The sequence below is a fragment of the Lonchura striata genome, chromosome 2, assembly GCF_050655825.1.
Source record: "Lonchura striata isolate lonStrDom1 chromosome 2, ASM5065582v1, whole genome shotgun sequence".
NCBI lineage: Eukaryota > Metazoa > Chordata > Aves > Passeriformes > Estrildidae > Lonchura > Lonchura striata.
This window is the reverse complement of record NC_140704.1, coordinates 119,102,129-119,390,486: the sequence shown is the minus strand read 5'-3', so window position 1 is coordinate 119,390,486 and position 288,358 is coordinate 119,102,129. Positions and strand designations below refer to the sequence as shown.

General features: G+C 39.3%; 2 protein-coding genes across 3 annotated transcripts; both read right to left on the bottom strand.

Annotated features, from left to right (window-relative positions):
* Positions 1 to 63,096: 63,096 nt before the first annotated feature.
* On the bottom strand, positions 63,097 to 66,571 carry FAM110B (family with sequence similarity 110 member B). Its single transcript, XM_021555671.4, has one exon. It carries the CDS (start codon positions 66,569 to 66,571, stop codon positions 65,459 to 65,461), a length of 1,113 nt encoding a protein of 370 aa, XP_021411346.1. The 3' UTR covers positions 63,097 to 65,458.
* Positions 63,097 to 175,166, bottom strand: LOC146768397 (uncharacterized). Of its 2 annotated transcripts, XM_085572117.1 has the most exons (5): positions 174,656 to 175,166; positions 144,723 to 144,851; positions 89,755 to 89,847; positions 81,243 to 81,309; positions 63,097 to 66,877 (listed from the first exon to the last, which is right to left on the bottom strand). In XM_085572117.1, the coding sequence occupies exons 1-5, from the start codon at positions 175,149 to 175,151 to the stop codon at positions 66,691 to 66,693; spliced, it is 972 nt and encodes a 323-aa protein (XP_085428243.1). In that variant the 5' UTR covers positions 175,152 to 175,166; the 3' UTR covers positions 63,097 to 66,690. The 2 variants fall into 2 exon arrangements, with proteins under 2 accessions (XP_085428243.1, XP_021411347.2); XM_021555672.4 differs by lacking the exon at positions 89,755 to 89,847.
* Positions 175,167 to 288,358: the final 113,192 nt, after the last annotated feature.

Genomic DNA, 288,358 nt, shown 5'->3' with positions numbered 1-288,358 from the left:
ATGCTTTCCCTCCATTCATTTATGGGGCCTTTTCATTTCCTAGTACTTCCATGCTGTCAGCTTTATTGTTGATAGTTGTTTATACTATGATATGTATTATTCTGTGAATGCATTAAATATTATTCAAATAATTTTTTTTCTGAAGAACACCAAGGCTTGTATGTCTAGTGATTTTTGATGTTATAAGTCATATAACACCAGCTTGCAGAGCTCTTTATTTTTCCTCTGCCTCTTTATTTTACTTTCACCACCTCCCACTGGAGTTGGCCAAGGATTGCAATGTTATTGTAAACCTACAAAATATGTGAGAATTGAATCACAAGAATCATTTCAGCCTGGAAAGGAAGTCCCAATTTTATATCACCTTTTCTTCCAAATATCCCATCAATAGTTTTGGGATATAATGTGTGTTCATAGGGTGTCCTAAAAGTTCCTTGGAAGGACTGGTCACACTGAGTGAACAGTGGGGTAAGTTCACTCAGAGAAGCATTTCTATCAGACAGTTACAGAGCGAGGAGGCTATGCCTGGTGTGTCACCCCACAGCAGACACAAACTCAGATGGCCAGTCCCAACACAGCTCATCCCATAGGAAATCTCCCTATACAGCTTCATAGACTTCCACACCTCCTCCTACTCCAGGCTCCCAGTCATGTGTCCTACATGCTCCATAGGTATTTCAGAGAAGTAATGATCTCTTTTTGTCACCTCTCTTGCTTCATTGCAGATCTCACTGACTTTAGAGTTATTATCCCACCTCCAGCTCCAAAGCTGAGTGTCCTGTCCCAGATGGCAGGGAAGGAGGCCACCAGTCTCACTGTGGAGGATAGTGTGTTAGTAGCAGTGCTATGGCTCCACTCATCAGGAGAGGTTGCAGCAACCTGGAGGCTGCACACAAATATGGAGTCTAGGCATGCCTTCAGAATCCTAGCAGATTTCACAGATTCCCTTCCAGGTCCTTGATGAGGTTTTTGGAAGGAAGTTGAGGACAGAGGATGTTGTGTCAAGGCATTGCTGAGGTTGCTCTGGTGTCTGAAAAAACACGTAATTGGCAAAATGTCACAATCCATCTGTGGTGATGCATAACATTTCTTTTGTGCCTCCTCAGACAGTTCACAGCATCATGGCAGAGTACTCAAAGGAAGTGTTTGGCATTACTTGCAGTGCTGATAGCACTTAGATTGGGCAGTGGCATTTTCAAGTATTCCAATGAAACTAAAAATATCACAGCTGGCAGAATTTCCAGCATCAGTTGCTAAAACTACTGTGATAAACTAAGTTTTCACTTCTCCTTACTGCATTGAATAAATTGAACTCCCTTCAGCTTGCTACATGCTGAATATTCAAGACCAGACTCCAAATGCTGTGTTTCTGTCAGAGCAGCACTGACATTAAAAAATCTCCTTGCTAATTTATGAAGTAGCTTCACCTTTCTGTCCTCAGCGATGAATTCTCTGTCTCCAAATACTGCAATTGTGCAGTACCACATGAACTACCAGTAGTCTTTCACTCTTGAAGTAGCTTTATCTCACTGCTAGAGGTTGTGTATCATTAAATTACACTTTGGCATTCTTTTGTGTGTGAGGACCTATGGACATGCATTATTAAAAAAAAAAGCTTTTCCAAGACTTAGCTAAGTTTACCTGACTGCTTGCTCTTCTGGAAAGGAGAGAGGACTTGCATAGTAACCATGACTCAAAGCAAGCATTCTCAGTGATGTTGTTTGAAGCATTGCATTCAGCAGGCAAAACTAATGCAAAACTTAGGTCAACATGAAGTTGCAGAGCATTCCTGCCGCACAGCTTCCGGAGTTTCTCTGTTGCCAAGGTCTTCAACATGTTTTCCACTTGGTAAATGTTTGGCTGGTTTTTTTGAGATTTGGGGGAAAGGGGTTAGCTCTTTTTAAGAGGTACTTGCACTGCTTAAGCAGTGTTTAAATTCTCTGAAAGTAGGTAGTGCTGTGATGAAGGCAATGGGAACATATTCTGATATCATGTGAGGAAGTTCAGTTTCAGGTCACATGAATCCTTTTCTGAGTGTGATCTATAATATTTCCTGTGGAGTTATTCCTGCCTAGCAGAAGGACTCCATTAGGACATGTGCTATTACAAGCTCCTTTTTACCTTCACTGTAATCTCAGAGGGACACTCTTTTATATTCTCTCAGACTTCCTTAGGAACTAATTTATCTTTGCATAGCTTGTCCTGCTCTTTGGAAGGCAGAGGCTCTCATAATTAAAAATCTGGCAAAGAACTGATCTGGGGAAAGATATATGTCTCTAGAATTCAATTTTTTTAAAAGTGTATAGAATTTTTTTTATCCCTCTCTTTTTAGAGGCATTTATCACGGTGAATAATTAATATGATCTAGGAGCACATGGCAACTTTTATATGAAGTCTCCTATTCCAGGTGGAGATAAGCGTTCTGGTGACAGAAGAAGGAATGAAGCATTGAAAAGCTTAATTTGGGACAGATAAAGCTGTACAGGTCAGAAAAGATGCCACATGGAGTAAAAGGAGTTTTGGGGAAGGAAGTAGCCACTGAAAACAATGAATAGTTTCCTTTTTGAGGATCTTTCACTAAGGAGAAAAAATTGCAAACAAACTTCTGAGTGAGATTTGGGCAGTCCTCAGGTCAGGACCTAGAAGTTCAGAGCTATATGTTAGTGTAGGCAGAAAGCAGTTATCTATCTGTACAGCACAGCTAGCTCTCTGAGCTGGATACTTCAGGTACAGCCAGGCATCCTAGAAGTGCTTGAGTTTTATTCCTTTCCTCATGCAGGAACATCATTTTGACAATGGAACTTAGAAATTGAACCATAAAATGTATTTGTTGAAATGCAGAAATGAGTTTTCCTCAAATTATTTAAATTGCAAATGGGCATGAAGGGAAACTGATTTTCTACATGACTGAATATCTAGTTTCAGGAGACTAAAGATGAGGCTTTTGCAGGCTAATGGGATCCTGACAGAAGCCTGTAGTTCATGAACACTGTGGTGAACCTTATGGTTCATACGGCCTTGTTGTCTATGAATCAGCACATTACAATCTGCTAGGCTTTTTTGTTTGGTAGATTTTCAAAGTCATGGCAACAATGATGCAATTTTACATCTAATACAGCTTCCTAATAAAAAGAGCAAAGAACTTGTCTCCTCTACCAGGGGTTTACACAAAGACGAAACATGCCAACAAAGTAGATAAGCAGATGCTTTCACTGAAGTCCCAAGGCTATGGAAGGATTATCTCTTTCTACCTGAGTCAAACACACTGCAGTGAAATAGGGGTTTTTTGCATAAAAAATGAAGTGTAAACTAAAGGTTTCTCTCATGTTTAAAGAGCCAGAGAGCAAAGCTAACTCTGCTCCATTCACTGAACAAGTGTTCCTTAAGGATGTATTCTTACAGTACTAAACTAAAATTCTCTGGACCCCTTCCATGGTAGTGGTGACAGCTGGAACCAAATATCCCATGTAATACTCAGCTATCTGGGAAACTAGGAGAGCTGTGTGTTGGGAGTAGTCCTTGCCTTATACTATCTCCCATACAATGCCTGGGAACTATTAGAAAAAGTGCAAATCAGTCAATGCCAAATACATTCCAGAGACACTTCTAGTGTTTAAGAGTAAATATTATTTCAGTTCCTGTGCCTGTGGACACTCCTTAATGTCATTTCACTTTCTAGAAGAGACGTCAATTATGAGTTCATTTTTAATGATCTAGAAATTTATTATTTTAAGGGAGGCTGGTGTTACACACAACATCTACAGTGAAATTTAGAACAGCTTTTTTTTCCTAACCATTTAATACTGTCTCCAATGTCCAGCTCTTAGACTGAACTTTTTTGAAAGTGTAAACAGATGTAGAAACAGAGGTGAATGCTTTTGCTAGCAAACAGGCTACCACTTCTGCAATGCCAGACAGTTTGTGAAAGGAATTTTATACTGCTCATGATTAAATGGATGGATATGCACACTGGGATAGCTTCCTTTTCATAACAAACCTAATCCATGGATCACTTTCAGATGATTGTGTTTGTTTTTTCCGTACTGTTTTGGCTTCCATGAAGACCTGCTTTAGAAAAGAACTAGGATTAAGTACAATTAAGAACTGAGCTAACATTTCCTAGTAATAGGTATAGGGAAAACAGGTGAACTTTGAGAAGAGCTTAAGATGCATGGTAGTGAAATACATGCTTTATCCATTAGATTCACAGCCTTCCCATAGGAATGTATATATGTTAAAGTTGCCTCAGCAGATCTGTTATTCCTTGCTAGCAGCAACATCATGCTGTGAATTACAAATAAAAGCATACATGGCTCACATAGGGCTGTTGAACACAAAACATCAATCTGTCTCTGGACACACCTAGAAGAAGAACTGTTCTATTATTTTCATTAAGTCCATTATACCAGCCAGGGAATTTTTTGGAAATAATAAGACTACAACTAAAATTATTAAATTTGGTTTGATTCACCTCACCCAGTACCTGCCACCTTATCTTATGGTGGAATTTGATAAAGATCAGGACTGTTCCTTTTAATTAAAATAAACAGATCCATGTAACTAGAGGAACTGCATTTCTCGTAGTTCTAAAGAGCTACCAATTCTGCTAGACTAGGACCTCTCTATGGAAATCAGATAAATTTGGATGAATTCAGGTAACTCCAAATGCTCCAAGTCCAACATATATACCAGGCTGGTTCCAGGCTGGTAGCCAAATATCATTTTAGTATGGTGCAAAAAAGTACCATTTTATTATGAGATCAGACAAAAGAGTGGCCCACAAACCTCCAATCCTCTGAGGCACGTGGCAAATATCTAAAGCATTAATGAAAGTACTACAAGGGGAGAAAGTCTTTGTCAGATGACTTAATGTCATTAGGTTGCAGTCTGACGTTGAGAAACCTCTGCTCTAATCTTTCTAAGCAGTAAATGAGAACTTCCTGATCCCTCCATGTTTTCCTGGGTCAAAAAAGGGACAACTGTCACAGTTTTTGACACCCATGCATATAGGTGCATGTAATACAATGATAGCTTTATCCACAGAGAGTTAACAGGTGGGGTCCAAATATTGCAGTAGAATAAATCTCATTGGTAAATTGTGAGCATGTGTGCAATTGTGGGCAGGATTGAAGCCAAAGTTAGGAAAAAACCACAATTTCAGTGTTCTTGCTGTGTCTGCATACAATGTAATGACAAAAGTAATTTAGACCATGGAAGTTAAGGGGTTTTATTGACAAGGTAGATCATGTTGTACTGTTCCCATGTGGTCCTATAGCCACACCATCAGCCAGCTAATCCAGCTAGCAGCAAGTGTAACTCAGACACATTTAATGAGATATGTTTAATAAGTACATTCACAATCAAGTTCAACACACAGGATTTTTTGTTTTCCCCAGGCTTCTGACAAAGCCTGTGACCAGCTGTGAAAGTTAATTGTATGTTATGCTGTAACTGTCTGGGGCTGGCAGAGAACCTTTATCCTATGGTATATTTTTATCCCTTGGCAGCAACACAGAAGGAAGGAAGGTTGAATTTCATTTTCCCCTGGTTTGATGTATAACTAGTATGGCAATGTGTTAGGACATGTTTTTATGTAGCAGTGAGTGCTAGATGTGCTCTTTTAAAATTTTGTCTTTTTGCTTCCACAAAGTGGAATGCAGACTCACAAGGGCTCATTTTCATTTAGTACAGGTAAATCCTGCCATAGTTCTTGCCTAGTTTGCCACTGCAGTAAAAAATGAAGACAATTTTCTGTATTCTTTTATATCCTTAGAAGACTTTGATTTTCTCATCAAGAACATCACTTAGTGCTTTTTCTGCTTTGCCTTCTCACACCTTATAATTCCTTTATTAATAATACTTTACCATTCCTTTATTCATACCACTGTGATACCTGTCTTCTCCAGTTGTGTGGCTGGTAGTATTTGTGCTCTAAGCTATCTTGTCTGGCTTTTACTGATTGAGTTATTTGAAGTCATAACAGCCATTTTGTTCCAACAGTGATTATTAAAATAAAACTACTTGTATCGTCAGATGATTTTCAAAGCCTCCTTTTCTTCAGCTTTGTGAGTAGTCTCTGCTGCATCTTCCTGAAAACTACACAATCACATCAAACCCAGAGAGCAGTTAAATTTATTTTTTCATGGGGTTTATATTGAGAATGTGCTTGGGCATTCCTTATCTTATGGTGGGTTATAGGTTTGTTGCTTTGCTCCTGCAAACTCATAGATTGGATGTCTTGCCAGAATGAGTGGCAGTGAATGGAGTGGATGGAAAGGGCATATAGCAGGATTAATTTCCTTGTGTTTCAGAAGGATCTTTTCTTTTCTTTCATCAAATCAGCATTTTATGAGCAAACAGGAGGACAACATAATCTTCTTTTCCTCCTTCCCTACATTCCTAATAGATCAAACTTTTTGTGAATGAAAGAAAATTAAATGCTTGCAAGATAGTAATTACAAGTGTGTGATTTGAAAATTAAACAGTAATTGAATTGCATACCCTTATGTGAAGAATTTTAAGATATTTTCTTCTGAATGTCTCTATTTTAACCTGCCCCCTATAGATTATTTAGGTATCATCTGCGGGGCTTACAAAAAGTATGTTCAATGTTATTAAAGGCAAAATAAAATCAGCCCTCCCAAATTCACAATTGCATGATTTATAATACAATAGAATCATAGATTTGTTTAGGTTGAAAAAGACCTTTAAGATAATTGAGTGCACTATTAATATATTATGGACAAGGCCACCACTTAACTGTCCTTCATACCACATCAACACAAATTTTAAATATTCCCAGGGACTGTAACTCCACCACTTCCCTGTGAAGCATGTTCCATTGTGTGACCACCCCTTTGGGTAAAGAAGCTTTTTCTTAATATTCAATCTAAACCTTCCCTTGCACAACTTGAGACCATTTTCTGTTGCTTTATCATTACCTGGGAGAAGAGGCTGACCCCCACCTGGCTACAACCTCCTCTCAGGAAGTTGTAGAGGGTGATAATATACCCCTTGAGTCTCCTTTTCTCCAGGCTAAACAACCCCCAGCTTCCTCAGCTGCTCCTCATAAGATCTATGCTCCAGACCCTTCACCAGCTTTGTTGCCCTTCTCTGGACACATTTTTGTTAGTCTTAAAAGAAAAAAATCCCAGCAGGCTTTCTGGTTGCATTTTGAACCTAAACTGAACAGTCACCAGTTTGATCTAAAGTGCATCCTCTTAGATTGATTTATGGTTTGTTTGTCTGGCTTTAGCTCTTTTTCTGCTTGGCCTCTTCAAACCTGTTTATGCTCTGCTCTTGCTCTTGCTCTTGCTCTTGCTCTGGGCAGCACTAGAGCTGAGCTCAGGAGTTCCATGCAAAGAATATCACTCCTTGGTGTAGCCTGGTTTCCAAACATGTTTAATTAAGCTGGTGAGGCTTTAGGAATAAAAAAGAGAAGGCACCTGGGAGAAGCAGGAACTCTGCCTGGAAGTAGTGACAGAAGTTTATAGGGTGTAGGACTTCAGTTGAAATTGGCCCCTTCAGCATGAAAATAGGTGCATTGGGCTGGCATCACCAGCACTGTGGGCACCTTGGTACCCCTCTGCAGTCCAAGTCCTGCAGGTAGTGCTACTGTGCTCTCAGGTGTAAACCTGCTGTGGCATGGGACCTGCTTGGTAGGCAAATGACTTGCTGCTGATAAGGAGGTGCTCTGTGGCTGCTGGCTCCTAGACTGGGAAAGTAATTCATCTTCAGCTGCAGGTGAGGATAATAAAAATCAGGCCTCATAAGGGTGATAAATTACTCATTTAAAAGTTACACTGATAGTCTAATCCTAATAAACTTTATCAATTCTCATCCAACTGTGATGTTGCTACTTTCCTATAGGAGGCTGACAGAAAGATAACACTGCACTTGGGGAAGTCATCCTCTCACAGTAATTAAAATATAACACTTCACCACAGATACCTTTTAGTGTTTTCAAATAAAAAATGTTATTGGATTGTGCATTTCCTGTGACTGGTTTAACTTTTGCCAGTTGGCATTCCCTCAATTCTTCTCTGAGCACATCCCCAGCTGCATCCTGGCATGTATGTTCTTAAGATATTTTCCCTTTTCTGTGTGTTCCTTTTTTCCTGTTCTAAATATTTGCAGTTGATAATTTCCAAGATTCCCTCCCAGAACCCTCTTGTTGATCAGTTTCTGCTGTCCCTTCCTGACAATGTCTCCTTCAGCCCATGTTCTGCATTACGTATCTCTGCTCTGTGGAAGTGCAAATTCTTCTTCAGCATTGTAGAAGATACCTTGAAAGGATCATTATCTCCCCTGGATAAGGATCAAGCACTTTACAGAGCTGCTGATCCTTGATGTCTACCTGGAAGCTTTGACCAACATAAGGCATGCTCAAATTCTTGTAGATAAGAGCTTTTGCAAAATCACATCTGCACTGGCTGTGGACACAACCTTGATCTGGGTTCAACCTGCACACTTGATTGCCTCAGCTTCTTACTTATAAAGTAAAAATCCAATGCTTATCAGGTAGTTTGGAGCAAATGTGCTCAAAATTAAGAGCTGGCATAAAATGTTAAGTAATTTATATGGTCATGGAGTATTTAATCTTCAATCTAAGCAGAAAATGAAAAAAAGAGCCTTCTTAGAAATTCTGCTGCTTAAATATTGTGTAATATATAGGTACAATCAAGAAATTACAGAAATTTTAACATAATAGCATGACTGTAGTTAACACAAAAAGGATAAACTAGAAAGTGCTGGTAAAAATGGAATTATCAAGGAGAAAAGAATCATCCATCTCATTTCCTTACGAGGTCTTCCAAATAGAATCCTACATAACCTTTACTCAGCAGGTACGTAACCTGCAAAATGTACTTGTACATTCAGAGACCACAATACTGTACAAATATTATAAATGAGCAAAAGTTACAGCATATACCATACAAAAATGCATTTCCTACATTTATTTCCTATTACTAAACTTTATCAAAAAATTGCAAGTTCCAGAATGAAAGGTCAAATACTATAAAATAAAGATTAAATAATCCAAAAGATTTCTCTCTAGAGTTACAGCTTCAGAGTGGGTTTCTTAAAAATTCCATAAATGGAAATATTTTTATTTTGCTGCTCTGCTTCCTGTATTAAATGAGGGAAGGAGTCACCATAACAACTGTTCTAACACCAAGAAAAGCAGCATTTTCTTAGAACAGTACATCTATCATATAAATAGATCTATAAATATATATTTAGGGTGTATTGTCTAAGACTGACAGTAATTACATCACTGTTGACACAATTAAATGAAGAAGCACACCAACATCCTGTGTCCTAGCCCCCACATGTCCATATTTTGTCCTTTCTCTTTTCCTCTCCTTATGTGCATTTAACCAGGTATATTCAGCAATATTTTTACATGGCGCAACATAGTTCTATTTTTTCCTAGTGCAAAATTTATAAAAGTATATTATGTGGCACTGACAAAGTTTAGCAGAGAGCAGGATGAGTTTCTTTTGTTCCAAATGGACCTGGACTGCTTGGGCTGTTTTCCTACCTGGAGAAGCTGTCCTACTGATCATGGCATTGGAGGTAAATGAGTAGTCCTAGAGGATGTCCAGGCCTGGAGCTTTGATGTAATGTTAATGTTTAATATCACTACTGAGCTTCCTGTGTTAAAAATATCTTTACCTTGTTATCAACATCGGTTCTTTCTTCCCATTATAAAGAAAACAACATTTGATACAAATGAGAAAGCAATCAAATCACAGTTGGAGTATTCCCTAGTTCGTTCTAAAGTTTAAGTGTAGCTCGATAAAATAATTACAACACAGCAGTGTTGGTAAACAAAACTAATTTACATATAATATCTCACTCCATGCATCCAAAGAGCTCTCTTTAATCCCAGGTGGCATTTTCAGTCACAAGATTATGCTTGTAATAGCAATAGACCTTTTTATCCCTCAAGTCTTCCGTTTAGCCTCTGGAGGCAGATAATATCTCATAGCTTGTCAGTGTGACAAGGAAAATGCTCTAATCAAACACTCCTGTGGACCATTATAACACATAATAACAGAAGCTTTTGATGGCTTTATCAGACATGCATTGGAAGGTTCCCTTTCAAAAGACAAACAAATTATTTTGTTTTAATGCAAGGCTTTTGGATATACATATATTAAATAGGATAGAAACTGAGAGACAAAATGGAGGGACAAAACTATTATGTCTCCAGTGACACAGAATAATGTGGTTTATAATATATTAAATGCTCTCAACTGATTCCCAGGGTTTTCATCATGATTTCCAGGGTCTGCCCTGGGAGCTGGTAGTGTGCAAAAATCTGCAAATTGTATTATAACCTTTGAAGTTTAAAAGCTGTCCAGAGCTGCCCCACTTGAGAGGTGATTTTGTCACGACTTGAAAGAATGAAATCCAGCCAGCGTGGAGGAAGCTGGTGTGCCAGAGCCCTGCAAGGAAAGCCTGAGGGACCACATGGAGCAGTCTGGGTCACTTTCAAGCCATCCCATAGAAGAAATAGCTATGGAGGGTGTTAGATTGTCTAGCTGAGCTGTCTCTACCTGGAGAGGGGTCTGGTGAATTCCTGCAGTCTCTGAGAATCTGTCATGAACATGAGCAAATTTGCATGTGTACATTTCTATATGCTGCAATTTTGCTTACAGGTGAAAGAAGCAGAAGGTGGACTGTGCTGTGTACATTGCTGGGGTGTGGAAGAGCACAAGTAATTATGCAAAGGAGTGAAATTTTGTCAGGTTGAACCATGATGTAATGAGCACTGTGTTGCTAAGCCTTTGGAAGACCCTGTCCTTACTATTTTAATGAACTTAAAATATGTGTGTCTTTTCAATTTCTTTACTGTTCCTCAAGCAGCTTGTCTGTATTTTCCTATACAAGAAAATGGTGCTGTTGTTCTTTAACCTTACGATATAATAATATCTTTTAGGATGATCAATACACTCTTGTTTTTTTAGTACCACTTTGGTTTCTCAGAGAGTAGTTGAGGTTAGATGGGACCTCTGGAGACTGTAAAATTCAAACCATTTGCTTAAACATGATCAGCTAGAGCAAGTGCCCAAGGTGGTTTTGGTTTGTCCTTTGGATATTTCCAAGGATAGAGGCTTCAAAACCTCTCCCTAGAAGAGTTTGGCTATAAGCATCCAATTCATTTCAGCTTGTCTTCTTGAACTAAAGTGCAGCTTTTCCTACACTGCCAAGTGATGATTTTTTTTAATCTGCTCATAAAATATTACAGACAAAAATTGTTTCCAACTCCACAGCACATGGTTGGTTTATTAAGAGTCAGAGACAACCACTTGCCAGAGACTGGGTAGTGGTGTTCTTGTTACAGTCCAGAGCACCAGAAAATTTTCTAGCCAACTTTCCCAGAGCACAACTACAATGCAGGTGTGTCTGCAAGGAAGCTAAGGAGCAATACTGTGAAATGCTGGCCTGTGTTAAAGTATCTTATTCCGAGAATTTTTACCTGAGAATTCCTCTTCTAAATATGTCACAAGAGACCAGGTTAATGTTGCACAATGGGTGCACCTGCTTTGAAATCTTACAGGAAATGTGCAAATGCTACTTCATTTATATGATGCAAGCTAACCATGCAGAGAGTTTTAATAAATCCCTTTAAGGCAAGATAGATAACTTTTTCAGAAAATCATTTAACACAAGTCTTCATAAATAATATATTCACATTATACACTATCTCAAAGACTGTATGCCATCTGAGCAGATATCAAAATTCCAGGACTGAGCCTACCAGCTGGTGCAGCTGTGGAGGCAATGGCAAGCTTGATGTCACAGCAAAGTGCCAGGCACTGCACTTAGTTAGAATGCCCAGCAGGTGGATTAATTCACAATTAAGCAACCGTCTCTTGGGAATATATTCACCTTTTCCTCAGAGCTGAGGTAACCCCAGAAAGAAAAGTGATGACGTCAACAAGTACAAATGCAATCTTGAACAACTTAATTCAATAGGGAAGGTGTTACTCATTCCATTCACATAAGGCAATATTCACACTGTAATGAAAGCAGTAATAATAAGCCATTGTATTCAACAGGACAAGCTAGTCAAGAAAATACTCTCTCTGTATCACATTTTGACACTTTTGGAACCATAAATTGGTTATGATTAACTCTAGAAGTGTTGCCTTGTCTCTTGCAAAACAGATGAGTGGATTTAGGAATTCATCCAGCAAAAAGGCAGCCAAGGGCTTTGCTACTGCCAACAAATACTCCACAATTTCCTCCACATCACTCTCACACTTGACCTCACCTCTGAACTGCAACAATGTCTCGTGCTCCCCACCCCCGCCTCTCTGTTGTTTTGGAGTTTTTACTTGCCAGATACTCTCTAGGTTTATTAGAATTTGTTTTCTTGTGTCTGAAATATTAACAAGTGTTGTCCAGGGATGACAGTAAAACCAGCAGACCGATTGCTGTGGCAGTGCTGAAGAGAGCTGTGCCTCCTGGCACAGCAGGCAGCAGTGGGCTTGCAGAGGCAGGCTCTGGCAAGACCTGCTCCATGCACTGTTCTGCCTGCAGCTCGGTGCTGTGGTTGGGATAAAACCCACAGCAGGGTCTACTGAAACCAAACAATGCCTCAGGGAAGTTAAAAGCAGAGAGAATTGACTAGTTAGCTTTTTATTCTGTATTTTTTTAATGATTAAAAGTTTAAGGCTAATACTACAACCAAAATAGAGAAACACAATACTCTGACTTCTTTAATCATCACTCTGGCAGAACATGAAGACAAAAACTCAGAGTTTGACTTATTGTCACATATTTCTCTCTTTAAATAAAGATTCATTTCTAAACCCTGTATCAGCTTTGAGCACAGTCAGTGATGCTTTTGGAAGGATCCCTTCTCCAGTAATACCATTTCTTCAGCACTTGTGGCTTAAGTCTTCTGCCACCACTGATGCTCATCTTCAGTATTTTTCCATTATTTTATTTACCATTATCACAAATAAATATGCTTCAACATGTTTTTGTTCCCTGCCCATGAATTATTCTAACATAAAATAACAATTCTAAATCTTAATATTTCCTATCCCACTGCACAAGAAATCAAAATTATTCACCTCTCCTAATGTGACCTATGCCAAGGCAATAAAAGTTTTGAAGATCTCTGATTTTCCCCAACTGTGACTGCACTGCTTCAATTCTGTCAATAACACTATCTTCCCCAAGGTAGAGTCTTTGATAGACAATCTGATTTTTTCATGGTGTCCTGTGATTAATCATCTTCCTGCTCATGCCAACATGGTCTCCCAGAACATTTTCACAATGAGCTTCTAACATCTCAAGTTGGGGGCTAATTTTAAAATTAAAAAAGAGATTATTCTTTTAAAAATAACTCACATGTAGGAAACCCTAATATAATAGATTTGATAGACACACATATATAGAGATGGAAAGGAGAATTATGTTAACAGCACTCACTTTTGTAGATTTTGTCAGCATCCATGTTTTCCAGGGAAATGCTACTGGTTTAAGTGTAGGAATTCATAATTTTCTCAAATTTCCGTGATAAATATGACTGTTGACACTTTAAGCATATATATTACCAAACTCAAAAGAGCTATTTTTGTCTTGAAACAAACCATGCAACAAGTAAAATTTTATGACTTCTAGTCATTTATTTATTTTTCACCTTCTCCTTCAGGGACAACAAATACAGCCTTATTACCAAGAGGAGCAGCCTTTCCTTGGTGTGACAGATAAAGAATTTAGTCATTTGCCTTAGGCTTTGTCAAATATTCTTTTCTGCTGTGTTGACAAATAAGTGATTAGGTCCTCAGACCATTAATTTTATTTTCCTTATTTGTTTGGATTGCTAAGGAATGACAATAGAAATAACTTGTTTTTAAACTAATACACCAACTTAAGCAAATTAACTACTCTTGTGTAGTCACTGGGAGAGGAGCTGCTTCCAGAATGCCTGCATGTCAACAGAAGAGAAGGGGACAGAAATGAAGGTAACAGAGCCTGGTAATTTTCTCATTGAAAAGGTCATAATTCACTCACTACAGAGAATTATTTGCACTTCTCAAAGCTGAAATGGGCACCAGCTCCTTTAATCAGTGCTTTGTGGGCAGCAGCACGTACACCACATACACAGGGACTGGCCTGTGAGGCTGGATCTTGCCTCAGCTCTGTCTCCCAGGCTTTGCTATCCAACAGTATACACAGGTAAAATTGGTGAAACATCTCTGGAATAATGATACACAAGTGATGTATTTTGATTCCCAAGAGATGTGTATGAGCTACCCCACTGGCCTGCTGAGGAGGCTGGCACTGAATCAGACCCCATGGCCAATTGTGCTGCTCCCTCCTTTTCCTCCTTCCCCTCTCCTCCTGTTGTGCTTGGAGGAAAGGTGGAGTTTGCCATCTTCTTGGGTGTTTGAATGTCCTACACCTGTATATGAAACTTGTGCTTAATACAGCAGAAGTGCAGAAATATGGAGCTCCATCTTCAGTCTGAGTTGAGTTTCCTGTGAGAAAGAGCCTTTCACTTGACTGTTTCTGTGGTTATTTGGGATGAAAGTGTTCATTGGGAGGGAGAGCTGCTTCAAAAGGCACAGTTACTCCTTTGGGAGCACTGCTATCTGAAATAGCCTCTAAAGAGAACAACAGATCCTATTCAGGCAGGCTCTGGGCTCAGGGTCAAACATAAACCATACCTTTAGACCAAATGAGAACACTGAGTTGGAACATGGCCAGTTCCAAGAAAAAAATCAGCCACAAATCTAGACCTGAACATCATAGCTCAGAGCCTGTTTGAACACATGCTTCAGTCCCAGTTCTTTGTTTCATTCTGAGCAGGCAGGATATAAGCAAGGTTGCTGCTGAGCACACTGAGTCATGTTTTGGTAGAATGAAGGTGGCAGCAGTGGGGACACTTCATGCACAGGGCCCTGTTAATTTGTACACATACACAAATGTAGGGATACCACTTTTAGGATGGGGAGCCCTTGACCCACAGATTGCTGGAGGCAAAGCTGAAGGAATGCCATGGAGCTTTTGCTGTCTTTGCTTTGGTCCTGTTCCCTCCCAACCCATCTGCTATAAGTTGCTTCTGGAAATTAGAGAGTAAGCCAGCTGAAACTTTTGGCTCCTTTGGTATGGTCAGTCTTAAATGCTGAAACACAAAGGCATCATTTAATACATAAATGCTAAAGATCAGAACTGGCATTACGAAGAAGATAAGCCAGAGCCAACTGCACAGGTTGAGAAATACCCTATTGCATTACTTTTATGGGGACTTGGGGGATTCTGAGTCTCAGAAGTTGCTCCTCTGCTACCCTTTCTTGATGGCCTCCTTCCCACCAATTCTCAGTGAGAATTGGGAGTGAGCTGGTTATCTCTGACTGCACCAAGGCATGGTGGGAGCCCTGGCTGACCAGTATAAGTCAAAAAAGGACTGGCAGGCTCAGCTTGGTACAGTCTCCTGCCCCCAGAGTGATCTCACAGGCAGAACTGAGGAGCACTGCTCCCAGAAAAGTAAGATGAGATGCATTTTCACACAATCTGATTTTCCCAAGGAGCTACAACCTCTGTCTCCTCAGCAATGTGAATTAGTGCAGTAAGAGGGGTGGTGCAGGTGAACAAACACATTTAAAGTGTGCTTGAAATTCTTCAGAAGACAGTAATAGCTCTTTCTTTTTCATTTTAGAAAGACAAGATAGCATTTAGAAGCTGATAGGTCTCAGAACAACAAACTGGATGGGATGGACATTCTTTACCAAAAGTGTTGTAAGTTAAGCTAGTCCTTATTCATCCTAGTGGAAGATTTTAACTAAGGTGGAAGCTTTGGGGCTAACCTCAATACCCAGATCCAATTTGTTAAGCAGTGATAGTGATGCCTCATTCCAAATGCAGTTTTAGATCTACAGATGAATAGCATTATGAAAGAGGATGGTGCTGCACAGACACTATATTAATTACTACATACTCGTGACTATGTCTACCATTTGTGGAACTGCCTCAGGGAATGAAGAATGAGACAAGGCTTGTAGCACAGCAAAACCGAAAAACAAAGTTCCAGGAGAGTCATCTCAGCAAACCCTTTTCTGAGATTACAGCTGAAATAACAGCAACAATTGGCAAACAGGCATTAATCAAGCCAGCAGATTTCCCTTAGTGAGAGTAATTAGCTCCTCTGCCAGCTCCCAGTCTGCTCTGGAGGGTTGATTGGCTGGTAGAAAATTTTCATGGCAGACATATGAATGTACACACCCGTACACAGATCCTGACCAGATTATAAATTAGATTCACTGTGGAAGCTTCCATGCACAAATGCTATTTTGAGAAAGAGAAGTGCTCTGTACAAAGCCACTTAGTGTAATATCTTCGTTCTGTGGATGGCAATGGGACATTTTCTATTTATTTTTATGAAGCTAGGATTTTACTGTCGGTTTTACTCACATGTATTCTCTCTCCACAAGCATAATCTTCAGGGGTTTTGAACATCTGTCAGACTGAAGTGGCAGAAGGAGATGGGCTGGTTTCTGTGCAGTGAACATATTTTGGAATCCAATAATGGATTCAGCTAAAGCACTAATTACTGTGACAGCAGATATACTTGGGTAACAACTGAAAGAAAGGCTAACTCTAATTTTTGAGTCTAATCTGGCACCCACCTGTAACACAAAGGAAAACTCATAGGAGTACATTTCCTCCAAAAAGGAAGTTACTCATAGTTACCCTTACTTCAGTAATCCCTTAGTTTATTCCATCCTAAAGCATGCTCCTATGCTAAACTGCAACTGAAGAGTCAGTCTAGGACTAAATAATCATGGAAACATAAAAAGTAAGAGAATAAAAAAGATAATGAAAATACAAATATTTACCTTCTGTGGGGTACATTCACAAAGAATAATGCTTCTGAAAAGCAAGTAACAATTCTGAGTTCTCAAGCAAGTTGATGGATGACCAGTCATATTTCCAGATGTCTTATGCTGAGTGGTCAGGAAAGCTGCATCTGGGATCTGAAAAGTGAGGACTTCAAAATTGTTAGTCACCCAACAGAAACATTGGCTGATATTCTTGCATTTGGTAACATTCCTAATTTTCAAACCTTCAGCTGGGTTTATTTTTTAAACAGTTTCTTTTCAGTTCAAGTGTTCCACTTCTAATTTCTTGATCTTCTGCTCTTTAAGCTTCCTTCATTAAATAAAAAGATAAATAGCAGACTTGAGGGAGCTCATTTCATGTGCAAGAAAACACAGGCTTTTTTCAGCAACTTCTGCATGTTTCTCTCTTCATTTTGCTACTGCTGTTTGCTGTCATGAGCAATCGATACAGCTGGAGGAGGCATGTTTGGTGCAATCTCTGAAATTATAAATCTCTGTGATTGCACAATTTCTGAGATTGTGTGAGATCACAAAGGCAGGACTGTGGGCGGAGAAATCCGGGGAGCAGAAGGGGTTGGTCTGCCGGAAGGGATTATGGGAGGGGGGAGGACAGGGATCATGGGAAGAAGGAGCACGAGTGGCGGGAAAAGCCACGCGGTCACCTCCATCTTGTGTCCTGGGGAAGGGGGAAGAAGGGGAGCCATTTTGTGGGGTTCGGGGATGGTGGATGGGGGATGAGGGATCTTCGGGGGTCTGGGATAACTGAAAACGAACGGAGTCTCTACGGGACGGGGCTGTACAGCGCGGGGAAGAAGGGGAACGGGTAGAAGCAGAGACAGTGCCTGCACCGCCCTGTGGGGTGTCTAGGGTATTCTCAGAGGGGCCAGAATCTGCCTGCGGGCAATGCCGGGATGCCTGTCTGATAATACCCGACTTCGGGAGAGAGGGAGAGTTTTGCCGCAGTTTTCCCGCAGCGCCCGCCGCAGCCGCAGCCTCGGGAGCAGCGACAGCAGCTGCCCCACGCCCCGCTGCAGCGGCGTGCGCTGCATCGTACTGCAGCGACCGGGCTGAGGGACAGGGAAGCGGAGTAGGGTTATATGAACTACCCGCCGAACTGGGGATCGGTTTGTTTGCGGCTGGCTGTGGCAGACTTTCGTAGCGATATTTAATTATATCGCGAATTTGGAGAGCCAAATGGGTGAATATGGAGAGAGAGAGATCCGACTGTTGCAGGATCTCCCCCGCTACCTGTTCCCAAAAAGGGGCTTGGTATAATTTAGCTGGCGAAATGTCAGGGAAAGTCTGCGATAACCACTGAACAAACTTCTTAACTTCAGATTTTTTAACTTTAATTCCCCCCACTAAAAGGATACCCACAACTTGGGAATAAATGCTCTTCTGCGGCACGGACAGCTTTGCACCCATGCTGTTAGATGTTAAATCATGCCTCAGCGCCTACGATTGGGAAAACACGAACGAAAAACAAAAGACCACACTTCCGGCTTTGCCACAGTCCTTAAGCTTCCCGCCCGGGAAGGGAAGCACCAAAACCAGGAATTTTTTCCCCGAACCCCGGGGAAAAAGAAACCCACCAAAAAGGGATCCTTTCCCTAAACCCTAGGGGAAAGGAACCAACCAAAAAAGGACCGGGAAAGCCCCAGGGGCCCCTATACTCACAAACCACAGGGGTCCGAGAGGGAAGGGTGGAAAAGAAAAACCAATCGTAGAACTCCTCCGCGAGAGGATCGACTCCGGAGGTGCGTTCCAGAGCTGCCGATCCTGTCCCCGAGAGCGCCACCCACTAGAACGTGGGTCTGCTCTCACCGGGGAAGCTGACGGCCAGGAGGATGATTCTTCGGGTCCGCACGACCCTAAAATCCTCAAACGAGGGGTCCAACGCAGCAAAAACGGGGCCGCTCGTTGGGCGCCAGCTGCTGCACTCCCGCCCTGGTTCCCTTTTCTCTCAGCCCCGGCTAGCTCTTGTGGGGCGAGGGCGGGCGATGGAGGCACCCTCCGCCGCTCCCAGCTGGGGTTTGGAGAGTGCCTTTGTGGGTTCCGGGCAGCGCTGGCAAGCCTCGCGGTGGTAAATGAAGAGCGGATCCTGCTGGGGGCTAAGTCCGAGTTTATTGTAGCCCAACGGGGCCAAATATCCTAGAACGGTGCCAGCCAACAGGAACAAGCACAAGGTGCTTGCACTGGCTTATAAACTGTAAGGGAGGGGTATCCAACGACCAATGGGGATAGGGATAGGGGGTGGCTCCGGGATGGGGGGATATGGTGGGGTCCAATGGGGGAAGGATATGGGGGGAGCCCCAGGTCCTCGCCCAATCACCCGGTGCCCTGAGTAGAAGCTTCTGGATGGATGGGAAGGGGCACTGAGCGATAGACAAGGCACCCGGGGGGGGGTAAAATGCCTCTTTCAGGGTGATGGATAGATACTGGGAAGGCGGGAAGGGAGGACAAGGCGGGAAAACTGGGGATAAACCAAGTTGCACACGGGGGTACAAAGGAATAAACCAATACATAATACAGGGATAATAAAACATACAAATAATGCAACTCCACACAGGACATAACTGAATGGAGGTGCCTCTTATTGTAGAGAGGCAATAATATGCAAAATTGATATTTCCCAGATATTCCTTTCATGTATCAAATAATTTATTATTAAATTACTCAAATCCAAGGCCATACAACCTTCTACCTCTCTTGTAGTCAGCAGTTTATATATATATGTGAGTCAGACAGTAGAGCTGAAGTCAAAGGTCTGAGTCTTGCAAAACAAAGCTATTCAAGGATGTTAAATCTTCATAAGACTGAAACATGACTGGAAAACCAAATGGATAATAGACTCTGTGTTAACCAGTCATTTCTGCAGGAAGGATTTGTAACTCATCAAAGTAAAGGAAATCATCTGCATTAGTGTTTTATACAAACTATTAGGCATGTCTGAGTTTCCAATTAAGTAGACTAGAAGAATCAAGCACTGATTTAATTAGAATCTTTCATTTGTTTTTTACCTTAAGGGTATATATATAATTTGTAGGCTTTTTATTTACAGTCAAAAATAAAATAATAAAACTACTTCTAGCTACTTCCTTGTGAAAAGCAAATATTGCATAGCAAGCCCTGCCTTCTTCAATATTTATACAGATTGGTAAGGCAGGGATTTACGTGTTCTTGTCTAACACTGCAGATGTGTATACACAACATGCATATACATTTTTGTTCTGGTTTGAAAGCAAAACCAGTGAGAGACTCCAAGTCACATACAATTTATTAGGAAAAGAGAAAAAGAAAACACAGTACATGCAATAATACCAAAGAAAAACTACTGACAGAATCAGAATACAACCTGACACCCTGTTGATCAGGGTGTGGGTAGCAATCCAAATTGGAATGGCTGCAGTCCTCCTGGAGTGGCAGATGTGGTTCTGTTGGGGCAGTGATCCTGTAGAAGGGTGTAGGCTTCCTCTGAAGGTCCAGTGGAAAAACCCAGCTGTTCCTCTCAGGAATCCAGCAGAAAAGACTGAGTCTGGTGTCCCAAAAACTCAGATTATATCCAGGTAGGACTGCTTGGCTCCTCCTTCTGGGCAGAGTATCTCACAATGGGATGCTGTAACTTTTACCAGTCATGCAGTGACATTCAATAGGCCATTAACAGCAGATGTCTCCTGGGGGAGGCGGGGGTGGGAGGATTGGTTTGTGGAAGAGATAAAGAAAACTGCCCAATTAACAGAATATAACTGCCACACCTCCAACAGATGGCAAATAGAATACGTCTTGCCTTGCAATCTAGGACAATTTTCTATCCTAGAAAAGTATGAAGAGAAGGAAGGCTTTCTGGGATATGTCAGAATTACTAGGAGGACCAATTGATCCAGAATTTGATACAATCATTTGTGGCACAATGTTGTGCCATGAGAGATGCCAAATCCAGCCTTGCATAAACCTGTTGCATTACCAGCCATGTTTAAGGGCATTGTGTCAAATGTAAAGATGTAGGACCAGTTTCTGCAGGGCTCATCTGGCTATTTGGTTGCTCTAGACTGAACTTAAAGAGACATTTGTTCAGTTTAGAGCTCTCCATTTCTGACTTCTTGAATACAGTTCACTTTCTGTACAGTGGTACAATATAAACAGAGGGATGACATCTTGCTTTTTCTCTATATATGTCTCCTACAGCATCAAGATTGGGACATCTACTGAGAATGGTCAATGTGTGCATGAGCTTTTTTTCACCAGAAGAACTCCAAATTCTGCTTTACTACTTCCATTAGCTATTGGTAAAAATTGCTGTTACTGTCCCATCTATTTGCAAAGTGGGAAAAAATTACATACTTGAAAATATAAAAAATTAGGAGCCTTTCTGTTCATCCTAGATATTGTGTCAGTTTAGAACCCCAGTTTACAAATCATCTGTATGCTAGCTGTAGTCTTTGTGTTTCTTTCTGGGTGTATAAGATAAGAGCTTAGCTTGTTTGTGTATAAATGTGTCCACATGGAACAGACACTTAAAATCAGAGAGGAAAAATCATGGAAACAGTGAATACACTAACATTTAAATTTCTCATGTGAAAACAAGCAGCGTTTTTTATATTACTTTATTAGGAAGTAATAAAGTAATACAACTGGAAAACTCCAGGGCTTTTCTAATAACTTTGCTGGCTATAACACTGCTGATAACAAGACACATCTATTGATTATGCTGTTTTGAGTGCTCTCTCCTTTCACCTCTTGCTCCCCACCACACTCTCATTTTGGTATCTGTAATTAACTGTGGCCCTCAATAATAACCACCATCTCCCAGGCCTGTCTTCTTCCCAGGGTTTCAGGAGCAGTATCCATTTCAGGGCCTCAAATCAAGTAATGAAGGAAACTTGTCCTGTTCATATAAAAAGTACAGATAATTGCTAGGTGCAAGGAAAGGAAGAGAAAGATCAGAAAAAAATGAAAAGACAAACACTCCAAAAATAAAAGAATAGCCTGTGTCTAGCACCTCAGTGAGGAGACCTGGGAGCATAGAAGGAGGTTTTTGGGTCAGTGATATCCAGGTAGCAGCGACACCCTTCCTATCCAATAAACCACCTCATCTATCACTGAATAAGACGTGATGTTAATTTCCAGTGAGTAATAAGAACAACTCCTACATGTGCACACCCCTGCACAGGCACACGTGAACAGCAGGAGCATCTCTTCCCCATAAGTCCCTGGAGGTGCTTCTTTTTAAAGAGCCACACCATGGGACACGTGGCAGTCCCCGCTGCTGCTGCTGCCAATGCCCCATAGGACACAGTGCCTAAAGGCTCAGCTCCTGGTCACACAGAGGCCTCTTAAAGATCCACAGAGAGAAGAGGAAATGAGGAGGAGTGATAAAGCACAAAACCCATCCTAAATGCATACATGAAGTTACGGGTTCCTGCTGCACCACCGTACCTTCATGCAAATCCTTCCTGGCCCAAGCTTTGGGAAGTCCCACAGAGGCTGAGGGAGTGCTGTAGCTCCACAAATCCTGCCATGCCAAATGCATGGGGGAGGACCTTTGGCAGCAAATCCTTTATCCGTGGTGGCTGCTGCTTGTCCCTGCAGCTGAGCCCGTCTGCTGGCACTGCTGGCACAGCTCGCCCGGGGTGGGACCCAGCACAGCAGGGCAGAGGCCAAGTGAGGCAGAGCTGCTCGGGGAGCTCAGCCTTTGGCAGAGATATCTGGCACAGTTTCCTGCAGTATGGGATATCTGTGGCATCAGGGGACCTGCCCGTGCTGCAGGGAAGCTAAACTCACCTGGCTTTTGAGGCCACACCAGTCTTCAGAGCTGACAGGATTAAAAATCCATAGGGTTTAGTGCAATAAGTTTGGCTGCTGCCAAGCATAAATGGGAAAAATCTCATAAACTTCTGGTATTTATTGATGAACAGTTTTCATCTTCCCATTTTAACTGGACAGTGCTCCCTTGGGAGTCATGGCAGATAGACAGATAGAGGTCTCCATGGCAGTCTGGGCTCTGTTATAGCTGCAGATGACTGAGTGCAATCAGACACATGCTCTGCCCTACTTGTGCAGCAAAATCAGTCAGGTTGGGATGTAATCTTAAGGCTGACTACACTGTTTTGATCCAACTTCCCTAAATCAGTGCCATGCAAAGGAAAGTAATGACAGTTACAGAGAAGTGGAACCATATTTCCTTTGAGAGTTCCCTCCTTTCACTAAGAAGTATGTCAATCTAATGTTACCATTAGGTCCTGTGACTGGTCGAAATGTTAGTGCTCTCTGGTATCTTTCTATGCTTCAGGAGAAAGCTGCTTATAGAAGTGACAGTGATTCCTGTATGTGAGACAAATGCTGATGTCTTGCTAGAGAGGTTTGCATTTTTCAATCAGAAAAAAAAAATTAAAGGAAACTGTGTATTTAAAGGGCATTAGCATTAGTGTTGCCTCTCAAGACTGACAAAAAACCCCCTGAAAATACGAAGGACAACACAAGGCAAACATCTGTTCAAATAAAGGGAGTTAGAGAGCTGCTTATTGTTGCTCTGAAGTAATATTCCACCCATGAAAATTAACCACTCTCTGTTTCCCCACATTTTATACCATACTCAGTTCTTAAGATTATGTTTACCGGAAAGTTTTGATTGTGTAATTTCTTTCAATGCAAGCTAATTTATAGTTCCATGTAACTTAGTCACATTTTCTTTAGCCCTTTATTAACAATACAAGTTTGGACCATCCTTCAAAGAAATAACATGCTCCTTAACACAAAGTGACATAGGAAAGCAGGCTAGGGTTCAGACAATCCCAGACCTGCTCCAAAAAACGATGAGATTTTTAACAACAGATCTGTCACACCCCACTGGATATAATGGGCCCTCATCATGGCACGACAGGTGATTATGTTCTGGAAATGTTCCAGTGCCAGCTGTGTTGCTGCATGTTATTTGTAACCTCTGTAATTGCCACTTTTCAAAACCATTTTTATTTGGAAAGCCAGTATAGAGGACAAAAAAAACCCCTAAAAACAACCTACCACCATTTGTTCAGAGAAGAAAAAATCAGCATATCAAAGCCTGAATAGTAGTGGCCTGTTTTTTGAATTGCTGGCTTAGACACCCTTCTTCTAACTAACCCCCAAACCTTAATGTAATCATTGTTCCATGTTTTCCCCCTTCCTCATAGTCCAGTTACTGTTCCTGCTTACAAATGACTGGATCAACAAGCATCTGCTTAATGCCTGCGAGGGCAATTCCTTCTGAAATATTAAAAGGCTGAGATGCTGAGCCTATTCATGAGGGCTACTTGAGCAGTAAGAAGGGAGTCTTCTGTGTGTCTGGGGTTAAACCAAGGAGGGGTAAGAGAAATTAGCCATATAAATTTTCTCCCAGCTAAGCTTCATGTGTTTTTTCAATTGCACTTGCTTTTCAAGATCCTGGCACCATCAGGTTGTGCCTAGAATGAGCCTGAGCAACCACATGAGTCCATTACCACCAGCTCTGGACCCTGCTGCTCCTCCAGTTAGGTCACTATTGCCACACCTAGTCACCATTCATTCAAAATCACCTGTGGAGAGAGAACAATAATTTCCTTTACTCTGTACAGAGCAGAGCAAACTTTTGACCTCTGCATAAATTCTAATTTTTTTCACACTGTTCCTCTTGCTTGCCTTGAAACTTAAGGCAAATTCCTTAAGTCCTTGAATCTCTTTCCTTAGGTCACATCTGAATATAGATTTAGAAATTAGTGGGAGAGGTTTACTCTGCCCCCCAAGTTACAAAAATTGCCTGCCTGTTATGCAAGTGATGGATTACTAAAGCAGTAATGTGGGTAGTTATATTCCTGGTGGAATAAATAATCTAGGCATGAATCACCTTTTCTCCATTGCTGTATATTCAGATCAGATACTTTTATATCCATGAGTTCTCAAACCATCTGAGGAAAAAAGTATATAAAAAGAAGTCACATGAGAAAGGAAGGAAGTTTAAAGAGCTTTCCTAGGATTTTTAGTTGCCAGGGTAACCATTTTATTCTGTAATCAATATGTTTGGCATGTTTCTATTGCTTTGTGACTGCTCCCACAGACAACATTGAAAGGTGTTTGGGGAAAACACTGGAAGGGAAGACAACTACTAACTTTGGGGAAAAAATTATTTGGATATGACAAAAGGAAATAACTTATCCTCCAAATATTCTAAAACTATATCTGATTTTCTTGAGAAATAGTGGAGTAATTTTGTTCAATAGCTTTGCAGGACTTCAGAGGATCCTTTGGAGTATATAAGTTTCAGCTCCATGCCTACCAAGTTGCACAAAAACTACATTATAAGCTTTTTCCCCATGTTGAATGTGCTGCATTGTGCACAATATTCTGTGTCAATCAGTGAAGACTTTCCTTTTGAGTGAGCACCTTCTAAGTTTAAAAAACACAGAGCAAGCCCACCACCAAGCTGCTTTAGAAAAATAACTAACCAATTACCTATTTAAATTTATTATTGATAAGACAACACCAATATTAGCCACTGAACAACACCAATATGAGCCAATGAACATTCTCAAGGATTTTAGGAGTATCCTTATTTTTGCAGTGTTTTCTAACTGATGATTTCATAGCATTTTTGTAAATACAGGTAAACATTGTTCTTAATACATACTGGCAAAAAGCATTCAAACTATTTCCTCAACACTCTCACAGCAAAGCAGGGCATGCCTTGTTGCTACAATTATGGCTTGTTCCTTTGCAGTCATTTCCATCCTTCATGTGTCTCCAGCTGCACGGAGCAGAAGCTTATGACCCAATCCCTCTTACTCATCTCCTCCTGCCCTCTTTCTTCTCTTTCTTGGAGTGGCGCATCACAAGGCCTGCATCAGACATCTGTGATGAAGCTGACCTAGGTTAAGGAGGTTGCATGACCTAAAGCCCTGTATTTCAAAAGGAAGACAGCAAGGGAACTTTAATACATTTGCTGTTTGTCAGAACCTCCTCCTACCCCCGTGTTCTGAACCCATGAGACATCAAAATGTTAAAGTAACTATTTATTCTGTTCAGGCTATTTTTTATTCCAGTCTTTTTCAAACAGAGAATATTCAAAAACTTCACAGATCAAGATAAAATTAGAAACTGCTTTAAAGAACTTGCTGCAGAGATGACAAGATTGCAAGAGAGGAGACATAAGGAGATATGTCAGAACAGAAAAGGAAGAAGATTTGATTAAAATGAATGTCTGTATGGATGGGCATTTCCAATGGGTGCAAGGCAAAGAGAAAGGAGGGAAATGGAAAAAAAATAATGATATGAGCTATTAATTTTATTTACTGGCATTTACTTAGATCATAAAGCATCATTCCATTTGTTTCTGGGCGTTGTTGTGCAGATTTCATGGTGTCTGCAGATGCCCCATGTGAAAATTGCTCAGTTCAATCAGTTCTTACTGAACCAATCCAAATTTTGTTCCTCTGAAAAAATATCAGAGGTCTTGGTGGTGACTTCAGTGAAATGTGGCAGATACTTCTGTCATTGACCAGGCCTCTGTTAACTGGTGCTGTGATAAAGGATGTTCCCCCTCCTGGGAAGTGCTGCAAGGCAATTATTATATATTCAAGACAAGATTTTGCTTCATCTGTGGCACTTGTCCCTTCATCTGACTCTAAATAATAACTAGTACTGTTTTTGCTTTCTATTATAATTAAGGATTTGTTTTGTGGCCATACCAGTGGGACCAGGAGCTCAAGTACCATTCCCTGAGGAAAAATAAGCCTGTGGAGTACAAGCCTGCCATGCCAATGTCTGTTGCTTCTGACAAAGGAAAGGGAAACATTATTTTTTGCAAAACAAACTGCAAAGGCTTCCCATCTCTGATCATGTTCACTGTGAGCCACAGATGATGGTCTCAGTCAGCTCCCTCCAGGCAGGTCAACACTGCAGCTCCTGCATCTGCCCTGAGCCCAGCATGCATCCAGCTACATGAAGTAATGGGTAACAGCATGGCTTTTGCAGGGTCTATTGCAAAATGCACCACTTCAGACTGCATTGAGACATTTGGCAATTCATCTGTGCTGACCCCTTGGCTGTGATGCCTGGAACATCAGTGGTACAGAGCTGGGTGTTTCAGGGATGTGCTGGATGCCCTTATGGTGTTTTCAGATACCATCAGTGTTAGCCTTCAAGCCCTTACCAATTTTTATTTTTCCTTACACCTGTGAAAAGCTCATCCTGCATAAAGAAAAAAAAGGTTAAACCACTTTCTTATCCTCACACTCGCAAACACAAAAACCTCTGGCCCTTTTCCCCATATTTATTTTCAACCAAATGATCCTGAGGTGGAAGCCTCATCTCATATTTTCTTTGCTTCTTCTTCTTTGTGAAAAATCTGTTTACCGGCAGGAAGGAACCAGCAACGTGATGGTTCCAGTTTGTTTTGAGTCTAACTCCTCTTGGCCATTCTTATGGGAAGGATAGTAAAGCGGACAGGGTACATCTTTCCCTGAGAGACACTCCCGATTTCTAATTTCTCTGCTGCACCACATGCTTGTCTAGGCTACATATTAATTATTTAAAAATACATATTAAACTAGACTTAGGGTTGTGAATATATACCAGTGTGTTAAGGTAATAAAACCTTACAGGGATGTTATAATTATCCCATAAAGAAACATTACAATTCCAGTGACTTCAGATGAAACATAAAAGAAATGAAATTAGGTTAGAAACAGGCAAAATGTCGTCATACAACCTTTATGAGTCTCTCTAGTGAGTTCTTGAGAATTAAAAAAAAAAAGAAAAAAATCAGTTTAAAGTAAAATATTTTCATAAGCAAGTAATCATTGCTTTAAGTTCCTATGTCTTATAAGAACACTATACCTAAACCAGACTAGCTGATGATGATGTTTGAAATTTAATTAGTATTGGTGATTGTAATGTCTGGGTCAACTATGCCTTGGTTTACAGTGCTCTTGAGAGACAGATTGCAACACACTGGAGCTCCAGTGAGGACATAAACATGGCTTTTGTTTGGACAGAGCTTTCCCAGTCTTTCTGAGAGCATGGTCTACTCTCTGTTTCTTCTCTTAGAAGAAATTTCATTGTTCACACTTGACACTGTTCTATTTTTTGCAGATGTTTCTTAATTGGTTTCAGTTTAAGTGACACCCATATGAGACCTACAAAAAGAAAAATAAAATGAAATTTGATTAAATGTTATGGAAAAGGGAGCTAAGCATAAAACACAAAGATTTCATGAGTAAAGAAAAAAATAAATAATCCATAGTGGGATATAAGATGACTTGATTATTATGGTGCATCTTCATTTCCATATTGCATCTAAATTCAGTGGTATTGTGATACACTGACTGTACAGCCAGTATTATAACAATATCAAACTCAGACTTCCCAGGTTCCAACCTTTCCAAAGGCAGCTTGAGATGATCTAGTTATCCATGCAACTGGAAAGCAACCTGTCTGCACACAAAAGGTGGAGAAATGTCAACAAATATCTGTGGTGATTGCCACTAAGCAGGAATTACAGGCTGGTTGGATTGCTACAGTCATGCAGAAGAATGATATGTGGGAAAATGAAAGGAGGTGACTTAATCAAAGCATCTTTCTTCTGTGTGTGTGTTTATGTATATAGGCCTGTGTGCCTGAAGTAATGAACATTGTGTTTGCCTGGAGGAGGAGGAATAGGCCAATGCCAAGCTGGTTGTGATGTTGTGTTTATGTATTTTAGGTACCAGGCAGCAATCAGCTCAGGTTTAGCTGAGCTCAGAAAACAGCTCAGTTGTAGCCACAGTTCAGTATCCAAACCTATTTTGTGTTAATTCCCCTCTTGTGTATTGATTGCCATTTGTTCTCACTGTTGCTTTTCCATGTTTATATTCACTCTTTATTATTCCATGTTGCAATACTCTCATTTATTAGTAATGTCAGGATTAGTGTCTCCACAAGACGAGCACCACACTCCTATTCCCATCCTCTGGCAGTGCTGTTCCTCTGGTTCAGCCCCACTGACATAAGTCCATGTGTTGGATATATAATTTTACTTGTTCTTCAATTAATTTTGCTCACAGCTTGAAGCATCCAGTGGATTCCCTGGTTTATGTGATATATTTTATTCCATATATAGTTCTATGTTATCCCATATAATGAAGCAGAAAAAGGCTCATCTCAATTATCCTTCTGGTAACTGAGTTTCTGTGTTGGTTTAACTTCTCATATCCACTTGTTATATGTGTATATGATAATTTGTGCAAATAAAATTGTCATATATTTTATAGTTATGTACTGTTAAGATATACTCTTATAAGAAGTTTTCAAAAACACACAAGCCTGTGACGAGGATTGCAACACAATGTTGAAACCACCTGGACAAAGGAGGGAGGGACGACCGGACATAAATGTGCGATAAATATCTGAAATTGAGATAGCCAGAACCATCAGAGAGATACATCTCAATACCAGGAACATGATAATGGGTGTTCATCACTCTCCAGACATGTATTGTTCAACTTGCCACAGAGAAAAGAACTCCATCTGAATGCATGCAGTCCAAAAAGAAAGAAAAGGGACTCTGCCTCGAGCAAGAAAAATCATATACAAATCGGCCAGACAGGATAGTCGGTGTGAAAGCATAGGAGACCCTCTGCTGCAGTGGTCAAACCTGTGTCCCACCCAATGCTGACACCCGGGCTCGGCACTGACTTTTTTTTTTCTCTTTTTGATAGTGGCTTTTCTTTTTTGATTGTTATTTTTAAATTTATATGTGGTACATTTAATAAATTTTGTTAAATAAATAAATTGGAGCTTCAGTTTATAACAAACTGAAACATGGCAAGGCCATAATGGCTTTTACTTGTGTGCTCCCCATTTATGCTGTAGGTATCTATTTTGCTACAAGATTAGTCTGGGCTGCTGCACTTGAGGCAGTCAGAGCCCTGGCAGGGAGGGAGAGAAGGGAGCAGCAGGGAATGGTTGTGGATCCAGGACTGGGCTACTCAAGGACAGATGCTGCATCAGGGAGACTGCCATGCAGAGGAGCTGGAGGCTGGCTGACCAGGGCAGGAAGAACAGAAATGCAGCCAGACCTCAAAGGTAACGGAAAGAAAGAGGTTTCCCTAAGCATGTAAAGTTTCTTGCAATTAGGAAGTCAGTAAAAGTTTCTGGTCTGTGAGCAAGACTGAAGGAAAGGACCTACTCTGAAGAATAGGGGCTTGGGATGTAGGGAGGATAATATTTATTTAGAAGATGTTGTTTTCTAATCTGTTTCAGATGCAGCTGGTTCAGGTTTCCTTGGCTGCAACAGTGACTAAACTCTAGCCTGTCTTTTAGCAGAATGGATCTGGCAGAGACTAAAACTGTTTTCATGTTCTCAGCAAAGGAGAAGTTGTAAGGAGATCTACCTCATGGCTCTGCCTCACATCTGGTCGTGTCACGTTAATTTGAGTAGAAGTCCGTTTTCACCTTTTCATACCTAATTCAAAGCCCCTCTATTATGCTTTTCTTAAACAGAACAGACAAAATCCAGCCAGGCTTTTAGCACAAAAGCAGCCCTCTTCTCCAGAAGGCTGCTGGGCATCAGTCCTGGCACTGTTTATTTTTTTCTTTCTTGGTGGCTTGTGCATACATCTAAGTACTTAAATCATCCTCAGCTCCCTTCTGAGGACCGTCACAGAGAAAGAGTCACTTCAATAAATCATTCTCTATTTTACAGATGAGGATTCTCTACAAAGGCACACTTTCTATTGCAATTGTGTTAACGATGCTGCCCATGCAGTTTACCTTACATCCATCTTAGTCTGTTAGCAGCATCCATACTGATCCTTCATGATTTTCAGTCACATGTACTACTATTATAGATGCAATCTGTCCCCTTGGATATTTTAATGATCATCTTTTACAGTAGTAGTTGCATTTTTTATAGTACCTTTCCCACCTTCTTGACACATGTAAATGTCAGTGCTGCTTCAGGGATTCAACAGTCTTCTTCTCCTTCTCTTTCTTTGTTTTGATTTTTTGATCCAAGTGTAGTCCAGACTCTTTCTCTTTGTGCTCATAGCCATTGCCTTTAGGACATGACTGTTCTTTGTGCACCTTTAAATAGGAGGTTGTTAGAGCCATCGATCAAAATGCATGGTAAATTAAAAGTATGACTCTCCCTGCTTTTAGATATTATTGTTTGCCACTGCCTACTTTGCCCTCAGCCATCTCCCTGTACCTTTTCATCTCTGCAAGCTTCATTCTGTTCAGGTGGCCCGTCACCTCGAGTTGCTAATGAGCTTGCAGCTCAAACAATGGCACATATGTTGCTAATATAAATGCTAAGCGCTTGCGTTTGCATGCAAAGTATGCTTTGAAAAATGGGCCGATTATCATGAAGAGAATCAGGAATGTGCAGATGGCAACTCCATCCCCACCCTGCTCTCGGCAGTGACCCCTGCTCTGCTGTGCCACGAGAGTCCATTATCCCGGCTCACAATGCTGATACAGCCGGAGTCCCTTCATGCATATGTAGCACCAGAGAATTTTTCCTCCGAGTGTGTCAATATCCCATCTCCTTGATTTCTGTGGTCACTGTGGCTCAGGTAACAGGATTTTTATTTACAGAACATGAATTAAATTTGGCAAGTCCTTGCACAGCATTACAAAGTCATTTGGTTTAAAGCATTTTCTTTATGTTGTTTTTAAAGATTGCCAAGACACTGGGCTTGGTATGAGGCTCCTGCACGTTCATAGCTAGATACAGCACACTAGAGATAATTTTTCATTAATGTCATTATGCATTTCTAAGACATGGCAGTGTGTAATTCCTTCTCCAGCGTAGCTGAAGAGCAGAAGGAATTGTAATATCTAATCAAATTCTCACATAAGAAATGTGAGATTTCCCACCTTTCCATCCCATTCTGCAGATCTTTCACCTGCAGCATTCTTGTCTTTCTGGCTCATGTGCTGCTCTCCCACCACAGGTGTGTAATATCACAGCAGTATATTCAGCCTTTCTGACATAAGTATTGTGGCTACCTGTATCCAGGCAGATGTCTTCCTTTTTTTCTTAAGCTTTTGTGTTATCTAAGGCTCATGTTCCAGTTTTCCACAGAATTCTGACCTCTTGTGTCTGTGAGGATGCTAAGTCTGCCTTCTCTCACTTGATACGTATCTTGCTTGAGACGGTATCTGTACTTTCTCTGCCAAAATTCACTTTTCTTCTCATCTTGACAGATTTACAGACTCAGGCTCTGAACTCCCATTTTCTTTGAAGTCCAGTGTCTTTGGTCAAAGCTGGAAACAGGAGGGATGCACCTTCTGCCTATGGTATTACCACCGTCTCCCATCCAAATCTGGTAGGACCCAGAAACACACCTCTGTTGCACATGAGCTTCCCAGAGCTGCTCTGCCTCCTGATATCACCTTCCCTTGTAAAATTTTTTATTCACACACTTTAGCCGCCCCCCATGGTTATTATTTCTTCTCCTATATTCAGTATGAGAATCTTCTGCACATTCTTCACCATTCAGAACATGAGCTACCAGTGCCAAGTGTTTCCCCTGCATGTTCCCATTGCAAAGACTGGGCTGTCCCTTGCCATGGCTTGGGAGAGTTCTTGGCACCAGCAGAGATTCTCCTGCCATTGGAGAGGGGCAGGAGCTGCTCCAGGGAGCATTAATACTTCACACCACTGGTGAAACCCCATCTCTCTGCTCACACAGGTTCCAGGTGTAATTTTACTCTGCACTGCCTATGCTAGTGGGAATGAGTGTACAAATCAGGAGAGCATGTCCAATTTAATTTAAATTTTATACATATTCCCAGTAATAATGAGATTGCAGGTACAGGCATACTAAACATTATGTTATATGAAAATTATATTTCCATATTTTCCCAGATGAAATATCATACAGATTTAATCTCTTTTTTTCTCCTGGAAAGGTCTGGAGGAGAATAATTTTTTTAATCTACTTTCAATTACTACAATTGCGCAACCATAAAAACCCTACTAAGATAAAAAAACCTCTGGAAACTATTATAGAGCCACAGAAATGAACTCTTAAATTGCTGTGCTACATTTATTACCTAGCTCAGTAGGCTCTCAATGGTTTATTATAATTTTAAACTCAATAAAGAGTGTGTTCCTCAAAGGGCAGAAAAGTCTTCCTACCATTATTTTGTTGTTTATCAAGTTAATGCAAAGTCATTTCATAATGTATTTTAGTTTCTAGAATTTTTCTATTTTAAAGCAATTTCCTGGGAAAATAAATGCTGGTTAAACTGGAAATCTCTACTCTTTGTCAGTATTTATACTATCATGGTTTGGTTGTTTTCTTCCCTAGTGAGGTACTGACCTGTAGAAATACTGTCCAAGTTACAAGTACATTTAATTTAGGTATTCCTATCACCATTTCTGTATACTCTGTTTGTAAGTGACTATTAGAAAAACAATGATTGTTTTGCTGAATGTTTAATTTACTAAAAAAACCCCTGTTTATATTGTACCTCCAAAATTAAGTCTTTTTAATAGAATATTTAATTGGATCTGAAATAAACATTTCTTTCACTCAGGAATAAGGAAAGAGCTCACTTTTTTTCATTTAAATTATTTTTTCTGAACCCAGCCTAATTTAACTTCTATATTGATGACTTCATCCTTTACAGTTTTACTTACAAGTGGTGCCCCAGTGTTAGTAGAAAAAATTTTTGTGGGCACAGTGGTCACAATCTTGCATGAATTGTACAGATGCAATTTAAGGATCCTAGCATGCACCATCTATTTTCATATAATTTGGCACATATACATAAATACAAATAAACAAAATACTAATGCAAGATATGAATACAAAATAAAATAAAATTCCTAAACACTTCTGTGATTATTCCACTGTCACTAAGTAAAGAACAGTTTAGAGTCTGGTAACTGCACTCAGAAATTTCCTACCAAGTTTCTGAATCAAATTAATTTGATGCTAACTGAGATCACTGTTTTGTGAGAAGTATTACTCAGTCAATGGAAAATGGTTTAATCTATCACTGACAGGACATACATGGAAAGATGGGGAGGTTTCATATTTTGGGCAGGTTCAGCATAGTGCTGCACTGACTGTATGGACAGAGCCATCTACTCTTCCACTGGTGGACTTTCTCAGTTTATCATCTCTTCAGAGCAGCAAGAAGTTTTATTGTTTAATATTATTAATTTTTTTGTACTAGTAAATATTTAACCTATTAAATAAACAAGTTTTTTCCACTTTTCTGAAAAAAAATATTTTCCCAAACAAGTTAAAAAAAGAACCACTTAAATCTACTTTCTAAAAAAGACCCTTTAAAACTTTTCTCCCAGATTTGCCCTAAACCAAGATAGATGTCCAGTTTTCTAAGGACTCACCCTGACTTGGAAGGAAAGGCTTGACAGATGGAGAACCTTCCCACCAAAATAATAGACTCACTGTAGACAAAATTTCAGTACACAGTGTTCCATGAATATACCAAAAAATGGTGTGGGTTGATAGGTCAAAACCTCCTTTGAAAAAAGAACTTGCAAGGACAACTGTCCAAATGGCATATTTGCCCTGTTTTCGTCCTCAAAGAGCGCTGTGAGACCAGTAATATCTCCCTTCAGGGAATTCTCCATGGTTCACTCAGTAGGTTAAAAGCTAGACATTCTTCAGAGTGCAAATAACTGTATTCTGGTCCTCACTCAAAAGCCAGTTCAAACCATCATCCCAAGGCCTGAGATGTTCTGCAAGCATGTGTGCTTACACTTCTGTGATTTTGTGGACACATACCCAGGGCCGGCAGTAGGGAGACAAAGATGAGTGTGCTCTCAGGAGCCTCACTCCCTCCTGCAGGATTGCTGATGAGGTCAGAATTGGCACTTGGGAGACAGCCACAATAGTTTCACTGTTACCCTGGGGTGCGAGCTGTGTTTCAGCCCCTTGTTGCCCTTCGGTCTGCAGCCAGTCTTGGTATTGCTGGTGAAGAGTGACTTGCATGTGTGCCTAGAGCCTCACTGCAGCCCCGTGGTGCCTCTGTGATAGCATCAAACAGCCCTGAGTCTCTAACAGGAGCACATCATGCCCTGGTATAAGGTACAGGGGCTCAGAGGGCGAGTGCAGAACCCTCCTGGAGATGGTTCTCCAAAGGCAAATATACAATAATAGAGAATAAACTTTATTCAGTCAGTCAGCACAAATGTGGATTGGCAGGAACTTAACAGCACTTGCTACCTGTGAGCAGCTTTGAAGACCTACAGACTATCAGATGCCTGGCCTACTTGTTGGAAGGTTTGCCATTCAAAAACACAAAGCAACAGACCTCCTTTGTACTGCAAGTTTGCTTTTCTTGCAGTACAACAAGGGAGAAAATATATGTAGAGGGCATGGGAAGAAGAATATGAGAGTGCTTTTAAAGCAAAAATGAGGAAATAGTGGGGAAAACTACAGAGAAGAGTAAGAGCTTCACTCTTCCCTCTGTAGAATAGAAGATTGCAAGAACATACACAGTGAAAAATTATTACCCTGGGACAGCTGACTTTACAAAGTGAATTTCTAAGGATTCTCTACCCTGTAGAGCCAATGCTCTGAAGATGTCAGCCATTACAACTTAATATTTAACATATCTAATGATGGAGGAGCCTCACCCTGTTGTCGCATGGCATCCCTGAAGGGGTAACAATTAGCATTGACTCCATGCTTCTCGGAAGGCTGATCAATCACTTTATTATATTATACTTATTAAGAAACCCATCGCCCTTACAGACAGTCACAATACAGGTGGACCCAATTGGTCCTTGAATCCAAACACCATCACTATTGGACAATTAAGAAATCACTCTTTGGTAAACAAATCTCCATAAAACATTCCACATGTTTACAACAACACGTGCAGCAAGTGAAGCTAAGAATTGTTTATCATTCTTTTCTTTGATCTTCTCACAGCCTTCTCCAGGACAATGCCTGGGAAAGTGGTGTGTTGCTCTCTGTGGCTAGAGAGCTGCTGCCACACAGATGTCCTCTTTTGACCCACTAATAAGTCTCTGAAGTATCATCTTGAGTCATACCTTCAGTGCTTTTTTCACCTGTGCTAAGCAGTTTTTCACACAGTTTCTTGTAGGGCAGTAAAAGAAGGGCTCAGTTGGTTGGTCTGGCTACTTGTGTGCCTCACCAGACTGGGTTCTCTTGGTGTGGACTTTAAATCCTTGTCCAATATAACTTGTAAAGGTGAAAAGTAGCTTGGTACAAAGAAACCAGACAAAGTGCATCCTCTCATAGCCACTCCCCCTGTGCAGCAATGAGCTAGGCAGCAGGAGCAGTGGAATGTCCTCTGTTTGTGCCAAGAAGTGGCTCCCTTAGTTGTAGGAAGCAATTAAAAAATTTTAAAAGGTTGCTTACTTTAGAAAGAATTTGAAGTCATAGGCCCTGAAACTGGAAGTGTCAGGTCTGGTGTTTCCGTCATGCTGGGGGACGATGGAGGTGAGAGGCAGGAGACCTTTTTGGGTGCAACTGCTTTTTCTACAGGAGAAGGTGGTTTTTACCTGTTTCTCTGTAGATAAATAATCTGAACACAAGAGAATGTGATTAATAACTCTAGGTGTATTTTGGCTTTATGTGTTTGTTATGTTAGCGGTACCAAAGAAAGATGTTAAAATAAGCATTTAATTTAAAGGAAGATTTTTTTATAAGGTAGGATGCATGCACTCTTCCTGTTTTGCTGCATACATCTCAGTATTTCACCTGCTCTTTGGCTTCTCCTTGTAATGATGACAGAGCAAATAAATCAAATATCAATGTTTGCTAGTAAGAAAAGTAATTCAGATCCAGAGAAGGCTTGGGGATGTTTCTGCTTTACACCACCTCCAGTGTGTACCTCCTTTCCATCAGGCTTTTCTTTCCCATGTACAGGTTCATTCTCAAAAGCTGAGAAGTGTCATATTTTGCAGACCATGGATGCAATTTCACCAGACAGTATGGAAGCTGAATGGTTTTAGAAAGTCTACATGTCATATAAGGCAAATAACATTGTATTCTTTCAAACCAAAAATGTCAAATACATAAGGTCAGTTCAACCCTAGCAAAACCAATACTACCATGGCCTGTGCATGCATAAAGTGCCCTGCTCATATTCCTCAGGTCTTAGCAGCTAAACCAAGAGGTGAGAAGTGAAGAAAAACAGAGAAGTGGCCCCTGGGGTGCTGTGATAGTGTTCCAGTGGCCTCTTTGAAGGAGACAATACCTTAGCTCACCCTAGGGACACCTAGGTTGTAATCTGTCTGGTTGCACTTCTTTAAACTGGGTGTAACCTTGTTTTCCTGCACAGCTGTAATTTCTTTTCTTGGCCCAAAAAGTTTTCAAGGGGAGATCACCGCTGCTGCTTCACCAATCACAGACTTGGAAATGTCAGAGAGCTGAAATGCTCTGTGGAATGCACTCAAGTTTCCAGAGACCAGTTTCATAACTGAATAAAGATGATATTGTAATAATTAGAAGAACCTGTGATTATATTCACAAGACATTAGCAGATAAGAGATGAGTGTGTGCTGGGATATGATTTCAAGCAAAAACATCTGCTTATTGGCTGTGGAAAGTCTTACTGTTCTTGATGGATTCTCTAGCTTTTCACAGGCTAAAGTTAAAACAGAGAAGAGGGAAAAAGTAACATCAAATGCTATGTTGATGCAAGATGGAAAAAGTTATCAAAAGAAAGAGACACTTGGCCATTTTAATATAAATTTTCCTCTAGGGTGAAGAAATGTGTAGCAAATAGCTAGTGTCATGCTTCAGTATGTTTACTCTGGTGAAATGTCCAGCAGGTCTTCCAAATTTTAGAGCTGGCAAGAAAAAAATCACTGCAATATGCAAAGAGTTTCACAGAGTTATCAAAGGAGCAGCATGCCTGGCCAATAGTTAGAGGCAAGTTTCTTAGAAGAGATTTGTAGAATGCAGAAGGCAAGCTAGGGCATACATGTACATGTGGATGTGTGTGTTTAAGAGCAGGCTGTTATCCTGAGTCTTGACTCTTGCCACTGGCAATGCTGCAGGCTGAGAGCTCTCTCTCATAGATGGTGAGAGTAGCACAGCCTCCCCTACTTTTGTGGGACTTGACATCTTGTTATCCCTTCCACAGAGGATAATGGTAGCACCATCTCCCAGAAATAGCAGGATTAACAGGGTGACTTGCTAAGAAAGAGGGCATTTAGCTCACCTGTGGTGCTCCTGCCCTCAGACAGCTCAGTCTGAAGGCTCAGACATTACAGTGTAAGAAGAGCTTGTCTTTTGCCTCTGTTTAGGATCCATGTATTTATGCAGTCTCTGTGCTCAGCATAGAGATGAATACAAAATGCAGTTAACATATTCCAAAGCTCAGTTATAAAACTGATCTTTCCCCCCTCTGGTGGTGTCACTGATTTCACTTCCTTCCTGTATTTCTTCAGCCATCACTTTCTCTCATCACAGAGATGGCACCTCGGTGTGTGTGGTGAATTAAAGGCTTTTTTCCAGTGTTAATGTGCTGAGATGCTTTTCCTGCTGTGAACACTTGGTGTGTTTCTATATAAGAACCTTGCACAACCTCAGCACTTTTACTAAGCTGCTTGGTGTTATTGATTTCTCCAAGTTCTGCTGTGAGGGGTTTATGGTAAAAAGCAGTGACTCAGCTGATGTGCTCAGTGGAGCTGTTTTACAGGTTCAGACTGCACTGCTGTTGCTGCCGAGTGGTTAAAAAAAATCACAGAAAAGCATTAAAATTTGTTTGAAGTAAAGGGTAGGCAGCAGCAAGGTTTTCTGGCAACTTTGCAGAGATTATTGCAAATACTCTTAATGGCAAGCCTGATTCTGGGGGATAAGCCCATGTACAGCACCAGGAGGGGAGACAGGTATCAAGACTCCAACTTTTCTCTTGGATGGAGCATGATCCACTGAAGCAAAGAACAATCCCACCTGGGGTATTTGGGAGGGGAGGTGCCTGGAAATGCTGGCCCAGCTACTGAAACAGTTAAATGAATATTGGGGCAGGTTTGTGCTCATGATCTCAGCTCTCTATCTGTACCTGCCAACCTGGCTATGACAGTGATTTACTCATGTGACAAAATTCTTAATGTGGTCCCATGGAAACCCACAGATGTGGAGTGTTTGCCATCTCAACACAGAACAAAGCTAAAACCTCTCTGAAGTTCTCACAGACAGGAAATTCAGCACATGTGCAACCTGAGGAAGGAGAGGGAAAAAGTACAGCTGTCCTGGGAGGAAAAGTGCAGGTTGTTTATCTGTTTCTGAAAGATAAATAAGCTGTTCCTGCCTGTGATTTTGCTTATGAGAAGAGCAGGACACCTAAAAGCTTTCAAATCACCATATATTCATGGAAGTGTAGGTCAGAAGGCAGCATATGGAGTTGTCTTGTTCAAACTCCCACTAAAACTATGTTTATCATCAACACTGCATGAACTCATGGCTTTGTCTAACACTTCTAAATTTCAGAAAGCTTGAAGGATGGAGATTCTACAGCCTCAGTGGATATCATGCCTTGGTGCTGTGCTGTCACCTCAGTAAAGAGATCTTGTCTAATGACTGTCCTGAACCACTGAGCACAGAGCTTGTGGATTTTGCCCTTCATCACATGGTCTGCCACTACAAAGGATTTGCAACACTGGCTATATTAAATAACCTATGTCATTTACTATCTTCATTATTGACATAGATAAAGAAATCAAGTGCACCCTCAGCAAACATGTAGATGACACCAAACTGAATGGTGCAGTTCATGCTGCACAAGTGTGGACAAGTTCAAGAAGAGAACCCTCATGAGGTTTAACAAGACAAGGTGCTGGTGCTGCACCTGGCTCAGGGTAACCCCCTGTCCCAGCACAGGCTGGGGATGAGCAGATCAAGAGCAGCTCTGCAAGAAGGATGTGAGGGTGTTGGTGGATGAGAGGCTGGACATGAACCAGCAATGTGCACTCAGCCCAGAGGGCCAAACGTGTCCTGGGCAGCATCCAAAGCAGCCTGGCCAGCTGGGACAGGGGAGGGATTCTGCCCCTCTGCTCCACTCTGGTGAGACCCCACCTACAGCGCTGCATCAGCTCTGGGGTCCCCAGCACAGGAAGGACATGGACCTGTTGGAGCAAGTCCAGAGGAGGACCACCAAGAAGAATAGAGGGATGGAGCACCTCTCTGATGAGGAAGGGCTAAGATAATTGGCATTGCTCAGCCTGGAAAAGGCTTCAGGGTGATCTCATTGTAGCCTTCCAGTACCTGAATGGAACTTACAAGAAATATGGGGAGGGACTATTTACAAGAGCATGTAGTGACAGGACAAGGGGGAATGGCTTCAAACTGAGAGTAGGTTTAGATTAGATACTAAGAAGAAATTCTTTACTGTGAGGATGGCAAGACAGTGCAACAGGTTGCCCAGAGCACCTGTGGTCTCTAGAAGTGATCAAGGCCAGATTAGACTGGGACTAGTGAAAGGTGTCCCTGCCTATGGCAGGGTGGTTGGAACTGGATGATCTTTAAGGTCCCTTGCAACCCAAACCATTGCATGATTCTGTGATTCTGAAAATCTGTAGGCTCCTGTTGGACTCCCCCCAGCCTTCTCTTCACCAGACTAAAGAAGCCCAGCCTTTCATTACAGGATTCATCCTGCTGCACTTTCACTCTCCTGTTAACCTTCCACTGGATATTCTCCAGTTTCTCCAAGAACAAACTTGGAAAGCCTGAGAGCTCCACCAATGGAGCAAAGCCAGGACTTCTGCATTTCTCAGGATATGGAGCTGAAACACTCAGGCTTCCCACCACAGTGCTGAAAGCCCATGTTGTGACACCTCATCTCTCATCTCCAAATGTTTACCTGGGATTCAGGAGTCTGTAGCAGGTAGCCAGATGTACCAAGAGGCATTTAGGCAGTTGAACACAGGAGGCAACCTGGGTACATTGGAACAGAACTTCCTTTTTCACTGAGCGTTATGTTTTGATACCCTGATGTTCTTCAATTCCAGTAAAACTTCTGAAATCATATGGGGTACTTCAGGAGAAGGGTGTTGGCTGGAGAAAGGAACTTTTGAGAGGCTTAACCCATGCACGTGCTCTGAATTACTCAATTGCACTGCCTTGCAAAGCAGATATGGAAAAAAACAGAGAACAGACTGACCTGAATTCAAAGAGCCTGAAAACAAGCACAGTTGTTGAAAGACTGCGACACAGAAACCTTACAGTGGGATCTCTGAAGGAAGGAGCCCTTGGGAAAGAAACGTGGGCATACTGACTTGTTGTCCATAACAATCTCTTGGGTATCACTAGATCCATTACATGTTGTTGATCTCTCAAACTACCAAATATAGGGAAAATATTTTCAGTTGTATTTTGCAATGTCAAGAAAACTCTCTCACCCTTCTGAGTCCTAAGAGAGCTGCTGTGGGGAAACAGCTGAGCTGCTTTCAAAGTCTGTACTATCCCTGGATTTATGCATTCAGTGACCTTGGCAGACGTACAGAAGAAACCCTTTACCATAGCAATGGATTGTTTTTCTTTCCAGCTTAGGCACAAAAAATTTTCTCTCATCAGATACACAGATTTTGAAATTCCACTTTTTTCCTCCCTCTTCAATAAAAGGATTTTTAAGTGCAGAGAAAAAAACACATACTCCAGCTGTATGGTTTCTCTTGCCCTCCTACAGCATCCCAAGATAGTAGATAAAAAGACTCTATTTGAATTCTCTTTTTTGAGTACAGCATTTAAATTGCAGTTGAAGTTACTATCTACATTGGCAATTTTAGCTCTGCCATGAGTGAAACCAATTCTTATTATCTAGACATATGAAGATGTGGTGTGTTTTCCTTTGTCTGAGAATATGCTATGGCTTATGCAAGAATAGTGTTGAGACACAGATGAAGGGAATTTGGAGGATTCCCAACTTCAACAGAGTATTTGCTGTGCTTGATCAAACAGGTTTCCTATCCCACCCCTCTGCCCCCAACCAGGACTGCTGCATTTGGTAATGACTGGGATTCATGTGAGGAAAATGAAAGAACTTATCCATGACTGATATTCCATGACAAAAGGTGGAGAGAAGGCAATTCCCTTCTGACCTTGGAAAAGAACAACTTAAGGAAAGAAGTTACTGTTATGGGGTCCAACAAATGCTGTAGTTAATTGAAAATACTATTCTATTATTGATATTCAACAGATTTTGTTTAATGAAATGTTTGGACATTTACATATTGTTGAAGCTTTTCTTATAAAATACAGATTTTTTCAAAGTTTCTTGACCTTCATTCTAACCCAGGGACTCCCCACATTTCTAATTAGAATTATTCTTTGTTGCTGGGAAGCTGCCTGCAGGATGTAGTCCTACAAGCATAGCAAGAGCCATCTCTAGGTACGAGCTGTTTTCCTAGAAACTTCCTCCCTCGAGTTCTAAAAATCCTTGCAGGCTTAGTTATACAGAGAGAGAGAGAACTGCTCACATTTTCAAAGGAACACTTCTGCGTCTTGCTCTTATCGTGACATTAGTGAAAGCCAGCAGATTACAAAATGTCTGAATTTGGGAAAAGCTGTTATGGTGATTGGCTGTATATATGTATTCCAGAAAATTTGGCTCATTTAATCCCTTAGCCCCACCACTTTTTTTTTTTTTTTTTTTTTTTTTTAATTTAGTCAAGCATTACAGTTAGTAATGAAAATACCTGATTAAGCCTTTAGGTTAGAAATTAGGTGTCTATGCTAAATTGTCTGGTCTGTACTCATAGCCCTGAAAATGATATAATTCCTTTTGTGTAATTCTGAAAATGTGATTACCACAAGTTCATCTGTTGTAAAACAAAGTACTTACCTTACACATTTTAGCAACATCAGTTTTTACTCCTAATCTGCATGCATGGCTCTTTACAGACAGTGGCATCAGCAACCACTCTAAAAAGGTTTGTTCACAGAAACACATGACTGATGCCAAATATTTGCCCAGTTCCAAAAGATTTCCTTATTTACCTTTTTGTGAAATAGTGCTAATGTGATTTTCATTAGCCTCTCTTGAAAAGCTAATCAGCACAATTTACCTGAGCACACATCACACCAAGGGACTTCTCAGTAGATCATTGACAAAAAGAAGTTCCAGTGCTGCCATTATGACAACACACATTTACAGGGAAGGTGTGGTGTAATACACAAACAGGTCAAAGCATTTTGAGTCATGGTACAGCTCTTCTGGCTCAGTTGCTTAGTGGTTTAACTTCAGAAGTTAAAAGTGTAGCAACATGAAGGCAGAATGGAGACAGTGTGTTTCCCCTAGAGATAAGCATCAGTGGTCTCCAGCTGTTGAATGGTGCAGTAGTTCTCATGAGTGCAGCTCACTGTTTTTGTTCCAAGTCTGCCTCCCCCTTTCACCATGACCTGGCTATTGTCATGTGTGGGAGAAGGAAAGCAGGTCGTGCTGCCAGCAGCTTCCATCCTGTCCCTGGACAGGCTCCAGGGGCCTCACACACCACCATGCCAGCTGGGCTGGCCAGGCTCCAGCTGTGGCTGTTTCTCTGCCTTTCTTCACGTCTGGTCTATTCTCACAAGAATTTCTGGCAAGCAAGAGGCACAGAGGGCCTAAATTTGTCACAGAAGTTGTTTGCAGAGAGCAGCTTGGAGATCTACATCTTCCCATGCAACTCAGCTGCTGACAAGAAATACAGACCTCTGAGGAAGACCTGGCTTTAGCCTTTCTCCCTCTTTCTTGTCTGGTATTGCACATTCATTGCTAAAATGCTGTCTGCCCTCCCACATGGTGGGGAAGAGAGCCATAGCAGTCAGTGCCATGCAGGATGTGGGCACAGGTGACACAGCTGGGGAGAGACATCCATGCTCACCCAGACACGCTGCTCGCCGAGGCTGTCAGCAGAGCAGAGAGCTGCTGCTGACTCTTGGAGACATCTACAGAAAGAGAGGAGATTGTCATTTTTAATGATTGGGAGCCTTAGTGGGAGGAGGGGGTCATTCAGCATACACCATCCTTCCCTGGGAAAGTAGTTCACAAGTAAATTTATAATGTAATGGTGCATTTAATGTTTCCTGTCTTGACTGGGCCATAAAGAAGAATAAATAAAAGATAGAAGAAGGTGTGTATTTTGTCTGCCAGGCTTTCACTTTACAAGCCATATACTGGTCTAAGGCAGCCACTATTCAGTTTCAAGTCAGAATTCAATTGATAAGAAACAACCTTTTAAAACCTAGTCTTCTGCAGAAGCAGTTTTTACCTTAGGAAAAATAATCTGTAGTGTCTTTAAGCCATCTGCAGGCAGAGAAGAAAGCAAGATGAAAGATTTCCTCCTGAACTGAGAGCTCTGCTCAGACCTTGCAGTGGGAGTGAGGCCTGTTCTTCTGAGCTTGCAGAGACACACCACAATCCCCCTCCATTTAAAACCCCAACACAATATCTACCCAGTGAAAATCTCTTAGATATTATACAGATGTGACTTTGCTAATCTTCTAAGCACTGATGCAGTTCTCTCATCTTCTGAAACCTCAGCAAATTAGTACTGCCTCAGCCTCTTAAAGGTGAAATATGGTCCTCCCCATTTCAGATATAAAGCAGAGACAGTGAGTGGCTTCACATCCACAGGGAAATAATGTCTGTCACACACCTAGACTTTGAAACCAAACTGAGGGTGTCCTAGGTGAAAGTCTCTCCCCAGAACAAGGTACTGGTGAAACAGTGCCTATGGACACATCCTGGAGCTGGATGCTGTGCTATTTAATGCAGTTCATTGCTCACAGGGATGGCAAGGATTGCTGCAAGAGAGCATAATACTCTCCTGGGGCTCAGAATAACCAGACTAACACCTATTATTTTCTACACTAGAGTTGTTCAAGAGTAAGGAGCCCCAAGGCCAAACCCATTAAAAACTTAGAAAAAGGAAAAGAAAGACCTGGGAAGAGCCATTTGCATTCATACTAAATATCATGAAAGTGTCTCAAATTCCTGGGGTTTATACCTACTGAAGAAATGTTGCAGATCTTACTCCCCTCTCGTCCTTATTAGCAGCCCAATGTAAAAATATAATTGAGAGATTAAAAAGACCTCACCTTACATCTTTTCACTTAGCTGTACTAGACCTTGACCAACTTAAGCTAAGTATCTTATTTAATAAGTATCTTGTTAGCTCCAGCTGATCAGAGGCTCTCTGTGAGCTCAGTGGACTGGCAGAGCAATGCTTTTTCTTAAGAACAAAAGCTTTTCACAGCTGACTGCTGGCTTTTGTGTGAAGCTTTTCAAGCAGGCTTACAGCTGTGCCATGGCACTTCTGCTCTGAGAGACTTATGCTCATTTTACAGCAATTTGGTATGTTTGGTACCTGTGCCCAAGGCTGACCTATCCCTGTTTAAGCACATGCTGGCTTCAACTGGCATGGATGGAGGGCCCATAGGCACTTGGACCATGTGTTTTGTCTGGAAATAAGGCTATTGTCCTCTCCCAGACAACCTTTTGGAAAAGAAGAACTTATCTGTCCTCAGCTCTGCTGTCTTAAGTCCTCGGTGGTTTCCATCCCACTTTCTTCACAATCACTGGTGCAGAGTAAAAGGTGCTTGAAAGAGCAGTAGTTCAGCTTCTCTGCTTTCCAGTCTTTGGAAATCCTACTTTTGTTTTTCTAGGACATAGTTATTCATCAATCTAGCTGTGAAAATATGTGAGGATTAATTTAGATGTGTTCTCTTTCACATACCAAAAGCAAAGTTATGGGGATTATGTTATTTCACAGTTAGTTTCCCAGACAAAATTATGATTGAAATCTTTTGGGTTTATTAGAGTTATGATAATAATGTAGTGTATTTCTTTAAAGAAAGAATTATTTTAAACAAATATCTTTCTGCCAACACTGTAATTTTAGAAATGGTACACTGCTATTAATCTTATCCTCATTCTACCAAGCTTTGGTTAATTCAGACTTCTTTGCTTTAGAAAAAGGTTTTCCTTTGATGAGTCACTATCCCTGGAGGTATTTAGAAGATGTGTAGTTATGGCACTTAGGGACATGATTTAGTGGTGACTTGGAGTGCTGGGTTTATGGTTGGACTCAAGGATTTTAGAGGTCTTTCCAACATGAATGATTGTGTGATTTTATGGGTCTTATGATGCTGCTTCATTTCAGCTGCCACATTGTGTGAGCTGCAGTGACTTGAATATACCAAATTCTCAGAGTTAGCCAGCAGGTTTTCTCAGTGTGTTTCTTCTAGCTCTTTTCCTTTTCAAGACAGCTTAGAAGTCTAATTACAGACAAGGCAGGAGTAAGAAGTGGGTAAAGGGACTGGAAGAGGACAGAGCTGAGTTGGCATTGCTTTGTGGCAGAACTTAGCAGGAGGAGAAGGGCAGAGCACTCCAGTCTCTCCATCCATCTTCCACTTTGCTGCCTTCACAGCAGTTTTGGGAAACTATCCTGGAGGAGGTCAGAAAGTTTCTGCAGTAGGAAGAAATGAAAATATATCTAAATTTTACTTCAGTAAGATGTGCTTTCTTTCTCTTTCTCTCCCTCTTTTTTTTTTCTTAATGTAATCTGTTGCCTAAACAGTTCTGTGCCTTTGTCTCTGATTTCTATTCTGCTCTTACTTGAAGGCAGCAATTTTGCTCAGGAGATTCATAACAATGGAAAATAGAAGACAGAAATCTCATTGATATTTTAGACAACAAAGGAAAAAACTGAACAAAAATGTAATTAAGGTAAAATCATGAAAGCTCTTCATTCTACAAGGTAAAAAAAGTGTCTCTAAATCCCAGTTTAATTTTTCTTGTTGTGTTGACTATCCAGCTCCAATGAACAGACAAAATGTTCTAGTGTGTCTCCCTTTATGTACATATTTTAAATTCTTTTTCCTATACTTATATTACAAAAGGTTGAGAAGCTGGAAGTGGTTATGTGCACAAAGGAGGAGTATTTGGAGTCTGGTGCTTACTAGGTTTTAAATCTGTTTGAAATAATGAATTGCAATCTACTGTAATTAAAAATAAAACATTGAGTGTTATTAACTAGGCAAACCAAGAACAATTTGTAAAGTTTGTATTTTATTTCACTGATGTTTCCCTGCATATAAGAAATCTGTATGCTAACCCTTAAACACGCTATGTCAATCACAAAAAACACTTTTCATTTTCACATGGGAGAACTGAATTTTAAAACTATTATTATATATTATTTGAAGTTCAGAATTATTGTATGAAAAGCTTATGCAAGAATTTTAGCAGCATGCCCCATATTTCTCTCATTGGAGATATTTTGCTATGCATCAGTTCCAGCAGAAAGATTAATATTGGTGGTATCATTGAATTACTTGAATGCACAGAATATACATTGCTTGATAGTTTGGCTCTGAAAAGTCACACCACAGGCTATTATCTTGAGCAATCTGGCACTAAGAAAATTCCTACTTATAGCACAAATTCCATCCAGGAGCAAGTAGTTGAATTTATTACATGTAACTCAGATTCTAATACTTAAAATTAATTGATTCTGCCCCATATATTACTTTGAAGGGCAGCTGATGAAAATTACTTTTGGGCAGAAGGTGCTTGCCTTTGGAGACTTTAATGAACCTAAAGGCTTCTCCAGTTTGGAGAAGCACAATATTGCCCAGAATAGGGGTGTGGTAACAGATGACAACAAAAGCAAAACATCTTTGGTTGCATGGCATCGTGTACAACCTATTTTCTTTCTTTTTTTTTTTTTTTTTCCTATCTCCCTGTTGCAAGGAACCTGCTCACTCTAATATATCACTGAGTTGCATGATGTGCCTTGCAGGATTCAGCAAGGTACAAACCCAGGTAAAATTGCTCTTTCCCCTTTTACTCACACTTAAGGCAGCCAGTTTCGCAGCACACCAAAGCAAATAAAACAGCTCCTAAAAACTCAATAGCTGCTAGGCTTTTGCAAGAAAAAAAGGATTATGAAGGAAAAGTTTCATTCCAGGCTCTGAAGGGGGAGAGACCAAAGAATGGCTGCAGTGTACAATGAGGATTTGCCTTCAGCAGAATTCAGATGCCAGTATTTCATCAGAAGTGCAAACCTTTTCTGCACCTTAAATCAAGCCCAAGCCTAATTGTTAAAGTAGATATTTCTATCAAGACACATGACAGCATGCCCTGCAAAAATAAGGAGGCTCCACAGCCTCCACCTTGCCCAGAGAGCAGCACCAGCTGTACTCTACCTAGTTGCATGCAGAATGATGCCCCTTACTCCCTCCTAAGGAAGGTTTTTAAGGATTTCCTCCCCATGTTTGTTTTAATTCTGTGACATGGATTAGGAGTAAAGCTGAAGCTCTGCAATCCCTTTAGCCCATTACCTCCCAACTTCTCAAGACCCAGTGTGGAACTGTCTGACTGCTACGTTGCAACAACCCAGTGTCAGTAAAAATAGATGGGTTCAGGTTTATGGCTTTAGCTCCATGTCCTCCTAAGTGCAGGGGAGTGTTTGCATGGGTTTGGCATAGCTATCCTTAACCAAACTTCAGTGTTCAACCTGGTTAATCCTCATGATGTCTCTGTGCACACATAATCCAAACAGCCATCTTTCCCAATATTTTACTTGCTTATTTTCTGTTTGTATAACTCCTGTGAGGTTTGCAGGCTGCATCTAGTTCCCTCAGGGAGGTGGCAAAATCACAGTAAATCAGGCTCTTTGCTCTAAAATTTCCCAAAGATCAAAGTTTAGTTATCATTAGAATGTAAATGTCACAATATTATGGAACTGGTACATCAGGAGAGAACATATCTTCCTCTTTGAAAGTGTTTCTATGTGATGTGACATTTTGGTAACATTTGAGGTAGGACTTTTTTTCTTTTTAGTGATCATTTCCTTTTTTTTCTTTTTGCCATTTTAAGTATGCTGCTCCAACATGCTAAAATTACATTTAAAATATAGTGTTTCAAAAATCTTTTTCAAACTGACTCCAACATCTACCTTATTGTTTTATTTAATGTGTTTTTCAGGGCTAGAGAAATGCAAATTAGTTCATAAATATTAAGAAAGCATAGCTCCTAATCTCTTAATAAATATACTCAGATTATTAATACACTACAGCAAGAGATGGGTTTCTGCATGTCTGGGAGCAGGGCACCCACTTGAAACAATATTGATGATGAAAAATTATTGATGAGATGATAACATACTACATCTCACGCTGGAGGTGCTCTGTGCCAGTAAGGATTGAAGCATCTCACAAAAGTAGCCATCAGACTAAAGCCACTAAACTAATGGGACAGAGATTTCCAAAGATGTATTGCATAAAGCAATAATACACATGTATCTGTAAGAACTTTGTAATTATTATATGAGAAAATGTTGATACATCAGGTAATTACTTTATGCCAGCAGCCTGAAAATAATAATCCCCACAGCAGCCAGTTTTAATAATTACTAGTGATGTTAGTCCGTTCAGCCTGAAATCAGTATTTATTACTAATTTATTTTATCTCAGGCCCTGGAGATGCTGATGGACATCTCACCTGCCAGCTCCTTCATGGTGCCAGGAGTCAGCCTCCAAAGCACAGAAACCTCTCCCCTAGCGTGGCCTTCATGTGTGCAGGGAGAGGTGCAAGCAGCTCCTAACTACTTTCTAGTGCATTAAGTTCTAGTTAATAATTGTTAACTAGTGTGTTTGTCCAGTCATATAAATATGAAAGCAGAAATGGAGAAGGTCAGTGCAAGTGGTTTGGTTGAGGGATGATCTTCTTTTTTCCATAAGCATTAAAAACTATCTCTATTTTGAATTATACCTTTTTGAAGATCAAATCTTGCAACTGTTGAATCTTGGCCTGGAACTTTTAGTGGAGTTGTCCCTGAAGAATCCTAATTCAAGACAAAACTCCTGAACACCAATGGCACATTTTGGATTTTAGCTTTACCACTCAGAGACTCCTGCAAGTCAGGAGACATTCTGTAGCTGTTTTAGTACAAAAACCATTATTGGAAGTGGTAATGGCTATTAAAAAGAAATTTATTAGAGAGTGGATCTTGTAAAGAAGAAAACAAGTCCAGACTATATTTATTTGCACATTTTGGCTTGGACATCTTAAGGAATACTTGTACTATTAACTGGCTTAGGTGTTTGATTTGTTTTGGGTTTTTTTTTCATTTTAGTGCAGCCAGAATTACACCCTGTAACAACTCTGATAAGACTTGGAAAGGAAACATATATTCAAAGAGTTTTAACTTGGCTTGCTTTATTTTTCCTTTTTAAAAATAGCATTTTTCAGATTATGCTTATATTTCTAGGGGCTTTTTCTCCTCTCTAGATAAACACTATCAGCTTACACCATCATGTCATTGTTACTGTGCAGCAGGCTACTTAAGTAAATTCTGGTTTTCAGCCTCTGTTTTTACAAACCCATTTGTGTTTTAATATGACTAAATTGGTGTGGAAAGGTAGGAATATTGCCTGTTATTTCAATGCTGAAAATAGATTGTATATGGAAGAACTTAGTGATAAAGAGCTTAATGAACTGTGATTTATATGGATCTATATGATCATGAAATCACCAGAGTTTGCAGCAACCTGATTTGTTTTAATAAGTGTTGTCTGAAAGACTAGTAATTATAGTCATAAACTAATTACTGAACTAAAGCATAGTAAATTTAAAAACAAAAGCAGTCATAAGGTATTTCATTAGGAATCCTACTAAGTTAAAACAAAAGTTACTTCATGTTTATATGACACTGGAACTGCAGTAGCACCTGTGACAGGTGAATTTTCAAGCAGTTTCCCACTCTAAACTCACATTTCCAGAAATATTTATGCTTTGGCTTTACAGTTTAAGCATAGTCCCAAAGCTGTCTTGTTGATTTAAGTGGACGCTGTTAATATTATTTCTGTGCTGTGTGTGGGTAAGAAGCCCTGAGTAGACCCAGAAGTTGGCAGGCTGGGGTGAGGCCACAGTGAAGGACTCTGGAGAGCAAGCTTGTGGATTAATAGAGCAAGAGTCGCCCTTGGCAAAGCCAACAATTGTTGACTGATATATGAACTAGACAAGTGAGAAGCAAAATCATTATTTTCACTACTTCAAGTCAAATACAGTTCAGCAGGAATAAGCCAACATGCACAGGTCAGGCTGAGAGATGATGGGAGCCCCACCCTCGGCTACTGGACACTTGAACATATGTAGCACTGTGTTTTATCTTTCTTCTGCTGAAAATAACTTATTTTTTTAATTAACGTATTTCTAAGGAACCTGAGAGGAAGCTTAAAGTGTGATGGCAAAAGGATATTGAAGACACAGCTGTACTAAAATTTCCACTGTGGTGACACTTCATGGTGCCTGTTGTAGGAATCAGTTGCTAGAGGAGACATAAGTCCTTCTGAAAGCTTGTGCTCCAGGCACCACGACCCTGGGGCTCCATTTCTGAGGGAAGGGAAGAGACAAGGGAGTCACCAGGAGAAAGCAACTGCTCCATGTGGTGAATGGAGACTGATGAACACTGCAGCTATCTCTACATGATCTCTGAAGACAACATTAAGGGTCACATATCTGTATCCTCACAAGCTCCCACAAGTGTGTTCAGTAGGGCTCCTCATTAAAATTTGGCAAGGACTTACAACAATAACTGACTGAAAGATGAAACTATAAAACATTATTAGTAATAGGTCATCAATCTTAAGAATCACAATTGCTTAAGAACTCTGAAGAACCATTTTTTTAACAGATAAAAGGATTAAGGAAACGTGAAAATGAAGCAAAATTGTTTTGGTTATGCCACAGCAAGCAAAGAGCCTGACAAACGCTGCTCTAACACTGTGAGGTGCCTGCCCAGAATGATGCCTGGTGAGCTTAACCATCAGCCAATACAAGGCCACGTGTATTGAAGGGACAGTGCACAGGTGGGTCCTAAGTTAGGTGCAAATAGTCCAGAAAAAGGGGGTCCTAAGAAGGGCTGTTCAATGGAATGTGCTGGTGACCCAGCCCCATTCTCCCACTGGGATCTGGGTTAGCCTTAACACTTAGGGCACTGTGCTGCTTTTCCCCTGTTGTTTTGTGAATTGTTTCTTTAACATGGATCACTGCAGCTGAAGTGGGCTAGGAAAAATGGCATGAGGTGTTGTGCTAGCAGGTCTGGTGACTTTCTGCCTTGTGGATGGCAGGAAGGGGCAAGGTTCTGGTCAGGCAGGGAGGGGTAACTTCAGACATGGCCTGTGAAGCTCAAGCCATCACTCCAACATGTGCAAAGACTGCACAAAGACAAGAGAATATCATTAATGCTATATAATCACTATAGTGATTATATATATATATATAAATATATATATATATATATATATATATATATAATCTCTAACGTTGGTGCATGCAGGGTATCTTGGCTGTGCTAATCACTTCTGCTAGGACACCTTGGAACAGGTAGGATAAAAATTTCTTCATCTGACAGCTGTTTAGTGTAACTAAGAAAAAGTTAAAGGCAGACACACTCACAATGTCTGTGCAGTGAGCAAAGCCATTGTAGTGGGCTCTTCAGCCTTTGCAGCACATGTACAGCACTGCCTTGGGGCTGATCTTTGAAGCTGGACAGAGACTGCAAAGGAAATTACAATTTATCTAAGCAGGGAGTTATTAACCACTGAAATTATTTAGAAAAGGCTGTTGTGGGTTCTCCATCACTGCCTTTAAAATCAAAATAGGATTTCTCAACTGAAATACTGTGTAATTCAGACAGGAAATAATTCATGCCTGGATATAACTTGTATTAGAGAGAAAGGCAAAACAATTAAAGTAATCTCATCTGGCCTAAAAATTGGTGAGTCTGTTTAAAAGGAAGGAAAGAAACCCAAACCAAATGTAACAAAACTGACTCAGAGGGAATTAATTTCTAGAGGGTGCATTTCACAACAGAGCGTCCTTTTCCACTAGCACGAATCCATACCTTGGGTGCTGGTGCTGCACTTATAAAAAAATTGTTTAAGGGGACAAGTTACTTTTTAAATGAAGTCACAGTTTTAATTCTTGGGTGAAATCAGAGCTTCAGTGAGAGAAATAGCAGGAGTTTCATTTCTACAGGAGGTCAGAGTTTTATCTGCTTTTCCCCTCCTTTCACAGCCATAAGCATGTCTCATTCTGAAGGATTTTATAGAAGGATACAGGGGATTTTCTGCTCTGCAAGTTGTGGTATTTCTTTTGGAAATGAAGAAAACCCAGCATACACCGGCTGAGTGGTTGGCTTTGATCTGATGATGTCTTCAAGTCAAGGATTAGACAAACAGAAGAATGTCACTGATATTTTTCAGCTACAGAGGGTTGCATTTATATCAGTGTGGCATCCTTAGAAATAATGACCTGGTGGATTTTATAGTTTATTGTTAGGACGGTCTCAAAATCAAAGTGAAAATGCAAAATATATGCCAAGGATCACTGCCAGCAGCCCAGAAATTTAACTACAAATGAAAACGTATATGTTACATTTTGAGCACATTGAAAGAAAACAGATGAGGTGAAAGTGATAATGGACAAAGTTTTCAAAACAAATCAAAGACAATAATCCTCTTTAGAGAAAGGTTACCAGGAGAGGAGAGGTCAGAAAAATTTGGGTCCCCAATGCAAAGCCTGTTGCATTTTGATACACTGATGTGTTATCTCTGTGCACATACTGAATTGTCAGAAACATTTCACTCAGTGTCCAAGGACCTGAAAGAAGCCTGCTGTTCAAATTCTGACTGGGGCTGACTGCCAAGCTGAAATGCAGCATTTTGTTTCTCACGTTTTCATTCTGAGGTGGCACTTTGTTTGAGAAGGCAGCCAACCCAATCCCACCTCTCAGTGGATGCCAATTTACAGCTGTTTTGCAGTCTGTAACCTAATCTGCATAAAGAAAAATCTGTAGCCTCTGTTTATTTAGTTTTCAGTGGTTTACATGTGACAAATATTTTAGAATATTTGGTATGAGCACAGACCATTTTTGTGAACACTCTTGGAAAGCCTCAGAAAAGGAGGTTTTATTCCTACATTTTCCTACAGAGAACACATCTCTATGTTTTTCAGATTTTTTTTTGAAAGAACTGGAAAAAGGAGGGACTGCAACTGCCATAAATGCCTGCTTCACCTTACAGATTATCCTGAAACAACAGCTGGCAGATGTGCTGACAAAAGTAGTCCTGTCTCAGGAAAGAATTCTCTCCAGAAAAGATTGAGATCTCAAAATTCAATTTTCAAATAATTATAAAAGCTCCCAAAGAGCAGAAGAGATCAGCCTTTGTGGTGCAGAAGTGCAGAGTCACAAAGCAGAGGTGACTTGACCACGGCACATATTGATTTTGATGTCTGTTAATTCTCCAGGCCCCAAAGGTCCACCCAGTTGAGATATGAGTTGCCAGACGTGAGCTGGTACATGATGGGACACCAGCGCTTCGCTGTCCATCACCACTTGTGATGTCAGGTTGTGAAAATACCTTCTCACCGTGCCAAGTGTGTGCTCTTACAGTGCACACTAAACAATTCATGGTGGTGCAAGGGCTGCTCCTGTTTTTGAAGGAGGCCTGACTTTGGGAAGCAGGGCAAAGACAACTTGGTAGAGCAGCTGCCATCTTAGAGCAGCAACTCGGAAAATAAACAAACTAGTTTTAAAGATGGAGCCAACCCCACCTGTGAGCAGCAGCCTCTGAGCAGCGGGCTGAGGACAAGCAGCAGGGCCCTTCCATTGCTTAAAGTCCTCACATCCCTGGCAGCAGAGGTTTACTGCTCTTTCATGGCTCACTTGTCAATCAAATTCTTTGCTAGAAATAATGCAGAACTGTTTCAACCAAATTATTTGGAGTTCCTAAAACTTGAAGGTAGCTTTTTTATTTCCCCTGTTCCACATAAAATTTTCTCAATGTCAGCTCTATTATGCACTTTCAAAAAATAAGCAGGGCTTAAAATGAGTTATTTCTTATGGGAAAATGGTCTGTTGGGAACATATTACACATTCCATTTACTAATCAGAATCTTCTGATAATTTTTACTGTGCATTGCAAATGCAGACAGCCTGCATTACATCTGCAGTGCTCAGCTAGACTGGAACTGCTCCAAACTGCTCCTCAAAAATTTATTTAAAAAAATTTCCATGAACTTACTTCATCCTAGTCACAAATGCATATTTATGCAACAGTGTAACTACATGCATGCAATAGTTTAGCAGAGTTACATGTGTTACATAGTGTTAAAAAATAGACCGTCTCTCAAAGAATGAAGAAACTGTTGCCTAAAGAAATAAATGCTTCAACCTGAGGAAGCTGAAAGACTGAAAACATCAGCAAGGAAGATAAATGGCCTTATCTCACAGTAAAAAACAGCAACAGGAAAACTAAAATTTTAGTGATATGCTTCATGAAACAGTTTCATATGGCTGGTCATAAATAAAGTGGAGACCCAGGTTGTTGTCAGAAAAATTTCAAGGATAAGCCAAACAGCTGCAACCCTGGCTTCTGGTTTCACCACTCGACATCAGAATAATAAGATCCAGGAGAAAGGATGTTCAGCTCCTGAGTAGCTGATGTGGAAACACAGGGCTGGGAAAGAAACAGCAGTGGTGAAACATGGGGCAAACACAGAGACAAGAAGTATTGCTCTGCAGAAGTATAACTTCCTACACCACAGTGGGTTCTTGTGAGCCTGAGTGTGTCATTTCTCCCCACAGCTACTAAATCGCTGTAGAAATGCTGCTTGTTTGCAGCAGCAAAAATGTGGTGGTGTGCAGGACAGGGCTGAAAACAGTTGGAATTTGTTTTCAGCAGAAGCTCTGAGGGTCCCTGGATTTAGCATCGTGTTCAACAAGGCAGGCAATTTCTTTCCAAAACCTTTAAGAGCTGCAGCTCCTGCCTTCACTGTTGCAGTGCCTCCCCCAAAGAGGGTGGTTTCTGAAGGGAACCAACTGAGAAAAATTTCCTGGACTCCTGGACCTTTCCTATTGCTCTCATCTTTGCTGTGTTTCACTGCTGAGAGTACAAAGACCTCCAGTATTCTTATCCTGGCATTCCCCACTTAGAGGAATGAGAGAAGCATTACAAATGAGTCAGTAGGGATGTATTGTGAAAGCAGTAATAAAAACCAAAAAGCCAGCACCGGTGGCCATGGCCAGTCAGATCCTTTGGGAGCCCTGGGCAGTGAAACTGTTCCACATCCCTGCTCTGAAATGCCTGGCATTTAAACCTGGTGACAAGCTCTGCTCCTGCAGACTGTTCATGAGGAAGATCTTATGGTCAGATTGTCACAGTTAATATTATTTTCAGGTCACATTTCTGTTCTCCCTTCTTCTCTCCTGCAGTCCATGTGCTAAAGCAGCCGTCTCTTCCCTTGCTATCCCCTCATACACAACACTACATGATCAGGATACACTAACATCAAGGTTGCACTAAAAATTCATGCTCTCTTTCCTGCTTTCTCATTTAATGGTTTTAAAGACAGCAAGCCTATCCATATTTTTGAAGCCTTACAACTTACTTGTAGCTGGTGGGAAAGACACATGCAATATTCAGCATCAGTCAGGAAAATCTATGTTTTATTTTTATTTATTTATTTATTTTTATTTATTTTTTATGTCTCTATGTTTTATTTTTAATAATATTTTTTCTGAAGAGGCCCGTCTTCATAACCTACTAACAACCCCATATTATTATCTACATGACCTGCTCTCATCTGGCCTTGTAAAAAAAAGGTCTGTGTGTCAATAACTGCCAGGGGTTTGTATTTAACTATTTTAACTTAATATATATAAAAAAAAAAAAAACCAAAAAAACAAGCCACCACTATTCACAAACACATTTAGGCAATGGATTAGATTTACTGCATGTTAATGTGAGCCTATAAATTATTCTTAAAAATATTGTATTAAAACATAATTAATTGCCTAAGCCTGCCTGGTGGCATGGCTTCGTAGAGCTAATCCCTCCTGCCAGTGCACTGAGTCTTCCCCATACCAAGCATGTTGTGCTGCATCACAGAAGGAGGTGATGCAGCTGCAGGACTTCATTGCTCCTGAAGTCACATGAGCTCTGTCCTTCAGTAAGCCCATCAGACCACTGACTTTTGCCCAGTATCTACTGAATGAGTGCTCTGCCAAGATTTCAACCATGGGAAATGACATCTTTTACTCAGCAAAACACAGTCAGGAAACCACTTTCCATAAGTTTTCAACACATTCCACAATTTCATGGCATTACACATCTGTTCACTCAGCAACCCCTGAACACAGCATGACCATGAGCACCAGGTCTGTATGGAACTGGTGTGGGAATGAACCCACGAGAAAAATCTTCAATTTCACTCCACAGCTGCCTTTGGGTATCACATTATCCATGTCTCTGAGCGATGACAGCACATGGATGTCCTGCACATGGTGGGGGAATAGCCAGAACAGGGCCCTGAAGAGCTCTGCTTTCTTGCTCTTGTGTAGCAGAGCTCAAATAGGTTAAATGACAGAAGTAAATGCTTTTCCATGGTGATCTCCAAGGAGCAGGGTCCATCCCAAAAAAATTCATAAATGATCTCTCAAATAAATAACAGCCCATAAAGGTTTTTGATATCACAACTGACTACATAAATGTGGTTCGGAGTAGGGTAAATTTATTTTCAAATACCACTGGTCATACACTGCTCTTGTAAGACCTCATTGGTTGTTAGAGATGAGCAGCAGGGGCACCCCTGAGGCTTGATACGAATATTCATGATGGCTCATTAGTTTGTAGGGTTTCCATAATCTTCTCATTAGCTGTTCAGTAAAATTCAGAAAACAAATATGTGCTACTTATGTGTAGAGACACCCTGTGCTGGGTGGGTAGGTCCCAACCTTCTCCTCACATCAGTACTAGTGCTCTGTGCTTCACTGAACCTCTTTGCCTCATCTCTGCAAGATTTCACTCCTCCCATGGCTCCTACCTGCAGTGTCTGGAGGGATTTCCCCCTTGTTCTTTTTGAGATGACAGAATAATAGGTAAGAAAGTGGTAGAAAATAGTGCACGGTAGTCACAATACAGAGAAAGAAACCCATCCCCAAAGGGGCCAAAATATTAAGTTCTCACAGTGGGTGAAATGCTGTCTGCCCCACTAAATATCAGTAATAAAGTTCCCATTGACTTCAATGGGGCTAGAATTCGGGTATTCATTTCTCCACGGTCTTCCCAGATGAAGTGTCCAGAGATGTTTCAAGGTTTCCTTCTGCTAAAAGTTATAAGGTTTCCTGTGGAGAAAACCCAGAATCATGGAATCACTTGGGTTAGAAGAGACCTTTAAAGGCCATCCAGTCCAATCCCCCTGCAATAAGCAGGGACATCTTCAACTAGACCATACTGCTCACAGCCCAATCCAACCTGACCTTGAATGCCTCCAGAGATGGGGCATCCACCGCCTCTCTGGACAACCTGTTCCAGTATTTTTGCACACTCATAGCAAAAAAATTCTTCCAAATATCTAGTCTGACTCTACTTTCTTTCAGCTTAAACCCATTATACCTTGTCCTATTGCTACTGGCCCTGTGATATATTTTTGCACACACAAACACACACACACACACACACACACACAGTTTATTAGCTTCTTTGGCTCTGTTTGTACAGTGTCTTGGAGAAAAAAACCCCCACCAAATCTGTAATTTCATTACAAAACAAAAAATAAAAACAGCAAAAAAATTGTTTCATGCTGTGGCTCCATGCCTGTTCTCTACTTACTGAATTCAATACCAGAGAATACATATACTGATAAAAAGCTCCTATTTTCACTTGGTCAGTAGGAAAGGAGGATGAACATGCTAGAAACAAAACCAGGGGGTTTGAAACACTTTGACAGCCTTTTTGTTCAGAGTCATTTAACACAAAACAATCACAGAACCTATTAGGTTGGACAAGACCTTTAGGATCACCAAGTGCAACCATTAACTCAGCACTGCCAAGTTCACCACACGAGAACAAAAAACCGTGTCCCCAGACAACACATGTTCACATGTTTTAAATACCTCCAGGGATGGTGACTCTACCATACAATGTTTTTCCCCTTATCCTGTCACTTGTTATTAGGAGAAGATACTGACTCCTACCTGGCTACAACCTCCTTTCAGGTAACCTTAGAGACCCATAAGGTCTCCCCCAAAGCTTCCTTTTCTCCAGGTTAAACAACCCCAGCTCCCTCAGCTGCTCCTCACAAGACTTGTGCTCCAGACCCTTCACCATCTCCATTGCCCTTCTCTAGAAATGCTCCAGCACCTCAGTGTCTGTCTTGTAGAAAATACACCAGGTGGACACAAACCCATGTTTGCAGAAAACATTTTCAGATGGGATGAGTTTTGTGCCAGTTTTGTGTAAGCTGATATGCTGTGAGGTATGCAAAACAATGAAGAAAATCAAGTCTTTGCCAAAACCCAATACTGTAATTTTCATGCAGACACATTAATCTGTACTTCCCAGTCTTATTTGTAGGAGGTTATTAAATAAGACAGTGTTAGTTTTCTGTTGCCCCCTACAATAATTTTTAAATTAAGAACAAAACCCCCACCATCCAAAATGTTAGTAAAATAAGGTTCACATTCAGCTTAGCATCCTGTTATTTAAATCACTCCAAATCACTGTTGGTACGTTTCTAAATGCTGGGTGCTAATAGTAGCAAAGCTTTTACAGTTCAGAATGGCAAGACATACTTCATAAAAAATTAATATACTTGAAAAGCAGGTCATTTATTAAAAGATCTTTTAAAAGCTTCCTTTGTTAAAAAGCAAAACTATCTGCCCACCTCCACATCTTGTCTGAAAGCATTTGCATACACAGCTGTTCTCCAAATTTCAACCATGTTCCTTTTTTGTCTTCATGTGAAACAGTAGCGTGCTTCAGCAAGTGCCTTCTGCTTCCACACACTGATTTATCCTGTCTCCCAGACACTCAGATACCCTTCTCTCATACACAGGACTGAAGTCTCAGACCTTTAGCCCCAGGCCTGCATGATATGGCAGTTTGGGGACTTCAGCTTCTAAACCTTCTCTTACCACAGCTGAAAATTTTCCACAATAGTCACGTTGAGGAGAGACTTTGCCCCTCCTGGATCTTCCACTGTCCTTTTGTTTTACAAGGCCTTTTAATCAGTGCTCTCTGACCAGCTGCCTGGGAACTGCACACACAGCAAAGTGGACTGGATGCCAAAGGTGCAAGACACAGAGGTGTCCTGTTACCAAACCGCAGAAGGCAAAACAATAAATATTTCTTGGACAGTCGGCCCATAGCATTCTGCTCACTGGAAATTGTACCACCTTTGCACACTGTCCTCAAGCCAGCATTTTATACGGAGACAAAGAAATAGCAGGACTATGCATTGAGTAAGATATGACAGAAAAAAAAAATATAGGAGTTGATACTTCTGAGATACGTTTAAGATCCTGTTCTTCATGAGCGTTTTCAATCCCTGCATCTTCCTGGACAAGCACCTCTCACTGTTTCATCTTGCCTACAAATAACATGATACCCCAGAAAATTAAAAATAATGCATTAAAAAGATTACTATCTTTTCAGGACATGGCAGCTCAACTGTAGCCACAGAGTTACTCTCCTGGGAACAGGCTGTCATGAATACAGTGGTTATAAAAGACAGAACAAGTTGTGGGGGGAAAGTTGCTTTGAAAGGAGGTTAAGTGAGGAGAATATGATGACCTTGGTCATAAGTTTCAAAGGAGACATGATGTAAAATTCAGACACCACAAGGGAAGACAGACACAGAAAAGAAGAAAGCTGGGAAAACTCAGAAAGGGCAAGACACCAAGAAGGTGGAGACAACTTGCTGTGCCAAAATCAAGAAACAATAATAGCACAGATACTTAGTACTCTCTTACTCTTGTCATAAGATCATAATGAAAATTACTTTAAATTTAGAAGAATGACATTCAAGAGACTACTTTTTCATCTATAAATGATTATTTTTCTTTTTTTTTTTTTTTAAGTCGCTGATTATTATTAATCAGTTTTGATGGGCAGCCACAAGCAAGTTCCTAAGTAATCAAATGTAGAATATGCTTGAAGGCTGTTCATACCTACCAGGGTAAGACAGATGGTGTAGTGTAGGTATCTCCACTTTAGATTATACTGCAGCCCAAGGGACAACAACTGACTATTTAGCAATAATGTAGTAATTGTAACAAATGGTAGGACTCGCCTATTGATCATCATTTGGGCTTTCAGGGAGAAAAATAAAAGGCATTTGTGGGTTAATACTTCTGACTGAAATGTGCTTATTTAGAGGTTCACTTAATAGATGCCATCATCAGGAGATAAAAGTCCTTACAATGAACAGACAATTTTAATGGCCTTTCCCATTAAGCTATGGATGACATATTTAAAAGGGCAGATTATTGGCATCTTTCTGCTGACAGCAAGGAATGTCAAATGAATTCAAAATATCAGTGAATATTTAAGCCTTGGTAACAAGGATTTTAATATAGAGCTATCTTATAATTCAGGACAAAACACCTTGACCAATTTATTCTCCTCTATAGCACATTTATATCCACATTTATATTGAAATAGGCAATGGACCCTTACTGTTCATGGGAACAAAACTCCAGATGCTCATATATTTTAAGCTTGATGTGTTCAGTTACTGGTGTAGCAGCATTAATCACAGAGAACAAGAGCTTTATGGCCTTGGAAAAATGGAACCTCCCAGATTTGTTAGACTACTTCACTCAATAAAATGTTTCCTAAGAACAAATGAGTTCTGAATATAATGTACTAAACATTATCACCCCATAATCAATAGGTATCAGGAAGACTGTTTTTAAGGTTTAGTTCCCTTCCCGTTCTCCTGCAGACTGCAATTATTCAGCTGTGTACTGCAGAGCTCCATTAAGCACTTTGTTTTTCATTGAATGACTAGAATCAAGTGCGTATGGCCTCCACGGATGGATAAACTGCTGTAAAAAGAGATAAAGTCAGCAATACTGATTGGCTCTGTTGTCTGAGCATGCCTTTTGATTTTTGAATTACTGCCAAAAGCATCATCATTCTGTGTTTCCCCTTCAAAAGCCCTTGGTCACTTAGATAGTGCATACACTCCCAGCACAGAGTTCTTCTTTGCAGAAATAGTATTCATAAAAAAAAAGACAATTTCAGTACTTGTACTTGTTAAATGTAAATTTGTGGCAGAGATCTTTTATCTCTCATCTTTTATGACATTGTTGCTATATAATATAAAGTGATTAAAAGACCAGTTTTACTTTGATGCCCACCTCTTTCACTCAGATAAATGGTTTACCTCTGTGCAAAGCTGTAGGTAGCTTTCAAAGTGTAATTTGTCACACCGTTTTCCTCCCCGTTCCCTCTCTGGCAAGTCAAAGAAAAAGAACCACTATAAACCTCTGTGTGGGTTTTTTTTGTCTGTCTGTGTGTATGTGTATGAGTTCATACCAATCACTGAAGACACACTGCACTTTTCTTCACTGCTGTGGCCAGTACTGTCAGTCCAGGCTTTCACAGGACAGGCTTGCATTTCCTTCCAGAGCTGCAATAGGAGCTGTTGTTTAGCTGAGAGCACCTTGTGCAATTTGTACCTGGATAAATGCCTGCTGGACACAGCAGGAACATGACCAGAACAGGTCCCTGATGAAGCATTTCAGCTGGTTAAAACTCTTTGTGAATTCAGCATTCAGGAATCTCCTAAGGCAGAGACAAGTAATGCACATTTGACATGATAGCATGACCTGTCTGCAAAGGCAGATAATATCTAATATTATATTCTATAGAATGGTTATTCCCATTTGAATACTAAAACAATCAGATACCAATGATTTGGATTTTATGCAAACATACAGGTAATAATAAGACCATTGTCCTGGGCTGACTAATAATTAAATAATATCTGCATAAATGGCAATAAAGTGACAAATAAAGGCAATTGTTACCTGCTTGTTCAAAGCCTCGTGAACATTCTGCAAGATCATAATTACTGCAATCTCACCAGAGCTGCAAGTTCAGCTCACTGTGAAGGTCTAGGCCCTGTAAAACCTTATTCATGCACACACTGCAGGAAGCAGGGACAGTGAAGGCAGATCAGCACCTGTGCTGTTCCAAAGGTGCTGCTTAACATTTTGGGTGAGGAAAGCCCCTCTTACAAATAGCTCACAACCCCTGTTTTGTGAATAAAAAGAAATTAATTTGATTTCTCAACATACCTTGGGAAACAAATTGAGAATACTAGCATATGCTCTAATCAATTTTCTAGTTATAAAGGTTTCTTTATTACTGTTTTTGGCTGACAACACTTGAGATAGCATGTTTATCATCATTCTTAAACACTTAAAACACTTAAGAGAGAGCGATGTGGGTGCATTTTTTATTTTGGTTTTAATTTCTTTATTTCATTGCTGTACAGCTGCATTACACTTGGCTTTAATCCCTCAAGCATTATTTTCCTTGGCAAAACAGTCACTGAACTGAGTAGAACTTACTATTGGAAAAATATGCTTGAAAAACCAGTGTGATGTCAATGCCAACTGAAACCCATGGAGCTTAAAATGTCACAAATGGGCCTGTAGCTGAAATACAGAGCTCCTCTTTTTTTTTTTTTTTTGGCTGAGCTAGGAATGTTGTAAGTCTTGGGTTGTGAAGTCAACTGTAAAAATCACAGAGTAGCCTCCTGAAGCTGAATGTGTGCTGAAACTGAATGTGTGCTTCCCTCCGTCCATAAACAAACATTTACAGAACAATTATATAAAACTAGATGTAGGATAATTCCATAGGAAACAAATGACTGCACGGCTCCACTTCCAGTCTTGCCTGCATTAACAGTAGCTATTTGTTTTAAGTTGGGCTACAGGCTTCTCAGAGAAAAGAGAGAACCCGACTTTGTAAAACACCTTTAATATTCAAATATATAAATAAGCACTACTGAAGAATAATTCAGAAGACTGCGGTGATTCATTACGAACAGATGCTATAAATGGGAACAGTAACATTGCTAGGTAAGGAAGAAGCAAGCTATTTTAGGAGTCTTGAAAATCTCTTCTAGTTCTTCAGACAGATCATGCTGCTATAGTTATTTTATAAAAAATTATATTCTGAAAAGCACTTTAGTAAAAGAAACCTTTTACTGGAACTATTATTTAACCAAGACCTTCTACAGCACTAAAACACACTGCAATTGAGTTCCTGATACAGTTTTAAGAATGGAAGGGGTGAAAATAAGAACAAAAAAAACCCCACCATACCTGCACCAGGAGCTATTTATTAGCATAACACTCTTCCTTTTAAAGATTTTGTAACAACTGAAGTATATACAAAGTCTTACAGCATTTACACAATAAAAAAGTTTCCTATTAGCTGATGTAGTATTAAGGTAGTGCTGCAATTTACTTCAAAGCATGAAAACAATAATAATGAAGCAGACCACTGTACTTTCAACTTCTCCACTACCACACCACCACTGTCAGTTGAAATGACAGTTAGTTAAGCCACTGGGAAGACAGATTGTTGAAAGATTTGTAACAGGTTGATTTGCAGCACTAACCATCTCTTAAGGAGGAAAAAAAAAGAAAATAAAAGCTACATACTGTCATGTTTCTACACTTTTCTAGAGCTGGAACAAACTTTCACAGCCTTAGATATAACATATGCAAGACAACATAATCACATTTTTTCAGATATAGTTCAGCTACTGAGTGTATTTACTTCTGAATAGGAGGCGTTATATTGATATGGCTGTGTGTTTCCATTTTTCTTGATTAACTTTTCAAATAGGTGTACAAAAAAAATTAAGACAGCATGGAGTTTGTAGTCATGATGTGTTTTGACTAATAAAGGCATTCAATATCAGCTATAGGATCTAATTATTCCTGTCAAAAGTTTAAGACCAGGAATCTTTGAGTAAAAATCAAACCTACAAAATCCTGCACCTGCACCATTTTAATCTGTTGACTCCAACATTCTTTAAGCTTTTCCAACTGGTATAATACAAAATCATTAAAATGCTTACACAAACCCAAATGCAAGACTCATTTAGTTTGTGAGAGGTCAAGCAGATTCACTAGACTACTTCTGCTGTAAAAGAGAGGGAGCTTATCTAGGAAAAAGAAACTTTTACTGAACAGTGCCTTACTACAAGTAGGGATATATAGTTTAACAATGATACATAACTTATGAACGCAGCATTCTTTGCCTTTTAGAAAAACTTTCGTGTGCCAATAATGCACTTTCTACAAGAGATAAGGCTGCTTTGCCTATTGTTGTATGCCTAAACCTCATATTTTGGCCAATTCCACTTTTCTTCCCAATAAAGGGATTCCGTTTCAGCTTAGAAACAAGTAACATCAGTTGACAATATCTGTATTAAGACAAAAAGTGACATATATAAAATCCACAAGGAACCACATAAATACCAAAGAAGCCATATAACCTTTCCATGTAAACACTTTGATTATACTGAAGCCCTAATCAGATTCTTGTCTTAAACTTTTGGCAGATAATGTGTATGCTCAGCCAGGCTTTGTAGTTAGTTACTGTTCAAGTGGAAGCCAGGTCAGCTCACATGTTGACAGGCATGCAACTTGGAAACATTGCACAACAAGCAACACAAAGAGATTTGAGAAGGGTACAAGACTTCAAGTAGACTTCACAACCCTTCACAAACTGAATATTCACAGACAAAAATACAGTCCTTGCTTTTTTCTGTGGTGGATTTCTTTCTCACACATGGGACACTTTCTGTGACTCTCTAGCTTGCTTGATGCTATATAACCACTTGATGATTCTGGCATTCCTTTCAATGGCAGAAATGCCATATGGCACACGGTCATTGGCACTGTCATCATTTCTAAGGTCACTGTTGCTGTCCTGAGACTGTTCACAGTCTGAGCTAATCATACTTGCACTGCGAAAGTTGAGGGATATAATATCAGAGTTAGCCCTTGCAAAGTTTTCCATCCCAAGGTTTTCAAGCTCTTCAGGATCCAGTCCACAGTAGTTAAAGAATCGTTCAACATCTGCATCAACGCGAAAGTATCTGTCGCTTAAGTCTGATTTTGATCGCTGTAGGGAGGGTCTTCTACTAACTCCGCATCCAGACTCGACTGCCTCAATCTCTGGGGATTTCAGGGTGGCAATGGCAGCGATTTTGGGCTTTGGAGGCAGAGGTGGGGCTGAACTACTGCAGGGTATTGCTTTTAAGGGCTTTGTACTAGTTACTTTCCTAATGTCTGAAGAGCTGTGAGAGACATGCAAGAAAGTCTCTGCTGACTGATCTAGGAGCCTTCTGCTGACATTGGAGCTGCTCTCCTGTGGGCTGCTCCGGCCCTGTGTGGGGTATACCTTCAGGGATTCAGCGAACGAGTGTCGGTTCAGCTCTGTTGAATCGGCCCTGTGGGGTGGCCAATTGCGGGGACCGTGCTTATGCCCTGAACCTGAGCTGGAGCCTTCAGAGCTGTTGATGATGTTCTTCAAAATCTCAAGTTTCAGATTTTCTCTCTGGACTCCACTCTCAGTTTTTGCATTGTTGCTGAAGACTTTCAAGGTGGGGCTCCCCAGCGCTCGCTTGGCTGCAGGACAGACCGGCGGCTTCGCCAGCACCGCTGGCTTCACAGGCTCCTGCTTGGCATTGATGACCTCCTGGCTCTTGACATATTTCGCCTTGTCGGCTTCGAGCCTCTCCACTGCACTCAGTCTTTTTGGATTAGGCTCCGCCTGCCTGCGAAAATAGTCAGGTCCTTTGTTCAGGATGCGGAGAGGAACGGCAGATGTGAAAGTCACGGCAGGGCTGACCGGCTTCACCATGCTACCTGTCGGTAATGTTTCTGTAGGCATGTTTGGTGGTCTTTCCCCCGCAGCCGTTTTGGATTCTTCTCTGGGATCTCCTAAATGCACGGTGCAGAAACATGTACATTAAGCACAATGAATAGCCGATGTATCCTGGGATCTGAGCGTTAGCAGCAGTGCCTCATCTCACAGCTCATTAAATAGCACTGCGTTTCTCTTTTAAAGGCAGCCTTTGTAGGGCAAGGGCACCCGACACAAGTCCCTATTAGTCTGCTCCGCTGGCTCCTTTCTTCTCGCTGAAAGATGTGGGAGTCTCGCCGTCCCCTCTGCGCTCCACGAGCGAGCGGCAGCGATCTGAAAGGCAGAATAACCAACCACACGTTAGCGGTGGCACCTGACATCAGAGCGACAGCAACAGCCGCCTCCCGGCCTCCTCTGCCACCGCCGCTGGCACAGCAAGGCAGCGCTCACGGTGCCCCTGCCCCGCTCCTGCCCAGCACCCCTCCGCATCTCACAAGACATGTATTGTTTGGTATTTATACTCTGAGCCCGGATATAACAAAATTACATTGGGAAAAAAAAAACATTCCAAAAGATTAAGCCTCATCACAATTCAGCCATACATTTCTAGAGGGAGAAAGGAAACCAGAATGTGACAACTCAGAGACTTGAAGCCACACATCTCCCAGTAAAAAAGCACTTCATATTAACATATTTGGCTTAGTTAAGTAGATTTGTGAACATGTTTTATCTCTAACGCCCAAACATTTTTCTCATTACAGGCAACATACTGTATAAATCTCAGCACTCAAGTGTATTTTCCTTGCTCATTAAATTGTCCAGAAAACAATGGTCAAAAAAGTAGAGAGCAAATGGAGACGTGAAGAGTTTTAAGTGCAATGCACATCTTTCATTGCTAATCTAATATAGAATCAACAAATAAAACCAGGAGATGTCACTAAATCCACCAATTCCAGTTCCTAGTCTGTTTGAACATTAGGATCCATAGCACTGGTGCTCCAGCAATAAAGTAAGGCCCTCCAAGCTCTCACAATCACCTTACAGGCTTAAGAGAAAAACAAAAAATGGCTTTGGTTTTTTATGTAAAATTTTAGGAACATGCAAAACCATGTAACTGGGTTTGAAAAAGAAGAACTGGTCTTCAACATGTAGATATTATAAACTCAGGTTTTCCATGAAGCAGTAAGTACAAATGAAATTTATCTTCATCTAAATAATTTTAAGGTTTTATCACTGAGATTGTCACAACAGTCTAAAATCCAACACCATGGATGATACTACAAGTGCTGAAACAATTTTTCCTAAATGAGGCACTGAAGGGTACTTGCCATGGAATCTACTTTTCAAGTAGTGATTTCGCTAATGGGTCTCATTTGTTTTATTACTGCTCCATTAATCTATGCTGCCCTCTTTAATATCCCATTTCTATTATCACTATGATCTTCAGGGAGAGAAAGAAAAGCAGCTGCTACTTCTTTGCTCAATCCTAAAGAACACAGAGCAGCATCCTTCCCTGGGATGACTTGCTTTCATGTTGCTGTCATCCTATGTGTTCTCATCCATTAATACCCAACTTACTATTACAGGGTTTACATTGTTTTGTCAAAAAAAAAAAACAAACCAACCAACCAAACAAACAAAAAAACCAAAATCAAAACACAAAAAAAAATTCCATCTGAAGTTACATTAACAGTAAAAACAAAAGAATCACTGATGACCAGAAACATGTGATATATATATACATTAAATACTTTCTTACATATTATCCAAGGTCAAAGTGAGCAAATAAAATATACAAATGCTATAATGAGATTATAGGAAAAAGCTGAGCTTTCTCCTGAAGGCTCACTGTCACAAGCATTCTTCAAATACAAACTAACATATTTAGGTGGGTGATAAACCAGACACAGATTCAGTGCAATTGAAAGGGTAGTGAAAAGTTAATTAAGCTTCTCTTTTAATGTTGTTTTATAAATCCTAGTGCTAACTCTTCAGCAGCTTGACTTCCTGAATTTAAACTAAGCCTCACTGAAAGAGAAAAAGCTTTCCTCATTTGAATCAACATATTTACTGGTACTGTTTTTAAATTAAGTATGAAACTTCCAAATGCGCAGAAGGCAATTCCAACTTGCATCTGCACACACGTTTCTCTTGCCTACACACAAAGCAAATCTTTCCACATTGCCAGCTCAGAGCTCGATGGCTAAGTGCCTGTATAAATACCCCACTGATGTGTGTATTTAATACTTCTGTGCAGAAATCAAATCTGTGTGAGAGCAGGGGCTTTCTCAAGAGGAAGAAAATCCCACAAACAACCGAGCTCTTTGCACTTAACACTTTACCCAACCAAGTTAATACTACTTGAGTAAGCAAGACAACTCTCCTGCTTGACAAAAGTCATTAGAGGTGACCGTGGTCCTGCCCCTGAGGACAAGCTGCCAACTCCATTCTCCTCCTGGTGAGTGGCTCCATACACCACCATAGATCAGAGGCCTCCAGCCCAAGGCTGCTGTTGCAAGACTTTTCCCAGCATTTAACAACTTTCTCACTTTGGATAGTTTTCATCAATGTCAGCAAGCATTGCCTTGTAGGCTGAGCATCCACATTGGCTTCAACACCACATTTAAAAAAAAAAAAAAGGAAGAAAAATAAATCCCACCATGCATGTATGTTTATCTGAGAGAACAAGTGTGCCTGTTTGCAAGCACGTATAGAGCCAAGTGCCCTGGAGTCAATGGAAATATGCTGCAACTGGCAATGTGCTTCAGGCATGTCTAGAAATAAAAGCAAGAACCTGGTGAGGAGCCAGGACAGAAATGTCCACCTGAACCAGCACAGGGAGCCTGGGGGGTGACAGCCAAGTGGTTACGTGGCCAGCCATGGAGGCTTTGTACCTGTGGGCTGCGGCTATAAATTAAGGAACATACAGCTATGAAAAGGAATCAACTTTTTGTTCATTGTTTAAAGAACATACAGATAGGAAAAGGGATCAACTATTTATGCATTGTTTAAATTGCTCCATTTCACTGAAGCGCCACATTTGAATATCACCAGAAATCTTATTCAGTATTCTAATCTCAGAGAGATAAAAATTAAAGATTTAACCAGATACAGTTAAAAAAGAAAGTGTGATGAAAGAGAGGAGGATGAATGTAACAGCTAATGAAACTTCTGCCTGTGCTCGTGATTGCTGAAGCCTGATCCTACTGCTAACTGGGAAAATTAGTTCAATTCCTACCAGCCTCTCTTCTGTCCATGGACACCTGAAACACCACAGCGACACTACAGAGCCTTTTTACTTATTCATTTTATTGATAATGATAGAGGCTGAGAGCAGCAGTACACTATAGTCTCAGGAAGACTTAGATTACAGTTGTGAAACTCATCATTGCAGCAACCAGGGCATAGAAATGGCTTTTTACTGACTTAAACTCCAAAGAAACTCACTGCTTAGGCATCTGAATTCCCTGTTGGGAATCTCTGGTACCAGTAACACCCTGCAGAAATTCAAAGGCAAATAACGTTTTCTTCACCCACTCCCAGAAAACGTGTGAAATATACCTAGGAACCCAAGAAATGTTCTTCTCGCTCTGTTTACATCCAGGGGTCTGCTCTATAACTGTAAACCTTCTATGGACTGAACTGTATTTTTCAGGATTTACTCTGGATTTCCATTATTGCTCTTCCTTACAAAACTACTAGACTTAAGAAAGTATTTCAAGAAAAACAAAGTCAAAAAACTTATCCATGCATTCAAACATAGTTCTATTTAATACCATGCATACATTAATAAAACCTTTCTGAAAGGTCTTACTGAGCTCCCCTAATATCCCACAACAATTGCAGACCTGCTGAGTAGAATATAAAATGCACAAAGTTTTGGGTTTTTAAAGCTGCATTTTCAGCCAGACACTTCAATTCAGGATTCCTTTGTGGCAGAAGTAGAGATTCAAAGCATTTAATTCATTCTAGGCATGACAATTTAATCACTCTTGAGTCCATAATATGTTTGTCAGATATTCATATTCAAATAACAAATGCACTATCTGCATGATTTAGGTGAACACAACACAGCCTAGAGCAGCAATAGCTACACAACTAACAATAACTACAAATAAATCTCCTATAAAATATTCTTTCCTTACTTTAAAACCAAGGCAAAGAAGAGATAAACTATGTAGAAACTTTGGAATCCCAGGTCCATATATTATAAATATGCAGTTTCTTGAAATGTATGAGAAATTTATGAACAGACCCCATTGTGGCAAGTATTTATTTCTGGCACTATTATGAACATAATAGCATTGTACAATAATAGAGTTCATTTTTTCCTCTCATACCTAAAACTGCATTCTAAATACAGACTGAATGGTGTCAACTGACAGTAAATAACACACTTCCCTCCTCAGTTCTGCAGTGTCCTGGAGCTCCTACGCATTTGGCCACGTTTCACCCAGTCTTTGTCTAAAAGTATCCACAGGAAGGCATTACATATTTTGGCAGTATTCAAGTTACAGAAAAAGCAGCAAAAAGCCATGTGAAAATGTGGTCCAAATGAAATGAGTGAAATTTATGTCTTTGACTTTGGTGAGGACATTGCTTCACCTGACAAAGTTACAATGATGCTCATTCTCCTTATTCATCCCTCTGGGACAGCAGATGAAGGGATTGCACAGAAGGGAGGATGATGCACAGTACACAAATATAATGAAGGCTGACAGCTTTTAGTCTGCTTTCCTTGATATTTAAAGGCCTGTGTCAATTTTATTCTCCAGGTGATAAAATATAACTATTACTACTTCAAGATGTACCATAAACATGACATAAATTCCAGTATAAGTAATCCAGAAGGCTGCAACAGGACTCAAAGAGATCACAAAACAAAACCTACATAGGAACACAGGACACAGATGTAAAATGTCAGGTTCCTCTAACACCTGGGTGCAATTCAGAGCTGCAGGCCGCATTATGTAAATACTGTTTATTTAAAAAATGAGAGCTTCACTGAGAATGATGGGCTACAGGTCTGTGTGCTAAGTTATACTAATATGTATGCCTAAAACTGACACAAGTTATTCTGTGAATAATTGTCATTGTAAACCTCAAATATATATGTTACTAAGTTTAAAAATACTGGCAAAGCCTAAGCAAACTTGGCTGAAATTGATAAAAGGTCATCCATATCCAGAATGGCAGCAGTATTTCATTTTTTAAAACAATTTTAGATAAAGATGTGTATGCTGTGTAGTCTTGGTCTCATATAATATTAACTGTATGAGGAGATGAAATAGTCTTTCAGATCCACTATGACTCAAAATACTAACGAAAGTGCCTGTTTTCAACCCTGTTCCTTCCTAAAATGTGGTACAGTGAACAGAAAGAGCAACAGGCAGCTGTTAAGTGTACACGTAAACCATCAAAAGGTCATGAATAATGTGAACTTCAGTGACCTAAAACTAAGACTGGCAGAATTATGTAGGCAAGAGAAATTTCCACCAAGTAGGAAGGTAGTAACTTTGGCAAAGGCTGTCACTTTTCACTGCCGATGTGTTATTTCCAACCAAAAAACCCCAAACTACAACTAGCATTGTTTGCAATAGCTTGCATAGCTGAGCATAATATGGGCTGATATATTTATGCTAATTCTGCTTTGCTCTTACATCAGAGGCCTTTAAGACAAAACTCTCTATAAATACAACAGTGTCACCACTGAGCACTCTTTCTATTTCAATGTGCAGTGAAAATGATAAGGCTTAAAGCAGGATGTTGTCATAACCATAGATGCTACCACTAAGTTAAAATAAACTGGTTTAATAAAACTATTTAAGCTAAAATAACTGCTGGAAAATACATGGAGGTATGAACATCTGGAAAGCAGGAAAGCAACCTAGAAGCTATACTTATATAGTAACCCTGTAATGGATGCCTAGATCTCACTGGGAGCTGGATAGAGATACCTCTTTGAAAGAAAAACTTTAGAAAGAATTTTGCTTATTTTTATCCATCACTGTTACATTGTATATCCAGCAGCAGTAATCCACTCTCAGTGATGCTTCTGGGTTAAATATTGTCCTATAGATACCTCACAATTATGAAAATTCTGATTTATTTAAATAGGCTGCATAAATGCACAAGAAAGCCCAGAAATTAAATTCCCCTTTCCTCCATAGAGACAGTAAAACCCAAAATAAAATGTCTTATTACTTAGAGCAATACTACAGGCTGTGTTTGTAAAAAGTGGAAAAAGTGGTAAACAGTTCTGTTTTCTTTGGACTCCTGTGTTGCTTAGACAGCATTGTGCCCTTTGCAATAATTTCATTTGCTCATTTAAACAAAACAAAACAAAATGACAGAGAAGGGCCTAAAAATTATTATAAGGAATATTTTACTAAATTGGTAGTCTTATGTAAGTATTTCTATTTCAGTGTGCATTTTATGAGAATGATGTTCTAAACACTTCACAATGTTTTAGGAAACACCCTTACTGCTTGTTCATCAGCCAGTGTCAATAATCTCAAATCTAAACTGCTTCTATACTTTTAATTCTTATCTCTCCATAACTATCATGTTTTAAATTTGCAGCTTCCTCCTTACAACAAGGCCAAAATTCCCAGTTTATCCAGTGGTCTCCTGAGCCTATGCAGTTTTCCTAGGATCTTTTATGCACTTTTAGAGATCAACACAATCCCCTTCTTCAATATAAGATACTTGTCTCTGGTGTTCAGTTACATTTCAGAGGTTCTTCAAACCCTGATACAGGTGGCTGCTGTACCAAATCCCACCTCCTTGGTTTCTCTTCTCTGGAAAAAGGGATGCTTTTACTTCTCTCCTACTTCTGCAAGATGCAGTAACTCCTGCTCTGCTCTGATGGAAGAAGCAGTGCTATCTACATTTTTCCTTTCTTTTCTACTGATAGGAAAAGCTAGCAACTCATTTTCTAGCTCCTGGTAGAGGTCCTTCACAGCCATGCTTGGATTTTGCATCCTGGTAAACAACCTTTTTCACCTTTCTTTCCTGATAGTAGCGCTTCCAGTGTGTGGGGAAAAGAAAAGTTAATCGGGGGTTCACTGCTGCGAAGTGGGGGAAAACAGACGGAGGCAGATGAACATGATAATTTTAATTATGAAGCTAAGCAAAAAATGTTTTAAATGGAAAACTTTTCATTTTAGTTCCCATCTCAACTCCATGGTAATTCTTAACAAGCCCACTTTCAGAGTGAGACATATTTTAGGCCACCAAAATCTTTATGGCAATAGATTCCATAGAAATCATGCACTTGCAAAAAAGGAAATAAAAATATATCTGCAGAAATGTGGAGATACACCTGCAAAACACCCTCCTTCTAAGTATTACCACAAATACATCACCTCACTAGCAGGACTTTTAGGCTCCATCACCCACGTGTTCCCCCCAAAAACACTGCCAAATCTCAGAAGCACAAGTCTCATCAGTAATCAGGCAGCTGGGAAACAGCTCAGTAACTTCTGCATCACCAAAAAAATTATAGTTATTAACTCACCTACAGAACATACATCTTGATAGCAGTATTTTCAAAATGCCAATTCTGAGCCATTTGTCATGTACCAGGCTGTACCTTGTATTATACAAATGTCTCAAATGTGGGTGTCAGGGGTTCCAGAGTATTTCCAGTAGTGCCAGTGACAGGATAAGGAGCCATGGCCAGAAACAAAACCAGAGGAAGTTCCACCTCAACATGAGGAAGAACTTCCTTACATTGAGGGTGGCAGAGCACTGGAACAGGCTACCCAGGGAGGTTGTGAAGTCTCCTTCTCTGGAGACATTCAAAATCCACCTGGACACCTTCCTGTGTCACCTGCTCTAGGTGACCCTGACTTGGCAGGGGGCTTGGATGAGATGATGTCCAGGGGTTCTATGCCTAATAATTTTGTGATTCAGTATATAGAGACAAATCCTTTTCCAGCACTTTCTTTCAAAAGCTTCCACTTTAAAACAAACAAACAAAAAAGTACTTGGAAGTTTTCTTTAAATAAAGAAAAGAGCAAAAAAAGATCACATAGGGTACTTGACAAGGAAATTGGGTTACTAAGCCTGATTCAGTGCAATTAAATAATTTCTAGCAAGTAGGACATTTCAGTTGAAATAGGAAGACCAATTCAGCTCTTCTTCAGGAGGTCAGAAACTTGCCCCAGTTTGGGGACTGGGGATTTAATCCAATCTCTCATTTCTCAAAAGAGTTCAGAAACCTCTGATTTTATGTACATAAGCACTGATGCCAGCTAGTTCATGTGGGAATGGCAAAAATTTACCCGACTGCCATAAAAGCCTCGAGGCCCTGAAATATCGAGTTGCCATGTTTAGACTCTTGGTTATTGATGAAAGATCTCTGAAACTGTTTACAATGAGAAATACATTAAAGGAACATAGGTATGAACAGATTTTATGTGAGAAATAACCATATACCCACAACGGAAACAGCTTCCCTGCAGTTACTCATCTTGCAAAACTCCAGAAATGTTCAAATACATGAAGACACAAAGTAAAAAATACAGCTCAGAAAAGAAAAACAATTCAAACAATTTATGCAGTGAAAAAACCAGAAACCATAAAGAGCTATTATAAATGGGAAAAGACATCATACTTAAAATTTTCTTTCCTTTAGAGATGTATATAGTAAAAGAATCTTTCAAAAATTCTTATTTTCAAAGTTTCAACACAAAGCCTAATAGCACCTTCCTGAAGTTTCTTACATGTTGTGAAAATATATTTGAAAGAAATAGTGCCTAAGCATACAGAGTATTTATTATAATACTTGTCAAGATTTTAAAAGCAAGAACCCAGAAAGCCACCTAATTATTTATATTTAAATATTTTCTTACTTTAACAGCTCATTACATGGAAAATTCTTTTTAAGAAATTCTGTAAATGAACACAAGCATTTAATCTTTAGAAATAAATATTAAAACAAAGCTAATTAACGTCTGCTACTGATATTAAAAACTTACAAGGCCACCTTTAAGAGGCAATACAGTAGGCACAATTGAAAATTAGTATGGTAAAACAAGTACCATTAGAAAAGTAATGTTCAGCCAGCAGGATAATAGAGCGGCCCAATTCTGACAACTGCAGACTTGAGCTGCTCTTCTGATTAGCTGTGGGGTTTTGTTTGTCAAAACTCTGCATTAAACAGCCTTTTCTGTAACATGAGATACTATTGAAGTAAGGTCAGCATGGCTATTTAAAAATAATGTCTACAAATTAATTGCCCTCAGTTAACAATTTCTAAGTATTACAACTCAACATTAAATATTGTTTTTTTTTCTGAAATAAACACACTATAAAAGTTTTGACTATGTAAAAAAAAAATCAAATCTTTTAAAAATTATATTTGGAAAAAAAAACCAAACCAACAAAAACAAACCATACATGATTTACAGCAGTGTTCAAGGGCACTGCAACCTTCAGAGCAACTCCATGAATAATTTCTTTCATTTTGAATGGGAAAATTATGTTTTTCTCTAGATAAGAAGACATTTTCCCATACTACAGTATAGTTCATTCCTCTTTTCTCCAACCTCATGTCTAAAGATACACCTTGTCAGACGTCAAGAAAGAAAACTGAAGGCATGCATAACATTACATCTTGAAGATGTATCTGTATATTACAGAGTTCTTAAAGAAGATGGTTGAACATACCAGTTTTGGCACTGGAATACAATGCAATTTAGGTCTGCATTGCTGTGATGGTGTTGCAATTAATGATTATATCTGTATAACTCAACACAAGTGCTACACTTGTACATGGTCACACGCCTGTGTGCCTAACCCCTCAGACTTATATGAGTATTGACTACAGATGTTGAGGTGTTTGCTGTTAGAATACACTGAGTACATTTTCTTCTTGGTTGCTACTTATGTGCCATAGATCTTTACAAACTGTTCATAACCTATGTAACTAGAGATGAATATCCAGATGTCAATGAGCATCCAAATTTTTGTTTAATATGCAAATTTGACACTCAAAGTGGGGCTTTGTATTACTTTTTAATTTAATGACTCTTCACTAAAACAATATTCTTGAAAAGCCTCGTTTTAGAAATCAGACTGTCCAGATTCTTTTGAACAGTTTTTCCCTATCTGAAGGTTTTGGTGAAGTTATGATGATAATGCTGGAAATTCTTCCTGACCATTGATTTTAAGAAACCATCAAATCCTCACCATATTACAGAAAACAAAAGTTGTTTTGAGTCATAACCACTGCATTTAATGAAATGGAGAGAGGAAGGCAGTGCAGAGACTTCAAGAAAACAAACAAAACAAACTAACTAAACAAACCCAAAACCTGGAATTGTGAGCATGGGGACAGACAAAAGAAAAGTGAGAAATTATAAGACACAGAGAGGAAGAAGAGAAATGCTATTAACCAGGCAGGAGAGGACAAGGTATTGGGAATAGAGAAAGAGGCTCTGAAGAGTGAGTTAGGAAGCAGGAGTAGATTACAAGGATAGAGAAAGATTATAAGAAAAAGGAAGAGACAGCTCAAGTTCTCTTCCTTATCACCTCTCTCGCAGCTCCTATGTCCTGCAAAAGGAATAGAGCTGGCATAAGGGCACTGTGGAGAAAGGTGAAGCTCTCAGTGAAGCAAAGCTCCTGCTTTACCAGATCATTTTTGCGTTGTAGGAGAGAGCTACATCTTCTCTCTCCTGCAGCCTCTGTGCCTGGGGCACACTGTCTGCTGAGCTTGGAAGGCTGGGGGCAAAGGAGCTGGCACTGGGTGGTTGGCAGGAGCATATCATAGAGCATACCAGGCTCAGAGAACAACACACTTTCAGGATGAAAATGCATAGTGGAGTAAATCCAGCAACCAGAAACACTGACCAGTCAATTGAATGAGTGTGGAGGTTTGCTGAAGACTCCTCAGTAAATTATGTTCTTCTTTTTGGCAATGCTTCAGACCCCTTTCATATGCTGACTGCATGACCAGATACACATTAGGCTTGTTCCTGGGGGAGTCCTGAACTAGGGATGCTCTCTACCACAGGTGTCATAGATTACTTATTGCTTAGCAAATCTGCTTAAACTACTCCATTCCTGCCCTTCCTGAGAGTATCAGACTACCCCAAGATTGCTACATATCCATTCTCCTCTAAGATATGTTATACACAGCCACACTTATAGATCTTCCCTCTTCTGTAAACAAAAGTAAATCTCCAAACTGAAAGTTAAATACAGGATTAATACTGGCTGCTCAGAGTAACATATGAAATTCATCTCAAACCCAGCAAGTGGATAGAGGTATGCCAAACTTGTATCTGCTGCTTTATCTTCATTAAGAGATGCGTATCAGCAAAATTTTAAAGTAGTTGATTGAAACTACTTAACCCTGCACGGCAGGGTTAAGATGCCTAAAGCAGATAAATAATGGGACATGGAAACAAAGGTGCCAAGCCTCAAATGAGGACACATGGTGTCTGTTTTTTCATCTGCTCATGCCTGCTTCATAAAGGTAACTTCTCCTGCCCAGCTGCTCTGGCAGCACACCATCCCCATCACTGCTGGGAAATGGGGTCCCTCCACTGACGGTGTCCCTCAGTCCCAGTTCCAGCCCATCACTGATCTGGACTGGTTTTAAGGCATTCTGTAAAAGTTAATGAAAAGGGAGGGCTGCCTGTGTCACCCCAGCCAGGACAAAATGCTGCTTTCACCATAAATCACAAATCCAATTTTTGCTGTTGACAAAATGAGCAATATATTTCCAACAAAACTACAGAGCTACTGGAGCATCTGTGTGAACACAAAACATTGAATCCCATTTCAAAGATGGCAGAATTAAATCCCATGCAGCACAACATGAGGAAAGTAAAAATATGAAATGTGACTGTAAAATTAGTGTAGGTTAACTTGTGATCACAAAAATTAACAAATATCTTTGAATGTTCCTGGTGTCAGTCCATGTCACAGCTAAAATGGTTTTGCTGCCTTAATTGCATACTATGTATGAAACCCCTTCAAAGATTCTCTCCCAAATTTGCACTAAACCAGGACAAATACATATCTGGAATTTCAAATTCCCAATTCCTCAGATGACAGAAATGGCTTCTGAGATGATTTTCATATTCAGGGAACAGATTTTTACCCTTAAATTAGCTATGTGTACTCTCAGACTTAGCATTTTGCTTTGAAATAAAACAGCAGCGATAACTGTTAATTTAAGACCCCACACAATGCAAATTTATATTTTGGAGCCAAATATGCTGATTGGAAACAGATGAACATTAAATGCCTTTTACTGAGCAGAATTAAAACTAAGCAATAGTGAAGTGTGTTGCTAATTTGACACATGATACATCTGACATTGATTACTGATTTTTTTCTTTGCTACAATGAAATATCAGAAGTGCCTTATTAATCTTTGAAGAATTTTACAACTATTGCTACCAAGTGCCACATGTTCAGCTCCTGTTCCCTCCTGCCTTCATGGATTTCAGTTTACTTGTACTTACCAAGGATGAAGCTACTCTTTCCATTATTCCTGACACCTTTTGTTTTGGAGCTTTAGTGACAAAAATAAAGATTTTAAGCTTTAATGCTCATCTTCTGCTCAGACCTTGAGATCAAGGTCAGAGTGTTGTGGGTAGACTTGTGCATGAGGACTGGAAAAAAGCACCCCAGATTTCAAAATGGGCAGGAAAGAGGATATGGGGAACTACCAGCCAGACAGCCTCACCTTCCTCCCTGGGAGGGTCATTCTGGAGGCCATCTCTATCTCCACATGGATGACAATGTGCTCAGGAGCACCAATTTATTTCCTCACTAGTATCAGTTTAATATCTCACTAAAAGTAAATCATGCTTGACCAACTTGATTGCCTTCTGTGATGAAACAACTACCTGGATGCATGGGGGAGAGCAGTGGATATTGCCTACTTGGACTACAGTAAGGCTTTTAATCCTGTCTCTCACAACATCCTCATAGGCAAACTCAGGAAGTGTGGGCTGGATACCTGGACAGTGAAGTGGATTGAGAAGAAGCTAAACAGCAGATCCCAAGGGTCATAATCAGTGGCACAGGGTCTAGTCAGAGTGCTGTCACCAGTCGTGTCCCCCAAAGTTCTATACTGGGCCCAGAACTGCTTAACTTGTTCATCAGTGACTGGATGAAGGGACAGATGCCTCCTCAGCAAGTTCACTGGTGACACCAAGCTGGGAGCAGTGGTCGATTCCACAGAGGGCTGTGTGGTCCTTCAGAGGGACCTTGACAGTCTGGAGAGATGGGCAGAGAAGAAGCTTCTGAAGTTTAACAAGGGCAAATGCAGGGCCCTGTACCTGGGGGGGAACAACTGCATGCACCAGCACAGGCTGGGCACTGACCTGCTGGAAAGCAGCTCTGCAGAGAAGGACCTGGGGGTCCTGGTGGACAACATCTGTCCATGAGCCAGCAGTGCCCTGGTGGCCAAGAAGACCAGAGGTGTCCTGGGCTGCATTAGGAAGGACATTGCCAGTAGGATGAAGGAGGTGATCCTGCCCCTCTCCTCAGCCCTGGTGAGGCCACATCTGGAGTGCTGTGTCAGTTCTGGGTTCCTCAGCATAAGAGAAACATGGAGCTCCTGGAACAGGTCCAGCAAAGGGCAATAAAGATGATTAAGGGACTGGAGCATCTCTCTTATGAGGAAAGACTGAGAGTTGGGTCTATTCAGCCATGAGAAGAAATGACTGAGAGGGGACCTCATCAATGTCTATCAGTATCTGAAGGGAGGGTGCCAAGATGATAGATCCAGGCTCTTCTCAGAGGTGCCAAGCAAAGGAACAAGAGGCAACAGGCAGAATCTGAGCCACAGAAAGTTCCACCTGAATATGAGGAAGAACTTTATCAGCAAAACTTCTTTACTGAGTACTAGGACAGATTGCCCAGAAAGGATGTAGAGTCTCCCTCACTGGAGATATTCAAGAACTGTCTGGACAAAATTCTTTATCATGTACTTTAGGATGACACTGCTTAAACAGGGAGGTTGGACCAGATGACCCCCTATAGTCCCATCCAACCTCATTCATTCTCTGATTTTGTGTGACTCAGTATTTGGAAAGTAGTAGTAATAACCAAATAAGTAACAGAAAACTCTGAAGTATTGAGGCTACCAGGGCTTGTTTGCAGTGAAGGTCTCTGTTACAAAAAGCTAACACAACCTACTGAATGGAAAAATGGTAACTAAAGTACAGGCAAGAATAAAGGGTGGTAAAAAGCCTGGAACTACTGGAATACTTCCGAAAAAGAGTTAGGTAAGTAACAGAAATAAATAGAAAGCTCTGGAGGACTAAGGCAAGAAGTGTTCACTTGCACTGGAGGTCTCCATTGTAAAAAGCTAAAACAATTTTACTGAATGGAGCAACTATAACCAAAGTACAGACTGGGAATAAAGGGTGAGAAAAAGCCTGGAACTACTGGAGTACTTTTTCTGCAACACATTCTGCAACACATACATGGCTGCATGACTGAGTCCAGCAAGAGAAGAGAAAGCCTTAATCTTTCTGAAATGGCATTCAACTATATACTTGCAACTAATGAATCTGCCAACCCAGTGGACTGGTAAAGGTGCAGGAAGAGAAACTATCACAACATACCTCCCAAGACAGCAGAGGAGGACATAGTAAAATCATTCTGGAATTGCTCTCCTTTTATCAACCTCTAGGAAAGAAATGTGCATTTTAATTCAAAAAGGTACCTGTAAAAGTAGAATGCCAAACTCTTGTCCACACTCCAAACAGGGGAATGTAATGCTCCACAGGATTCTGAAAAAAAAAAAAAAAAAAAAAAAGACAAAAAGAATATATTAAAAAGGCATTAAAAAACCCCAAAACACAGCATAGCAGTAACATTGCAGGTGCATGTATGTCAGTGTTGAAGGTCATGGGAGCAGGACACCAAGGCCAGTCCATGCCAGAAGGGAGGGGAAGAAATACAAGGCAGCCTCAGCAGCAATCAGGACTATTTCACATGAAAGGTGAGATAAATGATGACATCAATGTGGCTGAAGCCTGTGAGCTGTGTAATAATAACAACAACTAATTAAAAGGTCATTAGGGAAGCCTCAGAACACAAGCTTGCACATGACACAGTATCTGACGCGCGTGATGCAATGCATTTGTGCTGGGGATCAATGAATAAAGGCAAACAGGACTCAAATGTCAAAAATGCAATTTTTAATTCACTGATGAAGGACAAAAAAAATTGTGATTTTAAGGTCTTGTTACAGATAAACAAGCCATTTTGTTGTGGTTTTGGCTATTTCTAAATAAAGAAGAGGGAAAATACTGCAAAGAAATATTCACAACTCTGTTTCTATGATAAAAATTTAGTAGGGCATGGAATCAATGTCAGCTACTTTACAAGTAGCTGAGGGAAAAATATCAATATGTAAATGTTAGTGTTATTTTCGGGCATCTGCTAGTTGACTTTGACATGAAAATATGGAATCTACAGTGATGATGTATTTTCCTATACTCAAAGTAAAGGCTAAAGAGCAAAATATTTGTGTGTTCAAAAACCCACCACACCTCCCTTGCTGGGAGGGATGACAGGATATGTTCCAAGCTAACAATAAAAAGCACGAGAAATCTACTCTTTAATTTTTATATGTCTATATGTAAAAATTTTGCTTTTTTTCCCTTAGTCTCTTTCCCTTTTCTAAAATATTTATTTTAGACAATGCTTTTTAAAACCATGGCAGTATTGTATTTAGAAAACACTACTCATATCTAGTCTCAATCAATACATCTTTCATTTCATATATCACACCTTCTCCTTTTTCTCCTTTGGAATTTTAAGCCAGTTATTAAAGTCCATGCAGAAAAAACCTTAAACCTTTATATTTTGTCTAAATATAACCTGCTAAAAATGATTGCAAATATCTTCACAATAAATTGACTGATAGAAAAGCACATAATTTAAAAATTTTGAGATAATTTTCCTGTAATTAAGCATTTACATATGCAAAAGGCAAGGGAAAAATAAGTCAGTGTATTTCTTAGGGAGGAAAACACCTCTGCTGTGGGATGCAGTTTTCTACACGTATTTTTATGTGGGAAAAAAAGGCAGTGATGGAGGAAAGGGAGAAGCAGTTTTCCTCTCTGCTGTGAGGCTGATGACAACCAGCAGAAGGGGAGAAATGCCAGGCTAAGGAAGACCCACTATCATAATGGCTTTTAAGAGAGCTCCAGTACACAGTCACCACATAAGTGCGTGCAAAAGAGTTCTCATCTTCCCGTACCAACAAGAATACACTTTTAGTTTCTAAGTATTTAGACATAATGACTAACATACATGTGGTTTATTCCAATAGTAGTAATTCAGACACATTTATGATATGAATGTCAGTGTGAGCTACATAGTGAAATATGTTCTTTAGTGAACACCAGTGTACACTACGTTAAGAATGTATAGCCTATTTTATCTTCTAAGTGTTATAAAGAGGTCACAGTCATAAAAAGTGGAAGTATTAATACTGGAGTAGTTACTGTAGAGTGAGTTGCTGGAATCCTCTGGTGCCACAATAAACATACTGCTCCAGGTCTCAAGGATTTCCCCAGAGGGTATCCATTAAATTGTGAAACCACCAGGAAAGCACACACCACACAGGCTTCACTGAACGTGGTTCTGGACCCAGGACAGAAATGACTGAAGAAGATGTATATACAAAACTTGAACAGATAAATATTCTGTGGAGCTTTCAGTGCATGACTGGTTTCAACATTCATGCCATGGAACAAGACCCCAATGATGCTATTTAGCATCCACAGCAGCAGTGTGCACTGACAAAACTGACAATGAATAAAGCTTAAAGAGTAATGGGAAGGCAGACCAAGCTCTGAACTAAGTTACAGACTGTATAAATTCCTCAGTGTAACACACAATATTCTCATGCATGAGACCACGAAGTGGCAGTGTGGACAACTGTCTGAGGACTCATGTCTCTGCCAGCAGGACAGCAAATCCTCAGACAGGCAGCACTGGTAGATGCAGGATGAACAGCTCAAGGCAGAACCATGTACTAATTGCCCTGTTTAAGCAGATTAACTGTTCTGGTAATAGATGTCTGGTAGCACTTTATCACTCCAAGATAGTGCCCTTCAGCAACACATTTCAGATTAATCTCTTAATCAACACAATATCCTTAACACAGCTGAGGAGGGCCACATACACCACAGTGAGTATTTTTAAATATTAACATAGAAGTGCAAGAAAAAGTAGAGAAAATGAAGAATACAGCATAAATTTCAGTAGAATTTATGAGCAAGGACTTACCAGGATAGCTAAAAGCACTAGATCCTCCTTTCCCAATTTAATATACTGTTTAGCATAAGAGGTGTCACATGAATATTTTTCAAGTTCTAATTACTCACGCAAGTGTAACTCTTATGTGTTTAGCAAGCACCATGACAGACTCGTGTCACCAAAGTTTGGTTACTCCAGCTACCTCCTAGTACAGCCCAGTTCCAATGCAGAAGAATCCAGAAAGGCCTCCAACAAGTTACATGCACTTGTTATTCTCCATGAAAATATGAAAATAAGATGATAAATAGACAAGAAATAAACAGACTCTGCTTGTCCCACTCCTTCCATGGAATTTGCAGTAGAATACCAGGCCAACCCTGCATTGGAAGAACCAACCTACTTGTGATAAACCAATACGAAATGCTTGGCCTCCAAGAAGGCAACTTATGTCTGACAATTCTATAGTTGATTTTTAGGTCCTTTTTAATTCTTTCTTGCATTCTTCCTGGGTCTGGAGACCCAGGATTTCATTTCTCCTGCAGTTGTATGACTCAGATGAAAATACAGCAGTATATGTTGCTGTATAGCTTTACACTGGATGCACAGTAGAGATTGAAAATGTTACCATTGAGAACTCAACTTCTTCCTGGTGATGGACAGACTTCTTGCAGGCAGGCACAGTGGGGCACAGCTGCCATGGTGTGCAGTCACCATTCCATTCCTTCTTCACTCTTTCTTAGATCTCTTTTTTCCCTTTAAGTAACTTAACAAGGCCTGTGCAAGCCAATTTGTATCATGGAATCAGAGAAGGGTTTGGGTTCGAAGGGGCCTTAAGGATCATTTGGTTCCAACACCCCCACCATGGCCAGGGATACCTTCCACTAGACCAAGTGGTCTCAAAGCCCCATCCAGCCTGGTTCACTCAGGAAAGACTGATATCTGCAATACTTTCTCTTAGGAACATTAGGTGCTCCCCACAGTACTTATCTTAAAAATCATTAATAGATATGCTGATGTAGTGCCAAACACACAGTAGAGGAGATATGTACAAAGAACTGATTGGTCACTGGCTCCTACTAGACAGGTGCAAATGGCCTCAACATGAATTTAAAGCAACTGTCCTTATCTTTTCAGTTCTCTTTGAAAAAGTTTTTTCTGTGGACAGTTTTGTCCACAAAAGAGAGAGAGAGAGAGAGAAAAGTAAGAGAAAGAAAAACCAAAAAATATTCAATACCATTTGAGATCCAAAACAACATAAGAACAACTAATATCAGACTTTTCAAAATCACAAAAAATAATGACACTGAGTAGTGTACACAAAGCTGGTTTTCCTTCTGAATTTCAGCTAAGATTTAATCTCCTCTGTAAGGGCAGAAAATGCCTCACCTAGACAGGGAGCACCCAAACCAAGATAAGAAACTCTGGACTATACTCAGACTGTAAAAAAAAATTAACTTCTTTAATTATATGTCTGTGAGCTACCACTTTCTTCTCTGAACTGAGATTTCTCTGTAGCTTTTTTCTCTATAAAATCTCACAAATTCAAATTTCTTTCAAAAACAAATCCTCCTGGAATGCCTAGAAAAACAGTCCACAATGGCTGGGCAGCTGGCATACTGCAATGGCTCATTATCCTAATTTCAACAGGAAATCTCTTATCTGCTGCTGAAATCAAGGTCAAGTGGAAAATTTTAACAACCAGTATGAGGAGATCTGTGCATCTAAAGTTAAGTTTGTAACTAGATAAATTCGAAACATTTTTACCATTTTTTAGAAATGTATTTTTTGACCATTTGGTAAGCAAAAGGATATGCAAATCGTCCAGGCAGGAGTGATGATCCTTTTCAAGACAGACTGACTGACTTGGGGACAGCTGGGTACTGGCAAGACAGAAACTCTCCTGTCATTTGTGGTACCAGGCCACTCCAGTAATACAACACATTTAGAAGACTCATTACATAATACCTTCACAATGAAGTTGAGACCTGTAGAACTAAGAGTCATTGAAACATGTACATAATATACAAAACTACAGAAAACTCCACCTTGCTCCATCAGTGATCCCTTTAGATGTTCCCTTGTCAGTTAAATATTCTTACAATAAAAAGCACCCATGATATGAGAAAAACAAATCTCAGAGTCCTGTGACTGGCATTGCATATTCAAAATTTAAAAAACCCAAAGGAAGGAATGACCAAATTGTTTGCCACATAAGCAAGAGCCCAGTGAGGATTTTAAAATGGAGAAAGAGGCCAGCCTACCATCTGGATTTCTTATTTGAGATACATATGAAGAATGGAAGAGACATCTGTCCCTGGATATTATCAGCAGAGGGACACATCTCATAACAAATTCTCAAAGGCATTGGCAAGGATGTATCTTCTTCAGCATCTCTTAACTCAAAAGCATGGTGTGCCCCGTGCCTGGTTACCCCATGCAGGCACTGCAGCGAGGATTCAGGGAGTGTAGCTGATTTTTCCCATTTTTACTTGCTGGAAAATAAGGAATTTTATTCCTCAGTCTGGCTCCTCTTTAGACAACCACAACCTGAGAATGCCAAAACTTATCTCAGTTTAATCTCAGAGATACGAATCTTAATAAAGAATAATTAAAGCAAAGACTGTTTTGCCTTGTTGATGGAAACTGACATGAAAGAAAAATTGAATGAAATTATTATAAAACAATTTTTGAATAGGCAACATCATGCCAACTAAATGCACCTTATGAAAAGCTAAAAAACTTATACCTAAATATACTTTCTATAGCTGCTCTCCCTTTTGCCTTCATACAAGTTCAGAGAAGTCTCATCCTTGAACACAAAAATCATAGAAATACCACAACAGGAAAAGTGAAAACCACACAAGACTTTATTTGAACTACCTGGATGACAACAAATCTTAATTAGGACACCATACACCGACATGTGCAGACACACAGAGAGGAATGCTCTGTGCCCAAGCTGGCCAAGCTGTAAATGAGTGGAGAGGGAGCTTGAAGCTGCTGCCCATGCTCTGCAGAGGAGCACACCAGGAGGTGGGAACCACAACTTGCACGACACAGGAAAGCTTACTTCCAATATGTTTCCCATGAATTAAAAAAAAAAAAAAAAAAAAAGTTAAAACACCTCCTAAACATCTTTCTTTGCAAAAGTATTAATCACACTGCTTTTTTGAAGAAAAACAAACAAACAGAAAAACCTCTCAAGAAAAACCAATCCCCTTCCCCCCCATTCCCCCCCCCTCCAATACCCACAAATGCAATAGAGGAAAAAAACCCAACCAAACAAACCCCAAACAATCAAGGCAGTGACACAGCCACAAAAAAAGAAATTGAAACATTTAAGAGAATGAAATTCAGTTCATCACTGACCTTTGCCTGAAGGAAACACTGTCAAATTTTGCTGGCTTTGGTAACTGTCAGCAAAAAGTGATTTAAAAAGTCTGATGGTTTATATGAAATATTCATATTTGGATGTGTCAGTTATCTTGCTGAGAAAGTGTATCTGGTGTTTCCCTTAATGGAATCCTCTATTTCTTCACTTGCATGGTGTTTTTTTGTGTTGATCTCAAAGGTCCTTTCCAACCTCGTTAATTCTGCGATTCTTTGTTTTGTTGGAATATTTTTATGAGTCTCACATAATTATGATTCACAAATATTGCAGGTAGTCTCTCATTCTGAGAGTTAACATTGGACAGATTTTTCAAAAAATATAATTTTATTCAGTATTGCCTAATCTACCAAAAAATAAAACCAATTTTTGAAATAAATAACTTAAATTGGAGAGATGTAACTGGAGCACATTTAAAGCTTACTATCTTTTCCAACAGTTAGTCCACATTATGGATATAAAAAGGTTTTTATAAACAGATATACTTTTTTTGTAATTTTTACCAAAAAAAGAAAGATGAATTCAGGTACTGAAAAAGCTAGGCTTATATCTTTTCTGAAAATGCTTAATTAAGCCTAAATTCAGAAATTCTGTGTATACTTTCAAGAGGTACTAAGCATCCAAAAGTCAAACTGTGACCATGAAATAGGTGCTTGGTGTCTATGGAGACCAACTTTAGCAAATCAAATTGGAATGTACAAAGTTGAAGATTGCCTTTTGAAATATTAGACTTTGCACTTTGGCTACATGAAGAAGGTACCATGGAAGTGGAAGGAATATAGTCCATTCCTCCTCACATCCCTGGCTTACCACCCTTGGCAGCAGACCATACATCTATTATTAACCCTTCTTGCTGAAGAGGAGGAGATGAAAACAGGACTTAGCTGAAAGTACAAAAGGGGATTCTTGCATCCTGTCTACAAAAGAATCTCTTTGATTTTCATGCAGTTACCTAATTAAATTTCACTGTGCATATTAAATTTTCAGATGTTTAGCTATTTTAAGCTCAGCCCCAAATCAAAAGAGCACACATTCATAAATGACCCTTTCACTAAAAGAAACAAAACCAAAAAACTCAGATAAGGTTTTCTGTAGTAAACATATCCCCCACTCTAGATGTTTCCTCAGTTCAACCAAGGAGAAGAGATCATGCACATAACTTCTAACTGGGTCACAGACTCTACCTGTCTGATATTTTATTCATGCACCTTGTAAAGGGATGCACATTATTTCAAGCAACAGCTCTTCATGAGCACTTCAATATTGTGTTTGGATTACTTTATTTTAGGGATGGAGAGACAGATCCAATTTCTTCAGTCGGTGAGAAATAACATAAAATCAAGTTGTCAATCTCTTGACATACTATTTCCTTTAACTTATACTCAATATATCCTTGATGAGTTGGTGGATTACCCTAGAGGAATTCTCAAATATACTTGTAAGAAGAAAATGAATCGTCCAAAGTCTAAATTAGCCATTCAGAATTTATAAATATATTAGACAATATTTAATGGTCATAACATTTTTAGTAGATATATACAGAATAACTATGTGTGAATTTTCAGCTCTGAGATAGTGGATATCTTAAAAAGTTACATGAGAATTCATGAAGTGCTATAGCTCTTTGCTCATTAAACCTGGGTGTTTAAGCATGCCTGATCCTGCTTCTCAGGCTCTTTACAATCTGATGTCCTCTTTTAGGCCAGTATTTGTTACACCTAATTCACTAAGATTCAGAAATTCTGCATTGAAATTTTCTTTTTTCTCCCGTAGCTAGAATGTTGGATATCAACACCACACTCAGTGCTGCTGAGAAAGACAAGGGACTTAGCAGAGGTTAAAAGCAGGCTCTGGGCACTGAGCCAGTCTCCAAATGTTCTTTACTCAGCTAAAATATGTTTGGGTTTGCTGTGAGAGTATACAGTACCTGGACAGAAACTCTTGAAATAACAGGGGCAACCTAATATAAAAAAAATAGGGAAGCAGCAGATGAAACTGTTTAAGAGCCATTTTTCCACTTAATTTGCTAACAGAATGTGACTTGCACATAGATACTGGACCTGGAGTAGCATCTGCCTTTTTGGGTTGGATGTTTGCATTTGACTGCAGAATATTTAATTTCATACTGGACAACACATTTTAAGTTCTTTAAGAAAAAAAGTCAGGATCAAGTCTTGTTGAACGGGTTGTAAAATGTTGTAAAAATGGACAGAGAGAGACAAAAGCATTTGAGCTAAAAATTAACAGTTGCTTTTTTTCTTTTCTACTATCATACACAGATTTTGATGTGACATCATACTATGGTGAAAGCTATAGCTTGAAAATGCTACTATTTTGGAGATGCCATGCAAAAAGGTTGAAAAAGGAAAGAAATTAAGGTCAGCTGACATGAAAAGAGAAGCCAGCCTCAGGGTACTCATGGGATGCAGCACAGAAAAGAGTTTTTCCTGTAGACATGCGGCCAGGAGCACAGGCTGCCCACTGCCAGAGCCAGTTGAGGAGCTGGAGCACAGGAAGAGAGGGTGAGGGTACTGTTTGCTCAATCATGAAAACAGAGAGCTACAGGGAGACCTACCTGCTACTGCCTGATGGGAAGGGACACAGACTGTCCTCGCAGGTACACAGGGAGGAAGGGGAGCATCAGAGCTGCAACTTGGGATATTACAACCTTACACAGGAGAGAAAACGTTTCATTTTCAGGGAAGTGAAACACTGAAACAGAAGTCCACAATGTCTGCTGGACTTTCATCCTTGGAGATATTCAAGTGTCCTGAGCATGGCCCTGAGCAACCTGATCAGATGGGATTCAGGCTGGCCAGCAGGATGGACTAAGTGATTTCTGCAAATCCCCTCCAACCTATATGATTCTCTGATCTCATCTTGCCACCTCATTTCAGTGGTGGCCAAAAATCAAGTGTTTATTTGTCTCATCCACTCCTCAGCAGCAGATGATCCAGACATGGAAGACAGAGTAATAAATAAGTACATGTTTAAATTCATCACCATCTATATCCACCTCTTTTCATTTCTCCATGCTTGAAAGACTGGAATATTTGTTTCTCACTATGCACCGGGCATTTCCTCCGCTCTTTTGCTTTTTGCATCTCTTGGTGATTTATTTGTCAACAGCAAACAAAACAGGATGACTTGAGAAAATCAAGAAAACATAAGGAAGAGAACAAGAACCATGTAGAGAAGGAAAAGCATCATCTCTTCCTTTTTAGCAGCAGGCATCTGGAATTTATTCAGCAAGACATCGACTTAACAGGCAGTGCTGTGCAGGACTCTTTGTGTACAGCATTAAGGAATCATTTCAGGAAAGAGGGTGAGAAGGATAAAAAGCTGCTAATACTAAGGGGGTGAGAAGGATAGAGGCTAAACAGAGGGCTGATGGGCTGTGCCATTCTGTGCAAGCCTGGATGCCATGCTGAAAACATGCCCCAAATTCCCTGTATTGGTGATACAGATATGCAGGGACGCATGTGATATACTGGAACAAAAATCAAGTGACAGGTATAACAAATGTTGCTGTTTAGACACTGTCTAATCAAAGGAGATGTTCTGATGCCCCAAAATGTATATGAGGCAGGGAAATTGCTGAAAGTACTCCATAAAATTCTATGGTACATATTACATGGACTGAATTAGCCAGTTCAATAACTGCTGCTCCTTGCAGCTCACAGAAGACCATGTTGAGGCAGAACCATGCAATGATTTTGTCAAAAGAAAATAGAAGATATAAGCAATATTGAGTTAGTCTGTTTGACTCTTCCCAGTGTTTCTGCCAACAGTACAAGCAAGAACACACCAATATTTTCAGTGATACAACTCAGTACCAGTATTCAAAGCAGACACTGAGCAACAGAGATCACTGAATTAATTTTTTCTGTTTAGTGAAAGTAAATAATAGCATTAGTAGAGACTTACAGAGGACAAACAAACTAAAACAACTCAGCAAACCCACACAAAATCTGGGTAATTAAACTCCCATTTTTCACAGTAAGGATGCCTGGAATCTCAACACTCCAAAACTTGTGACACTTCCCCCATTCAATTTTCCTTAAATCAGCTCTTTTTCTTCACTATCCCCACCAAACATAAACCAAACAAAAATTTTGAAAGGATCCATTTTAAGAGATAAACACAACTCCATAATGAAGCTGCTGAAATCAAAGCCCAACCCTCTGGTACTTTGTCACATGGCTCCCGGGAAATGCTGCTGGAGTCATTAAAGAAGCTCAGTGGATTCTCATCTCAAGGATGTTCAGTGCAAGACAGAGCCTGGATTCACAGCTATCTAATCTGCTATTTACTAATGCAGAGAGCAAACTTTGTGCTCACCACCAGTGAGCCTCCAAATGGCTTTGCACTGCAGATGCTGTCCATCCTGGATGTAAGCCATGGTACTACAAATGTGGTTTGCAGTTGGTGAGGTTTCCAGCCAGTGTCTCTGCACTGCCAACAGTCTCTTCTTCAGTTCATTTTCACATCTTATTGTCTACGCTGTCATTATCCAATCTATTACACCAGCATACCAGGAACCTGCTGCACAGCAGTACTTATGAGGGTAGAAATGTTTTACTTTAACTATTTCCTATGAAAGAATAAATACATACAGCTCCCACCTCTGCATCTTTGCTTTCAGGGTCCAAGCATTATTAGCAACTCTTTTGATAAGGAAACTATTATGGTTTTTACACAATAAAAGGTGGTGCTAAGCATTAATAATATATATGTAACACTTATTAATTTCATAATGAACAACTTATTTGTACTTATAACATACACCTCAGCTACAAAGACAGCTGCCCTCCACTTATCACCACAGTCCCATTAGTTTCATCCTACAATCCCTCCATCAAAGTTCATGGTAAAGAAATGCACAACCAATGTAAACTGCATCACTTCTGAATTACTGCTTTGTGAGCTATGGGAATGCCATAGCAGCCATAATGTATTAACTGCAAAACACTACACCTATCCCAAATTCTCCTTCAGCAAACTGCATACCTGGTGGGACCAAGCACCAGAGCAGTGATAGGTGGGGGGCAGCCAAAGAAGTGCCTGCTCTTTCCAGCCCTTTCAGCTGGCCAAGATAGCTCACCTGTTGGATGAAAGCAGCTTTGAGTAGGATCACCCTGGGAAGGGCTGTGTTACAACAGCTCTCAGCAGAGCCAGCTGCTTCAGTGCTTGCTTTGCAGAGGGTGCTCGCTGCTGTGACAAACTCTGGAGCAGGGCCCAGGAAGCAGAAGCAGAGAGGGGCAGGACACCCCAGCCCAGCCCAGCAGAAGTGGAGGGCACTGTTTGCACTGCAGGCCAGCTCCTGTTCCCCTGTCTGACAATGGCAAATCTCTTTGTCCCTTGGCAGTTCAGGGAACAGAACATTGTCTTGTAAAATTCCAATGCTGTTTTAATGCTACCATTATTAGCATTGTCTTCAGACAATAAAATGTTCTGTTGCAGTCACTGTGGGCTCACAGCAGTGAATACACATTGAGTCACCCCACATTAACTTAAATAGAACAACTGTGTGGATACATGCTCTTCAGTTAAATCTACACACACTCATAAGTAAAAATAAGCAGATATCTAAGGAAGAACTCACTTTCTACACAATGCAACCCTTGCTGTGTGCTTCCACGGCCTCAACAAACATGTGGCAAAAGGCTTAGTAAGACTACTCCTATTTTCTGATCTAGTAGTAGATGAGTACAAAAAGCCACCCCCAAAGGGTTATGTAATTAAAATTGTGCATGCCTAAACCTGGTTTTATCTGTCCTGGGACCTCCACAACACAAGCAGAGGTGGTGCCCACAAGCAGCCACTTGCACCATATTGTCAACACAGAGCAGTGTTTGCCCACCTCCTTTCCCTTCAAATCAGCATCTCTCAAGAAGAATAATTGCTCAGATGCTTTCTCACTACCTGTAAGAACACACCCCTCATGTTATGTTCAGAGGGGAGCAGGAGATACCCAGAAGATTTCAAGGTGGAGCACAGGGACAGTCTAAGGCCCAGACATTCACTCTTATCACAGGACTTGCTGTGCTGCCAATTGACCATGCACTGCTGATACCAAAGCACAGAAAAGCAAAGCAAACAACTGATCTGTGCTCAGACTTGTCTGTGCTTCTGTCCCTAAACTAAACCCTCATAGGAATAGAAACTGCATAAAGTAAGAGATTCCCTACTTTGAAAAGAAACTACAGAAGGCACTGAGGCTTAAAATGAACACACTTTTTAAATTTTTTTACACCTCTGAAACCATCCAGCACAGTCCTCCTCACACCAAAACTGCACAGCAGCCTGCAGGCACATTATTTTACACTTCCTAAAACAAAACCTCATATGTCTAACAGTTCTAACACACAACCAGATATACTCCAACCAGGTATTATAATTTTAAAAGGATTTTGCTATTGTGCATGCTCTAAATATTGGGCACTTGAACAACTGTCATAATAGAGCATGACATCAGTACTACATGAATTCAAAGGATGCAAATTGAGGTAAATAAAGCATTCATACCACCAAAGATACCTTAATTCTCTTTCTCTAGGAGGAGTTCTGACGTGCTCACCTGAAGCTCCTGTCCTTGCCTTACTTTTTGCAGGAACTTCTCTCTCTTCCTGTCCTGTAATTCCTTGTGGACAAGAACTAGGGAAAGGAAGTTCCCAGCTGCCTGGCAGTTTTAAGCCCCAGTTAGAAAACATGAGTAAAGAATACAACACACAAAAGTGTTCAAGGGAAGATCTAACTATAGGAAAAATAATACTAATAAAAAGCCTTTTTTTTATCACAGAGTATATCTGAGGGTTTCACAAATCCCCTAAATTTTCAATCTCCCCCTCTCGACCCTGAAGCAACAGTGTCTAACATAAAGAAAAGTTACTTTCTTGCCTGTGAGGAAAGCTGTGGACCATAGCTTCCTCCATATGCAGAATGAAGACAATACATAAAAATCTGAAAAAACATTTTTTTTTACCCCCATATATGAATCCTTAATTTATGCAATTGCCTGTACAGAACAATGAACAATGTTAGATAAACAGCCAGCAGTCTTAAACTTCATTTAAGCCCATGTTGAAGCTGTCTGGGAGGAGCTGGCAGCTGGCCACCTCACCAGAGACCAAGGTGACAGGACACACTATCTTTTGGAGCTTCTTTTATCCTACACCGATTTCCCCTTTTATCCCTGGCAGGTCTCTTGTTCACCTGTGCAATGCAAGCCTGGTTATCTCTGCCAGCCCAAAAGAGCACAGCCCAGCCCATGGGATCCCTCCCAGTGGCTGAATTACAGACAAAAACAGTGTGCTTGTGTCCAAAGCATACACTGTGTGCTGCAGGTTTTGTGACTGCTGGGGCTCCCTTGGGTCCCCGTGCTTTATGTGGTGGGCAGACTCAACAGCTTCCCCAGTTCTTTCTCCTTCACCTAACAGCAACAAAATGCATGTCCTGTACATGGAAACAGGCTGGAACAGCAATGCCAGAGATACTTGGGACACCACAACGTGGTGAAGAAAGGTAGCATGCCACGGTCACCAAACACTGATGAAAGCTTATCATACTCACTGAGGAAACTAATGACTTGAAGCCCATGGACACAGGAAAAGGAGTAAGGATGTGAGAAATTTATAGGTGTTTGCTCCCAGACCCATCCTGGCCTTAGGTTTATGCTCTTGCATGGATTTCTTTCCCTTAGATGAGGCCATTGAAAACCTTGCAGGTCATGGTCGGGCTGGTGGCAATCCCCTCCTTCCAGATTAGACAAGGCAGCCAGAAACAACCACTCCAATACCAAATACAACTAGCATAAATGACAAAGTAGCATGGAGACTGAGGGAAATGCTAGTACAGTATTCCTGACCTAAAGTTTTCGCTGTTCTCACATCACTACCACCAAAGGAAGGGAGGGAAGTTTCTGGGGCAGGTTGTTATGGCAGCCCTGTGCTGCCTTGCACAAAGGCTGCCTAAATAGCAAAGTGCAGCACGTTTGGCTGAGGGCTAACTCCTCCTGTGAGCCACTGCTGCTTATGTGGAATCGAGATGGATATTCTTAATCACACTTCCTAACTGTTGGCATTTTCAGAGTATTTGCCAAGCAGGTGAATCCTTCAAACAATACCATGCAAAAGCTACACAAACCCTCAAAATTTCAGGCCAGACAATTTGCTCTCCTGCTTAGCACCCCAGATGTTTCAAACAAGGAGAGATGCGCCGTGCACAGGGGTAGGCTTCCAGAAAAGCTGACTTTCTGGGACTTACAGCTTATCCTCTGTAGCTCCTGGAAGGCTTATACTTCAACCATGTGAAAATGCTATCACTTATTATTACACTATATTTCATGCTCAATATTTATGCCCTTTTCTCCAGTGCCAAAAGCTCACATTGATACCTTAAACTTTACTTTGCAAATGCAAGACTTCTATTTTTGGGATGCCTTGTTATTTTTTTCCTTTTCTTTCTTGCCCCTCCTTTTTCAGACATGAAGGTAAGCTTTAAGATTTATTCAAAAATCCAAGAGCAATGCAATCTTGGCGAAAAACAAAGATGACAAAATACCCTGAGCATTAAAATATATTAAAAGCACCATTTTTTTTTTATTTCACACATTCAATCCTAGAGTGATTTTTATTAGCCTACAGAACATTAAAGGCTTGTAAAGTCAGATTTACAACAGAACTTAAAACAGCCCCATCTATAGCCTATGAAGTGCTGTTATAACACAAATTCTAAGTGTCAAACTTTAGCGAGTTATGTAACCCAGCACTTCCCCTTTTTTAGCTGTAATCTTATATGAAAACCTGCTATCACAAAAACTGCATGACCTTGTGCTGTAAATATCTCATTATTTTATTTATCTTACAGCTGTTATGGAAGCAAAAGTGACAAACCATGCATTAAATTGCTTATTTTGTGAACTGTTTTGAAAGCTTAAATTTCATTATGAGTTCTGGATTAAATTACATGGATAAAAGCAAAAGAATAAAATAAAACAGGAAGGAGTAGGTACATCAAAAAATCAGGTTTTTAAGCTTTCTCTTGTAAAATGTATGGGAGGCAATAGTCAACAAGACCACCATTTTGGGCAGTATTTAAAATAAAGAACAGTATATTTGTTCTTCTTAGTTTCTCTTAGTTTCTTGTTATTGCTCCAGAACTTCAGAACAAACATAGAGTATTCTGATTTTGGAGCATAATCTTTGGGTAAATCTTTTTTGTTTTCTCCTCAGTAGCAGAACATAAAATTTAACCAGTATGAATATCTACCTAATTTTCACAGTTCACAAAGTGAACTACTGCTCTTTCTGAAGAAATGTATGTCAGTAAATACATAATACCTACATGCATAAATTCATGCATTTCTCTTGAAATACATAAAAAAATAACTTGGAGTAAAAACCACACAAAATTCTAAATAAATCTGAAAGTGCTGCATTTTCACAGTGAAGCACCACATTCTATCAACATTACACCTTTTTCATGTGATGTCATGCATGCACTGAAAAGATAAATATATACCATGCTGATAGTGAAAACTTCTATACAAGATCATGATTTAGTTTTTTTACATTACCTTACTAATAAAACTGCTTTTTTCCCCTACTTGAATTCAGTTATTTCATTCATCAGCAGTAGAAAACAAATAACTGTAATGTCAACTGTCACCATAAATACCAGTGTTGCAGGAGAAAGCTTAAAACCTGAAGAGATAATTAGGATTATAGAATCATTAAGGTTAGAAAAGGCCTCTAAGATCATTGAGCCAACCTTTAACCCAGCACCACCACGTTTATCACTAAGCCATATCTCCACATGCCACACTACCAGGAATGGTGATTCCACCATCAGGATGGGCAGCCTGTTCCAATGCTTGATCACCCTTTCAGTGAACAAATTCTCCTAATATCCAATCTAAATCCTCAGGGGCGCAACTTGGGGCTGTTTCTTCTTGTCTTGTTACCTGGAAGAAGAGACTGACCCACAGCTCATCACAAGCTCCATTTCATGTTAATTGTAGAAAGCAGTGAAGTCTCCCCCTGAGCCTCCTTTTCTCCAGGCTGAATAACCCCAGCTCCCTCAGCCACTCCTCATCACATTGTGGCTCCAGACCCTTCATCAGTTCCATTCCCCTTCTCTGCACACACTAATTGGAAATACATACTTTCTTTATATTGCTTCTATATATGTAGGTGTGTGTTTACAGTATTTATTTATATACTTTCTTCGGAATGCCAGAAAAATCACTGGTTTCCTGTCCAGCATATTTCTCCATCTCCTGCACAGAAGGATGAAAATCTTAAGCAAAATGTTATTCTTTATGAAGCAAAATATTTTATGAAGAATAAATCTACCTCGACCAGAATCTACCTCATGGATGGAGGAGATAAGAGTAAGTGGAAAATGTCAGAAATACTGTCAGAGAATGAACTTATTCACTAAAGAAGATATTTAGCTCCTAGATTAAAATACTGAAGAAGAAAAAGAAGAATAGATGATCACCATCCCCCCAGATCACTCCGATTCAGAGAGAGGAGAAAAAAAAATCACTTCTAGACTAACAAAAACTATGGGATATCCAATGTAGTCATCACATCTTGTGAAAACTCCTCATATTTTCCTCATAATGCAAATTAAATCTCCTTCTCCCCCCAACAAAACCTCTTTCAAGACATTTTCTGGATTAGCTCCAAGCACAGATGAGCTAAAACTAGTAACCCAACTTATCAAACACACTGCAAGGCTGGATGCATATGGAAAGGAAATATATTCACAAACAGACTAGATATGTCAGTATGTTTTTGCCATCTCTGATATAAAAATAGGTGTCAGCAAAAACCCCAGTATAAATTCATGCAAGCCCCTACAGGAACACTGCTGTTTTCCTCTGGATGGTTCAACCCGCACAATGACTAAGAAACTTCTCATGATTAAAGAAAAAAAGGGTTGGGAGGGGATCCACCCAAAACCCTATCGCCTGTTATTTTCCAAACCCCTACCAAAACCCCCATATTTTTCACATTAGTTGCAGAAAGTACTCCTGGGTCATCACCACTGACCCAGGGTTTGTCCCTTGTCCAAGAGGGAATGGCAGGATTCCCTTCCTGTGATACTCGTGCCATCACTGGGGGTCAGGAAAGAAGTCAGGGGCATTTAGTGGCCTCACAGCAAACCAACAAAAATGTATTTGCTTTTGACAGCAAAAGCAACGCAAGGCGTGCTCCCACAAGCTTCACCTCACAGAGGAAAACCTCCCTGGCTTTTTCTGTTCCATGTGTTTTTGTGAGCAGGCATCACAGCCGGCATATGCGGGGGATGATGCCAAGCGCTCCTCAAACCCGCGCTCACACACCTTGGATGTGTTTGCCCGTGCTCGTGCACGCATGAAACACTGTGGGCAAACCGTGGCAGCCGTGACCTGATGGAAGCACCAAGCACGGCTGGCCACCCTCCGAATCAATTTATGCAGACTGCACAGATGCTCTCCTCCAGCACCTGTGGGCAACAGCAGTGCACACAATGAGAAAGGAGCTCTCTCAAAAAAATTAAACCAAAAAGAAATTTAAAAAGGGAATCAGAAATGCTTCGCCTTCAGGCAGCTCTTGGTTTCTCCTCCCACGCAAAAAAAGCTAATGTGTTGCTTTTGTAAGATATTATTAATCCTTATATACATAAATAAAGTGATTTCATGCCTGTTCTAGAAAATTGAGAAATTGAACTGCCAAAACACACCCCACTGTATGACCAAAGGTTGTGTTTCATTCAATTACAACTTGTGCTTTTCTGCATTTCTTTCTCTTTTCCCTTCCATTTTGCCCCAGATTTCCAAATTCCAAATTTTAGTAAATTGGTAGAAATTTGCTTCTGAACAAAATAATCACTTCTTGGTCTGCAACTGCAGCAGACAGACAGGCTGCAGCCTGAGGATGCTGGATCAGCTACCGAGTATGGCGCATTTCAAATTTAGGTCACTTGTGCTGCTCTGACCCCAGTGAACAGCAGCGGCGTGTTTTTCCACACTTGACTGTTCTCCTGTTGACCTGTGTCTCGAACAAGACAAGTCCCAATGCAATTTAAAGAACAAGGTCAGCACAGGACGTATTGAATGCTAAATATGCTAGGAGAGGGGCAAAGTGACTGTGAAGAAGAATTCACTTCCCCAAAGTTTGCTGATGGAGACTGAAGGCACAAACGCTAAACCTGGACACAAATCCTTGGTTGTGTTTGCCGCCTGCATGACTGGGATCCAAAGGGGGGACTGATGGCAGGCAGAATTGTCAGCATGTGAGGCAAAGCGCAGCTGAGCCAGCAGCACACACAATAAGAATTATCTCTGCTGGAGGCTGCTGGCTGCCGTGCCAGCACCCCGACTCAGCGCTGACAAATGCTGGGGGAGAGCCGGTGCCGAGGCCAGAGCCCACTGATGATAAATGCCTCGGGTGCCGAGGCTGCCAAACCAGCAGAGTACCCACCTTCCTGCAAATGAGCCAACCCGCCACATTCAAGAGAAGAATGAGAACTCCTTGAGGAAGTAGCTGCTTGCTGCAGGAAGGTGGGAAATGTAGCCAGGTCCTGTGGTAGGGAAGGTGAAAGGGAGAGAGCCCAAAACCTCCGTTGGGGCTCTGCTATTTGCTGGAGGGTTGGAGCAGGAGGCAGGGCAAGCTGCAACTGCACCTTTGTACCAACACCTACTCTAACTGCTTTCTAGTTGCTGGGCTTAACGTTTGTGTTTATTCTCCTGTAGTTCTTAAAAAAAAATTATATATATACACTTGGCAAAACACAACAACTGATATACAGAAGTTTATACAGAAGAATGGTTCCTGAACAACTCTGGTGTTTAACTACACATGAATCCAAAGGGAAAAAGCTTAATGGACAGCAATATGAGATATTTTAGCTTGCCCCTAACTCTTATTCTACTGGTTCAAAACTGCAATACACTCCCACCCTGTGGATATCCTCAAGCACAATCAGCATGGGCAGTCCAAAGGAAGGTAACCTGGAAGGAACTTTGTCCACTGGCTATAGGCTTAGACAAAGATTAACAGAGGGATCAACCAAAGAAGCAACACCGACTGAACACTCACTAGCAAATAAAGCAGCCAAGCTTGTCACTGGGCACTGCAAAAGACTCTCAAAGGGGAAAACCAATCTGGACAGAGTCTAGTAGGAGGAGAAACATTGTTTTAATGAGTTTTGGATAAATGCATGGGTTACTGATGTTTTACCCACAGGATTAAATAGTGTGGCCTGCAAGACTAGAACAGTGATCTCCTGTACTTGGCACTAGTGAGGCTGCATCTTGAATCCTGTGTCCAGTTTGGGGCCCTCCACTACAAGAAAGACACTGAGACGTTGGAGCGTGTCCAGAGAAGGGCAAAGGAGCTGGTGAAGGGTGTGGAGCACAAGTATTATGAGGAGCAGATGAGGGAGCTGGGGCTGTTCATCCTGGAGAAAAGGAGGCCCAGGGGAGACCTTATCACTCTCTACAACCACCTGAAAGGATCTTATAGCGAGGTGGGGTCAGTCTTTTCTCCCAGGTAACAAGTAATAGGACAATAGCAAATGGCCTCAAGTTGTGCCACAGAAGGTTGAGATTGGACACTAGGAAAAAATTTTTCATGGAAAACACTGGAACAGGCTGCCCACGGAAAGAGTTGAGTAGAGTTATTTAAAATATGTGGAGATGTGGTGCTTAGGGACATGATTTAATGGTGGCATTGGCAATATTGGGTTAAGGGTTGAACTTGATGACACTGTATCTCCTTTCCAACTGAAACTATTATTTGATTCTCAGTTTTAAAGCACAGAACAAGAAGATGTGTCAGAATAGATCCAACTTGGGGAAAAGAAACCCCCATACTTTATGTAGATACATTACATGAAAGAGCTGAGAATGAAATCATAAAGGGAAGAAAAGTCAGTATCATCTTTGTATTATGACAATAGAAAGCAGATCTGTCATAATAAGTAAAGTTCATATTGCCTAATTTAGTTAACAGGTTTTTAGAGAAACAGCAAAGTTCATTCACAGGGTACGATTTTTTTTTTTTTTTCACTGGTGGGAGATTTGCAGAAGAATCAGAGACAGGCATTGTTCTTGTAACTTTCACACATCTAAAAGACTAATAAGCAATTACAAATTATAGACCTTAGGAAAAGGGACTGTTTTTTTTCTCCAGTCCTACCTACTGACGATTATTCTCTACCATCTCTTAGCTAATGGCTTGTAAGATCTAGAACTAGAAACCACAGCTGCTAGAGCCTTTTCCCAGTTTCTGTAGCAGACCATTCTCTGGATATATGCATCTACAAAATTAGTACTTTTACATTTTTCTCTGTTAATTCCTGATTCTTGCTACCTCACCTATATTGAAAGTTTCTTTTGTACTTCAATTTTATTTCTCATATTTGTGCTTTTCTTTCCTAAAATACTTCAAATATTGTTGACAACATCTCCCAAGGTATAAAGCATCTACAACTGACTGCCTAGACGAGGTGTCCACACAGGAGAAACAAAATTCGATGCAATGCCAACCAACATCAACAGGGATCCAACTTCAGTGGGATGAGAATCAAACCTTCAGAGCCACTACTCCCCACTGCAGTTGGGCATCTTTATATGGCCAACCATTGTGAGGCTCCCTCCCACTGTAATTCAGGCCCCTCCTGGTATTATTCCCAAGTATTTTATGGCATTACCCTTTTTGAAGTCTCTCCACAACATGCAAGTTTCATTTGGGATACACTTCTGTAAAGTTAATTGCAGATTTGCATTTTGTTTTATGTTTCTATCCTCTTTAGGTTCTTTTGAAATTCAAATATTTGTCCAGACATGTATTTTCAGCTCTTCATAATTTGAATGTCATTCATACAGCATCTGAATCCTCTTCATATGATCAGGTTAGTTTAAAAAGGACAAAAATGAAGCCTTTTGGAGAGACAAAGCAGACAAAGTTTCTGAAGAAATGCACAGATAAATCCTGTTTTATCACACTCCCCATCAGATTATTTTGCTGAAGTAAATTGACTGGAAGCCCTAAAATACTGCCAGAAATGAAACAGAAACTATTTTGAAGGAAAAAACCCTGACTACCCAGAATTAAAGTTATATAAGCTTAGACTGACTTCTTTAATAAAGCAATGGGAAGCTGCAAACTGAGGAGAAGACATCAGTAACAGACCCATGGATCAGAGATTATATTGCTGTATTAGACAAAGCCAGACATGACAGAAATGCCCACCTACTGGGAATACTAAAAAACATTGCTGCTTAAAAAATAAGAAATTGCAGAAAATAATTATTTATAGAGTCACAGCTAGGTTATTTTTAGCACCTGAGGAGTTTTTTTATTTGCTAGTCTAAGAACAACGGTGCCTCTGCAAACAAAATGCAGGAAACTAAGGAAGAAAAAGAAACAGTTTGAAGACTTGAGTTTGGAAATGGATGACTGTTTTCAATAATTTTTCTGCAGTAGACAAATATATAAAAGAGGTGATGTAGGGACCATATGGTGTGTTAATTCCAGTTGTGACAACAGCTCTGTTGTCTATCCCTTTGCTAGACTGTGAGAAAACGTGCAACTTGTGTCACTGACACCAGGAGCAAAGCCCACTCTCATCAGGCGTGGCAAATATTAATGTATAGGCAAATAAAAGCTTGGAAATAGGAACAAAAATTGAATGGCCAGCTCTGCAAGCCATCTCTTTCCTGATGGGAAGCATTGTTGAGTGCACAAAGAAGTAACAACTTCCAAGGTGGTTAGGGAAGGTAGGATAAACCAAACTCCTGGCACAAGGACAAAGCATGCAGCTTTTGAAAAAGAGCATACAACAAAATAAAAATCCATACAATGTTCTTGGAATTCTAAAACACTCTCCTATAAATCCAACCAGACTGTAGTGCAGTAGCACAAAACTTAAGTGTCAAACAGGACACTGGCACAGGCACTGTGGGTAAGAGCACCCCACCTTAGTGGGAAGGGACAGCCCTAAAGAGCTGGGTGGTGATGCACCCACGTCTTCCTTCCTGGTGAAGGAATGAGGAAAGGACAAGGCTGTCTTGTACTGGCAGTCCACATACTGGCCCACAAACAGCCTGCATCAGGATGCTGGAAGTAGGTGTTTGGATTTGGGGCATGGAAAGAAACAAAACAGCCTCTGCTTTCTCATTCTGTACCGCAGCATGGCAGCGGGTGGCTGCTGCTGTTGGAAGGATTCAGTTTTTCCTCCCTGCATTTTTTCCTCCTCTGGCAAGCAGGCAAATAGTACACTCAGAGAAAACAAAATATGACAAACAAATAAAATAACTAACCCTCCAAAACCCAAAACCACAGCCCAAACAAAAATCCCCAAACCAAACCAAATGACTCAACATAATAAATGAAAAAAAGAAGGAAACCACCACTGCACCCCCCACAAAGCCTTCTGAAATCAATTAGATTATGGTTATTAAAACATCACCCTAATCTATTTCAAGCTTGAAAAACTATAGGATACTGATTCTCTAGCAACTGGAGATGAGAAAAGCCTCTCAGATGTCCAGAAAAAACATTTAGTAGCAAAGGGATGTGGAACTGGACAAGCTAAACAGGGTGCTCAGACAGGACACAAATTCTTAAACTAAATGACTGTTGTCAAAATGTATTTTTAGTAGGTAAATCCAGACAGACTTACAATTTTTTTTGTCTCTAGATAAATCCTCAATGTCATTGCTGCTGCTAGTGAGCTCTAAGGAGCAAAGCACATAAAAAAAACACATGAAAAAAGGAAATAGTTCTTGCTTGATAATGTAATTCAAACTCTAAATATTTATTTACTCTTGCGGGGGAAAGGGAGCAGCTGAAGCACAGCTGGGATAGCTCAGCAGCACGAGCCGCCACGCGCTCCCCCACGCCATGGCCTCGGGCTGGGCCAGGAGCCTGCAGGGGAAGGGGGAGCAGAGCCAGGCTGGAACACACAGCTGTGGTCTCAGCAGCTCCAGCTTGCACTCTCCACCCAGCATGCAAACTCAGCCTTCAGACATGACCTACCTTTCACCCATACTGATGAGAAGAAGCTGGGTTCCCACCCACTCCATCCCCACACAAGTGCTCCTCTCCGTGCTACATCCAGCACCAGTGTCCTTGGAAAGGTCCCATGGATGAGTGCCCCAACATCACCCTGAGATCTGGTCAGGAGCCCATCCCAGTCTGAGATCAGCGTCCTTAGGTACCATTCCAGCAGCGATAAGTTACCTCTCTGACCTAAAATGAGACCATTTTGGCCCAGCAGTACATCTCCAGGATGCTGAAGACTGTGTCTGGGCAGGAAAAGGCTACTAAGAGAAGAGGCTCGGTGATGAGGATGGCTGCAGGCACTCTCTGAAATTAAATAAGGCTGCTGGGATCTGCACTCCACTGGGAACATGGCTTTGCCTGCCTCTTGTGTGACAGCAAGACCTTTCTCTCTCCTCTGAAAAAACCTTGGGTTGCACTGGTACAACTGCTTGTAGAGGGGCAGCAAAATCAAGATAAAAAAGTGATCCAGGATAAAAATAATGTCATCTCCTCAAAAGGAGGTAGGGAAGACAGGGAGGAAAAGCATAATTTGTAGCCAAGCTCAATTGTGAGTACATTTGTAACAGTGAGAAACATGCATGATTTCCATTAGCTTAGTTTTCCTTTAAAAATCTTAACTACTCTGTTAAACACATATGACATGCCCTGTTCACAGCACTGGTTACTCCTTATAAATTCATACCTACACAGCATTAATCATGTTGGGAAAGACTGAAATCCTGGCACTAACACAGCACCACCTTGTTTTGGTTTGGGGTGTTTCTCTCCTTGAGGTGCAGAGGAGCCTGCAGCACAGGAGCACTCACTGCATGCTCAGATGAGAAGATACAGCAGCCCTCAGACACAGGCTGAAGCTGCTCTGCTTCAGAGCCAACAGCCTCCTGTGCTGGTGTGGCACATGAACCATCTCCATAGCACAGAGACACCTGAGAATCTGTCAACTGCATTCTGCTCACAGATTTAACAGTAATCCTTGTGACCAGAAGAACTCAAAATGCCTTTTAATTTTTTTTTAATAAAAGCTCAGAATCTAGATTTATGTCCAAAGTGGTGTTACAACCTAATCTGGCCTGTTGATTTCCAGATCTGGCAATTTAGTATCATTTAAGATTAAAACCTGCCTCCACACCCAAAAAGGGATTCAAGAAATTATCATGAAACAAGAAGTACAGCAAGTTGCCACAAAGCAGACTTGGTAAAGGAGATTACTGTTCAGCCAATTCTGTTTTAACTCTATTTTTTGATATTTCAATCTTTTTGTCACTTATTTGCAGGCAAAAGTCTTCTTTAGTTAGCCTGCAGAACCAGTTCGATTAGATCTAATAAATAATGCTTATTTGCCATGCTAAAATTCGTTTTGCTTAACTTAACTGAGTTAGGTAAAGAAGTGAGAAATCCAGTTGTGTGCATTGATATGAAACAGAAAAAACATGTTACTTTCTACTGTGAGTGAAGAATTGTTGCCAAAAATCCCCTGTGATGAAAAAGACCATAACTTAGCAGCACCCCAGGCATGTTCAGGCCTTGATAATCCCATGTAACTCCAGGTTTTGCCAACCTCAGCCAGAAACAAGGGCTCATGGCAGCCTTTGAGGGTGTTATGAGAACAGGTTCAAGGAACTGAGCCTACGGATTTCTCTACCACATAGGAAGTTACCTACAAAAGGAAGTGTAACAGGCATGCTCCCTACTTCTGGCAACTTTTTTTTGGTTGTTTATAAATTGAGTATCATAGTACGAGTTACACAGCACTTCAACATAACTATTCTTTTTCAAATATGCAGTTAAATGGCAGTAAACTCACTGGTCCAGGTGACACAACTCACTGCCACTGGAAAAATATCTGTGACCACAAACAAGTAAGATGATGCAGGACCCATTAACACCCAGGACTCAAAGTGCAATTTACAGTCCATGTGCCAGGAGAATGAAGCAAGTACCCTAAGATCAGCCCCCTGCAGCTGGGGGACAAAGGAGCTGCACCTAACATGGCCTTCACAACGGGACCCCGAGGTCCAATTCCAAGAAGAAAACAAAAGGATTTAATAAGAAACACTGTAAAACCATTAAGATTAATCTGGTTCAGATATTTTTAACAGTATAAGCAAGTGTGGATCCTAATAGAAATTTTGGGGGAGAAAAAAACTCCACATGTATCTAAAGGGCTTATCCTAAACATTTAGCAGTTACTTTCACAATAAGTCTTTTCATGTTTTGGTATACTAGTGTGATGTTCATGCTCTCAGAGCTAGCCTGAAGGGTTTCTAAATTAGTATGTCAATGTTACCATGGTAACATAATGTACTAAAATGGACCACTTTTTATACAGCCACTATAATCCAGTTAGTGACCAAGCAAGTTATAAAAACTCTTGCTTCTTTGGGGGTTGATGTTTTATTGGGCTTTTACCTTTGTATTTGGTTCTTTTAACTATTTGTGTTTATTTTTACTATTCCTACACCTTTTAAAAATACTGTTAAGAATTTGTTTTGTTTATCATGCAGGAATAAATAACAGAAATAGAATAACCACCAGCAGCAAAACAATAAACTCTTAGGACATGTAGTAGTTGTAGTTTCAGTTCCCAGGCATACAAAGTTTTAACACCCCACCTCTGGTTTTACTTTTGCAGACTGCTCACAAACAGAAGACATTCATTCCTTGTCACAACATTATTTAAAACACAGCAACATCTCACTCTCAGAGCTTCTTACACACCAGGATACTGCCCAACATGCTCTCTCTGATACCCTGGGGCATGTTAAATGGCACTGGATGCCCTAAAAGTCAACCTGCCATCCTTGATCAGACAATCTTCAGACTGAGACTACTCAAGTTAAAAACATTCTCATGTAAAGTTCAGTGTTCAAAAGACATCATCTTCACGGTCATCACATCCACACATACCAAAGTATCTGTCCTACATACACACAAATTTGTTAAACACATGAGTTTCTCTGTATCTCCAATAGAAAACCATCGCCATAAATGCTCTCTGTACAGACAACCCTCAGAAACGAGGACCACTACAGAATCCCATGTGGACAAGGAGCCACATCCATCCAGCAAGTTTTCATGCAATGGTCTTTATTCAAACAGCATCAAGTATTTGAATTAAAATCCTGAAGACTTGTTTTTGGATATTTTCTATTAAGAGACAGTATCTAATTGTATATTTTTTGTATCATAAGACTACTGTAACAACCTCCTTGGGGATCTTGCTGTTTATAAAAAGAAAAATTAAAAAAAAATTAGATTATATGAACTTATTTCTGACTCATACTGAAATAAAAGAGGAAAATTAAAGTAATTGATTTATGGTTATGTCAATAAGAGCTTGATGTATTGGTTTACAATATCACTTGCCAATAGCACTGACATTATAAGTTGATCTCTCAGTTCAATAACTCATCAAGTTAGATACACTTTTGTTATGAAAATTAGTAAGAATGTTTATTCCCCTTATTAGTGTGAGAATATATCAAATATCCAACTTCCCTACTTTTGGTCTGGCTGACTAGTTTTTATTCTCCTAGATGATACTGCCATTTACAGTTGAGAGGTAATGCCTAAGCATGTTTGATTAATCTACTGAAACAACTTGATATAATCTATATTCCTTTCAGAAAGCTGGAGGAAAACAAAGAAATAGTGTCGAAAGACACTATGCAAATCCTTCCAAGACTTATAAGAGCCCACAATTGCACCTCATCTTCCTTTGCCCCATGAAACAACAGTCAAGGAGAAAGTACCATGGGATTCCCACCCCAGTCCACCTCCAGCTTTCCAAAAAAATCACATCTGGAAGATATAAAGGTGAACAGCCTTTATATCAAAATATACTATATGTATGTGTGTAGTGGCATATATACACATGTACATACACACAATCTCTCTCTGTATGTATATACAGTGCAACAGTTTAACTCATGTGATTTCCAGTGTGGATACACTTAGGTATGAGTGACTTTCTGCTGTATGGGTGGGCTTTGGGTGCACTTAAGTCTTTCCAAAAAACAAATATGTATGAATGAGCCACCAAAGTGAAATTACACATAAAGCTCAGATCATTGTTCATCTTCAGTCTGCTTGACTTCCTAATTTTAAATGGCTTGTTTAACAGAATTGTCCAGTCTGCAATACACTGCAATGATTTGTGTGTGTGGCTTCCTCTTCTGCTGATTACAGCTTTTAGGCTATAGCTAAAACAAAAAGTGGCTCAGGGATTTTTCACATGCAGCACTGAACACATACCTGAGAAAAAAGTTAAAAATACCATAATCTTATCTTATTCCCTAAAAAGTACAAAAGCACTATATCTGCAAGTGCCCCAAATGTCACAAAAAAACCAAGTTCAAAGGCATTAGCAATTGTACACTCCCCTATTATTTTGTAAAAGATGCAGTGTGAAAAATCCTTTAGGATAATCTTCTCTGAATCATTAATTCCCTTCCATTTACATGAGAAAAGAAACACCAGATCTTTTACGAAGTTTGTCACAAAAATCACAGCCCAGGGTTCTTCTCACTAAACACTGAGGCCTTAAAACCTGGTCTTTTCCCAACTGTTTTGAAGGACAGATCCTTAATTTAGGATTTTTCCATTTACATTATTAGATAAAATAATCCTCCCTCACTCCAGAAGTCATAACAGCTGCATCTTAATTGGAAAGAAAAACCAATAAGGACCAGAACCAACAACTGTTACTGCAAACTAGTGGTTCTGAATGCCAAGCAGCTGCCTTTCTGCCAAAAAACAATACATGACTTGTAAAAGTAAGGTGCTTGAAAATAAATCAAATACCAAAACTAAGCTACTGCCAACAAGAACATTGTATTTTGGTGATAAAAATGCATGACACACCAGCCAATTTCAAGCTGCAATCACTTGAACATAATCCTTACACGTAAGACATAATTTATAGGAAATAATTTGAAACACCAACTGTAGAACTTATAACTTAATAGACAGGATGCCAACTGCTAAAACAATTCACACACCTGGTTGTTTTTATAGTGTGTGAACTGATGGGGTTGTGTAAAACTTAAAGTTATTTTCAATGAACACTGCGCTGAGAGCATTCCTATCTTTTAAGGGTGGAGAGCACTTCTGGATCTTCATCATCAGACCTCTCATGTTATGTCCCTTCACTGAACAACTGTCTTCCTTAAAACACCAAAGTTTTACTGGAAAATTTTGCTGTTTGTCACAGGAATGTTTAAAATAGACTGTCTTCTCTTGTAGATAGCAGTATTTATGTACATGGTAAAAAAATAAAACTGCTGAAACAGAGTGGAAGAGCTGTGAATTTGCAAGGGGAGTACATACACTACAAGACCAGGCCCTTCTCCATCACCTTGGCTGTCATGTGGAAAGAAGGAGAGGGGCTTCTGGGCTGCAACCCCACAGTCCTCCTCACTCCCCCTCTCCTCTACCTGCTGCAAAAACAGTAAGGAAAAAAAATCCCATTTTGATGTGTTTTGCAGTTGCTTAGCAACTAGTAGCAAACCTTATGAGATTTCAGTCAATGGACTGGCACACCCACCTCTCATCATGCAGACAGGTACATGAGGAACACACCAGCTCAGCCCCAGGATGGCCCCAGCCCCAACAGCAGCATGTCCCTGCTAATCTTTCAAACCCGCTTCCAGCTGCTACTTTCTAACACATTCCAAAAACCCCAGAATCACAGAGAGGCACAGCAAAATGCCCATGTGCTGGTTATGGGATGATTTGAAATTGTGAAGATGCCAGCTACACCCTTTCCTCAATTATCACACACATATAAACCACGACTGCCTTAAAAAGCAATTGAGATTGAAAACCTGTTCCTGAACTTGCCCTCCTGTGGTAGAGACAAGGTTTCTTCCCAACCCATGAAATGTATAGGCATTGACCATTACAGGCAATTCCCACACCTGTTATCAGTTTCAGTGGGAAGCACTGGCCAAATTGCACAAAACTTTTGGCCTTTGTGATCACACACCATTGTCATGCCAAATGCTTTCAGATTTAAAAACTTTATATGTATAAAGATACATATGTATGTGAGGATACACAGATTTTGATGAGGAACAAAGATTCCACTCCTCTGTAAACTGCCTATACAGATGCACACAAACTATACAAACGATGCTGGAAAAACCATTTCATTTTTAAAAAATGCTTCACTACACAGAAGAGTACATATGGAGGGAAAAAAAAACCCACATCACACTGGAGTGCAACAAGTATGACATTATCCGTATAGGAAATGCCGCTAACTGCAAGTAAAATTTTATGCTGGAAATGAAACCATTTGTAACCAGTACAGGAGTTAGTTTCAGAAACAGCTTTCCAAGCACAGCAATGCAGCCAACAAAGTGCAGCCACATAAAAGCCATGTATCCTGTCCCCTCCACAGCTGGCAGGGAGAAGGATCACCACCACCCAAGCCAGTTGGAGAAGCCATAGCCACACCTGCCCATCTCTCGTCACTGGCAGCACTGGCACTGTGGCAGCAGGATTGGCTTAGCCCAGTCAAGGGGATTCCACCTGGAGGTGAGCTGTACCAGGGTGAGGGGCTGCAGGGGCCATTCAGGGACTCCTGCTTGTTCCAGCTTCCCCCACTGCAATCCTGGCCAGAGCTGGGAATTGCCCAGCCCTAGTGGTTTTGGTCATTTTCTGTGATCCTTGGTGGCAACTGTGAACTTCTCTCACATGTTATCTTTACAGTAAAGGTAAAACAAAATGCTGCCCCTCTGGTAAGCCCAGAAGAAATAGGCCACCATATTTCTAAGACAGAGAAAGGCTCAGAGTCCATTTGAATTTCAATGTGCATCCTGTTTCCTGTACTTACTTCAATCCTTAAACCAGGAAATTCCTTAATTTTACTCTGTTTGTTCCCTCCTTTAAACTAGTACCCAGTACTTTTGGAAAACTTATCTGCCCTAATTTATCACCAGTGACTTTCACTTATGAAAGTGTGGTGTTACCAAGTGGACCTCTGTGATGGTATTTTACAAACAACTCACTTGGCACCTCCAAGGGTAACATTCATACATTGTTACATTCTTTATGCTTGCAATTCTCAGTATAACAAAACCAAATATTATTTTATTGATTCTTAAGAAAGTCAATGTTTGCAAATCTCTCCTAAACATCTAATAGCAGTAAATGTTCAGAAGTTTTTTTGATTTCTTTCAACAGTGCCTTAATAGCTCTGCACTTCCAGGTGTTTTTATGTGAACAATGGAAAGAGAGGTAAAGGCCTCAATAAATAGGTTTGGTTGTGTGTTCTTTGGTGGTGAGTGGTTTTCTTTTTCCCTTTGGTTGTTCTCTTTTTGTTAACAGAGTGACCTCATAGTAGCACTGCCAATTGCTTCCATTGAGAGCCAGTGCATGCAGCACAGTTTTGAATAATCTGGTACTGACATTAAGACTTTGAGGCATCTTTTTAAAAACCCCACCACAAAACCTGAAAGGACAACAGTAAAACCCCCACTGGTTTTCCAGAACAGTATTAAAGACAGTTAATTAATGCTTGGAACCATGACATGGGTTTGACCATGTTGCTTCTGTTTTATACATAAAGAAAAGCACTCAGTGGAAGAAAAGTGCAATAATTATTGCAATTCCTGGCTCCTGAAGGTAGGTTGCATCCCCTCTGCCAGGCCACAATGCAACCCTCAAGTCTTCCAAAATGACATGTCTCCCTTTGCTCCCACAGCCATCAGACATGCACAAATCATTTTGGGAAGCTCCAAAAAACACATACTGAGTTTCTTTAATACCTTCAATACCAAATAGCTCCATAGCAAATTGTATTTTGTTTCATTATTCTTTAAGATTTCCTTTATCTTGTGTTAACTTTATCTTCCTTCCCAGGACAATTTGCTTTTGTAACTGATGGTATTTCTCATTGAAGACAACTCCATTCACCTAGAAATGCCACTAGACTAGATTTGTTCTCTGCAATCAGTGACACCACAGCAAGTTTCTGTTGCATTACAAGCCTTTGCCTATCATCTGTACAGAAAACTCTTCCTGACAGATATGATTCTGCAGATGCAATGCAAACACAAACACAGATCCTTCTGAAAAGATCTTTTTCTAGATCTTAATTGAAGTGTTACTAATACTCACTTTGCAAGATTGCCTGTTGATACTAGGTAAATTAAAAGAACAGTGGAACACACTGAATTTATTTAAATAGTATTAGCTCTCCCCAGGTGGAAAGGATGTAAAACAAAGCACAAAGATTACTGTTTGAAACTAATGACGAGGTGACTGAGGATGGCATTATAGAGACAAGAAATCAAAAATTTTGGTAATGAATGGAAGATGACAGATGTTAGGATATCTTACCAAGAGTTTCAATACTGGGTACAACAAAGAAGAAGGAACCAACAAAAGATGTAAAGTCAGATGATATGATCAAAGCCACAGGCTCTGGGAAATGCTTTTTCAAGCAATATTCAGAACTGATGTAACTGGGACAAGGCTGCTTTCATTCAGGCTAGGAAAGTGACAACAGAGTACTTCAGTAGTAGGATAAGGCACATGGATGGCAGACTTCATAGAATGGGTAAATAGAGAAGCCTGTATCTCAGACACGCTACACTGGGAAAATCTTCAAGACATGGGCTTCCCCTGCTCATGAAGGCCTTGGAAGAAATAAAATAGGGGTAGGAAGGACTGGTCAGTTTTTATTCCACCGCTATGGTATGTGGTGATGACTGCTTTTGTTTACCTCTCCATTGTTTATTATTATTATTATTATTATTATTATTATTATTATTATTGATGTTGTTGTTGTTGTTGTTGTTGATTAATGTGTTTAAGACAGGAAGAAAAATATATTTCTGATTCAAGAGGATTGCAGGATTTTTACCTTATGGAGAAATTATGAAAGTGGTTTAAGTGCTGCTTTGTCTGGAAAGATAATCACAAAGGCTCCTTAAGGCACAAGGCTCTCAGTAGACTAACTTGACAGAAATTGCATTTCCTACACAAGGTAAGTGACCTTCATTGACAAGAAATATTGGGACACTTCAGGGGTTTAAAAGGCTCTAAAAGCAAATTAAAGATTCCAGCTGAGCAGAGGACAACTTAGAAGGGAGATAAATGCTAACACTGTTTTCATGTACTTAAAAATTATACAGACAAACCCCACATCTGTACAGAAATAAAGGTTTTAATCTAACTATATCAAAGGCAATACAAGCATTCAAAACTTAGGTCGACTATTTAGGGACTTCCGTTTCAAGGGAGAGTACATTTAAAGAAGTACGAATCACCTCAGGTGACAGCTTATGTGAAATAATGAAATCCCCCTGGATTCAAAACCAAGCTAAAATCATGGTAGATACAATAGGGACTGAAACAAAATTACACTTAGTTTGGTTTTCTCTTTGAGAAGGAAAAATGCAATTACTTTTTTTGAGGTTGTATCAGTTCTGCATTAGTAACTGGGCCACCTGACTTCTCCCACAAGTGTAAAACTTTGAAATAAACCAGTAAAAATTGAAATAAACTAGTAAAACTTAACCTCATCTACCTGCTTCTTAGTCTTAGCTACTTATTTTCTAAATAAGTAATAATAAGCAATTAACAATTTCATTTTGAAGACAAAACTCAAATGGAGTCCCCAAAGGCATCACCATAGCTGGGTTTCTCTCCTCCTTACAAAAACACTCAGAGCTTCCAGATTTTTCCATAGCAGAGCAAGGGCACTGATGCAGTAGTGCAAGGTACAGAGTCATGTTTTGATTGATGCCTCCAGCTGAAAGAAACCAAACATTGCAACAATGTCAAGAAGTCACACCTCTGCTACTAAAAGCCCCTGCTGTAAGTCTGTTGTTTCACCACCACTGGGCTTGGTGTGACAGAATCCTCAAACTGGCAGGCTTTGGGAAGAAACATCCTAAAAACAGAGCTCATCCAACACCTTCACACTTAACAAAAACTCATTTCCAGCTGTGAGGAAGAGCAAGAAATTCACACCCCGGTACATGCTGAAGGCACTATTGCTGGCCCCATTTTGAAGGTCTGATACCAAGCTCCCAAAGAAAACCCAGTAAACTCCAAGCAAACTCTTCCTCAGGGAACACCATGTAAATGCTCCAAGTAGCTGAACAGAAACTTCTGACAATTCCATGATCTCTTCCCTGTGGAGTCGGGAAGGGCAGAACCATGCAAGAAGGCAATGGTCACACTGCTGGCAGCCTGTGCCCACTTACTGCTGGCAGCACTGAGCCAACCTCTGACTTGCAGGACTGCCTCAATAACAGGTCCCACTTCTACTGAAGAATGACACATCATACATGTGAACATTTCCAGATATATCATGAAAAGAAATGAAAAGCAAGTTTCACACGTTAAAATATGAACAGGACTTTTTATTGATTCAGATGGCCTAACAGTCCTTGAAACTGAAAATCACAGCAAATATGAGCATTACAAATTTGGGAAGCAAAGGGGCTGGGGGACAGAGAGAGGAAGGGATGATTAAAAACACACAGGCAAGGAGGTACAGAAAAGCAGGGAAGGCAGACTGGAGCTGTCAGTGCAAACCCATTAATTCTTCCTGCATGTTTGTGATACAAGACAACTTCACTACCAGTGGATACTTTTAAATGATTTTCATAAGACAACTGCATTGACCCAAGAAAGTAATCTCTTGAAGTGTAAAAGGCATAACTGCTAAACTAAAATGAATGGTACAGTTCATAACGATTAGAGTTTATCAGATTAATTTTTGAAAATTCAACAGCAAAAAAGAGTTACAAACTTTCCAGAAACTGTGATTGAAGCTGGTGTGTTAACCAGGGAGTTAAGCAAGCTCTCAGAACCACAGTTTAGTTTTCTTTTATCTTCAAAACAGATTTTATTATTACTGTTGTTATTTTTGCAAGTACATTTCTAAGAAGTTATTTCAAGACTATGAAGAAGCAGGAAAAAGCAAACTCCACATCATATTTGACCACAAAGAGTCAGAAGAGAGAACCTGGCATTACCATTTACTTAAACAAAAATCCAAATGCTTATGGGAAGAAAGATAATGTTTTTTCAACTTTATATATATATAACCTCAAGTCTGAATGCTTTGTCACTTATCTCACTTATCTTGGCCAAGATATAACCAAGAAAATCTCTTCAATCCCAAACAACATAATGGTCATAATTTAAAGAAGGAGAAGATTGACTTTAATGTGGGTTGAAAAGGAGAAAGAAAATGTGTTAATACTATAAGGCAAGATTCACGGCTTTGAAAGGACGTGATGAAGAACTGTGCAAGTGTCTCCTTTTCCCCACAAAGTATCCAATTCATGCTACAAAGGATACTCATAGACAGCTTCCCGCAACACTACCCCCCAGAATCACCTATATGGCAAGAGACTACATGTAATTTCAGCAGCCTTGTCCAGCTTTCTAGTTTTCAAGAACACCATAAGACACCCAGACACAGCTGTGGGCTGCAGAAATAGGTCTGAATACCAGCAAAGCCATAATTATGTACACGTAGGACTGCAAAAAGTATTTGAAAAAATCCAAAGTATTGAGTACTCTATATAGACACAAATTCAGGCCAATTTTTATGTGTGTGCTGCTTAATTTGGAGCTACTTTTTTGAGAAAGAGGAGTCCAGCTGAGGGTGAACCTCCCTCTTCTGACCCAGAGCCTTTTGCTCTCTGCTTTCTCTCCTCCAGATCTCCTCCTGGATGATTTGTGCCCACTTACACTCAATGTGCACTGGAAGAAAGATGCAATTATGTATAAGTAGTCCCCAAGAGAAATGATATAATAAAAATAAAGCTTTATTTAAAGCAATTTTATCCAGCTTTTTTTTTTTTTTTCCTATACAGATGTAGCATATATATGGGGAAGGGAAAAAAAAAACCCTCAATGACTGCATAAAACTGTGACTGTGTGGCCTGTATGAAATGACACTAGATTATTTAAAATGCATACATATATAAACATTCTACTCCTCCCTTTTCCATCTTTGATATTCTCCAGTTTGTCCTAGTTTTCAAGTATGTTTATACTGGAGACAGAAATAGGTAGGTATATACATACCTATATGTGTACACTCATAACTAGGGTATACCCAGCTATAACATGTTATAGTATTTGGATTGCAGAATTAACATATAAAGAAATAACTCATCCAGAGTTGCAAGGCCTACTTGGTCTGCTGTTTGGAGACTACTAGTAACAGAATCACAGAACAGATGAGGCTGGAAGGCACCTCTGGAGCTTGTTTAGTTCAAGTCCTGTTGACAATAGGACCACCTAGAACAGATTTTCCAGGACCATATCTCAGTTGGGTTCTGAAAATCTCCAAGGGTAAAGACTTCATCACCTCTTGGCTAACCTGTGTCAGCATTTGACCATCCTAAGCGTATAAAAGCATTTGCTTGCATTTAAATGGAATTGCCTGTATTTCAGGCAAATATTTGTGCCTGAATTTCAGGCAAATGTTTGTGCCTGTTTCTTCCTTTCCTGTCACGAGGAACCACTGAGGAGGCTCCATGTTCTTTACTCCCTCCAATCAGGTATTGACACACACTGAAAATTCCATAATTAATTATAGTGAAAAGCACACAAAGCCAAAAAATAAGCACTATGTAGGATCCTAATGCTTCCAGAATTACTTTCCACAAAGCCAGAAGAGTAGTTATAAAGACCAATGGTAATTCAATATCAGATGGATTTAGTATCTGTAATGTTTTCTAAAAATGGATGTGTTTTAAGAGTTAGTTATAGACATGCTTTTGTTGTAAATTTAGGCTTCAGAGTTGCAAATTTAGGCTTTGGTACTTCATGCTGAAATAAAATATGAAAGTGTAAGTTGTTTTGTAGCGTAAGAAAAGAGAAAATACTTGTAAAAACTTTGTCTCTTTAGGAAGCTCAAAATCAGAGTTGATATTAAAAAAGCATCCCAGTTTTTCTACACATACATAGCTCTCATCAAGTCACACTACAGATGAAGAAACCAAATCCTGTATCCTTTAGCACAGGATAGGAGCATAATCTGCTTGGCTGCTTTCCTGTGAGGAAATAATGAAAGCAATCTGAAAAACCTCTTCTCGGTGGACAGCCTGTGGCAGGATCCTTTAGGCACCCATTGTGGCAAATGTGCCAAGTACCAGCAAAAGAGGAAGAGCAAAATAAATGTGACTTTAAGGCAGTTAAGTGCCCACACAGCTAGGAGCTCTGCAGGCACCAGTGGAGCTGTCAAAATTCAGGTCAGTAACATGCCACAACTGTCTAGGACACCTTTGAAGAGCAGGAGGAGCAGAAGCAGCTCCTTGGGTAAAGCTCTTACAGAAACACAGCTGGTGTGAGGTACCTGCATGAAGGCATGACAAGAAAGGAGCCCTGTTTGCAGAAAGTGGTCAGCAAAGCTCATAAATCACTTGAGAAAGGCCTGATCTAGAGATGACAGGAAGATGAACAGAGATGCTTGCTTTCAGTAAAGAGGTAACTGCCTGAGAGAAAAAAAGCAGATATGTCAGACTTGAAAAGGTCAGGGGCACAATTTGTATTTGTCAGAATAAGCTTTCCAAGCAGGAGTCAAGGATATCTTGCTCCAACAAATAAATATATAGTAACTTTAAAAAATCAAGGATCTTTGGTAAGAGAACTTACATTCTTCACCTGTGTGCTGTCCTTGAGCACCTCTGCATAAGTGATATTTTTGGATATTGTTGTGGTTTAACTCCAGTCAGCAGCCACTTGCTCAATCTCCTGACCAGCAAGATCAGGGAGAGAATAGGAAGGGTGAAAGCTAGAAAACTCATGGGTTGAGATAAGGACAGTTAAATAGGGAAAACAAACGAAGGAATTACTTTGCTGCTTCCCATGGCCAGGCAGGTGTTCAGCCAACTCCTGGGAGAGCAGAGCCCCATCACATGTAACAGTAACTTGGGAAGACAAACACCATCACTCCAAACATCCACCCTTCCTCCTTCTTCCCCCACTTTCTATACTGAACATGATGCCACATGGTCTGGAATATCCCTTTGGTCAGTTGGGGTCACCTGTCCTGGCTGTGTCTCCTCCCACCCTCCCATGTACCCCCAGCCCCCTCACCAGCATGGCAACACAAAAAGCAGGAAAGGCCTTGGCTCTGCTCAATGATAACAAAAACATCTCTGTATTATCAACTCTGTGGTCAGCATAAATTCAAAACACAGCCCCATAGCAGACACTGGGAAGAAATTCAACTACCACAGCTGAAAGCAGCACAGATATTCACCTCCCAAAAAGGAGGAAGTGGCTGCAAAGATGTCAAAGAGCCCAAGACTGAATGACAGAAAGAGGGCAGAACTGAAGGGCAGAAAGAGGGATTGGAGAAAGTGGGAAAAAAAGAAGAGTAGATTTAAATGGGGAAATGGAGCAGACAAATTCAGAAAGATGGTGGCAGCAAGGAGAGGAGAACTGTGGTGAAGAGAAACAAGAAGCAGCAAAACACTGGGGGGTATTGACATCATATTCGGAGGTCCTCTTCTGCTGCACCCTCCATGGTACCTGTGTTTCACAGAAAATTTACAGCAATTGCACAACTCCTGACATTCTTTACCGAGTCCCTGGAGAGCTAGGGGCCAAAATAGCAACCTCTGCACTCCACAATATGGTAAAGGAAAACAGGGGACAGCACATGGCACAGAACCATGGATTACAGTAGGGCTGATGTAACAGTAATGGAAGAGGAAGGGATATAGTTTATCACATCCCTCATGCATCTTCTGACTAGACTGCTGTTGTAATGTCACAGTAGAAATACAAAGCTGCACACTCATTCCCAAATGACTGCAATGCCCAAAATATCCAATGACAATTATGACATTGAGACATCCTTATCCTGGGAAGTTTGTACTGTATAGACAGGAATAGTTACACAGAACTTATATTTTTCACTCTTTGTAAAGACATTTGCAGTGATGGTTTATAATCCTAAAGCACAGACTGCTCAGTCAACCTTGCAACTCCTCAGTTTGTGGTCACATAAAAGATAATTGATCTTTATTGTCTCCGTTTCCCCCTTCTCTAGCCTTTTTTTGCCTAGATTATCCAGGCAGGAAACATTTTGGCATAGACACTGTATCATATTGTGCTTTTGTATAATAGGCCAACACACCACATTGTATTAACATCGCTCCTTCAGTAACATTATATACAAAACCAGACCTTAAAAAAACCCACTTATATCCATGGACTCCAAGAGGACCCAAAATAGATGAAAGAGCCAAATGTTCACAAATTTGTGAAAATGTGCATGCCACTGCAAATCTAGGTATTCACGTTTCTCTCCAGTTTAACAGCACTAATAACATGTACAAGTCTTCTCACACATTGCATCACTTTCTTACAGCATTGTTTTTATAGATTCTAATCAGGAAGTAGAATAACCTTTACTTTAGTCTACCAACTTTCTTAAGCTTTCTTCAAAAGAAAAAAAAAAAAAACTTTAATAGCCTTCTTTGCCATCATTGGGGTTTTTCTATTAATGCATTCAGGAAAGTATGGATAATATAGTAAAATTACTCTACAATATCCAACAGATAATCAATATCCAAATTACTCTACAATATCCAACAGCCAAATAAATAGATGGCCATAGGATCATCATCAATGTATAAATATTGTTTCAACTAATAAACCAATATAATACTACAGAAATATGCAACAGCTACACAATGGGACACAAACCCAAATAACATCTGTTATGGAACGGACAATTACAGTTTAAAAGTTACATATATACAAATTGAGGATTGGGGTTGGAAACTCCAGGTGCTTCGTGGAAAGATGCAGCAAATATTTGTGTCTACAGGTGGCCAAAGCACATCCATGAAAAATAACGTGAAATTAAAACAGGAATCTCATTATCGGGATTATGCAGACAATAGCACCCAGGATTACTATTTGCTGGCTGTGTTCTGCATTTAATCTATCAAGTCACACTTAATACTGCAGGTAATATATTTAAGAACAATTTAAATTAATCACAACAGGAGATTAAGTGCAAAAAAAAAGAATATCCATTTTGCTTTTAATTCACCATACCATTGTGAGAACTGCAAAGAAGAGCCACTTTCACTTCCTGCTCTATAAAATATAATTCTACTCTTAACATCGCAAATGTCTGACACACAGCTGCCCAAAGCTAGACATTTCATTCATCCAGTTTCTAAATCCACATGGTTGGTCCCCAGGGTAACTTGTGCTAGGCAAAGAGTCCCGCAGGAGGGGAAGGTAGGGCATTGCAAACATTCCCTGCCACCAGCTCTCCTGTGCCCAGTCCCAGGGCATGGGAAGATACATGTCCCTGAACTGGAGCAACAGCTGTCTGCTTATAAGGAACATTTTGGACCCCATTAAACAGTGCTGCTGCATCCGTGCAGGAAGAGTGTCACAATAATAAGGCCTTCCAAGCTGATGCACTGAGAGGACTCATCCTGCATCTTCACCGAGCCCAATAGTCTTCAGATTTGAAGAATGAAATGATCTTCACTCAACAAAATACAGAAAACAGGCTATTGATTTCCTGTGAACTCTCGAAGTGTTATAATAAGCATTTATAGATGGGCTATTGAATGTCTTGACCATTTAAGCAGACAGTCATTTCATCAGCAAAGTAATAACTGGAGTTGGCTCCAAAAACAGAGGAAAAGCAGGAAGGAGCTTTAGGGCACAATGTCACTTTTCTTATTCTAATATAAACCTTCATGCACATATCACTGGCAGCAACTTGACTTAAAAAACTGTAAGGCATGTAAGTACAAATCCTGCAAAATAAACACTGTGGTAATGCTTTAAATCCTTACGACTTTTTCTGGAGTATCTCTTTCATTGCTAACAGGCTACAAAAAAAATGCATTAACCTTAAGTATCATCTTTCCCCTTCAGACTTGGTAAGGGTTTAAGTAATTCACTTATATGCATAGCAGTAAAAGGACATAATATCTTAAAAGGGACGAGCTAGTGCAGCACTGTTTATTACAGTCACTCAGTTTACTGAATATATCCCATCTCCAGCCAGCAGCCAAATCTGGTATTTCTAACATTACTCTTCCAAGATTATTTCTATTGGATTATTATGAGAATACTGGTATTCTCATTGAAAGTGTTTTCTACATAAACATATGCTAGAGTTATCTGGTAGAAAATATATATGTATTTTTACATGTTTACCTGCATACATAAATTAAACACTTGAGATCTTGATTTTCACAACATACTTTTGTGTCTTTACCAGACATCTGTGAATACACATACATACTGTATTTCTGTGGGGAAAGAAAAGTTTCCTTTTCATATAACAAAGGACATGGAGATTTAACTACAGGGCAACACATCAGAAATTAGAACAGTTCACAGGGGCACATAACAAACATGCTATGCATACATCTCCTAACAAAAGAGTAATTAAGAACTTTTAGGTCAAGAAACTCACTGACAAAGCTTGAATACAAAATCTCATAGATAATAACCTGAAGTGTGTTAAATTTCCTAGAGCAATACACTGGTTATAGTAAAAATGCACTTATAGCGACAAGGATTTCAACTTTTTAGAGAGTAATTCACACAAAGTGTTGCTTCAATTTTTCTTACTTTACAGAGAAGAAAAATGAGGTTGCAACAAAATGAAGCAATAAAAAAAGTAGCATATTCCTTGCTGCTAAGCTATTGCAAAGTTAAATTACAGAGTCACCAGTTCTAGTTTCACTACTGTCACGTTTTCTTGTGATGCTTGCATAGATCAACACAGCTCTTTCTGGAGGCAGAATAGCTGAATAGCTGTGTGTGCATCATTTCAGTTCCAGTGGGTGGTGGTATTACCTGTATCCACCACCAAAAATATGATAACTTTTACAGCATTTTTCCAGACATACTTTATGTTGCTAACAAATAAGAATAACCGAATACATGGAATAGAAAACATCAGCCTCTTGTCTCTTGGAAATCCACTCATCTGGATATGGCAAACGTGATTCAGCTGAGGATATTTACCATCTACATTTCATTATTACTAACATTGATTTCAGTTACTCCTTCATGGGATGCTGTTGCAAAGGTTATAAAAACACAAATGAATTACTTAACGTGATCCTCTGTTAAAAAAAAGGCAGAAGCCATAAATCAACTTAGAGCATCTTTACAACAGTTTTGGTTGGTAACTTGGGGCAATGAGGGAATATGGAACAGCTCAAGAATAACATGCCTTGACATCCTGAGTCTTCCCTGTCCAGGCTTAACTATCACAATGCAAAATTGCCATTTTCCAAGTCTGCCTAAAGGAAAACAACTTCAAAACCAGCCCCTGAAATATGAAAAAACAGCTTGCTCTTGACTAAAATAGATACCAAGTTACCTGTTTCAGTCAACAGCAAAACTTCAAACCAACTGTTATGTACCAGCTGTAATTAAACCTCCCAAACACTCTTCTGTCTGAATATACAATCACAAATAATAAAGAATGTGTCTTTGCTGTACCCACTGCCATAAAAGCTGTTAACTAAATAAATGCTCACATTTGAGGGTATCTACTCAGAAGGTAACACAGCTGCACACCACATACTTTAAAAGGGAACAACCTAAATTATATTTTGGTTTATAAAGTAGAAGAAACCTCTTCAAGGATAAGTGCAGAGGACCAAATGAAGACTAATACCAAAATAGCTCCTGTTCCTAACACCTTTCTGATCTGACTGAGACAATCTACTCGTACCTCGGACGCATGGTGGCAGCCAGCCAGCCAGATGACTGGTGACTTGATATACAAGTTCATGTGGGCTCTGGAGTCTGACAGAGACAAGGGCATTAACTCTGAAGTCTCACCAGTCAGCCTTAATATTCAAAACTCGTCAAATGAGTCATGACTACATTATGAGACTTTTTTAAAATACTTTATGCTTGCTTCCTTTTGTTCTGAACAGCTTTCACTGTAGAATGTTTTCATTAAATATGCATGCTTTTTATAGGAAAAGTTGTGATCAATTGATGCGTAGGTCAAGTATGAAAAAACTTAAATGAGTATGACGCTATGATAAATACTGTAATAGTCTCAGAATTGCAGATGAAAAGATTGGCATATATATATCTTGTTTCTTTCTACTGCTGAAGGCAGTTCTCATAATAAACAAGGCTTTGGGCCAAAATTCAGCCTTTGAGAACAATAAATATGTACAAAATACATGTATGTGCAAGCAAAGGATATACTGAAATCTACCAGGCTGAATAGCTTCAGTTTCATTTTGAAAGCCACTTAAAATAAAAGCCAGTAGATGAAACAAAGAATCCACCCAAACATGAAGGCTCTAGCATCTTTGTTGAAAGAACAATAGCATAATACTCCTCATCCCTCTACCTTGTTGCAATAGAACCATCGAGATAGTTATTGCTGTGATCATATTAAAGAATATTTCACAAAATTATTCTTTAAATTGATCAATATTTACAGATTTATCTTCATATGCTAATAGTTATAAATGCTCTAATTCAATTGCTCGGCAGAAAACATTCCAATAAAAGAAATATTTCTATTAGCATAACAAAAGGCAACCAGTAAAATCACTCTTATGCACAGGCTCAAAATTTCAAATGAAAGCAATATTCTCATATAAATGCACCCTATTTTTGAACTGAACCCACTCCAATGATATGTTTTGTAATCTGATGGCTCTCCCACCCGAGTATACATGACATTAACGAAAGCAAGATCAAATTAAACAGATGACATGATTAACAGTATTCATTTCATGCATGACTGTTTTACCGGAGAGATAAAGACCTGAAAGTAATTACCACCAAGTAAAACTCCTTCACTGACCTCTCTGCTCCCAGCTAGCAGTCCTTAAGTATTGATGCTTTTCAACAAAGACCAGTGCCTTTCATCTGTGGGCTTTCTTTTACGCTACAAGCTGAGCACCTCTCCCGTTGTATGCACGCAGTACCTCTGTATCTATGTCTGTAATGCAGCATAAAGATTACTGGGGAAACCTATCAAACCGGCAGGCAGCAACCCCGGCCGCCAATAAGCGGGAGGCACATGCAGAATCCAGCACATGCTCGCTGAGGCTCGCAGGCTGGCACCGCTGCTGAGCAGGATGCTCATCTAATTATAGCCCTTTGCCGAGCACAGGGCTGCTGAGCACCCGCGGACACACAGCCCGGCACATCACACCTCGCACCCGCAGCATCAACTCTGGGACAGCTGCTTGTCTGGGAGCGTCACCGGAACACCCCTGCTTGGGGTTTTGTGGTGGTGGTGTTGTTTTGCTGAGTGATTCACCTATGAGGGGGTTTGTCTCCATCTCTGAAAAGCAGGATCTATTTAGGTGTGCCCTTTGAGAAGCTGACCACTTGTAGTTTGCTAGGTCTGTTTCAAGGAGACAATAAAACGGAGCTGTTTGTTCTGCCAGTAGGAATTCTTGTTTTGAATGTACACATTGCCAGCACCACGCAGAGCAGATCTCAGCTTTTGTGTATTACAGCACAGGCTACAACGTGGACTTCAGATCAGCGAGGCAGCACACGCATGCTTTCAGTGCACAGCAGCCCTACAGAAATCAACAGGACTCCCTCTGTCCTTTACATTTACCCGTGGGCGGACACCCAGATGATCAGAGGGCTTCTGTGTGCATTGGCACACAAAGTCCTAGCTAAGCTTTCACAAGGCTAGGGAGCAAATGCCAAAGAAATTTTTGCCATTATGCAAAACAACTTAAGTCATTTGGAAAATAATTATCATGAGCAAAGACTACTTAGATGTATGGGGAACTAACACAACCAAGTCCTACATGCTTACTTATGACTATTTTATAAATAAGTCCACAAAACAAAGGACTGTTATGATCCAAAGGAATATCGTGTATTTGAAAGATGCTGGGAACTTTTACAACATCAGGTAAATAATCATGAAAAAAAGATACAGACGCTTGTTTAGTCTTCCTTGGTAGTACACTTTAATTAATCCTCACCCTGTTTAGCACAAACAGAAAAAAACACTCTTCAGATGTTTCCTGTTCCCACAAGGTTCATATAATCACCTAAGCTCTACACTGACCAAAAGGTTTTCAAACATCAGTGACAAGATGGAAATACACAGCCTGACTATCAGAAAAAACAGCTGTGGTGCCAGCTCTCTCTTGTGATATACAGTACATTTTTCATGACTGGTACTACAAAAATATCATAATGCTACACCATTTTGCACATACAAACTGCAATGCATTTTTAAGATGCTTCACTAAGTTACACATAAACCATACCCATAAACATTACACTAGCAAGATCCTGAATCCCACTGCAATAATGAATTCCACTGTGCCCACACTGGCATTTTTCCTAATTCTTTACTCTTATCACCAGCACCATACAGTATCAGGCACAGTCCAAGAGCATGATATTAAAGGTTGTCTATAAACACTTTCTAGCTATTGTACTTCCTTCAGTACAAAAATTATATTTGATACCATATACAATTTTACTAATGGAACAAGATCTCAAGTGGCAACAGTGCAAGACCATATTTACTGGCAATATGTAAAGTTACGTCACAGCCTTCTTAATCTGTCAGTAAAAATTGTTCATAAAGAGTTGCTCTGTGATAGAAGTAAACTTCATTGCTGCAAGAATAATATTCTCAAAGCTATATATGGCTAGGAATAAAAAAGAAGTGCAGAAATAATGACATTTTACTCTTTGATTCAATGTTCAGTCAACATTAACTTTTGTGTTTCGATAAAAGAAGACTGTTTTATTGTTTCTTTTTAGATTACATCACCTAAGAAGCTCATCCATTTTTATAAACTGTGCTTCTTTAAAATACTGTGGAATATTACAAGTTTCTCAGTCATACTTCTTGAAACCAGGAAACTATGTATTTAATGAAGAAAGTCAGGAGACGTGTTATACAGGGGTTAAAAACTTAATTGGAAGAGTTCAAGAGGCATGTGAAAAAGATGCACAATGGTTTGATGATCAGATCCAAAATGGTTTTTTAACAACATTTTGCTAAAGGTAGCAACAGGGGAATAAGACCAATAAAAGTCTTTACCCTAGTCCTCTGATTATTGGGAATGCTCACATTTGCTAAGCTAAAGAAAAGATGCACAAACACAAACGAAAAATAAACTCAAAGAGACTCAAATAATTCTTTTAATATAATCCCCACTCACAAACCACCAAGGCACATATGACACTTGAAAAAAATGACCAAAAAACTGAAACAGAAATTAACCAGGCTTCAGCTGCTACGGGAATCTCACTTTTGGCTCCCTCCCATGCAAGCTGCTAACCCTACATGTGTGTCCCCTCTCTGCCCAGCAGCTCCCCAAGCCATCTCTGCTTCCCCCTGTTCAGCTCCAGTGTGGCTCCCTGGCAGCCAGCCTCTGCCTCCTCCCAGAGAGCTGCTGGCTCCAAGGGCATTCACCCACAGCTCCAGCAAGCGCTGCCCTGGCAGCACACTCAACATACCATTGCAGCAGGCTGTTTATTCCAAGAGTTGCTTTCTTTTTTAAAACATCATGATAGCAGCAGTAGTTGAAGGACCCACAAACAGCTGCAAAGGTGCATTTCAAGAAACACCTATTTGTCTCTGCAACAGAATCAATACTCACTAAACCTCTGTGCTTAGTTTGCAGATCAGCTAGAAGCATGCCAATGTCAATTTTAACACTCACTTTTAACCATTGTGATGCTGTGCTGAGTCAGGAAGGTTTGGAGAACTGCACAGCAGGGCTAACATTTAGAGTCAGTGGTCATTCACAAGAACCCACATTTGGCAGTGGCAGATGGCTGAAACTCCAACTGGGGACAATGCAGAGCTCCACCAGGCTGCCCTGCCACCTGTGGTGATGGCACACAAGCACCTGGACCATGCACTGGACCTGTGACATGATAGAGCCATCTATAGATGCACCAGCAAGAGAAGCCAAGAGAGGTTTCATAAGGACACAGTCACAAGAGAATGATCAGATTCCAGAGAACATAGGTTTCATGAGGACACAGTCACAAGAGACTGCAGCAAGTCTCTGTTGGAAATGAAGAAATTGTGAAAGGTACACAAGTTGGCCAATATTCGGCACTTTCATCGAAAGCAAAAGCCTGTCCCTGGCACAAGTTACTCGCCTGTGCTAAGCTTCAAGTTTCTGCTTCTCCGCATTGAAACAGAAGGTCTCTACAACATTTTTAGCAATTATAAGCAAGTTAGGTTTTCTCTAGCTCAGCTCCTTGACAGAAGAATTTCAATTAAAATTTTCCAAAACCATATGGTCTGAGGCAGATGCCCATCACAGAGGGGAGGAGAGAGGAAAACCTATGAGGGTATGATGAATTCATCATATGACACTAAAACCAGCTTCCTACAGTGAAAACTGTCTAGATAGCACATTAATGAATTTTACACTTCATTTAGTCATATCTAAGTGAATTAATAAACAGATTACTATTTTGAAACAACTTTTTACTATATTACCACTTGTGTAAGTACTTCCATATCCTATTGTTTTAATACAAGAATATCTTACAATTTCTGATGTCTTGCAACTGAACAAGTTTTACTCTGGATACCACTTAAACTTTGGCTTAAAAATGTATCAAATATTGCTTGCAAACTGCTGTCTCAGTTACTTAATTAGATTTTGCAAAGCATAGTAAGCATATGGCATGAAAATGAGTTGAGTAAAATGGTTGGTGAATCAACATGCTGCATTTCTAAAGGCAATAGTGTGTATATTTCCAAGCTGTAGCCTTGAGAGGTTGAACTGAACCAATTACTCTAATGAATATTTTACTTGGCTTTATGCATTCATTAGACTTTTAGAAGTAAGTTAAACCATCCCATGGTTACATTTACATAACTTCAAAATCTTAAGATTTTTGGATGGTACTTCTGACATTCACACAATTTAAAAGATAAGGGGACATTTTTTTCTCCCACTCTTTTTTTTCTACATTCCAGTTTTCCTTCCCAAAGAAATTTATCTAGCATTATTTTCTTTTTCTTTTGAAGACAACAACAGCTATTTGCTGAGCTCTTTCCTTTCCTAGCAAGTATATGGGAAGTCTGCCAGTTGGTGGCAAACTCATAATTTATGGAGGAAAATAAAACATGGTCCTAGTGTTTGCTGTATAAACTTTTCTCTGGAAGTCACTAATGCCCTGAGGTTTGCACTCAGTGTGAACAAACTTATTTTCATTTTGTGTAGCATAGGGACATTTCTTGGATTGCCCCAATTGTGATTGGTAAGCAAGCAGTTACCTGTCCACATGTGCATTTGTCAATGCTCTCAATCATGTTTTGAAGTTGGACAGATAACCTGGAACTTCAAGCTTTTTTTTTTTTTTAAATATACTCATTATATCCATAAATGCCCCAGATATAACTCCTCTGTAAGCTAAATATCAGGCAGAGATGTCTCTATATTAATGCCAGAGACTCACTGCAGGATGGCACGAAGATTGATCCCTACAACCTATTTGCTGTAGTATTCTTACTCACTTTTATCTCAGAATCATAGTAAAGCCAAACAAAACAATCCCCCACACCCACATTCCAAGGTACAGTACCATCCCTCTCCTCCACAGACCTACACGCTAGCAGTATCTTCACTGCAGCCCTAACTGACTGAAATGATGACAGCAGTCCATCACTGCCACCTCGGAGAGCCAGGGGAGGAGTAGTTCAGCTGTCAGTGAGATGTGTTTCATCCTATCGCTGATGCACGTGGCATAAAAGGATATGAAGTGAAGACTGCAAGACATTTGCTATGCTGAGCACTTGCACTTCAGACAAAAAACCAAAAGGGGAATAATAACACAGTACTATGCTATTCTTAAGAATACACGAGTCCCAAACAAAAGGTCATGTAAAAGACTTCACGTCACCCTGAAACATGCCACCCAACACATCTCCATACCAACGTCAACTTTTCATTCCTTCTCAAGTTCCATCAATTTTTCCCCCAGTGCAAGGTTTTCTTCAAATCTATACAATATTTCAGCAGTCACCTCAAACTACACCAATACTCTTTGTGCCTTCTTGTATTTCCACCTTATTTACTCTTCCTTCCACTTCCTTTCCTCACAGCAACCAGCAGAGACGTGGTATGAACTGTCCATTTCAAAAAGCGTAACACCTCTCTGCACAACCAAGGCCTTCTCAAGACCAAAATATGTGTGCCTTGTAGCCACCATTTCACAGCCTTTGGCTGACCAGCTAGATGGCCACAAAAGTTGGTGAACCACAGAAAAGGACCACACTGTTTACAATAAGCACAGAAATAGCTTCAACAGTGCACTCAGAACACTGAACTCATACAATTCATGACTGACTCACACAGAACCAATGATCATGACCCTAGTGAGTCAAAGATTGAAAAATATAAAAACAGCCTCTGCTTCTAAATGGTTAAATGAGAAAGACACATTTGCAGACCAGAATAAACAGGTTTAAAAAAAAGAGCACAATTAAAAAAAACTAAAAAATTAAAAATAAACAAAAAACCCAAACCAAAACAAAGCTATCCCCCACAACTGATGTAAGATGTTGAAGTCCTAACACAAGGTGTAATGGTAGCAAAATTTAACTGCTTAAAAACAAGGACACAGGAGGTTAAAGCTACACTGGAAGAGTTTCATAAGTGGAGACACATTTTTGTAGTTGTTGGTGGAAAACAAGGACCCTGAGAGCATCACTTAGTCCTGAAAGCTGATAGACAAATACTGATTTCCCTAGTGGAAAAGCAGAAAAAAGAGCTTGCAATATAGTAAGTAAACTTCCAGCACCTCCACATGATTAATCTTCATCACCCTGGTGGCATTTTCTTCTTCTCTATTTAGTAGCATATTCATTATGATCACCTTGCTGAAATGGGTGACACAACCTGATGCTGAGTATATCCAGCTGAGATAAGACTGGCCTGGGAAAACTTTAAATACAAGTCTTCCATTAGAGGACAGGTGTAATTTTTCAAAAATGCTATGCTGCAAAGAGTGCAAAGGCTGAAGGATGAAGTATAGCATTCCTCCCTTTGAAGAAAAAACTGTCAGACCTGCTGACTTCTGTAATTAAGAATGTTATTTCCAATTCTGAGTAGAAAGAGCAGCTCCAAGGTTTTCTTTGATCTTCTGTGATGACAATAAAGACCCATCAGTCTCTCTAAACCCCATTGTTTTTTTATTCTTCAAAGACTGTTTTGTACTTTCTTACATCTCTCTATGTGAGAAGGTGTTTATGTTGAGCTGCAAGATGTAGCTAGAAAGCAAGTCAAGGTACGAATGTTGGAACATGAAATGGTTCTTTGCAGACACTAATGCATACAGGCACTTGCACAAAACCCTCCTTCCTGCCAGGCAGCTCTCTGGGAGCTGAGCGATTGCAAACCTTTGAGACTTCAAGTCTCCAGCCCACACCCATAATTCAGGGTTTCAGAGCAAGTCTAAGATCTTATTACTTTACACCAGAATTGAAGATATTTAGCAAAATGAATCCCAGAAGAAATATGCAATGGCTTTGGTTACCTCAGAAATCAAGGCTAACAAGTTTGAAGACAGCCTATTGAATGTCAAGCCCTTTTAGCCAAAAGCAAAATAAATTTAGATCCTAATCTTAGAAAGATTATAATTAAATTTCTAGAAACTGTCCATATAAAACCAGCAACCGTGCCTTGCCATACTGGAACCCAGTCTCACAGTCTTCTTACAAGAAGCCAGAAGCATTTTGCTGGCACAGATGCAAAGCATCTCCAGGAAGAGATATTTAATTATTTAATAGAGCAAGTCAAAAGCTCTTTTATGAAAGAATCATCAGGACTCTTATTCCATATAATACTCCTAAAGAAGAGCATACTTTCATCTTGGGCAGCTGGTACACCTAGCAAGTTAAATTTTGCTGAGCTGATAAGATCCCCTTACTATTTTTCCAAGAACTGCTTGATGCTTTTGTCCAATCTTCTAATGCAGAACAAGCACACAAGTCACATAAGAAGGGCTATAAAAACATAGCATAAATGGAGACAAATGAGTGGCCATTCCTCAAGCCGAGTGGCTCCCACCCCCTCCTTTCCATCCTTTTCTGAACATTTGAACAGACACTTCCCTCCCTGGATAGTGCTCCAACTAAGGTGAAAGACAGAGTGATGATCCCACCAAAACTAGCATGAGTGCTGAGAAGTGCTCTAAAGAAGACAGGAAATGTGCACTAGGGGAATTCTGCCACATTCCAGGGACAAATTACTTACTGTTCTGCCTTCCCAAAATTTTTGTGGGCAAAGCAGCAGGCCTTTTCTTCATCTTCCTTTCCTAATGGGAGGAAAAAAAAGGTGCCTAATCTCCCAGAAGCACATATCTGCATGGCACAGTAGTCTCACTTAAGTCACCACTTGTAATACAACTGGTGTCAATTACCAGAATTTCTTCAGGTGGCAATTCTTATGAAGTGCTCAAACCGGATAGAACCTTTTAGACCTTTGGCCCAGATGCAACTCCATTGCACTTCCAGAACAAGCTTCCAAAAGTACAAGCATTAGAATTTTCAGCTTTAAATTAAGCAAATTGCAAATACATAACAGACTTCATCTCACAGGCCCTGTAATTTAACACTGCTTACACACACATCCTGATAGTGGGCATCTATTGTTTTGTCAAAAATTTATATCAACATAAGATTAGGAAAAATCAGGGTAATGATTTACCAGGCCTGAACCTAGTCTTCATTGTAAACTCACATACAGTTTGTGAGCACCAACATACAGCAAGTATAACTCAGCTTTTCTAATAATGTACCCAGTGAAGCTCAGTGCATTTTTGAGATCATTGATTTCCCATTACATCAAGTGGATGACTCTCAGCAGTGAGTCTTAATAGTCCTAAACATATCAGAAGTAGGAAGGGCAATCAGTAATCCCATACAACATAACCTTAACAGCATAACAGGAACCCTTTTTGTACCTACAGAAAGTAGGCACAAACAGGGGAAGATAAGATCAAAAGGTGACCATTCAAAACTACATGAAATCAGAATTGGACATTTCAGTCAGTATCAAATATTTATCTCCCGCATGTTCTACAACAATGCAGTCTTTACTGACATGAGCCAAGAAAGTCTCTTCTTGCCTGACTTGAGGATTTATAGAAGAAGCTGCTCCAAAAGTAATCCTCAAATAAAACAGACACTGACATTTTCAAAGCAAAATCCAGTAGTCTGGAGTCAAAACAGAAGCAGCATAACCACAGTAAAAGGGCTGCTAGAAAAATGAAACATTAGCAAGTTTCAGAGTTGCCTAAGTGTTTAACACCAACTTCACTGTACTCATTATTTGTATTCTACAACAGAAGCTGTGTAAGTATGAAAAATTGCAGAACTTGAAAAATGTAGTCATTTCTATACTCAGCTGGACTTCTGCTGGCAATCCCACCATATCCCACTCACTAGCATGAATATTCCTATTTGTAAGGACTGAGTGGAAGCAATGCAAATAACCCCGCACATCGTGCTGAGTTCTCATGCTGATCATTCAGCACATAGGCTGCAGCATCTGCATGGCTAACTTGCAAAAATCTAATAATTTATCTCACAGTATTCAAGTTGTTCAGAGTACATATAACTTCCCCATTGATATAACTCCATACCTGTTTAATTTAAAACAAACTAAAACAGCTTTGACATATTGATATTGGGAAGAATTTAGAAGGCTCATTTTCTCTTGGGGTTCTCCAGATATAATAAATTATTGTGGTAAATTAGTACACTATATCAGGTAAAAGTAGCTTCTACTATTGTTTTGCATCACATCAATAAAATGAGACTAAAAACCAACCAAATTAGATGTACTATTTCTTTTTTAAAATCCTACACGGTATGTTAGAGCAAAAAAACTATTTCAGAAGTCTGTATACATTCAGAACTTGGGATTTAAATTGACTTTCACAGACCTAAAAGTGCATAAAGGAAAAGTCTGGAAATTATCTATCACATTTTGCAGTATTCATCTCATTTTTCTGGGTCTCTGTATACTGATTATTTCAATTCCCAAAACTAGTGGAAGAAAAAAATTTGGAGTAAAACCAGAGATTCACTAAAGTCTTCCCAATTATATATTAGAACATCTCATGTCTCCCAACCCATGACAATCCTCCAGCCTTACTGCAGCTGAGTCTGAGTTAATGTTTGGCAGAACTTACAGGTAACTTCCTCAAGTAATAAAAATACAAAGCTAATTAACTGGGGATAACTGATCTAGCCTGGATATTATAAAATAAACTCTAAAATCTGTAGAAGCTGCTGGTGGTGATGGAGATGCATGTCTGCAGTTGAGAAGTACACTATGTCAGAAAAAGCCTAAACACAACAAAATGAAAGGAAACAAAAAAAATATGTGTCAAAGAAGAAAAAGGCAACACAAATACACATAAAAGGTATTAATAGGCAGACAACTCCAGAAAACAAAAGATGCCTCCCAGGTGGCAATATATCTTCACTCACCTCATCAACTTGCAAAGCCTGCTGCAGGCAGATCTACACAACTTGTGAGGAAAACACTAGAATTGTCATTGTTATATAGGCTATTTGCATCTCACTATTACAAAGCTCAGGGGAACTTACCAATAACTACTTTGAAAACAAAAATATCCAGACAAGATCCTTCCCAGCAGCAACACATGCAGCAGCTCATACTTGCCAACTGTATTTCTTGTAGTGTAGACATAACTATTTTTACAGATAGATTTAATTTATATAGTCTTCGAGGCAATCAGATGGAAAAAGAGTATTGATTTCTTGTCTAAACCCCTGGAATTCAGCACTTTGGTAGGATTAGCTAGGAGGGCTGACCCCCCTACCGTGGTTAAATACCTCACTCTGTGGCACACAGCAATCCCTCGGTGGAGGAGGAGTGCAACTAAGGCCAGGGTCATGCCTTGGCAAAGACCAACCACCAAAATGAAGGCACCACTGCAGGTAGCAGAGAGAAGACATCTCTTCTTAAAAATAGTATCGCCTCCAGCTGAAAAGTGCAGTCTGTTGACAGGCTGGGGTCAAGTTATTGTCAAGCTACTGTGAAAAGAGATGGAGAACTTATCCTCCATATGTCTTGACCATCCCAAGAGAAAGCCTGCAGAGGCTGTATTCGTGAGAACACTTGGGAACACTTCCCACATTGTTTTGGGTTTTTGTATTTCTAAACATTAATTAAACTTACTGTAGCCTACCAGTGAGAAAATGAAGATAGAAACAAGGATAAGAAGATAGAACAAAGCTAAAGATGGGTATAGTTACCTGATGCTTCAGATAACTGGTGAGTCATTTGAGTACTTGCACTAGAATTAAAGCACTCAAAAATTAAAGGCTGCTGTCATGCAATCTAGAAAATAATGAAAGACTACACTATGTGCATATCCAGGCTACATCTCACAGAATCCTTCTGCCCCACCCCCCTTGCCAAGATTACCTGTATTTTTTGTTATAAGATAAATCAATTTCCTTCTTTATACAAAGTTCTTTAATACAAGGAGTACCATTAATTTGAAGAGACTCAAAATATTAAGTTAACAAGATATGGAGCAAACATAATTTAGGACACCTTCTTCTGCTTCCCTTAACACTGATTATTTAAAATGTTGACTGTGACTTAAATAGGTGAGTGCAGTAACTTAGAATAATCAAAAGCAATTGTCCGAGGAAATGTGATCTAAAACTTGTAATTTAAAATTATCTTGCAGTCTGATCTAGAGAATAAAGAAAACAGAAACATCATTCAGGTGAGTCAACATTTTCATTACATTACATTAATTTCACATATTGCACTGAAAAAAGTGAATGAGCATTGCAAAAGATGTTGTAGAAATGACTTATTAGGATGCAACTTGAAACAGTCACAAAGTAAGCATTTTTATATAGATTTATTAATTTCTTTGAACTTCTTGTTAGTAGAACAGAGAGAAGAGAGATGACAAACAGAAAGCTCTACAGAAGACAAAACCCTACAGGAATAATCTACAGGCAACAGAAGACTTCCTTTACAACTGATGTGAATATAGTAAGCTTGGAAATCAGACCGATTATACTTTAATGCCAAACAGTTCCAGATAAAGACAATTTAAATCACATTGAAATTACTGATTTTTTGCTGAGGTAATGTATTTTGGTCTTTCTTTATTTAAGTGGCTCACTCTTCTGATCAAATACTGTTTATATGACACAGGAGAGAATACTTCACTTCTTTGAAAGCTTAGAGCACCTAACCTAGTATAAATTACAAATTGTGGCTGTAACAGGCAGCAGCAATAAAAGAGACACAATGCTTTTTTTGGTTTTTTTTTATTTTTTTGTTAAACAGAATTAAACAGATCTATGCAAAAGCATGTTTCTTTCTGGAAAATACTTTACAGATCAGAAAACTATTTTGAAGATGTCAACACATACAAATCAGGGAAGGCTGACTTAGCTTCCAAATTGTGTATTTATCTAGCACAAGTATTTATACTTAAGTCTATTGAGAAGCCTGTTAATAAGAAACCTGCTAATTGTTTGGAGTAACAAGCTCTTCTTATTACACTATGCCATTGTAGGAGGACTCGGAGACAACAGTGGAAAAATGGACTAGGCCACAAAAGAGTTGACAGAGAATTTATTTTCTATTCTTTGTACTCTTCAGAGTTCAAGAGATCACAGAGCCTAGTACCAGTTCCTCTGGAAAAAAAATAAATAGGGATTCTTTTCATTCAACACACCTTCTAAGAAACAGGTCTAGGTGGAAACATTTAATTTTATTGCAGAGCAGGTAATTCTGGGTCATCTACTATCACCACCATGACATTATCTGCTCTTATGGAAGGATAAAGACTATCTTTAAAAGCTACATTTGGTGCCATGATGCAACTTCTGGTAAGCTAGCAGACAACTCCAGAACTGACAATGACGGTAAAATTCCAGGACTGAGATCCTCCAATGGAAATTCACTTATGGCTTACCACTTCGCAGGTAAAGGGAGCTACTTCTCCACAAAGAAGAGGTGCAGGAGTTCTTGGTGCAGAAAACAAGCAGCCACTGCCTTCTGAACAGTTCAATGCCCCATATCACTACTGCTCAGTGTTAAACAGGCTTCAGTGAATAATCCACAGTGGGCACTTAACACTTGAGATCAGCAGTCAATTGATTAATTTGATCTACTGGCCACATTTGGTACATTAAGTCCCTTATGCAACCATACCTAGTGGCTGCAATAGGAGAGGTATCCCACCCAATGCCTCAATTCTATAAACTTTCTCACTTGGATAGGGCCCCAAAATCTTTTTTGTTAAATAAAACTTAGATTCACCACAGGAGTTAAATTTCTTTAAAATAGAGAGAAGATCCAATGTAATTAGAACAAAGAAAACAACCTCTCTTATACACTACATGTTTTTGGAATATCCTTCTTCATAAATTTAAGTTTAATCTTCCTTATAAAAATTTTACAAGGGCAAGGATTTGGTTGTTTTTAGGTTTTATGGCTCTTTCAGAGAAGTAGTAAGATCACATACCTTGTATTTTGATGGTGTACCTCTGGTAATTAATACAGCTGAAAACGTCATTATCTCTGAACATGTATCCACCAAAGAAACAACAGGAACACGTAGCCAGTTCAGTTGCTGGGGGTGAGGGTGGAAGATCTGAGCAAATGGTGATCTGCTGTTTACAAAATTTTGTGTAAACTGAATAAAATTCTAAGACTTAAGAAGGACAGAGTTCCCTGGGTATGACTTCATGGTAAAGAGACTTTTTGCAGCCTTTGGAGTGCAACTGTATAGAGCTATACATGCAGATGTGATTCTCATTCACTGACCTCCCTCAGTATCACAGCAAGCTTTGTGGTCCTCTTTTTCCCCTTCATCAACTTCAGATATTGTTCACCAGAATCACAATAAAATGGCTGGGTTTGAAATTCTCTGAGAAGTGTGAAATAAGGAGACATCAAACAAAAGAAAGAAGATCACTCTAGTGGTGAAAGAATGATTCATCTTACAAGATCTTGTTCTCTCTTCTCTCTGCCTCTTGTGACTTTACACTTCTTCACATGTTGGCATGCCAATTCTTGGGCAGACAGACAGTTTTGGGTGATTCTTTCACAGCCAGAAATACCCTGCCAGACCCTCTCATTTCATTTCTTCTCTCACAGGCACTCTCCAGATCTGTATCCCACTTCTTTCCTGGATTTTGCAACACTAACCCTACTTCAAAGACACAGCTCAGAGGGCCATATCTCCCTCCACTAATTTCCATCCACATGCTGTCCATGCAGGCCCTCCATCTCCACTTTTGCCTCTCCACCAGTGTGTCTGCAATGCTTTCGTCTGGGCAAGCTTTGTTGTCCCTCCTTAATTTCTGTGACTATCAGTGACCCCTTCCCTCCCCACTTACCCTATACCCGTTCCTCCTTCCCCAAGACTTCCCATGTACACCAACCCACTTGCCCCAGCCTCTCACTAACACAGATCCCTTCACTAAGAAGCTTCCAAGCGTGGGGCTGAGCAATGCTGCTGAGCACACTTCAGTCTCACCACCAGCCACCTTCTACCTCCACTGAGCTTGATTTTTCTAGATAGTGGCAGTGCGTATCCTTAATCTCTAAACTCTGCTATTCTAATTCTTATGAACTAGAGCAGGAGAAATGGAAGGAGTAATAGCAGCACAAAGTGCAAATTCAATAATAAAAAATTGCTAAATGCAATCAGCAGCCAGAAAAGAGGGAAGAAAAAAGACAATATTCTTAACTATGAGCTGCTGTTATGAAACCACCTGTGATGGGGCTCTTGAGCAAAAAGTACCCCTGGAAGTGAAAAACATATTACAAATTATGAACTTTCAGCAAGCTGAAGATGTGCAACCTTATCATCTGAGAAACCGAGTTAAAAGAACAGCAGAACACTTTTAACCAGTTGAAGAAAGAAAAACACCTTTTCAGCTACTTCAGCAGTCAAAATGAAATCTTGCATTTTCCAGAGGTACTCACAGAGTGAAAACCACAATGGCAAGAAAATGTAGTTTGTTCACCCACATTTCCCTTTGAACCACCAGGGATATAACTGTTCAAGATACATATTGAAGGAAACAACCCCTCCTTTAGAGGAACAAGGTTTCTACAGCTGATAGAAAACAGACATCAGGCCTATCACATGGAACATGCACTGTCCCATATATTACCTGTGGCATAACCAGAAAGATGAGCACACACCAGTGAATTCATGCATCACTGTTCTTTTGCATAGGAGTACAGCTGTATTTTTATATAATGTAGCAGAGCTGTAGCACAGCGTAAGAAAAGCTGGTGCCAGCAGAGGGAAGCAGTTGCTCTTCAGGACATGCATCTTCACATTCCCCAATGCACAGTAGGAAGCCAGCAAGTTTGTTTTTGTGGAAGTGAACTCACCCCTCAGCCATTGTGTAAATGTGGCTTTAAATCAAGCTGTAATTAGATTTTGCTGTATTTAACAAAACCCCTCTTGTGCTCCTCTTTTCCAGCTCTAGACAGGAAAGAAATGTATTTGTGAAAGAAAAAAGAAAAAAAGTTTATGCCTCTTCCCAGAGCATGCCCTGGCACGCATGCAAAAGCAAGTACAAAACATAAAACAATAAGCTTACAGGACACTCAATCTTCACGTTACGTAGGAACACAAGGATCTCTCAGCTGGTCCACTGTTAAATGTCAGCTCATTATTACCAATATTCTGTTTCACCACATTAACCTTGTCAAAAGATACTAACAGTCCAACCCTTGGAGTTTAGCTTCTCTTCATAAATTGAATTTACTTGGCAGAAACAGAAGTGGAAAACCTGCTAAAGACTCAGGCAAATTAAGACTGCCACGTAGCCCTTCTAGGACAGATTTTTTTCCCCTCTGAACTTTTATAGTCATACCATTCCCATTTTTAACCAGCTTTATCCCCCACTAGCAGTATTTCTATACTCTGGTAAATCCAAAATAAAACTCTGTGTGTGCTTTTTTTTTCAAATCTACTTTACTATAATACAGGTTGCACATGGTATTTTTATGTTGTGTAAGTTCTTTATAGACTAAACTGCACAATTCCTCTGTGCTTTACACTGCCATATGCAGAACTGCATTGCAAATGAAGTTGAGTACACTCAGAATAACAAACAGTTTCAACTGTATTTTGATTACAAACTTACAAAGAACTTTATGGTGGTGGCAACAGCAGTGGATACAATGGTAAACTGGTGCAAGGAAGTCAAGAGGACATGTCCAAGGGCACACAGCAAGTCAGCTGCTGTTTTAACAACAAAAAGTTTCTGCTCTTAATCTAGATCTTCCCAGTGAGTCAAAGCCTACTGATAACTATTCAGTCTTATAAAAGTTACAGGTCCTTTAGAAGAAAGGAGAAGAGACAACTGCTAATTACCCACACGCAGACATCTAACCACTGCCTAAGATTAAATGATTTACAAACTAACTTTTAGAAGAGCCTGAAAAGTGTGCCTTTTCTAAACCAACCTACTTCAAGAACATATACTCTGACAGCCTAATTCTCTACAAATCATCTGTTATGCTGCAAGTTTTAAGAAACCTAAGGCTGATTTAGACAACTCAAAAGATAACCTCATTCTGAAGTAATTTTGCAGTTTAATCTCTAAATACAAAAGATCAAGATAGGAACAAACATTTTAAGTAGATTATCCTCCTACACCTGTAGGAGAATTCTTAAATTTGATTGTTGTTGGTTGGGGTTTTTTTTTTACTAGCCAATACTACCTCTCCCTGAAGCAGGATAATAAAGTTTGGTTCAGCACCAATCCAAAATTACAACACAAAAATTCTTACTATGTGCAAAGAGTTTCTGGTTTTGAAACTTATAAATAATTTCAGCAAAAGCTCACAGGTATTCAGTAATCTAATCCTTACTCCATCTCTACTGATACATAGATAAAACAATTTAAACATCCTGTATAAAAGAAACCTAAATTTGGCACAAAGAAATGATAGGTAAATTTATTTTCTCTCACCTTCTTTGACTTGTAGAAAACAAGAGCTGGTTTATTTTTCTGTAAGTCTGAAAGTTGGCACAGTATAATGCCATCTACAACTGTGTGAAACATTTTGAATATTAATGTCTAGCCAAGCCAGCAATTCAGAATAAAAAAGGGAGAGAAATCCCATAAAGCAGGTAGTGAATGGTATGGTACCCTAACGAGGAAAGGCAAGTTTCTACACTACCTCTGAAAGTAGAAGCATACAATAGGATTAGCCTTATCTTATTTAAGTTTCTTAACAGCAAGACTGCAGCCTCCTGACAATACTGTTTCCAGCAGGACTCAAACTCCAAGTAAGAGCAATTCTTAAAATAAAGTAGCTATGTCTGGCAGAGCTGGAACCATGAGGACAACATGAACACTCAAACCAGTTTATTCAGGTCTGACTCAAGAGGAAAAACTACATTTCAGGCTAGACAAAAATAAGACCCAACATACCTAAAGAAGCTTCCAGACTACCATTTTTAGGTAATGCCCTGTACTTTTTCCTGCTTTTCAATTCATATGTAGGAAGGTCAGATCATAAAGTGGATTTCACTGTGGCATTTCAAATCAGAGTATTCTCTACATAATAATTAGTGCCATTCTTCTCATCACTTGCATACTGTTTTGCTAGTCTCAGAGTGTTATTTGTGTTTATTTCTGAGAAGCTTTTTTTAATCCCTTCAAAGTACCAGCATCCTAAGCACAGCTATCTCATGCTCCATGAACTTTAGTGCAAATGCTGTAAGCGTTTCTTTTCTTCTTAACAACTTCATTACAGTGTTTACACAGGAATACAGTGCTTGTACTGTAACCATGCAAAGCAAATATTCTGTAGTAAATGTAAGCTTTATTCAAAGTGTAGCTTTAGAAGTCTTTATGGCATACTCCAGCCTGGACTGCCAGTGCTAGTGCGGGGAAAATGGCAAAACGAAAACTATAATGACAGATGTTTCATGCTCACAAAAACATTGGAATGGTCAAACAGAAAACCTATGGGCCAAACATATTTCCCAAATGTGTCTGCACCTCTCTGCTAACCCATGACATCCCGAGCTATCTCTGCAAAAAGGACCTCAATGTCTTCGCAAGCTGTTTATTCACCATGAGATTATGAAGAATATGAGAGAAAAATGGCTGCAGGGTAAAAAAACCTGGATCACAGTTGCATGAGAAATGGAAGCAGAACTTTTCTTCTTAAAAAGAAGATGAAATGTCCTTCTGGCAAGTTAGCAATCAAGTTGTGATTTTCCTTCTGGTACAACTAAGTATGACCCAGACACATACCACCAGTGACAGACTTCCCAAAGAAATACAGCATTCAGGGAGAAAAGCAGTGCCAAGGATCCCAAAGGGCCGTTCTAGAGAAGACCTTCTGCCAGAAATAAAGCTCTTAAGCAAGACTGAAATCCCATTAAGGAAAAAAAAATAAGGAGAGAAACATCAACAGCTTCTTATATTGGAGAGTTTAAATAAAGTCAAAGCTATTAGTGGAGACAGTGAGGAATCAGAAAGGAAACAAAGGCAAAAGAGTTGGTGTACTATAAAAATCTACACTGTTGGTTTCACTTATGAAAAAACCCTATGGTTGTCCTCTAAAAACTTTTTTTGGACTCACACAAAGAACTCTTGCATTCTATCTTTTCTAGCAAGAGAGAAATCAAACAACATTTAATATTCAGGGCTTATTCTGTGCAAAGTGGAAAATGATTATGCTAGCCCTTAATGCTCACACTGAATGAGGGACTGCTTTTTGATGTTGCACTTTGTTTTTAAGGGGGGAAAAAAGACTCCACTGAAAGGCACACATAGCCATGTATGTAGATCAGCTTTTGCTGATATCACTACCACAGACCTAAGTACTGTAATTCAGGAAACGGAGAAAATCACTGAATGATTTCATGAAAAGAAATTGTCAGCCCACTGAACCTGCTATTTTGAAATCCAATCTAGTTTAAACAGCAATAAAGCAAAGAATAAAATCCAACACCACAATCTCAGAGATACAGTGATGCCTGAATAAATCAAAATCACCAGTTTTGGTTTGTGGCACATAAGTTTACATTTGAATGCAGCTGGACTGCAGTCAGTTAGCCAGCTCCCACAGCAGCCTCTCCAAGCTGTATTGATTTCTAGGGAAGAAAAGGCACTGTAAATCTGCCTGAGCAGCATTGCGTCATACTTTTGGTTGGCTTGAAAAAAGCAAATTAAATGTTTTCCATTAGCATGGTAAAGAAGCTATACAATTTTGTTTTTATTTCAAATAGAGTCTCAAGTTACAGAACACTTTAGCTAACTCTGTGGCAAGGACTACATGCTCCATGTTTGTGAAGCCAGCAATTCATGCTTATGTGAAACCAGATGTGTGCACTGCACAGTTCCCAGGGCTGGGAAGCGTTTTTAAAATGTGTTGCAGTCAATTAAAAAGGACTCTACTTTTCAGTTGGATCACAGAATATACTGAAGCAGAAACAACACAATTTTGCAGAGAAGGGGAAAGCTGGAAAGAGCAAAGGGTCAGAAGCAGAAGAAAACTTTAAAGCTACAAAAAAACCACACACACAGAACAGCATAGTAGCGATGCTGTAGTACAACAAAGAGCAGTACAGTTCTAAAAAGAAACAACCATAACATGATTTGAGGTAACAAGAACTCATTGATCAATTATTCATATAATTTACAATGCTTACAGCTGCATCAATGAGGAAAAGGAAAAAAAAAGAATCTAGGGCAAATATAAAATTTTCACAGCTATGAAGTGTCCTTGATTTTCACCAGAACATTTGGCTGTCTCATATCATATGTTTCTAGTTAGCAACAAACCCCTCCAACAAAGGGAAATGAGACAGAGGCACAGAACAAACTGCCTTGTTGGAAGCAGTGAGAGTGCTCAAGGCTGCATTTCACTTATGGATGCTGTGCAGCACCAAAACCCACCACTACACTAACACTGCTGTGTTTGAAACCTAACCACCACCCCACCTAGATACATCCATGCACCCCATGGGATTATGAGGATACCTTCTGTGAAGTCTTTACTCTCTTGATGCAAAAAACTGCACTTGAGAAAGAAATAAATTTTTAAGTAATTCCCAGAAGAAATGCTGTGTCTTTGTAACGTGTGGTTATCTCAACTTGTATTGCTTTGTGTACTCCTAAGGCAAATGTAACAAAGGGAAATGTTACAGAGATAAGTATTTCTGGATGGGATTTTTGCCTTCAGTTTGAAATAACTTTGTAATCATCAGCAGCAGCTTTTCTACTCTGTCGGGGTCTGGATTGATTTCAAGTTGTTCAAGATGACCTTGCTAGTGGACTGGAGAAACATGGGTGCAGCCAAAATCCAAGAAATGTGAAGCAAAGAGAGAGGGCATGGTGCAGCAAAGGGATGAGGGGGCCTAACTGTGCTTACTGCACTCACCCCCAGATGAGTACAGCAGATCATGAGGGAAGGTCATGAGCTGAAGCAGTGACTCTGCTAATGGGAGAAATTAACACCAATTTTGATTTTACTCCATGGATGGAAGGAAAATGAATTTAGGTCTAGTTCAGAGCTCCAATTTCAGTCTAAACTGAGATTAATAAAGGATTAACTAGAAAAATCTGCAATTCTTCTCAGATGAATCAAGAAATATTAATTTAAGGAGCTTTCCAACAACAAAGCTGTTGGAAACTACCTCGCAACAAGTAGTTTTTTAAAATGGAGAAGCTGACAGAACTTTAGAAGCACCTACATTCCATCCTAAATTAATCTGTAGGAAACACTTCCACTACTACTCACTTTTTTCAGCCAACTCTCTACACTTAGTTTAGTTAATCTTGTCAGTATAAAGGAAAGATCCTCCGTATATCATCACTACATTCAAAACACTGGCAAACAAAACCACAGCATAGTCAAATCTCCCTAAATGTGTGCAACTATAACATTGATGAGTTCAACAAAGTTTTTGGGGTCACATGTCCTTTTCTTACATCACTATTTATCCCGTACAAGCAAGAATGGGTTGTGGATGCTAAGAAATTACCATACTGCTGATAAACAGAAAATCATCGTATACCAACCTCATTCTTCTCCCATTGCTGAAGATACCAAGAGTGTTTCCGTATTTTTGTGGCCACTCAAAGCGAGCTCTGAATGTGGAACTTGAAGTGGGATATGTTTCTAAAAACAGAGCATGCTGTCGAGCTCAGAAACAGCCTGTTCCCTTGCCAACAAAGAACTGTAGATGTATCTTCCTACTAATAATCTAAGAAATTATTTCCGGCTCTAACCTACAATGCATTTTGTGTTGTTTTCCTCTCCCCTCCCCCAAAATTTGCTATTACAACATTTGTATCAGGTAGCAAGAAGCTATACACAGAAAAGAAGGAGAAAGCTGAGTGATGCACTTGAGTGTTTATTTCACAGGAAGAAAAATACTTATTTTGAAAATTGTATCAGACAATTCAATTTGCTTGAAAAATAAATCACTTTACCTTGGTAAGACTTCTGAAATCCTGCTAAGGCTGTCTGGCCCGTTAGGAGGTCTTCACCTTTAGCAGAGGTCTCCAGATGAAGGCTGATCTCTTCACCCTGGAACTCCCAGAGGCTCCCTGCAGCAATGCCTGGAGACACAGCAACAGGGAAGGCATTTAGCTCCATCATTAAAGCCACAGTTTTTGAATGGATAAGAGAACAGGGTCCTTAAAGGCTGCATCTTTGTTTAAATAACATAAATTTCCAAAATTAGAATCCTACATCTTCTTTTGGAGACTTAAAGGCTGCAAAGAGCTGTTTAACAATACCATACAAGCAGTCAGTTATAGATGGCCTCTAGCTTTTATATTGCCAGTCACAACAGCATGATCTCCAAGCTCTGAAATTTAACAGGTGACCTACAGGTATCAATTCTGAATCTCTCTCATTTTCCCCACACTGAAACTGCTCAGAGACATGCATTGGAAATGCTTCAGGGCAAAGAGCACAAGTGTGACAAATCATCTTAAGGGACTCATATCATCATCTCCTTAAGGGACTCATATAGTCCTGAGCCCCTGCAGGAAAGAAACACCACCCAGCCTCCTTGCAGATGACCTCCACCCAGCTGACAAAGCAGTCCTTGTTAAAAGTCCACTCCAAAACACTGTCTTATGCTCAGAAAAAATAAAAATCCTTAAATTCCACCATCAGAAGGGAAGGATAATGACATTGCCTTCCTGAAATGAATGCATTTCACCACTGCTTTTTACATGTAAAACAACTACATACAATTTGGTAGTCTACAAGCTATGGCCTAAATCCCTGTTTATATTCTTTTTCTCAAAATGCCACCTGATGTAAGACCAGTTCTAATTACACAGAAAAGTACTTGGGGGTACATGAGATTTCTGTGGTTTGGTTTTATTTGACAGTATGTGGTCCAGCACCCTTACTGGTACAAGCAGATGGCACAGCAGCTTCCTTTAAGCTAACAATTCTGAGTGGCTTCAAATTACTTTATTTTTCTAATCAGCTATTCACTCTAGTAACAGGACTGCAGTCAGGTAACAGATCATGAGATGAAACACAGGGCTCCTTTAACAAAAATCTCAAAAATACATGCAGAAACAGCTTAAGCACAAGTTCAAGGAAACAATTTTTGGTCTCATACTGTTAACAAGCCAAACAGGCAGCAAAATTAGTCAGATACCAATTACTTTGGGCTTCTTCACTCACTGTCTTTGGGTCTTGACATCAAACCTGACTGTTTGGGTCTTGACAACAACACTGAAGATAAGAGCTTGTTTGTGTTGGGTGGGTGGGCGAAGTCTCATCTTGGGAGACTGCCTTTGAAGCAGTTGTACAACAGAAACAAATAACAACGGGGGGATTTCAGACAGATTGGTATCTGTATGTAAATACTTAAAATTAGAAAAAAATAAGAGAAAGATGAAGGCATAAGCATATTCAGAGTGACATAGATTTATAGCTACTCAGCTGTTATGAGCCTGCTGTAGTAGTGTTATTCTGGTATTTGGGAACAGAAAAAAAATTTAAAACATGGAAATAAAAAAAAGAGATGTTTTTCAACCTTACCTTGTTTAGTACAACAAAGTGCAGCAACAGACAAGCATCCAGAAACACACTCTTGTGCTATTACAACTTATTCTGATACCCAAATTACTGTATTTTAAGCAGCAATTCTGAATTATGGTCATTTCAGTCTAAAAACCAAAGCAACTGTGTAAGTTAAAAGATCCCTGTAAGTTCATATTTGACAAGTCAAGGGGAAAAAAGTGAACATGGTCATTAGCTGCAGCTAGTAAATCTGTTCCAGCCATGTTGCTTGGCCAACAGCCGGAGCAAGTTCAAGTACACACACTTTTATTTCCAAGTTGAGTGACAAATTTTAACAGCTATCAACTGGTCAGGATAGAAGACATCCCCAAAATCCCCAGAAGACTGCTAGATGTATTGCTTAAAATCAAAAACTTGTGACAAAATACTATAGGGAAAAAAGGTTGTGACTTTTTGTGCAGGTAAATATTCAGCTTCACAAATTCCTTCCCTTTGCCTGTTGAAATTAGAGTCCCTTTCTTTCTGCTTCTCCACTAAATTGCTGGTTAAGAATCTGCAAAAATATGATGTTGGTAATGTTACCAGTCTCATATGGGAAATAAATATTACTGAGTTGAATATATTCATGTTTAAAGATGAAAGTATGGTATTGAGTGCGTGTGTATGCATCTGTACAAACATATTTATATTAAATGGCTGAACAGTTATCAGTAGGCTTCCCTAAAGTGCTCAGAACTGCACTTTATAAATATTTTTATGAACCTGTTTTGTATTTATAGACTACATCCTGAGTTTCAGCCTTTATCCAAAAAGCCAGAGCCTTTTATGACACATGTAGTTTCCTGCTTTGCTGTCCAGTATCAACAAGTTTTTGGGCTTTTTTTTCTGAAAGGACTTTTCATCCTCAATTGCTATGTTCTTCCTCTCTTGCTAAGTATAAAATCAAAGTTTTAATACTTACAAAAATACACATTTCACGGAAGAGAAACCAAATGTAATTTAGAAGGATTCATGAATGAATGAATGAATGGCCTTCTTATTCTAATAATCCCAAAGTCATCAATCTAAACCATCAAACCTGAATCAAGTCTACCATGAGGTTTCCATAATCCAAACTAAAGTCTTTTAAAATGTAGGATTTCCTTACAAAGAAATAAGCTGATATGGAAGCTCAGCAGCATATGATTAAGCATTTGATAACTTGCTGCTTTGATAAGGCATTACCTTAACCTCTGTCACAGAGGAGAAGCATAAGTCAGGAAACTGAAACGAGGCAGCTGGAGGAATCTAGCTACTCAAATAAGAAAGATATATTTTCTGTGTCAGAAAAAAAGATATGAATGCTCCCTGCAGCTAAACCTCTGTGAGAGAATAAAGTTATTTAACAAAGCAGAAGAGGAGAAGACCTCAGCTTTATACATAACTAGTAACAAGGGAATATCTAGCAATCTGTATTGTGAAAAATTATTCAACCTTTGTAATGCAGACCCTACATTTTTCATTTACATTTTCACAGGCAGCAGGTATAGACTCACTACTCTCACATATTTATAATTTTCAGGTAAAAATCTCATGTCATGCATAAATTAAAAGATATAGTCAATTTAGATAACACAATTTTTAGAAATATTAGCTGAGTTTTGTTAGAAGGGGTCTATATCCTCTAACTCTGGCAGTTTCTACTCCTGCGGACAGACTTATTTTCATTTACATCAACAACAAAAGTTCTAATTTGTTCCCATATTTAGCATTAAGCCCCTGAAAAAATGAAGGAATCAAATTAAAGACATACAGAAAAATCTCAAGTCAGGCATTTTCCATAATTAATACTAATACATTCATACTTCACACACCACTACTTTAATTATTACTCTGTATTACTCTTTTGTTGGCTAGTAAAAAGACTCTTCAGCACTGAAGGTTTTACTTCTGAGGTAGAAAAACATTAATGGTTTCTGACATGATACCCAGTTGTTAGAAGTATTCATCCCAATTCAGATCAATAAATTTCACTGCGAAGTAGACAGGTATAAGGTACTAAGAGGAGCCTAAATCCCCATAAAGCTTGATGAAAATACTGCGAATTTCTCCAAGCAAGAGTTATATCTATCCACTGGACAACTGGAAGGTAACAACAACTTTAAAAGTTTCAAGGTTTCACTGCTGCCATTCTTGCAGCTGTGAGTATCTCACTAAGAGACTCTGGTTCAGCACAGCTATCTAGCCACTGCCAGGGAAAGTTACAGTACATTTGCAGAAGTACAAAAGTGCACTAATCTCCTAAACATTAATTGTACTGAAACAAAGCTTCAATTAGAGCAGATCCCCAAGTCCAACAAACTAATACTTTTGTTTGCTGGTATGTACATATGCATGTCTGAGAAACAGATCTACAAGAAGAGACAAAAACCAGATCTTCATTTTACCTTTATTAGTTTTCTGCCCACATTCTCAGCTACTCTCTTTTCTACTCTCCAAAGCCAAGGGTTTAATTTACAGTTTGTATCAGTTATTAAAATATAATCAGAACAAAAAAAAAAAAAAAAAAAAAAAAAAAAAAAAAAGGAACACAGAAAACCAGGTTTTCTGACCAGCCCATTACCTGGTTCTACAGGACAGGATTTGGTTGTCTAAAGTTAAAAAAATAAATTAAAATATAGAGTGAAAATATAGATATCATGACAGAGTAATTAGAGTGCTTAAGCATCAGTGGGCAGCCTAGCAGAACAGGGCTCCCAAGATGAGCAAAACGGGATGGTGTTTTTTTTGAGGAAGGATTGTTGTAGAGGGGAATGAAGGGCAGGGAAATTACAGTACTTGAACAAAGCAGCAGCATCGATGAACCTGATGGGTTTCCATGCTGTCACTTTTTTTGTGCACCTGAGGAACAACAGTCATATGCCAAACAAATGACAACAAAAAAGCAATCAGAATTAGGTCTGCTAAGACAGGTGGCTATCAAGATAAAGACAATTCTTCTAGGAAACCATTCCTTCAAGAAACTCCACAGAAAAGCAGCAGATAATGGAAAGCACTCCCCAGCTGAAAGCACACTTCAAGGGGTACCAACTAAAGACTGCAACTGGGAATTTATGAGCTGTGTTTAAATGCTAATGTACCACTTCCTACCCTCTTCAGTCTTTGTGAATATACACCTCTTGCCAAGGGACTTGAAAGAAGAAAGCCTGTAAACTTGTGACTGCTCCTGGGTTTGGTGACAACAGCCAACTAAGAGTTCAAAGAAAGGCTGCAAAATGAGGAAAATGAGGCACATGATGAAAAGCAAGTGTAATGATTCAAGAGTGGGGTGGTGTGAGAAGCAGAAAAGGCCTTGACACTGTGCAAGCTCTGCTCAGGAATAAGAAAAACATCTCTGTATTATCAACACTGATTTTAGCACAAATCCAAAACATGTCTCCAGACCAGCTACTATGAAGAAAATATACTCTATCCTAGCCAAAACCAGCACAAAGTGACACCAGAAGATAGGCTTAAGAAGGGGTCTGGTACCATGATTAATTTTAAGTAAATAAGACCAGGAAATTTATTCAGAACAATTGGGTTTCTTAAGTTTTCACTGTGAAAGGGAATAGGAAAATGCCACAGGGCCTTTTTATTGCAAACATTAATCATAAAATAGGGAATAGAAGCTGAAATTAAAATAAGAGACCTTTTGTTTGAGTTTTTGGTGAATTCTCTATCAGTTAAAAAAAAAGTCACTAAAGCCCCTAAAAAGGATATCATTAAAATAGTTAACTTTGTAATTTTCAAAAAATAATGTACTCTCTGAGAACTTATTGATTATCCAGGGAAGATGTCAGTATACTCTGTCTCAAAGTTATTTCCCAAATATAATGGTTTCTGAATGACAGCCTGGGTGTAACCCCAGAAGTAAGCCAAATGCTGAACTGTCCTGCTTTTCAGTTTGCCATTTAGCTTTATTCATTTTTCATAGTCCCCATGAAAGCATAACCACTTTGTTGTTCATAAGATGCATGCTAAGTAATTGGTTTGACTTTGGAACAAACATTAGAAGCAACCATATGCTATCAACATCTTTGCCTGCTATTTGGGAAAATGTGAAGACAAGACATTAATGCAAATATACATGAGAGCAATTAATTATTTGCAGCTCAGAGGGGAAACACGTATGTTACACTGCCTGCCTGCATTCTAACAACAAACTTTCTAAAATCAGCAGCACTTAATGGGCAGAATTGGAAATCTACTGAGCATAAGAAAAGTATGGAAATATAAGCAAAACTATGCATGAGACATACTTTAGATCTAACATAGGTGACATCTCTCTATAGCTTCTAATAGTGATGCTATTATCATCTTAAGAATGATAGTCTTGAATACACAGACATTTTCCAAAGTCTGCAACAAAGTTACACAAATATTCCCTAATGACTTCAGATTTGGACTTGTGATTGTTTTTGTTGCAAATCCAGCTACAGTAGGAGAAGTAGGATTTTTATAAAAATTATAAAACAAATTTGCTGTATCCTCTAATCTTTCCATCATTTTGGCAGATCTGCATAAGCTGTGCAAGAAACATGAGAATCCTAAACCTTCCTGGTAGTGAACCCCCATATCAGATGTGTTACTTCTCTCTTAGGTGTGACCAAGGGACAGTGACCAACATTCAAAGCAATAAAAGGGGCACCCAATTCCATTAAATAATCAGATCAAGGCATCTGTCAGGTTTTCAACTCACAGTTAGATGCTGAAGCAAAGCCTGCCCAAGCAATTTAGCCAGGGAATAATGCCAGGGAATTGCAAGAGTGGTTCTCCAAAGTACCTGAATGACTAGAGGCAGTACAACACTTCATCAGACCTACGGGAAATCAGGAAGTAAGAAAGCACCGCATGGCAACAGAACACCATGCCATGCACATATTTTGGAAGAGTTTAAGGTCACCTTTGTTCACTCACTAGTCAATGCAATAAGAGTTGAATTTATAATATAAGCTTCAGAACTAGAACAAGCACAATTATTAATAATGAGATAGCTCCAAATGCAGAGGAAACCCTACTAGCCCACCCCTTAGCCTCCCCCAAAAAAATCCCCAAACAAAACACTTCAGAAGTGTTAGGCCCAGAAAGGTTAGGTACTTCATAAGAAGTAAGAGACAACTAGCAGGAGGAATCAGCTGATGTAAACAGTCATTGATTTATCAATTCATTACACATGACTGAAACACAGACGGATACTACAGCTTGTAAAGATGAATCCTCCTCTGGCATGAAAGACTCTCCAGCCCACAATTCTACATCCAAGTTTCCAAGTAAAGACTTTTCATCAGCAAGTTATTAAAACCCCAAAGCAGCAAGAATTCACTTTAATCTCTATTCTATCTCTGCTTGAGGACATCCACTTGCTTACCCTACTCCATACTCAGATTGTCAGTTCTCTCTTCACAACATGGTACAACCAGGAAGAATAACTTGGTTCCTGATTATTCAACTGTAATTGTTTCTCTTTGGATGTTTTACAGCTGGAGGAGGAAAAGATACAAACAGGTGACCTCGGTTTTGACTTTAAATCACTCAACAAATGAAATGTTAATAATAAGAGACATGAAACAGACACATTACCCATGATAGGAAATACTAAATCTACAGCTGGGCTTCAAAACAAAGCCCTACAGTCCACTTTGCTGGGAATAAGAAGATATACAAAGCTTTGACTTGGGGTCAGGCCACAGGGTCAAACATACAAAGAGGATATAAATCAGACATTATTTCTAAAACATACTTGCCAAAGGACAAGACAGTGAGTACGGAAGTATTTATGAAAACATATCAACACTGAGAAAAAGGCAAGTACAAGGGCGTGCAGATGTCAGCCAGTCATAGATGTGCTGCCTGCTCTAGCAGTCAGATTTAAACCCTGTCCCCAGCCAAGCTGGTGGACTTGGCTGTCACATGCAGGTTTTAAAGCAGGAGAGCTCCCTGGGACAGTATATAACTGGGAGTACCCCAGGACCCACAGTACTGGCCAAACTGGGGATTCAGGAAGGCTCAAGTCAAGACACCTCAGAGAACACACATTAAAAATTCTCCTAGAAACTACATTAAAATATTACTGTTGTTTATTAAATATACCTGATACTGGACTACAACAAAGTACAAGGAGTTTATTGACTCCCTTTGTGACCTGTTCCAACACTACACTATCATTGTTGATAGGAACAGTAAAACAGTATCACACTTGCAGGGAAAGAGTGCTGAATATAGGATATCGATGAGTTAACTAATAAAGTTGTGGAAAGAGTCCTTGCATCATGGGAAAGGGATGTTTTACCAAAAGCTTTCCTCCCTGGACAGCAAGAAGTGGAGCCCATCTCCAGGCCATGGGCTCAGCGTGTAGGATTACTCAGCAGCTGGTCATGAAAGCAGGAATTAAGCGTAATGTGCCAACTCTGCAAAAGCCTACCTTCATCAGAGGTATTTAGTAACATTTTTGTGCTGCACACCACTATTTTGAGAAACAGAGAAGCAAACAGCAATGTAGTTACTGATGCAACTCCAGCTTAGAGACATGCCCTTTGAGATAATTCTGTACAGAAGGAAAAAATTCTTAAGATGCCACAATTGATTACTTTTCTTTGTTTAAAGCTAATTATGTAAAAAAATGTTTCTTGTTTATGCAAATTATTACTAACCAGAATTTCAGTGCAATGGCAGAGCACTTCCATACCCTGGAGAAAGCAAATCCAGGACCCTGTTCATCTCCAAATCGCAGGAAGCTGGCAAACAAGCAAGGGGCAAGCAGCCAAACTAACCACTACTGCTAAGAGCAGCATAAATCAACAGTTTGAATTGAAAGGCTTTACGCTTCCTTTCTGAACACTCAGCCACTTATTGCTTCTTTTAGAAACATTTATCAACCTTGTATCAGGTCACTATGGAAAAGCACAAAAGAGGCAACAGTTGCAGAGTACCTCCACGGGTTTGAGCTTGATTCGAGACACTTGACTTCCAAATGTCAAAACAGGATTAAAATTTAAGAGACTACAATCTCATGGTGTTCTGACATAAGCATAACTCAGCATAGCATAAGATAACATAGAACTTTGACACTTTTCTTATACTTTATAAATAAAAATATCAAGCAGTCACATCATGTCACATCATGCAGGACAAAAAGCCACAGACAGCCATAGGCATAGTCTTCTTTTGACTCTCAGCCTCATTTAACAGCACTGAGTCCAGGAAGAAGGAAAGAGCAGAGAGTATTTTTTTAAAAGCCCCAATTTTACAAAATGGAAACAGAATTCACAAAGCAGATAGGTACTTCAAAGCACCAGTCACAAAAGGAAAGGTGCATGGAAGCTTGCAGCTTGTGAGTCACACGTCATCAGTCTGTAAAGCAAGGATGCTGTTCTACCCTGAAGTCAAAGGGCAACTGAGACATTGTCCCATCCTGTCTCTCATCCTGAAACTACACTGCAATTCTTTTTAAAAAATGAGATGGACTCCTAACACTTAGACTGGTTAACCTTTGGAATCTCAAAAGAACCCATAGTTAAGAAAATTATGCTGGTCATGAGGGTAACAAAAAAAAAAATCTACAAAAAAAAAGCAACATTTTTCTACATCAAAACAGGTATTTTGCACTGGAGGCATCCACATATCCCTAAAGATGTGCATTTTGATGATTCCAACAGGCTAATAAAGTGTTAACATGGCATTCTTCCTTGTGAAAGTTGACAGTATGATGATCCTGCAGAAAATTCTGTGCAAGTTATTTATGAAGACAGGCACTCAAACAAGTACTAAATCCCAAACATCCAATTTGAACATTCTGAAGGTCAGTATGATGCATCTAAAGGAGATTTTTGTGCAACACACAAAATTAATCAAAATTATCAGAAACATTGTAGACAGAAAAAACAAACTTTAAAAACAAGTCCAACACCCAAAGAGGTACCTATCTTAGTTTTTATTGCAGTACTATAATTTCTACTCCTATATTCACATAATGTATAAACATTGCATTTAAATGACCAGTTATTACCAGAGAATCAGAAGTGTTTGCACTGGAAGAGACCTTCAAAGGCCATCCAGTTCCATTCCTCTGCAATGAGCAAAGACATTTTCAACTAGATCAGATTGCTCAGACATTCAATCTGACCTTGAATGCTTCCAGAGATGTGGCATCTACCACTCCTCTAGGATCATAAAAAGGAGATAAATTTTCAGAAGCACTCTTTCTCAGACCCTGCTGAGAAAGTGTTTCATATGATGCAATTCAAACAGACTATGTTTCAAACTGCTTGACACAAACCAGAGAATTATTTTATAATACTTTCAAGAAAAGGTAGTATACCAAGTCACTATTTGATCACTAAATTGATAATTAAAAGAAAGTTTACTGATCGATAAAAAAAGTTAACTGATTGTTAACTAAAAAAAGTTAAAATAAAATATGTGGGATGTGAATAGAATTTTACAGGGATTCCTAAAATACATTTGACATTATTCTTTCATGTGTTTTATGTTTTTAATGATCCTGATAATCTTTCTAATTTTACATGCAAATAACCTAAATATGCAAGTTAACTTTTTAATCCAGCAAATTTCAAGTGAATTTGAACACTTTAAGAGTTGTTGGGAACAAACTTTCCTTGTATTGACAATACTTGAGCATTTAGACTGCATAGCAATTTAATCAGGATGTTATAATTTGGTTCTGTGTGGGTGTCAACTGACTTGCTTCAAAGTCTGCTTCACATCTACAGAAGTTATTCACAAAGAAGATGCAATTATATTAATCACATGGGCTGAATACAATGTCTAAAGCTTCAGCACATCTCCCTTTGGGGAGTTAGAATCTGCAACTCCACATATTGAAAGACTTCCCCTGAAAGTAGTAAATGTATTTCTTGACTTGTTGCACAAACCTAGTTTTGCTGGTCCTGTAGCAGCACATGAACAGTTTCCCGCCCAATCTCTCCTATATCCACAAGATCTTGGGCAGGAACAGAGGGAAAGTCAATACAAGAATCCTTAACACAAACATTTTAATGAAAAATACCTTTTCTCCCTCAAGTCTGCCCTCTTTCATACAAACACCAAAACACAAACTAAAGTTCTAAATCATAATATTTGAAGGACTTAAACCAGAAATAACTTCAAAATGCCAATACAAAGGGCATCTAAATTAACCTCTCTTTTTTTGTCCATAGCTTGCAAACAGAATGTTTATGAGAAGACTCTTATCTTGATTTACATAACTTGCAAATTGATGGAAAGTTCATTACATTCCTCTCTAAGTTATTCCATGATTAATTATCCTAATTTAATTACCTTTGATTTCAGGTCTAGAGTGACACAAAAGATTAAGATAAAATTAAAGGCTTCATAGAACTATTTTCCCCCAAGTTTGTTTAAACCTCTAATACAGTAGATTACTCTATCTGTAAGTGCCAAGAATTTCTCTATTCTTTCAGTTTAACAGCACTCTTCCCAGTGTTTCCCAGTTTAGATATGTAACACCAAGACAAGTCACTGGTGATGTGCAGCTACACACACAGGGCAGCAGCTGCTGAAGAAGAGGAACAGGAAAGCTAGAGAGATTTCATGCTTTAGCATCTCCCAAAGAAATACAATGAGAATTGGCAAGCTTCCATATTCATTTGTTTATTTTGCTGATGGGGATGTATGTTTTCAGGAAAAAAAAAAAAAAAAATCAGTCCTGTGGCCAATTTTGTTATATCAATACCCATAAGACCTCTTTTGGGTAGAGTGTGGCCACACATGGGTCAGAAGGCTGGGGAGCTGGCATGGAGCTGGACAGCAGGCAAGGAAAAATGCCAAGGATCCCCAGCCCCAAGCTTGGCCCACACTGATAAACCCACAAAGAACAGGCTCCTCTGAGGTTCTGTGATGGTGTTTAAAATTACACAGGGGAAAGATGATACTGGGGCACTGGAGCACATCCAGGGGAGGGCAACAATGCTGGTGAAGGGTCTGGAGCACAAATCTTATGAGGAGCTGCTGAGGGAGCTGGGGGTGTTTAGTCTGGAGAAAAGAATGCTCACGGGGGACCTTAGTGCTGTCTACAATAACTGAGAAAAGGCTGTAGCCAGGTGGGGGTCGGTCTCTTCTACCAAGTAACAAGTGACAGCACCAGAGGAAATAGCCTCAAGCTGTGTAAAGGAAGATTTAGATTAAATAATAGAGAAAATTCTTCACCAAAAGAGCTGTCAAGCTTGGAAGAGTCCGCCTAAGGAAGTGATGGAGTCACCATACCTCTGTGTACATGTGGTGCTCAGAGATATGGTTTAGCGGTGGACTCAGTTGACAGTGTTAGGTTAATGGTTGGACTCAATGACCTCGGAGGTCTTTTCAAAACTACATGACTCTATGATTCTCAGGTGAACACCTTAACACCCTGATGGAAAGGAAAATGCTCCTATCCATGTTTGAGAGCAACAGTGCTTCCCCAGAGAGGAAGCTTTCAAGCCATGGAGGATAATTTTTGAGGAATAAAGCTTTAAGTTATTAATAAGAATGAAATCTCTTGACCTAGATTTTCTCCAGCTTAAAAAAAAAGCATATACACACACACACAACACAGCCTTCCTCTACAAACACAAACATATTACACTCATCATACAGCAGAGCACTTCAGACATTTCACAGTGAAAACAAAAAAAAGGCTTTTTGTACTCCTCCCTCACCCAGCTTTGTTTTAAGAAGGTGACTACAGATGATGTTTGATTAAAACAGAGAACCTGAACCCCAAGTTGCATGTATTTACTTTTCAAAAGCATTTCACAATTTGATTTTCTTCTTGCCTGCTGTGATAATTGATGAAAACTACACAGGGATTAAAATGAGCACAGGTGCGTGTCTACATAGTTCAAAGAGATTTGATCTCAAATGAAATAATAATAATAATATAAAAAAGCTTGAGTATTTTTAGGAGTGGATTTAACATAGCCTAACCAAATAAGCCTAGATTAAAAGTAGGATTTTACAGTCCAGATTTCATGTTACTGAAATTTAAAATGTGTATTTCATAATGTATCAGAAACTTTTGCAAGCAGTACCTGATTTACTTGCATTTACAGCCCTCCATATCACGCGTGTCAGAGCAGATCTAGAGAAAAAATAAAGGCACTACAAAAAGTAAAAAGCACTAAAATACAATACAAGAGCATGTGTTACAAAAGACATTTGGCACTAAATCAACCTTATTTTTAAATTTGTGAGAGGTAAAAGGAAAGTCTACAAGCTGAGAATATCTTTCTGCCAATATACAAATCAGCACAAAACCCATGCTTATTTTCTTTGCCAAATTTATCCTGCTACAGCTGAATCACAACTTCCTTGCACCCATGAGGTCAGGAACCATTTGAAAAGAAATGCATGACATAGCTAATCTTTGTGTCAGCTCATCATACCTAATGCAAAATGCATGATTTTCCCCATTTTTCATGTCCCAGCTTCCTCCAGCAAAACTAACTAGCATGTTGCTAATCCCAAATTTTGTTGCACTACTTTGTTAAACAGATTTAAAAGACAAATGCACACAAATCACACAGGATAAAGAATTTATTTTGTGGTCAAGGCTTACTGCTGAGCTTCTATTAATAATGAAAAAAAAAACCAAACCAACAGCACTCAATTGTATAGAAAACAAATTTATTTGTCTCAAAGGAAGACTCTACACTTATATAGACATTTTTACACAACAGCTGCTTTCTTGCCTAAACTACCTAAAACACTGTTCCTACAAAAACATGTATTCAATCTTCTTTCTGAAGCAGAATCCAATATATTTTTAGGCCTCTGAAAAAATAACAGCAGGAGATTACAAATGTATGGATCAGAGATGGAAGAATTCCCTATCCTCCCTTCGCTCCCCATACAGGGGAGGCAAGCTCCTGACTGTCATACAGGACACAAGAGCTAATCAGCACTTCCTCCCAATAAGCTTCATTTTCACTTAAGCACCTTTTTGAGTCGTGAGAATGACGGAACACTGGCAATCATTTCACAGAAACACATCAGTGAAATTGTCAACATCCAAATTTTCCCAGTGGCCCCCTGCAACTTCATTTACCTCCATACATTTTCCTGTACACCTTAGCCACAGATTTATACTTTTGTAGCACCCAAATATAAATTAAGTCCAACTCAATGTCAAACATCTTATTGACTTAGTGCTTTTAAAACCCCTGAAATTTTGACTTTAAATTTTCACACAAACCTCAGAGGACTCACCAAGGCACAAAGCCCAGTTTTGCAATAGACTGGTAAAGACACTGAAATTAAGACATGAAAACCTGGGGAAAAAAATTAACCCATCACAAACATATGCTTCTAGTATGTTTTTTAATCAAAAACCCATCCTATGCCATTACTACACAATTAAGAATATTTCTTTTAAATCTGTTAGAACACCAAGAAACTAATTTTCCTGTTGCTTAAACCATCTTGCATGCTTGCTATTGATTTAACTTTAAAAGGCAGAGGATTTAAATAGCTCCCTAAATGCAAAACTTTCAAGGATAAACAAAAGACTGCATAAAGAGAAAACAGTCTTTTACCAACTTCTTGTCAATTAAACATATTGCTGAATGAATTTAGTTGCAAGATCTTGTCCTGGCCAATATTAAATCTTAGTTGCAGTTCAATTTCTGCATATCACATGTAAAACTGCAAAGATCATATAAGTACAAAAAGCAACACCACTAAAAAAGCGAACAATTACTTTTTACATTTCACAAAATTCTGCAGGTCAATTGAAACCCTGAAGAAGACAAATAGTGATTTGTTGGTTTTTTTGTTTTTTTTTTTTTTTTAATTATAGCATATAATTCTGTACATAAGAAACCATATATATTTACTATAGAGTTTGAAAGTAACAAAGAGGGGACTAAGGCATGCATTGAAAAACACTTAAGACTTCAAATCCAAAATAATTTAGGCACTTTAAAATAACCTAAATATAAAATTGCTGTCATTTAGTTTTAATTAACACATAACCAATTTGTTTTCTGCATGAATTTGCATAGCACATGGCTAATTACTACCTAGTGAAGAGTCTGAGGGAAGGCATAAATCTTTACACAGTTCATCAACAATAAAAACCAAAATACCACAGTCAGAGCCTTTTTTTTTTTTTGTGACAGCAAGTATAAATAAATACATGCATTTTAGCACACAGGCAACCAAATAGGAATAAGACTGTAAAGTGAATCAGTGCAGGAAACCTAAGATTAAGGCTGAAACTTTATTCTAATCCTTCTGTTCACAGAAGCAGCGGTCACCAGGCAGTATGTGGTCTGGGCATGCACCTGCAATACACAGGCAGGATTTAAAAGTACTTACAAAGAGATCAAGTTTTCTCTGAGAAAAGTTTCTCTTTGGCTTAGGATGTGGAGTATCTGCCTTCTCCAAAAAACAAGCAATAACCATGCATGTCAGCTTGTCAGTGATTTTGCCAGAATGTGACACATGCACAACCCATTATTCCTGGGGATTGACCTGACAGTAGGAAAAAGCTCAAGAAAAGGCAAAAAAAAAAACCAAACAAACAAAAAAAAAAAAAAAAAACAACCCTTGCTGTGAACATATTAAATGGTTCAAATTGACAGCCATACCACACTACTACTCTGTGAACCTTTATGTAAATTCCTCTGCTAACTGATGAAGTCTATCAACTTGGTAATAGTCTCAACAAACTGAGGAGCAGAGGAAAAATCCTTCAAACACAATGGAATTCTCTTAACAACTAAATAATATTATCATTTATCTGGTACTGCAAAATAACTAGTAAAAGAACAAGGCTAATCTTTAAATATAATCTCCTTTTTCCTCACACAGCTTTTTCTGATACTTTTGTACTACTACATTAGGTGCTGCAGGAGGAAACTTCTGGCTGGGCTTGGAACCTCAGGAATTCTAGCTGTCTCTGTCTGGGAGGTCAATGAACATTCTCAAGTCCACAGATCCATTTTGTATCATGGAAAAGATTGGGTTGCCACTAAAAAGTGCGTGGTGTGGAGGGGTTCTAAATCTTGTGATTATAAGTTCAGCATGGAGTATAATAAAAAATGACAGAACAAGAGATCTTGTGCTTACATTTGGTGCTGTTTTTCTTGGAGTAGAACTGAATTTGGTGAACTATACCCATAAACTGGGTTCAACTCCTACCCTATTAGTCAAATACTGACAATAATAAAACCACAATTCAACTGCGAAGTGAAAATGCTTGGAGGCCACTTTCTGACTCTTTCCCTCAAGCATACATGACAAGCTGATTGCTATCAGGATTGGTTTCATACCACTTCATACTCTACCACTAGGTTCTTCTATTGCCTGAAGTGTCAGCTGCAGTCCAGCAACAGGTATCACACAGCAAGGGACAGCTTACTTATTCTAGTACACCATATGGATGCTTGCTCATTTGAAATCAAGCTACACGATCACATCACTAAGTAAACAAAGAATTTTATGGCATTCATTATTATTTTAAAGCTCTCAGACATCAGCTGCCATATCTGACTATGAAGAAACTGTCAGAGGCAAGTTAACAAGCTCCTAAAAACCAGAAGAAACTGAGCCAACACTAAAGCAAATACGTGGAGAAATAAAATAGCATTTCAGCTTAAAACTGTAAACAGTTATGTTTACATAATTAAGATATGCAAATAAGGATAAATAAAAAGGAAGGGAAAAAAATCTTAAAAAGCTCTGAGTATATCTGCAACCATTTTCCTACTTACAAAGCCACAGCCTTGACTGACAATCAAGTACTAATACTAATCATTATTTAAAAGTTCATGGTAATTATATAACTTATCCTCTTAAACAGTTTACTGTATTACATACTAAACAGCTTTATCCTGTATAAAATCAAGCCGAGATACTACAGAGCCCCTTCACTGCAATTCTCAGTTTTTCCTTTGAAAAGCAAACTCATTATGTTCTATAAAGAGAATAGAGTCTCTAAAAGAAGACTAAATTCTTTCTTTCTCAGAGGCAGGCTCTGAAGAGATTGCATAAAAAGAGATTTTATTCTTGGCTCAAATATGAACATTTGGGAATCACTACTTTTGAGCAAGGACTCACCCACTTAAAGGCAGAATTTATTTTGAAAAGTGGTGTGAAATTTCAAGGGAAAAAAAAACACATGTATTTTGCACTTCCCAGCTTTTGGTACTTTTCCAATTAAGACAAAAATCTCAAAACAACCTCTTCCCCATATAACTGTTTTTTCATAGATGCTGCCAAGCTATCTTATACCACCAGCAAGAACTTCTACAAGAAAGTAACTATTTCCAGACAATTCAACTAAGAGTACTGATAGGAAAATAAAACTAAGAGCATTTCAGGTATTTTAGGAGAGGAACCTGGGGAATACATTTCACTGGGTGCCCACCTCAGTCTGCCTTGTCACCTTGTCTGTTCAGCACCCTTCAGAAGATGTGGGGGTGCAACGCTGAAGTTCAGCATTCATGGACAACCTCTCAAAGCAAGGGCAGGGCAAGAGTTCGAGCCCAACCCTCCTGCTAAAGACGGCGTTCCTACCATAGCTAATGGTCTCAGAGGAGCAACACTTCTCCTTTGGATGCAGATCATGTAGTGGAACTGTTTCCTCAGATTCAGTCCAAACCAGCTGCAGAAAGGGAAAGCCCATCTAGAAAATTAGATCAGGTCCCTACAGAAACATTTAAGACTTTTAAACAAAGAATATTATTTATGTGTGGACATATGTGGACACCGTCATGTTACAGAAAGAATACCAAGGGATTGAGAGGAGGATTCAGTCTTCTGTCTCCAAGAGGACTCAAGATTACCTGCAGACATACACATAATGTTTCTCAACTGCTGAGGAATGTTGCAGAACGCACAGTTAATGGCACAAATCAGAAACCAGATCAACTCCCTTTCCCCATCTCACGCATGCATGCTTTCCTGGAAATGTTCTTTCATGTATTCGCATCCTGTTTAATGCAAAGGATTTGTTATTTCTCTCTAAATTGCAAAATCTCAACTATGACCTGTGAGCGCTCTGCACGGCTGAATTCCTGGCACAGCATCCAAGTAATCATCTATCATTCTTTTAAGTGCCTGTCACAGAACTAGAGACACCAAAGGATTTAGGAGGGATGGCCAGGTAGATCCTATGGTCCAACCCAGAGGCCAGCATGCCCTAATCCAGGTGAGTGGCAGGCCAGACCATGTCCTGTGGGCTCCTGCAGAAAGCCTGAACTTGGGAGGGAGGCTTGGTGCTTTCCAGGGGCTGTCTCTTCCCAAGATCACTGGGAAGCACAGCTGCAAGGTGCACCTGCTGCCAGGAAAAGCCCACCATGTGCATCTTGCCATCAAGATGGAACAGAGGATTGAGGAATGACTCTGCCCAAGCAGGCCCTTGGCCTCTGCCTGGCTGCAGGTGTGTCTCCATGAGTTGCCTTTACAGCAGGAATGGGAAAAAATGGCATCAGAGGGTGGCTATTTTGATAACTGCCCTCCTATCACAAGTATCAGTCTCCAGCTAGAATTACTGTACCAGGCACCAGCTTGTTTTTTCTTTTCCCTTTTTATTTAAATACCCACACCCTGGAATGTACATAGGAGTAAATTAAGGCACTTGTATTATATAGGTCAAGTCCTGGCCTGTTCATCTACATACATTAGCATACAGGTAAAAGTACACACATCAGAAATGAAGCAATGGTTAAGTCACATACACGTCCTAGGCACTGTTAGAAGAGAAAAAAATAAATTAACAGAAAAGTAACAGAGACAGCAAGGCGGTATTTTGAATCATTTGAATCTTTTTCCCAATAAAATTTTCTCTTGTGAGCACTTAGATGTATTTTATGAGTAGACAACAAAATAAACCAGACATCTTAATTTTATTTCACTTTCCATTTTGTGCATAGTCAGGCTGAAGACCAAATATATAAATAAAGATAACTCTGATCTGTCTTGAAATGTGCTTTTAAATCATCTGACAACTTTGTACATGGTTTCCATGTAGAATACATCTCTTTTCATGAAGAACATATCCCCTTTCTTCCCAAGTCATTAAAGAATTGGTTAAAACAAAAACCATCATGTAATTCAGAACACATAAACAGGTATTTCTGTAACTTCCCATCGAGGAACGCTCCCAAAGTCTGTGAATTTATGATCAGAAATATCACAATATTAAAAAAAAGTGAAACTGGGCAACAACCCTATGGCCCACTCCTTTCACTTTCAGAAGCCTTCAGAGATACAAAGCACAAAAGCCACAATTAACTTGGCCATACTCTAGCACTGTAAGCCCCTCCTCCATATCCAAACTCTGCCTCTTCTTCACCCTTGGAGAACACTCACTATAGGTGCCAGTGAACCTTATACGACAGTGACTACAGAATTTCTGACATTCTCATTTACACTTCTATTAATTGCCATGTCAATGAGTTAAGTTGATCATGGAAAAAATTGTAAGAGCTGTTCAATTTGGTGAACAAGATATACTTCACCTCAGTTCTGTTTCTCTTGTTGTCAGAGACCACAATCATGATTACGAAAAAGTGAGTTCTGACGAGAAAAATCCCAGCCTAGGAAAAAAATCTCTGCATTTCTGCATAACTCTGCAAAACAACTTCAAAAACAGAAAGAAAAAAAAGAATTTGTGCCCATGTGGCTGTTCTACAGAAGAACAAGAGGCCATTACCTCCACTCCAACATATCAGTTATTCTAATAACACTTAAAGTGAATTTTAGGACTTTGGTATTCTATATATTGCCTAGCAAGAAGAGAAAGGTATTAAGGAAACTATGGGAAATCCACAGTTGCAATGCCAAAGCTGTAATGCAGAAAGGACTAAATGGAGGACTATTTTATTGCTTCTTTCAGCTCAGTATGTTATGGTACTAAATTACACTTCATTGAAGCCAGACTTCATGAGGATTGGTTAGCACTCTTCTGCCTGGTTCAATGTCAAGAGCAGCTGATACAATTTTCAAATATAAAAACATGGCTTTCACAATTTGCACTAAGTTGAATGAAGTATTCCATGAAAGCAAATCACACTGATTAAGGAACAGGTTTTTTTGCTTCTAATTAGAAGTTCAGCTTTAAATTAGCAGAAGTTCAAGACATGGGAAAAACGTAGGAGAAAGACCAGAACCTCACAACAGGCAGCTTCACATTAGACAGTGTCTGCATCCCAACTACCATAAGACAAGCTTGCCTCCTTGCCTTTATGTCCAGCTCAAGCAGCAATTCCTTCAGGTTTGTTGCAGCAACACGTGACAGCCTCTGGCCTGCAGAGCTGCAATAGTAACCATGTCCACTGCAAGGGCTTTTTGGACAGCAGTCTTTGTCCTTCCAGTCTGCATCTTATTATCCCAGCTCAGCTGCAGCACCTACAGGGAACAGTGTTTTCAGGGAAAGTGTTCTGGGCACACAGCAAATGGGAACAAAAGGTACCATGAGAGTGAGTACGGATCTGTCAGGTGGGCAGCTCTTCTACTCAGCATCTGTGATGATCCCCTCTGAGCAAAATATATAATACCATCAGTAAAGCAAGCCTTCATTAGTAGCATTTGATTAGCCTCGACCACAACAACAGCACAGGAAGCAAATATTCCTCTCTGCTCTCTGGCTCAGTAAGACAGCCCACACAATTTAGTAATATATATGTAGGAGGTAGAGTGTGAGGATCTGATTTCATACTGGGGCAAGGTACCTTGTAAACAAAAAAATCTTTTCAGCAACAGTCATTCAGAAGTAATATGGAAATCAAATTAGTTGATTGCAACAATTTAATAGCATCATTTGATACGTTCATAGAGGTTCTTGGATAATGAAAGTTTAGAAGGAGAAATCCTATCTTTTATTAAATTCGGCATAGATGAGGGACAGGGCCTCTCCCTACAGCTTTTGCCTATTGCATTTTAGGGCAAGTAATGAAAACATTAATGCAGCTTAGCCAGCAAAGCACAAGTTAATTCAGTTTCTATCTCTCCAAAGCCTATAATTCTCTGGTCTAGTCTTCATGAAGAGCACTTTAAAATGTTCCAGATATAAGACGAACATCCATATAATAATCTCTGCACATGCCTGTTTATGAGAGGTATGGATGCTACTCCAGAGCACACAGTTCTCTTCCCAGACTCTGGAAGCAAAAGCAGGTGTACCTGCAAGGTTAGGATATAAAAAGTAAGCCCAGGAAATTACATGGAGGTTTCACCAGGACACCACGGATAAGCCAGTCATGAGGACACAGCTGTTTCACAGCTGCACACACATGGAAGCCCAGCATGAGTTATAAAGTTGACACAGCATGGGCTTTGGGGACAGAAGCGAAACAGCAGCAATGCAGGGCACCAACAAAGGGAACTTCAAGCAAAATTCAAGAGCTGCTTAAGATGTGAAGTGCCATTGGAACGCAGAGAGGCCACCATACTTCTAATTCTCCATATAATGCTTACAAAAGGGTCTTCTAGGACAATCCTGTAACAATTCTTTTAGCCCAGTGTCTGATTTCTCACTCTTCAGCAGATAAGCTCTTACCACCTGGTGTTAAGGGAGGCCTCCTTATTTTTTTCATTCACATTCAGCACTTACTCAGAAAATTTTTCTTCATCTTGATCCCTCCAGCCTGCATAATAATGCAGGTGATCAAGAACAGTAGGCCACTGACTCAATTTTGCATTTTTATTACATCTGGGAGAAAGTCTGCTGCAACAATCTTGTTCTAGCTCATCAGCACTTCTGCTCACATAATTCTTTGTCTTCCTGATCCAATCTCTCCTTTAACTCATGTTTGCTGCCAGTTTCCAGGTTCCTAGATCAGGAAATGGTATTTCACACAACTGCCTAGTATGCCAGGATGGATGACTTCACAGCTGGGGCCACAGCATCAGAACATCACAAAGGTGTACCAAGAGACTTTTAGGAATAAATAGTATCAAAAACCAAAACAAAATCAGAAAGGCCAAAGAATAGTTGGTGGTCCCACCTCTCAGAACTACAAAATACCCATTTAAAATTCCACTTCCCAATGCAAAGAAGCTCCCAGAAGGGCATGCAGCAAATTATTGCCCTGCATACTACCAATTTTACATTTGCAGAGTGAAAACCATTTGTCTATTTGTGTGCATTTCTGCAATTGCACTTTTCATTCATTTAGATGAGAAATTGCTTTTTTTAATGCAATCTGCTGTTATTCAGATAGCAAAACAAAGTCATATCTGGTAGCAGGCTTGCTGTTTTTGGCTTAGAAGGGTGGGGGTTTTTTTCCCTCTCTTCCTGTGAGAGGAAAGCTTTTCCCAAAGGATTCAAGCAATTTCATAAAACAAATGTAAAAACAAAGACACTTTTGTTAAAGGACTGAAGGGTTTGTTTAGGTTTAAGGGAGATTGAGAGGGAAGGAAGAGAGAAATGACACTGATCATCTTTCAATTAAACACAGAAAAAAAAGAGTTCTCAGTCATAAAAGAAATGCATGTGATAGCAAAAACTTACTATAATAAACAAGCCATAAGAAAAAAATCAATTTATTTTTAAATAAATAAATTTATTTTAGTCACAAGTCAACACCTTAAATGACTACAGCAAAGATCAGAGGAAAACAACATTTCTTTTCAAATAAAGAGAACATTGTGCACTCCTATATGGTGTGTTTCATTAATTAGTGTCTCTTTTTCTTCACAGTCTATCAAAGAGAAAAAAAGGGGCATGAGGGGGAAAGACCCGAAATCTGAGGTTTTAAATTCACAAAGATTCGGGGGATTCACTTCAGGTAGAGGTTCTGAAGCTTAATTTCACTTGCAGGAAATGGGACCCAATATTACAACAGGAATAAACCCCAAACTTGTACAGAAAACATGGCAAGATGGAGACAGCAGCAATAAATAAAGACAAAATTAACTAGAACACCTGAAATCCTTCAGTAAAGCATGTATGGGGGTCTTGCAGGAAATGTGAATAAGCAGACCTCCCCATCTGCAATGCTCCCCAAGCATTTGTACAAACACACTGCAGATATCACACATTATGGAACTGCAATTCTAGTTCTGATTAGCAGATACTATTTAATAAAATTAACTGATTATCAGTAAGGCCCTATATATTGTATCAAGTTTTACTATGTAGAGTGACAATCACAAGTGATCTTCAGTGACAAAATAACATCTATCCAAATAGAGTAAAAGAAAACCATGAAATTCCATTCACACTGCCTGCCATTTAAATTCATTTAGGATTGACACTCACTGCAATTATCATTGAACACCCAAACTAACACACTGGGACAACCCAACAGTAATAAAATTCAGTAATATGGCAGCTCAGAAAGGCAAAACAACAGAGATAATAAGAATCTTGCAATTAAATACAACAAGCATATGGAATGTATCACTTTACTTGCTTGTACTTACATAAGCAATTTACAAATGTTAGTAATAAATATGCATTTTTCAAAATACAATCTTGAAGTACGTGGCTGCATGAGAAGTGACAAAAGGTTCTTAAGATTTTCAAAATGGTCTAAACCCACTGGAGTTAGACAGGAAGACAAATAGCAGATTGACAAACACAGCAACATTAAGTTTTATATATATGAAATAAAGTACAAATAAAATGCATATTATCATCATCACCATCATCCCAAAAGTGTTCTATCCACGCATTACTTAAATGATTCTCCTCCATCCTAATTTAAACTGCACATGTCTATATATGCACATGCATCCATGAGAAAAAGTTTTCTTGTGGTTGCCTGACCTCCCAAGTAATAGCATGCATAGATTAACTTGTCAAATAGAGAGAGACAACATACAAAGGTCATTAGAAATCCAAAGGTCTGGGTCCATTCATGAATTTGGGTAGTTACTTAAAACAGACTTGTCTAGTACTGTGGAGAGGCACTGGATGAAGAAAACAACTCAGACAATACTCGACTCTATCATTATCTTCCCTGTCCAATAAAGTCTTAAAACATTTCCTCCCATTTCTTAATGTAGACTTTTCCAAGACCTCAAATTGTAACAGGAAATTATTTGAGTGATTTTTTTTTTTTAAAGAACACAGAAAAGCATCAAGAGACAAGTGCTCTGCTCTTTGATTTGCTAAAGCCTGTTTGAATTTAGGTTGAATCTTTCCCTTGTAAACATGAAATAACTTTTCCACCACATCCATTAATATCTGGGGCTTGAAGGCTGTCAAGTGAAAGATGTTATAATGCCCACCACAGCCCTAGTCTCATCTTTTTTAACTATACACCCAACACTTGTATAATAGGGCAATAGCAGTAAATGAAAAATAACAGTAAGTAAACAGCCTAATGATGCATGCTAAAAGCTACCAGGACAATATATTCAAATTTCCCTAGGATTCTTTAATTATTCTTCTGATGGCTCAACACAATCTTTTCACAATTACTTCTTATGGGGCATGCTGACACATTGAGTTCATTACATAGCTCCTCATTAAAGCAAAAAATACACAAGCATTTTGAGCAAACCCCTAAAATTCAATAGTTCAGATTTTAATAAACTACACTGTAAGGGAGTTTGCAACTGAATTATTTCTAAGGAAGTAAGACACCTGCCTTATAAATTTAAAACAAATAGTCATAAAGCAGTATCAAAATATTCATCTTGCTTTCCTGTACAAACACACTCAAAGCACCTTATTTTTTCAATGGTTCTTCTCAGAATACATTCACACAGATGACATATTCTTTTTTCTTTCTGAAGTAATCTCAAAACTTCCAGAAGTTTCACTGGGCATACACAGACCAGCTGCAGGACAGTTTTTAAACCAAGAGAGACTGACACTATGGCAAAGATCAAACAAAGTCAACATGGCATAGCCTTCAAATCACACGTGCCACCTTTACACTTTCAATGGGGCACACGCCTCTTCACTGTGTACCAGTCAAGTCTTCAACACTGTCACCAGAGAAAGTGTGTCTCAACTGGCACACCTCAGACCTCAGTTTTCTCACCTCAAAAGTGATTATGTTGCATTGGGCTTTGTATAGCTCAGCACCAACACCTGGGTCAGGTAGTACAAAACAAAGCCAAAGACAAGCACACATTCCCCCAGCTGGGAGCCCCTGCCTTGGGTTTCCAACAGCTCTGCACTTCATCTACCCCACAAGGCTCTGCCCAAGTCTCTCCCCAGGCAGCCTCCTATTCCCAGGAACACAGTCCCCAACAAGAGGATGCAGCCAGAGCCATGAAACACTCCTAAGACCAGAGACTATGAAATCAGGCAGAGGATAAAGACAGGCACTCATTTGACAGGAGAACCCTTTTATTTATTTATGGGTACAAGGCAGCCAACCTGACCTCCAGCCTGCATGTCCATTTATGCATTTTCTGTCCCACACATATTAATTTGTAGTTATTATAAATATTTTATGAGTTAAGCTTCATTCCACTCCATTATGCACTAAAAAGAGAACAGAATAGCTACTAATGTCATAGATAAGTGTTTTTACTTGCTATAAATTTCATCCACCATCATGTGACTCGACAACACATGCTCCACAAAAATAAGTGCTTCTGCTCATCACACCTCCTTTACTGAAGTGACTTCTATTTCTGTTGATTAACTGTGAACACCAAAGCCTAAAATATAGTGGCTCCAGTTACCTGTACTGCTCCACTCCTCAACAGTCACATGCAAACCTCGATACTTAGCTGGGACTCAGGATACTTACAGCTAGGAAGGCATCCAAAATCTGACAGTAAGGAAACTCCTTTCAAATTCCCCATGTGCATTATTCTTGTACTCATCCATCAAATTACCCTCCTGTACACCAAGTTTTTAACCCAAAATCACAGATAAATCTTCAGTTTATGACCCTTCCTTTCCTCCATGAATTAGCCCCAGGAGATGTCTAAGCAGCTGCTATCTCCCTTCTCTGCCATTACTAAGATACAAAAGCCAGAATACTTTAAGTTTTGGTCTGTCATCTAACTCTAGACTGCTCAAACTATATGATCTTTGTAGCTTGGACATCCATCTACATGTTCCACTAGGATTTAATATTTTCTATATATAAGTGCCCAGAACTATGTACAGTATTTGGCACAAAGTCAACCTAATACCTCGCCTAATAACTTGTCTGCTTTCACTGAAGAGCTCTTCCTGAGCATCACGTTTGCTCCCATTTCACAGTCAGTATCAAATAAGCGTCATCCCTGTTTGTCTACGGTGATCAGGTCTTTTCCTCCAAACCTGTTTTAAGGTATGACTTGCCAGCTGATAGCAGATGTGCTGTTAATAATCACTCAGTAGATAACTTTGCTTTTAGAGCTACTCAACTTCCTGACATTCCTATTGTTTCAGTCATCACAGACATTCAATTCTTCCTGTCCAATAATCCAACCCACCTCGGTGCTGACTACATTTCCCAACTTGGCCTCATCAGCAATTGTCCTTCTCATATAGTTATTTCAGCCAGTGTGGTGAAGTAAAGAGACCTGCTCCCCACTAATACTGATGCAGGGCACAAATAATTCCTTTATTCAGGCAGGCAAACTCATAATTTCTCCTTCAGGAGACACCTTTAGCTAAGCTTTACACTTCCAATTTAGTTATTTTTGGTGTCTATACTTGGAACTGAAGCCTTCTGCTCCTATTGTCTAGGACATTCAGTATTTGACCAGTAATATGACTTTAGTCTCCCATGACCTAATTGTGGCAAATACATGATACTCTTTATCCTGTTTTCCACTTAGCTTTGTATACTTAATTACTTTTTCCATTCCAAATTTATTCTAAATCCTTGAATTCTATTGTGACTAGAGTAAAAGGTGTGAAGATATTCTTCTCTTCTCCTTTTAAAAGAAATGGAACTATATATCTTTTGCTATCTTGCTATCACAACTGCTACCTTCAGCCTAACAGATAACACCCAATTCTATTTTTTAACCTGGCTCCAGTGCCCTGCATCAGCTCTTTCAGATCCCAAAAGCAGAGACCCTTAGATTTAGTTTAACTGGGAGCAGACATAAGACATTTATTCCAGTCATTTCCATTTGGCACCCTATCTTTCTCCCATATTCAAATCCTCATGCATATCTAAAACTAAACTACTAAAACAAGAAGTGCTAATTTTAGAGGCATCAAGCATTTTTCATACAGCCTGGTCCTCATAACATCATAGCAAATTTCTCTTCTTCTCTTTTTATTTTTCCCCCCTCTCTTCATCTTAAATTTCTTCATCCTCTAGCTTTTGGCACTTCATATGCTATCCCTGCAGTTTCTGCTCTCAAACAATCAATCCTCTCCTTTACTTCATTCTTTTAGGTTTTCTGGTAGCTTGCAGTATCTTATTCTCACAGCAAGGTCCACAGCCCAATTTGGCAAGCTTTTCCTTCTCCTTAAAATGCAGTTTCCAAGCAGCTATTGTACCTTACACTTAAGACACTCCAAGTTGTTGTTGTTTTGGTTTTTTTTTTTTTTTTTGTTCTTTTTTAAATTTAAACCTCCAACTCCTACAGGCCTTTAGCTCCGTGGACAACACAAACTAGTTCTACTAACTTCTCAGAACTTGCCCTACTAAAATAAAGCCTCCTTGAAAGAAAAACACTTTGTAGTTGACATATACTTTATCCTTCATTTTGATTCAGAATTATTAACTTGTGGCTGATCAACACATGTGCTTAGGGCCTTATGGAAGGGAGCCATAATCTAGCAGCAGAAAACAAGATATACTGTCAGCCAGTGAGAGACCAGAGATTTTCCAGAATTTAAAGATATACCCTCTAGTTCTGGGCAAGCTGTAAACATAAGCCTTCATTTACTCTGCATTCCACTACAATTAATGGCCAAAATTTACCCTGTGATAATTCAGTGTACTGACTTCTAACTTAACTAGTCAGCACTGGGGAACATACTTACAAAAGCCTTTTTGAGAAACACCTTCCCTTTTCACACTAGCACACTACCCAAAATGAGCTCTGTACCTCTGAGCAATCAAAACATATTTGCAAAATTGCATCCTACAATTTGACTCAGTTTTGCCTCAGTAAATCAACCTTAGACCTCCAGATTTTGAAACAGAAGCATGAACCTTTAACAGAAAACCATCTCACATCCAGTGGAAGACTGTACCTACATTAAGTACAGCAACAACTGGATCTTCAGCACGGTCACCACAAGCCTAAGAGGGGCAGATAAGGAGGATGCAGGTGGCCAGCTGCTACAACACAACACAGAAAGGGCCTCTCTAGCAACGTGACAGTGAATGATCTCCACAAGAACCTGGAAAACATGGTTTCTCTTTTAACTTTAGCTTGTGATACAATTTGCTTAACATGGATGCACTGGCATGAAGGCAGCCTAGGCTTCCTGTGAAGCAGAGTGAACTCGCTGGCACAGGCTATCAGTCCCACAGAGGCAGTAAATCACACTCACCACCACATTCCTGGTATACCTGCACCTCCACGGCAGCACACAGGCACCTGCCTGCTGCCTCCTGAAAGCCAGAGGGGAAACTCAGTACTGCAGCATGAAATATCAACTGACATGCTAAGTTACCAACCCACAAGAAATGGGGGCCCTGAGAGGGCACACAGCTCTGTCAGCTCCAACAGCCCCACAGCAAGGGCTGCCCCCCATCCGTGAAGGATTGATGGTGGCCTCTGCATCCACCACCCTTGGCCACCAACACCATAATGTTCATCTCCCCGTAGAGCACCTCCAGGCTGATGGTGGCCTTCTGCCCTCATGACCAGTATCACCAGTTTAAGCCAAGCCTTTCCAGCAGCAGAGTGGATGTTCTGCCATCCTCCTAATTGGAGAGTATTGCACTGGACACCTTAAAAAAAGCAAGCCATTGTTAGCCATGCACGAGGAAACACCATCCTACTTTTCACTCCAAAAGTGCTTAAAAGTGTTTTTATCCTGTTAATTCTAGGTCAGTTGAGCACATGTGTGGTATGGATTACACTGACCCTTTTAGAGCTCTCAACATTTTTAAATAAGTAGGACACTTAACATCAGATGCCCATAAAGCTGCATATCTCCTGCACATCACACACAAAGATCTGCCAGTGGGCTTTAAGACACAACTAAGGAACAGTTGCTTTATAAAGCATGGCTCTTATAGAACACAAATGCAAATGTGAAATAATTTATAAATACCAAGTCTGACCCTGTACCACATTAAATCAATACAGGCATTTTACAAAAATGCCTCCATTAGATGAACTGAAGTGACCTTTGCAAAGCCACCCAACAAATCAGGACCAGATATACAAACAGTAGAAGTATTTAGTACAGCTCAGTACAGCTGAGTGATAAAAGGGTCTACATTAAAGATAAAAGTTATCCTGATGCTTACAAAATGCAAGAACATTGTCATTGCATGCACAAAGAATATGTTTCATCCTTAAATATCTGAGTAGAGACTTTAAACACGAGGAACAACCAACGTGCAAAGGACCATAAAATTCAAGCTTAAAAAGTTAACACTACAATTCACTGGACATGTTAATTTGCCAGTGCCAGGTCTTTGCAAGTTTTAACCTTTTTCTCTGCACTATGAGCAGCCATACGTTTTAGACCCTTAGATAATCCCATTGCGTTCCCTCTTTTTCACAGATGCCTGGCCTGAGCGAGGGAAGGAAGACGTGCAGGGGAAAATCCCAACACGTTTAACTAAATTACCTTTTGGAGCAGCCTTCTTCCCTCGCCCAGCTAAAGTTTTCTTGAGGTCAGATTAGCGCTGCGAAAGGAGAGCAGGCGCCGGCAGGCCCCTTGGCAGGCGGTGCTGTGACAGACGCGGGGCAGACCCAGGGGAGGCAGCCATGTGCTCAGCCCTGCATCCCCCCGAAAGGGCATCCCGGGAGGAAGTTCCCACTACACACCGACTCGGGGAAATAACACGCAGGAGTCCAACAGCTATCGCTTCCAGCGGCTTTCTCCTGGGCCATATGCTTTCCCCTGCCATTTAGCGAGGCATTTCAGACGAGCCAAACCGCCCTACCCGCTCCGCCGCGAACCCGCTCGCGGGCTGAGGGTCGGAGCCGCCGCCCCGGAGGCAGCGGGCGAAGCCGGCTCGGCCGGCGGGGCACCGCCGCGGCACCCACCCCACGGGGCTGCGCTCCGTCCCCGCCGGGAGCCGCCCGCCCGCCGACCCCCGGGGCTGGGCAGGGCAGGGCTGGGCGGCTCCTGCTGCAGCCCCCGGCGACGGCGAGCCCCCGCCCGGCCCCAGGGCAGCGCGGCGCCCCGGCCCCGCTGCAGCCCCTTCGCCGGACACCCGCCGGGGCTGGCAGCGCGGGGTCCCGCCCGCCCCCGCTCCCGGGGCCGCCCCCAGCCAGCGGGGGAGCCGCGGGACGGAGCCGCCCTCGGCCCCGAGCCGGCGCCGCGCCTCGCCCTTACCGTCCTGGCCAGCGCGGCGCGGGAGCCCCGGGAGGAGCGGGGCGAAGCCGCGGAGAAGCGCGAGGAGCCGGGGCCGAGAACGCCGCCGCCGCCGCGAGGAGAAGGCGGAGGGGGCGGAGGACCGGCGGCGGAGGGAGGAGACGGGGGCGGGGAGAGCCCGGGCGCTGGCAGCCGCCCGCCCGCCGCGCAGCCGGCGCTTCCTCCCGGTGCGCTGCCGAGCCGAGCCGAGCCGTGCAGGGCCGGGCCGGCGGGGCGGGCAGCCCGGGGCGGGCGCTGGAGTCGCCCCTTGCCCGGCCCGCTCCCACAAAGGGGACCCGCCGCTGCCGCCTTTGTTCGGCTGAGCGGCGCCGGGAGGGGCGAGCGGCGGGTGGCGGCTGGGCGCTTCTCCCACACGGAGATTGTTCCTCCGGCACTGGCAGACGCGGAGCAACTTCACCGGAGTTAATTTGGGTCTGTGATGAAAACTCCTCCACCTGTGCCAAACGCTGCTCGGCATCCAGCACTAAAGTCAGCCTACGCGCGGTGCTACAGCTGCCTGTTTATGCCTCAGGAGCTGACTGGTGACTCCTGTTAAACTGAGGGTGGGTTTTTTTATTGCTCAGGGTAGATGGCATCGCGAAGATTGGTATCTTGGTATTCTGTGCTTGGCAGCAACCAAGAAGCATTGAAAAACGAATTTCAGATATACCTTTGCCCCATTGTCTGTGGTAGGTCACAGATCTTTCAAACGTAGCTAATCATATTGATCTACATGTCCAATTAAGGTACTCTTCTCAAATTTTTTTTTTCCCCACTGTATCTTAGTGCTCATCCTATAAATCTCCGAGCTTACCGATTTAGTCATTCAGGTCAAGTATCTGAGGTCAACACTTGCAGTCCTGTCACGCCAGTTAAAAGAGTGGAAGTGGGAGAATTTCCCCTCATTTGCATCTACCTTAGAAGAAGCTGACAAAAATACCCTTCTATGAGGCCTTCTCTGAAGGTTAGACTTTAGTCATTTGCATAGAGGTGGAATAAGAAGTCACTATATAACCACAAGTGGACTCTTAAGAAGGCAGCAACAAAAATGGACTACCCTAGGGTTGTTATAAGCAGGAATAAACTCTAAGCAGCCTCTTTTAAAACGTCTTTTCACATAATGTTCATTAAGCCCCAGCAGTTAAAAGATCCCACCTGGGAGCTCTCACTATGCAGAATTCTGCTTCTCAAACTGAGAGGGGGCAGAGTAGCACAGGGCTTTAGATGTTAAGCCAGCTCCTCAGGTTTAGTACTAGACCATGTTGCATTTTTGTGCTCCAAAGAAGCAGATGATTTATCAGTTCCCCTAGCTAATTAGCTAGAAATTTTCTGCATGGTCCATGGGGTATGTGAGGAAGGAGGGGAACCTGTGGTATGTGAGCTCTTCCGCATTACCCACACGAACCTTCTGCTTCCTGCACGTGTTAGCATAGCTGAATCAGAAAAAGGGAATGAGAAGTATGTGAATTTGAACTTTTACTCCTGTAGCTGTGTTGTAGGGGGAATAACTTTTTTGTTTTATCTTAAAATTTAAAAATTATGTGCTTGGGGGTAAAAAGTCTGAAAATGTAAAATAGTGTAGTAAGCATGAAGAAGCCTGCCTAAGACATCAGTCAGCCTAAAATAAAGCCAGCAGGCTAGAGGTGTAAGATACATCCTAGGTGCTGTTGAGATCTGCTTGTTGCATTATGCACTAGGGCCAGAAGCCAACCATCAGCCCTGCACGTGCATCCCTACACTGGATGGAGCCTCTGCCACACAATGGCATAGTCATTTGTCACATGTCCAATCCACCTCTTGTGGCCAACTTTTACAGGATGTGCATTGTGCTCTTCACTCTTTAGGCTGGATGTAGGTAGTAAGGGGAGGATGCAACTGTAATGTGAAATTAGACTATCTGTTCTGGCCAGAAAATTTCCCAGTTCCTAGTCAAAACAGAGGTATATCAATATTTTATTTTCAGATGAATATGCAGACATTTGCTAAAGGCTAGGTGCATGTATACCAGTTCTGTTGTGCCCTTTCTGACAAAACAACCAAGAACTATGGAGTTGTTTCTTACACTACTACCTGGTAAGTTTTTCACACCCAGACATCAGATGATAAACAGCTTTATTTAAATTATGCTACACTGTACAGCTGCTGCTTCTGGGAAGAAGTATGGAATCATACAATTAATGCTTCACATTTTAATATTGCTAAATTATCTTTTTTCTCACTGTCAAGACCAGTGACAGAAACCTCAGACAGATGACCAATGCATTGAAGCAGTGGTGAGAGGTCCTCCCACTGCAAGGCAAGCTGCAGCCTTGAGCTCATCATGAACATCCATGGACTTTATCAAAAAGTGCCAGATCCCTTTAATGAAACCAGCACCCTGGCCCTAAGATGACATTTAAAGGTGTATTAAATTATTATCTTCATACACAAACCTTTGTATTTAAAAACACAATAACCCCAGATTTATAAATCATATCTAAGACAAGAAACTAATTTTATAAACATGCATATATCCAATTAAATTTGTTCAATAAGGCTGCTAAATAAGAGTAAAAATTGTCCATAAGAAATTGTGTTGTCTGGAACTAAGTCAAGAACCCCTGGAAATGAACATGAAATTATCACATTCCAGACTGATTTTTTCTTTGTTCTTTCCAAATAACAGATTATTAAAAAAATGCATTAATCCTCTCAGTCCATTAAAATATTTTACAATTTTCAAAAGGTTTTGAGATAAAAAAAATTAAAACCCTGCCTATTGATCATAACTCTCTTCCTAAATCCATATTCTTGTAAGACTAAGAATAAAGCATTTATTGCTCTAATCAACTGGTTTACTCAGAAACAGCTGACACCACTTAAAATCATGTTAATTAACACAGGTTCTCAAGGTCCAGTTCTAATGCAGACACGCTGTGTCCACCTTAAACAAAGCCTCGTTATTGTTCACGCTACTTGAATCTGCCATTAACAGTAAGTCTCCATCTCACAGCTGCTGCTAAACCTAAGGCCTGCTTGCATTCAAAGAGGATTTCAGTTCTGGTTTGGCACAGTATATGCTGTTCACAAAGTCACCTGTAACTGTAAGAATGACTGAGAACAAAGCCAATCATTTTCCACTTGTTAGCTCTAAAATCCCTGCTGTGGAAAGTTTGGGGGTTTGATATGTCTTCCTTGCATAGACTTATGTGTAATGCTCAAATACATTAAAAAATGCAGACTGCTGCCTGAATTACTTTTAGCACTCAGGCTGAATAAGCCACAGCAACTCAATAACTGAGTGCTGCCCCTACTCCTGTAAGGGTGTATCATATTTATACTTGTAAATATTCTCTCCAGTCTGCTGACCAGGAGGTGTGAGATGGGGTCAGCCACAAGTTCCACTTGTTACAACAAGAGGTTATAAGCTGTAACCTGCAGCAGCTACTCCCTCACCCCCCTCACCAAGTATTTTAGTGTACTCAACATTGGTTAAATCCATTAGTGAAGCATGTGCATGATCTCTGATGGTCAACCTGGTCTGCCTGCTCAGACTATCCAGCCATCACCTCAGCTGTGTCTGCTGAGGTGGGAGTGAGATGGCCAGACAAAACACTACTTTAGCCATCACAGCTGGATCAGCCTGTGTCTGCACACTACTGAGTTGCATGTACACATTCAACAAAGCTCAGTGAGCAATATCTCACAAAAACATGAGAAATAGTCCTGTATTTGCTCTGGATAGTATTATGTAAGTTTTGGGTTTTTTTACTTTGATCATAAGCTTTGTAAGAAAACATGTGAGCAGCATGTTACTCGGGCTATAAATGGTGCAGATATTTAGGAGTGCTGGGAAATGCATTTTCTCAGTATTGTTTGAAGGAGGGGGCTGATGAACAAAGGAGAGGTGTTAGTCATGCTGACCCATTCTTCTGGTGCTCAGTAAGAGAAAGAAAAAAAGCCAGAAACCTCTTTCTCAGCTTTTCGAAGGTCTCAGCACTATTTGGAATCATATAATGGTTTATGTTGAAAGAGACCCTTAAGGTCATCCAGTTTCAGCCCCGCTGCATTAAGCAGGGACACCTTCCAGTAGACAAGGTTGCTCAGAGCCCAGTCCAACCTGGCCTTGAAAATTTTCAGGGATAGGAACCTGTTCCAGTGTTTCATCACCCTCATAGTGAAGAATTTATTCCTTATCTAATCTAAATTTACCCGCTTTCAGTTTAAAGCCATTATCTTTGTCCTATCTTTAGGAGTGTTTATTTTCCAGTTTTGGAAGGTGTTTGGAGGTAATGCCAGAAAAAATGAAGGAACTGAAAGATGTGAGGCCATGACTGTGTCACTTGACATCCTGCCTCAACCCATGCAAGCAGAGAAATAAAGACACGTCTGCTCCTGTTTTCTACATACACCTACTTAGAGAACACAGACCCATTAAAGCTGAGCCAGACAGATATCTTTTCTTTAATTAGCTTGTCCTTTTAAGAGTCCCAGGAAAATTATTATAAGAAATGCCATATGATTGCCCAAGAACAAATGAGATATGCTTTTAAACACCCTTTATTACTAACATTGCATAAGCATTCCAACAATCAAATCTAACAGTTTGTTATCATAGTTGCAATCCCTTTGGCTTAGTAGCAGCAAGATGAATAGCATGTCATATCTCTTATCAGCAAATAGCTGTCTGCCTTTGTAAACAAAACTGTCAAGACTGATTCTCCATACACATTTGCAAATTATACTCATTGGTTATATGTCTTGTGGCACATTCATGTGCTGCCAAGGGTATGCTACCCTCTCATCAGTTTTATATGTTACCAAAATCACAATATTGCCAAGGAACAGGTAAGTACCTTGCCAACTGTGGCTTGATTTCACCAATGTCTTCTACAGATCCCTGATGAAAAACCTACTTGTTATCTAGTTTAGAAATATTCAAACCTAGCATGTAAATGAGAAATAAATGTGACATCCTGATATTCAGCCTGCTCCAGAGAGCCCTGTGTCCTCATCCCAGCACCAGCCTTTTACTTACTTTCTGGCCAGAAGGAATTCAATTTCTTTTCTCAGTTTAACTGTATGCAATATGATAATAACATCACTTATTCAGTGGTGGAAAAGAGTAAATTAGATGTAATGTGTACCCAATGCTCTAAGGATATAAAGCAAAATATGAATTTATACTATAAGTTCAGCCCCCCCACCCCTCACCCCACCCTTTGACATTTAATGTTTTTTTAATTTTATTTAATCTGCATAATTAATGCAGAGGACAAAATTGATAGTCACATTTTTAAAAGGGAGTATTCCCTTTTTGTGATTTTTATATGCAAAAAATTCTGACCACACCACATAAACTATAATATATAATACATTAATATACTGATACTAAAATTGCTGTAATTTTGTTGCTTTCACTTACAGAAGTAGGCTTATTCTTTGTATGAAAGCAACTATCATGCTAGTTTTGACATTTTATGTAAATGATATGTAATAAAGTAATGTCATTTCAACAGAGAATTTTAATTAGTTGCCAGTAACACGATATAGTCTAGTATAATATTGTGTGTGAGGAGAACTGCCTTGTTCTCATTACGGGAACTGAAACCACAGAGCATCACATTTCTCAGTATTGTACTAGAGGAATGTAGGAACACACTCATGACCACATTAGGGAATGGCACTAACAAGAGAATCAGTACCAGATAGCAAATGTGATGACACTAAACTGCAGATCATAATTCATCCATGGAAAAAGCCCCCACCCTCCCCCTGTGCTCACATCAGCCTGCAGCGCTCTGGCTGTTGCACAGCTCTCAAACACTGGGGCAGGCGTTTCTTCTCTTCAGCTCATCAAGCCAAGTGATGCTATCAGGGAAGTCTGGATCAGCAGGGAAGATGAGAAAGATCTAACAGATCTTACAGCATACAGCAAACACTAGGAGAGGGGGATTCCAGGAGCCATTGCCTGTTGCCTGGCTTTCTCCCTTAAACCCCAGGAGCTAGAAGATTTGAGAGGGGTCAAAACTGCCAAGCGTAACTGAGTATTGTCCAAGCCATATGAGTTGTAGTGTGGATGTTTGAGTGTGAATAAATCCAAAAAGCAGGGAGATTTGATTTCAGGGCGTCTCCTTTATTTAAGTGTTGTCTGAGGTACAGAACTAGCTCAGAATAGCAGGAGGAAAATGACAAAACAACATACCAAGTTCTGAAGAGCTAAACAGGGTTTGGATTGGTAAATCATTAATCCAGAAAGTGGTGGTTGAAAGAAACTTTGATTTAGCCTTTTTCAAATATGTAGTTACTTGTTGTTTTCCTCAGAAAAGGGAGTTAGCTCAAGGATCTTGAGAACAGTTAAGGAACAAAAGAAGGAATATTAAAAGATGAGCATGAACTGAGTTATATGTAGAAATCAATAACTTTTTTTTAAACAACTATGATATATCAAAATAAAGATAAATTAGTGAAAGTGTTTCTTTTATGGCATCTATTGTATCTGTACAATTATGTAAGTATGAGGGCAATCTGCTTGCCTAACTTTGCAATTACAGTAACACACTAACGTGACAAATGTCACACTAATGTCACTAATGTGACAAACAACATTCTTAGCCGAAGTCTGAAATATAAAGTTAGCACATGGAACCTTTACTGTGTATGCCTTTACTGTTATGTGCATGTTTTTTCTCCTCTTCAGTAAGGCTCTCTGCTTGAAGGAACAGATGTCTCTTTCTGAAGAATTTCAGCTGCAAGAATTGCTTCCCTGAACCAGCTCTTTACCATTTTTTTCCCAGTCTTCATCAAGAGGCGTCCAGAAGACATGAGAGGTTTCACTTCCCCTTTGGCTTAGAGCTGGCAGCAAAGTTCTCTCCCTACCTCTGCACCTCAGCTGGTGTAGGGTCCTGCCAGGGCACAGGTTGAGTTGCATCAATGTCCCTCTGTGATGTGGTGTCAGAGAGATTATTTAAAGCAATTCCGCAGAATGTGAAACTACCCCACTTTGCAAGCCTTGCTTGTTCTTTCTCTCATGGCTTCAGCAAGCCAGCACAACAGGCAGCTCAACAGGCAGCTCAACATGGCCTTATACACTAACCCCAAATGTGCAATGCCACCCTGGCACTCACCCACAGCATTCCTCCAGTGGAGCTGCAGCTGCATCCCAGGTACTGCTACTCCCAGGCCCTGCTTTGAAGAATTCATCAAACACCCTAGCAAGGGCAGATTTGAAAAAAAAAAAAAAAGAAAAAAAGTCTATCTATGTTGCTGCATTGGAGCTGCTCAGAAAGGGCTTGCCACTCCCCAGAGTTATCTCCTCCTGCTGCTAGTAGGTATTTGATCATACTTACATTGTGTGGGGGGGTACTGACTGTGTCTGTGCTAGCTATTCCTAGAGCTTCTTTTGACAGCTCAGGCATGAAACGATTTGTTATTTTTTGAAATGAAATGGTAGAGGTTTTATACTTTGGGCCAGAGTGTCAGTGGAGGCTCTTTGGTGATGTGTACATTGGAAGTGACAAGCAGTGAATAACTTACATCAGGCATAAATAATATTTGTAGTCTGACTTTGATATGTTATTCTTTAAAAAATCCAGTCTGTAAATACAGTCTACATTTGTTAGCTTGAAAAGAAGGAAAGGGAATGAGTGCAAATACAGAGGAGATAAATGAATAACCATGACAAGGAGAAAAAGCAAGCAGAAATAAGCTGATAAAGATGAAAAGGAGTGGACTTATTAAAAGAGAGAATATAGACATACAAATGGACCAAAACTAATATAAAATTTCTAAAAAGGAAGATAAAAAATTGAAGATGAAAGGTATCACAGTGTAACAGGTCAGAAAAAAAGAAGAAAGTTTTTATAAACTCTAATCTGAATTCCTATACACAGACAATAATGACTTCAGCACCCCATTAAATAAATGTGGTTTTTGTAAAACACATATGTAATGAAGTCCAATTGATTGTGAGACACTGGTTTGCAAATAAAAAAGATTCTGTCAAGGTATTTAAAATGTACCGCAGGATCAGGAGGGATAATGGGTATGTGTAGCGCACATGCAATTTGGATGGTGATGAAGTCACACCATAAAACAAATATTATGATTAGCCCCTGTAAGAATAATGCAATTTTTCAGCAAGAAATTACTTATTCCAGGGAAGACAGTTGGATGAACTTGTGGGGCTCTTTCAGAGACTCCAGTGAAGCCCATCACTCTATTTTCATTCAACTTTTTGCTTTTCTTTGATAATTATCTGTAGACTGGAAATGGCAATGAGACCAATAAGTTATAAGATGGTATGTACTTTTCCTGAATTCTTTATTCAACACCGCCAATTATTTTCTTCTAAAGCAGGAGCAGGTATAATCTAGCAGGGAAGAAATCTTTGATGTCATTGAAATGTCTTCCAAAAGGAAATATTTTACATCAGAAAAACAGAAGAGAGAGACATGCAGAACTTCCAGAATGGGTCAATGGCTAAAGCAGAGTATCAAGTCCCGTGCAGTGGTGGTCTTGTTATCACTCCCAAACAGCATTTTAACATAGAAAAGTTGTCAGATAAAACTTCACATCAGTCAGCACATTCAATTTATTGAACACAATGACAGGAAAAGTATGCAAATCAGCATGTTTAAATAGCATAAATCATGGAAGAGACACATTGTATATCCATGTAAAAAAAAAAACCCAGAATTTTAATATTGTATTAAGGAGGTGGAGTCTCAACTGCATCTTTTCTGTACTTGGCTGTCTATAAGACTTAGATGCAGCAGAAAAGCCATACATTAAGCTTTTAAAAAGGGATGGAGTCAAGACTGAGTATGGCAGGGTAGGGACTGCACTCAGCTACACTTCCAGAGCAGCCACTGTGCTAAACAGCCTCCAAATGTTTGCCTTTCCACAGCTGGGAACAGAGACGCCACTTTTGAAGACAATTTTTCTGTGCTTCTGTTCCAGGAACTTAAGGAATATTTGCTATTTCTTCATTTCACAGGCCCTCTGCAAAATGATATTATAAAGTCTGTAAATTGTCAGGAAATCCTGGCTGGAAGGCACTACACAAAGCTAGGCATGTAGTACCTTATTATTTAATAGATTAACTAATGGAGTTATATATTGCTTACTTGATGGGTGAGTGCAGCAATGCAGGTACTTATTTCACAGTAAACATATTTGTTGTAGATGTTTGTAAAAATGGCAATGTCTTCTAAGTTTATCTTTAAAAGGATGTGTAAAATAACTATAAGAGATTGGGGTATTTTGTGAGGAAAACTGCACTCCGTAAAGATATAGTGTAGCATTATAGTTAGGTTACAGAATATGAAAATATAATTTGCAACAAAAACTTGTCCATAAATTGTTATTCTTTAAATAAATGTATTTAATTTTAAAAATGTTTACTTATTCTTTCTTTTACAGAATTTCAGAAATTACTCCTGAAGTCATTCCCAGTTGTTCAAATGGCAGGTATTTTATTAAAGGTATCATATACTGGGATATATCCTACTTTACTCACCAGCCATTTTCCACTAGCAACAAGGAGATTTTATGTGAATGAAGTGATGGGAACTATTGGTGCATGTGAAGAAAGATTGGATTCTTGTGTTTTATACCGCATTAAAGGAGGCCTAATACAATTCACAGCTGCAGGAAAACCACTGTGCAATATTTAATGGTATATTGCCACAAACTATGTGTGGAATTTTACTTGAAATAATATTTCCTAATTTTACAATGTTCAATAAAGATAAAAAGCACAACCTGAGTTCAGAAACAGAAACCATCCTTTTTCAGGCATGCCACCAACTTAATTTGTGCTTAGTTCACATTTTCAGTAATAGACTTCAACTACCACACAAGCATTCTCCTGATTTTTGACCAGGTGTATTTAATATTCATAATCTATTAAAGAAACATGGAAAGAACACTATTAACCTTTAGAGAAATATTTTTTGTTAATGCTGCAGATTTAAATTTAAGCATATATTCAAGATGTACATTCAGCTTCAAATAGGTTCAGTTCTACACTGAATGAAGTTTCTTCAGAGATATGTAAAATAGTTAAGAAGGCTGCATACAGCTGATTTCAAGGAGATACATAAATGAATATTCTTGTCTACTAAAGTTTCCAACTTTTATTTATTGTATGCCTCAGTATATTATGCTCTACCTTACTTGGTTTTACAAAGCTGCTATTAATGTGTTTTATTAATAAAAGAAAGTGACAAAGCCATGTTGCTAATCCTCTTGACTCTATAATAAATCATTGCTTGTTTGCTAATGTCTCTAAAGTCATGTGTGCAATTTGCAGGTGCCAAGCTATTTTCCTTCATACTTTGTGCATTGCTGTGCACGGTCATTAAACCAGCCAGGGACAACTTGGTTTTGTACCCACAGAATAAAGGATGGTGGGAGCAATACATGCTGTCCTTTGCCTTTTTGTTAAATTTGAGCTTGACTTGTAGCAACATCTACTTCCTTTTGCTGAAAGTAATTTAAATATACCAGGCAGGAAAGACTGTACAACTGTTGAGTATATTGTGCTTAGTCCCCTTCATAAGAAGCATGAAATATATTTTAATAGATGGATAATAAGCTAAGACTTCGTCTTTTAAAAATTTTTATTCTTTCTTTCTTTTTTTTTTTGTTACTGTATTGTACATATAGAGCATATTAAATTCAGTGTGTACCCTTGCTAAAAATACCCGATGTTCAAAATACAGTCACGAGTTAGAACCACCCATGTCTGAATTGCCATCTTACATTATGCTACAAATTGCTACTGTTAATAAGATAACTTGTATTATAAACAACAGTCTTCCTAGGCCTGAGGTGACTTTTAATGAAAGCATGTATTCCCCTTGTGTATTCCCTCAAATTTCTTGCCAGGTGTTAATCGTGACATTTTGAAAGATTTCATTTTTTAAAACTTTAAAGTATTTTGCACCATTGACTGTATAAGAATGCTTGCTAACTTTAAATATTGCATATTTCTAATATTAAGTCTTTGTCATTACATGTGACACTAGTAGAAGGAGTAATGGAAACTCTTTCCCACAGCTGAATTAAGTGCACTCATAAGGGACTAAATCTCACTTGACTAAAACGGGCTACAGAGTGATTTTCCTGCACAAGTCCAGGTCTGCCTTGGCATATCACCTGAGTTTTTCTTGAGGGAAGAAACAGAACAAACATCTCTAGGAATACAGTGAATCAGATATAAATCGACTCTGCCCTCAAGGAAGTCACTTTCTGTAATTGCCAACAATATTTCTAATGCTAAAAAGACTTTTGTAGCTGAAACTGTTGTCATTTTGCATTTTACCCAGGAAGCACCTGGTGTTGCAATTCAGATGTAAGTTTCTGCCTCTTTAATCAAGTCCCATAGAAACATTGTAGATACTTTGATTTCCTCATCTTTGTTTCCTCTCACTAAAGAGTGTCCCCCTTAAGAAAACCAACAAGAAGCTTCCCACATTCCCCCAGAAGCAGAGCACATCTGCACTGGCTAAACCTGTGTCTTCAAGAATCTGCTTGCACCAGTCCTTTTCAACCATGGTGTGGTTGAACAAAGTGGCACTACAAAACCAGCTGCTGGCCCCACCAGAGACCTTATTGCTGTGACACCCCACAAAAAAGAAAAACAATGAAAGGGAAAAAAAGAATGTTCATCCACCATTCCTCTACAGAGATACTGGGAAGGTGACACTTGTGGTCAAGGCTAGAGAAACCACCAAAACAATACATTTTTCCTTCTGAAATATCACAATTGTACCATGGCAGAAAAATCAGAGAATGAAAGAAGTGCTCCATTTTGTATATTTTGTATCTTTGTAAACTCTTCTTAGAATTTACTGTCTTTCAAAACTTGAAGAATTTTTTTTTTTTTTTAGAAGCTTCCATGTGAACCCAAGTCTCACCAACTTCTTGGTCCTTAAGCTACTTTTGAAAAGGAGACTACGTAATAAATCTTTTACTTGGGGATTCAAAAATGGTTATTCGGAGATATGCATCTGAGTAACATAAAAATTTCTGAAAAATTTACCATGAAACGAAAAATACATATTTATGAGATTAGCTCAGTTCTCTTAACATACCATAGTTGTCCTGGAATATCATAAGAAATTTGAATGCCATAAGGTTGTAAACAACAGAAACTTCAATTACTGTAAAACTTAATAAATTCTTCATATATGTGTTTACTTCCAACATAATATGCAGTATAGCTGGTTTGTAAGTAAACAAAAGTAATGCATGTGTGTGCAGTGATTCATATCTATAGCTATATTAAAAGAACATTAAATATGCTAATACTGCAGGAAAATATTTGCTAACAGGAGTTATTTTTTTTCTTGTCTATGGAATAAATGTATATTGATCATCATTAACCATTCACTGTTAAATAATGTAAAACATAAACAAAACCACCCAAAACAAACAAAAAAGCCCAAGAAAATGTCAACATATCATAATGAAACTATACTTGCATGTTTCATTTGAGGCTTTTATTTCAATAGACAAGCCCTGGGAGTTAATGAATATACTTTCTTCTTATCTGAAACATTAATCTGATACTTGTTTTAGAAGTATTTGGGGGGAAATTATAATAACAAAGCTGTTGCTAGGAGGCCTGGAGAAACCAAAACCAATTTGGCTTGGAGAAACAGATAATCAGTGTCTTAGTGCTTTCTTTCTAACATGCCCCTCGTGCTTTTACCCGAGAGCAGGAAATCAGTGAGTGGAGAATAAATCTCCATTCTGATTGTTTACAGAGCATAATGAGGGCCTCGAGCAAAGAAATGCATCATTTGCTTTGTACCTGCAGCTGGACTGCAACACATCCCATTTAATACCCGTGAATACCATGCCGGACGTGGAACAAAAAGCCATCATTTTAGATGAACACACCATGACTCTGCAAGGGTATAATTATTTGGAGGAAAGTTTAAAATAGCCAATCCCAGAAAGTGTTTCTGGTCCTTTCAGATTTTATAGCAGTGGCCTCAAATTACAGTTATCTCATTTTCATTTCTCTCATTTTCTTCCTCGTTAACATCTGATCCTGACATAATTTGCATTCTTTATTTCTCTTGTCTCCCCCTTCTCCCAGATCCTGCTTCTTTTATTTTTTTCTTCAATGCATGTCTCATTCTGGAGAGAAAGACTGAGATTTTGACAGTGTTCCCCTCCCTCCCCACTCAATTAAAAAATATACTTCCTATGCTTTCAGCTGTGATCACTTAATGGCTGCATTTTCCAAGATGATGTCTCTCTGGGGTCTTCAGTGATTCCCTGGGCATCTCCAGATTCCCACCCTGTATTGCTCACCATGTAGCATGGCTTATTCTCATTCTCTTTCTCACCTCAGTACCTCTGACCCTCAAATCCAAAACCTTTTTTCTCTCTGAGCATGCTGTGTCTCTGTTTCTCTAGTACTCTCTTGGATCTCCCATGGTTTCTCAAGGTCAAGCAGCTCTAAAATGGAACTCCTCTTACTTCTTCCTAAAATGCCTTCCCTCTCCCACTGCTCTATCACCAGTATTAGGTTTATCTTTCTCACTTTGTTCTCTTCACATTAAGACTTTCACTGATTCTTTTTTCTTAATTTGGAATATTCATAACAGCAGCCCTTTTTTAGTGGATATGTGATAAAAAATAACTAACACTGATTCTCTCATAGTTAGCATTAACCACTTCATATTACCCTTCTTTTTTTAACCTTTACAATTAGATGCCATTTCAAATAAACTTTACCCAACCTAAGGCTCACACACCACAGCCCCTACAGATCTTGCTCACAGAATTGAGACTATCTCACCCTCGTTTTTAAGATTCCTTGCAGCTTCTATCTGACAATGTCTCATCTGACAATACCCCATTCCCTCTACTATCCTCATCTCTCTCGAGATAATCCTTAAGATTTCCCTTCATCCCTCTTTGTCATGGCAGTCTTCCCTCTCCAAGTAAGTTTACTGCTCCTTCCTTTCTTGTATTCCTTTTTTCACCTCAATCCTCTAAAGACATAAAAAATACTTTATATTAGAATCAACTATTAAGGAAAAAAACCCCCAAAACTGGTCAGAGGATGCTTTTGACTTCTGGTATTTACAAGTCAAAAGGAGGGCAAGAAAGATACTTGTTGCATTTCAAAGCAAGAAGAAAATACATTGCTGTTTGTTGTTGTGTGAGGTACCACAAAGGGTTTCTGTAAGTGGTATTACCTATGCTAAATTTCCTGCAGTCAAACTCCAACAGTGAGACTTTAATTTTTCTGTTGCAACAGTAATTTTCTCAAAGCCTTGATCCAACAAAGTACTTAAACACTTGTTTGTGTTCAGACTTGTGAGTGACCTCACTGTAGATGCTGGAATTGCACACCTCATATATTGCAATTAAAGAGACAAACAGTTGTCCTACTCAAATTGTGCTTTAAGATAGCTTAGTGGTTAATTACATTCATTTTGCTTTCAGGACACAAAAGAAATCATTTAAAGAAACATATCTTGCAAGATGCTGTATTTAAGCAGATTTTTCAGGTTTTAAAATATTTTTAGCTGACGCATTAACTTTATTCTACAGATTGAGACATTAGTCTTCAGACTTTTAAGGAAGTTCACAGATAAAATAAAGAGTATGTTAAAAAAAATTAAATCTCCTTATACTAACACCTGGGAATGAAAATTCTTGCAATTTCTTCTCTATCTCACATGAAAAATGCCTTACCATAATGATACATTTTAACAGTGTGTTCCTTTTAAGGAATACTGATTTCCTCAGAAATAAGGATATGGATAAATGGATATTGAAATGTAGGAGCATATGTCCTAGAACATTTATTGATTTAAAAAAATGCTTGGTGTTCTTTCACAGAAACGACTGCAAACTGTTATAGCTTTAACAGTGGTTCAAACCCTTCAAAGTCTAATTGCATTGTGTCTGGTGCCAACCCAAAAGGTCCAACTGCATGCAGAAGAGAAAAAAAGACATAATATGTTTGGTACTAAAAAATTGAGATATCCTTAAAATACCAGACAGCATAGGAGGAATACTTAGAATACTGAGTAGCATTTATATAACACATAATAAATTTTAAGCTTACAAAGGAAAGAAACTTTTCTTTAGAGTTAAAAGCAACTTTTTTACTCTTTTAAACATTTGCAAGTCAGTATTTCTCCTAATAGTGAATAAACCTTCAAAATTCTGCTGTGATGATAAATACTTATCCCTTCCTTGGGGAAGGGAAGTTTCATGAGTTGATCATAAAATGAGTGTTCAACAAACTCACAGAGAAACTGTGAATGCAGCTGAAATGGCTTGGCTCAGTCTTCTGGATTTTAACCATTTTTTTTTCCTCCCAGAAGTTACCCTTTTTTGGATACCTTCCTCCAACAAATGCCACCCTTTCAGATCTGCACTGTCCTTCCACATATCCTTTTCCAGAAATTACTGCATTAAAGCATCAGAATCACCTACTGCTTCAAAAGATATATCACACTGAGACAATAGATCTCAAGGTCACTTCCCAGAATCTTTTCTATTGATTAGCATTAAAAACTATGAGATGTCTGGCTGTGTGAGTGCCTGTTAGGCTACTGCTAGCCTGAGATTTTAGCCTGTTTTATGGAAGAGCACATATAAGTTTGGGTCTTTTTCTTCTAGGTATCCTATTGCTACATTTAAATATTACATAAGGTATGGGCTGGGAGCAAACCAGGGGATTTTCTCTTGTGGTGCACTGTTGATTAAGAGCACAAAGAGCTGAGCTCTGCATACCCTGAGTGTGCTGGATGGGAGTCAGCACAGCTCTGTGCAGCAGAGACAGTCCCTTTCATCTGTGAGATCAGAGGTTCAGCCTCTGTTCTGATCAGACCACTGTGGCTTTTAGCAGGGAACTTTGGATTTATGTTCTCATTTTTAAATATCTTGGTTTGTGCTTGCTGCCAACTCTGGAGCATCTCTGGGCATTGGGAGGATGAGCGTTAAGGAAAAGTGTTGACTTTTCAGACATGTGGGGAGGGTTGCTGGTGTTGTCTTCTCACCAATGCAGGGAAAGCAGTGAGGACAGTGCCTTGAGATCAGCCTTCTGGGAGCAGGCTCCCTGGCCAAATGCCATCTGCCTAGAGATCCTCTTCTTCCAAAACAGTTATGAAATAATTTTCCCTCTTGCTGTGCTGGTGGACAATGTGCTGCTTCAAATTTCTCAGTTCTTGTCAAAGCAGACATTTCTGTGATGTTACTGTATTCAGGCTTTGGGTAGCTCATATTTCTGAAGAAGAGCTGTGCATGATTCCAAAGTTCTTCTCTGTTCCCATCACATAGGGGGACTAAATACTGTGCAGTCAGTTTTTCAATGCAGGGGTTAAAAGCTGCTGACTCTGTTTTCTGAACTGGGGCCCCTGTTCCATCTATACACGTGCAAGTGACACTCATACCCACAAAACTCACTTAATTGAGGACTGAGTCATTCCCTCCTACATTCAAACCCATGCTCCCAACAGCTGGTACACTGAGTCTTTTGCAGCTTTTCGAGTTTTGGGAGGGGTTTGGTGGAACTTTCCTGGGTATATGCTATATATTTCTTGTTAAATCATGGTCACAGTCTTCCCTAACCCTGACATTCCCAGTTTCTACTGGCAGGGCATCAATAGCTTTTCTTCCTGTTGTCAGTTCTGCTACTGTTTCTCTTATAAAGATGCTTCTGGGAGTTTTGAGATGTTTGATTCCTTTAGACAAAGACACCAGCATCAGCCTGGTTCCCATGGCTACAGCTCCTCAATCTCTACCCAATACAGACTTTTCAGCCACTCTCATTAAAAAAAAAAATAGTAAAATAAAAATAATTCCCTTATCTCTAGACACTGCAAGTTGAATTGCAGCTTCCTCTTGTTATCACACTGGCAGCAAGAAACCCTAAAGATAAAAAGAAACATGTGAGTGTAAAGGCTCATCATGACTATTCCATTCAAGGCTATTGCTGTCACAAACACATCATACAATCCTGTACATAAATCTGCCTGGATCCATAATGAAATAATTCCTAGGGTTTTTTCCTCTCATCTTTTCCAGCTAGAGGATTGAGTGGATAACTCATTTTTCTGGTTTCCTCAAATAAATTTGGCTAAATTTTTGGCATTCTCAAATCAAATGAGTAAAATGAACTGGTTTAACTAAAATCAGAGCATTTTATTCCCTGTTTTCACACTGAAGAACAAGGCAAGCAAATCAAAACATTTCATTTTCAATTAGAGTAATTTTAACAACTCTCTCAAAAATAGAAAAATAGATATAGCTCTGAGAACCATATACAGAATAAAGTAAGAAATTTAATTCCTGTTCTCTCTTTTTCAGGCCAGCCAAAGTCCACTTCCCTGACTGAACAAGAGTTTTTTGCCTTATTTCAATAAGTCTATAAGGACTTTGCACAAAACCTAACTTAGCTTTAACAGTTTTCTTCCTACGTCATATCACATTCTCTAGTGGAATAGTTAAAGCAGCTTCCTGAAGTGTCCTTACACTGGGAGAAAATATCAGATTCAAGCTTTCCAGGTCCAGAAAGCATCCCAAACCATTAGCTGGTCAGTGAGGATTTCTTTACTTCTAAGTCAAGTAATACGCATGGGCAAAACTCAATGAAGTGTATAACTGTCTGCAGGATGAAGAAGTGTGCACTACTATAATTTAATAAACTGTTTTCAAAACTCTCTCGTCTTCTAGAGTTTGGCCAAAACAGCACATAGAATTTCAGAGGAGAACCAATTAATACCTCACAGTCATGCATTAACATGCCATACAACATCTGAGGGCCCAAAATACTTGATTTAAGTATAATTTAAACAAGAACAAGTGTAGAATGTCTGCGGATTTCACACTGATTTACCACTGTATACATTGCCCAGACTGCACAAAACTCTAGAAAACAGAAAAATCTTCTGGTAGCACAGTATCAATGACAGCTGGTTGAAACATTGCTTGAAGCTAACATTTTGCGAAAAAATATAGGCCTTCTTCTGAACTATGAATAAAATAGTAGCACTGTATATAAAATACAGTGCTACTTGATTTATTTTTCTCAGAACTGATGAAAAATATTAGCTGAACTAAGGAACAGCAGCCAGTTTTAGATACTAAAAATTGATTAGGTAACAGAAACTATATTTAAATTCAATTATACTGGCAGACCTTTCTAAAGACATGGTTGCTTTTGGGACAAATATGAGGTGAAATTTTAGTGTGTAGGATTCCTATACAATTTTCAGTTTGTTCTTTGTTGGGAGCCTGGATTAAATTGTCCCTCAAAATACTTCTCCTGCAATGACACAGCTCTGCTCCACCAAGTGTCTGCCCTCATGGTGGTTTAGCTCACTGATCCCTCTGAGGGATTGTTCTCCTAGTGACAGGCTGTCTAGTGTCTGTGTCCCCCCACATGCCTCCCCTTGGCTCGTAAGGAATGTATACATCTGACTGGGATTTGCGGATAACAAAGGACCAAGCTGGAATAGTTTCCCCGTCACAGGTTCCTGCTATGTGAGGATCAACTTTTCACCATGTGTGTGACAAGGCTGATGTTTTTCAAATCTCCTGCATATGTGTGGTACAAGTGGTCTCTGTGCACATTAAATACACAATCGGGGTCACTGTGGACCATCTGTGCACCACACATGGGGAACCTGACACTTTCTATCATCATTAAGCATGATATTCATGCAATACAAAGCACAGGCTTAAATAATGGTCAGAGTGACTAAAATGAAGTCAACTCACAGCCATCCACACTCCTTCCATGCTGGGATCTGCCTCAGAAATCTCTTCTTCCCAAAGCTGTGAATAAAAGCAGGTTTCATTTGACCATTTGACAAATTTATCTGACCAGAAATATGCACTTCTGGGCAATTCAATCCCTCCTCAGCAGCACATTAAAATAGGTCAGATGAGCTGCTGCTTAAGACTGCCTATTTCTCTCTCTTTTTTGACAGAGAGCCTAAAATGAAAACCTAAGCAGTGAGCACCCACCCGCCAAGGGCCATTACAGCTGGGTGAGAGGCATCACGCTGTCTTTCAAAAAGCTTTTAGCTAAATCTAGGTCCTTTTAAAATGCTCAGTGCTTTTCCAGGGCTGCCTGCCATTGCATCTGTCCTGCCTTCAATCTGCTTGCCTCTTGCAGGAGCACCTTCAGGCAAGCCCAAGGCCAACAGCAGGAGCTAACTCCACTTCTACAGTTTTCCTACACATCCGTCTGGCTCATGGACTTCTGGGGGTATATACACAGACCTTTGTACCTCTGCAAGGTCTCCTCATCAAGTCTTGCCTCCCTAGATCTAATTGCTTAATTAGCAGTTCACTTCCAACCCCTGCTACCACCAGCATCTTGAACTGACTGCTTGGGCACTGGAGAGTGAATGCACTAAGAAGTCAAATGAGGTGATGAGACCTTATCTTGCTCTTGAAACAGGGAAACCAAAGACTGTACCTTCTAATGAAGGTGATGAATGTATTTCTGATGAAATACATTCTACACTCATTTTAAACTACCACTGGTGATGCTGTTATTTTTCCCCAAATTAAAAGGAATTTTTCTTGGGAGGACTATTTTGTCTATTGTCAAACTAATAGATCTGGACTTTGGTTTGAAGGTAAAAATTGTGCCAGTGGCTCCTCCACCATCTTTTCTTCTGGAAGAAGTAGAAGTTTCTCTCAAAAGTCAAGCTTGCATTTATATGCAACTTAGAACTTAACTACTCTCTCAAAATGAGCATTTACACTTTTCAAATCATTAACATCCCCTTGGATACCAATTGCAGTAAACATTTAAAATTGCAGCTTTTCTCAGAATTTTCATTACTATAAGATGCAATTCAAAGTGAAACTGTCTGTAATTTCAGGCAGATCAATGAAATCTACCTTATGCCAATCTATTCAAGAATGTACTCATTGAGTACAATTTAGGAAAAAAAAGTGTTAATTTTCCAGAATTAGGCTTCTTAAATACTTCCAGGTACTGCAAGTTAATTTTGTCTAGTGCTGAAGAACAGACCTGTTTCCTGCTATATTTTTGAAACTCTACAATAGCCTTTCATCTCATATCTGTGTAACTGAAGTTTCAATTAGGGTTATTATGTATGGTCTAATCTCTGTACAACACAACAGGAACTTTTCAAAGATCTCCATGGCAAAAGAAATACTAAGAAATCAGCGCAAGAACTACTCACTACATTTCTGAAGAATCTTTTGCTATCAAAGGTATGTTAAACATAGTCTGTTAAATCTGTTAACAACTTTCTTCCCATTTAATTGCTCCCTGGAGAGTCATTGTTCTTTCATATGGTCTCTTTATAAAAATAATATTCCAATAAAGTAATTAACATTTGTAATATCATGTTTATTCATAAGATGTTCTCTCTACAGTAAGGCATTCTGACATACTCCCCTCTCTGAAGGTCTCATTAATTAGTAATTAAGGAGGACTTATTTTTAGAGTTTTTCATTTAAACAACATTTTCAGACATGTAGTGTGATTCTTGCTGTGTCTTACACAGGGCCAGGAGTTGGATTAGATGATGCTGATGGGTCCCTTCCAACTCAGTATATTCTATGATTCTGTACTGATAATTTTCCTTCATCTCCCAAACTTGAGAAACTAAATCTAGGAAGCTGCCTGCTTCAAGGGGAGATTTCTCTCCTTTCACTGACAAATGGGATGTCAAGGCTGCTCCCCACCATAGCCTGCAAAGCTGAATGCACATCCATAAAGAGCAAGAGAACAATCCAAGGGGGGTGGTAACACTCCATGCTCTTCAGTAGATCCAGATGCTCTAGGAAACATTATATTTTGTGTTTTACGGCTGCCTCTATCTTTCATGGGGATGAGCAATCCTTGCTTATTCTTGAATCCTGTTCAGCTCTTGAACATTATGTCACTTTGGCTGGAGTGAACACTTTCCTTCTGTGACAGCCTTGGGTGAAAGTGGAAGGGCTCATAAGATCTTGGTTGGTACTCTGATATTTTTCTGGTTCCTGATCTATTCCCCTGTACAACATTGAGGGTACTCATAAATATACAGAAATCAATTATGCACTCAAAATTTTAGTCTTCTTCTTCAACTAAGTGAGCTGTATCATCAACTTTAGTATGCTAACTTTTGGGAATCCACTTTTTTCCCAAACCTTCTTCTTTATAAGGCTGGCAGATATCATGCATCTATATTACCCTACAGCTCCATGGTGTGTTGTACATTTACTATATCACATATTATTTCAAGATCAACATCCCGTGTTGAAGTTTTGCCTTAGAACAGGGCTGACACAAAAGTGTTGAACCACCCTACTATCTGGATTGTAAACACCAGAATTTATGGGGTGTCAATGCTACAGAGATTGACACTTTCTCCATTGGATAGTATGTGCCCATTTGTGCTTTGGTAGGTTGAAAAAAAGTGGGATTGCTCACAAGATCTGTAAATGACAAGCAACACTTCCAGAATTGAGCTTACATTATTCACCACCACCACCACACAGTTCTAGCATTGCTCTACAGGCATTTACACATTTTTCTTTCTTTATTCACCATGCTTCTGTGCTGGCCTATTGGCTTATTTAGCCAATGAAAAACACATTTAATTAAAAAAAAAAAATCTTGTTTTGATCAAACTTTTCCAGACTCCAAAAATACAAGAGATTAATTTGTTTAAGGTAGTGGTGAGAAAGGATTTTGTGATTGTTGTGAAGATATTTTGTGTTGAAAGATTTCTGTGATTGTTACTTTTTGTTGGAATGCAAGTGTTATAAAAATGTTTGTTGAAAAAGCATTTTGCCTTCTGCCTCATTGCTCTGATAGTACCTTCCACTGTATAAAGTTGCATTATATCCACTGAAAGACATAAATGGAGCATAGACTAATATAGCAATGTCTAAAGAGCCAGAATGTGGATGTTTGAGAGATCCCATCACATTTGCCCTTCTTGAGTCACTGACATGGTTCCAGTCAGGCAAGATGCTGATGTTTGACCTCCATTTCATAGGACAGGGTGAACTGCTGACAGATGTTGACCTTACAGGCTTGCACATCTGCAGTGCTTCTCTGCCATTTGTGCAAAATAGCTTTGATTAGCTCATTTTCAGATTGTGCTTCAGTGCCCATTTGTTTTGCTTTGTTCCTGACAAAATTAAGTACAATCAATCTGAGTACAAAAAATGTGATCAGTTATTGGTTAAGTAATTGGGAAATGATGGGATTTTACACACTTTTTAACATAGTGTGTCAGAATAAGAAACACAAACACATCACAAAGTTATTTTGCATATGTTCTGCATTTTTAATAATCTTTGAAACTGAGGCTCCCTCTTTTACTCCATGATTGTAATAATCTGGATTTATTTTGTTCCTGGTAATGAAAGGAAATTGTGTGCAAATTCTATTCCCAGACCAGCCAGATTAACAACTGTAAAACCCTTCAACCCTCCAGTTGGCAAATGATTTATTGACATGACATTCAAATGTGTTTTGCTTCAGCATTAATGACAGGAGTTCCAGAACTTGTCACTAAGGTGATAAATGGATCCTTATAAGTACAGCCTTGAAAAACTGGGAATGGTGCCATTTTCCCCTTCAATTTATTGAAATTCACCTCTCTTTACATTTACAGGAAGTAACAACTTTTTTTTTTTTTCCATGCTGTAGTTATAATATATCACAATTTTGTTTATGAATAGTTAATTACTTTATTCAACCTCATGTTATTGGAAGGATATGGGTTAGTACACAGGAAAAGCACTCTGAAAACAGCTGTTGCTGGACTGATTTTTTTTTTGACCTTGAAGAAGATAACTGGAATGAATAAAGCAGCCTAATGAAATATAATAGTAGTAAAACTGCTATGATCATGAAATGCACTGATGGCACATTTCCTAATGTGTCTGGTTTAAGCATATCTATACAAGCTTATAAAAATGAGGAAAAGACGTTCCACTACTTAAGGAAAAGTTGTTCCTCTACTGAGAAAAAAACATTGACACTGCAGTCTATAGCAGTTGATGAAATATTTATGCAGATAAAAAATAACAGATTTAAACATGCTATAAAATTTGGGGCTCTCTAATATTTGCAAAAGGAGGATGTGAGAAATGGTAAATTTCACTCTTTCTTAAAGCACAGAGAGGAATTCCATTTATTTTATATCAGAAGCTTTTACACTGAAGATTCATGTTATTTGTGAAAAAAAAAAACCAAAACAATTTTAGTGAATTTCTTATTTGGGATTTAGTTTCACAAAAATATTGTGAATCCAAAAAAAATTAGTTCCATTTCCAAACCAAGGATTTCAGTCTGTTCATTCTATGATGGCTGTTCTTTCAGCAAACTGATTTAACTTATAGAAAAGAATTCTACAGTGTTCAAGCAAAAATGAAAAGCTTTTGTGCTGAAAGGTTTCAATAATTTCCATTTTTTCTTATTATTAACAGTGAACAAGTTGAGAAAATTTTCCTGATTGACTGTTTGACCTGGTTTGGGTGAGAAAAATTACTTTTAAAATAAACCTCAGCAGTTTCTTGGGACACAGAGGCCATTTTTATTCTTGTGTATTAACAAAATCTTGTAATAAACTCAATCTGTTCGTATGGGTCATTTGGTATTTTGAAAATGCTCTGCATTCCAATGTCCCTGATAGGTTCACCCTGTTTGCTGGTGTGGGTAGGCAGTATGACACCAGCTGGGTATTTCACAGTTCAGACACTGCACAGCTATCCAGGCAGGCTGGAAAGACCCAAGTGTCAGGCTGCAAAGGAGGGAGAAGGCAGGAGTAAGAATCCATGCTGACTGCCCCAAATTCACTTCTTTGCAGCAGGGACATTTCCAGCCTCCTCAACTCGTTGCCTTAAGGTGCCTAAACTGAGCTGCTGTTATTCAGATAAAAATTAGGGCTTCTCTGCCAAAGAAAGCAGGAGTAAGCTCAGTGTGAGTGGATCAATTGCTCTGATGTAAAGCTCAGTACAAAACGACACCCAGACTAGGAACAGCTTCTACATCTCTAGCACAGGCCATCCATTACAAATCCAACAGCCCAGGCACTGTAATTAATGCAGTGCCAGTAGTTTTTAAGTGCAACTGTACTTTATCAGAACTTTAATGTGAAAAATTGGATCCTGGGAGAACAAACTTCCCTTCTCCCGTGAATCTGCAGCTCTTGCACATAGCAATCCTCCAAAATTCATGCATCTGGAAAAAGAATAAGATGAAAGCAGAAAGTGATCTTGCATGTTAAAAGCTTAAAAGTAACTGGGAATTTACTGAACTTTGATGTACACTGAAAATGTTTAAATATTTAGATGTCTTAGAACATTTTTTATTAAACCTTTTTCTCCCATCCTTCATAACAGTAGTACAGCAATAACTCTCTTATTGACTCTTCTATAAAGATTTATCTTCATCTTGGACAAACTCATTCAGATTTGTAGCTAGTATATTTCTGAATGCAGTTTATTCTGGAAAATGAGGCCTGTTCCTTAGTCAATTAAATTTCCATGTAAAACTATCTGCTATGATTCCCAGGAGCTTTATTCCATGTGAAAAGTTAAAGGTAGGTTTCCCAAGTCTTATAGGAAACTCCCCTACTGTTCAATAGTGCAGGATGCAATTTAAGGTCAGAGTTAAGAGGAAAATATGAGCTGTTTTATACAGAACAGAAACCACAGGCCTTGCAAAATACCAGCAAAGTTTCAGTGCTGTGAGAAAAATAGTAATGCATTTTTTATTGTTATGAAATTCCTGATAAAGGTTGAAATAGCTTTCATAGCAGAGATTTAAATAAAGTTTCTATTACACTCCTTCCTGGCATTTGATCAAATCAGATGGATGCAGTCAACATGTAATATTATCAACATCAATCCGACATTCATACTATCCAAAGCGTCTGAAGACATCTTTAGGAGTGGTTGGGGATTTTTTGGCTTATTTGTCAATACCTATGGTGTAAACTGGAGACATAATGATGCTGTAAAGTAGCTCATTCTGATAACAGGTAACCCCTTACACTGCTTTTAGTCTGTGTTGCTCATTGTTGGCTCCTTTCAGGCTGACTTGTATTGAGGTGTCTGTGAAATGCTGGTTAATAGGTGTGGTCTCCAGCAAAGTTGGCTGTTGTCTTCTGTAGCCTCCTGTGACCTGTTTTCAAGAAGAAGGGCAGGTGGAGAAGCTGTGATAAAGAAAATGGTTAAGATTAGGATATGATACATCAGTTTGTTTAGGTATGTAGTGCTTATTATATGCACTTTTATGATTTGGAAGTAGGGGTGATTGCTGTGGAAAAGATGAGTCAAGGTGACTTAGAAGAACCAGAGGGCTGAGGATGAATTCAGACTTCAGTTACCCAGATGAATGATGGTATGTGAATTTCATGCCTGTTGATGAGAAAAGTATGAACTACCCAAACATCAGAGAATTCTCAATTAACCTTATCAGGCCAGCAGAGAGTACAGGCTCTCACCACAGTGCCATTAGGGCTCTGCTGAAAGCAGTCAATAAAAGACAGGATTTGCTGCAAAGATAAGAATAGGATGATAAACTGCAAAAGGTATACTGCTGTAACCAAGTGTGCCTCCCCATCTAAAATACAAATAGCACCGGAGAGAGGAAAACATCAAGTTCAGGAAAGAATGGTGGAAAAATCACCCTGCAAAGCGGAGCTCCCTACTACAGAAAGTCAATGGGATCAGGAATTTAAATATAATTTTAATGTGATTATAAATAATGACAACAACTTTAGGAAATAGCTAGAAAATCTCATACATAGGCTAATCTTTACTGGATCAGGAGGAGACACAATGATGAGGGACAACTAACCACTTGCACTTACTGAGAAGTTTTTAAATCCTACATTGAAACATCTGCTGAGCACAGGTTGAGAGTACAGGTTAAAGATGGAATTTTTAGTGTAACAATTCCTCCTGTATTGCTTGAACATTAAAGAGGAAAGAATGGTACTGAGTCACTAATATAGTTGCTCATAACTTTACCCCTAAAACACCTAAAATTTATTTTTCAGAATTCCCTTGAATTTATATGAAAAGTTAATCTTAACATGACTCCTTTGTGCTTGTTCAGACATAAATAAAAAAGGAATCTTTCCATCAAAAGATCAGCATGAGAGCAAGCCCTGAATGCTGACCTCAGAAAGGTAGTCTTGTGCTGCTACAAAATTACACACTTCTGTGTCTTTGCTCTGCATAAGTTGTTAACCTTCACCCTTTTCCTAGCATTAGCAGAAATAATCATTGGTGCTTATCACTGTTACTCATTGTTTTCAAAACACATGTGTTATGAAATCTTTGCCTTGAGAAGATTTTGCAAAAATTGCATATGTACAATTAAAACTAATGGGATATGAATAAACTGTAGTTAACAAGCCACAAAGACCCATTTGAAACAGGACTTTAAAGATGTGATTTGAACACCATGATAGAGAGCACCTGATGAGTGAAAATCCTGGACTGAACAAAAGGCATAAAATGATAGATGATTAGAAAGGAAGGACAGATGCATTTGTTCTATAGATATACTTTAAAAATTATTAATCTTTTAATTCTACTCCCATTGTAAACCAAATCCAAACTTCATATATTTCCAATTTATTTCCCTTTTCATGGTCCACTGAACTTTTCACACCTTGTATTCAGTGCAAGTTTTGGAAAGTGCTCACATTTGCAGTGTTACCTATTGTCTAAAGCAGGCTGGGTTTGAACCCATGTTCCAGGGTATGGATACGTGTGCTTGGCCAAGAGTCCTCTGACAGGGAATTGCTAAAGGTAAGCAGAACTGACAGTTTCTTTGGGTTTAAGGGCCAGGGTGACCCTAGCTTTCTAAATTAAGAGCAGGTTGTTCTGTGAGTCCAGATGTAGCACTGCTTACTCCATTGCATCTCAAAACTAGACTGAACAGAGGGAAAAATAAACATGTCTTTCAGTGCTTTCTAAGAGCAAGTTTAGATCTCTGCCCACTTGGTGTGCTGCCTGCTCTGAATCTCACCTGAGGCAGCTGGCACTTCTTGTGCACTGCAGGGTGATCTGCAGTGTCCAAACCAGGGCAGCAGATTCCTCCTGAGGAGGCAGGGGACACTGAGCATTGCAACACCCCCTGAAAGGCACAGCTGCATTCCACCCTCCAACTCAGCTGTGGAGAGCCTGAGGGCATTCTGGCACTTAGATTTTTGAGAACACTTTTAATAAATAGCAACAAAAGTAGAACAAAGAGTCAACATAGCATCACTTGCATGCTTTAAGCAACCTGGTATACAAAGATCATGTCGTCCATAAATAGTGTGATAAAACAGAAGGAATTATAAAAGCCATGTGGTCCAATGTTCAGGACAACACATGTCAGAAAAACCTCAGTCATTTCTGCATAGAGATCAAAACTTGTGTTTGGACAGAGGAGACAGATCCGACCTTGCTGTGAAGACTTAATGTCTTCACCACATACAGTGGCACACTGTTCCAGTGGCTAATTATCCACCCTTGCTGCTGGGAATGTGCTATTTCTGGTTTGATTTTGTTTAGCTTCTGCTCCTACTTCAGCTACTTTTTTTTTGTTTTGTTTTGTTTTGTCTTTCTGGTCTTATTTTTTCTTTGCAAAATTAAAGAGACAGCCACAGCCAGTAATCTTTTTCTTGTGTTGGCACTATTAGACTGTAACTGAATCACTGCTTAGCCAAATTCAGGCTGAGCACCTCAGATTTCAGTATCTACATTAGACTTTCCATAGCACAAATTATTTCTGTTGTTCTTTCCAATCCCCCTTTTTTGCCTTTTTCTCTTTGACACCAAGACTAAACTGTTCCTGTGCCAGACTTTATTGTCTTGTACACAGAGGTAATACCTCTCTCTCTGCTCTAGCTGCCTATCAAACCAAAGGTACCACTTGGAAGGATGGATTTTTTCTCTTTAGCCTATGCTGAGTTTGTTGGGCCGGTGCAATTGTAGAAAGGAAAGAAAGCAATGGAAATTTCTTCAAAGCAGTACAGAAAAATGACCTGCTTCTCTTTCTGGAATAAGGAATAATAATTGGGGGTAATGCCCTGTATGCATGGGACAGGATGATTTATTGCCAGTGTGGCAGGGCACTTACTGTTACTGTGCCACAGGATCTGCCACCTATAGAAACCTGGGGCAGGAGATCAAGACAGCACTGAGGCTGCAGACAGCCAGATTTCACTGGATGAATGTCTGTGAACTTTGATAATTCTACTGAATTGTGAATATCAGGGTTGTAAAATATGTAAAGTGTTTTAAGTATGTGCCTCTAGGTTTGCACCTAAAACTGTTTTCTATCAGAACTGAGAGATCCTTTATGGTTATAGTCCTTTCACTTTCTGTGCATTATGCCAGATATATTTTTAAACAAGTGTATTCAAAATTGTTCAACAGACATTTTCTTCACATATATATCAAGCTAATGCTTATCTAAAAGAGAATTTTAAAAGTGAGATATGTGCTGTCACTTATCTGCAGGTTACTTAAGTAAACTGCTATTACTTCTATTCCAGGACTGAATGAATCACATTTTTATAAGCAGAAGAAAACATAACCAAAAGATTTCCAGATAGTCTCTGTGGTCATTAGATCTAAGTACCTGGTAGAATTAGTAATTTCACTGTGTGTTATCTGAATCTTTAGGCTTTGAATCATCTCTCAGTTTGGCTGTATGTTCCTAAGCCAATTTTGAAAAAGGAAATTAGGCTCCTAATTTTGAAAGCTGGATGGCATCAGAGTGAATTAGGCTCTAAAATCTGGCTTGATTCTGTTCACTATCTGTGCCATGGCTGCAAGGCACTATAGGGCAGCAGTGCCTTTGCAAGAATTTGTGGTTTCTTATTTTATACTGAAAAAAGTTATCCTAAATACACAATATATTCAGCCATGAAATTTGCTAATGTATTTATATGCTGTTATGACTAACACAGGCATCCTTAATTAATAAATCACAATTTCTTATTAGGTCCCTGCTCACTAAGTGGCATGTGACTCAGTTAAAGGAAATCATCAGGCAAAGCTCTGGTGAGTGCTTTAGAAATACTGTAATGGCTGCACTGCAATTAATGAAGTGTTAGAGATAATCCATTACCATCTGTCTTTATTTTGCTAAGCCACTCAAGCAGAGACCATATTTGAAGGGAGAAAAGGAAATCCAGATCTAGAAGAATACTGCAAATGAGTATTCACCAACATTTGTTCCAGCTCTGAGCAGCTGTTCAGTGTGATCATGTTCATACCTCCTTTTATTCCCTATTCATGATCATTCTCACAAATGAGGTTTTCCTTCACACAAATACCTAATTGCGAAGGAGCGCGTTGCTATTCTTCTATTCACAGTGCTTTTGCCTCTCAGCCAGAGACCCAAATCAAACTGTCTGACTCTGCTGGTCGACAGCTGGCTGCTCACAACAACCTGGGAGCAGTTCTGAGGTGAGTCTTGTACAAAGGGCTTTGGTACCAAAGTCCCCAGGACTCCCCATTTCTAAGCCTTGAGTGAAAGAGAACAAATACAGAAGTGACCGAGACTGTCAGGAATATGGCTTACTAAACCTTTTGGCCAGCTGCAGATTTTCCTAAGCTCTAAGCTGGGCTGCAGCCCCAGGGGCTTGGAAAGGCTGGTCTGAAGGTAGGAAGCTCTTTTTCTTCTTTTTAACAGTGAGATACAATGAGGGCAACAATCCTTTCAAACGGCCGTACTCATATGCATACTTATATGAACATATGTTGTGGCAGTGCTGCGTGGGGATACAGATGGAATTCCCTTGTATCCGCACATCTCAGGAATCTTAAATGATTTTTTTTTTCTGGTTCTGGTTCTGCTTTCTCCCTTTCATCCTGGAGACTCACCTCTCTGTCCTACTCACTCACCTTGTGTTCATCAAGTTCAAATACAGTTCAATCATTAATATACTTGCACCATTCTGAGGACAACTAAGTCTCTTTTTAAAAAGTTTAATTAGTCTTTTTCTGGAACACTAACCTACCAGTCAGTCTATTAAACCAAACAGAAATTCATGCTAGTAATTATAAGTCTGACTTCTCTCCAGGCAATGATTTTTGTCATAATGAAGGCAAAAACTGTGGTAAAATCAGAGAAAGATCGGTGAGCACCTTTAAAACACTGTGAAAAGCACTGACCTTTATGACTGCTTATATCACTCAGTAAAATTGTCCAAATGAAACACTGAAGTTTTATTGCCTAGTGGACTGTAATAAACCAAAATTCAATATCCTTTTTTCACAACAACTATTATTTTGGAGCATCTTGAAAGATTATGGTCTTCATGTCCAGAAACATACAATGCAGTAATTCAAGATACACCAAACAGTTTGCCAAATAGATTTTGACAAAGGTTCTTCATCAATATTTTAATGAGAATGAAAAATGAACATCTCCTTTTTATTTATTCTGTCAGGAGCCTAGCAACCTCTCACTGTGCTTCAAGGGAAAACTCAGTGCTTCTGAAATGATAAAGTCTTTCATGCAATCTTTTAAAAAGGTTCCAGTGCCAAATGTCCATAATTTTTTATTTGCTTTTTAATGGGATCTTTTCTCATATTTGTATCTGGCATATTTTTGAGTACTATTTACAGCAAAGCAACACCTTCTCTGCATAGGTATTTATTCCTGCAGAGATCTGCGTTTTGATTTTATCTGTTTGTGAAATGAATTCTGACAGCTCTGCTTATCAGTAAAAATGAAGGCTGCTTTTACAAAATCAGCCTGCTCACGCAGACTGCTAAACATGCCCTGCTAAACAGGCTACGAAAGTCTAGCAGTTTCATCAGGATGAGGAAGTCCCTAAGCCTGCTGGTTTCCATTTCATTTCTTAATTATAATGCTTTATAGGGTGAAGTAGTTCAAATAGCTGAACAAAGAATAAAGACCTCTCCTTACTTGTTGATAGCCAAATATTCCCATATTTACCATTCACGAGTGTTTTATCCATGTTCATTTCCATTAAGGGAAATATGTATACATGGTGGAGGGACCAACATCACCTTTTATAGGCCATTGCAGAATTCTAACCTAATGCTCTGATGGCTCTTTGGCAATCCCTGCCTCCTTTTAATGAGAACCTGGGGGAGAGGACTCATGTCTCATGTTATTGAAATTGGAAGTTCCTAAAGGAGATGGAGTGGAAACTTTCCCCAGCACCATGAAATGGGCACTTCTTTGGGAACCCCATGTGTGCCTACAGAAAGAATGCCAGGGCAATGAGTTCTTATCTTCCTTACTGGCATGGTCTCTTGGAGAAGGTACCAATGTGGGCAGACAATCACATTTTCTCAGCTGACACTCAACCCTTGTCTGTCAAGTGATCCATGTCACTGCCTTGGGTGCCAGCTAGAACTGGTTATGCTATTTTGAGCTCTGTGATGGCAGAAAGTAGAACTTACAGTGTACCTTCCTTTCTGATGGCTAGAAAATATCCTTTGATTGGCCTCAGTCCCGTTACTGTGAATGATTTGAATTATAATGATGCCTCTAATATTCTTCATAGAAAAATGTGTGGTATGCCATGGACTGCTGGAAAGAATGAACAAACCCATGGCTCATAGTGATCAAAAACAGCTTTTGGTGCATCATTCTGCAATGGAGATTTGCCTGCAGCCTCTGTTTCTGTAGCATTTATCTTTAAACATTCTCTCAGCATCAATCTCTTGGTCATTCCATCACAGAAAAGAATTCTCCTTTGCAACATCTGATAAAGCTGCAAGCACACATAAAATACCTTAGATCATAGAGATTTTCTCAGAAGTGACTGATAATCAGAGATAAACTGACAGGGAGATAGTAGATGTAGAAGTAAGGCCTTGACATAAATCTTTTAAAGGAAAAGGAATAGCTGGCAAAGAAAATGAAAAATAGAATTTCAAATATTCAGGAGGTTGAATAGAAGTCTAAGGTACAGTGCACTTGTGCATCCAGAATACCTAGTCTGAGAGGAGAGTAAAAGTAAATCAGAGCATCTGTTCTCCCAGCATTCATGTTTCAGTATTGTTTTGGTGTATGTTCCTGGTTTGACAGGGTCAGCAGTTAATTGCATCTAAATGCACGATTGTCTCCTTAAGTGATCTTTCAGATCATGTTTACTTGTTTACTTCAGTCTTCAGACAGGGATTTACCCAGTGAAAACTGTCTGTTGTGCATTTTGATGTTACAAGATGCAGAGCACTACACATCCCTGTATCTGAGGGCACAGTTAAGCCCACAGAACAGCTGAATTGTGTCTTTGTACAACAGGGGATTTGATAATTGGGCAGATGAAGCATGAAGGAATGAAGCTAAAGAGCTGGTGGCCCAAATACCAGGCTGAATCCAATAAATTGCATTGTAAGAATGATTTTTTGTTTTTAAAACATCTTTATAGCAGGGCTGTAATGGAGATAAAGCAAATGTTATTTACTGCTCTAGTATCATTTAAATGTCATTCTTTTAGAAGCATGCTATGCTGCTCATAAGCAGGCACAGGGCTGCAGTCGAGTCATTGTGCTGTCTGCATTTGTAACTGTTCTCACTGAGCAAAATCCTAAGGCCATTCAGTGGCTGCATGACATGGAACAGGGGCATGTCAGAAACATATCCTGTTATGTTTGGGGTGCAGTTAGAGATAATAATAAACTGGCTTATAGTTTTAATCAGCAGTGATTAGATGCATCTCTGCCAGATATGTAGAAAAAACATCTCTAATGTTCATGTCAGTGTTGCATCCAGATTCCTTAGTCAGTTGCACATGGGAAAAGGAAGTATTTTGAAATATTGCCAACACATGGATATTAGGTTATTACTTTAATTGACTACATCAGCAAATGCACAGAGGTATCACTTACCAGACAAGTTTCTCTTGGATAGTCTCTGATAGTGGATTTCTGTTCACATAAATGGAGTTTCTAGAGCTTCCTAAGGAAAGAAATATGAGGAGCAGATAGCCCATTTATCATCCTCAGGCCAGTGGGGACATTGAATATTTTAACTGAGTTTTGACAAATTGTGTGTAAGTTGGTGATCTAGGAATGAAGTTCTGGAAACTATTTGCTATACATTTGTAAAAACAAGTAGGAAATTTAATATAGGAACCAGAGGGAAGGAATATGCCAGTGTCATGCAGAGAGAAACACTTGAGACAGGGAATAAGCTGTAGTTATAATTACAGGAAAAAAAAATTGGCTGCACTGAAGGATGTTTTGTCATTGATTTCAGAAAGAATAGAATTTCATCCAGAGCATGTAGGAGTGAACAGTATTTGTTAGGATCATATCTTCAAGACAGATGCAGGTATAAACTAAAGGACAGATGCCCCAGAGAGAGCAGTAACAGTTAGGAATAAAATTACTTTTGTCCCTGAACAATGAGATTTGTGTATGGTTTCATAATGGCTTTTTTTTTTTTTTTTTTTTTTTTTTTGCTCTGCAGGGCAATTTGAGAAAATATGTTTTGTTCCTTCTCCTTCTTTAAATTTGATGCTTTCAAGCTGTTTTATGTGAAAGGGAAAAAGAATGCAATCCTTAGGTAAGCACTTGCTGCTCCAGGAGAAAAGCTTTTGACCTTTGCCTTATGCATGAATGTAGTGGCATTGAGTGCCAATCCCTAGAAAAGAAGTTTCACATCAGCACAAGAATTGACAGTACTGTGTATGTTGATGCCAGCTTTGTGCAGGGCTATGATCTCTCACTGACTCTATAGAAGTGCTGCACTGCCCCTGCTTTCCATGTCAGCAGATCCTAAGAGCACATTTCTGTTAGCTGAGAGTTCCCGTGGCACACTGCTAAAAAAAGCTGCTATTAGTTTCTGACCTGAGATCTCAATGCAATACAAAATGCTTTCTCACAATACCTCTTGTTTAAAATCTACAGGAAGCATTCTTATTTTACTTCTCGTGCAGAGCTATAGCACAGAAAACAAGGCTGCAAGAGGAACTATGTGGACACAGAACATATTCTGCCAGTGGCAAAACAGGCATTATGTACTTCACTGAAGTATAAATCAAAAGTTTGTTTTTAGCAGTAGGGAAAGCACTAAGGGTACATTCTATTCATTCCACATCTACCTGGGGTCCCAGATGTTCACAGAGGTGAAATTACAGCAGTTCTGTGATGCCAGTGCTTAAGGGAGTGTCTTTGCCCTGGATGACACTTCATGAAGAGGCTGTTGTCTTAGCTGGGCATTATCAGATGTATAATCTCAAGATTTGAAAAATCCCCTCTTCTAAGTGCATCATTAAAAATTAAAGAAATCTGACATCTCCTGAAACACTTTGGCAAGCCTGCAAAGTTTTTAACTTCCCTGCTTCCATTTCCATGCTAGAAAATCAAGAGTGGGGGAAAAGATTTTTACTTTTTTTTTTTTTTACTTGATGTTCTAGTGTTTTGAATGCAGAAATTCAAGGAGCAGGGAATATAAATGTGCAATGAAAGAACCGATCTGACTGCCAGAACCTCAGCCAAGTTTCAGTGCAGCTGTGTCTCAGCAAGGGGAGATAGGTCAGGAAGTGTCTGTATCATCCATATTGGTCTAGCTGCTCAGAATATCAATTTTGTTCATTGCTGTTTGATTATACACTGAGGAGAAGAGGAAAATTAACTTGCTCTCTGGAATGCAAGATGTGAAATACTTTTGCTGCCCAGCCTCACATTTTTGAACTATGATTCTGCTGATATCAGCTGTCTGCTGAATCATCTTTCTCTTTTGCTGTTGCCTCGGTCCTTTTAAATGAAGAATAACCACGGTGAAATAAGATGGAGTAAAATACAGCTGAACTTCAAAGGGATCACTGCAGCAGGGACTGGAGATCCACAAAAAGGCACAGTAAATATAAAATTAACATAAACAGATTCTACTGTTTCCAACTGTGAGTTTCAATTGTTTTGATACAAATATTCCAACCAAATATAGAAATGGAAGCTCCAGAATAGAAAAAAAATGATAACACACATGCACAGACACACAAAAATACTTCCAAGCTTTCTGTTACAGTGCCAGACCTTGGCAGCAGAAGATTATTAGCCTGATTTTCAGAGTTACAGGTCTAATCTTTGTCTCTTTTCTAACAGAATAATTTCACAGGTTTCAAGAGATACGTTCATCACTTTTCCAAGGATAACACGTATAGGTTGGAGAAATACGTGTAGCTTAACCAGACAAATAAATGTCCAGGTACTTTTCTGCCTTCAGTGACAAACTGGGGATTTAGTCTTGCCTGTCTAAACATAACAGTAAAGATTTGTTTGCTTTCACAAATGAATTACATTCCAGATTATCTTCTGTGCACTTCAGTTGCTATTTCTGCAAATACACTCATACTTTCATTTGTCCTAAATGTTATACTTTTTACAATAAATAGCAAACTACAATAAATATTACTACCACTGTTTATTAAAGTATACAGCAAGGTTTAATCCATATAATAGTTTTAAGACAAATTTTCCATTTAGAATTAGTACAGTACAACTGAAAGCTCATAACAAAGTATAATGTCTAGAGCTGCTATATATTTATCACAACTGAGGAAGTGCACTTCCATATCACTTCAATGAATTAGCACTTCTCCTAATGGAAAATTCAATTTTTAAAAAAATCGTCTCCTACTTTGTTTTTGTTTGCTTGTTTTGCTTAATTTTGGTTTGTGTTTGGTTGTGTTTTTTTTTGTTTGTTTGTTTGTTTGTTTTTGGTTTTTTTTTGTTATTGTTTGTTTGTTTTTGTTTTTGTTTTTGTTTTTTTTTTTGTGGGTTATTTTAGATTAAATATCTCTGCTTTAGGATTTTGGGTCCAATCATCTTCCCCAGCCTTTGATAATACCATTTAGGTGGCAGAAGAAATGCTCATAACTGGGGTTTGTTTAGTGCTCTGTGTGAGCACTTAGCCCTGAACCTCCTGGGACATATATTTCTCCAAAAGCTGATGGAGGAAAGCAAAGTTGGACTTCTGCTCTGAATCTCTCTCCCAAAAGCCCATCCTTCTCTGCTGATTCCAAGATAATTTCAGCTGCACTTTCCAGAGGAATATTACAAAATGGATAAGGAAATGGAGAGGCTGTTTAATACTCATGTGCTTTAGGGTGGTGTCTTGGTCAGCTTCTGGAATGTAATAAGGTGGTGCACAAAAGCTCTAGAGAGCCCTGGCTGATGGCTGCAGGACTGAGTGGAACAATTCTAGTGGGATGGCCCCAGGGTGACCCAGGGCAGCTCACTAAGCGGCAAAACCCTACCCTGTTTTTTCCCTTAGCCTTCTGCTGATTCAGGGATTTGAATCATCTTGCTGCGAGGTCAGAGCAAGGTGAGAACGGAGAGGAGAAGGAAGAAGAGGAAGTGCCTGGCCTCTTCAGCAACAGCAGTCTTCCAACAGAGCTCAGCCCAGCTCAGCTGATCACCTTTTGCCTCAATTCACATGAAATATTGAGATAAATTTAGAAAAATTGCTTGACAATCATCCACCACCTCCACATATCAGTGAAGAACAGTTTATGCATGCAGAATTTCCAATCACTTAATATGTATTTCGACAATAATAATCACATGTCTGCATCTTGGGTTTAACCCTGCTCAACAAGAAACAGATTCTCAGTCCCTGTCAGGTATGCAATTTCTCTGTGTGTGTACACTGTTCACTGTGGTCCATTCAGCAGGAACTAGTTAATTTACTTGTGAGTTAATCTGGAAAACCTCTGTGGCAGTCTGAAACAAAGAGGGATTGATGAAAAAACAGACACAGCAGTCATTTATTTGGTGATGTGGTCTGAATAAGAGACGAACAGTAATGGGTTATTTAAACAAGCCTGCTTTATTGTCTTTGTGCTAACAAGATTCTGTGACATTACAGAAGGGGATCATCAAAAGGTCCAGTAAAGTTCCCTGCCCTTTAGTGTAAAATTTCTCCAATTTCCTCCAGGCAGAAACAATCTGCTGACTAGTGGCATCTGCCCTGCACTACACAGGCTCTTTTAGGGTGAATGAAGTTGTGCTTCCTTCCACATTTAACTAGGGGAAGTGAAGGAAGAATTGCTTGCCGGATGTATACACATGTGCTTATATATAACACTAGGTATACATGCATGTACATATACTGGGATATGTATATGTGTGTGTGATTGTATGCATTATATATGTATATATAGAGAGTGATGATTATAGGTCCATATAGGCAAAAAAGTGCCTAAAATTTTAAACTAGACCTGCAAAAATATGACTTGGAGTTGATCAAAACAGCAAGACAGGAAGTGAGTTGATGCATTTCTGCTCCTGTAATCTCTCTTTAGGTCAAGCACACTGGCAGTAGGAACAGCATTGCCTTGTCATCCTGTATCTGCAAAAAATGAATACACTGGTGGATGCCATCTGCCCCTTTAACATGACTTAGGCACATAGGGTGGGTGATGCCAGAACGTTTTAGTGGGGCTGTCCTGTCTAAGGCAAGTGATGTTCAGCATTTGATATGTGGAACAGCTGGAGATATGGCAGAGTGGACCAACAGAGATCCAGGAAACATGACCTCTGAGGAAAGATTAAAAGGCTTGAAATTTTATGTCCTAAAGAAGAAAAGATTAAGGAGAGGACAAAATAATAGTTTTCAAGTAAAGATGAAAAGACAAAAGGAGTAAATTGTCTCTAGAACCATGATAAATCAGATAAGGGGGAATAAAATCAGATTGTATCAAGGAAGATTTAGGTCAGAGACTATGAAAAGTTTCTGCAGGGAGCAAGTACATATGTACACACAGAGGAGATATGACTGCCAGTACTAAGGTCTTCAAGAATAGAGGAGGAGAGAAACTATGCTGAGTGGCCTGGATTACTGTTTTCTGCAGAAGGCTGGAATTCTTAAGGCTCCTGCCAGGCTCATTTTCTGACTTTTTTGGTAATTTTCAAGCTACTTTATCTGGTCCAATGATTTCTGACAAGAAAATTGAATCAGTATGTATCAGGGACCCTTGGGATATGCTAGGAAAAAACTAAGACATCTGAAGATCGTGCATCTGCTACACAAGTGTGATATGCCCAGACAAGGAGAACACAGACCGTGAATGAATCTTTTTGGTATATTAGATATGATAGTTGGAAACACTGAAATTGGTTTTGTGTGCACATGCAAGGGAGACAAACGTTCCTTTATTTCCCAAAACACAGAGAAATGCACTAAAACAAATGTTCTGGGTTAGGATTAAGCTTGACAAATCCAGGAAACTGAGAGTTAAACTTCTCACTCTTTCCCACAACTGAAAGCTGTTGGGCCTGGTCCTTGATGCATAGCTTGAATTTTTGCATAGTTTAGTTAATTTAGAGGATTTAGGAAGGTTTGCTCTAAATATTATGTAACAGTAACATTCTGTTGTATTAAGAATGAATACCAAGGACTTTATCAGAGAAAGGAGATAAAGTTTGAATCATGGCAAGGGAGTATGTAGAAAATGATGTTAAAATAGATGTAGAAGCAGTTCAAGCATACTAATATATGCTAATTTTTTTATCTTCAATTCAGCTTGCTTTCTCCTGACCCCATTTTCCAAAGGACCAAACTATGTTGCAAAACCAGAAAACCAAGTACTGCATAATACTTTCTGGACTTTCTTGGATGCATTAACTCTAGGACTGCTTATGACTTCAGTGGATTTGAATCTTATGAATGCCTGATTGCAGTGTGTGGCAATAATATAACCAGCAACATAATTTATGTTCATAGTTTTGGAGGAGGGCATGAAATCATAGAATATGCTACTTTGAATAGCAGTACATTATTTTATCATAGCATTTCACCCTTTCAGTACCGCTATGTGTCATGTTTTGAATAACCCAGATAAAGTAGAGTGGGGGATGAGGCTTATAGACACAGATATATTACCCATCCTCTCTTTTCCCCCAGCATGCCCACAGATTGCTCGTGAGGTATGGCTGCTACTTCTGCAACTTTCCAGTCTGACATTTTGCAGAAAAAAAAATCATTAGAAATAAAAGCAAGTAAGGAATGTGAACAGACAGAAAGGAAGGGAGAAAGTGATTCTTTAAAAGCAAGACTGCTAGCAGCAGTACAGGTGGAAGGCAGAGAGCATCAGAAATGCTCTCCACACATAGAGCAGTATTTGCTGATTGTCAGTGGCACTGATTGTGTGACCCAGGCTTGAGATGCTACAGGTGTTAGCCTGCAGAGAAGGAATAGTTTGCCAGCAGCAGAGGAATCAGCCAGAAGCTGAGGCTAACCCCAGGGTACATGGTGTCCTCACTGACTGTCCTCTAGCAGGCAGAGCTGAGTACTGGTAACAGGGTCCATAAACAGCATCCCTCCCCATCCAATAAGTGAAAATCCAGAATCCATCCAGGGACACCAGCTGGGAGAAGTAGAAGAAGACAAAAACTGGAAACAAGGCTGCTATACAGATCCAAGGCCTGTCCATGAGTCTGGGTGAAAGGCAAGACCATGCCTGAGCTGAAACAGGGCTTGTGGGCCCAAGGAAAGAGGTGGGATAGTACCATAATGATCACTAATCCACATGGTACTGTGAGATGGTGACCAAAATTTAGGGGTTTATACAGCATTGTCCTGTACAGACAGAGGGATTTATAGCCCAGTCTTGAGGAAAATTAGCAAAATAGAAATTGGCCTATTTGGAATAATATGATTTACAGGTGGACTTTATTAGTTATTTGATTATCCATCATTTAAAACCACTTCCTCTCCTAAGGAGTGCACTTTTAATGGTCATATTAGATAATGTCACTTATTATATCCTCCTGGAACTCAAATCTTGCCCAATTACCAAAACAGACAAGTTGTATTGGCAGAAGCCTGTTACTGTGCAGTGTAGAAAGGCAAGGCATGGAATACTGGAAAGGTTAATATGTAAGTAAGAAGCAGTCCCTGATGCTTCAAATTGCTTGCCCCAGTTGTGACCTGACAGAATGGCAGAAAAAGGAAAATATCATTAAAAAGCTATAGGTACTGGATTTTGAGTTGCATCTGGACTAAACATAGCCAGGCAATGTTTTCTTAGCTCTTTCCACTTGTTTGAAGCAATTCGTGTTGTGAACTTTTCTGAGCATCAAATGTCAAGCCAAATCCAAGATTATTAAATGATATGCATATCCTTTAACCTGACAGAGAAAACTTAGGTTTGGATTGGCTACTTAACACTGTGAATCAAGCTAAAACAAGCATTGCTTTGTTTCCTAGTCTCAGAAGTCAGATGGTAGCACATGCCCTTGCACAGAAAGTCATGAGAGGGCTTTGCACCAATCCTGCCTTTGTGTTTATGGAGCCAGCTGATGGTAAGCAGACACTGGCCCTTGCCCCTGAAAAATTCACATCTTGGCGAAAACCCATAAGAAAATTCAAGAGCCTTTCTCCTGTGATTGCAAGAATCACAAAAGTGATTCTCTAAATTATGGATAAGTTGGTGGAAAAGAGATCATCTGAATTGTGAGTAAAAAGAGCTGGGGTGGGATTTGGTACATCCTATGCAATAAATATTTACATAGCTCATTCTGTTTCCATCCAGGAAGCTGAATAATGTGGCCCAAATTGTTGGCTTTTGGGTTTTTTTTACAGAGACAAAACACCAGCAGGGTGAGTTTGACAACAATTTTGGGCACTGCTGAGACCCCAGCAATCTGTCATGGGTCTTGCTGAAGGCATGAGTTCGGTAGTTGGAAACTTCAAAGAATTTTATATATTATAGTAGCTAGTACTATACTAGCTGGTATAAACCTTCCATCTCTGGTGAAATGTGGCTAATAATATAAAATTAGATGGGAAATCTTGTGTTGTTGACATTCCATGGAGAAGGCTTAGCAGGGCTGTAGCTCCTGGTTCTGCAATCTCCTTGTGTCTCTAGTACCATAGCAGAAACCTTCTGCCATGTCACAGAGCAGAGCAGAATTGTGGTCATCACAGACTTGAGGACCATGAAGAGACACAGGTAAGGGAGTTGTAGGGGATCTAACATCCTCAGAGATTCCCTTCTGCTGGAATTCCCCAAAGGGCCAAATAGGAACAGCCCATGACAATCTCCTTCTCCACATGATGAGGTCCTTCTCCACATCCAAGCCTTCCTCTACTTTAGTCAGAAGGCAGAACAATGGAGTCCTGTTGTAGTATAAAACAATATTTCAGGAATAGCTGAGCCTTTTTTATTCCAAAGGATGATCTGTAGGGAGGAAAGCTTCTTTCACCACACAGGATGGGATGTTGCATTCTGGCATTTACAGATACATATTTCTGATTCAGCTAAAAGTGTCCAGTACATATTTCATCAGAATTCTGTCTTAAATCACAGGAAGAAAACCTTGGAGGAGCAAGCATAAACTGTCAGCACATCTCTAACACTGAGACACTACTACATGTTCCACACTTTCCTGTCCATAGTAGACTGTGAATAGAAAAGGAACAAGTGTTTGGAATGGATTCAGAAGCAAGCCTTAAAAAATAAGGTCCCTGTAAGATCACAGGGCTCTTGTTTTTTGTGCTGAAGGGGATGGAAACAGCATGCCTCTCTAAGAAAGCTAGAAGTCTGTTTCACACCAGTTGCAGCAGCTGACACCTCCCCAAGTAGGTGAGAGCACCTAGAGATGCTACAGGACAGCAGCCTGTTCACACCTCCTGGACTGGAGCTCTATGCTGGTGACAGAATGCTTGCTGAAAAATTCAGCAGCTTCCACTGTCTGTTTTCATGCTGATTTTCCTCACTGCTTGTTCCTTGGCCTTTCAGCAGGCTCCAAGGTCATCAGAGCACATGCTTGCCTGGCACTCACCAGCAGTGTCTGCAAGCAGGGCACTGACCTGTGGTGAAGCTGGGTGGTTGCTTGCTGGCCCCTGGAGTCGATAGCCAGTGCCACTGGACTTCAAACTTCCTGGCCCTCAATCCTCCTCACCTGGATGGGATTGTGCACAGTGTTCCCACTACTCCATTAGTCTCTGGGTTGTCTCTAGGTCTTCTGAAAACAGCCAAAGAGTTTACTGGCAGGGAGGTCACCAGTCTGGGGTGGCAGAATGGCAGGGAGAAATAGTGTTTATTTCCAATGTTCTAGGTCATTATCCTCTTTTTTCCTTAACCTCATGCTCAGCATACATTTTGTGGCCAAGGGTAGTAGTTTTTTATTATCTTTTGTTTTAATTTCATATTGGGTTGGGGTTGAAGTCACCTCCTCCCCAGACATTTCCTATTGCTGCATTTCTGCAGTGGCTCTGAGCATGGCACCTATTGCTATTACCACCATCAGATACCCTGGGGAAAACTTTCAACTCTTTAAATTCTTGAGGCAAGTATGATTATTTTATAATTAGAGAGTAAGTGGCGCAGTACAGAGCATAAAGTATTGACAGAGACTATGACTCAAGGCTTAAATTTGAAGCTCACTTTGATGACCTGGAGCAAGACTCTGGCCTCATTTTTTTCACCTCTTGAGATGTGTAAACTTAATAGTCTCTCATAGTGTGTTTGCCCAGACAGACTCTACCAGATCCTTTTTTTCTCTTTGGGAAACAATCTAAGTATCATTGTAATGCAAAATTAATAGTTTTATGAAGCCAGAAGAGATCCCAGTAATCAACAGGTTACCATACACAATATAAAGAAAAGAATAAATACTTGAAGAAGGTAAAAAATGTTAATTTTAATTTGCCTCCATTTGAACTTCTCCCTTTGGACTGTGTGACATGAGAATCTTGTTCCTTATTTGAAGAGGTAACATGTTTTAGGGAATTTGAATGCAAAAATCTGACTTACTGGTACTATACTTCAAATGTCAGCTTGGAATCTGACACTGTGCAGCCATGAGTAGTTACAGCTGGAATATTTCACAGCACATCAGTCATAAAGTTGCTCCTTAACGCTGGAAAGTTGAATGAATGAAAACATTTAAAAATATTAATGTGCCTGCATATTGTGGATCCCTCTCTCCTATGGCTGAAGGCAAGGTAAGAAAAAAATAAGAATATATACTAGTATTTCTCCTTTGAGTTTATTTTACCAATTACCTTTAAAAACCCTAGTCATTTCCAGTAAGGTCTTAGATGGAACTCAGGACAGAAACCAAAACTACTTTGACATTTTCAAAAAAACCTTTTGAAGTATCCAGTTTTCCCTATGTTTTTAATGCTGTTTTCACAGTTCTTTACAAGCCTATAACCTTGTGGTATCTTGATGACCTCTCCATCAGTGGATAATTAAAAGACCATCAAGTTCTCACTGGCTGTGACTGACAGATGTCCTTTTAAACATATGGTTGCTGGGTAACAAGACCTTATACTGCATTCCTCTCTTGAAATATTTGTCCTATTTTTTTATACATTCCTGCCAGTAAGTGTGTCAGCATTCAGCCAGTGTGCTGGAGGGCAAAATGCTAGCTTGAGCTGTTTTTTGTATCATGTGGTGCTTCCTAAAAGGAAAAATAGCCAGAACAACAGAAGAGCCTGCATACATTGTGTGGTGAAGGGTTGTATCAACTTCCACTTTCATAGCATGTTTTGCTGGCTGAATTATTCTTTGAATGGAAATGTTTAAGGACTTCACTCTCATTTAGCAATTTGTCCTCTTGAAAAGCCACTGAAATCCAAAGCACAATTGGGCATACAACGATGTGGCCTACATGTCTGAATGACCTTTTGGATCATAACAAAGGGTATTTAAAAATTACAATTTCTTGTGATGGTGACCAATGTATTGTGGAAAAAAAAAAAAAAAAAGAACAGAGAAAGAAAGAAGGTGAAATGAAGTGGCAACCATGCAGAGTTTAGCAAGGATTCTGCAACGACTGCTTAAAGTCTCTTGGGTACACTCCAAAAGCCCTTGAAGTACCCCCAAGTCCCCCCACTCCATCTTAATAGCCTGCTGTAGTGCTTTTTGTGCATATCTTATGATAGCCTCTATTTGGCTGACTTTTCAGGAAACTTTGGTCCACTTAGTGAAAAAAAAGAACAAACAAGCACAGAGAAAACTGAGAAAGCCCAGAGAGTAAAAGACATTTGGGGACAGACTCTGGACTTTTTCAAATAATTGGGAATTTAAAAAAAAAAAAAGTGGTAGAGCTTTGTCATGAGATGCTGCACTTACAAGGATTAAGCAGCTGACTGTACATCTTTATACCAGTAAAGAAGTGAGAGAAAGAAGCACAGTATTTGTTCCAGTAATTCCCCTAGGACTTTGTCTTTTTTGTAGTTGTTTTGCTCTCAAGGATTGTTTTTCTGTTTCTTGCTCTACCACTCAGCCACTAAATGAACTTGTGAGAACAAACTAAACAGTGAATAAAGGCTGAGTACTGTTAAAGCATCCAGCAGATAACAGGATGGGATAGAGTTCCAGCTTCAACTGCATCATCATGAAAAGCCTAACAAAGTGGCAGCTTTTTTCTGGCATTTTCTGTTTTAGAGGAGCTCAACTTCGTGAATATGATGCTAACTGTCTATTTGATTTAAATAATAATATGGAAATAAACGCCATATTGAGAGGGAGAATGGGTAGGAGATCAAATGCATTTGCAGACAAGGCATATGTAGTGTACTCATCATCATTTAATATATACTGTGAGCTAAATTCTTTCCTCAGATACAACGGCAAAAATCCAGATCAATTTTATTGACTTTGATAGAAGTAATCTGGATTCTCCATAACAAATGAGGGAAGGGAGGCTATTTCTATGCAACAGCTTCTTATAAAAATTGCTGCTAAGTTTGTGTTATTTAATCAAGATCTTCAGTGAATTAACAAATTCCAAGCCATTTCTATCAAAAGCCTTTAAAAGACTTGTTGCTTATTTGGTTGCAATCAAATAATTTGTCAGGAAACCAGCAGATAATGAGAAAACCTGCTGCAGGAGGAAAACATGTTTTACAGCATTAATTAATAGATTTGGGGAATATATCTTACTGATGACTGCTACCCTGATCCTGCTCTGAAGAATACTTGCCATGACCCTCAGGGGCTGTTGCTCTAGAGCTGGGTATTGTGCAGCGTTCAGAAAAACACATTCTTCCTTCATATTTACAGTATTTTTTTTCTCTCCCTCACATGAGACTCATCTCAGATATAATTTGTGATGCTTCAAGTGCTTCAAACACAGCTCAGGCCTTTCTCTGACCTTCCAGAGAGGGCTCTTCCAGCATATGGCAATAATTCTAGTCCTCCAGATGTTCTCAAGTCCAGATGAACACGCAGGCAGCTCTTGCCTAGTACCAGCTGGTAGGGGCTGCGGAATGGCTGCCTGGATTAGGGAGAGCAGATAACAACCTTCACAGCTGCTCTCCAGGTCCAGATCTCTAGATCCACATGAGGAAAGTGAGGGATGAACAAGGTAGATGAGATGAGGGGTGTGCTGAAACCAACTGTTCTGCTCTGCTCTTGATAGTGATATACTGCAGTCTGTATTCAAGGTCTGTATTCAAGCACTGATTGTCTTTTGTCATTTCTGCATTTCTTGGTCACTAGGGGAAAGTTTGCACATCAAAGTGCAGTTTACTAGAATTTGCAGAGGACTTCAGATTAATAAATGAACTCCATATGGGTTTATTTAATTAATGCCACAAACATGAACTAAGAGATGATGTTTAGAGAAACATTAATTAGTGTTGTGGGTATATTGGTAAATTATGTGATTGATTCCAGATTTAAGTTTTCAAGCGAAAAATTCAGTGTTTGTGAACAGACCCTCTACTTCCTCATGTAGCTCTACTTAGGAAAAGATTGCATTAGGGAACAAACTATCTTTGTAGTTATTAAGACTGAGCTGATTTTACCTTCTGCTCACCCAGAGTGCAAAGAAACCAATTTAAATTCTCTCTAAGCTTTAAGAGAAATGAGTTTGTATGTCTTATAAAAGTGACCTAATCCCAGAATTACTGCTGTTTTGCTGAGAAATTCCCTGGACTGTCATAATTTCTGTTCCTAAGGCTGCTAATAACCCGAGAATTCTGCTACTGTTGTAATACAGCAAAAAGAGAAGCAGAACAAGAGGTAAGGTTGCAGAGTAGAATTAGATGATGGTCCATTACTGGAGGAGTGGGTTAGGGTTTTTTTGACTAAAGTAACAGTCTTCAGGAAAATAGATAATTTCTTCATATTAAAAAGGCCAGACTTAAAGTTCTTAGTCTAAGCTATCAAGATGGAAATCGCAATGTTCCCTGTTTACGTACCCAGGCTTTGTTAAGAGTTAAAGACTGGCTGCAAACCTGAAAAAATGCTAATTGTTTTGCAAGTTTTGGCTTGCAATTAATTTTTTTTTCCTGTGAGAAATGACCCTTCTAAGAAAAAGATTTTCAATCTTTTTGTTCCTGGATTTACTTTGCCAATTAACTGATCAAAAGGTTCTAAAATCACCAGGATACACAGCCAAAATCTTGTCTCTGGTAGCTGTTTTTTTCCCTTCTGCTGGCAAGGAACACCCATGAATTTTTCCTTTCTTCCCTTTCATTCTTGTCCTTACTTGCCCTCTTTTACCCCTTTTCTGGTTCTTCCCTTCATCTCTGTATTTGAGGGTTATTCACCCTCTATTTTCCTTGCTCAGTAAGATTCTCCATGCTTTCTGGGCTGCCAACATCAAAGAGGTTGTAGCAGCTCAGCAGAGCCTCGGGAGAGCAGAACAAAGGCATTAGGGCTACAAGGATGCCACGTGCAATGATCTTGGGCCAGCTCCTGCAGCAAGCATGGGAGCAGGGATGAAAAGGGCAGTTGCTTCCCAGGGACCAAGCAGGGCTCAGTTTGCACCTGAGTAAAGTACACAATTATTCTGACAATAAAATATTTACATTATTGTCTTACTTTTGTTCTCTTTCTTGTTCTTCCCCTTATAGATTATTTTCCAATTACTGACTTGAAAGCTTTTCTCATGTTCTACTATCACTGGAAAACAATATAATAAACATTTGTTATTGGATAACATAATAAACTGTTGGTTTTACTACATTGTGTTTATTTAATGACGTGATCCCAAATGATCTGGTCCCTTGGGATGGGCTTTAAGGGATTAATGTCTCTGCAGAAAAGTTACTGATTTCATTTTTTGGCCCTTCCTGTGGAAAAATGGGGAATGCTTCCATGGGAAATGAGCTCTGTCCCAAATGATAGTGTGTAACAGAAGAATGCCTTGAGGACAATGCCTTTTACTCTGCATCAGGCATAAGAAGACCCTGGGTCGGTCTTAAAGATTTACCATGAGGATCTGCAGAAGTACAGGCTCATCATGATGAAAAGCTTTAAAATGAGACAGATTGCAGGGACTTCATAACTCCCCGTGTCTCTCTCTTTCCATGTCGTTGTAGTTGTGGGTGGTCCTTGGGAGGTAAAAAGCACTGAAATTTCATTGTCTGCCATATGTATAATGTCAATAAGCCTACAAGAGCCAAAAGGAGCTTCTACTTTCTCCTCAGTCTCTCTGACCCAACAGGTTCTAGTTCTCCAGGGTGGTGCCAAGACCGCATTGGGAACAGAATGAAAGGAAATGCCATGTCCCACGATTTCCATATTAGGGGCCATGGGAAGGATTTGTGCATAGAAGCTCTCTATGAGAGAAGGAGTAGAAGGTGGGAAATCACAGTCAGCTAAAACAGAAGAACTGTGTTTTAAATAACTCCTTATTCAACCATTATCCAGCATAAATCTTGGTTATGACCTGGGGTAGATTCCACCATGTTGTGGAATAAACAGCATTGAAAACAACTGCTACTGCAGAAAAAATGAGATTAAATATTACCTCTTTTAAAAATTAATAGAAAATAAAGTATTTTCAAAGATTTAGTGAACTCAACAAAATGAAGGAACTTTTATGCAATTCTGATATTTCTTCAGTGTATGCTGTTTTTCTGCATCTTTCCTTTCTCATATTTGACCCAGAAAACCTTAGAGATACATAATTCAGTGGGTGTTTCCTATGGTGCTCTAGATGCAAACACGACGTAGAACTGTGACAAAATAAGAGGCAGTAGGGTTTAATAGAAGTTAAGAGATTCATTTAAGTTGACAAGGATACAAGTAACCTAGATTCAATCTGGCCTGTATACAGATTCAGCCTCTCAGAAGATAAGATATCTACATTTTTACAGATAATAATCAGTAAAAAAAGAACACTTAATGGCTGTATTCCTTACTCTTCCTGACAAGAAAATGCCATGAAATATGACCATAAACCAGGGAGTATAAAACATGTACAGATATAATAATAAAACAATGAAGATAACAGGAAAAATTCAAATTTCTAATTATTAGGTAAAAATATTTTATTTGGTGTACAGATGGAAGTGTGTTCAGTTCTAGGCACCCCAGTGCAAGAGATATATACTGGAGAGAATCCAGTGAAGGGCTGCAAAGGTGTTTAAGGGACTGGAACATCTTCCCTGTGAGGAAAGGCCAAGAGAGCTGGGACTATTCAGCCTTGAGAAGAGATGGCTCAAGGGGATTTCATCAATGTTTGTAAATACCTGACAAAGGGATGAAAGGAGGATGGAGCCAGACTCTTCTCAGTGGTGCCCAGTGACAGGACTGGAGGTGATGGGCACAAATGGAAGTTCAGAAGAGTTTTTCTGAACATCAAGAAATGTTTTTTCACTCTGAGTGTGATTGAGCACTGGCATAGGCTGTCCAGAGACACCGTGAAACCTCCACCCTTGGAGATAGTTGAAGCCTATAGGACCATGGTCCTGGAACTGCCTGTAGGTGCCCCTGCTTGATCAGAGAGATTGGACCGGATGGCTTCCAGAGGTCCCATCCAGCCTGAACCCTTCTGTGGTTCTGTGAAGGGAATTATAGCCCTGCCAGTCATTGGAGCTGAACTGCAGACAGAGTGGTGGTTCAATGAATGAGTGGAATGCTATGAAAAATACAAGGCTTGTTTTCCAGTGAAGTCAAGCACATCTTTTCCAGCCTTTTCTTCACTGGAACTAAAATTGTTTAGTAAAGACCAATCTGTAGAGCATTTTTCCCCCAAAGCTGAAGAGTAATGTGGCAGATGAGAATGGTACTACTTGTAGAAAATTATAGTTCATACAGATGACAAATTTTCCACCCTGGAACACCATATTTTTTCTTGTAAGTAATTTCTATCATTGTTGCTTTCATAGTAAAGGATTTGCAAGGGAAATGATGAAGCCAAACACTTACCATTTTGCAATGCATCCTGAAAAAAATTCCAAGCTGTTAGGCAACGGATCCCAGCTCTGCCTTGTGCACGGACAGAACTTCAACCATTCTTTCTGCTCTCAAGGGTGTCATTTGCATAATCATTGGTTTCACTGCATTAACTTACTCTTTCAATCTGCAGATGATAAAAGTCTGTAAGTGGAGGTGGAAACCCTATAGATAAGGGAAAATGGTGGGATTTTCTTTAGAAGCATTGATTCCTTTATGCAGACTGTAAAAGAGACACACAGGCCATACATACTTCAAGTTGTCTGAGGGTTGTCATGGTCCAGTCTCCTCTGCACTTCTGCTGGGAAAGCACCATCCAAACAACCCATAAACTGTACTGAGTTTTCCTCCTATTTTTGGAGACTTGTTTATTGTGCAGGAGAGCATTTCAAAGATTTCTTCGGTCTCCATGTGCTCTGTTCCTGCAGCAATACAAAAGACAATCATTCCAAACGCAGGATGGGACAGGGGCCTGGGTAAAGGGGCCTGGATGAAGGTTGGACATGCATTCTCTACAGGAAAAAGAAGAAACCAAACTTCTTTTCACTCTGATCATCTAACCCCACTATGTGGTGCCAGGATCTCTGCCTGCCAGTACCTGCTCCATGGGTTTCATAAGGAATGCCAGAATATTCAGGAAAATTATATTTGTTGAGTACTGTATAATCACAGCAAGGAGGAAGAGCAAGCTGAATTTTTAAACACAAGATTCCCAAGTTCTTTAAAAAAACGAGATTTTTCTTTTCATCCAGATGTCTGCTGGATTTTGCCTTTATTTGAATTGGAAGCAGCAGAAGTGTGATTCCCTACACTGTGGGATTGCAGTTGCGGGATGCTGTGGAATGAAACCCCATGGCCAAGAACAGACTGTGCTGTGTGAAGGACTGAGGATGTTGGCAGTTCTCACAGATGAAGAAATTGTGAATAGATTCCAATCAGGTGGTGCATGGCTTTGGTAATAATTTTAAAGTGTGATGCTTTTAACAGAAACCTACAGGCTTTTACCTGGAGTGAATTGAAAATTTATACAGTGAAAAACAAATCATTTGTCTTGCACCAAGATAAATGACAAAAAGAAGCAGTGTCAAACTGTTGACATTTTGGGCAATATCTTGCCCTTACATTACTGTCCAAGGGTGCTTCTCCTGCATATACAAGAGGAAGGGAAGGGAAGGGAAGGGAAGGGAAGGGAAGGGAAGGGAAGGGAAGGGAAGGGAAGGGAAGGGAAGGGAAGGGAAGGGAAGGGAAGGGAAGGGAAGGGAAGGGAAGGGAAGGGAAGGGAAGGGAAGGGAAGGGAAGGGAAGGGAAGGGAAGGGAAGGGAAGGGAAGGGAAGGGAAGGGAAGGGAAGGGAAGGGAAGGGAAGGGAAGGGAAGGAGAAAGGGGAAACAAATGTATAATGATTGAAATCTGCCGGCAATCAGGATTTTGCATATGTGGTTGCATATGTGGAAAAACAGTTTTTCAATCTTCTAGCTGTTGACTTTCATTTCTTTGTTTAAGGTTTGAATAAATAACTCAGAGAGATCTGAGATTCTTTGGTATCTCAAACAAATCATTTGTCTTGCACCAAGATAAATGACAAAAAGAAGCAGTGTCAAACTGTTGACATTTTGGGCAATATCTTGCCCTTACATTACTGTCCAAGGGTGCTTCTCCTGCATATACAAGAGCACAACTGGCACATTAGAAAGTGCATATTATGGATTTTTGTTTCACAGAAGGCTTTTCTCAACTTGATCACATAAAGAAGCATAATGCCACACAAGATAAAAGGGCATATTATGAGAAGCACCTGGAAAATGAACATAAGCAAGGGAGAGTGGACGCACAAGGACATTGAGTAGGATATATAATACCCAGTGGTGTACAACCTAAAGATATGTTTTGAACATAAGCTGTTTTGAAATACATGAATTAAAATGACATAAACAATCCAAAATTTTTTAAAATAAAACAAAACAAACAAAAAACCACACCCCAAAACAAACAAACCGAAACAAGCCCCCCTAGTTTAATAATGGTCAGATAACAGATGTTAAATGTTAAAATAAACATATAAATAATAAAATGTTAATAATAATAATAATAATAATAATAATAATAATAATAATAATAATAATAAACAGATAAAATGTTGCTTTCGTGCATTTTCTTTTCTGGTTTCCACCTGAAATACCAGTATATTTGCCACAGAAGCTCTGATAGCACAAGTTGGTCTCGTTTGATGTATTGGCTTGGATTATGGCAGACTTCAAATCAGCTCCTGATTCAGTTCTAGTTTTCCATAATCAGTGCATGCCTGAGTGCTCCAAAGGATACTTTGAAGTGGTAGTACAATAACACTGCCTTTGTCTGATGTGTCTGACAGTATTTGGCACTCTATCTCACACACAGTCTGGTCTTGCTAATAAAAATAACAGCCAACAATTCTATTGTGTTCTTAATGCTGATGAAGAAAATCTCTAAGATGCCATTGTAACTGAAGATAAATTATGATCATTATAAACAAGTGGAACAGAATTCCCACCTGCTTTCCCTGCCCCCAACAAAATGCATTTTAGATTCACCAAAGCTTTATTTCAGTTGATCACAATATGGAGTCCATTCAGTCTGGAATGAGTGTTTGCTGCACATCCTCTAAAGCTCCAGAGTGACATTTGCCTTGCAGGCAGACTTTGGACTTCAGAGACAGTGCAGGCCCTGTACTGGCATTTGCAAAAATAATAGGCTATCCATCAGAACAGTAATTTTCCTCACTCCAGGGTCCAAGCTGAGAAAAGGTTAGTCCTTCAGGCCTAAGGGAAACTGCAGAGCACAATAGAGCTCACACTGCCACATGATTGTTATAATTCCATGAGCTGATAAACACTGTTGTTGATAACCATCTCAGTTTCTGAAGAAATATTATTAAGTGAGCTCAAGGCTTGGCACTGAAAAAGTTATTTATTTTTGCAAAGGTACTACATAGCTTTATCTGTTTTGTTTTTGCAAGTGCTAAATTAAACATGATAAAGGCAGAATCTTGAACCCTCAGGCACCTATGACAAAATGCAAATTTCCTGCTGGTTAGCTACAGCACCACAAACTCTTTGTTGGGAGTTCTTCATTCTGTAGAGAATACAAAACATTTGATCCTGTTTCCCTTGATGTCAGTAGGGCTTTAACTTCATACACAGTAGAGGCAAGTCCATAATAACCTTGTTTGATCAAGCTATTCCTAACAAATTTTAGCATGGTGTGATGAGGTTTCTTTGCCCCTGAAATATCTCAGATGTTCAGGAGCTCTCCCCAAGGCCAAGACAGTGGTTATGGACAGAACTGCTAGGCTGGTCAATGAGATGTATAACAAGCAGCTTAAACTCCAGGAGCAGCACACTGAATTGCTCTTACATCCCAAATGCCTCATGGTCACTGCTTTTTGCCTTTGCTCTATCTAGCTGCTTTTTCTCCAGCCTCAGGAGAGTACAGAGGGCAAAAGGAGTGAGTTTGGCAATGAAGCCACAGATTCATAGTCTTAGGTACAGAAAGATGAGAGCAATTTCCTTCTCTTCTATCAAAACTGAATGTCCAGGTCATGTCTTTCATCATGGCCAAGTGGCACTACAGGATATCAAGCCCATGGGTTTTTGGTTTATTTTTTTCCAAAATTTTATAATGATCTTTATGCATGTTTAAATTATTTATCTTGCTTATAGAGCTGCACGAATTCTGGGCATCTTCTCTAATTACTCATGTACTGAAACATTTTGAATTGCAACTTTTTTCTTTTGCTTTGGGTTAAAAACTGTATTTTGGCAGTATTCTAATAATAGCATTTACTAATAAAACTCATAACCCTTTGAGTTCTAAAATGATTTGGCTATCATTATCTGCTGAGTTGACATCAGTTTGCAAAAACTTTAGCTCCAGTGAGACAGGCTCTTTGCTTGTTTGGAATTACTGTGGCTTGTATATTAGTTCTGGGCAGCTCTATTTCTTAAAAGTTTTGACCCTATAGATTTATATTGGTCTATTTGGTAAAGCTGGTAAAATGAAAAATATGCATTTTTTTGTTCAAATGTTCTTTTTTGTTCCTATTTCTTGCTTATTGTATGACTCTTATTATGTGATTTAAAAGCTCATCAGCACCATATAGCCATAAATGTCTCAGCAAATCCATTTCTTCTGTGTTTTGTGATTGCTGAGCTGTGGCAAATGTTTATGAAAAGCAAATACTGAGAACATAAAGAAGACATATCACAAACAAGAAATTATTTGTGCTGCAGAAAGTGTAATTTTTATTTTACTCCAACACATTGGAGGAGATACACACTAAACCAGAACGTACTTGGTCAGGAAAGGTGATGAAAATATTCCTGTTTAGCTCCAGTAGTTTATACCACGCTAAGTGCATTAAAGAACATCTGTTTCAGTGTGCACTGGAGCTCCAGTTCATGTTGGATATCCATGATCTTATAGGCTTTCCAATAATAATACAGTAGACTTATTTTTTTTCTTTTTGTTTGTTTTGTATATTTTTTTTGTTAACAATTTGATGAAAACAAATTTTGGGTGAACAATTGTTTGGATTAGTCTAGTTTGCTATCCAAACTTAGCAGTTACTTTCCAATGTACTCTTATCTCTTTCTGTATCACAAGGAACAGCACAGAGTGCAACCACTGCAAAAAGGAAGAAACTGTACCTAAATTTTATGTGTGAGCATTTACCATACATGCTGTTAGAGCAGGGGCTGAATCTTCAGAGCTGCCCTTGATAATGATGTTCACTTTTTGAGAAGAACACAACTTACACAGATGAGGTGGCTTCTCCCTGTGACCTCCAGGGGCCAACCCCCATGGATTCACAGCCAGGTTTTCCACAGCAAGTCCTTCCAATCAAATCCCAGATTATTCAACCATGTATTCAAAAGGCCTTCATCTTTCTTTGAAAACCAAATATTGCTAGTCTGGCCTTCTAAAGAGAAAACCAAAAGTCAACGCTGCTTGAATAGTTGAAGTATTAAAACTGGAAAACAAGTAAAATAAGAGTGGCAAAGAATTTGCCTCATGGTTATAGGTGTTTGGAATTGGCAGTATTTACAGCTTTTTACTAATCTTTTGAGAATAATGATGTCTAAAGAAATAGCTGAACACCTCAAGACTCTGGAACTAGAAAGATTTGCACAACTATGTGTCCCCCTTTGGTTGTGTTAATTTCAATGCCTTCAGCTTCAGCCTGGAGATTAATTTACATTTCTAGTTGCTCCTTGGTCTCCTGCCACATTGTTCTAACCCCAAACAGCCTTTACTGCAGTCATGAATGTTCACATAAATGCCACTAGTCTCCTCCTGCTAAGAGCATGAGGAAGGAGATATGCAAGCATAGGAACTGCCTCAAAATAACCAGTAGGACCTCTACAGTTTCCTTTCAGTATCTAAAAGTTCTTGGCCAAGCATAGACTGGAGAGCAATAGGAGTGTGGCTATTGCATCATAAAATGTGCTTTCTGGCCTATTTCCCCTATTTAGCCTACCAACCCCAAAAGGCTTGAAATTATTCTTGCCTTTCTTCTTCAAGCTTTCGGTTTTTAAAGAGGAATCCAGTGGCATCTTTCTTACAGAAATTCAAGAGGACAAGGGAGGGAATGCAAGAGATGCCAGCAAAGGAGGCAGGAATAATCAGGGGAAATGATCTTGCAAAGAGATTGTCTCCTGTCTGTCACCACTATCTGTGAGGAAGAAAGCAGCACTAGCAGAAAATGACCTGCTAGATTGTTTCTGCTTTTAGATCAATAAATAAAGACTCTGCAGTTCCCCTGGAAGATATCCTGCTGTCATTGCGGTCTGACTCTAACACATTCAAGTCCAAGTGAGATTAATATCTAACAGCAGCTACTTAATCATGAGCAACAACAACTTGCACCCTGGCTACCTTTGGATCAGGTTTCTGAAGCACAGAGCAGATAGAGCTGCTGAGCTTTTCACCCAGAATGCAAATTAAAGGTAATTTATTAACATGGAGTCAGATCTAGAAAAACAAAGAGTTATCTGATTTTTTTTTTCCATTGTAGTATAGAAGATATCTGCTTAACAGAGATTCTTCATTGCACAAGGTAGGGAAAGATTATTGTGAAATGCCCTGAAAATAAAATCAAATGTAGTGAAATCCACAATTAAAAGAAATCCTTGGTGTCCTAAGTTTTAGCCTAAAACTCTTCACACAATTGATGGTTTCTGTTGCCATTGGTTGCTTACTCCCTAAAAGAACTTCCTGTGCAGCAAATCTTGGAAGGGAAGTTAAGGGAAGTTAGTTGGGAAGGGAAGGGAAGGGAAGGGAAGGGAAGGGAAGGGAAGGGAAGGGAAGGGAAGGGAAGGGAAGGGAAGGGAAGGGAAGGGAAGGGAAGGGAAGGGAAGGGAAGGAGAAAGGGGAAACAAATGTATAATGATTGAAATCTGCCGGCAATCAGGATTTTGCATATGTAGTTGCATATGTGGAAAAACAGTTTTTCAATCTTCTAGCTGTTGACTTTCATTTCTTTGTTTAAGGTTTGAATAAATAACTCAGAGAGATCTGAGATTCTTTGGTATCTCAAATCTTATTAATGCAGAGTTTCCAGAAGAGTTGATCTGACAGTTTTGTAAGATTATTTAAATAAAAAAGCTGAGAAGTTGTCTTTTTAAGCTTGTGAAGAGATTTGTATCTTTCAGTGCTGAAGAAGGTTGGTGCCAAATGAACACAGACTAGGCTCCACAAACACAATTTAAATCTCACTGGGGAGTATGAATATTTGGCACCTAATTTGGTCAAGATATCTATTTCTGGTTCCTCCTAAGAGGGATTCAAATCTTCAAAGTCACAAGTTTACTCTGACTCACTCTATGCACCCTCTCTCTTTCCACTGTATTGGAAGGTCACCAATAGAGAATAACCTAAATTTTGCATCCGAGTCATGTGTGCAACATGAGGACTTTCAGATTATACACTTCTTCTCTTTCTCAATGTCCATTATTATATTTTTTTTAATGTTATCCTGTGTAACGGCTGGGTAATATTATAACCACTTTTTCAATCAGATAATGGCTTGCCTATTCAAACTTGTCCTATTGCCCAGTAATCTACCTTTATTTTCAGTAGAAAAATGACAGTTTGTACACATGGAAGCATCTGGGCCATCACTGCATCAAGAAGAGATATCAGGGAAAGGCTGTACAATAATTTACCAAATAAGTGATTCCTAAGGATATTGCCATTTTCTAAGTAATGTAAAAGAACAAAAACTGATCTGGGAGTTTTTTTTATTTTTTCTGTCTTCACTCTTAGGAAGTTGTTGTTTTGGCATATTTACATGGCAATGAATTGTTAGTAAGTTCTGTCACATTTTATTCTGTTTTTGTAGTTCTTTGGCAAGTGATTAAGCCCTTTTTACACCCAGCACAAGTTTCAGTTGCCACCTACCCCATCATCTGAGTTTGTGGAAATGTCAGCTGGAGAATTTGGTAAAATACTCATAGACTGTAAAAAGCATTACATCAAGCTAAGCACTAAATCAAGGAAGGCGAGATGCTTTCAGAGACTGAGAAGAATTAAAAACTGAAAAGAAAGAACTGATTAGGGAGCAAATTGCAATCAGAATGTTCTAAGACTAATGCCAGCATTAAAATTCACTATGGGGTGGACTCAAATTTAGAATTGATCCCAGACAGGGCAAGATGATTCATATTAATCTCTTAATATATAGTTCTCTCTAAATCTGGTCAGATTCCATACATTCTTGCAACCCCAGAAATCCGAGTAATAAAAGATGCTCAATGTTTAATTGGAGTTGGCAGTTAAACAAAACGTAGCAATGCTGTCACATTTAAATTAATGTCATTTTAAATGATTACATGGTAAAAGATTTCCCACTGTTTATCTGCAAAAATAAAGAAAAATAATGACTCTCATGACCATGGGGCATAGATTGCTATTTTTTCCTTCTATTTACAGCACAAACCATAGGAGGGAAATTACGCAAGAAAAGCAGCTCATCAGTTTTCAAACCAGGGGTTTCAATTGCAAATGTAGTGTGACAGCAGACATTTCCCTCTGTCAAAAAGTAACAAAGTAACTGAAGGGGAAGGAAAATGGGGCCTAAAAACAAATTGGTGATTCAGGAAAAAAAACAAATGACAAACGTAAGAGTCAGTGACCAGGAAGCCTGAGGTGCTGCTTTGTGAGATGAACACATACAAAATAAGAGGTCTTGGCCAATGCCATGCTTTTGGCTTAAATTTGTTGACCAAATGGATATCTGGGGAGTAGTACAGGTGTGCTCGTTTGTAATGCTCTCCATCCACCACTCCACATCTTCTAATTGCTCTTACAGGTGATACAGGCTTTTAGAGATGTAAGAGCTTCAAACTGTCAGGGTGCAAGAAGGGAAGGGCAGCGTCTCATCTATACTGACCTGTTGGGATTGTGCATATAGCATTTGCCTGGCAGAAGGACTGTATGGGAATAATACTCTGAAATTCAATCTTCTATCTAAAGTACTCCTCAAGGGTCTCTTAAAATGTTTTCATGAAGTTCTAGAATCTCTTCAGTAATGCTTGCGGTCTTTTCAGTTGCTTTCTTATTTGTGAATAATACATGGCTTACCAGCAGTATAAGTAATTACCTGGGAGTCTGAAACATTTATTTCTATCCAGATGATCTATTAGCCTCATTGTTTCTTTTCGTTAGCATCCTGAATACATTTGAAATATTTATACATAGGCAGAAAAACTTACTCTTGAGACAATTATGATGCAAATAATTGTTACTGGGTTGAGCAAACTCATGATACAGGCAGCCACAGGAAAAAAGGAAAATATCTTCCCTATTATTCATTTACATATAGTGATTGATAGCATTATAATGTCTTTTCAATGAAGATAATTAATGACCTAAGTTCTTCTTCAACAACATATAGTCAAAATGTCCCTCTGAAACATAATTCTCATCAAGAAGCTTGAATGCATCAGAGAGTAACTAGATTTCAGTCCAGGTAAACAATGGCACTTCTAGAACTTGACATCTGATGCCCAACTGATTTGTACTTCAAAACATTTGCACAGTGCAATAACACTGGCAAAGCAGAACATCTGATCTACTCCATGGCTTTTTTTGATCACAGAACTAAAGAAAGGTTTAGCAAGAGCTGCTTCTCCTTGCCAATGGACAAGTTACTCCGGTGCCAGAGTTTTTTGAAAGATTTGGTTATTCTCAAAGATCTGAGGGGTGAAAAGTCATCAAGGAAGAGGTCACAGTTTTATCCTTATCTACCTAGACAGGGCTGTGGCTGGGTAGATAAGCTCTGTTGCCCTGACTACATGGTACAGGACAACATTCAACAAACTTATATTGTATTGTCACACTCTAATATTCCAGCTGGTCTTTTAACAAATTACAGAGGAAGAAGGTAAACATCAAGCCTTTCTCATGTCTGTGACAAAATTAGAAGTGTTCTGTAAGGGTTTACAAACAAAGTGTGTTGACCTAGTTCTCGCCTTGCTCCCTGTGAGACTGCAGTGTCTTAGTTTACCTGAATATGTGAAAAGAAAAGAGAAAAAAAATAACTAAAAAACAAGCAGAAAGAAAAGAATAGACTGAGATAACACACTTCTCCACAAACACTTAACAGTTGTTAAAAGACAATGCCAGGACAGGAAAATGCCTGGGGATCCAAAGATCTAAAAAATAAAGTTAAAAAAAAATCTGGCAGACTTTAAAAGGGAGTTATTTTCCAAAATAAATATTCTTTGGTTTTAAAAAAGCTTTTTAGTTTTTGAATACCCCTTACTTCTAACTTTAAAATGAAGAATGGCCAGGGCAAACATGGTCCAATGTGCTGTGTAAACACAACAGATAAACAGGACACTGAAGTAGAAAGAGATTTGAGAATCTCATCTTGGCTTCAAATGTGTCTGGTAAAAGAGAGTCTAATAAGAAAACATAAAAGTTGCAATTTAACAACAATGACTTGTAAAAAACTAGATTTGTTGGTAAAGTACTTACTACTATTCTAAGGAAGGCTCAGACATTTGTGCTAGTCAATAGAGTGAAAAGGGGTGATCTTTTACTTAATGATTTGTATCTGAAAAACATATATACAAAGTAATAAAGATATTTTAGTGTCTAACAAAGAAATGTTTCTTACATTTAGTTTCTTCACTTTCACATCAAAATTAACTATTTTGTTCTTATAAATAAGAATAAAAATAATACAATTTATTTTATTCTGGTACAAAGGATGTAACTCTTGCAACAAATTGAAAACACGTAGCTAAGACACAAATAACAACAAACCAATTGCTTTTCTTTCACAATAGCCTTCCAACAAGGTATAATCATAATCACAACCTTCATCTCCCACCCAAGCAACCTCAAGGATCACTCAGTCCAGTTTAACCCTCCTCCTCCTCTCCATTGTCTGCTCAAACAAAGGAGGTTTACAGTGGGCAGTCATAAGAGCCTGAAATAACCTGATATCCCTCCTTTGCTGTCTATCTTCTCCTTGTACTCTGTCTTGAAATGAAGTCATAGCGCTACATTTGTGACATCCCATTCATTTCCATGGAAACAGATTACCAGTCCACAGGCGTTTATGGCTTCACTGCCACATAAAGAGAAGGAACTGATCTCTGTGAAAGAAAGCTCTCCCTGAAAACAGCAGCAATAGACGTGGCTTCTGATAGAAATAGACGTATTATCACATTTCTCATTTCCCTTTAAATTCCGATTGACATGCCTGAGACTGGATGCATGGCTGCACTTACATCCTTGTAATTAGTGATGCATTATTCATAGCGATTCATACCCACTCTGAAAGATGTTATTTCAAGGCTCCATTCTACCTTACTTCCTCTTACTTCTGGATTTTCAATTTTTCCTCTTACACAAGATATTCAAGTCAGAAAGCAAGCATCCTTCCCCATCTTCCATCTTAATTTTTCTCCCAACATCCATCTCATCTTAGCTTTCAGAATCCACTCCAACATTATTCATCCCTCATATCTTTCAAGGATCCTTCACAGGTGTCTGTTTTAATTTTGCATCTTATGTAATTTATCCTTGTTTACTAAAAGGGAGTAAGATATTCAGAAGGAGATAGAGGCCTGCCAAAGCAACTGAAATCAACTAGATTCTGCCTAGTTCAGTAGTTTGGAGTTTGACCTAAATCTTTTAGTCCTGGGGATTATCACCAGCATTTTCCTTGGATTTCTCTTTCCATCACTTGGTTACATTGCTGTAAATTAGGGCTGCCCTCAGGCTGTTCTGATTTGCACTCAAGCTGCCACTTGCCCATTGAGCTATTTGGAAACGTTGATGTTGGCTACAGCACAGGCTCACTCCAACTGTTCATCCACATAATTTCATCTAGAAGCCACAGGACACTGAATGGGAACAAATGTGAGGTCATTTGTCTTTATAATTGCTTATAAAGGACCTTCGTGGTCCTGTGCAAGTGTTTCAGAAATACCCCCCCATCCCAAGTGACTCTGAACCAAATGGCCTGGTGTGAGTTACACCTGTGCTCTCCTTGTGTGCTTCTGGGCTATAAGAAGGTTTTTTTATTTTCCCATTTTCCTTGCTGCAGCTGTTCATGATGTTGACAAGAAGTTCAGCAGGGCAGGACCTGCTGTTGTTTAAAAGGAGACCCTAAGTGACCTGCCCTCACAGTCAGGCAGTAGACAGGATGAACACTTTTTCTGAGATCAGACAGACTGCAGAAGCAAGGGGCAAGAAAGCATTGATCTAATGAGTCTTTCATCTGAGGAAAGCTGCCCAGTGGGGAGACAGTGTGGGATGACACAGAATCAAACGAGCGTCTGAGCTCCAGCTGAAGGCAGGGGAAAGGGGATGTTTATAAACCAGGAGAAGCTGCACAGCAGTGCCTCTATCCTGGAGCTGAGCACACCTGCCCCAGAGTCATTCAGCAGGATGTAAATCCAGGGTGATACTCTGTTGTAGTAAGTCCAAGGTAAGAGTGAGTTCTGGCTGTTGTCCTACCTGCCTTTTAGATGGCAGCCTGCAAACAGCTCACAGACACAGTGAATGCATCCAAAGAAAAGCAGTGAAGTGGATGAGGGGTCTGGAGTACAAGTCATATGAGGAATGGTGGTGAGCTGGGGTTGTTTTATCTGAGAAAAGGAGACTCAGATTAGGTAGGATCTTACTGCTCTCTGCAACTACCTGAAAGGAGGTTGCACTGAAGTGGGGATTGGTTTCTTCTCCCAGGTCTGTAGCTGTGCCAGGGAAGGTTTAGATTGGACATTAGGATAAAATTCTTCACTGAAAGGGTGGTCATGCATTGGAACAGGCTGCCCAGGGAAGTGGCTGAATAATTATGCCTGGAGGTATTCAAAAATCATGTATACGTGGTGCTTAAGGACATGGTTGAGTCATGACCTTGGCAATTCTAGTTTAACTGCTGGGTTCAGTGATCTTAAAGATCCTTTCAAACCTGAATGATTCTGTGATTGTATGAGATAGACTCAAGGGTGTGGGTAATAACAGAAAAAGTGGAAGAGCAAATAAATTCAGACATGATCCACATAGCTCCATTTGTTTCTCCCAGGAACATGTATTTTAAAGCACTCAGTCCCAAAGATATGAAGATCTGCTCTAAGTCAGAAGACATTAAAATATTGCCATCTATAAATTTTGGAAAGCAACTTTAAACAGAAGATAAAAATATACTAAATTAACATACAGACAGAAAATATGATTTTAAAAAAGATAATTTTGTTGGTATAGTATTTATTAATACTGTTTCATGGTCTTCAGTGTAAAAGAGTGGCCTCTGATCAAGAAAATGTTCCCAGGGAAGGCCATGGCACTTCCTATCTGTGTTATGATAGTAGGTTTGTGCTGTACTTTGGTAGCAGACTATCAGAAACCTCTGTTTGTTTTACCAACTAATTAATTATGATTTATTATCATAAATAATTAATTAATGTAACATGAAAAGTACATTTTCATTATTCTAGGCATCATGTAAGCTCATGATACCTTTACACCTTATATATTTCATTAGACATTTCTATCAGCTGGTTTCACAAATGTCATAAATAGTATTTGTGGCTTTGGTTCATCATACAGTACTATTTTAAGGCTGCATGCCCATGCTGTATTCTGCATACTTGTGTAGTTTCCCTATCTAAGGGGTTAGGTGAGTGGGGCAGAGTTTACACCATACCTAAAAATACCTCACATGCAGGTTATACCAGTGTTCAGACTACCACTGAAAGTCTCCTGACATACATAACTTTTGGCAATGATATTTCTGAGAAAAAAAATCCAAAGCTGTTGATGCTGTTAAGCAAATCCTTTACTGAATTTGCCTGGGTCAAAACATTAACAGTGATACTACACTATGCATTGACAGAAACACAAAGGTGTACATTTTAAAATAAATAATTGTCTAGACTAACTTTGTGTCTTAACAGCAGCCTACACTAGCATCAGAAAGTAATACAGAGTAAGTTAGCACTTGGCTCACCTGTACAGAGAAACTGGGCATTGCCATGCTCTTTTTAAAGCCAGGAGAAGCAAAGAGATCAAGACCAATATTTTCAGTCAGTGTTAGCTCATGTACTTGCAGAAAAGACTAAAAGGTGCTTGAACTCTACATCTCTCCTACAGTACCTGCAATACTTTTCCAGAAACATGTTCCTGAGAACTTCTTGCAACTCAAAACACCCTGAGTATGGAAGATATCTGCTGTCACTCAAAACAACCTCTAAATGCTCTTCTGTAAGCAGAAGGGCTTGATTTGCTCTCTTGTCTGTATCATTCATTCAAGTGATCTTCCATGACCCAGATATTTTTTAACCCAGATGGATTTCTTTTAAAATTCCTAAAGCTCACCTCCTTGAATAAAAGTACCAACATAAACCACCTGCTTTAGGAAAGTGTTGAACATCTGTGACACCTTGTTTACCTTGGATCTGCCTGAACAATCCCCTTTTTGTCATTGGTGTCCCAGCTGAGGAAGTTTAGGAATAAAGAGGTGTCATAAAGGTGACTGAAACTACACAGAAGAGTAGAAGAAACATATGAACAGCCACCCTGGTAGGTGGAAGCCCTGCTGAAACAGGGTTCTCTGGACAAACAGCAAAGTCTGCTTTCTGCAACCTGCTGCAGTTTTTCTCTCCAAATCACTGTCAATTCAAACTGGGAAATAAGTGCAACAGGCAAAATACAGGGCCAGGACTTTTCCCTTTATGGGAAGCATTGCATTTAATAAAGTGCTTTTTCCATCCACGTAAACATCTAAACAAAGACCCTTATGTTGGTAGGATTAAGCTGCTATAACTGCAATCTCTGTCACCCTGTTGCTGTGGAGCTAATCCTAACACAGGAGAAAAGATCCTTCCTTTTTTCTTTATTCCTTGGACAACCATCCTATATAAACAAACTGCTGCCTCATTCTCATTGATATAAAGTGGCCCTTACCAGTTGTGCCAGAAGGGCACAATTGAGCCCATGCCAAAAGAACAAATGGTGTCAGCACATTTCTTAAGAATCTGGATGACAATATCACAACAACGCATTATCTTTGATACAGAAACACAAAAACTTCATTATAATTATCTGACAGAAATGTGCACAGGGGCGGATTTGGTTTCTGGGTCACAAGGGGCCCAATACAACATGTCCGTAGCACAGGCTGTTTAAAACCTGCTTGTCCTCTGCCCACAGCTTTCCTGCCCTTTGACCTAAGTATTTGTCTTCCTGCTATTTTACTCTTTCCCCTTTGAGGTCTTCTCCTCTCTTACAGTTACCTCCAGTTTCACCAGCTCTTCAGTTCTTTACATGATCTCCCTTTCCTTTAACTTGGATAAATCTATTTGCCAGGTCAACAATGTCTTCCTGCTTCCTTTCATAATTATAATGACACTTATCTTTGTCCTCTTTCTTTTTTTTTTTTTTTTTTTTTTTTTGCCATCTTTTATTTGTTTCTCAAAACTACTGCTCTTCTTTTCATAACGTATCCCAACACCAAGAGAAAAAATAGAAATACAACCTGATTTTCATCTTATGTCTTACTTCCATTCCTATTCACAACTCTTTCCTCCCACCCATTCTAAGCTTTTCTTCTACTGTTTTCTCCTCATACCTGTGCTCTCTGGTCACCTATTTCTGTACCATTGAAGATCCTTCTTCTCCTTGCATTCATCTTCAAACACACTTAATGTGCAATGTCTTCTAATCAAAATTTGAAGGAAAATACTCCATACTTATATATGCCCTTCACTTTTGTTGGGAGTTCTAGTCTTTTTCTTAAAATTGCAATTCCTCTCGCCAGCTGTTACTAAGGTGTTCCCTGATCTTATTCTCTTCAGCATATCTGACAGAAGCATGTCCTGGACTTCCCTTAGCCCTCAGTGGGGATCCCAAATGTGTCTGTCCTTGCTTCCATTCTCACTCATCTTTATAACTTACCTCTGTTTAATCTCATCAACAGAGCACAAATTCAATTATCCTCTCAATATAGATGACCTACAAATCTCCTCCCCTGCCTAAGACCTCTTCTTTAAAATCTTAGCTGAGTATCACTGTTGCACTAAAGTCTCATTAGCTGCACTACTGTTAAATCCTGTTTGTGAGTTCTTCTCTACCTCAAACATTAACTCTGTCCCCTGAAATCTCATCACTTCCTCTTTTTTTCTCAGTCAGTGTGATGTCTGTTAGCTCCCACTTCCAGCTGGTTCCTGGTATCACTCTGTGACATTCATTTAGTATTGATTACACACATTGCAATTTAATTTTGCTAGGAATTAAAAATCTGAGTATTTAAACTTGAACATGCTTAAGAGCTTACTTCTCAGCTGAGCTGCAAGCTTGTAGCATTTCAAAAGAAATATTGCCTATTTATTATAAGAGATATATTAAAAATATACATCCTCTGTCCTTTAAGATACTACATCTTACCAACTATCCAGTACAATCACTTATTATCATATCTCAGCCAGTTCAATAAAACTTTCTTTACCAAATGCTTAGCATTGTCCAGCCAGATCAGATATCCATTTACCAAGTACAGAACCTTTCCTTTGCAAACCCTTACCTTGCTGCCATCTCTGTCTTCCTCTTCCGATTCTCTCAGACTACTGCCATCCTACCTGTTTTTGATTCTAATCAGCCCTGAGCCCTTGCCCTTTCATCATCTCCTTGTTCAAATTTGAAACAAACATTTCTATGCTGTCTTCTACGCAGCCCCTTACACTCAATAGGCAATCCACAAGTGTGTGCAAAGGATATTAATTTTCTCTAAAAGCCATATTAAAGCATTAGTCTCCGAAGCAGCCTTGAGAAAAAAGCACTGTAAAGCAGTACTTCTGCTATGGGGCCAATATAGTTTCATTTTTTGTGAATTTATTGTTCTATTTATTGTGTCATGACCTGTAGTTGACTGAATTTTTTTTGGATCAGGGATCATCTGTTCTGTCCTGATACAGGCTGTTACAAAACATCACAGACAACTACCACTTACCACTTGTAGGAACAGCAATTTTAGCATGTTGTCCTGAAATAAACTGTCAACTTGTACTAATATTATTCATCTTATGTAGGGAAAACAAAGAGTAGGTCTTATAGCAAGTTAATTTGCAGTCTCTGTTAAAGGAAAATACATTTAGCTGATTTTTCTTTTGCTATCAGCAGGCTCCTTAAGACAGCAATCCTCGTTGTGCAAACACTGTTGATTAGAGGCCTGTGGTGCATCTCCAGCCTCTGCCTCATGATGCACTCAGAGGTGAGAAAGACAGACTTCTACTTTATTGTGCAATCAGAAGCAATAATTTAATCTGTAAATCCAGTGATTTTCATTTGTAAAATAATAAATAGATATTCAGAGAGAGAAATGTTGTTTGTAGCAATGAAATAGCTGGATATTTGCAGCAACATGGGTGTTTTTCCACAAGGGCAGCCAAGTGTACCAGAGTCACACAGAAATCATTATGCTCAGTGCTTCTCATGGCATTCACTCAGTGGTCTCCTGACATTCAGTTATTGGGGTCTGTTCCAATAATTCTGATGACAAATGGCATTTTTTCAAATATGTGTACCACAATGATTTGGCAGTATGCCCAGCAGATTCCACCAAAGATAAGCTGCAGAATAGGAAAGATCGACTTAGATCTGTATTATATTTTCAGATAGCAAGAAACATGATTCCTCTGAATCATTTCAAAGGATATCAAATAGCTTTTTTTTTTTTTCCATATAACAGAAAAAAGAAAATAGACTACTGACTCAGGTTCCAACCACTATTCCACTATTTTCCACACAGGGACAGATACTTAGGGGATACACAGTTCTTCCTTCTGTTCTACAAACCCTCAAACTAGTACCAAAGAAGTATTGGTACCAAAAATGTGCTACCTCAAGTAAACACCCACAGCACGTATTTCTCTGAACTGGTGATGATTCAACAGTGGTTGATAAGAGGGCAGAGCTGTGATGGCCTCATGTTGTTGAGCATCTCCTTTATGGGTGGCAAGTTTTGTTTGTATCAAATAAAAAAAATAAGAAAGACTGTGAGAAAAGCTGTATATGTACCCATATGTGAAATTAGATCCATATGTGAGATTAGATCTATAGGATACGGCTATTTCAGTCATTTGCAACTCAAGCCAACTTATTGTCAGGTTTAACATAGTGGCATAGTGGAGCTCCAGCTCAGTGCACACACACACAATCTGATAAATGGTTTCCAGAGAGAAGAACTACAATGATAATTTTGATATTTGATATTTCCTTCAAATTTGATAATTTGATAATTTGATATTGATAGTTATTCAAATCATGCTCTCAGTCCATCTTTTATATTACCTTCTACCATAGCATGTTTATAAAAAATTCTGGCTTGTAGAATACATTTGATATTTTTCTATTTATCTATCTATCTATCTATCTATCTATCTATCTATCTATCTATCCATCTCCTAATTAAATGCTTGCCAAATATGCTAGTTAGTTTAACATTAGTTTAAAAACTAGTGTTCATTTTGGTGTTTCTCTGCAAGAATTTCAGTACAAGATATTTGCTGCTTGAGATATCATTCACTTGACTTCATGCTAAGAAAGACAATAAAATTAAATAGCAGCTGGTCATTAGAAGTTTATATATTTCATATTCAGTACACACATGCTTCTTAATCCTAAATAAATTATATTAATCACAATTTAATTATGTGGCTGCCGAATTAAATTAAAATTAGGGGCTAGACTTGACAATGAAACTAGTCAGAGCTTCACTGTCTGCAGATCAGGCTTTGCATGACCTACTGGGTATTTTTAAAATATTTTAATTTTAAAAGTAGTACTCACCTATGGAATTTTAAAAAAACCTCTGAGATTTGGTATTTATCCATGATTAATAGGTAATCAGGGATCCCCTTCACTTGTGTGTGTAATTCAGTTATCATTTAGTGATAAATTGCAGAAAAAAAAAGTTTTGTTTGTTGAGTAAAAATAAGCAATGGTAGTTTCTGATATGGAAAAATGCTGAAGACTCATACCTTGACACTGTCCCACACAGCAGCCTTATCTCTACACTGGGGAGGTGCCAATTCGACAGATAGACCACTCAGTGGATAAGGAATTGGCTGTATTGCTGCACTCAAAGTGTTGCAGTCAATGGCTCATAATTCCACAGGGGGGTTGGTGATGAGTGGCGTGGCTCAGGGGTTGGCACTGGGACCGATGATGTTCAGCATCTTTGCTGGTGACATGGACAGTGGGGTCCAGTGCACCCTCAGCAAGTTCTCTGACAACACCAAGCTGTGGTGCAGTCAGCTTGCTGGAAGGAAGGGATGCCATCCTGAGAGACCTGGACAGGCTTGAGAGGTGGGCCCGTGTTACTTCTTGGTACCTCAAGAAGTTCAACAAGACAAAATGCAAGGTCCAGAACCTGAGGCAAGGCAATCCCAGACACAAATACAGGCTGGACAGAGAATGGATTGAGAGTAGCTCTGAGGAGAAGGACTTGGGGGTGTTGGTTGACAAGAAGCTCAACATGACCTGGCAATGTGCCCTCACAGCCCAGAAAGCCAACCCTGTCCTGAGCTGCATCAGGAGCGAGGCACGCAGGGTGGTTCCACCCCTCTCTGCTCTCATGAGACTCCACCTGGAGTCCAGCTCTGAGGACATGGACCTTTTGGAGTGGGTCTAGAGGAGGGTGAGGAAAATGATCAGAGGGCTGGAACACCTCTCCTGCAACCACAGACTGGGTTATTCAGTCTGGCAAAATGAAGGCTCAGGAGAGATCTCCCAGTACTTAATGTGGGCCTGCAAGAAAGCTGGAGAGGGAATTTTGACAAGTGTTGAGCAGACAAGAGCCAACATCTTTAAACTGAATGAAAGTAGGTTTAAGGCTGTAAAGTTTAAGGCAGAAAGTAGATAAAAGACAATTTTTTTTTAAGATTAAGGTGGTTAGGAAGTAGAACAGGTTGTTAAGAAAGGTTGTGTATGGAATACCCCTGGAAGTGTTCAAGGCCAGGCTGGGTGGGACTTTGAGCTACCTTGTCTACTGGAAGTTGCCACTCTCTGTGGTGGGGTTTGAACTAGATGATCTTGAAGGTGACTTCCAACCCAAACCATTCTTTGATTCTGTGATCTTTCATTAGAAACCTGGGAGTGGCAAACATACAGGAGTTCACATAAGCTATTTCTAAGCAATGTTCAGATGCTGAATACTGAAGTGGCAGAATTGAGTGTGTGTTTTCTATATACTGAAGTTCTGATTCTGTCCTCAGACAAAATGCCCATTAATTTTCCTGAAGTGAAATCTAAAGCACTAGATCATGCCTCTGCATGCAATACCTACATGATCCTTCATTAGCTATGTGGCAATTTTGTGGCCAGTATGGGATTTTAGCTTCTGGAAATAGTCAGAGATCCATGTGAGAGTGGCAGCTATCACTCAGGATACTATGGAGGAAATGTGTCTTTCTGAAGTGGCAGCTAGAGATGAGGCTGCACACCTTGAATCATATCAGCTGGCAGTAAACACTTCAGATACCTTAAACCAATTCACATTTTGCACCATGAATTCAAAAAAGCATTTAGAAAGTGTAAAAATATGTAAAATAGATAAACCTTAGCCATTCCCCTTCTAAATTGCATTTTAAATGTTTCAGCCCAGCTTCACATAGTCAGTTGTCCTTTTACAGCAGTTTTGCACAAGTTTGCCCAAAGTTTATTCCCACTTCCATTTGGAAGCAGAACTGAAAATCAGAAAAACTAAGCTATATGTAAAATATTCTGCATAATTTCAGGAATTCCTGGTATGAAATGAACCTCACAGGTCTGGAAAAGAATTGTCTTCCCCTTCACCGTACACCATTATTTTTATTACCACTCCCTGATGAGTTATACATCTCTTTCTGAAGGCTTAACTGAACCTTAAACTAGCTTTAAATCATCTCTATCTCTAATGAGAGGATACTGTTAAATTTCTGTATGAGGAAGGAATATTATCACTTCTCACAAACTGTACTTATCATGAAGGGGAACCAAACATAAATAGGGAAGGAAGTGGTACAGGTGTTATTAGTCCATCTTTCTTTTTCCATGAATCACCCTGAGGATCTCCCTTAGGCCAGACACAGCAATTTTAAGACCACCTAATGATGGGAACAAGGAGGGAAAATACTAGTTAAAAGCAGCTGAAAACCTGGAAACTAGGTACTTGGGATCATCTTAATATAAAATAAAATGTGTGGACACAAAACATTAAATTGTACAGCTGGGGATCAATAATCTTCAGCCTTAGGAGCAAAGAATAAATGGAGGCTGCAAGCAGGGCTACAGCATCATTCAAAAAACACTTGGCAACTATTTCCATTTGAGAGCCAGGATGTGAGTTTGGTGAGCATTCCAGCTGCACATGACTGTTTTTATTTGTTTGGCTTTGGCAGTATAGCTCCAGCAGTCTGCATCCCTCATTCCTCAGTTTGGTTGCTACTACTTTGGTGGGTTTGTCAAGTAATTTTGTTTACTGCTTCCAAGCACCAGATCTATCTTCAGTGAGTGTCAAAACTCTTACTATCACTTCTGCTTTTGTCTCTCGTATATGTGACCATACAGTTGCCTGTGGCTGCTTACACTTGTGATCTTATGTTTTAAACCAAATAAATACATTAAAGCACATCTAACTGGAAATATTGTTTTAAGCTGTTTACAGGGAGCACACATTACATGGCCAGGTCATTCTGAGGCAATGTTACCTAGTGTTGGCTTCTTGGCAAATTTTCTAGTTTGCATCTAGCTGACAGGCAGATCAAAAGGAAAAAGGCAACCACATAAATGTACAGACTACTAAGAGATTTGGAAGAACACTACCTTGAGGAAGAACACAATTTTCCTGGAAAGTATGACACTGCAACTCAAAAAAGACATGAGCTGCTAGATACATTTTAAAACCTTGCATGAGCACAAGACCAAGACATGATACAATTGATATCTCTGGATCATGTGATATAGGGTACTTCCATGATTTCTCATCTTCCACTCCAGTTTGATGGACATACTCAGGAAATATTTCAGGGAACATGGAAGAGGACTTGTGGTACATGCAGAAAAGCATCCTTCAGATTTAAATACTTTTTACAAGGTTGCCAAGGTTGAAGATCTCAGTTCTTTCAGTTTTGTGTCATTAAGTGTTTTTGCAGAGTTTGGTGGGCATGCATTGGAACAGGAGCTGCTTACAATGGATGTAGACAAAATTTGTTTCACTGTGAAGAGAAATGTGCATTAAAACCCACTGCCAGCAAGGTTGTATCATCCCCATTGCTGGAGACCCAGCTGTAAAAAGTCCTGCAATACTGGGCCTGCCCTTAGAGATAACCCTACATGGAACACGAGGGCAGATTACAGATTCTCTGAGTTCCTCCCAGCCTGAGTCACCATGTGACTCTTTCAGTCTGAATTGCTTCTTTGAGGCAATATTTTAGAAGCAAATCTCTTAGAAGGTTTTACATAAGGTAAATGGAAGGACTTGGAGGAAAAGCACCACCAAAAATTAGTTAAATCAAGGAGTAGTCAGAGGTGAAAAAACTCTCTGTTTGTGTGAGGCAGGCACCTTTTCTCCCTTCTTCTTCCTGTTTATGGTTACTCTTACTTTCCATTTGAATTACTAAGAGCATTTTCCTGAAGACAAGGTAGAGAATGTCCATAACCATTAATTTAAAGATGGAGCTCAAGAAAGAGGTACTTTCTCTTTGTATCAGTGTTCAAACAAAACAAAAGCATTTAAGACAGGAAAAAAATGGTAAAAAACCTAATCATTCTTCAATTGTTATTTTATAGGGTGTTGTAGTAATGATCTACAACAGCTATGATTTATGGGAGGAGGGTGAATACAATTGAAAGTTTGATGCCAAATTTTATTGTTATATGCAAAAGGATGTCCATTAATCTTAGCTCCAGCTTCAGTCATCTGATGGAATAGAAACTCCTGTTCGGTTTTCCAATTGGTTTCTCCAGGGCCTGGATCTGTGATGTAAGATGCCCAAAGATAAGATCCATTCCTTGACAGGACATTAATTCAAGAAGTGGCCACTAATTTACCTGCTCATTTTAAAATAGTTGATTTTTTTCCTTATGAATATCTCCTTTTGAATTTTTATTAAAAATTGTATTTTTATTACCACTTGTCTCAGCATTGTCCTTGACTTACTTGCTTTCAAAAGACATTGCCCTATAGTCTGTGTAACTCCATCCACTGGCAGTAGAGGGAAATAGTTCAAATGTTAGAGTGCTCCCCTAGCAGACAAGAGATTGGGGTATTGATGCCTGCATCCTACTTTTTTGACCATTCAGTGGATAAATAACTGGCTGGATAGTCACTCTCATAGAGTTATGGTTCACAGCCTGATGACCAGGGAGAGACCAGCAGTGTGTTCCTCAGGGATTCATAGTAGAGCCAGCATTATTTAACATGAGAGTGACATTTTACAAGGTGAGGTAGAGATAGGATAAGAAGTAATGACTTTAAACTCAGAGAGAGTAGGTTTAACTTACAAGGAAGAAATTCTTTACTGACAGTTTGGTGAGGCACTGGAATAGGTTGGCCAAAGAGGCTGTGGATGCCCCAGCCTTGAAATTTTCAAGGTCGGGTTAGATGTGACTTTGAGAAACCTGGCCTAGTGAAAGATGTGCCTGCCTATGGCAGGGGGAGCTGGAATGCAATGTTCTTGAAGGTTCCTTTCAACGCAAAACGTTCTGTAATTTTGTGATTCTATGAATTTGCTTTAAGATAAGGATGTTTGTAGGTCCATAGGCTTTATGAAAATGAGGAGGTGTGAGACAGAGACTAGTTGAAACCCTTCTATAACGCACCCATCTACATATTTTTAATATCCAGTAACACAAATTATTAAGAGCTGGCTTCCTTGGTGTAACAATCCTATGGACTAAAGCTTTTTTGGCTGCAGTGAGTACTACCTCTTGTGCAGTCTGGTCATCTTCTGTCCCTCTGATCTTGTGAATGTATTTTACATGAGTGCTTTAGGTTACTCCCTCATGTGAAGGATTTTCCACTTGTCTCAGTGCAAAGGATTATTGCTTTCCTGCTCCTTTGGTGTAAATTCATCAACTGAACTATAACTTATATGTACCATCTTCTGTAGTCACAGAGAAAAGAGAAATTTAATTTCCCTGGACCATTTTTTTCAGACGCTCCCTCAGGGACACCTCTGCTGAGCTGTGCTAAACCTGTTCTGTGTCTAAGACCTAAAGTGGAGATTTCCAGTCCATAGTCTGTGAGCACAGATAGACTGCTAGGATGAAAAAGGAAGGCTTTCTCAATATTCCTCCCTCTTTGAACTACCAACCCCCCAGTTCTGCAAAGAAAGAAAGAGAGAAGTTGCAGGACTATTTATGGATCTAGAGTTCATTTTTATGGATCTAGCATACACTAGAAACAATGGGAACATGTGGAGAATTAATATCTGCAGAAAGAAATCTGTGAATGCAAAAATCGTTTGAAGTCTTTGAATCTTATGTGTGAAGTGCCTTTCTTTCCACTAAAAGAAATGGGACCCTGAGAAGGGCTAGCTGTTAGACTCAAACAAGGAATTCCTAAAGTTACAATAGCTTTCTTACATTCAACTTAAAAATATTCCCATCACAAACAAAGAATGATTGTTTTGCTTCCAGAAATAGCAATCAGCTTATTAGTGAAGCTGCTTATGCAAAAGACATGCTTGCCTGAGACTGACACACAGTAACTGTGCATAATGGAGCTGAGGAAGTTGCCATATGGGGAGAAATCATTGGAAGCCTGGCACTGGGTGTGAAGTTCTGCTGTCATATGATAACTGAGATGAATTACTTTTGGGAGAGAGAGTCTTGCAAGCAAAGGGTCAGAATTAATGATGCAAATAGTGGAACTCCTGGCAGGCATGTATTTCTTATTTAGAGAATTTGCTTTACTAAACTATAGTTAAGCTTGTGCAAAATCTTACATAGCTGCTGAATTTTAATTAATTAAGCCATAGGTTTTTATGGTTATTAATAAAGTCATGTATATATATGCTCCGTCTGTACTTAATACTAAAATTGTTTTAAAGTGACAGGTTGTGACTATATAGCACACTTGCTGCTAAAATTGTCAGTTTTAAATTCAAACTAAAATAAAGTACTTCACTTCTAGTATTTGCTATACTTTAATGACAATACATTTCTAGAACAATACAATGCTAAAAAATAGTGTTGATTTAGACTTGATGCTGTTCATAACCCTTGAATAATTTTCATAAACATTTGTAACAGAAACAACTCATGAAAAGTGCATAAATGTTGAGGTTTGTAACCTTTTCCCCAAGCAGAATTTTCTGGACAAATTGCATTTAATTACTTGAAATTACTGGTCTCTAGATTTATTAAGCTACACATACACATGTGGGAGTTGAAGATATGACCTTTCATGTAATGTTCTTCAGTGCTAAGCATTTACCAATGTGGGACATTCCTACAAAGTCCAGAAACTCTAATTAGATCCAAATCTGTTGTAGAAAATAAAAATAACCTGAAAATAAACATCCCCTGCATTGAGACCCTTGATGAAATGCTGCTTCCAATGAAGCTTATGTATACTATAGATAAACTAAACTTCCAGAGATCACACTGAGGTCAGGATTTCACCCTAGATTGATCTTTTGCCAAAGCAACACATTTTCCAGTAGTCTCTTCAGCCATAGAAATTTATTCATATTTTCAAACAAAGGGTCTATCAAACTTTTTTCTCTCTCTGATACATTGTCTCACTGTCTTTCTTTTTCACTGTCTTTCCATCTCTCATTTTTCTTTTTGAATGGCTCCAAATATACAGGAATGAACATACCCTACTGATGCCTCAGAAGAATTCTTTGGATAGCAAATCAGAGAACAGAAATAAATGTATTTACATTAAGCTAGCTAAGAACACGTGTCTCTTGCAATACCAACAACACTCTGACCCCTCCCCAAAAACCAAAAAAATCAACACCCTGCCACATCCCCAAAGCATTTGATTTTCTTGTTAGGAAACTCAGTAGGTTGAGTAAAAAGACTATTTTCTAAATAGAAATAATTTGGAGAAAGTGTATTGAAGTGCATTTGTTGTTGTAAATCTAGAGTCCTGGATAACACTGAATCCTTACAGATTTTTGGAGTTCAGAAGCTAAATGAATCTCTATTAACATCTACCTCCTAGGAATAAATAATCAGATTGAAGCTACAGTAATTTGAAATTTTTTCAGCAAAATGTTGGATCACATTAAACTCAAGTATCTGCTCATGTTTTCATACCCAATACTACAGTAAGGTTCCCCACAGTTTACAAAATTTTTAGTTAACTTGGATAAAGTTTTGAGCAAACCTGGGGTTAATTATGACTTCATGTAGGAACCATGATAAACATTGTGGTTTTGTAGAATTTTGATTCAAAACTAGGCAAGACTTGTGGGTTTTGGCTAAGTATCACTGAGTTTCAGTTGTGTGCTAACCTAAAACTGGAAACAAAAATTCCCTCTGATAATATTTTTTAAAAATCTAGGGCATTGAAACTAACTGCACACAACTGAGTTTAATACACTGCTATTTGCAGGTTGGCAAGTTGTCTCATGACTTTCTATGAACACCTAGTGACAACTCTTCATGCCAGCAAATGAAGAGCAATGGTGATACAGGGTGGGTTTTCCCCCTTGTGTCTTGAATGTTGTGGGATTTTCCTGTAATATCCAGACCTGAGACTCACCAGCACAAAATGTGTGTTTGTCTCTTTGTGCTCCATGTACATACCTTTAGAAAAACAGTGTCTCAAGTTAAAGAGAAAAAAAAACTTCTTTCCCTGATCTGTGACATTGGTTCATTCTGAGGGAGAGGCATAGGAATAGGAATAGGAATAGGAATAGGAATAGGAATAGGAATAGGAATAGGAATAGGGAAGGGAAGGGAAGGGAAGGGAAGGGAAGGGAAGGGAAGGGAAGGGAAGGGAAGGGAAGGGAAGGGAAGGGAAGGGAAAAGTTCTCAACATTTACAGAACAGTTCCTAATAACTGATTTCACCACAACTGTGTCTAGAAGTATTTGCTCCAGTATAGCTTTCAGCTGGAGCAGTAATCAAGTCCATCTTTTATAAAGAGACTGAGTGACAAACTAACAAATAGCAAATGTTAGTGGGAGTGAGACTGGTGAAAGCCAAAGAAATTATCTAGTGCAAATCGAAAACTGAGATATTACTTGTGCATAGCAGTTGTCTAGGGTAATATAGAAATGCAGCATTCACAGAGAAACCACCTCTTGAGCATATATTCAACTGGAATAACATCCCATTTGGAATAATATGCCTGAGTTATATAAATCTTTATCTATTTAGTAACTCCACGTTCATATGATAGATGCTCACTCTTCAGTGAAAGGCCTGTGCTGTGCTTGTCTTTCTTAAGATCTTTCATAACTTTAGAATTTATTTAAATTTTACTTGGTGTTTTCATATCTACAGTAGCAACATCTGCTTAAAATACTCAAATACTCTTTTTTTTTATATCCATTGATATGTTCTCATTTTCTTGCATAATGTTAAGAGCTGATTTGCTTTGTTTTGCTCTTCACTTTTCATGTAGTAAAAAGCATCAGTAGAGTTTTATAGCAGCAAAATAAAGATGATAGGCTTTTGCAGGGTACTGTTTTCATCTCTGTGGCTATGGCATCATAGCACATTCTCACCTGGGACAGCTATGAGGCATCTTTCTATGTTCAAGTGATTCAATATAATGTCAGACTAGATCCTAAAATACTTGCACTTACATTAATGCCATGCTCTGATACAATTGGCAAGCTCTGAATTTTTGACTGAAATTATTGCTCATGTTCAGCTGGGTATCCCTGTACAGATTTATATGACATTGCAACCTCCTTCCAGCTTACAAGCATTAATTACCTCCTGTCATAACTGGTTTCACATTGGTAATTGACATTACTGTAATTCAGTATATTCTAAAGACTATAACAGAAATTGAGACCTGTTGACTGAAATGGTATTTTTATCAATTTAAGAACTGAATTTGTCAGTACTGGTTTTTACTAACACCAAAGTGAACCATGCAGGGTCTAATAATTGTAGGATTGTAAGTATTAATATAGGTTTGACAAAAGTAATTAAATAATTAATGGGTGACTTTTAGCCAAGATGTGGTCTCTTAATCTTGAATTAGAAAAATAAATACATAATACTGGTGAGCTATGTTATCAAAGGAAGAACATGTATTTAAGACTGTGTCCAAGAATGTTTATTGTAGGAAGCAATGGCATAATCCTCTTCCATCCTCTGATCTTACCATAAAACCCCTTTTTGTTCCACTTACAACTTTATGTACAATCTTCCATTGCTAGACAGTATCAGAGTATTAGAAATGTGCTCCTGGCTGCCTGGATTAGGACAATATACCATTTCCTCTCCTTGATGTTTGCACATTTAAACAGTGACAAGTATTGGTTGTTTGGCTGTGATTGCACATTGCTAATGGGTGTTTAAAAGTATCCAAGAAGAGGAGAAGATAAACAAAGGGGAAACAAAACAAACAAAGTGACAAAAACAATAGCAAAGACTTCATCTAGCTGAACTAGAGGCAAAGGATGTAAATATCCCAGCGGAGGAACTCTGCAAGGGCTTCTATCTGTAGAAGGGAGAAATTAATTAATTTATAAAAGGATGTGTAAAATGTAAGACACTGGAATTAACTGCTTTTTTTTCCCCATTGAAAAGCAAACTAACATGTTACTTGCCAAGGTTTTTATTTGCATGTGGATCTCAACCTTTTCCTGTGTGTGCGCTTCTTGATGAAGTTTTTTAAATAACAAAAAAATTCCCCTTTAAACTCCAAAACAAACAACAACAAAAACCTAACCAGGAATTAAAATGTTGTTTCTTCTGTACCCTCTATTTTTACTAGAGAAACAGGCTTATCTCAATTTAAAACTATCCCACAGAATTATCTAATAATGTTTATGAGATAACAAAGAAGAGTTGAGTTCAGATGCTGCTCTACTCTCAAAGAGTGTTATTAGAAAAAAAAAAAACAAAACAAAAGCATAACTGAAAGGCATATTGACCACCCACAACTGCAGCCTCTGATTCCAGATACCACATTCTCTTTTCTCCTAAACAGAAGGAGGGGAGGCAAGGGGGCAAAAGAGGACACATGTTAGCTTTGTTCTAGCTAGCTCATAGAGGTGGATGTACAGCTCAGCTTCAGATCCTGCGCATTCAACCTCAGCTTTGCATTGATCATGGTTTTCAAGAGTAATCACTGCTCTTGGGTTTTTGACTCTTTGACCCAGTGCAGTTTAAGAAGTCTCACTAACGTCAGCCCAGAAACTGCTGTAGGTTCCACCTAGGTTTGCTATAGCTGACCTCTGCCAACAGCAGCTGAAAGCAATTCAGAGAGGGCACCTAGCTCGGCTGCTTTCCCTGGCTCATTCCTCCTCACCCAGCACTCACAGTCATGACTATGGATGTTAGAGGATGCACCTTTGTCTGGTCCTTCACTGCCTCTTTATGTTACTGTGTCCCTTGTTGAACCTGCTGAAGATTTTGTCTCTGTCTTACACTCTCTCAGGAATGAGAAAAATAGATTTTATTTCAGAGTGACACACTTCTCTGCTGAGAAAAACAAACACAAAGACTCACCTAAAAATTATCAAGCTGGCATCTAAAAATAAAGGGCCCCAAATTGTTCCTAGTCACTTAAAAGGTGAAAGAACATGAAATATATGCTGGAAATAAAGTGTCCAAAGTCTGAGGTCAGTAATTTTTAATTAATATGTATGCAGCTCAGCATAATGTTCAGGCCCACAAATCTCAGTGTTTTCTTCTTTCAAGACAGTTTTCTGGTCCCACGTCTCAAGCCAGACAAATAAATTCTCATGAGGAATGAAGGACTACAAAAGCCCCCTTGCCTTTCTGTGTGTTTTTCATTTGTTTTGCCTTCTAACATACATACAGCAATAATGTGCCATTTGTAATTACACATTAATCCAAAAGATGCAATGAAATGAAGGAATTTGTTTCTATCTTTAGGAGATGATAAACAGGCAAAACACACTTAAAACAGCAATTCTCAAAGCTGTATCTTTGACTCCCCCTCTTCCTAGAGAGTGTGGTGTGCTTGAGCCCTTCCCTCTCATCAAATATGCGTATACCCCATGGCTTTTTCTGCTCCAGATCCTGCCTGTTACAGCCCCTTACAGACAGCCTTTGCAGCTCAAGCTGCAACAAAACCAGTTGTGAGCCCATCCAGCCTGTCAATTCCTACATTCCAATTCGGCCTTTGCTGGCTGCCACATTAGCCTTGAACTCCCTCTGCAGCCATCATCAACTTTGCTCAAAATATTAAAGAGAAAAATCTCTTTATCCTTCACCCCACCCCAGCTCCTCATAGTTTGGTTCCTGGCTTGTTTTGGCTCCTACTGGAAGGGAAATGCAGTAATATTTTCCTCCTGCCCAAGCTCAGTGTGGCTTACCATTTTACTGGGAATTTAAAAAATTGAGCTTGCAGGCAGCCAGCCACTGCCTCACATGCCCAGCATGGTCTAGCCCAAGGCACTACCTTCAACCATCCTCAATTCTAACCACCATTGTGCCTGCTAGAATAAATATTATGTTCCCTATAAGGCTCTCAGGTAGGAGGGAACTACTGCATTGGAGGAGAGGAGAAAAGATGAGCAAACAGAATGGAGAGAGAAGAAAGACAAAAGACAGATGAAAAGTTTTGGTGAGGACTTGTCCCTCGGTTGAAGATACATTTTCATTTCCCCCAGGATCTTGTTTCACCAGTCAGAAACCAGCTGGCTTGAAGTACACTTAGAAGGTAATTATCAACTAAAAGATGGTACAATAAAAAAGAACAAATCCTTAAGGAACAAATCCAACCAAGAAGCTGAAAATCCTTAAACAGAAATACTCAAAAATCTGACTAGTTTAGACTTAAATTTAAAGAAGATGGAAATCACTGTGACTCAGACATGAATGGGAGAATATAAATAGTCTTGGTAGGAGATTGTTCATGTGTTCTATTATGAGCTATTTATGTTTCATGTGATACATGAATGAGATGTCTTATTTTATCATAATAACACCCTTGATTGAATACATTTATCCTCAAGGATAAATGTGTAGTAGAAGGAAAGAGAATGATCAGCACTCTTCAGCTTCAAGTCCCCTGCCATGATGGCTTCTGCCCCTTTACATCCAGCAAAACAGGTGGCAAGGAGAATTGCCATGAAATCTGAGATGCTTCATGTCCAGAAGAAAGCTCACACCATGGGTTGAAGTCCAGCTACAGTCATCCTGCAGCATCAGATATAATACTCATCCTCTCATTAAAGTGACTTTGTGCTTTTGGAATTAATTTTCCTCATGGCAGCACTGCTCAAACAGGACAAAAGCCTGACAAAACTAACTAATGTGGCTCAGCAGCAGCCAGGAGCAGATTATGAGAGAACGAGAGTCAAAAGAGGGGAAGCACATGCAATAGCAGTCCCAATATCCTCTCACATCTGCTGGCATGGTCTGCTTCAGAATGCAGCTGAACCTCAATCTGCAAATAGCCCTTGTGTGTGCAAGGATAACAGTGAACAAATGTTGCTTTTCTGTGGGCTTATCAAGCATCATGGACACGCAGCTGTGAAAGAGGAGATTTTCTCATCCACAGCCAGAGAAAGTTCACCATAGCTCTCTTTATCTTCTGCTAAAGCTTTGAGTTCTAGCTGCTGTTACAAGACAGTTGGCAGGGGTTGGGCCATTTGGCTTACTGTAAAAAATCTGATACCCTTTTCAGGGGAATTTTCCACACATGGAAATGGTTGTTCTCAATAAGAGTGAACCAGACACACAGGAAGTTGTGTGAGTGCAAAGAGCTCATGTAGTGTTACATGCCCAGAAAAACTCCCTCAGCATCTGGTGGTCTGCAGCTCAGGCAGTCCTGGAGATGGAGGTCTTTGTATTCAGTAGTCCCCAGAAGCATTTCCTTACATGAATGCCCCTAATCCTTTTTTGAACTAATGTGAGCTTTTACAGTCCACATCACAGGAAGGAGTTTCATAGTTCAACTGCTCATTTCATGAAAAATATTAATTGTAACTCCTTGAGCTTGGCTCCTACCAGCTTTGTAAGACAGCCACCAGTCCAAACACAGAAAGAGACTATGAGTCATTGTCCTCAGCTTTTCCAGCAGTTTTCATATGTTTTGGTCATCTTTTCCCCAGATTGAAGAGAAGGATCACACAATATCCTGACAATTTTGGTCTTTTTATCCCACCTCCATGCTTCTTCTCTAATCTTGCTATTTTCCTTCCTAAAAGACTGAGTGAGCAGAGAGGACCACAGTGTCTAAAACTTGAATGCACCATAGAGTTATACAGTAACATAGAAAAACAGTTTTTTCCTAATTGCAACCTATTCCTCTCATTCCTACAATTCCTTTTGATTTGTTCTGCTTTGAGTTGCTAGTTTTTTAACAGATTCATCTATTTATAACCCCAAATCTTGTTTATGCATTAGAGCTGTCAAGTCAGACTCTTTTGCTGGGTGAGTAGTGCTGGACTTCTTCCTCCCCTGTGTGTACCACTTAAATCTCTGTTTATTCAAATGTTTATTCAAATAGTACAGGCCTCCATTTCTCAGGTGAATAAGTAATTTATTTTTAGACAAGTTTTTTATCAAGGAAATTATGTGGAGTAATAAGAACAATCAATCCTATGTAAATGAGTGCAAAGGGGAACATTTAGGACTGTTGTCTCTCTTCCTTAGGCCTCTCTAGCAAAATCAGCCTTCAGAATCAAATTCTGATGCATAAAGACTATAAAATTGTTGCCCAAGGCAGCAGCTTATGCCTTTCACCCAGCCCCTAAAAGGGCACTGCCTAAATATATATATATATATACATATATATATATATATATATATATATATATATATATATACACCACATTATAAAACAGGACAGAATAAGGTGAGATGTTATTCTGTTAACTTAAGTCAATGCATTTGTAAGACCGGAGTCTTTTGAGACACCACTGGAAATATCTGCAAAGCTCCTCTATGACCAAGAATGTTATTAGCAGTACAGCACAGCATATCCTAACTGTGCAAGAAATCCTAAATCAGGGCAACAGCTGCTCAGTTTAAGGTTGCATATCAATATTACAGGACTAAGTATACGCATGAAATTCAGAGTATCTGTTGAAATGCAAAAATGAGTAAGATTATGATAATGTTGAAGAGTAAAAATGAAAGCGGCATCCAGATGACTTTCAGCTATTTAGTGAATTCCTATCCTGTACCAATATTGTCTTTAACAGCAATATTTATAGACTTGTCTTTCAGTACTTTGCTATTTCAAGTTGCAAAGATGTTTCCCAATGTTTAAATTTTATAACACAGTGCTTCTCTTTTTCCAACCCAAAAAATATCATGTCATGGACTATCATCTAACTTTTTTATTGAGTCCTTATACTCTCACACTATCCTTACCACCCAGAAATTAGGTGATTTGAGCTGCAAGAATGAATCAAGACACTGCTGTATTAGGGTTGTATTCTGTGGCAGCTGGACTGAAAGCTGAGATAAAATTATCTGATGCACAAAAGCATGAAATATACCAGTGAATTACCAAATAAATAAAAGCAACCTGGTACATGTAGAAGATGTCCCTGTCTATGACAATGAATTGGAATGAGGTGATCTTTTAGGTCTCTTCCTACCAAAACCTTCTATGATTTTATGATTTCATGCTTACTTTTTAGCAGAACTTAAAAGCTCATTATTTTAGAAGCAGTATTTCAAAATACGCATTGAAAACTTAATCCAAGGACAGCAAGGAGAATCTAGTCTATATTATGCTTCAAATATTATTAAAACAGCATGACTATTTTAACAGCAGTTCTCTTCACCTTCTCTTTTCTCTATTTTTTTTTTAATATTCTGCAATGCATTTTCTTGGCTGAGCAAAGATATGCAATAAATTTAATATAGCAACCAAAAAAACTGTCAAGTGTGACCCATGATAATTTCTGTCCAAAAACTTATTTTTCTCCTTCACACCACCTAAAGAGCATAAGGAACACCTGAGAGATCTTTATGTGAGAAGGTCTCAGGGAGATTATGGAGGACAGGGAAAGGAGCCAAATGAAAATCTGTGCATCTGCCATCCATCAGAAATACGTGTTTCAGGTGGCTATAATAGATGGCTATGCATGCATCTAGAGAAATAATCTCGCCTCATAAACCCTCAAACTGAAAAGCTGCCTAAGATATAGAATAATTTGATACTGGTATATGCATTTTTTACTGTCTAGAACTCATTGTAAATCATCATGCTGTGTGCACTGAGAAATGAATGGTGTTCAAGGTGAGAACTTGTAGACATTAATTTGATACTGTATCTAAAATATTGCACCCTCATTGCCATTAAGTGATCTATAAAAGGATTGAGTAGTTCAGCCAAATAACCTTGATTAACTATCACAAATTATTGTTCATTCACTCATCTTATGGCCAAAGAATAGAGCCGAGTATCTTGCTAAGGATCTTTAATTTGCAAAAACTGTGCAGACCCTGTGCAAAAGGCCATTCCATGATACTCAGCAAATTACTTCTATGCTTGTGAAAGATTGCAAGATCACTTTTACCAACATGTGGACTGACTTTTATTTGGTCTCAACTAAAAGGCAATGGGAAAATATGGAGATACATAACCATCAACTCCTCAGTCTACAAAACATCTATTAGTCCATTTACCAGCCATTAAAACTTATCAGCTTGGCTGGATATGTGGGACAGGACATAGTGCTGCTGACTTCCTGTTTCAGCTTCTTCCATCACTAACATTCTTCCCTGTTAGCAAACAAACTGGACAACCAGTTTCCAGGCTGACAATCCCAAAATCTAGGTGGCTTTGGGGTGTGGCTTCCATCTCCATTCTCTCTGTATCCATGAGAGGAAGTAAAAACTGGATGCATATTAGCAAACTGTGTTGGAATGGCAGTGCTTATTTACTGCAGGTAGGCAACTGCTGGTGTGCATCAAGAATTCAAAAGGCCATGTTTAAATCACAGAATCATGGAAATGTTTGGGTTGGAAGAGACCTTCAAGATCATCTGGTTCCAACTACCCTGCCATGAGCATGGACACCTTCCACTGTTCCAGGTTGCTCAAAGACCCATCCAGCCTGGCATGGAACGCTTCCAGGGATGGGGCATCCACAACATCTTTGGCCAAACCATTCCAGTGTCTTACCACCTTCCAAGTAAAGAATTGTTTCTTAATATCAAAGCTAAAGGTACTTCTGTTTGGTTTGAATCCTTTCCCCCTTGTCCCATCATATAAATAACCTCTCTACCAATGTGGAAATATTTGGGGCGGGGGAAGGAGGAAGTTAAAGGACTAATGGAGAACAGATAATGAGCAACATATGTCATGACAGTAGGGAGGGATGACAGGGGAAATTTATTTATTTATTTATGAATGCTGAATTGAAGAGAGTATTAGAAGAACAGTAACACTTCCAAGATCTGCATCAGGAATTGTAGGACTATGAAATGAAATGCTTAAAAGGACTTTTACAATTGCATCATGCAGTAGATTGATCACAGTTAAAGCTAGCAAAAGGACAAGATGACATATACTGCACATCAGGAGAAGATAGTGAAACAAATGGCAAGTTTTTGGCAAATGTTGTTGATATTCAGAAAGGACAAAAATAGTGGTGCTAGAGGACAATTATTTCATGTTGCTCTGAGTTCTAGCAAATAGTCACTGGACTATGAGCCAAGCCCACTGGGTTAATAGCAATAAGGAATGTTAGAGAGCTTATACAGAATATCTAATATTAATAAACAATATTTGACATGGCCTCAAGAAAGGTCATCCATTTCTAGAGAAATGTGACCATCAACCTTAACAAAAAGATGCCTAACAATCATCCTAATGAACAATGCAACAAATTCAAGTCAAGGCACGAAGAAATAACTCTCTTTCTTAGAGTCAGATGTTAACCTGAGGCTGGAAGGGACCTCTGATGGTCACCCCACCCCTCATCAAAGCAGGACTAACATTGAAGGTAGAAAAGTTCCTTCATGTTTTGTCTAGTCATGTTTGGAGTATTTCCATAGACTGAGGTCTCACAGTTTATATGTACACCTGTTCCAGTGTTTGACCTCCTTCCCTGTGAAACACCAATAATCAGGAGAACAGGCAATTTATTGAGGCTGGCATTAAAGACTTTTAATTGTGAAGAAATTGAGAACTTAAGCCTGCAGGCTTTTGGCAGAAGGGACTGCTCAATAAAAAGACATTTTCTTCTGTTGTTTACCAGTTTCCTGACACTACATAGGAGACATTTGCAGTATTTTAGATATTATTTTGGGTGTGGATTAAATGGCTGTCCTCTTCTGGTGATAACTGAAATAACTTTGCATTTACCTCTTGGTCTTTTTATCTTCCTATCAGAAAATCACATTCCCACAAAAAATTATATGTCTGCTTTCCAGCACTGACACACCTGGAAAATAAACTGCCACACAAGCAAAAATCATAACAAAGAGACAGAGCCAGATTCAGCAAAGGAGTCCACAGAAAGCAGAACTGTGTGAAAGCACTTGCTTGGCTCCGTTTTGCAACTGACATAAAGTTGTCTATCTTGGAAACTGAATTCATGAGAAATCCAGACCATGCTTGGGAAGGAACATTTAATGAAAATAAAAAAGGACTTCCCTTGTCAGAAAGTAATTTTGGCCTGGGGACTGGTTGACTGAAAACTGCAAACCTGAGCAAATCTGGTGGAATAAAGCTTGTACAAAGAGGAAGGCAGAAAGGAAATACACAAAAACATGTTGCATCCTAGGTCAGCAATTTTTTGTGACCTGGAATGAAGCTGACTTCATACCCTATATGCCTCTGATATGCATGATCCATGGAGGGAGCAAATGTGCTGCATCCCTGACTGAAGCTTTTGTTGTACTTTTGCAGATGCAACAGCTGCCCAATCTGCCAACCCTGCTGCTATGCAATTCTACCCCTGAGGACTCATGACAATGATAAAAAAATCAAAATAATATGCCCTAGACTGCTTTGTGCAGAAGGCACTGCTTGTGGGACTGAGTGCAGAGCCACAAAACAGGGGACCTACTCTTTAGTGCATGGCAAATCACACAACTGATCCCACCACAACTGGCAAAAAATTTGCACTTCTCTTTCCCTCCCCCTTCTTTGATGCTACACAGATCCTCTGTTTGTCTGGTGTTAACAAAAACAAGACCCCAGGTCATGTGAGCAGCCAAGTCCTTCATGTAATGGGAATGATAGATAAAGTCCTGGATATAAAATAAGCCAAATGAACAGCGGACATAACTTTGTTTCATAAAAAAATAGCAATTATTCTTTTGTTTCTTAACCACACATTTATATCCCTCCCTTTTCTTTCTTTCCTTTTTTACTTTTTTAAAATTTAAAGTGAACTTTCATGCTAGGGGTTATTACTTTGCCAGTAATGTCTGCTTCTGCCTGATAACATCAAGCTTTGTAAAACAATGTAGTATTGTCTACAGTCCCTGCTATTATAGTAAGTTAACAGTTACTGTAAACAGAAGGGCTCTTCGTAGAGAAGATGTACCAAAGATATATTTTGAATTAAGCACAAAGCAAACACTCCAGCTGGCAAACACTGCAGGAATAGTTCATTCTTTCAAAAAATTGCATTGGGTTTGTACTGCCAATAGTATACACAGAGTCATTGTTTCAGTCTCAGCAAGAGGGTTATTTATACACTTTGAATGTGTACTGCTTTCTCTTAAACTTCACAAAAGCAATCCATTAAAAACCATACCAAAAGTACAAGTTTAAGGTCCTAATGTTTATGGTTCATTTTCTCTGGTGGGTGCCACTAAAGCTCGTTTTAAAGAGGTCTTGAGGACAGAGGGGAATATTAGGTCACACAGCCAAATCTCTTGTATCTCATAGTCCATAAAATTTAATCCAGCTACTTCTGTATGGAGCCCAATGGCTGACACTTGGCTCAAGTGTGTGCCTGGAAGGTTTGCAGCCTTGAATCTACCACTTTCTGGTGTAACCGGTTCCAGCAGAAATCAACTTCACTATTAAGCATTTGTATTGTACTTCCATTTGATTTTCTTTGGCTTTGACTTCCATGCTTAGGTTCCTATTGTGTTTTTCTCTGATCCTTTAAAAAGCCCTTTAACAACTGTTATTTCTTTACTATCCAAGTATCCCTAACCATCTGAATGCTGTGTATTTTTGGTTCATTGGTACTTCTGAATAAAGCCAGGAGAGAAAAAGCAGAGAAGCAGCTTTAACTGGAATCTAATCTAAGCAAATTTTATTTGCTTTGTTTTGTTTTTTTTTTTTGGTTTTGTTTTTTTTTTTTTTGAGTTATTTCTGCTTAAGTGGGAATGTCCTATTGTTCAAATTTGTTGTTTCTACTTGAGAAAACTTTCAGCAACTTTCAACTTTAGCAAAAGTGTCCATCCAGAAACACCTTCCCAAAATTATTTCCAAAACCCATAATATTCATGTTAATTTTTTACCTTTTCCAGTCTATTTTTTTGGTTAGAATGGTTCCATAAACTTATTTTAATCAGCATTTACATTGACAAGTACTTCAATTTTTCGCATTATTTAGTATTATGATTACTTCCCTAAAGTGTACCTGCTACAAAACCCCTGCCATTCTTCTTAACTGAATATATTTGATGTGGAACACGAAATAACCATTACCATAACATAGAAACATTAGCTGTCTTTACTGTTTCACCAGAACTAGATGTCTTTTTAGTGAATCAGTAAGGGCTTCATGAAGAAATTCACTGTCCATTTTTTGAATTAGGATTGCTTAAAGGTTAACTACACATTCAATCTAAAAAAGTTGAGTAGGTGGTGGATCTTACAAAAATACACTGGCATTTGAACATGTGGAAATGTCTGCCTTCTTTGTGTTATGCATCAATAACTAGGCAGAAAAATAAGATGAAATTTATTATTAATTATCTCTAAAAAAATAACTACCTGTGATATGCAGACAGGACCACCATTAAGCAAATATTTATATTCTAAAAGATATCAATTTTCCATGCTTCTGGTCTCATTTTCATATATGTTGCACAAGCCACTATGACTGTTCATCTTTGGCTTCCCATTCTTGCTTTCATCTAGGAGCACAAATCTAACTTGCATTAAAGGGCAAAATAACCTCTACAATTCTATCAATGGCATCTATGCAATTGTAATGGAAATATAAAGAGCAGTTGAAGTCTTTTCTACCCTCATTACTCAAATAATGATATTTTAACCTCCACTGAGCTGTTAGTATGCCTTGCTACTGGAGTTACACCCAACATTAGCATCCCTTCACTTGTGATATGATACATGACTAGTGAAACTTTCATTTTAGCCAGCATCAGCACATTGCAATCAATATAATATTATGACTTCTGTGAGCCTAATAATTTTACTACTGAACTTACTTGGCAATCAACAAAATTAGAATGATCACTGGTCAGTAGGGATCCTCATACACTCTAAAGTATTTGTTTTAGGTTCAGTGAAAGAGTGGGAAAACTGCCAAGATTTTTCTGGCTGGCAAGTCCAGAGGCTTATGAAACTTCCAGACTTCTCATTTTTCATGAAAAAAGGCAGTTTTGAAAAGTTTAAAAAGACTGAAGGCTTTATGGAGCTTTGTGATAACTTTTAGAGGGAGCAATTTTCTATTGGGTAAAGTTACACAGACAACTTTCCAGGTAACTTTCTTGGCCAGGTAAAAACCTTCACTGTACTGACCTCAGCTCTGTCATTCTCTGACATACAAATGGCCACATTCTCCTGTACTTCATTAGAGATGGACTCACCAGACTTACCCACCTGTGTTTCTCAGGAAAGACATGCTTTGCCACCTGATGGTGGCATTAAGGAAGCCTAATGTTTCACCAGATTGGAGAATATTTTCAATGGTGAAGAAAATCTTATTCATGATGTCACATCACATTCCTTAATTATGGACTTTTTGCATGTAATCTCTTTTCTGTATGGAAATAAAACCACTGAAAAATGGGAAATGCTGCTTGAAGAAGGAGAATAGATTTGTTAATGAAAACAGATGACTTTAAGATGTGGGAAAAGGAGTATTTGCAAGGCTCCTGCTCTTTAATGTATCTACATGGTTTATGAGCTTTATCTGGTTAATAACAAAATAGATACCAATGCAACAGAATTCCCAGAACTCAGAACATTTTGTCTTTATTTACAAGGTTATGTGTAACATCAGCTTTTTGCACTTTTTTTTTGAAAGAATAAAGCACCTGAATGCATTCTAAATTCTACCAGCCCTTGAATTATTCAATGTTTTTCTTATAGTCTTATGTACTGCATGCAGGAATCCCTAAACCTGGAAAATTCCAAGACCTCACAGATGCCAAAGAGAGCTTGAAAAATGAAACAGCCGAATGAAAAGGTTTCAGCCACAGGAAGGGAGATAAGTACAAATTTACTTCCATCCCACCCCAAATAATCTGACTGAGAGAACTGTAGTAGTTTGTTTGGCTTTTTGGAATACTGGATGGCATCAGTACAATGCAGCACTAGGAAATGCCTCTCTGCTCTTGCATCTGTATAAGGCAAGCAACTGAGCAGGCGAGCCAACATCTCTTCTATCTCTCACTTTAACTGAAACAAGAATCTGGCATGGCTAATTGAAGTACCATTGAAACAGAGTCGCTATGAAAACGCAGAGGAAATCCAGTCTCAGACTAGTTCTGACACTGCAGAGCTTTCACTTTTTACATAAGATTTTATATAAAGTGTTTTTCCTGTATAAATAGACAGGAAGAGACACAAGAGACACAAGAACATTTCAGTTACTCTTAAATAGTTCCTTTTCCTCTTCTTTGTTTTCCTGATGCACTCCCCTGATACCAGGCTGTCAGTAACACTCAGGCTTTGCTCTGCAGTCAGATATGCTGTGCAGCACCACAGTGCATGAAGGCTTTTGAATTAGTGCCTGAGTCGAGAGGTGACCCAGGAGCAAGTTGTTTAAGTCTAGTCTCCCTTCCTTGCAAGGTGCTAGTCCTTCTGGACAAATTGCTCTCACAGTCCAAAAGTAATTTCATCAATTAAGAGCCAATTTTCCCTCTACTAAAATCTTCCAAGTCTTTCACATGTGGTCCATTACGGCCTGCTAGGTATGATGGCAAAACTAGCAAAGTCATTATCCACACAGCAGTGGAAGCTGCCTGGAAGGGCATTGCAAGGCAGCCTCCAGTGACTTTGTCTGCTGTGCCAGGAGTTCCAGTGGGATAGGGCAAATCCCCCAGGAACACGTCACAGGCCTGTGTACCTTTCAGATCTGATAAATACAACTGCTATTTCCCCTCCTGTTGTTAACCAGTAAGAAATTGCTTTACTGGAGATAAACGCACCCAGTGAAACTATTTAGATAGTAGCAGTTGATAATTTACTAGAACAGATTCTTTAAAAAAGACAGGAAAAAAAATCAATGGGGATACTCTGGTGTATTGATTAGCAGAAGGATATTCATATTATCAGAGACACAAAGCAATTTAAGCAAAGGAGTGAGAATTGAAATGGCTTGGTATCATTAGTTAAGCTGGATAGCATGATGCAAGAAACAAAATTAATTTTGATCCTTTTAAAGGAAGCAGCTATGACTGTTCTAATTTCAAAGTAGAAATAAATGGAAATCAAAGAAAAAAAAAGTTTCAGTAAGTCTGTTTAAAGTTGCTTCATCTTCCTGGAACAGAATTACTACAATGAGGACAGAGACTGGACGCCTTAGGAAAAAATTGTTTTATAGTGACTGCAATTAGTATCAGAGTGGCCCAGCTATGCTGGGACTGTCTGCTCTGGTGAGCCCCAGCTGGGATGCCCTGAGCAGGTGATGGGCTGACAAACCAGTGGAGGTGAAGTTGGGAAGTGCAAACACAAAAGTAGCTGGTCTGTCTTGAGTGGGATCCATGCTGCGGATGCTGGGTGCTGCATTCCTACTGCGAGAAACTTTGCTTCCCCTGGGAAGGAATCCACAAACCTCCACTTTAAAAGTAAAAAAATTCTGAAACCCCCTTTTGAGGGGTTACCCTGTAGAAATATGACAACCCAATAAACAGAGCTCTGATGAAATACAGTCCACATCTGTAGTCATTTTATAGTTGACCAAATGTGCAGCCTGGAGTTTGTATTTGCTAGAGCTAAGATAATAACAGGCCTGAGAACTCCCAGCGGTTGTTTGCTTTGATTTGCAGAATATTTGTTGTGCCACATTATAATCAAAAATTGGGTATATCCGCTGGTAAAATCTCATGAGTTACAAAAACAAAGCTTCTGCCAATATTGATTTATATTAAAAAAGGGGAAGGAAATTAACAGATTTATTATGAGATAGTGAGGGGTTTTTTTTGGTTTTTTTTTGGGTTTTTTGGCTGAAACATCCTATGGCCTGTGCTAGGATTCAGTGAAAAAAAATTAAGGCAATAATCTACAATATGCTTATCACCTTGTTATTTGTGATTCAGGTCACTTAAAAAATTTATCAGCAATGTATGTGCTTCTTCCAGATGTTAAATAAAAGTAATGATGTAAAGAGGAAAATGAGGTAAAGAGGAAAAGAAGAAAGTCCATTCTACAGTGTAGGCTGATCAGAGGATCAAAGTATGAGCACCGGGCAATTTCACTGACTGAAAGAGTTAATGCCATAGAAAAGGGCAATGGGAGATTTACTTTCCTAGCTACCTATGTGTTCAAAAAGCAACACTGACCCAACTGGCAAGGTGTTTGTCCTAGTTTGTTTTAAAGAGGGTTTGGAAGTTGCTGCAACTGCAGGCAAATTTGAAATTCACTTATGACTTGAGGAAGAGGCTGCAAATCTGATGAAAAAAGGTGGGTAGAAGAGGCCTTAACAGGAGTGAATGAGTATCAGAAAGAAACACACATAAACAGCAGAATAAGGAGTCCAACAAAACAGTCAAGGTGTCTGAAATGCCACTTGATGGCCATCCTTGTTTTGTGTGTTCAAAAGGAGCAATACAAACAAATGATAAATAGAAAGCAATAAGGTTAAATTTTTATACTAAATTATGAGGGTATTTCTTCCCCTGAGGAAAAAGAAAAACCCCATGGTAAATGCCAAAAGCAAGGATAAAAGAAGAATATACAATAAAGGATGCTTGTAAAGAAAATAGCCTTTCAAAAATTTAATAAAAGATCTCAAACAGAAAAGCTCAAGGGTTTTTGGTTTGCTTTTCTTTTCTTCTTTTTAGAATGAAATGCACTAGAAAAAACAAGGCAACAAGTAAGGGTTCAAAAAATACAAGAGAAAAAGAAGACAGAGAAAGACCTCAAAGAAAATCTATTACTTCACAAAGAGGCTCAGAAGTCAGGTAGTAAAGTGAAAGCTGAAGTATTGAGTGCCTGCTTTTTTTCAGGCTGCAGGAGGGAGATTAGTCTTCACCAGACACTGAAACAAAGTAAATAGGGAAATGGGGCAAAACAGACCAGAGCAGGGTAGACAGTAAATTAAAGAGTGTTTAGACCGTACAGATGTATTTGAGTCAGCAGTGCCTGACAAAATCCATGTCAGTGTACTTAAGGAACAAAGCAGCTGACAAACATCTGAGATCCCACACAGACCAGGGAGGTATGGGAGGACATAGTCTGAAAAGAAGGGAAAAGACAGGAATTCTAGGGCTATCAGTCAAGTTTTTTTACCCCAAAGAATTGTTATCAAAACTCATTGCTTTTACAGACACCTAGGGAGTAACAAGGCACAAACGTGAAGTTACCTACAGTTCACTTTGAACTGCAGGGCACATCACAATGAGAGCTGCAGGAGGTCTCTGCTACTTCACACTTATTTTACATTTTCTCTTTAACAATTCACTGCTCCAAGAGAGAATATGTATCTGAGCTACCTGAGAAAAAGCAGGCCTAGAAGCATTGTCAGAATCCAAATTCAGCTCATTCTTGACGTGCTGGTTTTGAATCCAAGGATGGGTGGTCTGGAATATTTCAGATTAAATTGAATGAAGATAGGTGCAGAAAGCTATGCTGCTTGAAGAGAAATCAAATGTACAAAACATGGAACAACAAGCTGGGAAAAACCTTACAGGGAAACTAAAAATCAAAAAACTATGGCATCTACAGGATATAAGAACATGTTCCAGAATAATTTCAACCAGCCCAAGATATTGTTAATGCCTTGCTAACATTTAGTCATGTATGTAAGTTAAGCATATATGTAAGAAGGAGATTGAAATTGTAGGCCAAGACAGTACTACTGTGAAGAAATAGAAGTCTCCATACCACATGACCATGGAAAAATGGTACAGAGCTTTGTTGAAGACATCTCTCAGGAGTGTCTAGAAGCACATATCAGCTTAGTGTAACAGCTCCTTCAGCCACTATTCAGTCTCTTCCAAGACAGATCAAGAAAATTCATTTAAGTCATTGCATTGGAAATACTTCTGCATTGGAAACATTTTCTAAAAGGGCTAAAGAGCATAAACCACTGGTTTCAGGTAGTAAGCAGGTTAGATCCTGAAGCATGGGTATTTCTCACACATTGCTGTGACACTATACTATATATCCATTTAGTCAGACTTGGTATCCACTAAGAGATTGCTGAACAGAAGATGTTGGAATTATGTTGGCTCCCAGGACAGACATCTCAGTCCCCATACCAAGTACACATCACCTAAGATTCAATATAAGGGCATGTGCAGGAAAAGAAAAACCGAAACACCTTAGTCTGAGAGGTATTAGCAGAAGTGTCACTTGCATGATCCCCAAAACAACTGTTCTACTCTGCTGCTTGCTTTAGGAATCTGAGATGATCTGCAGGGTCAACTGCAGGTTGTGCACCTCCTCTCAGCAAATACATAACAAATCAGAGAATAAGGAGGAGAGAAACAAGTAAGAAAAGGAGACTGGAGGAATGAAGTGTTGAGAAAAAGAAAGATGTTTGGGGAAGCAGTTACATAATTTTTTTCCTGTGCCCAAAATGCTTTAGAAAAAGATAATAGAGATTGGTTGTTCCGGTAATAAAGGATAGGGCATAATTTTGCAGCAAGGTCTGTTGAAGGTGATGCAAGAGTAAGGTCACCAAAGGCATAGGATGACATCTTATGACAGTTCCCTGAAGAAGAAATAGTGCAAAGGACCTTGCTGTCATTTACTTGCACCCTTCTCCCACCCTGTGAACCCTTGCCCAAATCAATACCCATATACAGTGATAACTGAAGGGCTCCAAGTATTTGTCCATCCCATCCATCTATGTGCCAGTCCATAATGGTGCAGAGGGGGAAGAAAGAAGAAAGGGCAGTGCAGGGTTTTCTGAGTGATTGACAGGGAGGGAGAACAGAAGAGTACAGCTTGGTGGTGAGACAGTCAGCAGTGATACAGATGCCTCTTTTTAAGATGGTCACAGAATCTCTGTCACTTAATCCGTTTCCTTCACTCGGTATTTTTCCTAATTCACATTTCTACCTCCTTTATTCTTTTTCCTCTCTGTCTGTTCCCCATAATTTTTTCTTTCTATCTTGCCTTTCTATTTTTTCCAATTTTTCCTTTTTTTTTTTTTTTTTTTTTTTTTTTTTTACTTTTTTCTTCCCAGAATGAGACCCTACCTTTCCAAGTCACATTTTGATTGTCTAGTTGTGGTGGGTTTTCTCTCCTGTAGCTCTGTTCTATAGTTGGGCTCTGCACATATTTTCACTGTGGAGCTCTTTTGCCAAGGAAAACATGGACTTCTCTGAACTGTTCGGCACTAGAAAAGACCAGGCTAAGGAGAAGCATGATGCTGAAAGGGAGAATGACAGGAAAGTCAATGTGTAATATACCTGATTCAAGCAGGAAACTTGGCAGATCTGACCAAGGAAAAGCAGGACCAGACTGCCCAACATCTGCTCAGAATTACCTATGGGCCAGAAACCAAGAGGTCCTAACACTCAGCACAGACCCTTTATTTCTTTTCAGCAAAAAATCTTTTCAAACCCTCTCAAGGACACCCTTGGTGCTGTGTCTTCCCACCAAAGCAAGCAACAAGTCACTAGTTTTATCACCTTCTTGGAGGTCTGATAAATGCATTGATGTGACTGTTTTAGGAATTTCAGCCTGAAGGAGGAATTTAAAGAAAGAAAATATAATTTGAGGAGTGGTTTTACATCCACTGGGTCTCAGGAAAAAAAAAAAAAGAAAGTGAGGAACAGGTACTATTAACAATGAAAGAAATCAGATATGCTATTACAGAACAGTTCAAATGGTCAGATAAAAGGCTGATTATACGGTCTCTTAGAATGTAATTTCGATCATTACTAGCCACTTTCTGTCACAGCAGATAATTACTACTTGTGAGACCTGACCAGAATACTTGGTGACAAAGATATCTGCAGTCCAGACTTCAATTTTAAACTTAAAATTTCAAACTTAAAGGGGTCTGTTTTCAAAAATCACACATCATTTCACAGAGTACTTGGACACAAGGAAGTCAGCCAGTTAGATGCCTACAATGAAGCTGCTCCCTGCAACTCCAATTCTTTGTGTAGCCAGATAGAGAAAGCCTCACAAGGAACTGCAGCTCATTTTACCATTGAGTGGCTGTTCTGCACACAGCAACAAGGCAATCCTTTTTATTGCAGATGCAGAAGTGATTGATGACCCAAAGGAGAGCTGGAGAAACACCCTAATGCCTTAAAACACATAGTCTGAGGTGATCTCTGCATGCTGACCATGAGCGTTTTCTTTGTTCTCTCACATTAAACTTGTGTCTGATACTTGCATAAACAAGTATCAGAAACAAGTTATTATATTCAGTTAACTGAAACAAGACTGCTACTAAGAAAGTTCCTTGCATATAGGATTAAAAGAATGCTAATGCTTATTTTCAGCCTTAAAATGTGACAGTGGAGATTCAGATTAGACATCAGATTTTATTTTTTTTTTCAATGTTAGGGTGGTCAGGCACTGGAATAGGCTGCCCGGGGAGATGGGGGAATCATCATCCCTAGAGGCATTTAAAAGGCATCTGAATCTGGCTCTGGCTGATGTGGTTTAGTGGTTTAGGGGTTATAGTGGTGGTGCTGGGTTGATGGTCAGATTTGATAATCTTAAAGGTAGCATCCAGACTTGATGGTTCTATGAATAATGCAGGCATTTGTCAATAGACCACTATTTCTACTAGAGCAAAAAAAAAAAAAAAATAAAAGAGGGCAAGGCAAAAGTGAAACACATTCTGAGTGCATTTTGAATGCAGTGTTGACAGAGAAACAGATCCTCCTAAGAGCAATCTCATAGTTTATTTTCCATAAATCTGTTGGGCAACTTGAATCGATAGAGCCTTCTGGAACACCTGAGGGCTGTTAGAGCTCTTTTCCATCATATACTGTTTTATAACAGCTCAGTTTATTCAGGCTGAGTGTGTCTGTTTGCATATCTATCCTTAGAACTAATCTGAAATAATGATGTAATAATGGTTTTAAAGATAGGCCTCTTTGCCATATAAATCTTAGGTTTTAAATTATACAGGGGTCCAGTAGCCCTTTAGAGCTCTTGCACTCCCTGACTGATAAGATTTAAATCCCTGAGGTCCAAAATTAACTGTGCTATAGCATGCATTATGGCTGCATCACAGAGCAATTTTATCAGCAGTAGGAGACAGCAGAACTGCACAAGTCTGGTGCTATCAATAGGAAGTGATGACTCACCCAGCTAGTGCTTTCAAAGTGGCAATATCCTATACACTAAAAATACCTTTTGGGGGTGATAAGTGACCCCATTGCCAGGAATAGGTGAAAGAATGTTAGCAGCAAGAAGAAGGAAAAATAAGCCTTTACACATCGCACCCTTTACTTGTGATATCTGTGAAAAAAACTCATTTAGGTTGTGAGTTTGACCATTAAATTGTGTGAGCTCTTCAAGCTTTATTGAAGTGATTTTTGAACTGAGATGTTATCCTTATAAAACAAGTTCATGTCAGTCTGTACAGGGTCCACTGACAATAGTCTGATCAAATAAACACAGACAGATGCAAGACCTGGGACGTGTTCAAATAACACTGTGATAAAAGAACAACCTGACTTGAATGAATGGTGGATGACGTTTAGAACAATAGGTGAAAGGTGCTCAGGAAAGTTAAAATAAAGAGTACTAAGAACTAAGAATGAAGCTTAAAGAGGAATGACATGATTTGGTTGTGCCTATCTATTCTGCCATTCAGAGATTTTGAAGGCCATTTTTATGGTGCTCAAGAAGCAGTGTTTGATAAGCTTAACAATCCATGCGGCAACCTTCCAAATCTGCATGAAGCAACACAAATTCAAGTTGCTTCCAGCTTTCTAGAGAATAGATTGGATGTTAAGTAGAGCAAAGCAAAGCAGGTTTCTGCTATATGTCTAGACATGCATGGTAAATGACTTCTTTGAGGGTGCATTGATTAGAAAAATGACTGCTTGCCCTTGAGTCACTGCCAAGCTCAGAATGGCTCCATATCATTGATGAATACTGATGCAAGAGGAATGAATAAACTTCTGCAATAACATTCAGTCTACACTGTCACTGAGAACTTTTTGAAAGGAAGAATATGTATAATGTACTTACATAAAGGAAAAGCAAGAAACACAATTGCATTTTAAGCTATCTTAATTTATAATATATAGTTCTGTGAGCTCTAGATTTAATAGCTTCCTATTTTATATAAAATCATGCCGACTGATGTTGATTTCTAAAATAATACAGATGCAGGTTAAAGATTCTTGGGTTTTGTGCAGTTTACTAGGGTTTTGGCCTCTAAAGTTCCTCTGGTGTTTATCAACCTGTGCTCCATAGGAGAAAACCTTCCCCTAACTAACATCCATGTTTCTTTATTACAGAGTCATTCTTCTCCATCTGTGAAACTCACAAGAATTTTGATGCTCTTTTTGAGAATTTCAGACTCTTTCATACTTGGCTGATGTTGGACAATGAGTTCAAATGCCATCAAGTCCCTGGAAAGCCAAACACATAAACGCAGATTGAGAGCAAGTACATTTTGTCTCTCTTTGAAGTCAGCAACAAAGGGACTCCTTGAAATGCTGGATTTGCCCCTGGCTTTTTGCTGAAACTGCTCCTCAGCCTCTGGATTTCTCTCTAGTGAAACAGAAAAATGATGTAAGAGAACTCTAATTTCTAAACTACAAACGCCAAGTGAAATATACATACAGGCTTTATGTTAGACACCGATAAAGGTAGCAGACTTCTCTTTGGACTGGAGCTTTTACCAGCTTGCTTGTAATCCATTATGAAAAGGTCAGTAAAAATCTGCAGTACTCATTCCAGACTCAAAATTCAGATGTGTCTCCTTGGCCTCTTCTTGAAGGACACAGAAACAATAAGAGCAGAAGTAGTGGAAATCCAGGGAAATGACAAATATATTTATTTAAGAAAGATAGTCAGAGAGTTCCAGCAAGATAAGAACAGTGCAACAAATAGAGATGAGGCAAATACTAGGTCCCAGCTCCTACTGAAACCACTGGCACTGTAAGAAATATTCATGTCTCCTGATTATCTCCGGCTACATGTTCCCATCACCAGTTGTGTGGCAGTGCCTCTGTGACATGAAATAATCAGAAAACTAGTCTGGCCAGAAACCTATCACTTTTTATTATTTTTGGACTGGTTTTCAGGCAGATCAGTTTACTGAACTGGTTCACTGGACATCAGAATGAATAGTAGAGGCGGCAAAAAAGGAGAATTGGGAATGTATGGCTAAGGTTAGACAAGACAAGCTCCACTTCTGTTGACTTAGGACCATCATAAAATCACAGCCTAAGCTGTAAATACTTGAAAAGCTGGTAGATCTTTCTTTCAGAGTGCATCTGTGCCGGACAATTCATAGGTAGTGAAACATATGGAGTTCTGGGTCCCAAATAATTGTGTTCAAAGGGCAGATACAACACTTTAGCTAAAGAAATTTTCTTGAATATTAATATAAATAAATTAAAGCATCAGAAGCTATTAACAGAAAAGTGATTTAAATTATTAGCAGCTGACTTCCTTTGCACTCTGGGAAAAATATCCAGAATACTCTCTATTCCCACACCTTGACAGAGCTGCTCTAAATTTTAAACTCAGTAGAAAAGGACAATAAACTCCCCAGCCTAACTTCTTGGAAGGTCAGTAGTGCAGAATTCGGAGAAGGTTTGGTTCTGCAGTTTTAGCAAAACACTACTTCCAGGGAACTCCAGCTAGTGGGACAGCAAAGGTGACTTGAAACTCAGTTTGTTTGGAAATGGCTGCATATACACAAGTTTTAGAGGCGTGAAAATAAATAATTCCTTCCAGCAAAAAACCAATGAAAAGCTACAGGGTAAGTTGCCCAAGCCATGGGACATCTTCTGTATAACTGAGAAAAAGCTGCAGATGTTGACAAATTATTATATAGCAGAACAACAATGCCGCATTCTATTTCTTTCTTTTAAGATAACCCAATACATGCGCGTGTTTGATAAACTGCTGTTTATAAGTAGCATGAAATTCTGAAACCAGGAAAAAAGGTAGTTCCTCTTTCAAGCTGCTTCTTCAGTGGCATTGCTGTACAAACAGCTCAATTTCCCTTTCTTTGACAACCAAGAATCCTTGAAAAGGCAGTTTCATTGAACTTCTTATTTCTGAAGACTGCATTTTTTGAGAAAAAAAGCACAAGATACCAGGAGATATATCCATATTCATAAATTCTGGTATACCCTCAATAGTAAGAACTAAAAGGTAGTACTAGCAATTTCATATCATTCATTTATTTCCTGTGAATGTGTTTCCCCCATATGTAGAAACAATTGTCAAAGAAGAATAAGAATAAGAATAAGAATAAGAATAAGAATAAGAATAAGAATAAGAATATTCTACATCCAAGCAGAATGAGAAACAGTATTAAAAAAAAAAGGAACTTTTTTTGGGGGGGAAATACAGAGTATGTGATTCAATTTTATTTGTTTTTCATTTTTTAAATTTTCTACTTTGCCATTTTATTGAAATGATTCCTAATCAATAAGCTATTTTGAGTTAGTGTTTTCAGGGTTAGTTTGTTAATGTAGGTTTTGCTTTTCTTCTTATTATTATATTCCATAAAATGTGTGTCTTAAACCGTATGTTTTTCCACTCAGGAAAGAACACCTTCAGAGACACATATTCCATATTTAAAATATATTGCATTTTGATGCGTCATCCACCTGGCTGATGATGGAGTTGAAATACCACTTTGTGTACAAGCTTTTGATTTAAATATAATTTTTTTAGTGCTATTTTTCCCTTGGGAAGGAATAGAACAAAATAAAAAATTCATCAGTTCATCTGAGGGGAGGTATGTCTTGGGATTTTAAAGCCAGTTGCATGACATGGAAATGATCTTAGATTTTATAGAAAGTTTTGTTTTGTTTTGCTTTCTCTGTCTGCTTTCCCTATTTATATTGCCTCCCATCTTTTGCCTGAATCAACCCTTATTTCTCTTTGATAATCTAACTTCCATTTAACTGCTAGCTTTGTCATCTCTCCAGTCAAGTGAAATAAGCATAGCAGTGCATGATGCCTCAAAAATAATAAACTCATAAATGAGCTACCTATGCAAAAATAAATAAATACATGAATAATGGTAGGGCAATCTCATCTATGTACACAGGAATGACTTAATTCCAGATTAACTTTAGATACTGAAAGCAATCAGTTAGTCTGGACACATTTGTCCAAACTTACTGATTGCTTTCAGTATCTAAAAAGAGTCCAAGATTCTCTGTGTTTGAAAACTGATGAAAGCTTCCTCTTAGCTGAATTCTCAGATATTCAGGAAAGACCATTTTATGGCCTTTTTTTACAGGTTAACACCTGATGGATCTTGCTTTAGGAATTAATGCTATAAATTGAACCATTTTAATTTTCCCCTTGTGCTGCTTAATTCACAAATTGCAGATGAAGGCATTTGTCTTAGGCAGATATCTCTTGGGTCCCGGTCCCCACTCATGAAAACTAGGGTCTGGTCACAGTCTCCTGTGTCACCCTTCTGCCCTTTTGCCTGGTTTCCTTACAGAGGATGCTGGGCTGCAGAAGGATACCATGTGCTTGTGGGGTGACTTCAAATGCATGTTTTGGAATCTAGGCATGAATGTCAGCAGTGCAGTCACAAAGGAGGGGAAGCCGTGCAGGGAGAGAGGTTGTGCTTTATGGAAAAGAGAACAAAGTCATAGCCTGCTTATGGTTTCTGTCTAAATCTGTATCACCAAAAAATGACAAAGATAAAAAACACAGCCTTCTTCCGTTTCCCCAGGGAAGGCCTGAACCAGACATCAAGATATTTATCACTATCAAGTGAGGGAAAGGCAGGTTTTGTATCCTGACTTAGAGCTGTCATCTGAACATGACGGTCCTCACTCTCAGTGAAGCATTATTTTCTTAGGCATGCAGGAGTAGATGAAGCTGCATGCTCTGGCCTAGCTCTGAATAGACTGTATGCATTTTAAAACCACATTGCCACTATTTTTTGCCTTGGGTGCAATGCACACAGACTACTTCAGTTGTAGAGACTGCTCAAATGTAGGCTAATGTATTTGTTTTATGTTCTTAGTGCTCTGATTGCTGAACATCTCAAGATCTTGATCATAAGAGATGTTGTAACAAAAAATCTATTTCTTTTTAATGACTACAATTCTATCAAGAGACAAAAACATAACTTCAAGTCTCTGAAGTAACACATGAAAATATTACAAGAGAAAAGTCTCAACAGACTTGGGATATGACTGGTTGCAAGTAGTTCAGTTGGTCACAACTAAAATATGGGGCTTACTCTTAAAAACTTATTTAGCTACTAAAATAAGATGCTTTTTAATTAGAAAAATCTTTTAAATCCATCTACTTACACATTTCTCAGCCTACTTGTGTATTTACCTACCTACTCACTAAGCAGCTTGCCTATCAGTCAAACACATTATGTTGCAGAGACCCCCCCTTTGTTAAGAAGGGTAAAAATGAGTGCTGTGTGATGTTCTGTGTCCCTAGGTTCACAGAGGTCTAATCAGAGACAGATTCAGAACTGAATAGCAAAAAATGAGCTAGTGAAATCAGAGTGGCTTTGGTTGAATGACAGAATAAAGGAAGAGTCAACAAAGCTGGCTATGCAACTAAAATGTACATCAGCTTGTAATACATGATACTTCTCAACAGGAAGAGTTCTGCTACAGTTATGGGTAAAGCTATACTTGAGAGGCTTGAATTTCCACATTCTGAATACATCAATCAGATTGTGCAGTTCACAAAAAGGACAAGCCTGAATATCATGTTTCATGAAGGTGAGACAGCTTTGATGTCATGACTCTCACTGCAAGATGTCTAGAACAGTAGTTCTTGGGAAAAAGGGCAATTGAAGGAGCCCGTAGGATCTAGACAGCTTTTGGTATATTGTGGCCCTTCTGATGCCTCGAGAGGCTACCTAGAACAGAGACAAGAAAGACTTAAAGGAATAAAGTAGGTGTTTATGTAAAATGGTATTTATTAAAAAGGCCTTCAAAGGATACACCTTGGACAGTTCAAGAGCCTGGCCGTGGTTCCACCCAAGATGGATGCTGGGTCATGAGTTTTCACACTTTTACAAGTTTGGGTTCATTTACATATTGGGGTTAATTTTCGAATTACAGCTTCAGGTTATGAAGTCACATCCTCCCAGATTGCTCTCCTCAATTCACTGTCATTTATACTTTTTGGGTCTAAAGCTTCAACGGTGTCCTTGTTTTCTCAGGCTGGAAAATGATTGTTTTGTCTAACTGTGAAGGATACTTGCTAACACTTTATATGAAGTTCAGAGTTATATGCTAATGCAGTACAGAATCTGGAAAATATGAAAGCTAAAACTTTAGGCATCACATCAGCATACAAAGCTGCAGGAATTATCTATTCCTTATTGAGAGCAAGGTCTGACAGAGGCAAGCAAGGCATAGATAGATTTCAGCAAAGAGTACTTCTGTCTGAAGTTCTTCTAGACTGATGGAGGTTCAAGTTAGGAAATGAGACAATAGAAAATTGAAGGTAAATTACAATGACACTGGGTAAAGAAAAGGAGCAACAGTGGCAGAAGAAACCAGTTATGATCTATGTATTTTATAACTAGAATGAGTAGGAGTGTTTCTCCCACCACACTGGCATGAAAGAAAGAGCATTTCTTGCCAGGGGAGTAGCAGACAGAGCAGTTATATTTCATATGAGAACTTGTGTTCTGGGACTGTCAAGCTGGTGTGGAAGCTGCTCAAAATTTCCATGTCAGCATTTCTGCAGCCCATTACTTATATCCCAAGGATAAAAAAGCATTTTGGATTGTATTATTTACAGAAATGCAGGTTGTCTTTTATTCTGTGTAAGTTGTTTTACTGCCTTCTTTATGCCATGTTTAAATACTTTCTGGAAGTGTTTTAACTAGTCTCTGACACATGTGACAGAATACACATCCAGTCTCCAGAATAAATTATGTGTGCAATACACATTAGTTTCCTGTTACATATAAAAAGGTTGTCAAGGAAAAACTCCCCTTACATAACAAGAGGGATGTGGGATATTCTGCAGCAGTTCATGAAAGCTGGGGACTTTTGGAGATGTCCAGCTGTTGTGGTGCAACATTTCAGTCTGACTGGGAAGTGTCTATCACATTTGTAACATGACAGCTTTTTGGACAAACAAAAATGGCAGACACTCATCCCCAAATATCTTTTCCATGTGGCAAACTATGTCTGTGAAAACTCCTGAACCTGTATGCTGAGTGATTGATGTATGGATTTATATTTGCACACAGAGGGATGGTGTTATGGCCACAGCCTCTCACAGTGCCCTTTACTTTACTTCCAGCATGAGCTGAAGCTTCATTGTAGATGCCAGATCTCTTTTTCATCAGCAGATTGAACCCACCCAAGCAATGGGGCACACTGACTCTGTGGTAGCCCACATGTGATGTAGATGGCAAACCACTGCCTATCTACTGAATAATTTTGGTTAAGAACTGAATCCACATCATACAGGATCTCCTAACATTCTGTACAGTGCAGGCTGGAGGCACAGACTCCACCTATGCACAGTGCAGAGTTTCAACTTTTTCAAGAATTTCAAGATATCTAGCATCTTACTTCTGCTGAGCTTTTCATATTCCAGTGTTTGAAATGTCCAGGGAAAGAAAATATAATAAAATCCCTTTCAAGATGACAAGAATGAAAGCAAAATCTTTAAACCAAAAAATGTTTTCTAAAATACTGTCTGGCTTTTAAGCCTAAATACTTCATGGACAATTAGCAGCTTTGTTAAAAACTACAAGGCTACCTACAGCACAGGTCAATTAGCAGCTTCAACCTATCTGTCAACTTGCTGAAGAGCAATTCTCACATCCAGTTCTTTGATAGATTATCAAATTATTTTTTCAAAGGACGAATTTATGCATAATGATAATGGCTAGTCAAATGACATGAGCACAATTTATCACTGACTTTTTTTTCCTTCATGTAGAGGACAGTCTCAAAAGCCTTCACATCTCCTGCAACAATTTCAGATGAAAATTGAAAGCAGCTTGAAAATCCTACCATCATCTTTCTGTGCTTCAGTTCAGCAGGAAGAAAGATGAAAAGTTATGAAAAAGTTAAAATATCATGGCAATCAGGAAGCAATTCTATTTCTTTAGCTCATTTTTTGTATAAATATTTAGAAGTGAAATGTGGAGAGAACAGGATGAGTTAAAATTCCCCATACAGCTTAAAAAACCTAAGAGCAAATAGTCAATGACAAAGTACCAGAGTAATAACCAACAAAAACTTTTACAAAAGCATGCAAAAAGCCTGGGTTAGATGTGATCATATTTCAGCCTTGGACACATGCTGTATTCTTAGAATACAGGAAGCTCCTCATCATGCCAGCTTTCAAACAAAGGCAACAAAAAGAGAAGCATTGCTTTAAAAAGCTAAAATACATTCTATTTAACAATACAAAACCCTCAAAGAAGAAAAGACAGAAAGAAATATCTCAAGCTCACATTTGGCTAAAATTCCGTTTTCAGCAAAACCCCCTAAATTTCAAAGATCAGTTGAATTCATTTAAAGAAAAGCACTGATGTGGAGAATGATTTTGCATTAGTCTCATAACATTAATTCTATAAACCATAATTGTGCTTCATGGCCCACTAGACCTAGTAATGTAATTCAGCCCAAAATTTTGCAAACGTATTATATATTACCATGAGAAAAATGAGATACTAGAGCCAATTGTGAAAGCTGCAGATTTTTTTCAGGTTGGCAAACTGAATAACACTAATGCCATTTATATATATGTTTCAGGGATCTTTTAAATATTTAGAGAACACAATATTTCTAAGGAGTATTGTTTATAAATGGGTTATTAAAAGAGCACTGAGCAGATGAATTCCTCATTCTCATTAGCTGCTCAGGGCAGGAATTTCCTCTGGTGAGCGGTGGACAACTTATTCTATAAGCAGCTGAAGAATGTTTGAGGATCACCAGCCCTTGTTCTTGTAGGCGACTTCAACCTACCAGACATCTGCTGGGAACATAATACAGCAGAAAAGAGGCAATCCAGGAAGATCTGAGTGTATGGAGGGCAACTTTTTGTTGTAGCTGGTGAGTGAACCCACCAGGGGAGGGATTATGTTAGACCTGTTTTTTGCAAATAGAGATGGGCTGGTGGGAGATGTGGTTGGAGGCTGTTTGGGCCCAGTGATCATTAAATTATAGAATTACCAATATTTGGAGAAAACAGAAGGAACATCAATAATACTTTTGCACTGGACTTCTGGAGGGCAGACTTGGGCCTATTTAGGAGACTTATTCAGAACTTCTTTGGGAAGTAGCCTTTGAAAACAAAGAAGTCCAGAAAAGGTGGGCATGAATCAAAACAGAGATCTTGAAGGCACAGGTGCAGACTCTCCCTGTGTGCTGAAAGATGAGACGACGAGGCAAATGTCCAGCCTGGCTGGGCAATAGGATTTCAAAGGAATTTAGGAATAAAATGAGGTTGTATCATCTTTGGAAGGAGGGTCAAGTCTGTCAGGAAGTTGTTCAGGGGTTGCTAGGGCATGTAGGAAAAAATTAGGGAAGGCCAAAGCTCAGTTTGAACTTAATTTGGCAACTTTTGAAAATGATAATAAAAAGTATTTTTACAAATATATAAATGGCAAAAGGATCTTTACTGGATGTGGGAGAAAACTTAGTAACTGCAGATGAGAAGGCAGAAGTGCTTAACACCTTCTTTGCCTCAGTCTTTAGTGGGAAAACTGTCCTCCTGGGCTGGTTCAGGGAGCAGAATAGTCCCCCTGTTATCCAGGAGGAGGCAGTCAGAGAACTGCTGAGCTGATTAGATTCCAGATGATTGGAAGCTAGCCAAAGTGACACCCATTCCCAAAAACGGTGGGAAGGAGGATCCTGGTAATTATAGGCCAGTTAGCCTGACCTCAGTACCTGTTCAGGTAATAGAACAATTTCTGAGTTTCACCACACAGCACTTACAGGATGGCCAGGGTATCAGACCCAGCCAACATAGATTTAGGAGAGGTTTGACCAACCTGATCTCTTTTTATGACCAGATGACACACCTGGTGGATGCAGGAAAGGCTGTTGCTGTTGTCTATTTGGACTCCAGCGGGCCTTTGACACTGTCTCCCACAGCACACTGCTGGAAAAGCTGCAGCCCAAGGCTTGGACAGGAGCACTCTTCACTGGGTTAGGAACTGGCTGGATGGCCAGGCCCAGAGAGTGGTGGTGAACGGTGCTGCATCCAGCTGGGGACAGTCACCAGTGGTGTCCTTCAGGGCTCTGTGCTGGGGCCAGTTCTGTTCAATATTTTTATTGATGATGTGGATGAGGGCATTGAGTCTTTCATTAGTAAATTTGCAAATGACACCAAGCTGGGAGTGTGTGTCAATCTGTTGGAAGGTAGGAGGGCTCTGCAGAGAGACCTGGAACAGTTGGATGGATGGGAAGAGTCCAATAAGATGAAGTTTAATAAATCCACGTGCTGAGTCCTGCATTTTGGCCACAACAACCCCTTGCATTGCTACAGGCTGGGGATGGTGTGGCTGGACAGTGCTCAGGCAGAAAGGGACCCAGGAGTACTGGTCAGCAGCCGACTGAACATGAGCCAGCAGTGTGCCCTGGTGACCAAGAAGGCCAAGGGTGTCCTGGCCTGCATCAGGAATAGTGTGGCCACCAGCAGGACCAGCAAGGTCATTCTCCCCCTGTACTCAGCACTGGTGAGGCCACACCTTGAGTGCTGTGTCCAGTTCTGGTTCCTCAGTTTGAGAAGGAGGTTGAGATGCTTGAGCACATCCAGAGGAGGCAATGAGGCTGGTGAGGGGCTTGGAACACAAGCTCTGTGAGGAACCACTGAGGGAGCTGGGATTGTTTAGCCTGGAGAAAAGGAGACTCAGGGGTGACCTTATCACTCTCTACAACTCCCTGAAAGGTGGCTGCAGTCAGGTGGGGGTTGGTCTTTTTCTCCAGGCAGCAGCTGACAGAACCAGAGGAGACAGTCTGAAGCTGTGCCAAGGGAAATATAAGTTGAATATTAGGAAATTTTTTTTTTTTTTATGGAAAGAGTGATAAAATACTGGAATGGCCTGCTCGGGGAGGTGGTGGAGTCACCAGCCCTGGATGTGTTTAAAAAAAGGTTGGATGCGGCACTCGGTGCCATGGTTAATTGAAGTGTTAGGGCTGGGTTGGACTCGCTGAAGGTCTCTTCCAACCTAGTGATTCCGTGTGATTGTGTGATTCTGTGTAAATGAACTCATATTCATACCTGAGTATGAAATTATATATGGCTGCCATACAGTAAGGTTCATTTTATTTACTTAAGGCACCAAAAGAGTATGAAACTCTTCCTTGTTTTACTCTTAAGAAAAATTTCATTTAAACTAGCAGTGATGTGTATAATAAGGATAAATTATCCTCCAGGAAAGTAACTTAGGAAGTAATCTTGAAAAACCCACTTTTGACTCTGTGAACTTTAGATTAAGGCTTGAAGAAAATAGTTTAAACAGCTATTGAAACAAAACCCACAACAAAACATAAAGACGATTTTCATTTCCATCTGGACCCACAACAAAATTATCGATATTTTCATCCTTTTCACCTTGTTGGATGTGGTTTTTTTATTGTAACATTAAGAGTTAGACAGTTGTCTAACTCATCTGAGATGTCCACAAAAATCCATTAGGGCAATCCTTCCATATGACAGTATTAGTAGTTTGATACTTTAACAGAAGTTTAGGAATAAAAATAGCCTGCCTAACATATTGAGTTTGGGTTTGAACCTTTATCAACCTGTACAATGGGAATAAAGCAACAAATGGTCAGGGGCTGATGAGAGTTTGAAGTAGAAGCAGAGACCACTGTGCTGAGAGTGTGACTCCTGTCGAGACAATGATGGGGCAGGCTCTGTAGTGTGGCAGCCACTTCAGATCCAAAATGTTGTACTTGCCTTTTCTGCTTATTTTTTCTATCCATCAAGAGCTTAAGCATCTGCTTATATCCTATATGTATTTGTTTATGCATACATTCTGTATTCAACACATGTTTTAAAAAACACTCTAACATGCTTGGAAAGTAAAATAGTTGTATTGTGGTTGATTCTCATTAATTTCATACTTCTGCAATCTTACTAAATGATTAATGACAATGAGGCAAATGTCTGGAAACCAGGGTGACAGGGTTGTATAGCTATCTTCTGTGTATGTTACAGTATTTTGAATTGTTTGCACCATTTTCAGAGATTATTTTCTTAATTTCATTAAAAAGGCTATATAGGCCTGAATCTTTGCATATTCCCCTTTCAAGAACAGACTTTGAAAAGCTCATTTTGGGTTTTCCTGTTTTAGTATCTGATGGTCTAGATAGATTTTAAAGGTTTGAAGCTTTGTTTTGAAATTATACAGGAAAATACTGTTCCACATCCCTTGGATATTAATGCTGTTGACAGACAGTATTTCAGAGTCAGAGCTGGATTAAAATTCAGAGATATAATTTATATGAATTTGATGTTTTGTTGTTGAACTTCACTAGCAGATGCATTTGTGATGTAAAGTTAAGATTCGTTTATTCCTTCCACAGTTGATCTAGAACTGCCAGTCCATTTTCTCCCACAATCTCTTTGGTTTTGTCTTTGAAGTTACAGCTCTGTTAGAGTACTAATGGAACTTATTCATGTGTAGCACAATATTTTAAAGCAATTACTATTTGCCATTGAGAAAATAGATGGGTTCTGAGAAATTGTCTTGAACAGGCTTATCTGAGAGGCTACATAATTGATATTTACCATTATCTTCTGCACTTTCTTGAATTCTTCATATGAAATTTAATCAACAAACGAATAAATAAAATTAAATTAAAACAAACTAAAATATAAATAGATCTACTATCCGGCAGGTCATGTCAAAAGGTAATAAAAAAGTATGTTCTCAGTTTAAATATTTATACAAGGAGATTTTCTGAGACAGCAGGTGTTCTCAAAAAAGGTCAATTTACAGCACATTTTTTCCACACATAATGAGGTTCCTAGAGCTTAAATAATTTCATAGATTAATTTATTTTGACATCTCAAGAAAGCAATTCATAATGAAGAGATGCCCAAACAAATCCACCTACGATGAACTGAAGAAACTGAAGGTTTGATTGAAGAGATAGGAGAATCTTTTCCTTTATAAAAAGTCTTTTTATTTCCATAAAATATTCTTTGTGTGCAAAAAAAAGTGCAACCACTTGTTTGAAGACCAGCACATGTTGCAACCCAGTTGAAATAAATAGCAAAATTTCTTCTGATTTCAATAAGAAAGAACCTATTTCAAGACCTTCCAGGGATGTATGATGGCTGAAATAATTTAGTCAATTAACAGAAAGGGGGAATTTGCATATTATGTCTCATCAAGGCATGATAAATTAGTTTCCATGTAAACATATTAAATCCTTGAAGTACCTAAGTGAGAGCATATGTTTTTGTGTATACTATAAAAAACTAAAACCATGAAAATTATAAAATTACATTAATGGTCCAGAAATTACTCTGCTGAAAAAAATGGAAGCAGAAACTGTGCTTCTTTAAAAAATGTTCCCTATAGTTATACGAGTAAAATGCAAACACCTTGGCCTTAAAGATAGTAATATTCATAGTTCTCTTTTACTCCTCTTCCTAAAGTCATCTGTGCTAAATATTAAGCAAGAATGATGCAGGACCCATTTCCCCTTTGGAAACACAAAAACAGCTGACACCAGGTTTCTCATCTCATTTTAGAAATCAACTATTTCAAGATTCTCCAAAACTTTTTATTAACAAGAGGAAATTAATTGGTTGGAAGCTGGCTGTGCATGCTAAATAAATGTAGATTTAACAGCATCATACTAAGGCACAGTTTATGGAGTATATGTTTTATATGCTGTTGACAGCCCAAACAGGCACAGCTGTCTGGTTCTTCCTTCTAAGGCTCATTTCAATTATACACAGATTTCTCTGTGCTATGGGTTGTGCTACGCTTACTGTTGATTTTTTTTTTAATTAAAACATATAAAAATTATAGGAAACTTTTCAATATACAAGAGGCCACCAGCAATGGTCCATCCCTACATTTTGAGATTTTAAAAATCAGCATCTAGTTGTGAATACAATGCAGACAAGGTCCTTCATTGCCACAGGATGGTGAGTTAACCCTGGCACAACCACCTGAAATGGATAGGAAAATAGCCATGTGTCATTGTCTGTACCAAAGATGGGTGTCACAAGGGAATTTGTGGGGTGTAATGGTCTTTGGAAGACAGACCAAAGCCTATTACACCCCACAAAGTCCCCCCAAAGTCTGCTCCTTCTCAGCTTATGGACAAGGGAAGATAGATGACAAGTTGTTACTAGCAGAGATATGACTTGTCCTGTTGGAAGAAGGGGTCATTTTACTCAGGAGAAATCTCTTAAATAGGCAAGAGATGTAAGGAAGTGATTACTAATGATAAATGAAGCAAAAACTACCCATCTAATTGAATGCACAATGACTTGCAAGGATATGGAGACACAAAATGTGCAAGATTAGCAGAAAATTTACCTTCTTGGGGAAAAACCTCACACCATTAAACCACAGTACTAAAACCTTTGGAAAATCTCTATGCTCAAAATAAAAGTAAAATGTAACTTTTAAAGGAAAGACAGAGAGGGTAGAAAGGCAGAACAATGTTTTGTGGAGCCTTCAACACGCCCTTGTTTGCCTCAGATTTATTAGTAATAATGGGGAATATGGGATATTGAACATTTAGGAGATCACTTATGGTTCAGTAACAAAACCTGTAGAATGTTCTGTCAGTTACAAACCAGAGCAAGTTACTCAACAAGCACTTCTCAATATTATACAAAAAAGAAATGTTATTAATGTCATCAGTCTAGAAATCTTTCATGAAGGATTTGTGTGGGGCCCCATTACCCTCCCATGATGTTTAAGAATGGAAATTACAAAGTAAGGAAAAAAGTGTTTCTGCTAAAATGTAGAGGCTTTGAGACACTGGTAAACAATAATGCAGATGGGGAAGCTACACAACAAAAGCTTTACTAATAGATGGGATATAACAGAATACAGAACTGTACCCTGGAAAGCAAAGGCTCTGTAAGGAATTAAAATTCACCACAGGGGAAACAACCTAATTAATGCCTCTCAGTGACATGTATTAATGAAAAAGGACTGTTTGGATCCTGTAATCCATGAAGTAAAAGTAATTTTATCCCTGTGTGAAACACAGGTGAGGCTAATACTGAAATACAGCATGCAATTTTGGTGGCTGCATTTATAGTAGAGTTTAGAAGTCTCAAGAGAATTATCATGATAACCACAGTACTTATTCTATTTTCTGGAGAAAACACCTTGATGTTAAAATCTTAATGCTTAAATCTGGTTAGCTTATTAAAAGGGAAGATTTAGGAGTGATTTGATTACAGAGTATAATGTCTTCACAAGGAGAAAACAGGGGGGAGTACATAGCCTTTTATTTAGTGACAAAGATGTAAGAAAATCTAAGAAATTGAATCAGATAAATTCTAATGGAAATAAAGTACTAAACCTAGTAATACTCCAAAAGATTATTTCCTGAAGTAAACTGTTCAGAAAATCCATCATCTCCTAAACTCTCCTATCCTTAAAGCAGCATAATTTGCTTTGAAGACGTGCTATCAAGACACAAAGCCATTGGATCCAGTAGAAGTAGAGTAGCATGTGGTATGTAATACAAGTGATCAACCTAGCTAACTGAGGGCTTGTTGGAAATCCTTTGAATTCAGCAAATTCTGAGCCCCTCAGTTTGCATCTGCTCATGAGGTATTGAAAGAACTTTAACAAGGAACTGGCAGAAGCACCTCTCTGGCAGTGAGCAGGGTCCATCCACACACAGCCCATGAATGGTATCCCATCCCTCACCCAGCTCTTGAGGAAGCCATGCCTTAGAACTGCAGAAGTGCAATCTTTGGACAGCTCTTCAAATTGCTTCCTGACCTTGGAGAAATAAAAGGCATGGGACAACATTGTAAATGTGCTCACACACTCTCCTGCACTGCAATATCTTGCCATGCACATGCTTTTTGCAGTAAAGAGCAGGAGGAATCAGCCACTCAAGACTGCAGGGTGTTACATGGGTGTGTGCTAAGAAACCAGGGTGGGTTGACAGGCAAACCTTGCAAAAGAGGATGAAAATGTCAGAGGAATAAAGATGAAAGCAAAACCAAATGTGAACATGAATAAATGCACTATGTGGAAACAGAGAAGGGAGTCGGAACACACGTAGCTGCAAAGTGAGGAGCTAGGACTGCTGCATATGGAAAAGGGGCTGTTTCCATGTTGAGCATCCTAACTGAAGCCACAATGCCTATTGAAATTCTGAAATTCAGGGTTGGGAAGGTGGCAGGAAAATTGATCATCTGTACTAAAATAGTCCATAGGACTAGATATTAAAAGACAATACCAATAGATTATAAAATTGTGATTTAAATACATGGAAACATAATTTTACACAGAAACACTAGAGTTATGAATTGCTAAATACTGCAAATGAGAACACAATTCCACACACGGATAAAAAAGAAAGGAAAATGCTTAATAAGATGTATTTTATACATTCAGAAGGAATAACCTCATTTCTATTGGAATAGTGAATGCTGCAAAATAGGGGTTCATACTGCCACAAAAAATGAAGTTAGCAATGAGATTGCTATTGCCATGATTCCTATTGTTTTAGTTGCTACATGAGCAATAGCTCTGCTATTAAATCTCTGAGGACAGAGGGAAGTTCTCAACAGTAAGTAGTCTAAGGGGGCTGAATGTTGCATTCTGCCTGGTTCTTTTTATATTTAGATTCACTGCAAGTTTATAGGGCAAAAGGATCATTCCATAAAAAGTCTGAAGCAAAGAGGAAATGAGAACGGAAAACCAGGTGCTGTGGAGACCTCTCCTGCCTCCTAAAACATCAGTGAGCAGTTTAAAATAATTCTTGTGAGGCAATAAAAAAAGTAAATAGTACCCATATCCAGCAAAAGTTTGCCCTGCTTGTAAAAGCTTGTAAAAGTATGCCCTTCCTAATGCTCATTCGGCTTCTGTGTTCAATTTTCACTTCTCTGTCAGTTTTTCCCTCTGTTCTTCAGATCACTTTACCTTCTGGTCTGAACTGCAAGGCACACTTCAGATGTCTAGGCCAGAATGTCAGTAATTTTGTTTGTGGAGTTTCTTGCAAAGGCAAGGGGCCTGCACTCTCTGTAGAACTCGTCAATGCATGCTTTTAAGGCTTCACAATTTTGTGGAGTTAGACTCCTAGAGCTGTCAGCTTTAGGGCTAGGGTTAAAAAAGGGTTAAAAAGCAGCTGTTAGAACAAAACCTTAGAGGCACTTGAAAATCTGTAAATAATCAGAATCAGAGAATCAGTGAATCATTATCTATGATATTTGAGGAACTGAAACACCTGAAGATGTGACATGAATCATATTTCTCTTTGTCACCACCATGACTCA

What these genes read in the sequence shown, in the direction of transcription:
- FAM110B (XM_021555671.4), bottom strand. Translation starts at nt 66,571, where the DNA reads ATGCCTACAGAAACATTACCGACAGGTAGCATGGTGAAGCCGGTCAGC.
- LOC146768397 (XM_085572117.1), bottom strand. Translation starts at nt 175,151, where the DNA reads ATGCCGAGCAGCGTTTGGCACAGGTGGAGGAGTTTTCATCACAGACCC. An exon ending in GCGCCGCGCTGGCCAGGACG is followed by an intron (nt 144,852 to 174,655) that starts GTAAGGGCGAGG and finishes CTGTGTCTCCAG; the next exon opens with GCATTGCTGCAGGGAGCCTC. An exon ending in TTGGCATTCTACTTTTACAG is followed by an intron (nt 66,878 to 81,242) that starts GTACCTTTTTGA and finishes TCTGCCTTTCAG; the next exon opens with ATCGCTGCCGCTCGCTCGTG.